This window comes from Myiozetetes cayanensis, unplaced genomic scaffold, assembly GCF_022539395.1.
Source record: "Myiozetetes cayanensis isolate MyiCay16 unplaced genomic scaffold, myiCay2020 scf3, whole genome shotgun sequence".
Taxonomy (NCBI): domain Eukaryota; kingdom Metazoa; phylum Chordata; class Aves; order Passeriformes; family Tyrannidae; genus Myiozetetes; species Myiozetetes cayanensis.
The window spans coordinates 13,860,281-14,105,916 of record NW_026087521.1 but is presented as its reverse complement, the minus strand read 5'-3'; the positions used below and the strand labels follow the sequence as shown (position 1 = coordinate 14,105,916).

Sequence of the window (245,636 nt, the reverse complement as noted above, 5' to 3'; positions counted from 1 at the left end):
TTTTGTAGAAATTAACACAGGAAGACTAGTTAGAAGAATCTGAACTGACTGTAACTCACACTCCATGCAAATTTGTTTCCTGCAGCACGTGTGTCTGCCTTAACAGAACTCCAAGAACTACAGCACCTCCTGTGATGAGATGCTGTAGGAGCATCTGTACAGATGAGAACTCTGTAGGACCATGCATATTGGCAGAAGTACGCAAGCTCGAGGACAAGAGGGTTCAAGAAAAAAAAAAATCTCCCTCTGTGTAACACAATGCATTTACCAGAATTTGAAAAGACAATTATTTGAGGAAGAGGCTTAAAAATGCAAATCCTAGCTCAGAATGGATCCCATACAGAGACTGATCTGTGTCAAATCAGATGCAACATGTTTCTAAACTGTGACACTGATCCCAGTCAGGATGCATCTCATTCCTCTGGAACACTAAACATTCAAGATAGAAGGCTCTTCCTTTATTTTTCAACTTTAGCTTTCCTGTTTGGTTGGTTGCGAGTTTTTTGTTTGTTTGTTTGTTTGTCTTTTTCTTTTTGATAGCTTGAAATCTGCATCAGTCTTCTGAATCCTTTTGTTTACCTTATTATTTGCTACTATTTTCTAATTAGTTCATGCTTATTTTGTACTTGGTACGAGATAAACAACTTAGAATAGATACACAGCCTGTTTCCAAGTCCCCTGCTTCACAGTATGTTCTCAAGACCTTACCTCTAATGCCTAAGTCATGTCTGGAGAAGAATCAAAGCCTAAGATTTTGTCCTTATTGGCCAAAAATAACAGTTCTTCTTCCTTCCTCACACATTGTCTCTTTTCTGTACCATGTCTTAAATTTAAAAGGAAAGGAGTAGTTTAGCACCTTCCCAGCCAATTTTGTTTCTTGTTTCTTCTTCCACAGTTACAGGAATATGGATCTAAACCTTAGGCTAAGTAAAATGTAGAGTATGCTCTCACTACCGAGGTGAGAAGTTATTACACCATCTCACCAAACACAATTGTCAGCAAAGCTACTGCCTCTGCTGGCTGTGTTTTCAAAGAGAAGAGCAAACCCAATCAGACTACACTGACAGTCTGATCTCAGGCAGCAGGATGAAGGGTTTAAGTTACAACCCTGTAAGCTGAGGGTCTTGCAGACATGCTTTTATCACACCAGTAATTGGTGTCCAATTTCCAGAGAAGTGAGTTTTGCAAGATGCTTCCCATTTTCATTTTCCCTAGTAACAGGGTTTGTTATCTCCTCACTTCCAACAGACCCACTATTGCTAGTATCTAACTCCCCCTGGCCACTGTACATAAGGGTAGGTTCCTCTTCACTAAACCCTGGGGCACCCAAATGTGTTTGTGAATCTGAACATCCCAGACATGGCTCATGCAGACTGAGACCAACTTGGTGGAGTCCAGCAGGGAATCCTTTACCATATGCAATACTGGACTGTGTAGTCTGCTCTCTGCTCCACCCATACTCCCAAAGCTGGAGATGGAATAGCAACATCCTTTTAGGGCAGACTTGCCCTTGCAGGTAGGCACTAATAGAAATTTCCTTTGGGCCACAATTATATTTCAGAGTGGACACAAAATTAGAGGGAATAGACCTTGCAATGCCTGTCCCTAAGATGCACATTACCTCATGAGCAAAACACAAGTATTACATTTTATCACAGAAGTGAAATATTCCACATTATTACTGAACTGTGAAGGCTCAGTTCTAGAATTACATTTTCAGATGTTCCACAATTAACACACGCAGCAACAGTCAGCACAGAGTACTGGAGGACTGGAATGACATAACTGAGAGCTGATTTTCCAACTTATCTGAAAAATTACTTGTACCAGGTTGCATCAGGACCCGGATTACAGCTGCCAGGAGAATAAGCACTGTCCAAAGGCAAGGCAAAATGAGGGTTTCTGTCCCAAAGAGTAAATTCAGAATTTCAAGGAACACTTAAGAATTGAGGCAGTCATGTAATACTTCTACAGTAACTTCACATTTGGAAAAAGAAATGTTATTTCAGTGCTGAGAGAAGAGCTGAGCTTTCGCCCTTTACAAAAAGCTAGGAAGGAAAGTTTCAATGAGGCTACGTAGCCAGGGACTACTGTGGCAGCTAACACAGGGAGTGCTAATGCAAGGGCACATTTTCAGAAAAGACTATGCACAACTTACGTTATTAAAGAAGATGTTACCAGATGTTTGTTGCAAAAATAGAAAATGGGGGAAAAAACCCTGCCTAGCTACAGGTGCTTTTATTTAAGGAAACACCAAGGCATGCAGTTAGGTCTATTAATATTCAGGTCAGTTCTCATGCACCCACCATGACCTCACTGCTTTCCTGACTCAGCAGAAAAAGGGGTTTATGAAAAAAAGATGGATAGAAAAAGATGGATTCTCCACCTCTCAACTTTTTGAAAGCTACAATCAGTTAAACCTGTTGTAATATATTTACAATACTCTCTCCTATGCTTCTCCACCAAAGTATGGAAAATGCACATTCCTACCTTTGTAAAGAGCGGGAAAAAAGGCTGCAAAACAACTAGAAAATTACTTTGACCTTATTTAAAAAGCTATAAATTCTTACTTCTGGAGACATACCCAGAATAAATCAACTGTCCAACACGAGTACAAAAGTAATTTTGATTCCATTAGTGGAGATTTAGCTTTTTTTCAGCTCTTTCCTACATAACAGGCATAGTAACCAAAATCTGACCCAACAGCCTGAAAGATCAGGACTTATAAGCATGAAAATTTGATTCATTCTCTCCATGTATATCAACCATAACTTAAAACATGACCAGTGAGAGAACTGTACTTAAAGTTGATCAACCCAAACTTCCACAGGCCCTGAAAGTAAATAAAAGTGATGTGAATCAATGCAAGTGCAAAATATTCTCAAGGATTTGCCATGCACTAGGATTTACAGATATGCTATTCAGACTTCTAATTTTACAAAAGAAACTGTGTTCTTTCCAAGAATAGAGTTCTACATAGCAGATATTACAAAACAATTTAAATCTGAGTAAAAAAAGATAATTTTTCTGTGAACAAATCTGGGACTCTAAAGATCTGAGCATGTGATAATGCAACTCAAATGTGTGTGACCATCCACAACAGACAAGTACACAAATGATGATGGTCATACATTACTCTGTGACAGGGAAGCGAGAAAAGTGATACAAGTAATGGAACACAACAGAAGGAATGACTGAAGCCAAAATCAAAAGTCTGGGTGTTTGAAGCAATCTCTAATTAAGGCAACATTCCCTGGGGCCTGATATGCAAGGTTTTCTGTGTAATGCTGTTGTCTCCTCAGTTGAATTCATGTCTGCTAAGCAGCCAGAAGGAAACTGCAAGGCTGAGGTGACCGATGTATTAGAGGGCAGTGTGTAGGTACCATGTGGTGAATGCCTGTTGCACATCTAAAAACACATAGTCCTCTTTTCAGCTTCTGAGGGAGCAATGCACACCACCCTGCACTCCTTCACACTTCAGTCACGATCTACACCAAAAAGCTGTGTAGAGCAGACTGCCTCCTTAAGGTACTATCAGTGCACTCACAACCACACATTTTTTGTTCCCAGATAAAGGATGAAGAGCGCAGTACGACATCTTTCCTTGTAAGCTGATAATTTTCTAACCAAATTTTTTTTGTACTACAGGATGAAATGTTTGATATTTAATGAATAGATAACAGTAAATAATAAGCAAGTAATATTTGCTTTTGTTCAATGTTTCAAAGTAAGAATCAGATGTGAGTTTTTTCATTCTGTTATTAAAATCAGCATTTGCTGTTATACCTCCAAGACTTCCAACCCCAGCCTTTGGATTTGACTGGAGATAACATTTTACTACAATTTTAAATATTTCAGAAAGGGGAGGGCAAAAAACTCAAAGATGCATTCAACTACATGTATGCAGGTATGAAAACCTGTAACTTATCCTGAAAGTTTCTATATTAATTAAAAAAAATCTGCAGTGTCACAGAATCTCTGAAAACACATTCTGTACTACTTCAGCAAAGATAAAATATTTTTTAAAACATATGCATTCTTATTTAATATGCTGTTATTATGCTTTATACTACTTGATAAGCTGTGTTTAAATTCTAAGCTAAACAAATCCTATTCCCAGAACAATCAAAATTACCCCTATGAAGAAGATTGTGCTTTCATGAAAAGTTAGGTATCACCAAGCTAGAAGTGTATTTTTTTCCTAGTAATATACCTGTTAACTATGATGAGATAGCATACTGGGAGAGATTTATAAAAATAAACCCAGAAACTCAGGAACTTAAACAATCCCTTTAATACAACAAACATATCCAACTTCCAAATATAAACTGGGACCAACTAACAAATAAGAAATTCAAAACAACTTTCTGAATACCAAAAAGGTCTTATGTAAAACAGTGCTCATTTATTTGAGGTATCGTATCCATGAAAACAAAACAAAACAAACCAAACTATCTACATTTAAAAAGATTTTTTACTTAGCAAGGCAAAAGAAGTTAGGTGGTACATACAGAGTAAACAGATGTAAACAGTGTAAAAGTACAGACTGCTAATACCAGCCAACCCAAAACTGAAATAACCCAAATATTGAAGAAAAATAAACCAGAGGCATGCAAAATATTGTTTGTCAAAATACACTCAAATCCACGTGGCTAAGTGAAAGTCAAAAGCTAGTGAGACAGATTTGAAAATGCAGTTTTCCTTTCTTTATTTTCCTTTGATTGTCATTCAATTTTCCACTGAAGTGGAACGACTGATGAAAAGCTTTTAACCTTCTTCAATGCACTGGTAACTGAATTTTTAAGACTCCTAACAGGTGTTGAAAAGGAGGTTTAGATAATTGTGTTTTTATGATATAGTGTGATATACAACCTCACTCAAATGCTACAAGCAAATGGTGCATGATCTGTTACCCTTATGGGAGGCAAAAGCTTCGAAAACAGTCAAGTTGCTTCAGGTGGATTTTTGAATTTCTCCTCAGGAGAGCAGTGAAAACTCCAGGGTAAATCCAGTAGGCCACCTAACACTTTATTTGCAACACAGAACATTTTGGCAACCAAGATATATTAGAGGAACCTCAATAGTGACCTGCAATGAATGTGCTTTTCAGAAAAATCAAGTTTTGTTTCAGATACGCATCAGGAACATAAACAGCACAAGGTTTTTCTCATTGAAGCAACTGTACCGATGCCATCCATCTTAGCTGCACTTACAGGTCTTTCTTATCTTCTGCTTTATTTAAACTTTGCTGAAAAGAGACAGATAAAAAATAATTTAAGTTTGGCCAAGATCAGAAACCACTGACTTCACATGCTGCATTTTGCCCCGTTGCAGCCACATCTGATTTGCTCACCACACACCTTTCAAAGTTCCAATCAATACCACCCCCCACAACACTTGTGCTTCTGATCCCAGCACAGTCAGGGCCGTGCAACCCTAGTTCTGCTTCCCATTCATGTTACATCTGAACTGCGCAGCAAACTCAGCAGAAAGCATTTTCTGCTGTCAACCAATTTGTCCCTGGGAGCTACATCCTCTGTGTGCTCAGTACCTTCTGTTCCTTCCATTCAGGGGTAAACACAGAAAATGGAGAGGATGTGTGTTCTAGACCACAGGCCTGCTAGAAATGCAGCAGGACTACTACGGCTCATTACACAGGGAAGCACAACAAAGACAGGCCATGCATGGTGGTCTTGATTTGAACACACAGATCAGTTGAGCAACCTCTGTAGTACAGGGTGAGGCTGGGAATCAGTAAGTGGTTTCACAGAGTACAGGAAAAAAGTTTATAACCACCTCAAATTTGCCTTTTTTTGTTTATTAATATAGGACCAAAGAGCTCTTCTTGAAAAGAAGGTCATCATAATTTTAACATCAATCATTTACTTTCTCCCAAAATCACTACTTGTAAAAACAATACCTTTCATTTTTATTGAATTCTGGTTGAGACAAATGTTAGGCATGGAGCATATGAACATCTGCCAGACAACTTAAAAGAACAGAGAGGGCTCCCAGTTCTACCAGAAATAATAATGGCCAGTCTTCGCGAGCGAAGATCCGGGGAAGGTCTTTACACCTTCCAGCCTGCGCATTGGATTTTTTAGGTGAGACACAGTGTGCGCGGAACTGAGCCCACCCTTTAATCCTAAGGTTCATCTGCCGGGGCCAAGCGAGCTTGGACGGTGGCAGCGAGGTCCTCAGGACGTAGATGGGTTGCCTATTTAAGGGTTAACGAGCTCCATCTGCCCGGGAGTGTCCCTGACTGGGAATCTGAACCGGGTCTCGGCAGTGACAGCGCCGGAAATAATTACTGTATATTTCATAGGTGTATTTTTTGGGTATTATAACCATGCACCTATGCAAACTCAATCAAACAGCTTCCTGAACTTTTGGGGTTTTTTATAATCCAGTATTGCAAAAACATGTTTAAAGAGCAAACAAAATACAATTACTTTTATAAATGATGTATATACTCCCCCCCAACTCCTACAATTTTCTTACAAGATTTCAATTTGATCATCACATGCAAAAATATCTGAATCTTATTTCCCAAATGACAATAAAACTGAATCTAACAATTTTGACCTGAGCTTTGCCACCCAAAGTGCAAAAAAAGAAAATGCTAGAAACTTTGCCGTTCTTGTAAAACTAAATTCTACTATTTTGATGACAGTTTAAGGAGTGCTGCCCATTGTAACCTTATGCTATACTAAAAATTTTGGTAAATTCTCTTGCACAATAAGTACCAAATAAGCAGAATTTTGCTGGAACAATTTCAAAACACAGTGCTTGTATAGCAATCCAGAGCCACCTACCTGAAGCCGTTCATATTCCTTCATCAGATGATCATATTCTCTTCTAATACTATCAGACTGCTTTTTAACTGCAGCCACTTCATTTTTTGCCTTCTGGAAAGCTGTAAAATATCAGAATTGGTGTTTTAGTTATTAGTTGTATTCCTGCAGATCTGCAGAGCCCTGGTTGTGTATTAAGGCTCTACTGCAGTAGACATTCCTTCCTCTAAAAAACCTTAAATTTAAAACATCACAGATGTACACAGGAAGAGATGTCCAGGACAGGGAAAGAGAATGACCTGTGTTCAGTAAGATCAGCACAAGGAACAGTAAGGGTCTATAAGAAAGGTAAGGGCGAGACCAATAAACTGTTGAAGGAGGTGACAAGTTAGTGATGACTACAGCGTTCTGTGACATTGCAAGAGGCAGTTCTAGAAAAACTCCACAAAAACTCCACAACTCCAAAACCCAAAACTGTCAGCCCTCCTAAAACAAAGAGGGAACTCAAACACTTGGCAAGATTTTCAGAAACCTGCTGAGACTATCCACAAAACATGGTGGAAGGGAGAGAATACATTATTATCAGAGCACAAACCCCTCCTTTGCATGCTGTTCTTTTACAATGCATGAGTTAAATGATTAGAAGCATCAGTTTATGGATGAGAAGGCAGAAATGGTGGTGGGAGGACAGACAACTGCGAACAGGTTTTTAATGTAAGAAAAAGTAATTATTACTCTACTCAATCTCAACACAATAATAAACTGAGAAATGTCTACACTGCAGTACCAAGCAGCCCAGGACCTTACAATGTCATTTAGACATTTCTGTATTCCTCTGCTACAGGTACCTCAGGTATCATTGTATTTCTCTGCTGTAGAGCACAGGCACACCCTAACACTTCATATATTCATGCTAAAACAAAGAAATGTTGTTAACAACCTAATAAGGCTGGCTCACACAGCCACTTAAAAAACCCCAAACAACCAAATCTGATGGTACAAATAAAAAAAAGAACATTTGCAAATTTCATTTTTCCAAAAATGTGGATCTATCCTCTGACTGTGAACTCTGAGACAGAGCCTTCTTTCCCAGAGACCTTCAAGACACTCAAAAATTGCAGCACCTCTAAGAGCCTATTCCCAAGAGGAGGAGCTAGATGTGTTTTTTGTTAAGCATCGAGCTACAAGCAGCCTGGTCTGAACCAGATTTCTCTTTGGGTGTTAGTTCCTGAAACATCAGAAACAAGACTTGATCACTCTTCTACATGCAAAAAGGAAAACTCTCTCCCCACTTCTGCTGTTTTTAATTGATTCGAATGTAGAGATGAAAAATTATTATTTCAGAAGCCTGCAAGTGGTTTTCCTTGGGAAAATAATAGGACTTTTACCTACCCTGAAATTCTGATTTACTAAAGTTAATAACACGTCTATTGATTCCAACATGATAAAAAACGCAGCCCATCTCTTTATATCCTTTCTTTAATTTCCATACTCTCACACAGTTATCCTTCATCCTTTAAGGCATTCTTGACATCATCAATACAAATTTTCTAAAGGTATTGGTATTTGGTATAACTATAATTTCAACACCTGTGACAAGTCAAACCCCAATGCAAAAAACTGTACATACATACCATTTCACTTCTTCAAGAATCTACTAATTAGAAAGATAAATTCTGCTTTTGTTTGAACATTCTTATACATAGTTATAGGAAAAATTAATGAGAACTTATTTCCGAAGAAGTAGGAACTCAATGTTATTGATCTAATACTATTTAGTTATAAGCAGCAACATAGTAATTTAGTTGCAACTAAAAACTACTTTATCTTTAAAACATGAACAAAATGTCTAAAAACATCTACAAATCAAGAAAGCAAACAAGTTACTGCATTGTTTTAATGTTTTGACCAAAACAGATGTATGAGAGGAATACCTCACCTAACCCTAAAAAAAGAAAAAGCAGGGAACAGACTGTCCTTTCCACCTGTGTTGGCTATGGACAAAAAACCAAAAACATCAACAAACCACTAAACCCAGACTCATTCCTGTTGGGGTCACAGAATTAAAAGGAGCATCACATCTGTGACAATGTGAATTCCTCAGTACACCAATTTCTTTGGATGCCTTCTTGTCAAGCAACAGAACCTGTTCATACCTCACTGCTCAACTCTCCTGCACTGCATAAGCACTGCAGTGCAGCTCAGTCGATGGCACATGTACACTGCTTGCCATATGGACTGTATCATATGAACATGGATCCAGTAGGAAACAGAAGATCCTTTGTGTGCACTACACAGTTATTATTTCTGGCTTCCATCTGGCCTGTTGCTTTCCTCACAGGAGACAGAACAGCTGCACTGGCAGCGAGCAAACCCCAACAGCTGACTGTTCCTACCAAGAAAAGGCATGAGCAGGCAGGAGGTGAGGATGCTGCTTCTACATTCATGCAACTAATGAGAGGAATAGTCAGTAAGTCCATAAACTCAAATCCAGCCTCAGTACTGTGAGAGGTAGGCTACCCTTTTTCATTTCTTCCCCTTCCCTTCAAATAAAAATCAACAAAATATTCTTAGGACAGTGTTTCAGTGGAAGACGTTTGTGGAAAACTTGGTATCCCTTTATATTTGTGTTACATGTGTGACTGGAGGTCCATAAACTAATATAGCATGTACAGTCTGGGAGAAGTAGAGAAGTTGTCCTCTCACCACATTCTCTGTATCCTAACCCAGGACAGATAGTTTACTTCAGATTGTTCTGAATTCGAAGCAGGATGAGATTACCACAGCCCAGCAGCTGTAGCATTTCTATGATCCTCTCATTCAATGAGCATGGAGAACCAAACACTAAAACAAAACCAAACAGCAACAAAACCAACAGATGATTCTTTGGGTGTTTTCTTGCACAAGTACTAGCCCTGGTATGACTAAATCACTTGACTTACAGTGCTTGCTACTAAGGAAACGATCTGGAACTTACATTAGCATTGCTCACAATACAAGCCTACAACCCAAATGATTTGGACTAGTTAAAAAGTAAGAAAGAGCACTCTTTTAAGAGTTTTCAAGCTGAGAAAGAGCTATTCACATTTAAGAATTTAGGCACTGACGGCACAAAAGATTTGCCAACAAATACGCTTGTAAGGCTGGGAACACAACTCCAGTCAAGTAATTCCATACCAATTTTGAATTCTCTTCATAAGATAAAGTGGTCAGATAGAGTTTAAAACAAAAAGGCAGGGCCAGAAAAATCAATCACAAATTTGCTTCAAATACCTTTTGTAACCTTAAATGAAATTCTTTTACAAAAGGGATATTAAGAGAATCTTCTGATGGCATAAACAGCCTTGTAGAACAAAACCACTCTTGTGTATGCAGTGCCACACCTTCCAATCAACTCTTACTGCGTGGGACATTGTGCAATGGCTCCCACCAAGCTTAGGATCCCACAGGTAAAAAGCAAGGTTAAGTAAGACTGACTTTGTTTGTAAAACCTCCTCTGCCATTGGCTAAATAACATGAGATGGTGGCCAATTCCTTTATTTTTTAAAAAAACTGGAGTGCATACAGTGGAGCTCAACATAGTTTTCACACAGGGCAACACAAAGGCCTGGCAATACAGAGGCCAAGCTGAACTCTTCCTTGCAGCCAGTTTTATGAAATGTATTCCTAATGTCTGTATTGTTTAATTATCTAACACCTTTCACTTTTAAGTGAGAGCTGTACATCAGTACATTCATCCCTTCTAGAACAGTTAACAATTAAAAGCTATTTCAAAACCAGCCCTCCACATAAATTATTGCTCTCTTCCTGTCTCCTACAACACTATGAAACCATGAAACGAGAAACACTCATGACACATTCTGTACACAAAACAAACCTCAAGGGATGCATGGAAGTTTCATCACAATTTCCTCCTGCCGCACTGTATGCCTATGACAATGATATATAAATAGGGAGTATTTTCAGAAAAAGTTGAACTAAACTTCAAAAGCATCTCAGTGACTTTGGTGAGCCAGCATGTATTTCACGGAGTGGAATCCTAATGGAACAAACAAAGAAATACTCTTTGGATTTTGTCTCAGTGTGGTGCTACTAACTCAGCTCAAAGATCCAATTAATGCCACAGATCAAATAACTGCACACAGAGATGCTGGGACTTCAATGCCTGTTGTGCTACATCAGCTGCAGGCAGAAACTTAAGGTGCATGCCATTTGCTATGAAATACTGTTAGAAAAGCCAGGAGTCAACAAGCTGGACAAGAGTCTGTCACCCATCTGTTCTGCCACACAACTTGATTGATATTATGTGTTCTGCATAAATTCATGTTGTGTAAACAAAGCTGAAGCCTTTACCATACATTAGGAAAGTGTCACTAAAAATGATGTGATAGAAGTTGAAATAGTAGAGCATTGCAGAGGTCTCCCTCCTGCCCCAAGGGTCCAATAATAACAAACTGACATTTCACACACAGGCATTTCCACAGTGTGGGATCTGTAAGCAAGAAAAGAAAGTTAATGCACCGCTAGCCCTGTTACTGCCCCCAGCCCAAGGGTGGCTGTAAGGACTGCTGCTTTATGACACGTCTCTCAGCTCTAACTTCATTTTCAATTCCATGTAATTTATTTTCTTGTGGCTTGGTGGAGAGCTTTCAAATCCTGAAAACAATATCCTAGCATCTCTTCCTTCCCCAGAAAATCCCTATAGATCCAAGCCCTGCAGTCATACTGAGAGCCTTTAATTACCTGAATCAACATTTTGTTAGAAATATGGCTAATGTGTAGCAAGAGAAAAATTCTCACATCTGTACTGCGTGCTCCTATGAGTATGTATATTTGCTTGGAGGTATCAATCAGATATTTTCCATCATATACAACTTTATCAATAAATTATCATGTCAAAGGTTTCTATACAGTCATGTTATTACATGTCTAGGTATGCTAAAAATGGATTTAGGCTCTCAAAGTGCTAGCCCCACTGCTGGGTGCTTATAAAGCCCTGACAACAATATGTGGGTCTGCAAAAGTGAGGAACTAGTCCTCTTCATTTCTGGAACAAAAAAAGGCATCAAGAGGAATAGGAAAGTCAAGTCTGAAAAACAAACAAATTTGGCTGAAATCTTTGTCATTTATTTCCAGCCTTTCCTCAGATTTTACAAATTTCACTACTCAGTCTTCATACTGTATTTTCAAAGCACAGAAGGTGCAAAAATGTCTTAACTTAGGATTTCACTTACAGTTAATTGAGAAGTTGACTGTGTTTCCTGTAAAAAGAGAACTGAAGAGACTCCTGAAAGTCTGCAATAATTTCTGTCTACACTATAATTTCAGTCATAATTTCAGAAAGAGGAGATACACAGTATTTTCTCTGCCAGTTGTAAATACTGACTCAAAACCTTAGAGAAAATTTGGATCTCCAGTGAAGTCACAGCATTGATCTGATACTAAACTGTGTTCTTAAATGTGAAGCAGCCTTACATTTAGGACTCCTCCTGGCTGCCACTCTATTGAGTTAATCAACATTTCAACATGTGGCCCAGTATAAAATAATGTATCACCATGCATCAGTAGCTTAACATATGTCCCAGACAGAAAAATGGATATTTGAAACTACCCTATGAAAAAAGATTATACTTGTTTTTTCTCCCAAACAGCAAAAAAAAACCCCAAATGCAAAACCCCAATCAAACAAGAAAAAAATCCAAATGTATTACTCGTACTGATACTATTGTTGAAAAATAAACAAACAAAAAAAGAGAACCTCCAAAATCAAATCCAGTGAAGTTTTCATTTTTATACTAGTTTTGCCTTGTTTCATTACTGGGTGACACCTTTTACACTCTTCATTCCCCCCCAATTTCATGGATTGAACTTTGTGGACACAAAGGAAAGGTTACTTTAGTCATGTGAGCTCAGTAGCATGAAACAAGTAGTTTAGAAGAGGTAAAACAAGCTTTTCAATCTCAACTTTCATTTTGTGTAATGCATTGCTCACACTTAGTGAGCATGAAACTCAACATTCACGTGCTCAGTTGCAGAATTCCAAAAGAAAACAGTAAATTCGATTCCACCTGTGTCTGTGGATGTGGTACTTAAAGCCTCTGGTTATCAGTTTGCTCAAAACAACATTCAAGAAAACTTACTTTTTAAGTAAGTTTTTAACTTTTTAAGGCAGACATACCTTAACACCACCTAGCTGCTGATAGTAATGCCTGTGGGGTTTCTGGCAATGAGGGGGATGGCATCAGGGGAAGGGTTGTAAATATTTTCCTATTCATTCCTAAGAAAGACTCTCTCCCCCACTTTTGCCCTAACAAAAGATTCAAGAATGCCTTAATTTATACATCTTTTAGATGGACAACAGCTCACAGGGAGAATGCAGCTGAAGCAGCATGAGGTAAATCTATTTATTCCTTAGCTTTCTCTAGCATTCCTGTCTGAAAAGCTTACATTATATTAGTGTTACATACCACCAGTTAGTTTAAATAAAACATATGCATTTAAATTTTCCATTGATCCTGTCACTTCAAAGGCAGTTTCCCCCCCCTTTCTTCAAGAAAACAGCAGGAGAGGGAAAACCCACCATCAAACCTGCCTGAGAATGTGAACTAATGAGATTCTCTATTTAAAGATTGTTGTTGCTTCAAGCCCAGCTGAAAACAGCTGTTGTACAGTTCTAGTTTGAATTCCCAGTGAAAAAAGACAATGAAAAAGGATGCATGAAATATTTGCTGTTATTCTTGCAGCTCTGTAGCACTGCCATGCAATATGAAAGCAAGGCTATGTTTTGATGACAACATGCAATCTGGTACCATGAAAATCTGTATTTTGTTACATTCTGAACACCTGATTAATGTTTACTAGATCACAGGCAGTGTTATCTTAAAAACACTGATCTCAGAGGAGCAGGTGTTCATAAGCATCACACACCTTGACAGACGCCGGTAAGACAGAACCAAACAGGTAAAATCTGCTTCTATCTCAGTTTGGGTTGCCTATAAAGCAGTTTTGACAACCTAAACATGGAAGCTGCTAACAAAAGTATTATGTTACAAATTCCAAGGTATGTTTCCTAGTAGACAAAAAAAAAAAAATTAAAAATCTAACACTTTAACACCTCTGCTGCAGAACAGATATACATTTAGAATACTAGTCAAGGGTTTCTCTGCTGACAGAAACCTATGTTACAGTAAACCACCTCAACCACATACTTCCCCATTTTATACAGGGAGAGTGGCTGCTATGTATGACATGAAAGACCAAACTCATGCCCATAAGCAACCTGCAATTGATTCCACATCCCGGTCACGTCACTGATGAAGACAAGCCAACATCACTTAAATATATCTGTTCAATTTGTTAATAATTACAATTTAATTAAGGTGTTCCATTTCTGGAACACTGTACACATTTCATAATGACACAGTTCCTAAAGTACAGGGATGGCAGTGATATTTTGCCAGTTCCTAGTCAAATGTAAAGAAATCCCATGCCAAGAGTTCTAAAAATGGATGAAGTTAGTTAATGTTATACCTAGAATACATTTTTGTCATTCATCTTATTCTTAATTGCAAAGAAGTCCTAACTAATGCTTACCAGTTGATGTCTTCTGTAGTTCTGCTTTCAAATGTTCAACTTCCCCCTTCAACTTTTCCTGAGTTGCTTCCTCTTTCTTTTTACCACTTCCTTGTCCACTCAAGGCCTAATAAAAACCACAGTTGCTACAATTAATTTTATTTTCATTAGCCTGACATTAATGCAAAACACCCAAAGAATGGCAACTTCAATCTTGCAAAGCAACAAGTTTTTTTATCAAATGTCAACATGATACAAGCAGATAATCATTCTCAAAAAAAATCCCCCTGAATTTAGAAAAAAAAAAAAGGAAGATAAAAAAGCTCAATGTTTAAGGTTGATAGTAATGGCATACTTGTAACAGAATGGTATTGTTTCATGTGTTTGCGTATTCCTGCATCAGGTGTACAACTTTCATTTATGTTATAAATGAATTTTTCAGAAGATACACGCTGGGACTTCCAGTGACAGAAAACTGTCATGGTTATGTGTAACTTGTTCTAATAGTTTATTGTGATTTCTCTCCTTGTAGGTTTGCAGCTACTTCTTCAATCTTCAAATACCTCAATATCCAGACCCAATTTCCAGTGAAATTCAAGAAAAAGAACTAGGAAAGGATTCAGGAAAAGCCCTGTAAACACTAGGCACAAGACCAATACCTTCCCTATACTATAAAACTGCTGGCACTACTATACTTATGCCTGTTATTAAGATGTAAGATTAGACCCCGTAATTAGACCCTTTGCTCACTTGCCTCTACTGCCCAACCACACATCATCTCCATTATGAAAATGGCAAAAAAGTGGTAAATGCTTAATGGAAAAAAGTGAAGCATCTGAGATAAACAGCTGTTATGTGAACTTGTGATGTCAGAGTTTAGCAGGCACAGGTGGGAGCAACAGGAAAAAATTACTTTGGGAAGAAGAAAAAAACCTGTTTATAAAGATGAAGAAAAAGAACCTTTTATAAAGACTGGTAAACAATCCACGGAAAAGAGCTGAAGAAGATTTTCCAGGAGCTATTTAATCAAAGAGTGGAGATTGCACAGGACTGCTGGTAAGTAAAACATAGCCAACTGCCTCCTTTACTTTGGGATCAACTCTTTCTATTAATATGCAAATAGCTATTTCTGTAAACTTTCATCTTAAGTCCTGTGCTCCATGGAATCTCTGAACAGGAGACAGTGCAGACTTCACACACCAGAGTAAACTTACAGTATTTATACTCGCAGCCAGTGCCTTCTGTGCAATTGCTCTCACCTCTCTCTGACGGCAGAATGAAGCACACTTGTAAATAATAAACACAAATGCAGGGGCCAAGCCACTGGATGAGAGAAATCTAAGTCATACTATGTCTATACTATGTCTATAAAGTTAAAATATTCCAATTCCAAACACTTCACGTGTCCGTCACAATGGAGATCCAGCCACAGCATGTTGCCTGGACCTGTGGCTACCGGTGTTTTTGCAAACCATGCAGTCAAACACACAAATAGAAACAGACAGGAATACAGTTCCCAGTTTCTGGCTATCGCTTACAAGTGGCTAAGAGAATGTGTTGCTAAGGGAATATGAACGCAGAACAAAAAAGAGGACTTTTGGCCAAGTCCCAACAAAACAGAGAAGAGAAAAAAAGTACCAATAGGCAGTAAAGAGACAAATTCCATGGCTGAGGGACGGAGTCTCTACCGTTTCCACAAAATACCAAATCACAAAATTTTGTAATCATTTCATACTCAGGGAACACCTAACGCTCTAATGATCCGTGTTTTACAACAGCTCTCAAACAACTGCATTTTTAAAATCCTGCCTTGTACTTTTTGTCCAGTGTCTGTTCTCTTTGTCTGAAGATTTATTACAAAAAAATTACAGTGCTGGTAACCATAGACACTGTGTTAGACAAACTCGAAAGAAACCTGTACACACCTGCAGTGAATTTTGTTTTGACAATGTGCCAGACTGAAGAATGCTCTAAAAGTCTTCATACCTCACATATCTGCACACTAGCTTATGGTTCAGTCTCTTCAAACAGAATTCAAACTAATCAAGGAAAGATTTCATGCATTTATCTTGATTATCTTTGATTACTTCCCTTCCTGAATACAATTGTGCATTGAACCACAACAGAAAAATGATAGCTCAATTTTCTCCATTCTTCTCATAAAAATAACATCTCTTTGATCCATTGGTGGTTCTTTTAAGTAAGAAATTTTTGCTCTCATTAATACTACGGCACTGTCCTACTAAGAAAGGAAAGTAGTAGGAAATTGGTTGACCCACCATAAAAAGACACAAGAACACAAAATACAGTAACTACAAAATATCAGTTTTACAAATAGAAAATAAATTTCAAGACTGAAGAAAATCCTATCAAGAAGAAACAGCCAGCATGAGAACAGCTGCATTGTAGGATTTTTTGTCCTGGACTGCTATAGCCTTGACCTATATTGGTCAATAACAATTGACTGTTAGTCAATTGTTCAGGATAAAAAGAGTAAAATTAGTGTCTCCTTCTACTTTGTTATGATTAATTTCAGAAAGATATTTTAAGAATCTCTTAGTACTTTGATGAAATTTGTGCTGGAAAGACAGAACATCATTTATTTGTGTTACTTCAGTTTCCTTTGTTAGTAAAATGCTTCTGAAATTTGTTTTCAGTATTCTGAATTAGATATTTTTTTTTTCCTTTTTCCACCAGAGGGAAAAAAATGAACAGATATTATTTAGTAACAAATCATCCTCAGAGTATCTTGTACTAACTAATAAATAATGGCCAGTCTTCACGAGTGAAGATCCGGGGAAGGTCTTTACACCTTCTAGCCTGCGCATTGGATTTTTTAGGTGAGACACAGTGTGCGCGGAACTGAGCCCACCCTTTAATCCTAAGGTTCATCTGCCGGGGCCAAGCAAGCTTGGACGGTGGCAGCGAGGTCCTTAGGACGTAGGTGGGTTGCCCTTTAAGGGCTAACGAGCTCCACCTGCCCGGGAGTGGCCCTGACCGGGAATCGAACCCGGGCCTCGGCGGTGACAGCGCGGCGCCTTTACCACTAGACCACCAGGGGGGTTGAGTAAGAAAACAACTAAAGAAGCTCAAAGATACCTCCTGCAGCCTTTCATTCTCGGTCATGTATTTTTTGGCTGCTTCAGTAGCATCATTTACTTGCGTTTCCAGAGCTGCATGAGATGCCATCTCTTTTGCCAACTGAGTAAGAAGGGTGACAGTACGTCTCAATACACTGCAAAGAAATACAGTGAACAGAACAGTAATTCTCAGCATAATTTTTTTTTTTTAAATAGCATAAACAGAACCAACAAAGACCAAACCAAAACAGCCAGAAAACCAAAGCAAGCCCTTTTCATTTGCTGCATTAGCTGTAAAAGTAAAGCCAGAAGAAAACTGTTCAAGGACCTTAAGGGAAACATCCAGGTTCATCCGTGACAAATAACAATCAAAGGAGAGACTGAAAATATTTTTATTCATCAACATTCTGATTTTTACTTGATGCAGAACCTCCCTCCTCCTAAATACCCACAGCCATTAAGGTGTTAGACCTGTTTGCTTAAAGGCTGAATTACTTTTAAACAGGACGGATCTCCAAATTCAAGACCCAAACATGTTATGGTAAGGAGTACAGTGAAAAAAAAAACAAACAACCAACCCCACAACTTTATAAAAGGCCTTACAAGAATAAAATTATTTATTCTTACAAGAATAAAATTAGCATTCAATTCAGTTCAAAGTACTTTGTCAATACAGTTAAATCAGGAGCACACATATAGCACCTCAAGTCTAAGCTTTGCAAATACCTCCCTAGATTTGATCTAGTGATGGCCTCTTTGCATCACTACTTTCATTATTCATCTTGGAGTCTTTCAAAGCAGTATGTTGCTGAATCAAGCCAAAGTAATACTGAATTAAATGAATGCCTGTAATATAACTATGCAGCTGCTCTTCAAAGAAATTTGAGGATCCATGTAATTGGCTTTTTCATAATTGAAAGAACATTAGTAGACTTTTTCAAGGTAAGCTTCCCCTCATCCCCCAGCTACTTCACTGAAAGCTCATTTTCTTACTTTTTTGGGGATTAGTAAGAAAGTTAAGGCCTCTACCTCAGTGTTTTTCCAAGGCTTAGCATGTTTTACTATTGCTTACTGATTTATAGAGGAGTCATTAAAACATCACAACTAAAACAGAATCACAGAATCATGCAGGTTGAAAGGAGCTGCTGGAGGTCATCCTGCCCAGAGTAGGGACAGGTTGAGCAGACTGGCTCAGATCCTTGTCCAGTTGAGTTCCTGCCATCTCCAATAATGGGTGATTCCACCATCATTCAGGGGCCTTGTTCCAGTGTTTAACTGCTCTTGATAGTAGAAGTACCACAAGTCAGAACATCTCAGTTCCTGACCTGTTACCTCTTGTCATTCCTGTGTGGATCCACTGAGATGAGCTCTCTCCTTCTTTTCTACAAGCTACTACCAGACAGACATAGCAACCAACAGGATCTTCCCTTCAAAGGCTCTTTTCTGCCTTCTCTCCTCAGAGGTCCCCATGGGTCATCACAGCAAGGGCACATGCCATCCTAGGATAACACAAACTTTTATGAGCCCAATCTGCTTATGTACTCCCCAGTTGCACCTGCTAGTGGGGGTGATGTTACATTACCAACTGACTATCCCAGAAGGCTCAAGGAATAGGGAGGCCAAACAGCAGAACTTATCAGTATATGAAAGAAAGCAACCTAAGGTTGATAATGAAATACTCAATGCCTCACTCTTTTCCAAATACTTAGTCATCTGGTGCCAGTGAGCAGTGGGCTCATGTTTTCTTGAGCTTGTCTTTGGTTTTCAGCCCTTCTCATCCCTCTCTGGTTCTGTGTGTGGTAACAGAGGGCCAGAGAAGCCTTAGTAGGTTCTCCACATCTTCCAAGACATCAAGTCAAACTAACAGATGGGTGTCTGTCCTACCCAGGGGACAGTCTCTGGAAACTATGACCTTTCTCTTTCCTGTGCAGTTTGCAGATGAGGGCTCAGCTGGATCCAATACCTCCAATGATAGGATGTAATTTTCCTCATCTGTACCCCATGTTCCGCAATTGCTGAACCACAGATGAAAAGATTTTCTTGTCCTGTCACACGTGACAACCTCCCAGCCTCCTCCATTTTGTGAATATCCATCTACTACTATTCTGGAATTTTCCTATTGGCTGACGTGCTGAAATGAACTAAAACTGACAAAAAGAATGAACTAGGGGCATCCAAGTACCCGTTCACACCTAGATGTGGTCTGAACTCGGCTGGGTGATGGTAGCAGCAGTGTAGGACAAGACAACCCAAGGAACATTTTCCCCACCTTCTCTGACAGACATTTTTCCTGTTTAATGGGTAAGCAAAATAGCTCTATTAAGAAAAGTCCTTTCATCTAGCCACTAATGTAGGAGTACTTATTTCTTCTAACTTTTGGTGAAAGGCCAATAGCCAAAAAAAACCACTTCAAGCAAACCTCTTCAACAGCAGAACTTTTATGCACAATAAAATCTTCTGGGGCCACTTGAGAAGTTTTCTTCCTTGAAAGCTGAGTGGGAGTAGGATCCTGGGGGACCAGTGTCCAGCTCTTGTGCAGGACACAATCCAGCTATTTCTCTTGGAGCAGAGATCAAAAACATATTTGTGCATATTTACTCAACCTTTCTGAGGGAAGTTGAAGAACACGATGCATTCATATCACTATTGTGCAAGGCTAGAACCACCTTTGTTTTTTCCAATGTTTTCCTGTTCAGGTTTCATATTAATTTTTCTTTGACACTTCTTTATCTTCAGTGCTCCTCAATGATCTTCTAAAATGGCCTTACATCACTTGTCAGAAGTCTCTGTGATTTTCTTATTCTGTGCTCCTCTTGCATATTTAGGCAATGTCAAGCAGCTCACTGAAGTTCCTCCTAAGAGGACCAACATTCTTTGCCCAGTCACCACAAAAATGTGCAAATAGGAAATCATTTGACCAGCACGTCTGTCTTGATTCATTCACATTATCTGTGTCCAATGAGCTCATGTGCTCCCTGCCCATTGTTAAGACCTGCAGGTTGTTGTGGCTACTGATCCACAGGTTGTCTTGGCTGCTACTGCTGGGCAGTATAGAACTGTCCCTTCCTTTACCCTGTTTTATTAGCTGCATTTAAACATCCTTTTTAGGATACCAGATTTAAGATCCTAGCACCATAAGAGGCAAGTTACCACAAAGTGCTTGATCTGAAATATATTTGAAACTTTCCTTGAAAGCTGAATTTTATCCTCAGTTCTTAACTTATCATCCAAGTTCTTAACTTTGAGCTCGAGATGAAGTGGTTGAAGTGAGGCTCAAGTTTTGCTTCTTAACACAGCAGGATGCAAAATTACCAGCTTGCAAGATATTAACGTTATTTTAACAGTACTGTAGTTTTTAATTTTCTTTTATTTCAGTTTTCCATGTTCAAAAAAAGGGTGTAATTTTAAGGAAGAAAATGAGTATTCCCTGAAGCAACTTCTGCAAAATACACGTTTTCTCCAGCATTCAAAATGTTTCTTTCTATGTGTTGCTCACATATCCTTCCGATCTTCAAATACTTGTAAGGTATTATTTTCCCTGACCTTACTTGCCTCGTATCCACCCTGGTCACACTTAATTCTTTAATCTCTTGAAATTGGCCTTCTAATCTTTACTTTGCAATAGAGTTCCTGTAATAAACATACTACGTAGATGTTGGAAAAATGTCATACTTACAGCCAAAGAAATAAGGAAAAACCTGAGAGATAGAGGTTTCTTTGTGATCGGAAGAGTTTCATCTGAATGTGATCAAAGGCACTAGTATTGACGTTTGCAGCCTTTTCGTTCACGTGAATGGATGAGTACTTCCTGACTTCTCTAACTGCATCTGCAAACAAACACAGTCCGTTCTTATTCACATCTGTGGGTGTGCATGTACGATAAACCACACTCAGTACTAGAAATATGTATCTGGACTTTCTGCTCAGCAAACAGAAATAGGGCAAATAGTAGCATTGCTTATGCTACCCATACATTTAAAACGTTGGTCTTGACAAATCACTGCAGCATATTTCCAGAAATATGAGAAGCTATTGCCCAAAACATGCTTGAACAGTTATTTCTAACACTTGCACCCAGACTCCAGGGATCAGGCCAAAGCAACACACTCAACAAATGTTACCAAAGACCCCACAGTGTTGAAATGTCACTGCTAACAACTGACTTAAAATTCCCCCCCTGGACAAACAATGAGAAACGAGGAAGAGAGGGGAAAAGAAAAAATATTTTATCAAGTATTTCATATAGAGTTTGTTAGATAAGCATGTGTTTTACTAATGACACAAGTGCCTACTTTATGCTTGAATCATGGAGGGAGAAAATGATTTCTGTAACATCTATCAAAATAGAAAGACTAGTAACTACTAACTGCAATAACATCATAAACAGAATGGAGGAGGTAAGCTATACCTCAGCTTTCAATCATCTTTCCTACATCTTTCAGCTTCTTTTCATTCATCATATACTCCTGATAGTTCTGCAAAACGGCTAATACACTGCAAACACTTTTCAAAGGACATTATAATTAATTACATCCACACAAGCCCAAAATCTAACCCAGTTAAGAGTTCATATGACAATATATAAACTTAAGGTCATCATACATTCCTACAACCAATACAGCACCTTAAATCTCCTGCGCATCAACAAATATACAAATTTCACTACATCATCAGTTCCTGCAGAGTATTTTGGCCATGTTATTAAACTGCTGTTACATTTGTCTAAGCAGACAAACTCAATTCCAAAGGAAAACACATGTGAATATCATCACTTGTGACTGCCTCTTTCATATGCCTAAGTTATTCAGAAGGAAAAAAAAATCCTAAAGTAGAAGTTCAAACAATGCATCAAATACTAGGAGTAAACAAATGCATGTCCCTGTGTTATAGGAAGAGTCTAGTCCTGCAATAACCTATCACTTTATGCCATGGGGCAAGTATCTCATCACTGCTTTACTTTAACACAACTTTATCTTTCTGCAAAATCAATGACTATCACCAATTCAAAAGCAAACTTTGGTCAAAGTTTGACAGCTCAAGAGAGTAAATGGAATCCATTAGTTTTCAATCTTAAGCCATTTACTGAAGATCTACTTATAAGAATAATACTTAAATAATGATTTTAAAATTTTATTTGTATTTCTAGTACTTTTTTAATATTAAGAATATAGTATTGCAGTCTGGTCTGACATTGTTATTTATGTAGTGCATGTGTATATTCCCTAAGCAGAAAATAAAACCATGCATTTTTTCTTCCTATTTCAAGCAGCTTGGAATTAAAAAGCATGTTCATTCTAAGGTGCTGGAAACATTTATATCCATGGAGAACTACTATTATCCCTGAAGCAGAGAAGAACTATTTTCATCACTGCAAGGTGCTTACCACACAAAGCAGTCGAGACAGACATTAAACAAAATCAATCAGGCATATGGTCACCATTCAAGCTCCAGTTTCAATAAAGCTTTACTCCTACGTCATAGACCTCAGGATCTACTCATAACAGAGGTAGCCAACAGCTGTTTTGTATCTGTGCTGAGCAAAAGTAGTCAAAGAGCCCAGTATATTCGAAATATTCTTCAACAGCAACAAAGGGAAAGAGTGCCATCTACTGCATCACGCACAGCTCAGCCAAATTCTTGTGTGGAACATGTTCATTTACCTGTATGAGAAAGTGAAACCAAGCAGCAGCCTAGACCCAGTCCCATTTTTCCTCCTCATTCACCACTATTATTACTATTGCATTTGGATTCCCAATGTGGATACAGTATAAGCCCTCTCCTCTTTCATTCCACTGTATAACTTTTCAATAAATTAGGTGATTTACATTAGGCTTGAATCCTTTCAGTTAATTTACTGATATGAACTCCATGTACCAAGTTTTTTCCCCATTTCTCAAGAAATGGAATATTTAACACTTACCAAGAAACAAGATGATCAGTAGAACTATTATTGTAAGGAACATCTTGTTCCAAAATACTGCCATTTTGCTCCATAGAGGAATCATAAAAATCTTCTGCCATCTGTAAAACAGCATTGTGTTATTCAAAAATAATTAAGCCGTAAAAGAAAAGCATAACAACCTCACAGAAGAGAGCCTTGTTATTGATAAGAGACTTGTATAAGGTCTCTAAACAGCTGCTTTAATTGCAATATAATTTAGGTGTACACTTAACTTTTCCAACAATCCAACTTGCTCATCTCTTTTTTATTTGTTGTCAATACAGGCAAAGATAGTCAGTTCAACTTGCAAACTTCTTGCATGACAGCAGGTGTGTTTTATTTCACCTTTTACTTTGGTTAGAATTACTTTGTGTTCAGTCCTGACTACAATAAACTTAGGGCTGAGATAAAGACTGTAAAATCCATTCTATAATTTTTATTTCTATCCACTTATACCCCTTGTTGCCAAATAAAATTAAAAGCTTCCATAAATTAGAATCATCTCTACCATCCTTCTTCAGAAGGCTTATCTTTTACACTGATGAATCTGCATAATTTTGAGGTACAAGGACTGTTATAACATTCTAAGTTGTAATGACAACAAAAAGACAAGTCTTATGCTTATAGTCTGTCAAGGGTTAAAATCCCTTTCCCTAGCATAAATTTGCTGGCTACAGAAGCAACTTCAGAGGCCCAGTGGTGGTGAAGACAATTATTATTATTTTTTAAAACAATCCTCTATTTGATATTACTGCATGGAGGGCTCTGAAAGAATTCACATTTCCAGCGCAAACAGAAGAACATCTGATGTGCTTAAATGAATTGCAACCAATGATAACAGAGCACCTACTTATCCTTTGCTGCAGGTTAGAATCAGTGCTACTACACAAATGAAATAATACCTAGTCACACCTTCAGGGATGTAACACAGACATACTACTCACTGTCTGACTACATGAGGTAAAATTTCCAACTTTTGTTAAGACTATTTACATTTCACAAAGACTGTTAAAATTTGGCCTCTAACAAAGTAGTTTCCAACCTAGCATAAATTTAACTTAAATTAGACTGTAGCATCATCTCCTAGGGTTCTTTCTGAATGTCCATCAGAAAGGATTAAAATGTTTTAACATTGTGCATGCAAAAAGCTCATTTAAATCTTTAACTATAATCTGAGTTCTTGATAGCAGACAGCTGCAGTCTGTATCAAACCAAAAGCTTACTTCAAGCTACAACTCAAACAAAGCCAACTTGCAAACTGTTCAAACATGCAACCCTCCAAGCTCCATACTGACCTTAGATCAACTACACTGCCAAGTTATAATCAGGCTAAAAATTAGATCTCATTACTGCAAAGTCTTCTTGTGTACTATTTTCCCCACTTATTTTTCCTCAGCAAGTACTGACATTCACATTTCCTAATGTTTCATTTCCTTTTGGTGACAAAAGGCACATAAATATAATCCTTCCAAACTATAATACTAGCCTCCACTATGGATGTACTACACTTAGTACAGATCTGTCTGCCTGTGTACTTGCATTTTTACACTGTCAATTTACTTACTCCTTGGGAATTTATAAGTTTGCCAGCAAATTTGAAAAAATTACCCAAAAAAAAAAAAAAAGTGTAGGCAGAAAGAGACCAATCTGTGTGAAGACTGAGAAGTGAATAAATCAAACTTCAAAGAACAGCAGTTTCCCTGTTCTGACAGAACCAGCTCTCAGGCCACCAACATTAGTACGGCAGAGCTGTGGCCCTCTGGTACTGTCATAGCAGCTCAGTCTAAGCTTTAACCCCACAAGATTCCTGCCAGTTTTATTAAGAAGACAATTGAAACATGTCACATAAGGGATAAAGCTATTTCACTCTTTCAGAAATCACTGTTCAGAAGAATAGCTCAATGCTCCAAAGAGATCACAAGAATTTATCCTTTTAATTTCATTTAAAGCCTTTCAGCCACATTGGATTCAAGCCCTGTTTGCGCCACAAGTGAAACATATTTCAGTTTTCCCAAAGTACTCTGCTTGTGTCATCAGCCTGCAGAAATTCTTGCAGCAAGTTTCCTCACACAAACCATTAATAATCTGATGATTATGACTGCCATAATCCCTCTCCCCTCTTACATACAGTTGCACTTTTGATTAGAAAACAAGAGAAAGTATGAGAACTCAATAATCTGTGTTGAAATGCTGAACTCCCCACAAGCCAACTTGTAAAAATGGAAAGTTAAATTAGATTTTTATAGTTCCAGTTTCTGGATTTGAGGAAACATGACTAATCACTGGTTATCAACTGTGGAGAAGGCAATCCTTTTCAAGACTCTTCTGCAGGTTTAAGTAGTTACATTCAGATTCTCCAGACAGTAGGTTTTATTCCTTAAGATATTACAGTAAAAGCTGCATTCTTCATTCTAAATACATCTAAAAATGCAGAAAGTAAACATGCAACAAATTTTTACAGAACAGTGAGACAGCAGTATTTTTATTTCTTTTGAAAAACCTTTAAGGTTTCATCCTTCTTATTTTTGGCAGGGTTGTGAGTTTTTTGTGGTTTCTAGCTTTTTTTTTTTTTTAAATCCTGATGTTGTAAAGAAATCATAAGTCTGCTTCTCTTGCCTCTTGTAGAGAAGCTAGCTTTATTTCCTGTAAAGAAATTAACATTACCAAATTTGAAGATCTATCTTAAGATAATGCTGTAATGCAGGCCTTTGCAGAGAGTAACAGTAATGAGTATATTTTGTTTTTTCTCTTACTATGTGCATTTATTTTACAAGAATTTACTATTTTCTTAAAGTTTGTGTTGTTCCAGAACTACTATAATTTTGCTAATCTACATATAAGCCTATACAGGCCTTTATTTCAGTAGTCCTGAACTTTTTGCACCAAACTCCAGTTTTTCTAAACTAGTCTCACAGATTTCTTGCAGCCCTTACACATGCTTTACGCAGCTTTAAGTTTCTGACATCTCTTATGCGTCCAGCACCCACAATGCCTAGTGTACAACCAAACATAAAGATGTTTGTCACGAATTTGGCAAACAACTGCCGAAAAAGCTGCATCCTCCTCTCATTTTTTTACTGCTAGATGCCTTCCTTCATGCTGGCTACTCGAGAGCCCTGGGAGAAGCCGTCCCACCTGCTGAAACACAGCAGAGGGGCTCATCTGGGCACTCCGACCGCTGTTCGGATGAATCAGCACTGCGTAGGTAACTTAAAGCTCCTTCAAGAGGCTTGCGATGCTCAAGAGACGAGCATTTGGGACTTGAGATGCTCAAGTCCCAAACAGCACACCTTTAGCTTTGTTCACAATTAATTTAAGACGCAGCAAAGCTCCGCGTTTATAAAAAGGGAAGCGTAAAATAAACCCAAAGTGGTGAGAAGCACCAGCTGGGCTGCCCAGCACACCGAAGACACTTCCTACCTCAGCGGGGAAATGAACGGCAGGCAAAGCACGAGAATGACTGCGATCTCGCCGTACAGGAAGACGGCCACCGCCGTCCACTGGAAAGTCATGGTCCCGGCGGCCTGCGGGGGAAGGGGCGGTTCAGGCGGGCGGCTCCGACTTCCCCTCCCAAACCACCCCCGGGGCAGGGACGTCCCGGCCGCCGCACCGGCCCGGCGGGCTGGGCAGGGCCGCCGGCAGAGCCCCCCGCCAGGCGGCCGCAGGCCCGGGAGTCCCTCACACCGGCCCCCGCTCGGCCGGGGAGCCCCGGGGCCGCCCCGTCTCCCCGCCCGCCCGGCCTTCGAACCTCCTCGGCGCCGGCGCCCGGCGGAGCTGATGGCGGCGCAGGAGCAGGAGCGGGGCCTCGCCGGCCGTGGCTGAGGAGGCGCGGGTCGGTCTCTCCCGCCGGCGCTGCGGGGGCGGGCGGGGAGCGGGCGGTGTGTGCGGGCGCGGAGCTGCCCCCGCCCTGCCCGCGGGCTGTGGGCAGGGACGGCGCTGAGTGACACGGCGGGGGCGGTGTGGAGCTGCCGCAGGCCCGGCCGGGCAAAGGGGCAAAGGTGCGGGCGGGCCCCGGGGAGGGAGGGTCGGTGCCCTCCGGTGCCGCCCCATCCGAGCGGGGCTGTCGCTGCTCCACCGCCGCGCTCGGCCCCGGCCCGGCACCGCCGGCGGGGCGGCTGAGCTGGGTCTGGCGGCAGCGCGGAGGTACCGAGGGGTCGCACCTCTGCTGGGAAATGCGTGGATCTACTCGTTGAAGAAAGGCTGATGCGAATATTTTTGGTTGGTTGGTTGGTTTTTGTTTTACCTTTTTTTTTTTTTCCCCTCACCATCTAGGGAATGGTTGTAAGCATTTTGCTGCGGAATCCTGCTGTGATCGTCCCACTCTTCCATTCCATCTGAGACTTCAACTCTGCTCTTCCAGTTTTCTCCTTAGTTTCTGACGTTTAGTTAAAATGCTGTGTGTCTGTCCATCCCCCCTCCATGCCTAACACTAGTGTATTAAGACACAGCAAATCTTTTTCTCGAGGAAAATAGGCCCAGTATTCATAAAGACACCACCAATAACAACAAACCACGTCTCAAACACCATCAGATAGGCCTGTTTGGACCTCATGAGTAATATTCCTTCAGAAAACCCTGTTCTGTCATACTCTCCTGTGCAATGTTTTTTATCAGCATACCAAGGCTCCCAAGATATTATTTCCATGCCTTGGTACTCATTTTCCCACTTCTTGACCATCTCTTTTACCACCCATCCAACTCAGCTTTGCCCCTGCATAAGGCCACCACCTGATCACCTTTTGATCCCCTGATTACTTTTTCCTGTTGATCCTAACAGATGCTGAGGTGCTGCCAGAGAAAAAGGTTACCCTGTCTACCTGGGCATCACCAGCTACCAGCACTCTTGACACAACTACCTGTTCTGGGAATTCTCTTCCAATTAATTTCCATCAGAATGAGACATTAAATGCAGTGAATAATAGTTATTTGTTACTCTAATCCAGTGGAACTGACATGGGGTAGGAAGTTCTTGCATAAGCAGTTTTGAGCAGAGCTGTTTGCAGCTGCTCACAATCTGAAATTGTTTACTGAAAATTTCCCAAGTCTGCAGCCTGGGGATGGAGCCAGTGTGTTAACATTTTCCTAGCAGCTGCTAAGCAATGTCTGGATGAAAGGTTACATCCCAAATAATTGTTTAGGCGTAACAAATATTGGAGAGTGATATAACCAGCCATTTCAATCCAATCTATGCAGTGGGAACAGCCTGGGATCTTAAGTAATATTTCTAACATGTTTTCATAAACATATTTGATCAGCAGAATAGAGAAGACATAACCTCTTGTCCTGGTTTTGGCTATTTGCCTACAGCCACTATACTTTACTGAAGCTGTTAAAGCATTAACACGGACTTTCCCTCCTTTAATTCCAGAGCAGTTTCGATTTCTGAGCGGCTTACTCAGCTCTTATGAGCACTGCAAGTTGCCCCTCCCAGTAGCCCAGCCTCACACTCACAGGACTACATTTGCTCATCCCCACTGCCAGAGACTCAGAGTCTGCTTTTTCACTTCAAGGGCTTCATAAGATCCCAGAAGAACTTACACTGCAGTGACTGCTGTGCCCTTCCACGGCAGCTGATGTGTGTTCCCCACCAAACTGGAGTGAGATCAGAGGAACAGAGAGAAGCCCCCTGCAAGCATCCATGAGACTTCCCTTCTCCTGTTGAATGCACTCTGCCACTCCTGGAAGGAATATTAACTGAAGCTGTAGAAGTCTGGGTTGTTAATCTAAGGCTGCCTATCTTATAGTGCACCACTGTGATGAATATGATACCATCCAATATATATAATGGCTGTCTGCTTTAGGGAAAAAACCTCACAAACCTGAAAACATTACAGTTACGAGGATGCAGACTCTTTGTCCAGCCAGAACTAACTCGTAATTTTATTCCCCCATATATATACAGAGCAGGGGGCTGAGCTATCAAGCCAGGCCAGATGTGTCTTATCGCCACACATACCACACACGCCCACGCGATTGCTTTCAGTCACAAAGGACAGTAAAGCCTCAAGCGGCTTTCCAGCTTGACCTTATGATTCTTTTCACAAGCACTAATCTTAGCTAGCTCAGGACCACGATATTTTTGCTTTAGTATTTTCTTCTTCTTTTATTATCCACGTGGCCGGTGTGGTCTGTCTAGGTGCTCCTACACAAGGAATACCTTCCTCTCCCGCCAGTAAGGTGACATAGTATTCAGAAGCAGAAATAGGAAATGCCTGCGTATTAGCAGCTACTTAGAGGACTGAAATCAGACTAAAACGACGGCAAAGTTTAAACTTGTTCTATTCTACTTTGGCTTCTATGTTAGGTGTTCTCATCATCACACGCTGCTTTTGCCCAACCATCAACCCAAGACGGAGAAGTGACCTAAGAAATGTAACAATAGGGAATAGAGAAAATGGGATTGTAGAGGCTGTGTGAGGGAGCTGGGGTTATTGCAGCAGGGTAAAAGTTGCAAGAAAGTACAGCTGTTATGAGCACATGGCCTTGTTCTTCAGGGTGGCTTAACATAAAGAGTGAGATCAGTTACAGGAGGCAAAGGTCCTAAATTAAGAAACAATGCTTTGTATCTTAGGTTACTTGCAGAACAACTTTTAAAAATTTGAATATTAGAAAACAGGAAGACTGAGCACCTGGTGATGTTATAAGTAACACATACCAGGAAGGAATACATCTAGTGGCTTTAAATTGGAAATTAGACTTTTACCATGTTCATATGGTTTATAATGAGAAATATGACCATATTCTAAAACAAGTCTGGGAATTAAATAACTAACTCCCATCTTTAGCAATTTCTGTATGTTTGAACAGTATTTTTGTTCAGAGCATGGCTTAAGACTTCAATTTTGCAGTTTATTCTATGGCAACACAGGGAAGTGTGTTCAGATACAAAATTCACAGGGGAAAGCAAACAATTCATTTCATGCTCAAAAAGGGATGATAAACATCCGCTGACTTTTATGGCCTTATAAAAGGCCAAATCAAGCACTCCTTAATTATAACCAATATTAACAGCAACCTAGGTCTTGCACTTCAGGCAGAAATCTCTGTGATTGATCTCACACAGGCACAACAACTGCTGTCTTCAAAATCATCAAGTATTCAGTTCCTAAATAGGTCAAGGTATTTCAAGTCCTCTAAAATTCAATTTTCCCACTACTAGAGGGAAAAAAAATTGTGCTGATTTGTGTTATTTTTTTTTCCTCTGCTCCTTGTGGCTCATGGGACAGGTTGCAGCATGTAACAGTTGGTACTCAACATCATAAAAAATCTTAAGAAAATGCTAACAAAGGGCTTAGTTAATACTTTCACAAATACTCTTCTTCTACAATTCAGCTGTATAGTTTTAATTTTGGGGCAGAAGGCTGGAGACATTTTCAGAACTAAGGAGAACTGAGCTGCACAATAATTGCATTTAGACTGGAAATTCAACACCACAAAATACAAAGTCATGCAGTTGGGAAGTAAGAACTTTTTCTGTAAAACTGGAAGCTCATAATTTACATGATGAATATTAGTTGAGGAAAAGTGAGGCATTAGGAGAGGTATTATCTGCAGAAGATATTGCTGTGAGTTTACCTGAAATGCTATACAAATTTGTGATTATCTAATGTCAAGAAAACATCAGAATCCAGAAGAGTGAAAAAATAGTTGTCTGAAGGAATGGAGACACTATCACAACTAAGAAAGTTGCAGAGATTGTCTCAATTAGCTTTAGGATAGCAAAGCATATCTGCAGTTTTCCATTTATTAACACATCAGGAAGGTGATTGTATCAGAAAAGTTACGTAACTTTGCTGTCTTAAATAGTGAACCAGACTTGATGACTCAGGTCATGCCTTTCAAACTTTTATTCATAGACTTTTATTCATATTCATAATGAAAAATGACCAGGTATTTTATGACATTGCATTAAAAAAATTGTGAGAATTTAAGATATTTAAACTATTAAAATATTTGTGAGTAGCATCAAAAGCAACCTTCCCTCCTCAAGATTGTTGCATAATTACAAAAAATAATTACAACTGTATACAAAACCAAGTAATTTATTTAGAAAATTTGGAACTATTCACAAGTATATTCATAGAACAATCACAGTCAAAAAACTAGGAAATTTTTGGTATGAATTTCTGTGTAAACATATAAAGAAAACAAATTATTTGATTACAAGTAATTCTACTGCACAGTTTTGTGGAATTTCCCTTGCAGAACAAATGCAGCTGGTGTGTAATGTTTATCATCCTGTTCTAATTTCCACTATTTCACCCCTATACAGTGATTCAAAGCCAAGTGGCTGTCATGCTTTGATAAGCAACATGCCAGTGGGCAGAAAGGACTGCAAGAGCCCTACTGAGAGAATCTGTCAGCTTTTCTTTGACCTAAAAACTTCTGGTGTGGTAGATGGTAGGGATCTGGTATACAATTATTATACAGTAGATAAACAAAACTGAATTTAAATTGAACTCTCAAGTCTTGTATTTTAGATTCAAGCTAAGTTTGTACTTAGTTTAAACTGTCTCTTCATTGTACTTTTTCCTTCCTTCCTTTCACCAGTGTTTATCTGTTCCATATTTCGTCTGCTATATGAAATATGGAATTTTTCTAAGTTGTAAGTAAGTTTAGAAAGTTTTTTTTAGTCTGCAAAAGGAACACCTAATTTAAAAGAGGATAGTATGCTGGGCTTCAAAGCTTCACAGTCCTAAAGTTTGAAAATCTACTCAAATTTAAATTCAACTTATGTCAGTTAAAGCAAAAACTTCTGTAATTGCTCCCTTTGTATTCTTTTGGTCTGAAATTACTGGCATTATTTGTCAGTAGTCCTGATTTTAGGAGGTTTCATCTAAGAAAGGCCCTAGTTTTGCAATAATATTGCTGTAAGCAATTGTCTGGTGAAAATGTAAATTACTGGAGCCTTAAAATAATCTCCGGAGCCCCTGGTGGTCTAATGGAAAGGCGCCGCGCTGTCACCGTGGAGACCCGGGTTCGATTCCCGGTCAGGGCCACTCCCGGGCAGGTGGGGCTCGTCAGCCCTTAAAGGCAACCCACCTACGTCCTAAGGACCTCACTGCCACCGTCCAAGCTTGCTTGGCCCCGGCAGATGAACCTTAGGATTAAAGGGTGGGCTCAGTTCCGCGCACACTGTGTCTCACCTAAAAAATCCAATGCGCAGGCTGGAAGGTGGAAAGACCTTCCCCGGATCTTCGCTCGCGAAGACTGGCCATTATTAAAATAATCTCCCCTCTCCCACATGTGCACTGTAAACCGAATTCCACATTTGTGGAATTTGGAATATTTTCTAGAGGGGAAAATGTACACATAAAAATACTAAAAAAATAAATTACCATCCTAATGATTTTATGCTGTGTTGAAAATACTTACACAATTGATAAATGCGACTAAGAAGAATTAAAACTTTAACAATGTATCAACGATTGCAAAATACAAGTTTACATAGAATTAAAATACTTCCATTTATCACACACCATAATGGTCATTCAGGTAATCTAGTACTGCTGAGGTACTTGATAAAACATTAAAAACTTTTTTTTCTTGTTTTGAAGTTATCCGTTCCATCATGTACATTAAGTGGTGGTGGAAACATGTAAAAGGAGTTCCGTGCTCAAGAGCAATGTCAACCCAGTCCTGGATGCACTTAAAAGGTGTCTCTTCATATCCTGCAAACATAGCTGGATTTGCCAAGAGTCCTCTAGCCACCATTACACCTTCAAATTGGAAATCAAACAGTAAGTTACATTGTACTTTAAATTTTATGTAGATTTTTGTATAGCATCCCTTAGGACAACAACCCAAAGCTTACAGACAAATAATTGGAGAACAACAGGGATTAGTACTACAGCTGTATGAGAGAAATCCACTTAAAAAGGCAGATCTCAGAGCATCTGCAACGCCTACCAACACAGTCTGCATTCCAGAAATTTTGAAACAAAACACAGGGCACAGAGCCCTTTCTGCCCTACTTTTGAGCCCGCACTTAAATAGTATTTTGTTTTTATTTGCTCCACATATACAAGCCTCCCCTTATAACATAAAATTACTATAGACATCAACATGCTAAACTTAGGGTTTTTTTGTGCAACTCAAGTCTATTCACTGACTAAGAATCCTTCTTCCAGTAAGAGCTCAATGGCTCAGTTCAGTAAATTTCAATACTCTTGATCTGCAGTAAATCTTTCTGAACAAGAGAACTTTAATCCCATATTGTCAGATAATTTCTATCATAATTTCTCTGTGATTAAGGGACTCTGTTTTCCTGCACTGTTCTTCTGCGTGATGCATTTCCTTCCTGCTTTATTTTTGGGGGAAAGCAGAACTGCGGTTTGGTTCAACTAATTTTTGTTGTTGCTAATAAACCGCAACAGTGTCAGCAGAAACCTTCCAGACAAACTTTTCCTTCCTCTATTGTTCCCTGTCCTGTTGCTCTCTAGTTGAAATAGGCAAAGTATGTGGATGGAGATCACCTCTTCAAAACATATACCAAATTTCCATATTGTCTTGAAACCACAGACAGTTGCAGGAATCTACTGTGACTTAAATAACTGCAGGACACAAATTTTAACACAGATATGAGAGTGCAATGCCTCACTGTGTCCTTGAAGCTAACCATCTCAACTGTTAAGTATCTGGCTTAAGAGTATTTCTTTTTCCATTGGATCATTACTGCAAGAAATCTGCTCCCATGTTCAGGAAGTAGAGATTTCCAAGTAGAAGTTTACAGTTCTTTAAAAGATGATCAATTCCATAAAGAGATGGAATGAGTGTCTGAAGGTTCCCCTGAACTCCACTACTGAGTGATGAGACAGCATAATTAAGCAAAGAGCTTTTGTAATTTGCCTCGGAAATCATTATTTGTGGCTTTGAACAACAGTGCTCTAGTGCTCAGATGATTACAAGTGATTCTGTTTATGAGTTTATAAGGCATCTAAAACATGCTCTTTCCTTTGTCCCCTCAAAGAGTGAAAATCACTCAAATGGTGTCCTACTTATAGCCAAATACTTTGAAATCTGATTTGTAAGTTTACTTAGAAAATAGAGTATGTTCAATCTTACCATCTGCTTCTGTCAACTGATGAACATTTTCAGCATCTTTTAAAGTCTTAATGTCTCCATTAGCCACAATAGGTATAGACATGCTTTGTTTAATTGTTTTAATTGCATCATAATGTACAGGCTGATGCCTTTCTTCTATACTTCTCCCATGTACTGTAATCCATGAAACTCCAGCTGCTTCAGCTTTTTGACACAGGTCAACTGTTCTTTTTAAGTCCTCGTGGATCCTAAAATTCCAAGGAAAGCAATAAGTAGTAAGTTAGCTGGACCATAGGAAACTTCCTCCATAAGAAGTTACCACAGATTTGCATAAATAAGAGTATAAAGACAATATTATGTTGAAAGACAGTATTTGGGGTTTTTTAAATACATGAGTTTAACATATGAAACTGCTATTTAATTTAGCATTTCCCAATAATATCACATCTCTGTAATATACATGGTAAATTTTATAGAGATTGAGCAAGAGTGCCCAAAAACTCTAAAATAGCACAATTTTGCACATTCTGCAAAAAAAAAAAAAATCCCACTTGTAATAGTTCCACTTTCACGAAGAACAGGAAACGGAGTTGAAACTTAACTGACAAATATGGAAAAGCCACACAGGATATGTGGTGAAATAGTGAATCATGAAATGGTCAGAGAGTCAGAGAATGGTTTGGGTTTGAAGTGACCTTAAAGACCATCTGGTTCCAACGTCCCTGCTACGGGCAGGGACACCTTCTACTAGACCATGTTGCTCAGAGCCCTGTCCAACCTTGCCATGAACACTCTGAGGGATGAGGCATCCACAGCTTCTCTGGGCAACCTGTTGCAGTACCTCACTTTCCTCACAGTAAAGAATTTCTTCCTAATATCTAATTTAGACCTGCCCTCTTCCAGTTTGATGCCGTTTCCCCTTGTCTTATCGCTACTTGTTCTTGCACAAAGTTCCTTTCCAGCTCTCTTGTACCCCCTTTAGGTAGTGGAAGGTGCTTCAAAGTCTCCCTAGAGCCTTCTCTTCTCTGGACTGCACACAAAGCAACGCAAAACAAGCCTACAGAAGTTTAGAAACTGATGAACTGTGGAGAATAGCTCACAAAGTAAATTCTTGTGATGATACAGACTATGCATTGCTTTTCTTTTATGGAACTCTTCATCTTTTAACTTGTACTTTTATGTTGTTTGGATTGCAAGAAAACTCCAGCCTACAGTATTTTATCTGGGTAAGGAGTCAAAGGCTGTGCTAGTTCTGCTATCTAAGTTTGGGACTACTTGCCCCAGATATTCACACATTACTATAAAGTGTAATACTACATTAAAAGAATATTATAACTTATTATTATTATATTATTACACTAAATTGTTTCTTTAAAAAATAAAAAGGATTCTTCCATGTACTATTTAAGTTAGACCTACCTTATTTTAATAGATACTGAAAATTTAGGGTTGTTGATCTGATTTCGTACATGTCTCACCATATCTTTAACGAGTTCTGGTTTGTTTATTAAGCAAGCACCATAACCTTCTGCCATGGCCCATCTTTAAAAGAAAAAGAACATTTGTATTCTACATTTGAAAAAATGCAGATCAATTTCAGTCAAATACATCAGTTTCTTTCCTTATGACCTTCAGCAACCCATGTGGTTGAATAAACAGAGATAGTAGTGGCAATTATTTGTTTGCAGTTTCATATCATTATGTAGATTCTGGTTCAGTCTGCATTGTGCTATTAGAACTTTGGAAAAGTTACTGATCTCTTGTAGTTCACTTTTCTGTCCACAAAATGGACTCACAAAGAAGATAAATTAAAATTTAATCAACAATGGTTTAGATCATACATAAAATAAATAGTTTGATGTTTCCCCTTCCATTGGGTCATGAATTTCTTCTAAATGACTTTGGATTGAAAAGGAAGATTTTTAATGTGCAAGTGAGGATATTATTTCTGTTCTCTCTCAACTGCAAAACATTATTTTGATTGGCAGGAAAAAACCTTTGCTTTCAGTTAAGAGCAGCAGGTTTTTTCTTAAACAATTTTTCTTATAAAGGCAGATGAAGTGCACAAACTTTTGTTATATTCAAACCAATATTCAGAAGAAACAAAGGACTCGTATGTACACATATATTTTTGGCCCAAAAGGAACTTATAGTTTGGCATAGTTAACAATAGTTAGCTTAGGAAAAAAAATACACTTAATTCCGAAGTCTCAGATCTCTCCAGAAAAGATTTTTCTCAGATGCTGTAATTTTAAGTCAAGACAACCCAATTAGAATAGAGAAATTAAATATTTGCACCATAATATTATCTTTTAATTTCCTATTTATTTTTCAGGTCTTCATTTAGAAAGACTGCCTAACAAACATGTAACACGTGATTCTTAATTGAACCAGTTAGCAAGGATCTTCATTTGTTCATTACTACTCTGTTTCACTGTTAAGACAAGATCTTTATCAAATCAAATGAGAAGTAGATCACTAATTCACTATACCTATAAATCTAATACAAGATGGAAGAACTTGTTCTCGGCACTTTCTGAATAACACAACCTCTATAATTTTATTTTAGAGACTATCGTTCACTTGCAGAAGTTTGAGACATTGGGGAATTGCCTCCTTGTTTTGGGAATTGCCACATCATTTCTCAAAACACTCTCCAAATTATTTGCAGCAAGCTCTTTTTGGTAATGCATATTTACCAGCTGTTGAGAAGGGACGGACACTTCACTTCTGAGCCAACACTCAGTATCTCAGAAATGAAGAAAGGCAAGTTAGTAAATGTATATGCTTTTCCCAGTCTCACCATGGTGACAGGCATCTCAGAACACTCAGAACAGTGTCTTGCCACACAGACATCTCTGACAGGTTAAAAAGCTGTTTCTCTCTTGAAGTCTATTTTTAGGTTAAGACAGAAATTACTACGAAAATGAGAACCAGCATTCTTTAGTCTCAAATTATTTCACTGTATTTACCCATCTTTTTCAAAACTTTACCTCTGAGGACAACCACAGTTTAGGTCTATTCCATCTGCGAAAGGACAGACGATACGCGCAGCATCACACAAAACCTGTGCTTCTTTAGCAGCGAACTGAACAATCAATGGATGGTCACCTACTCCAATGAAAAGATATTTAGAGATTTAAAAATTCCCAGAAAATAAAAGAACAAATTCTAAATTTCGAATGTTTTTTTGTATATTGAACAGCTGTCTGACCATGGTCTTGGGCAACCAGCTCTAGGTGACCCTGTGTGAGCTCGGGGACTGGACAACATGACCCACAGAGGTCCTTCCAGACTTGACTGTTTTGTGGTTCTGCAAGCCCCAGATCACAAATAAATAAAAGGCAGCTTACTGGGGGATACTAAATGAGTATATCTATTAAGAGAGGTGGAAATTCAGACAAATATATATGCCCTATACTGTTGCTGGCTCAACATACACTTTTTCTGACTGAAACCGCTCAGGTGCTTATCTTCCACAAAGATCACCTATGAAACTAAGTATTCTCTACATTTCAGCAGCCTTCATGTTTCCCCTCCTAGCCTGGCCCTTGTCTGCATGCTGCCCGTTTGCTGTGCTGACACGGCTGTCTGTCTTGCCAGGTGGGAAACTTGCTTACAGAACCAACCCTTCAGAAAGGAGCTAAACCACCCACACGCTTTGCCCTTCCTCATCTCATCCCATCTTTCTCCTCTTCTGTGCCAGCATGGCTGGTTTTTATCCACAGTGTGATATGCAGAGTTGGAATGAGTGCATTTGCACAGAGGCAGCTTCAGCAGCTTTGTTTTAAGTGAGAAACCAAAGTGTCAGTGCTCCTCAGCTTGGGTCTGCTGAACTACTTGTGATTTACTAAGCCCCTGCAGAGAGCCAGATGGTCATTTGGAACATGCTCTCCTCTTTTGCAGCTACTGCATTACATTAAAGGCATCTAAAAATATCTCAAGCAGTCTTAGCACTCACTTTCCATATAAACAATTGCTGCAGTTAAGAAGAAGAAGGATATCTGAGCACTGATGGAAAGAGATGATCCAATAAATGCACAAAGCAAGTGCACTTCTAGCACTGAAGAAGTGCTTCTGAAGATTTTTTTTGTTTTAGGGGAAAGTAAATAGTTCTTGAAGTAGTGGAGCTTAAGTCATAAAGGCCAGCAGAACCCTCTCAATCAAGCTGAGACACTTCTAGAAGTTACCTAAAAATCCAGCAAGCAAAAAAAATCCCATGCACATTTTCAGAACACTGTCCATTTAATACAGTGCTCTAGTTGAAGAGATTTACATTGTTATAGCTAATATTTTAGAACAATCCCACACTCCTAGATTTTTTTTGTTGAGCATTAAGTGATAAAAATACTGAATCTAGCCATACAAAATTTTTTAGCAGTAGCCACAAAGAACATGTATCTCTGAGAAATACATAACAAAGAAACATTAATGCAGAAGAAAATGGAAAACAGAAATTGCAAACTCTGCTAATTAGAAGACAAAATCCCCAAACAGCCAGCAAGTTAAACATAAAACCACAGAAAACGTATAAATGCTAATCATGTAAATACTATAATCTGGGCAAAGCATGAGGCAAAGTGTTTTAGAAGCCTATAAAATTAAGGCCAGCATGAAAGAAGTGAGTAGGGAAAAGATGTTGTTTACAACACTAAACCATTTAATTCTGTACCCTTGTTATCAGGCAACAAAGGTACAGCATGCAGCTGTAAAGGAGACCTTCCTTTCCCTTTCCCTGTCCCTGCAGCCCTCAGAATATACATTTCTGACCTGTGGAACTTTGATGCCACCAGACTTCGAATAGATCAGAAGTGTAACTAAATTCAAAGGGGACAAACTAGTGACGGTGGACCTTTGAGCCATATATACTGTCAGTTATGTTCTTACTCATTTATTTTTACAATGAATTATTCATGCTTTTTTGAAGTTGAATTCTACTAATAAGAGCGTCTACCTGCATTTCCTCATGTGACTTTTCTCTGTAACTGCTCTGTTCTATTTGAATAATGCACCATAGTAGTTAGTGCATTTCAAACAGTGAAATGTACTTCTCCTATTGCATATACTTATGAAACTACAAATTCTGTGGTCTGAATAGGTTAAATCATCACGCTTCATAGATCCTACATGCTGATCTTACTAGCCTATTAGCACATTAGCAGTGCTCTTCATTCTTCCTTGCAGCTTATACACTGTTCTACTTCTAATGTGACTGCAGCAGAACAGTCACTTCATGCCAGCAGATCCGTATCGTTCTTGCCACCTCTTCCCACGTATTTCATACCATTGTTGCTTTACAGCCACGACACCGTACAACTCCTTATACTCCTTATTTTCCTATGTGTTCTGGTTATGTTTCATTACCATGCCTGAAGCTTTGCTTCTCCACATTGACCCCAGCCATGCTTCAACTTCCCAGTATCTTTGTGCCTTCTTGCTCTCAACATCTCAAGTTGTCCAACATCAGCCCCTTCCACTTTCCACTCCAGCTAATATGAAACTCTGCTTCTTTTATAAATCCTTGATTCCACTGTATCAATGCCTGGTCTATTAATTTTTTCACCTTTAGCAACACTCTTGATTTTACTACAGACCAGAAAATTTTCCCCAGCAATTAGTTAAATGTTTGTAACTGAAACAAACCTGAAACAATTAATGGGAAAAGAACCTTGCTGCCATCCTGTACTTGGTCTGGCTGGGATGGAGTTCAGTTTTCAATTTTATTCAAATTTATTTAAAGTTTGTTTCTAGCAGCCTGTGTGGTGCTGTAGCTTGGATTTTGTGACAAAACCAGTGTTGATAATTCACAAACTGTTTTGGCGATTGCTGCAAAGTACTTGCACAGTGCCAAAGCTTTCTCTTTTTCTCACTCTGCCTTCTCCTGCCCACAGCAAATAGATTGGGATGGGCAAGAAGTCTGTAGTGGATACAGCTATGACAGCTGACCCAAACTGGTACAAGGAATATTCCAGTGATGTTATGCTGAGCATAACATCAAGCTCAGCAAGAAAACTGGAGTGGTTCAGGAAGAAGAAAGTGGGTTGGGATGTGGAATCTGTGTTCCAGGGTGACTGTTGCTTTGAAACTGGTCAGGCATCGGTCTGCCAGTAGGAAGTGACTGCCTTTGCATCACTTGTTTTTTCCCTCTTTCTTTCCTTCGCATATGAAGCTGCCTTTATCTTGACTCATGATTTTTTCTTGCGTTTGCTCTTCCTAATCTCCTCCTGTGCTTCTGGGAGGATGCAGGAGGAATGAGTGTGCAACTGTGTGAGTGCATGGCCACTGGCAAGCTATGTGCAGTCAACCCATCACAGATCTGCATCATTTTGGAGGCCTTGATTTCAGATGGAGTCAAGGTTTTCCACTACTTCATTTGACCTACTATCACTGGATTGTCCTTACTCTCACCTAGAATTTTTACAATCAATAAGAAACAGTATACCAAAACTGTTAACAGATGTCAAGTTGTGACAAACTTCATACACTTGGTTGATCTGGCTTATCATCACATAAAACATTCTGAGAAGGCAATGTTTTATTAAAAAAATACCTTTGTTTGTTGTGAATTCACTGTCTCTTGCTTTTGCAGATCTCACAAAATCTGCTGCCACTATCATTGGTGTGTAACACAAATCGCAACTGTATCTCCTAACCAGGGTTCTGAAAGCCAACCTGCAGAAACATGAAAATTAGGAGGTAAACTGTAAAGGCATCTTTCTGATGAGGTGTTTTAAAGTGCTGTTGACATGCAGTACCGTGGGGGTGTTTAGTTATAATCGTAGAATAAAACATGTCCCAGGTATACCTCTGTCTTAAATAACTAAAGGAGAAAAAGATAATCACACTTGTTTTTACAGTCAAGATAAACTTTCTCAGAGAAAATACACTGAAAACAACTGACATGACAGCTACTTACTTTGAATAGCGGACCATGGGGGCACATATTTTCACAACTTGGCCAGAACGAAACAAATCCATGGGATCGTTTCGTCGGCATTCTTTAGCTTCTGTGACGTTACCAATCATGTATAATTAACAGTCCTTTCGGCATCTGGAAAAACAAACAGCGTTTGACACGGAAGTCATTCAGTTGCTTCTCACAGGCCGTGCTGCAAAGCATCCCCGTTTGAACTGTGGCGGTAAAAAAAAAAAACCACAAAAAAAACAAAAAAAGGCGTTGGGGTGCAGCGCCCCGCAGGACGTCGCTCACTTGCGCCGCGCCAGGAGAAGGAGCTCCCTCAGGGCCGAGGCCCGGCCGTGTCCCGGCTCCGGCGCCGCTCCCGCCGGGATCGACACGTGCCGTCGCGCGCCTTCGCCATCATCGCCGCGCGCCGCGTGCCGGGAGTGACGCGCGCTCCGGCACCGCCAGCATGGAGGAGGCGGGGGCGGCCCCGGCCCCGGCCCTCGCCGAGCTGCGGGCGGACGGTGAGGCGCGGGAGTGGGGGCACAGCCGGGCACAGCCCCCGACGGCCGCACCGCCCGGGGCCCGCCCGCGGCGGCCCAGGGGACACGGAGGGTCCTCGGCGAGGGCGGTGTCGGGCCGGGCGGGCGGAGCTCGGGGAGGGGCGGGCAGGGCAGCCCCGCGGTCTGGAGTCACGGAAAGTTTGGGTGTCGGGCAGGGACCGCTGGCCGAGGGTCCGGGTGGAGCGGCTCTGCCTCCCAGAGGGAAGGAGTGCACTGGAAGGAGAGGCGAGGGTGCTCGGTGGAATTAGCAGTCGCTGTCTGGGAACCCTGGTCTTGCTTGATTCACAGTCATCGTTGCAGTATCATTTCTTAATGGTTTTGTAAACTCACACCGTTGTGAGTCCGGTATGATTTCATGAAGTTGTGGCGTGCCACGTGTCAGTAACTGGGAGGTGACTGGCGTGTGTTTGTTTACGGGTACAAGCTCAACAGCCTCACCCTCATTAGTGCTGTGAAGTTTGAAAAAGAAGATACTGACCCTTTTTAGTGTATTCCACTCAAGGTTGTCGGCAATAAAGGAATAGGAGTCTGTACCACTATTTACAAAAAAACCCCAACAAACCCAAACCCCAACCTCGTTTATCGACTCCAAACCCGTTTCTCTTGGTTGTGGTGCCTTCTCACATTTGTATTATGTGGTGAAGACAGCATACACTACAGGAATTGAAGGTCAGGTAACTGTACACTCTAGATCCGTAAACATTGTTTAACTGTTCTGATGTATGAATACAAAGTCTAAATCTTTTTTCAGAGTGTTATGCTGACTTCTTCAGAGAAGACTTTGATGTGAAAGCTTACACTTCCCAGTCTATCCATCAGGCTGTGATAGCTGAGCAACTGGCAAAACTTGCCCAAGGTATTAGTCAGTTGGATAAAGAGCTGCATTTACAAGTAAGTTTAAAGCATACCTGTTTTTTGGGGTGATTGATTTAAAGTAATCAAAAACTTAGTAATCTTATGATCTTGTAAGTTCTGAAATTGCCCAGTGTACTCTGCAAGTATTAACTATAAGTACAGCTTGCAGCTAAACCATTAGTGATTCTGAGAACTCAGTTAAGCCCACACTTCCTACCAAGAAGCCACATGCAGTTTCAGTTTCTGTAGTCTGTATACTGAGATACATATCTCTGCAGCCTCTCTGTGTGCTACTCTTCCTTATAAGATGGTTCCTTGAGTCTTTCCATATGATCATGTCAACTAATAGATGTTTTGGGATGACATTATGAGAAGATAGGGAGAACTTGCACCCTTTCATCCTGTGCTGGATAGTAACTTAAGCCCTAAGACGTACCTATACCTAGGCAAATATAAAACCTATGTTAACAGACCTCTACACCTTTAGAAAGGCTTTTGAGTTTGGATAGTAGAAGACATTTTTTATGTGGAAACTATGAATCCACAGTGGACCTTGCAGTGGGTTTGTGTGTAGTATCATAACCTACTTTCTGCCTAACCCTGCCCATATTGGCCAGTTCTTTGGGAACTAGTTTATAAATATTATAAATAGAAAAAAATAGTGAATATACACTATTGTTGTGTGATTAATAAGCTCACATTTACAATTGTATATGAAGGTATGTTGAAATGTGATTGCTCTGCTGGCTTTAATTAAGTTTCAGGTACGCTGCAGTTACTGATTCTATTCCTGTTCTAAGCTTGCTGCTTTTGTGACTTAAAACCCTTGTGCTTTGAAAACCCCTTCATCTTTAAGATGTACCTGCTTTTTTCTGTGTCTACCTAATGTAGGGATGGCGATACTTAAATACCTAATGTAGGAATGATGACGACATTTTAATCCTCATTTTAGGTGCACGATCCCATTTTTCTCTGTTCATTTCTATATTCCATTTTTTTTAAGGTTGTTGCAAGACATGAAGATCTGTTGGCCCAAGCAACTGGAATTGAATCCCTGGAAGGTAAATACTGTTATATTATCCTTACTATTCTTACGGTGGAGGAAGCATTTTTAAAATCTATGCAGGGAAAATCATTCACTGCCAACTTTGACCCCTCATGTTGAGGCTACAGATCTGACTTCTGAGGAGAAACATGTGGCAGCTTTTTTTTTGATGTCAGTAGATGGAGCTCCAGGGAGAAGATTTGGCTGATACTTATCTGTAGTAACTGCTTCATGGGAAAATGTATTTCAGTAGTCAGTTCTGAGGAACTTCAGCAATCAAGCCTTTTTTTACCTTTTAAAATATTTTCCTGAATAAGCCTAATTTTGTTGCAACATTGACAGATATCTGTTGTCTTAAGCACCACTTTATGTTGCAAATGCATGTGATGCATAGTTTGCATATCTTAACCAAAGAGGCTTTAACACATAATCTAAACTGTGTTGAGATATTTTTTCCTAGTAAGGGACTACTGAGTTAGATACATGCCTTTGTTTTATTCCAGTGTTTTGAGACCTTGATTTTAACATAAACTGCTGACTTTCAAAGACCTTACTTAGGAGCCATTGAATCTGCACAGAAAATGGTTGCAATATATTGGTTTTGTACCAGGAGCTCATTAAACCTGCCATTCTGCTCTTTGTCTCTTGCTGAGAACTTCATACAGTTTTGTTCTGTCTTGGGGGTTTTTTGTGCAGACAGATACGTACCTCTATAAAATGCTAAATTGCGTATCCTATCACCTCCAAGCATATCCCCTTTTCCCCTTCCATTTAAATCTTGCTAAGTAAGTTATCTTTGTTCCTTTTTCTGCTTTTGGGTTTTGGCATAACCAGAGTTTCTGGTTACTGACAGTTATAGTATATCCTTAGTCTTTGGAACTTTTAGGATACAGTATTTGTCAGCATTTGCTTATAATGGCCAGTCTTCGCGAGCGAAGATCTGGGGAAGGTCTTCACACCTTCCAGCCTATGCATTGGATTTTTTAGATTTGCTTATAGCTGTAAAATTAAAGAAGTGGCTATTTATTTTAGAAATGGTAGCTCCTGAGTAACTTTTCAAACAGTTGGAGAATCAAGCATAGAAGACTGAAATACGTGTTCATTCTCCAAATAAAAAGTAGATAGGAAACTGTAGTAAATCTTATGATTGATAAATACCTTCCAGTCACGATCTTCAGCGATTTGTGCTCAGCAAAATTGTATTTTCTGAAATTATGGTTGTTTCTGAAGGCATTCTTTCCTAAAGTTGCTCTGAGGAAAGAATGATGTACTTCAAAACAAGTACTCAGTTAGAAAACATTTCTATAAGGTAGGTGTGGTAAATAATGCATGTTTTACAATAATAATCCAAAATAAAAATAAAATCCAATTCACTTAAAATTTGTTGAATTTTTTCCATTTACTTGGGGTTATACTCTTAAAGGAAACACTGAGTCAAGCTTAATAAGAAAAAGAAAATGGGGATGTCAACAGATTTTTTTAATTATGAAGTTAGAAATGCATAGCTCTTGGTATGTTTATCAAGAAAGTTAGCAATTGAAGATCATGGAGCTAATTTACAGCATGCATAGTCACTTGGATGTATGAAAGTGAATCTCATTAAATGTTTCAAATTGATACAGCCAGCTTGTAGACTCCTTTCTTTTTCAGGCCTGCCCACTTTTTTAATGGTACTCTGATCTGAAATGCACATTCTTCTCTGTCTAGTGGCAGTTCAACAGGTATCTTGAGCTGCTTGTTATCTTAAGATAGGCTAAATGGTATCATCCTCTGTCTTCCACAGCAGATGGAGAAAGTAGATTGCCTTTTCACCCGTCCTTATTCTGCCCTCTGGGAAGAGGCCTGCTGTATGCTTGACAGCAGTATCACAGCCATAGGTGCAGCAATGTCGTGCCACTGGCCCGTCCTCCATTATTGCAATGTGGAGTAGAAAATGCAGCCTATTTTGCCAGCTTTTCACTGGATCTCGTATCTTCATCCTCTGATGTGTGAGAATTGCATGCTGGCCATTCCGTGTATGAATGCCAGAGAACCCATAAGTCTGTCGCTAAGCCAAGTTAATAATTCTGAAATAACGGAGAAGATGGAAATTTACGTATTTATTCAAAATAAGTGAGATATAGTCACAGTACAGGACAACCGGAATGTGACTGTTAGCAGTAGTTTGTCTTCCATCGTACTGTATAATGCTGCAGTTTTACCTAATTTACTGATGACATGCTTGTAAACAGAGCTTTACAAAAATGTAGTAAGTTTGAGTATGCTAACAATAGCTGGAACAAAAATAATTTCATAGGCCTGGGTTTGTGTTACTTAATTAAATTTTCAGCAGGCTGATTCTGTATTGCAAAAATGACTGCTATCCTTGACTACTTTGTTTGCAATTTAACAAGAAAAAACAAACATGCTTCTTGGCTTTCCTTGTGCTGCTCTGCCAAACTAATCTGGAACAAACATGATTAGGGTAGTTTGCTCTGTTTGTAATCTAAATTAGATGACCTTACAATGACATTGATACCTTACTTTTTGCTAAAGATGCTTATGCACAGGAAGAAAACCTTAAAGGAGAATTTTTAATTTTCTTTGTCCTCTTTGTCCATTAGTTTGTCTGAACCATATAGTCACTATGTCAAATAAATAGTGTTAAATAGGTCTTACCATTTTTGTATATAATTTTCAGGTGTTTGTACCAGGTTATATGTCTTTGAACCACAGTCCTGATCATCATTCAAAGTAACATCCCCCATCCCCTGAATATTATTTGAAACTTCACAAATGATGGGTTTCGGAATAATATTTCTTCCATGTATTTCTTTTTATGTTCCCTACCAATAAATTTTCCACAATATTCAATAAGTGACCTATTACCTGCTCAGTTTATTCCCTAATATGCTGCAGTAGTCTGTATGAGTGCTTTGTTGTAAAGGATTTTTAAGGTAAAGGTTTGTAAAGGTTTTTAAAAGTTGTTGTTTTGATTTTTTTTTAATGCTATGTAGTCTGCAGTAGTTACTATGATTTGAAGAAAAACTCCAATTGATGAGTGTTCCATGTAAAAAATCTTCTTTATTTTGCAGGTGTCCTCCAAATGATGCAAACTAGAATTGGTGCTCTGCAAAGTACTGTTGATAGGTATGATGTTGATGATGCCGTTCCTTCTGTGATTAGAAAGTATAAATTTTTATGTTCTATAATGCTGTTTATTAATGCTGTTATAAATAAATTTCTCTTCTTATTTTTAGAATCAGAGTCAAAATTGTTGACCCCTACAACAAAATAGTGTCTCGCACAGCTCAGCTAGCAAAGCTTCAAGTAAGTTGCATAAAAAATATATTTAAAAAGAAAACCTTTTTGAACCTGTGTTATTTCACAATTGTCAGACGTGGGTGGTGTTTTTCTACTCCAGTAGCCTGTAGTTTGTTGTCAGTATTTCTCAGTGAACATCAGTATTTGTGTGTCTCTTCATGAGCTACTGGGAAGTGCTTTGTATTGCAAAGTAGGTAACTGACCTTTGCACTAACCAAGTGAGAGGTGGAGGGAAGGGTTATCTGAATACAGATTAAATAAATTCTCATTACTGCTTGTGTGATTTTGGTATTTAATGTTACGGTGCCGTTGTGTAGAAGATGCTTTCTGCCCCTAAGTTAATGCATGCTGGGCTGCAGTTTAGTAAAGAGTTTGGGAATTAATTCTTGCAAAATAGCAAGGATGCAACGTAAGGAGTCATTTGTGGTTGTGGAGTTTTGCAAGCCCACATGCATAGTTTTTCCTTGTCTTTTAAATATAAGTGGAGTTTCCAGGGTAATGTAGATCACTGTTAGAGGATAGCAGTGGGAGAGAGCTTATCACAGTGATGGTGAGATAAGTGTCAAACAATTCCATTGATAATTTTATAATAGTTGAAACTATTCCATAGATCTTCAGCAGTCATGTGTCTGCATTCTATTATGTTTATGGTTTGAAAAGCAACACAGCTCCAACCCCACAAGTATTTTAATGAGTTATTGTTTGAACTGTTTGTCATTGCAAGTTTACCTTAGCTTTGCAGAACTAGAAACTTATCTTTTGGTAGCTGAATTTCGAGCTGTGGATGTACAGTCAAGTAGATTGCCATCTGTAAGTGACTGCTGTTTTAGAGTAGATTAAGCTGCAGACTCATGCAGTTTCTAGTCTGGGGGCTGGTGGAGCAGCTGCACTGCTCTCTTGGCTGAACTGCTCTTTTCTACAGCAATTTCAGTAGCAGTGAAGTTCAGCAGGAAGCTCTTAACACTGTTCAGCCAGTTTGGCTGGCCACTTATCCTGCTGCTTTCAGTTCCAGCTGTTACTGTTTTTGTCACTGGGTAATAGAAGTTCCATGATTTCCATGTGGTAGGTTAGGTGCAGATTTTTTGTTGTTCTCTCATGTATGTTGAATATGTGGGAAAGGTTGTGGGAATTCGGAGCTAAAGATGAAGGAAATTTCTGTCCTGCCCTTACACAAAGTCAAACTGCAGAAGGATGTCTGAGAAGAATGAGTCCGTCGGCTTAGGAAATGTTTCTTGGGTGCTCTTTGCATTCTCTTGGCTGTAGCAGGGTTACACGATTTTGGGAAAGCAGCATCCATCCAGGGTCAGCATTACTCAGGCTGTGCCAGGGAATTTTTAATAGTTGACTTTTCTTGCTCTAAGTCAGGAGCCTGCTAGTCTATCCTTCCTAGCATCCAAATCCACTTGGATGGGTACCTCAGTGTATAAAGAGGAATGATGATTCCAGCTTTTCTGCCAGTGAGAGTCCATCCTCAGCATGAGAGCTGCTGTCCCTTCCTTGTGTTGGCAGATACTGAGCGAGTACCTGATGTTGCACTACACTGCTGGGAGTGGTTGAGGGTCAGGATACCTGAGTTAGGAAATGAAGCTGGACTTAGGGAGAGCTGAGTCAATAGGAAATCTCAGCTCTCCTGCTTCCCCAAGATGCACTCCTGTGGTGTCCTTTACTTGTCTGACTCATTTGTTGAGGATGGGAGGGGGACAGCACAGCATACAGTTCTATTCCTGGCAGTGGCAGGGCTTAGGGCATGAAATTGCTCCCAGATGCAAGACTTGTGGTTTGGGACATTTTCAGACTTAGTAATTATATCAGCTGATGTACAATTGGTAGAATAAGTAGAAAAAGGTAGATAGCTAGTAAAAGAGGTTACTTCTGTCAAAATCTGTAGGGTTGGCAGGTATGTTTTGCTGAAATGTGTGGTGTTGCAGGGCCTCTTGTACTCGTGATGGTGTTATTTTAGTGCCTCTCCACTGATTGCTGTGGGACTACTCACAAACTGAAGGAATATTTGGCTTGCATAAAGCTAGATTTTGCCATCCTTAATTGTTTTTAATATAGTACAACATTCTCACTGCAAGTTCATTGTAAAACTTCAAATCTGGTCCTGAATTCTAAATCTCTGCTGTGTGATTCTGTATATTATATCTTGCTCTTCACTTAGAGCTTCATGGCATCCCAAGGGAGCAGCAGACTCAGCAGGCTTACTTCCTGCTTTAAATCATACTGTCCTCTTTTGACTCTTTCCATAGTCAATCACAAGCTAAATGGGAATAGTTAACAGTTGAAATGTGTAGACAGAGAGTTTGTCCTTCAGAGGGTTATTTTCTGTGCAGCTCTGTTTAACCAAGTGTTTCTACATGGTCTCCTGGTTTCAGATATCTTGGTGTTTAAAAATACGTACAATACCCAGATGTTTAAAACATTTTTAAAAGAATCATCATTCTATATTTTAAAATTATTCTCTCTTTAAAATATTTAGCAGTGGCAGCTTGCATCCTGATGCTACTGTAAATAAATAGTAAATGTAGTCTAAAGATAATGGACAGTCTCCTCTTTCTTCAGGCTTCATAAAAACCAAAATATATACATTCAATTACCTTGCACATATGAGTTATACATTGGCACATTTTCAAGTGTCCCTCTCTTTATAATTAAATCTTCTTTGAATCATTTCTTTAAATGAACTTGAGCTTAAAAGTAAGAGGCTTTTCAATGTCTTGAACTGTAGCAATAATGTCAGTTATTGTTGATGTGTTGTTTTAAACTTCAGGAGATAGCTAACATGTAACCTAAAAAAACCTGGGTTTTTATTTTTAATTTTACTTAAACCAGTGTAACCGGGGCCACTGGCCTTTTCCAAATTAATTCTTGCTTGAACAGTGGAATTCATTTCTTCTTGGTTGAAAGCATCTCCTTTAGAAAAGCATACTGCATCACCTCAGGAAGGGAATGTTTCCTGAATTAATTCAGACTTCTGTTATGGAGGTGGTCAGGTTAGAGGATCTGGCATCTGTGAACAACTCCACTATTAGATAAAATATTTTATTTCTGTTACACTGTCCTTATATATTGCATTCTTTTACAGTGACTGGGAGTTTTATTAAGTTGAACAGCTCACATAAATGAAAATACTTGGGTGAAACAGGTTCTTTGTCAGGGGAACATTGCAGTAGCAATTATTGTGAAGTTGAGTGCATCTTCAGTGGTTTTGGATTTTTCTCCTCCTTCTAATTCATAGGGTCAGAATTTTTTTTTTTCTCCTGTGTCTAAATGTAACTTTTCCCATCCCATACTCAGTTTGATAGTCCTCTTAAAAGATTGTTTCTAGGGACAGGAGATAATGAGCAACAATTCAATGAAAAAGATACAAACTTTTGGCATGTAAAGTAAAAGATGGTCAGAAAATAACTGAACTTAAATTCCTAGGGAAAAACATTAGTGAGAGGTACACAATTGGATTAGAAAGTAATTAAATTTGAAAGCAAAGTAGTAATACTGTGGCCTCTTATTTGGCAAAGCACAGTGCCCTATATAAAAAGCTATTTCTGATTCATCTTGCAGAAATTTAGTTCACAGATAGGAAAGTGATATGTGGATTCAGATTTTTCCAATTAAAGAAATGAATTAATAAAAATTAATACATTAATCTCTCAAAGCAGGATAAGCCCCACTTAGTTCTCACTAATGGTAATAGAAATCATGTGGTTAAGTTGTCTTAGAATGCTTAGGAAACTTGCACTTCAGACCGTGGTAGAGAGCCCAAAGCAGCAAGAGTGATTGGGCTTTTCACTGATTTGCCTCAGGGGGGCTTTTTCTGATTTTTCCTTTTTGGTCTGTCTAGGTGTTTAATAAAATTAAACTATAAATACTTGTGGTTTCATTGTTTTGTGCCGGCATAGGGAAGAGACTATTAAGCTGTAATGAATATTGGTTGAAATTATTCACTTGTGTATGTTTTCCCCTTACATAGGTTTTCAGTATTAGTTTTCAAGAAATTAACTTGAGTATGAAAAAGAGGTTCAAAGTCTTTCAGATACTAAATATTTTTTAAAGTAATTTTAAATCAATTTTTGATATCCATAAGTTTAAAACTTCAGGAACTTTGCCTTCAGTACCAGAGAAAGTAACTCTAGAACAACTGTGTCTTACTTGTTCCAAATTTCTCACCATTCTTGTTAATATGATTGCAGATATTGGACTGAACCTATGACTGTAAATCTGAATGACATTTCTGAATTCTAGTTTAGATATTACACACTCCAGAATGTTGCTGTTCCCATAGCATGTACCTCCTAACCCCACTGACCCAGTCCAGCCCTGGAGGAATTCCACGCTTCATGTAACTCTTAGAGTTTCTCTATTATTTAATGTGTAGGACAAAACCTGTTTCAAGATCTTCGTTGAGTGAACAATTGTGAAACTATTACGTTTGATTCAGATTTGCCTTTTTTCTGATTCGGTGCTAATGAAAACATACACAAATATGTTTCCTAAAAATTTACATCTTACATCCATCCTGCATTTTCAATCAAGAATGCCATGTATTTAATGAGAATATGAAAGAATGTGAACTAACAGCTGGCTGAATGAAGGTCACTGGCTTTATGGAAGTTTTGCTGAGAGTTAGCTTTTATGTAAATTCCTACCATAAGAGTCAATATCTGTAATAACAATTTAGCCATTAAGTTTTATTGTCCTTTGAAGTACGCGCTGCCAGTTTGCTTATTTCGGATCAATATTTGATTGGCAAGGCCAATTTCCTAATTTTACTAGATCTTAAAGAGGGGAGGAATATTGAGGACAGATGTACAATATAAAATAAAGCTCACTTCTAGTTAGAAATAGAACATGCCTCTGTCGTGGGGTTCTGAGTTGCCTGTGCTTTTTGCACAGCTAATGACAGTGTAATCTCAGTAGCCCCATAAATGTAATTACCAGCGTTAGAACGTATTGGTCTTCATAACACAGAACGGTGTTCAGAAATTCTGAAAAAAGGGATTTCAGTGTTCTAAAGTTCCTTGGTTTTATTCACATACATATTTCCTGTTTCCACGTTTGTGGCCCAGCATTATGTGATTCTAATATACTGGTAATAGCCCCTAACGCTATGGTTTCCCTGCAGGCTGCCTGCGACTTGCTGCGCAGGATAATACGCATCTTGTATCTCAGTAAGAGACTTCAAGGACAACTGCAAGGAGGAAGCAGAGAGATAACAAAAGCTGCCCAGAGTCTCAATGAACTTGGTGAGTCCTTCTTGGTTACTTTTAGAGGCATTTTTAGCTTGCACTCACATGACTCGCACCAGTGTTCGACTTAAAGAAATACTCAAAACTTGTTACTGTGGTTCTTGCTGTCTGCTTCCTGATTTAAAGTGAGAAATGGTACGGACAGAACTTACTGATACTTTCCGTTTTTTCGTATTGCTTCTCTAGATACATGAAAATTCTGTGATAATAACTTGTGTTCTTTCAGGCAACAATTTCTTTGTGAAGCAGGTTCTTTTTGGTTTATGTTTATATAAAATGCCTTTAGAGGCAGCAGGTATGTATTTGGATTGTGGAAGACATTGCACTATGATAAGGCATAGTTTAAATTACAGTTCACATCCTGAAGAAAGTTACTGTCCTTGTGACCTTTATGAAAGCCCTATGATACACAGGTACCTAAACTAAGTCAGATACTGGGAGCATCCTGCTGCAGTAGTGACTAATTTACCCTGTATTTTAGTGACTTCTAGGAAGAATGATGAGATAGTTCTCATGAATCATGTTACATTACTTTATTGTTTTCCGTACTTGAGCTAGTTTGGGAAGTTCCACACTGTGCTGCAGGATGCATTGAGGAGCATCCCATTAGTCTTGGATATCAGTTGTTGGTGGTGTATATGGTATCTTACCAATTGTTTCTCCTTTGATTTAATGGTATTCAAATTTCAGCTTCCAAAAATAGGTTGTGGGAGGGTTGAATTATCAAATGTTCAGATCATCCTGAGGTTTATTGTGCATATTTGTCAGTACTGCTCTTTTTATACTGTATAATGAAAAAATTATTAGACAATGACTTAGTCTTATAATTGGCAGATGCTGTGTTGCAAACAGAAAGTCTATATATTTATTTAGTATATCAGTTTGAATGAAGCACGTAAGCATCAATTCTAAGATAAAATATTTTTTCTGATTTTTAAAAAAATGTTTCTTTCCATTTGGTATCCCATTACTTATTCAGGATATATAAAGTAATTATGTCTTTTAACTAGCTGAATTACAAGTCTTCTGGGATTAATTTGAGTGCTAGATCCTATTAAAAAATTAGTATAATTTAATGGTAAAATCTGAGATGTGTATCTTGTGTAGCTTTTAGGATTTCTTTCTTTGAAAGAATATGCATTTTACTACTGTCCTTCCTTTTTTTTTTTTAATTTCACTCTTTCAAAAAAAAAACCACTTGCACTTTCTTTTGTTGAAGTGCCACAGTCTTTTGAATCTCTTGTTTTCAAATACTTGGTCTTTTCCTGTAGCTCAGCAAAGTCTGAGTAATTTTTGTTAAAGATGAAGGGGAATGTGTGTCTTTAAGGGAGGCCTTTTGAGTTTCATCCTCTGGTCCATGGGGTAGCCAATGCTTGTGGTCCTTAATTTAATCCTTAATTCTGCATGGTTTACGACCAGGTAAAGTCTTTTGTTAGTGGGAACGTGGGGAAGTGCTGGGCTGTGCTTATGGGCTTGGAAGGCACTGGGACATGTGGGAGATCTGTATTGGGGGCTGGTAAAGCTGTGGGGCAGGAGAGCAGTGAGGCTGTGGTGGCTTCGGGTGAGGTTGTGGAAATGCTGTGCTGTCGAAAGATGGGAAATGTGATGCAGTGCTCAGTGGTGTCAGGAGGGTGGGAAGCGTGAGAAACAGACAATGGGCACTGGTAATTCGGTGGTGAGATACGAAAACTTTGGGAGGGCTTTGGAAGTGCTACAACGTCTGGTGGTAGTAAATAGGTGGTGTGAGAGCCTGGTATTGGGTAGCAACCTCTGTGTCATGGAGGCTTGCTTTTGAGTTGGGGTTTGTGACCAAGATGAGTATTAACTTGTGTTTTTAGCCAGATATTTCAGAATATCTCTTTTGTCTCATTCAAACAAAAAATCTTCCTGTTGTTTATGACCTTTCTGTTGTATGTGTGGTGCAGTATAATTTCCACTTCATCAAAGCCAGCGCAATGTGATACCATTGTGAAAGGTTTGCACTTTCTGTGCTATAATATACCTTCCATTGCTTATAAGTTATTCTGGGTAGAATCTTGGGATAACTGGGAATTTATTTCTTTGTACAGTTGTACTCTGAGTGTGTCTTTGGGGGCCACAAATGTACACGTGCCTGTTTAGGTATATGTATTCAACATTTATTTCTACAGCAAATCTGTGTTAGTTCGCTTACAGCTTTTAGTTAGTTGTTTCTTGAAGTTTATTTTGCAGTGATAGGAAAAAGCTGTGGTAAAAATATAAAGTCTTTGAATTAGATAGAAATATGGATCAGTCAGAGAAACTATAACAATTCGCTCTTACTGAGAAGGTTTTTTAATTGGACCCTCTAAGTTGCTAGTAGTCTGCAGATCTTCGCTTCAGTGGAGGATGTTAGGAAGTTTCTCTGAAAGCATTTGATAATATTTTGACTGAGATCTCTACTTAAAGCTAAAGTAGATCTAAAATTCCTCTGTGTTGGAGTTTCACATTCTTCGAAATCAACTTCCCACTTTGTCACAGTAAGAAGGAAAATTTAATTTCCTATGTAATTTTAGAGATTAATTTGTGTGTATGTATATATATATAAAATTAAAATCTGGACTTCTGCAACTCTTCTACCTCCCAGCATACTTGGGTCCTCTAGCAAAGTAGAAAAAGAGTTGTGATTGCAGCTATTAGCTGCTTCTCTAGTGATGATTCTTCATATTATACAATACAATTTAGTGTATGGATAGGTAAAACAAGCAACCGTATTCAGATGTCACACAGTGCCTAATGCAGTGAATTATATGCCCTGACTACGCTCCTTGCTGATATTTAAATACAAATATTTCATAAAGTGGAAAAGAAACATTCCTAAGCAAGATTAAACAATAGAATGTGACAGGAAAATGGTATGCTATATACAGTTCCTTTCACAGAAGAAATTCTGCAGGCATTAAAATATGTGCTTTCTTCCATGTGGGTATGCAGAAATTACTGTCTTTAACAGCAGCCAGTAACTTATCAGATGAAGTTGAAAAAATTCTGAGTTGTGCAGCAAATGGCCAGCATAAGCATGGGCAGGTTGTTAATTCCATCTGGACAACCAAGGATGTCTATTTTAATTCCTTGAATACCTGTAAATGATGTCATCATTATTCATATGAATGCTTAGACTTGTTTTCATGATAATAAACTCTTCATCTCTGTATATGGTTGTATTATAATTTACGTCACAGCAAGTTAAGCTATTTGTTTGTGAGCATATATTTGTAGGCAGGGGCTTGCACCAGCCATAATTTTACTCTTTTGTACACTCAGACCTGATCTGTGACTAAGCTATGCAGCCATGAAATGAAGGAGAAGGGGTCTATTAAAACACGCTTTTGGGTGTCTTTGTATAGAAGTTGCTCCAGGGCAATATTTCATGTAATGTAAGAGAGGATGGACAAAGATAGGACTGTGACCTTACTTTAAAACTAAATAATTGTAGAGAAATGGCAAAATATTGTCAGTTACTGAAGTCTAGCTAAAATGGAGAAAACCCTGCCTACGTGCTGCATTCCTGTTGTGGTTTAACACCAACCAGCAAACAAGCCCCATGCAGCCTTTTGCTCTCACCCCTGGTGGGTTGGGGACAATCTGAAGGGTAAAGAAAGAAAACTTGTGGGTTGAGATAAAGACAGTTTAATGGGTAAAGCAAAAACCATGCATAATGTAGGTGGTGGTAGCTTGGTCTTCTGAAGTGCACCCCAGAACTAGTGACATCTGCACAAAGGTGACAGTGATCTTGAGCCTGAAAAATTGTCTTGTGGAGGCTTGAAATAAATTGGACTTAGCACCTTTCTGGGGTAAATGATACGAGTCATGCAGGGTTTAAACAAGAAAAAGCCTGAACATAGCTGGTATGTCTGTTAGAATAGGAATTAGAGACAATGGAAGGAGGAAAACAATCTCATCTGCCTGTGGTTTGCCTTGGTGGGACCTTGTCTTGTCCAGTATTCAGGTTTCTCTGTTTCAGTGGGCTTTTCTGGTGTTGCTACTACATCTAATACCCCGGAGTTTCCACTGAAAAGGAACACTGTTGTAAAGACTGTAAAGTTATCTATAGTACTGCAGCTCACCACCCAGTTTGTGTCATACAGTAATACAAAATAATGCTTAATAGAGGGAGACAACATGGTCTGTGTTTTCCCCATCATTGAAAATGACATTAATTAGAGCAAAATATTTCCAAATACTTTAAACCTAAAAAGTCTATTTTTTTCCCCTTTTTGTTCTCTGTTGCTGTTAAAACATGGACCTATTCCACAGGAAAGGAGAGCATGTTCCTTGTTATACATGCATGTTGTATATATATGTATATAAAGGCTTATAATATTTATAAACACAAATATAAACAATATGTGTATTCATCCTAATGTATCTCAGCTGCTTTTGAGAGTCGTCTCGTTGTTCTTAGTGGTTATTCTTAGGAATTCCTGGGGGGAGAGATTAGAATCCAGAATCTAATGGAGAGCTTGCTTTATTGAAAATAGAACTTAGTGCCACCAATTTTCTTCAGTCAATTCAAACTAACTTGACTTCCATAAGCAAAGAAACTCTAGAACAAATAAACTATTTGTCTAAGTCTGTAATATAAAAGTGTTATTAAATAGTAGGCTACATAGATTTATCAAGAATGAATTGTATTTAACCACCTGTATCTTCTTTGTTGGCAGCATAACAGGCCTTGGGACCAGAGAGATCAATGACTGTCTTGTAGTTTGATTTAAATAGGGCTCTTGACACCATTGATTTAAATAGGGCTCTTGACACCATGTCACACTGGCAGGATCAGCAATAGAATCCTGATGAAAATGTGCAGTGAATGCAGGAGTTTAGAGAAAGCTGTACCCTGAAAGTCTTTATCAGTTGTTCAACGTTGCCCAGCAATATGTCGAGTGGGGTGTTGTTGAAATGTGTTCTGCAGCTGGCTAGTGTTTTCATTAATGATTTGAGTGATGTAATATGGTATATATGCTTATTAAATTTACAAGCAGTGAGCAGAGAAGAATGGAAAGTGTGTTGGGAAACATGATTAGAATGATGAATATTCTCAGTGAGTTGGAGATACATCTTAGCTGAACTGATTTCATTTCTCTTCCAGGCAAGTGCTAAGTCCTGGCAATAGGTAGTTAACAGAAGAAATAGGAGAAATTACTGTATGGGTAACAGTTCTGCAGAGATGAAGGTCAGTGGGTAGAGGAACTGAAAGAGTGTATGGCTCTTGTTTGGAGAAGAAAGGTCTGAGAGGCAGAGTAGCTTTCTTCAGATAAATCAAAGCTTTTCAAATGGGAAGGGACTAAATGGCTCTCCATATCCACTGTGATTGAAACACTAAGTAAAGGGGCTGAAATGTACCACAGAAAATTTTTATCCTAAGTGTTAGGAAACGTTTCTGCCAGTAATGATAATTTCAGGGGAGCTGTGAAGTCACTGTTTGAAGCCATTTTAAAAACAGTTTAGACAAAGCATATACCAGGAATAAAATCCTAAAGTAATGGAATACCTTGGGTTGGAATTGCTCTGAAGTTCATCTAATTCAACCTCCCTGCAATGAGCAGGGACAATTAGAGAGGGGTGGTTTTGCCTTGAAGTAGGAGGACTGAGTAACCGGTTCTTTATTCCTCCTGGAGGTGCTACCCCCACCCCCCAACTCTGTTGACAGAAGATGTAGTATAGGGAAGTTGGAGGGTTTTTTTGGTGGTGTGTGTAGTTTTAGTTTGTATTTTTTGTTTGTTTGTTTTTTTAATTGGAATACTCCATGTAAAATGTACTTCACAAGTTGTTTTGTCAGGCACTGTGCCCAGATACCTCCTGGATTATTATCAGGACAGTGTGATTGGAAAATTCATGCTATCACTTTAGCTCAGCCTCTTCTTATCACTCCTTCAGATGAAATAGTAGATAAATATCTTCAAAGACCTTCAACTCGCCCCTCTGACACAATTACTTCTCTTCTGGTTGTGACTGACATTCACATAAACTTCACACAGTTCATCATGTTACTTGAATGTTGCAAAAACTGACCCTCAAAAGCCATTATGTCAGTATTGTCTAGGAGAATGCAGCCAGCAGGAAAAAGGAAGGTGAAGCTGACTATGTGAATGTAAAAGTCAGAAGGCAAACTGCCTGACTGTTTTTAAGAAAAATGTTAATACACTCCTGTGAGTTTTTTAATATTTGGGATCAGTGATGAATATTGGTTTGTGTTTATCAAAATGCTAAGCACTACTAGTCACTATTGCTGACAGGAAGCAACTGTTCTAATTTGTTGAAAACTTAACTAATTTTAGTAGTAAGTGTTCACACTGGTTTGTTTTATATCAGTTAGCCATATCTATTGCAAGGTGGAATTACCATTATTGTTTTCCCAGTGTACGTTATTAACTGAGTATTAAAATAATATAAATAATCTGACTAAAACACGGAGACTTATTCTAAAGTACTTGCAGATTGGCTGACTGTAATATTTGTTCCCCAGGTAAAATATTGTTGTGTAAAAGCCATTTCTTTTTAACTGCTGCAGTTTTTAAGTAACATTAAATCCTTCTTATGTACCTGTACAGAAGTATTACTAAACTTTCAGTGGTAAACTGTCTGAACACCTGCCATGGATATTATGGCAGCTCTCTTTCACTGTCACCTTCTTCCTGTATCCTGTTCCCTGACGAACCAAGTTTTTTTTTCTGTTGCAAGCAATAATTTACAGTGTATGATTGCCAAGTCAGATCTTATGTTGAGTGCTATTAAAGGTTGGCTGGACTTGGTTACTGTCATGTCAGTGTAGCCTTCCACTGCTAGTACACGGAGCAGACAGATTTGTTGATACTAATATTGCCATGCACATTTTCTCTTAAGAATTGACACACATCAATCTGGAGAGAAAAGTTGCTTTCGTGGTGCTTTTGCTTAGGGACTTCGATGCATTACAATTTACTGTCTTGTGCAAGACCTAGTGTCCTCTAAAATAAGACAGCATATGTCTGTGTAGCACAGTGCATTGTTCTGTAGGGGTAAGTGAACTGATTTGATTAATAGAAATTACATGGCTTTGCTCGCATGACTCTTTGCCTGGGGTAATTAGTCCTGCTGAGAATGACTGAATTATATTACTGGCTCAGAGCCATCTGCATTATTTTTGAGTGCCACTGCTTCAGGTGGTGCATCTGCATCCATAGTAAGTGCAAATATCCTGCTAAAACATTTTTCTTCTGTCCCCGGTGGTGTTAGCAGTAACACTGCCAGACCTTCGCTGAAATTGTTTGGACTAAAAACTGTCCGTGCCTTTCTGTACCTGAGTGTAATCTCCATGTTCTTCAATTTCATGTTGTCCCTCTCAGTTGAGTTGTTTTTTATTTTGCTTTGTTTTGTTTCTCTGGAGGCTCTGTTGCCATAAGATGGAGGATTTTGCAAGAAGTTGTTGTGCAAATTTTTATTCCTAGTATTCCAGGCCAAAAAAACCCTCTCTGGTGGGAAGGTCAATTTATGTCTTGTTGGCTTTTGAAATAAAGAAAAATCTTGATAGTATGTAACAAGGTAATGAATTTGAATTCATTTGACTTCTAAGATATGGAATTGACGTGCATGTAACAAAATTACTTTCAAAAATTTATACTATTTTTAATTTTTTAGTAAGATGCCAATGGTGTAAGACCTCTTTATCCTCTTAGAGCAAGGCAGACAGAACATACAGATTTCACCATCAGCTTGTGCTTTGCTGTGACTGGGAATCCTAGCTTGGAAACCTGATGTTAGACAAAGCATTTTAGGTATATATTTAGTATGTTTTACTTAATCTCTGATATGCATTCTTTTTCTAACCGTTTTTAATAGTAGACACTAAATAATTACAGGCATGAGAGAAAAGACTTAAGTTTGAATTGATACAAGAAAAAAAATATCCTGTTACAGTTTTGTTCTTCAGCATAACCTTTAAATTATCAGGGCTTGAATTTACATTTCAGGTTTTTTCAGGTTTTTAGAAGTTTGATTTTGTGTTAATGTAACTTCATTGTAGTTTCATTTCTGTGTCACAGTTTTCCAAAGTCATACCTATTTGGTCCTATTGAAATTTAATTTTCTTTATGCATACAGTTCTAGAAAATTAATCCAAGTATAATTGAACAGTGGGCTTTCTTGATGTCTAGTTTCATTTAAACAACCATAAACAAGTTTCAAGTTTGCCATATTGAGTGAATTGTGAAACTACTTTTTCATGTAAGCATTAAGCTGATTCCTGCTTTTGATGAGATTAATCTTTTAGCTGTAACTGCTCAAAAAATTTGGTTTTGCTGTATTATTAAGTATTTTGTAATTTCAAGCTCAAGTATATAGACCTTGTCAGAGGCCTGTTTATCAGATAGTTTAACATGGATTTAGTGCTCCATTTTCTGCCTTGGTTTTAACCTGTTCCTGAGAGGTGTGTTATTGATGGCCCATCAGCAAGGCTGTGTCAGCAAGTGAATTACGATGTGTGCAAGTTGCCTTTGCCGTAGCATGTGGAGTGTTTCTAACAGTTTTTATCCTTATTCCAGGCCCATTAAAGACTTTTTTCTGTCTTTTGCTTTTTCTTTCTCTCAGTTACAGATGTCCACACCTTTTGTTCCTTACATTTCTGCAAAGCTTTGTACTTTCAATCCCCTTGTCTTCCATTACCCTGAATCTGATTGCTGCTATTTCATTATTAATATCAGTTATGATTGCTATTGTCATAATCTAATATATAGAAGTTTTGGTTGTGGGCCAGTATTACATTAAGCTAGGTTTCAGCAGGTACAGCATAAAATCTGGGACCTGACAGCTCTGATTTATTTCCTTCTAACAGTTCAGAAAAGTCCAGTGGGAAAGAAATGGCAGTGGGCACTAAGGAAGGGGAGGGGGGATGTGATGGACTATCACAGTGTTTTCTTCTAGAGGAGGAATTATTATCAGGACAGCAGAGAAGTTACACCCATCATGCAGCTGATAAGTTATTATTCATTTAAACGTTCTTGTGTATGGTCAGGCACCTGAGGCATGAACAGTGTTTGCCTTGGTAGCACATTCAGTTCTGTGTTTGAGATTAAGCCAGTACTTCTTATGAAACTGCAGTATTTTCCATTTGCTTTGGTAATGTATCAGATGCTCTGAGGCTTTAGGGTAGAGGATTTATCTGGAGTTTGTAGTCCCACCTGTGTAATGCTGAAACCAAGGGAGTTGGGAATTTTGAAAGATGAACTGGTTGGAAATGAAGAATAGAAGGAGTTACATAAAGGAAGTTAAGGAAGGTCTTGGCAATTACACTACCCTCTCTTTTCTCATTAATGGGCTTACATGTAAAGGCCAGGTCTCGTAGGCTGGGTTTTTTTCCAGTTTGTTTATTTTGCAATTAGTGAATTTAAATGTGTAATTCTAAAATCTGAAAACTATACTTACATTCTGTTTCTTTAGTTACAAAATTCTCCTTCTACTCTCTTCTCAAAGTATTCCTGTAGAGCAGAAAAGAAATGATACCAAGCATGTTTCTGTTTTACTGTTGAGGAATATTTGTTCCCCAGCAGAAGGATGGTATTCCTGCAAGGTTTGGACCTTGTTTTTGCTTTACCCCTTGACTATTTCAAGTTTTGAACAGTAAGTATTTTTGTTAGCTAAGGTGTGTCATAAGAGTGGAGATGGGAAAGGATTTGAGGGAACCAGCAGCACACATAGGCTTGTAGTTATGAGTGCTTGTGTTCAGCCAAATACAGGATAAATACAAATTCAGAGGGTTTTTTTGTATTTCTAATTGGTATGAAAGTGTTATGGTTGTGTAACTAGTACGGATCTTAGGGCATCTTTGAGTTTTGAGACAGGGTATTGTTACTGGGTAGGCATACTTTTTAAATAGAACTACATAAATAAAAGTAGAAAGGAAAGCTATGGGTTTCAGTTTCCAGGTGACATACAAATATTATCAAGACCCAAAGATATCTGCAGGCTATGTCTGCCTTTGAATCTAGTAATTTTTTGTGCATTGACTTTAAAGTCTGTAATAATTAAAAAAAAAAAAGAAAGAAAATTGGACAGACCAAGGATGAGAAAAAATTTTAAAAGAAGTACTTCTGACTGAGAGAAGGGAAGAGAGACAGATGTTAGTGGTGAATCTCTGAAAGATTATCTTTATGCATCTTGTAAATTACCAATACTTTGTAGGAAGTATGAATAGGTGGCAAGATCTTGAAAATAATTTGCAGTGTCTCTTACATATTACCTAAACAAAGCAAAAGGTGACACTGAGGTGTCTTTGTATGTTCATGAAAAGAAAAGCAGAGTGGATTACATAAATCAAAAAATAGATAAATGCAGGGATATCAACAAAGCAGAGAGATGTCATCTCTCAACTGATTGCATATTCTTACTGTATTTCAACAGGTATAAAAGTTTAAGTAAATGATTAGCATCTAGGACTCCATACCTATTATAAACAAGTTGGTGACACTAACAACTAGTATGGAAAAAATTAGTTCTGTAGTTCCATTTACAGCTGGAATGATACATCTGAAACCATGTGGATCCAGTAGTGTGTTCTTCTCTGAGTGGAGATTCTACAAGGAAATGGCAATTTTATGTTTCAGGTAGGTCTGCACGTGCACCATCTGAAGCTCTGGTAGGAATTGGCATTTATTTCTCTGTTCCCCTCTTCCTGAGCATTTATATACTTGGAAATTCAATAGTAAATAAATTCAGGGTAGTCCTCCCAGAACCAAAGTAGTGATCTCTAAGGTGAGCAGATTTGGTGATTTGAGTTCGATTATGATCACTTCTTCGTGGGAAGGTGTGGAGAAATGTCACACATATTTTTTCTAGGTACGTGGGTTGAGAGTACCTGGGAGGATGTGCTTCTTTTTGTTTATCTATGGCCAGTGGTGCAATCAGTTGTTCAGTGGTCAAGGAAATAATACTGAGAAGCAGTTCATAATATTGATCTTTGTCTTTCTTTTGGGACTGAAGCATTTATTAGTGTATAACCTGGTGGTTGTACAGAAGAACATCGTTCATACAGAAATAACATCTCAGTATTGTATGTCTGAGAAATCAGAGGGGTTTTTTCTTTTTGAACAGTCAGATTTAGCAATAAGGTGAGCGAATAGAAATGGATGAAATGGACAGGTAACTTTTGATCACCAAGGAAAAGAAGTGAACATTTGCTAAGAATGCTTACTAGAAGATCAAATAATGATGGTAACAAATCACATTTGGAAAATTTTATTGAAGGTAATAGAAACAGAAGTTTCAGTAGAACTACTCGCAAGTTTATATAGATCTGAGAGCCAGATAACAAAACCCAAAAGATACTGCTTTCACAATGTGCTGAATTAAACCAGAAAAATAGAATCATTGCTGTCAAAGCATGGAAGAGTGGTGTTGAAAGCCTAGACTGTATGTCCTCTACAGCCAGGGGTAAAAGGTCAACAAAGGCATTATCAACAAGGAGAAACATTATTTTGGATTCTCCTATAATAAACTTGCTGGATTTGGAAGCCACTTGTTGCCAGAGTGGCAAGTCATGATGCATAGGGCAAACTGAGAGTAAACCCAGTGTTTAATGTTTCATTTTTGGAAGAGTTAATTTTCCAGTACAGAGGATCTTTTCAGTAGTTGGGGCAAATGTATGTAGACAAACTTGAAAGCTGAAAGCTTGCTGAGAAGACTGTATTAGATTGTGAAATACTGGCTTTTTGGCAGTCGAGAAAAAGGGTTGTCCTGGCTGAAGGCCTGTTCTGATGTAGTGACAAAGCAAAGACAATAACCACGGTTGGAAAACAATGTATAAACACAACTGAGTGCTATTGCAAGTATATAGATATGAAAAATTTAAAATACTGTAGAAAAATCCATTACTGACTGGAACCAGAAAGACACCTATCATGGAATAAACTTTTTAATGTACTTGTAAACTGTGTAATGTACTTGTACAAATTGTTCATAAAAATTTAGAATAGGAGGATTTTTCAGTAAATGCTCTTGCTTTCTCTTTGGAGGCAAGGTAATTTGTTCTTCCAAAGAGTAAGGATACCTTGTAATCCCCCAACAAGGAGGATGGTATACAAAAGTATTAATTCCCAGAGCCATTAGTTTTTAATACATTAGTGAATGGAGAAGGAGAAAGTCCAGCTTATGTTGTTCCAACATTCAGGAGGAGAAACACAGTATTTATGTTGAAATCAAGGTCAGGTAGATACAAAGCTGCTCTAGAAAAGCAGTAGACAAGTTGAATTTATTTGGAAGAGGAATTCAGGGCTATAAAGCTGAATTAATGATAGTTACCTTTTTATGGAAAATGTGGGTTGTCAAACAAATTTGTGTCTTTTGCTTAGTAAAGAAATTGTGTAGATGCATTATAGATTTATTTTGTGTGCATAATCTTCAATGTAGATGATGTAAACCTCCCTTAATTTATTGTTCCCTTAAGCAGGTATTTAAATAAGCCATCTTCTCCTCACCTCACTGTTGTTCTGCGTTCTTAGTAGATAATTTTGTTACTAGGGGAGCTGGAAGAGAGGAACAGGTGTAAGTAAGATACTAAACTTCTGGAAAGCTTCTGTAGAACTGGACTGTGTTTTTGCTGGGGTTGCTTTGCCAATGTTGTTTCTCTTCTTGCATTCATGCAGCTGTGTCAAGCAAATCTGTACTTCTGAAAATTGCATAAGGAATTGTACTCTACAGATAAAAACATGGTTTCGTGGTTACCTGTGAATAAATGCAATTATACATAGCACAGTAGGAGATTAAATGTGCTCTTTTTCTTGAAGATTAAGACGGTAGAGGTGCATTCATGGGGGGAAAATAAAGGGCTGCAGAAGAGCTCTTGAATTAGCAGAGAAAGAAATGACAGGAGCTAAGGGCTGGACAATGAGGCCTGGCAAATTCAGAAGCATAAAATAATTGAAAAATTAGATTATATACACAGATTTGTTGTAATTCCTCAAGTAAATACTTGTTCAAATCTTAAATATAATAACCAATTTTATTCTGTTAATTTTTAGTTAAAGGGTGAGCCAGTTCAGGCTAAAAAAATCTAACCTAATAGCTAAAATAAGAAGACTGAAAACCAATCTTTGTTCAGGTCCTGGATGGGAGCCAGTATCCCTGTAACTGTTGTTTCTGCCTTGCCTAAAAGATCAGTGAAGGTGTTACTGTATGTAATACAGAGTAATGAGAAGTGTAAAGTAAGATTTCATTCTTCACAGCAAACAGCTTTAAAAATAGACTGTTTTCACAGGAGTGGTTTTTCCTCTTTGTCTCCCGACTCGTGCACGTATTTTTCAAATATCGATCAAGAATTTTATGTACTCTTCTCAGTTACGATTTGAAACATAAAGTAGTCCAGCTGTCTTACATGTTTACCATTTGGGTCCAACCTTCAGTTATCCACAGGCATTAAATCTGATTACTGGCTTTATCTTAAAGGTAAACCCTCTTCAGCTGAAAACCAACAGGGTCTCATTTTTTTCCATTTCAACCATTCCAAGTTCAAAGAAAGATGTGAAAATCTAACCTCATTAAAAGAACTAACTTCCCATTGTCTTGAGAACATGTTTCTCAGACAGGTTACCTACAATTCCAAAGGTTGTCCACCCCAGTTTTAGGTGACCTGACTCACAAACTAAAGATGCAGTAGAAACATGAGATTTTTGACTGAAAAAAAAATTGGCGCATAACAAAGAAATCTGTGACTGAATCAAGTGTTTCCCACTTTTATTCTGCTTTAAACTGCTCTGGAATCTTCACTGTACAACTGAGGCAAGATTTGTTAGAAGCTTCTGAATACATTAATCTTTTTTTAAAGATGTCTTTAAGTTGTCTTCATGTGCACTTTTTCGTACTTCATCAATGTTCGATGCAACTGCAGATGAACTGTACAGATCCTTTTCATATTTATAGATGTATAATGTCATACGGTCAAAATTATCAATCTCAAATGTTTGTTCCTGTTTAAACATAGAAAATGAAGTGATTCACTCAATTTGAAAATTTTGTGTGATTTGATGTTTGCTTGGTAACTGTTCAGAAAATGAATTTTTAAATAAAGTAACATTTATTGTTTCTATTACATGCAAATATACTCCTAGAAAGTCTGTTGTCTCTGAAAAAAAGTCTCATGAACTGCTTTACTTACTGATGGCAGTAGCATCAAATATGCTAAATCTTATTTTATCTCCATATTATGCGCAGGTTTATAATATTTTGGCAAAACACAAAAAATTTAGTTTTCCCTTAGCATTCTTTTTTGGCTTTGGTATGGAAGCTGCTATTGTTGGTGAACCTTAGAACTGTCTTTAAAACCTTTCCTTTGCCCACAGACTCTTTTCATAGAATCATAGAATGGGGTTCGTTGGAAGCAACCATAAAGGTCATCTAGTTCCAGCACCCTGCCATGGGCAGGGACACCTTCCACTCGACCAGGTTGCTCAAAGCCCCATCCAGCCAGGCCATGACCACTGCTAGGGATGGGGCATCCACAGCTCTGGGCAACCTGGTTCAGTGCCTCATAGCCTTCACAGTAAAGAATTTCTTCCTAATATCTAATCTAAACCTTCCCTCTTTCAATTTGAAGCCATTTCCCTGTGCTCTGTTGCTCCATGCCCTTGTAAAAAGTCTTTCTCCAGCTTTCTGTTAGGTGCTCTAAGGTCTCTCTGGAACCTTCTGTTCTGCCGGCTGAACAACTCCAACTCTCTCAAGCCTGTCTTCATAGTAGAGGTGCTCCAGCCCTCTGATCATCTTCATGGCACTCTGGACTTGCTTCAACAGATCGAGATGTTTATTGTGTTGGCTCCTCAGAGCTGGAGGCAGTACTCCAGGGGGGATCATGGGAGAAGAATAGAGGGAGCATCACCTGCCTCTACCTGCTGGCCAGATTCCTTTGATGCTGGAGAGGCCAAGGATACAGTTGGCTTTCTGAGCTGGGAGCAAACATTGCCAGGTCATATCGAGCTTCTCATCAACAATTTTTCACATCTTTTGTTTTGTTTGTTCTCATTCATTGATAGGTCTCAGCTATTAGCTATGAGCCGTTAGCAGGAGTAATAGATCTTCCTCATTATTGTTAAGGTGTTTTACAAGAGCAGTACTCACATTCATCTGTTTTTTTTGTGCTGATGCATTGGGCTAACATTGCAAATAGTGTTCCTGTCCCATTTTCTTTTGCCTTATGCATGTTTTCAGCCTGTAGTAATTGCATGGTGGTACACAAAGTATCACTGATATTTGTAATTTACTAATCTGGGAACTGTCCTTTTTTAATTACTTCTCTGTTTATTTGTGACAGGGATTTATGAAAAATATCTGAATTAAGATTTGGAAGAAAACCATGGTACATAATAGCAATCGTTTACTGTGCTTTCCCCCCTACTAACTGATTTGAAATGGAGTTTATTTTGAAGAGAAATCTCACCACAGACTGTGAGAGATCCTGGTACAGTTAAAAGTAAAACCATGCTAATATTGCTTTGTTAATAACAGTCTGACATAGGCAGAGTGACAGATTTTACAGCAGTGTTGTTTCAGCAGTGACATTGATTTGTTTATCAGATACAGTATCAAGGTAAACTGTTACAATATGCGGTAGGAAGTTAGAGATCATATGAGGGTAAGAGAAACCGAAAGTACATTTCCAAAAACCCAGCTTGAAAAGGAAACAAGGGTGTGCTGTTTGCCAACAGCTTTGTGCTGTCAGCCTGCCTGCCTGCCTGCCTGGCTGCGCAGTGTCAGGAATCAGAATGGGGATATACAAATGCTTCTATTCGAAGGATATAATTAATTCAAACTATATAAAAAAATATGTTTTATAATTTCAGGTTCTGTACCTGTCACAGAACTTTTGCTGTGAATCTTCTGTTTTTTCATTTTCAGTGAATTCCTTTTCATTGTGTGAGAGTTTCTTTGTAAAATACGAAAACAGCTGGTACAGAAATCTGTAATATAAATATACAGGAAGATATTTCTTCCGTTCTGGCTCAATTTATAATAATCACTGAAGTGTAATTTTAACAAAGAACATGAAGATGTTTAATGATATTTCTCCTTCAGTGTATTACTCTACAAAAATAATTAAATTGAGATAAAGAAACAGTAATTGAAAACATACTGTGGTAGTGAAACACACTCAAAGCATCCAGACAAACTGAAATTATCTGACTAAAGGGAAAATTCAATAGCATTTTTTTAAATTTATCATTGGGAGCAGACACTGAATAACCTTTCAGGTCTCTTCTTGTAATGCATGCACTCTGTATATCCTTTGTACTCAGTAAAACGTATATTTGATCTGTAGGAAAAGAGGTAGTAGAATAATGCGTGCCCTTGTTTTGTCTGTTATCTGTGTACAACTTTTAAAATCAAAAGCCTTTTCTGGAGCTGCTGTTTGTCTCATTCTCCCCTCTCCTTATGCAACTTTGGCATAACCACGTAACACACTCAATGATTCAAAGATAAGTTTCTTCTTGTATTTTTGTCTGGTTATTATCTAAAAAATAGGGTTAGCATTCTTTGCACTGCAAGTGCATGTTGCCCTCCACTTCTTTGTGGTCCTGATGACCATAGCTGCCTTACAGTGGTTCCTTCTACCTTCTACCCTTTTCCTCTTCACCTGTTTCACATTCTTCTTATTTAACACTTATTGGCTATGAGTGATTTTGATTTTCCTACTAGTCAGTTATTATGTTTTTAGTTGGTTTTTTTTTCAACCTTCTCCCAGCAAAACAAAACCCAAACCTCGTGTTTAATTTTACTTCTTGAATTGCATGACTGTTCTATGAAGTTAAAAAGGAGAAAGTAATAATGGAGTCAGATTCTTCTTCCCTCTTGGTATAAGACAACGAAATTCAGTGATATTATGGCAGAATGTGTGAAGTGGGAGTGGAATTCAGCTGTTACAAAGCTGGAAGGTTTTAAGAAGCTGATTGTCCTTAGCTATATGTTGGAGGTATTTTATTTGATCAGTGGGTAATGGAAGAGTAATTTAATGTATTCTAGATTTTTTTAATACTGCATTGAAACTTTGCTAAAGAATGCTCTATTCTCTCCTTTCAAAAGAGTTTAATGGCAATTGGCAGCTGAAAGTTTCTTCAGAGGAAACAAACACATGCCTAAAATATTCAGTTATCAAAGAATTTTGATGACTAGCACATACACTGATGTTGAAAAAGAAGTATTATGTGGACTGCAATATAGTATATGTAATGGTTAACATAGTAGAAAATTTTTTCCTTGTGTCCAGATAAATCCTCTATCTTGTTGAGTCTGTTATTTCATTTAAAAAGAAAAAAAAACCCAAACCCAAAGGTGATTGTGGGAAAGATGTTTAAGTCTGTGCATGGTGGGACAAAGTGCCTGTCTGTCCAGTTCAATGACACGCTTACCAAAACTTCCTCTATTCGAATATAAAATAGGTGCTAAAGTTGAGCTCCACTTCTGGTGTCTGTGGATATACAGTAATTATGTATTACATACATGTGTGTATTTATGTAACAGTGAAGGGAGGTGCATTGATCTGATGTGTATCCAGATGCATACATTTTAAACCTAATATATTTAGAAAGCACTGAAGTGACTCCTATTCCGCTGGCACTAATAAGTAAACAGAACTTCTGACTGTGTAGCAGTGCCTTATAGTCCATAAAAATTGTTGGCTGCTGGAAACTAGATATTTGTGATGTATTTACATTTCTGTGCTACTGGTTTGTGATGTACTAGTGTGTGGAGGTGTGCTTCTTGAATATTCTAATAGATACTGGCACTGTTCTCTGCTCTTTTTTTTTGTATTTTCAGTGTGGGATAACCTCATTTTACAGTGTAAAATTGAATGGAAATGCATTTGCAGTTAAAAGACAACATAGTAAGATATCAGCTAATACTTTGGGGACAGAGAACATGTGGAAATTGGCAGTGCTTGCTTGTGTTTCTGAGATATATTTGCTGGAATTAGTATTTTTGGAGTCCTGTTCAGTTCTGCTTGCCTTAGGCTGAGTGGTGTGAAATGTAATTGAACTAATGACTCACTGTGGTGAGATAATTTTTAAGAATGTAGTGGGCTTCTGATTGTACAATACTGTGGCATGTATTTGCCCTTTTCTCTCCCGTGATGCTGCCTCTTTTTGCATTCTGTTTTAGTCTAGCTGTCAAGCACCCACGGCACACTTTCATATCCCTCTTGAAATCCTCTTCTGTGTCTGTAGGATATGCAGTGTGTCTTCACTGTTTACTCTTAAATTTGTGTTCTTTGGGTTAAATCTGCCGTGTGGTATAGATCACATATGATTCTTTTTTGTAATGGCTTCTGTGTGTATGTAGGATTGCACATATCCTTTCTTGTACTACTCCCTGCTGTATGCAGAATTTTCTTCTGCAGCCCTCAAAGTGTACTCCAACATGGTATAAATCCATTTTTCTAAAATTTAATGAAGATGAAAGATAATAAATGTAAAAATGAACTTGCTTATATTCTTACAGGCAATCAGTGATCGACATAGCCTTTGAAACTGGACTTAATCTCTTTGACGAATTCCTAGGCTGCTCTTTCTCTTCACTATGAAGTGCTTCTTCATTGCATCTGACTGTCTAATGAATGAGCTTTAGCACTAAACGTGGAGTTCTTGAGGATTTATTTAATTTTAAAAAGTAAAGTCATATTGTCAAGAAACCTTTCAAGTCTGAAAGCTTTTCTTCAATGCTTGTTTCAGATAAGGATGTAAAGTTATTTGTGTTTTGTGTTCATTATGATTTCTCTTTTCTTTCTTTTTAAAGAAATGAATAATATTTTTGATAAAAGAATGCTTTATTGGAAATAAAGTGATAAGTAGTCAGTGAAATCATGTTATGCCATTAACCCTCAACATCCCACTTTCTCCTCCTTCTAGTGTTCAAAATAGAGAGGATAGCTTGAAAGGGAAAAGAAGAAGAGCTACAAAATTGAAAAAAATAATAGTTTCTACTTAGGTATTTTGGGTACATTTCTTTTCAGAAGAACTTATTCCCGAAAGAATGTTTTTGAAGTGAAAAATGTGGAGCATATGGGGAAAAAAAAACCCTTATTGCATAAAACTTCTGCAACCTCTTAAATAAGGATTTCAATTCTTGTAGGAAACTAGGGATAGCTTAGATGAAAACAACACAGTAAGTGGGTACAGTTGAATGCAGGTGTCATTGGGCTAGTTTTCACAGAAAAGCCAGTGAAATTATATTTGAATATATGTTACAGAGTAATTTCAGCTAATCAGTTATTATCAATTAGATAACAAAATTTCTAGGTAGAATATGGATGATCATAAATGGCTAATTTTTGTAGAATATATAGCTGTAATATTATTTTTTGAGTCTTCTGTTCTGGTAAGCTAAATCCTGAGATGAAGTAAACTAAGTTACGTTACAAGCACTGGGATTTTTTTAGCCACAAAACCAGTTTTGTCAACACACATGTGATTAATAATTTAGGAATGTAACAGAAGGAACCTTTTGTTCCCTTAAAACAACACCTTTTTCGTATATGCAACTTCAGAAAAATGCTTCAGAAATCCTCTTTTTGTGTCAAACTAGCTCTCATATTCAAGGGTATGCTCTGCTTTTCTTTTTTTATATAATTTAATACTTATTGAGAATTAACCTTTAAAGTATATTGGTAGCTGGTGACACACTGATCAGTTTATGTAACAAGACAAGTGAAATCATGCTCATTGATTTTGCAGTTTTTTGTTTCCCTTTCCTCCCCTCCCCTGGTAACTCGTTCAATCAATGTAGCCACTGTTCATGGAAATTATGAAATTTTTAAGGATGGCATGGTGCAAACAGCTTGTCAGACTTGTTTGGGTGGATATCTTAATTCTTGCTTACAGTGTTAGGATGATGGTAAGCTCTTAAGGTTTCTTGATTCTTCAGTGCAGGTTTAGGAAGAAATAGAAAAAGAAAATATAGGAGAAAGGTATATACCATGGCCGCCCAGGAAAAACAGGAGTAGGGTAACTAGCAGTATTGGTGATTGTTAGTAACAAAGTAGCTTCATAGCTAGAACTGAACATCATTGAAGGAAAAGTGAAGTAAAAATATTTAAAAAGTTATCAAGAGTAACAAAAATTATCGTTAACTTTAGCTGTGGCACTTAACAGCCATATCATTCTATGTAGATGGATGAAAATGGATGAAAAATCTCAGTATGAAAGGTCCCCTTGTCACACTAGAGGTCTAGTTAAACCTCTTCACCTTTGCATAGGAATATTGATTGGTTGTCTTTTAGCATGAAGCCCAATAACTTTCTTGTCTGTGTTTTTTTCCCTCATTTAGCCTGTCCTTTGCCCTTAACCCCTCCTGTGTAATTGTTGAAATATAGAAACTCGGATCTGAGGTTGTATACACAAGACTTTCTACTTTTCTTAAAAATACAATTTTTGGATGAGCATGAATTTTTTCCCTCATATGAAAGGTAACTGATTCTGAACCATTAACTGAAGGACATCATGTAAATGGCTTTGTCTATATGTGCATGCTAGTCACGTGCTGGAGAAATTTGAAATAAGTAGTTGTCTAAATACGAGGTCAAAATGTGTTCAGGCTGTAACTGCATAGCATTCAAAATACCTCTGATCAATACTATTTACGAGTTAAATTTAAAAATACCGTATCATGCAAAATGTTGGATTTGTGCTCCAGAAAAGTTTTCCCAAGCGCAATTTTTCTTTAAAAATTCCTTTATACTTACGGAGAAACGGAGCCATACAAATATTTTTAAAAGTTTGCACTTCTTTAAGGCTATTTATTTTCTAAAAAAAGAGGACTTGAATATTTTTGACAAATATACACATGGTGTTACGCTAACAAACAGCCATGCAACATGTATCTTACATAATGAAGAAATTGAATATACAAGATCTAATCTGTTTAACATACATATTGAAAATATACAGTCTCGCCAATAGTTAAAAAAGTTTTTTTTCTTATTTGGCAGTATTTTTCTACAGTTTGTTCAAATATTCCGTTTGATGTGTTTTGGTGAATACTGAAATCTAGTCAGTGACAACCTGAGGTACTAAACATTTCTGCCTTACTTCGTTGTCTTCAAAGGTAATCTTTTTGTTCCTTTTAGGCTCTATCCATGAGTTGTGTATTACAGCGTTATTTGGCAGGGGATCTGCTTCCACTATTGAAACCACTCGCTTTTTCATCTTACTTTTCAGAACTTTCTGAAACTTTTGCCTCGTGAATGCGTAAAGTAGAGGGTGAAATATAGTTGTTCCGTATGCCATTACTAGAAAACATAATCTCAACTTTACCAAAAGGTCACTTGGGCCCAAACATAAGATGGTGGTGTTTAAAACAGAGATGGGTGTCCAGCAGAGAAGGAATGTTGAGATAATCAGGAGGGACATTCTGAAGACTCTCTTTTGCCGTTCCCGTCGCTCCCGGTGCCGTTTTACAGCTCGGCGCAGGGCAATTATGACAGACACGGAAGTCCTTACACCAAAGACAACGTTTTTCCCTCCACCACTCTGGGACACATCCGTAGTCTCATGCTGGGTGGTCAGAGAAATAGTTTTTTTCTTTCTGGCTTTCTTCTTTTGTCCTGTTGTAAATCTTGTACCAATCCGAATATTTAGGGCCTGGAGTATTTTGGTGTATGTAATTAGCATTACTACAACAGTGAAGAAAAATATTGGAATCTGAACGAGAATGTGGTAGTACATTCCTAGTTCGGTGTGGTACTCGTTTGTACTCACACACAGAAGCGTCTTATTTTCCCAAGTACTTGCACTTCGAAGACTGAAAAAGTTGACTTCAATGAAAGGAATCAGGAAGGAAAAAAGTGAAATTATCCATATTGATGTCATTAATATCACAGCCCTTCCCATGGTCAGAATTCGGTTGGCAGGTTTTACGGAGATGTCGTATCGGTCCAGGGTGATAGCAAAGACGTTGATTGCAGTTGAAACGCTTGCAAAAGAGACACAAGCCTCGTGGAAGCAGCAGATGAGAGCAGTGTTACTCTCCAGTGAAAGCAGAAGGATAACTATAGTTAGAGGAATACATCCCACACAAATTATTACATCAAGTACATGAAGGTTCATTGTAATTATGTTACTGACAGAATTGATTAAGTTGGATTTCATACAGTAAAGTACCAGCACGGTGAGGTTGCTGCCAAGTCCCAAAACAATTTCTAACATCAGAAATCCGGTGAGAGAAACTTGAAAGCTTAATGGATATGACAGTGGTTGGTACATGTTGGTATCGATGTCGTCAATGGCATCTCGAACTGTAATGTTAGATTCAGACTGCATGTTGACTTCCAGAATGGGGGAGAAACACATTCTTTTGTTGCAGTTGGTTTTTCTCCTGAAAGGTGAAATAAAATATGGAACTATTTGATTTCTTTTTAACACTTATTTTAGATAAATCCTGGGGAAGGAGGAGGGAGGAAAAGCAACTATTCTTACCAAACTCTTCACTTACAGTATGTTTAGAGCTTTAGTTGGCATAGACTCAAAAGCCTGAGGATCTAGAATAAGGTCTTTCTTTTTAAAAAGAAAGCAGGATTTGTTTAAAAAAAGAAAAAAAAAAACTGAAAAGCTTCCACTTAAGGAGGCAAGGCTTTGTTTATAGTGATGTGGTTTTTCACAAAAGGCCCATTTGTTGAATAAACTGTACTTGTGCATAGCCTTTGTATTGCTTCGAGGGTCATTTTAGAAGCAGGTTGTTAAGTATTAACAAATTAGTGCTCAAGATCATTTTAAAAAGCTCTTGTGGAAAAAGAAAGTGATAGGAACATGGAGCAGTGTTGCTTATGTGTCATAAAGAGAGCATTTAAATTATTTATGCCAATTTAGCCGCCTCTTTCTTATGAAGTTTACAGTAGTGTTGTGGGCTGAAATGGAAGTTCTGTAATTCAACAGATTTTTACAGAGCTTGAAATTTTCTGTTCACTTTTGTCTTTTTATCTTTTATCTACACGTATGATGCTTGCCACCACAACAGTTTTATCTAAGTATATAAAATTTCAAATGCAAAATTTATGTGGGTTTGGGGAAATGGAGTTTATTATAAAATACTACATTTCCTTTTTCTGATTTGAATATTCAATTTCTTCAAGAAATCAGCTCCTACATGGAGTGGCCGAGTATTTAATTTTATTCCAGAATAGATTTAAGAGAATAATTTTAGAAAATAATACTTAAGAAAATTGTTCCTTTTGGGTTTTGGTTTTGATTTTTGTTTTGTGTTTTTGTTTGTTTTGGTTTTTTGTTTTTGGTGAGTTTTTTTGTTTGTTTGGTTTTGGTTTTTTACAAACTGCAGTTAAATCCAATAGATTTACATACATAGCATGTTTTTCTTAGGAATTAGTGAGGTTCAAAAAAGTACCATTTATTACGTCTAGGAGATTTTTTTATTTTGTGGGTCACCTGCTTTGTTTTACACATGCTGGTGAGTTGTAAATGTAGCATCTGCATGTAATACCTGATGTTTGTATTGTTTATATTGTCAGGCAGCTCTTGAGTTTGTAATTGAGTAAATAAATAAAAGAGAGGTTATTCAATTTCTTGCTATGATACTTGTGGGCTTATTTTTTTTTTAGGTAGCTTTAAATTTAAGAGGGGACATACTTGGCATGAAAATAAATTTGAATGCGGACCTTTGTTCTATTCTAAATACATTAAAATGGATAGCACTAAGGTGAACAAAAATGAGCTCTTTTAAAATGAAAGTATGAATTAAGCACACTTGGGATACAGTATGCAAATGGATTTCATCTGCAGTTCTGAAAAGCCTCAATTGAACAATACTATTAATTGCAAATTGTATGATGAAAATTCTTGTTATTCTTCAACAGCTATCTCACATGTGCCTTTTAAATAGAAAAGAGATGTAAATTAGAATGTATTAATCTCAGGTGTGAAACGAAACAAAAAGTATTTCAAAAGCTTTGTTTCATTTCTAATTTAGGCAACCTCTATTCGGTTTATATTAACCCTCAGGAGTATGATTTCCTCTGTGTATGCTGTCCTGGCTGTGAATGGATTTCAAGAAACCATTCCAAATGCATTGCTGGATAAATGAAGTTCTTTTGTATTAGCAAAAGCCAGGAGGAAATCAAAAGCAGATCTGCTGAAACAAATGACAGGCTCACCCTAACATTATGCCAACTGAAATTTTGTGAAAACAGAGAAGTTCAGATGTGCTGAGTCTTAATGAATAGATTAAACATCATCTCCTTGTTGCATTGATTCTATTTCAGTTAAATAAAAGCAGAAATGTGAAGGCAGGGAGCTCATTTACCCAGTGCATCCATCGCCTGTCAGGGTAAGTCCCTGCTCCCTGCAAGTGCTGAGCGGAGGTGGGGGCATGGACTGCCGACCTACCTGTTCTCTGAGCCTCAAGGGCCTTTCAGATCGTGGCAGCAGCTTGTCATAAATTGATACATGGTGTCACTGAGAGATTTTTGACATGCACTGTAACCTGGAAATCAAGTGGTAGCTGGGCTCTTATTTCATTCCTTGCAGGTTTTTGTTTCGTTTTTTTTTTGTTCCTGCAGTTCAGCAGCAAAAAAATCTGATTAAACATGGGGACTTCTTAATTGTCTCAGATACTTCTACAGACCAGGGCATGTTGTGCGTGTCTGTTCTGAGTTTCAAGCCAGCAATAACAAATAAACCTTCTTTTAAGCGATGTTAATTTCTTTCCCCTGTTGCATTTTGTAGCAGCATGCTTTTATTTTCCAGGTTTAAAGAGAAATAATTTCTGATCTCTGTTTTCAGAGTGTATGTAGACATCCTTTAGTTTATGGTTGCGTATTTCTTTCTGTAATATTCCTGCTCATTACTTTTGAGTGATGGCTTAGTCAAAGAAGTTGCTATACATCATAAAATCCAGTTCATGTGCTTTGAGAGTAACCATGAGTTACCTAATTTGGTTTATTTTGATTTAAGGAGAATACATAGCATCATAAAACTGAGAGAAAAATATCCATTAGTCATTATGACCAAAGTTATTTAATGAGTAGTATAGAAAAAGCTCAGTTAAATCTTTATTCAGCTTGCTGGTGAAGTATGCATATTTTCCTTTTGAGATTTCATGTTTCATTGTCTCTTCATGCATCAGTAGTTTCCACAATTCTGGTTTTAAATTATAAATCCCTCTTTAAGAAATGCTCACCATTTTAAGAATCAATCATTGCACTCTTCTTTTAATGAAAATCTGAGCAGATGTGTTAGTCTTCCATGTGTATTGTTGAAGTGTCATGCACGTAAATGGTAATACAAGTGTGTTCCATGTTTTGTTTCTAATTCCTTTATGTCTTAAGAATACATTTTAGTGATGCATCCTGCTGCTTGTAGGTCATACAGCTACAAAGATACCCGGTCAACTGCATTCTTCATATTGTCAGTTGTAAAACTGAATTAGTTGCTGCATGCCCTTGTGAAGGGGAGGAAAAAAAAGGTTAAAAGTAGGGCTTATAATTTCAAAATAAAGTAATGCAAGAGTATATTTTCTAATATCACTTATTTAATGAATAAAAGATCTCTAAAATTGGACCTTACAGGTTACATAGAAAATCAGTAAGTGTGTTCTCTATTTGCTAGCAAAATCATATCCTTCCTTCAGCTTACATGAATTCAGTTGTTTTGGACAAGTTTCCTGTTCTCTGGATAGTGCAGGTTACAAAACCCCCTGACTAGAAGCAATAACTGTTGGATGTAGAGTGTCTGTGACTAAAGCTAGAAAATGTAGTTTTATAGCTCTGGTGAGCAGGTAGTTTGTACATACAACTCTCTTGTCTTCTAATAAGAAACTGAACACAGTTAATGAGCTGTATAGGAAATATGCTTTTGGTTAATTTGCACTCTGCTACAATTTCCTTTCTTGAAATAAATGTTTAGCAAATCCATGCTTTTAGTAAATGTCTTGAATATACAGGGTAATGAAAGAAATGAGTTTAAAAGAAAACAACAAATAAGGGAGATTCCTTAAGCAATCAGAGATTAGTCATATTAGCCAACCTTCGTAAAACAATAAGTATACACTAATTACAGACTATCTGATCCTTCGAAGAGTAACGGAATAAATCTGAAACATATTTAATTGCCAATATTTGAAAACACTGCTGAGGGAGGAAAAACATATTCCCAATTGCATTATGTGGTTGTTTTCCCAATGCTGTATGAGCTTAAACTGTACTGTCTTTATGTTGTATGAACAAAATAGCTTCTTAATATTCTATAAGACTTTCATACAGAATAACATTTTTCTACCATTGTATTTTTAATGGGGAGGGGGAAATAGCATTTGAATATTTCCTGGCCTCAAATATAACAATATATCAGTGCTTAATATAAGTAGAATCTGATCTCTTGCTTTTTTTCTCCTATTTTTTAATTTTGTTAAATTTTGCTTATTCTGCATACCATAATAAGGAACAGATCTTACCTCCACTAAAGATTTGGTAAATTCTCGATGCAGGTGAAGCAGTTCCAGGTTGGAGGGATTCATTTTGTTCACTTGTTAGCAGAGTAGAAGGGAAAGAGGGTAATAAGCATATCTTCAAAAAATGACCTTAATGAAAATTTGTGCCTGTACTGTGCCATTGTTCCAGCATACTGCTAATGTATACAACTGCTTCAGTTCTGCTTTACAGGCTGCTGCAGTCTCCCACTCTTCCTACCGTAGAATCAATAAGCATCTGAAAATACATAATGAAAGTAATTTAACATACTGAAGGCTTCTTGTCTCCAGAGACACCACTGAGATTCAAGCTTTCTAAAAAAGAAGAGCAGTGCTTCTGAGAGGAAAGCTTGCGATGGGCAGCTTTTGCAGAATGACAGCCTACCTTGTCGCTTCTCCTCACTGCAGAGAGATGCAGTGCATTCACTAATTTTGATTGGTCAGTGATGTTGGGCTTAAATTGTGCTTCATATATGGGATTGATGCCCTCCCTCCCCCCGATTTATATAAGGATTCTTTTATAAAAGGACTAAATTTACAAATGATTTATGAATTCTGGAATATATTAAGGGTATGCCTGTTTTATTTTTACCTTTTCACTCTTTACTTTGTGTACACTGGAAACCACATGACACTGAAAAAAAAAGGATTAAACGTTTATTACTTAAAAAGCTTCCAACAATCTATATTTGAATTTGCCTGCTTTCCATTTCTGAGGGTTTTTGGTGGCTCTGGGGTTTTTTTTAGTTTTTGTCCTAAGAACATCTCTGAAATAATACTGCTTCTTTAAGCCATGCTGACTTTCACCTTACATGTTTGTATGCAAGTGGTAGTCTAGCTCTTCTGTTCAATAAATTATTTTCAGCACAACTCGGTACCCGCATGTATATTAGAAAAATTAATGTTAGGATTCACAGTGATTATTCAGACCCTTAAAATGACTTGATAATTCAGTTAATTTGGGAATCAGAAAAGAATGGCTTTTAGGATCCATCACCATATACCGTGTATGTATGGTAGTGAATGTTGTTAATTTTGTTGAAATGTTAACTTCTAAAAAAAATCTTGTATGTTCCACATGAATTTTGCTAAAGACTTAACAGGTTTTTGTAAGGATATCTTACATGATGTTCTTGACCTTCACTTTGCAGGGGGTGTCTTCATTTTCACTTTTTGTTTCATAACTTATTTCTGAATCTGTTCTATCAGTATAAACAGTGCTCACAACCACATAATGAGAAATGTAGCACAATATCCGTTCTGACTAGTACTTGGCTAAATAAACCTTGGGAATAAATTCAGTATAAATCCCCAAATAATATTTTTAAAAATCTGTTTGCTGAAACAAGTAGTTTAAGAATATCTGAGTATAAAATGTTCTGTGGGTAGTTTTTAATTTCAAATGAATGTGGGGAGTGTGGGGCACTTTTTTCCTTTTTTTTTCCCTTTGATTTAAAAGATTTTTAATTTTTTTAAAAATTTGATAAAATATTAAATATTAAAGCGGGGTTCTTAAATAAGCATTTATTAAGATAGCAGTTTGGGTCAAATTTTGATAGGGTCCTCTGTTTTTAGTTGTTAATGCTATTATGAAATGCAGCTGTGTAAGTCAGATGTGTTTGTTTCTTATCTTTACTTTTTTTTTCAGACATCCGTCCAATATATTATTTATCTTTAGGTAACGGTATACTTCATTTATTTTTTAAGATGGCTGCATATCCATCTAACATGCTTCCTGTTCTGTACTCCTTTACATTCAGAAAATATGTAAAGGTTGCAGAAACTTTGAACAAAGATGAGTAGGTACCAGCTGGCTACGCTGAGTAGCAACTCATTCAGCCCTTTGAGCTGTCCCTGTATCGTCTACCTCCCAAGAGCTTGAAACCAGTGATACCAGCATAGCTCTAAAGGGTGATGGGATAAAGAGGATTCCTGAAATGAAAGCATAAATACTTACATACTAAAGAGATTTACTTGCTTCACTTTCAGCATGACTTAGGATAAGTAAGGAAGCCTGGCTAAATTTAAACAGATGAATCTCCATCTCCCTTTCTAATTCTTCAGTGTCTGCCTGAACAAAGATGGAGGTGTTGGGTGAACTGTACTGTTAGGAAGAAAAAGATGTACACACGGAGGAAGATTGTAACAGCATTTTGGGATACAGCATGGATATATGGGTTCAAACACAGGCAGAGGGGTCACGAAAGACTACCTGTATCACAGGAGGTGATATTGGCAGAAGTTTCATCTGCAGAAAGTGTTTGAGAGGAATGATAAGGAGCTGAGTTGTGAACATATATTAAGCTTGAGTTTTCTGGAGAGAAAATCAGGAAAAGAAGCAGTACCATATGGAGGCAATCAGGAGTAGGTGGATGGGTAGACATGCTTATAAGCCATTGCTGTGCAGATGCTAGTTAAGATGGTGTGAACAGATGACATCATCCTCAAAGGGTAGATAGGGAAGAGTGGGCAAAAAGAGCCATGTGCAGGAACCCAGCATAAACAGAAAAATGTGCTGTTCTTATACCTGTTTCTGTGTCAGAACAGAATGGAAGAGAAAGAATTTGACTGGTATTTTGGCTTTTAGGACTGTGAAAAGTGAGGTGAAAGGATAATGAAAAAGTAGAAATATCAGGGAACAGCAGGAGTCCTGAACCAGGAGACTGGTGGTGAAGGGTCTTAGGACTGAGAATGGCAACACAAGGGGAGAGGGAGACCCAGATAATGACAGAGAATAGAGCTGTGAAGGGTTGAGGCTGCTGGGTCTGATGTGGGGGGGAAAATAAATGCAGAGGCAGGAGCTTGAAGCGGAGTGGAGCATAAGGGAACAGAGGCATGTGGATGTAAATAGACACTGATACACAGGGGTAGAGATAATGGCAACTGCCATAGCATACACCCCTGTAGTATGCCATAGCATACACCCCTTTTAATTCAATTCATGAGTCATAACTGTCTGTTAGAATATGTTTTGCTGGGAGCAGGAAGTCCAAAATTTGAAAGTTGTAGTGTATTTCTTGGTCCTCTTCTGTCTTTTATCTGCTGACTTACTTTCTGCACAGAGGAAGTAATGTCCTAGCATTGGCTGTTACTGCATTCCAAAATGGTAGATCATCTGTAGATGTGGAGGTCTAAACTCTGCTGGTGAGTTGATAAGATCACCCTGAATGCAGCTTCTTGCATTGCAGTGCTTACTTTGTTAAAAAGACTCGTTAGGATCACAAGGTCCAGCAGAGCCAAATGAAGTACTCAATTCTAATGTTTATATCAGAGTCCTTGATTTTGGAGCTTTAGCATTCTCTTAGAGTGTTTTAGGGTTTAACTTTACATAAAACCTACTGGAAACTGTCTTAACATCCAGGTGTCGCAGGCGTTCATGAAGATCTTTATTGGCACAGTTGGGTGACTCTGTCTGCTCACTTCCCTTGCTCTCTGCATTGTTCTTTTTTCAGTTTCTATGATTCTGCTGCTGAATGCTTCAGCAGGATGTTCTTTCTTTGTACTGCATGTCTTGTTTCCTAACCTGAATCTTGCTGCTCATTTGGTGACTGTTTAGAATTTTACTGCTTCTGGGTCTAAAAGTCATGTATTCTCATATTTGCAAGAGACATGGGCTCCTAACTCATACAAATGTTTTAGTGCCACATAATGTCTTCAGAGCTTGAGTTACTTTTGAAAATGAATATTGTGTGATTTTGGACATCTTGCCCTGGGATTGTTGTTCAGCATTATTTACATGGTGTATCTGCACAGTTCCAGCTGGATAGATCCTTCTGTACCTTTCACTTACCTACTCTGGGCTTTGTGATACCCAATTCTAACATAGCTCTTCTGGATATTTTATGGTTTGTATCTGTTCTAGCAGCTTGTGATCCATATCTAAAATGTGTTTCTTACCTTGTTGCATCTTAGTTTCCTCAGTAGTCAGTTGCAAAGAACTTTGTTAAATGTTGTTGAAAATCATATCAAGGAAAAAAAAGCAGTGGATAATAGCTGTTTGGGTTTGGGAGTTGCACTGATGTGTCCTTGTTATCCTGAATCCGTAAATGTGTTCTGCTTTACCTGATACTGAAATTGTGGCTTGCTGGCCTGGATCATGTTGCAGCATGCTTTTATGTTGAAAAGGTGTAAATCTGATTCTTGTGCAGTACACAAATTCTAGTCATAAAGGTTTTTATTTTTATTTAAGAGTGATATGCTGAATAGATGACAAAAAAGTCTACTAGAATTTGTACATAAATACCATTCTGAGTCAGATGATAACACATCCTTTTCTTTCTTTTGGCACAAGTACTTTATTCTCATTTCTTTATTCTATCGAGAACTGTTCGAAGGCTTGTTATTCCTTTTTGGTAGTAAAGACTGACATCCACAAAATTAATTTTCCATTCAGAGTCCTATTCTTAATGCTTATTTTTCCTCTCTTATTGTTGATTGCCATACAGCTTGCTTTGTTTTGTTATTTTTTGTAATGACTTATTTAGGTTAGGGTTTGAGTTTTTTCGCCTTTCTTACCTCCGTATTTCCCTTGCCAGAAAACAGTCCTGCACATGGGACATTGTTGATTTCTCCATTTTAGAATTACATCCATAGAAAAATCTGGATTTTCCAGATTAATTGTAGGTTGTTTCACTGTGCTTCCTCTAGTATTTGCAAAGGTGAGGGTCTTTGGAAGCAACACAAAGACGAGTACTTTTACGCTGATATTAAAATATATTTATATAAATACTTATAAATATATTATACATAAACCATATATAAAAATTACTATAATTTGTATTTTTCCATATAATGTAGATATATTCATTTTTCAAGATGCAGAGTTCATGTTAGCGTCCTGAGTATGGAAAAGTTAGCTACTTATGCCACGAAATAAGAATGTCTTATAAGATTCATTTGGGTTTGTGTAATTGTTAGGCATAGGTTATTTGTTCAGTAGTATTCCATGTTAGTTCAGCTGTTGACCTTTTCAGCACTGCAAGGTTCTGTACTCATGAGGAAATGTGTAAGTTACGGAATGCCCTTTAGCTATTTAGACCGAAACTGTATCTTCTTTTAGTTTTGCACAACAAGGTGATACCAACGAAAAATTGCAATACCAGTGCTGGTTATCATTTATATGTCAAGAAGGTATCCTTTTCATATCATAACAGTAAATTTGGTTAAGTGATATAGCTAAATCATAGTCTTGGTGAATTATTGCACAATTATTTCAGTGAAAAGAAAAAAAAAAGTATTATCAGTTATCCTCAGGAAGACAGTATGGCTGGTAAATCTAATAGTAATTTAAATAACATCAGTCTAACTCCAGCCTTTCTCCATGGAGGTGATTTGTCCTCTAGTATAAACATTCATAGTTCACGGTGCTGCATCTTGTAGTAGATATTGGCAAATTTTAATTAACTCTAAAATTGAAGATATTTTTCCATTTTTCTTGAAAAAATCCTGTGAATTTAGTTTTTCCTTAAAAATTGTGTTTTAACTAATCTGAGAATTTGAGAGATTTCTGTTTTTGTAAAATGTTCTTAGCTCTAAGTTGGCAATTGCTACTGAGTTCTTGTGAGGGTTTCCATTATTATGGAAAGGCTTCTGGAACTTCTGGCATCATATAATTTGCATTGCTTTGAACATACAGAGAAAAAGCCACCTGCTTGCATTGTGTGAGCTTAAAGTGTGCCTGAAAGAATGTTGATTCCCAAAGTTGGAAAGTAGTTTAGCACGGTAGCTGGAATGTGCTGGAGCTGCAGTCCTTACCCTGGGTAGCTGTAGAATGAGGAAGTATTGCCTTGTGGTTTGAAGTCCCAGATGGTTGCTTACCTTGCTTTCATCAATGTATTTTGTATGTTGGAAGAAGTTTTTGTTATTATTCCCTGTTACTGGATGGCTGTCTCCGAATCCTATCTCCTGATGGCTCTGTGCTAGTCCATCGCAGATGAGCATCAATATAGACGTGTCAGTAAGCTTGCTGCCTGGCTTATTATGGTGCACTGCATTCATTGGTAGCTGAGCTTAAAATGCAGGGTTTAAACTTCAGGATCTGGTTCAGGATCCTCCATCAGATATCCTTGTTGCTGTGAATGTCATGCCTAGTCCAGTATGTGGGATGGGCAGCTGGAGCAGCACTAGATACCCTGTTAAAATCCCCTGATGCAGGAGTTTGGTTACAAACCTTCCTGCTGTAATAGCAGTTCCTTTATGTGGAATTGCTAATTTAAAACAAAATGAGAAAAGACAAGGGTTTTCTGTGGAGTTGTTCATCAGAGATCTTGGATGGACTTTGCTTCTAGTAATTTTTTAAAATTGGAAGGGAGTACCATTTTCTCTTAATTAAGACAAACTGTTCAGATGGCATGCCTAGTAGTGACAATTCTTCTAGCTGAAATTAAGAGACAAGTCTTATGATCTAAATTGCCCGTCAGTAAAGAGTGAACACAACATGAATAGGTATCACATAAATTGTGTCCCTTTAATTTTATTAAGATCACCCACAGTGTAAGGTTTACTACTAGAGTGACTTTACACATTGAAGTCTCGCTCAGCTCCTTGGCTGATTTGGTTTGAAGAGCTACAAAAAGCATGTGCAAAAGATCTAGTTGGCTTACTACCCTTGAAATCAAAGTTCAGTGACCACACATAGTAACTCTGCATGTTTCCACATAATTGCAGTGACAGGAGCATACTTTGCTTTCTTCAGACAACGAAATAAAACCTGTGGATGGTAGTTAGATTCCCTTTCTTCTTGTGAATGACAGATGTAAGTGGTTAAAACCACGTTAGCCTCTGCATCCTGTTCAAATGTAGGAAATTGTTCACATCAGTCTGATAGTGGTGAACTAAATTAGTGCAGTGTGTTGGATTCACATTTATTCGGCTAAAAAAAGGACTCAGTTGATGTGCATGTTGATCTAAATTGAGATTTATGTTTTATCATGTTGAGTTTATTTTCTTTCTTCCTCTGTTGTTTGGGTTCAGTCGTTTTCATAATCTGTATCTGTAATATAGTTTTTTTTTTAAATTGATTATTGAAAAATACATCTTACTTTCTTAAGTGGATAAATGTAAGAGAAATAGAATACCCTTCATATTTTGGGTTTCTAAAACCCCTTCATATTGGGGTTTTTAGAAACATATATATTGTAGCTCTAGAGTCTAACATAAATACTTAAACGGTGTTAAAATGCATGCATGCATGCGCATGCATATGAAGAGCTAATTTTGTCTGTGAAGCCTTTCAAATATCAAGGATTTTTGTGCCTAAACCATAGTTTCAGTTTTTTTCCATCTTCTAAAGTATTTTTAACTTCACTGCATAATTGTTGTCTTTGAAATCACTTACTGTTATACTGAAGCAAACCAAGCTTGTATGAAAAATGCTTTCATTTGCTGTTTTTCGGGAGAAGACTGAGAGCAGTAGTGTCAGTGGTATGTCTGAGAAAGGAAATACTGTTTTGTTTTGTATGTGGTTGATGCCTGGAAGTGGCTTTGCAGTCATTAGGCTTGAAACCTACATTTTATTTTACTAATAAAATCTTGAGAAATTGAAAGTGGTTGAAAGTGTAACATTTTTATTACACTGATGGATGATGAGCAAATACATGTTTATGGAGAAAAAACTTGTCAAATTCTTCATCAGCCTTCACTGATGATCTGTGTAATAAATTAAAGCTTACAGGTGGAATGAGTTGCAGTGATAGGAGCTATGAAGTGTAGTTGGAGTAAGAAAGAGGAAAAATGATTTGCATTATTTCTGGTACCTTTCAAGGTAGCTCCAGAAGCTTCACTATTACGAGGTAGGCTAGCAACTCTTCAAATTGATAGCTTTAGTTAGGAGCTCCTGGAGGAAATGTGGGATATGGAATATAGCAACTGAAACTACCGAGCAACAGGAAAACCACGTGACTTATTGCATACTGACTCTACCTGTTACCATGCTGTCTTTCTAAAATAGAAATTGCTGTTCTGATACAAGTAGAGGTCTTTTCTAGTTCTCGTTCTTTCCACAGTAGATATGGTGCCCAGTGAGAAATTACTCCGTCTGAGAGTCAGCTGGATATGGAGAACATTATTTCTCTTATTAATCAAGCAGATTAGTTTTAATGTGAGGAAAGAATGAAAGGAAAGGAGAGTCTGCCCTTTGAAAGTGGTTACTATTTTAAGCTTGCTGGTGGTTAGATTGGAAATGTTTTTCTTTAAAGTTGTTTAATGTTGTAATACCTTTTGTTCTGTCTTGCTCTTGAAGGAGAAAGAAAAACTCAGCCAGCCTTTGCTGTTCCCCCCCTCACAACCAGGGCAATTGGTTTTTTCCCTGCAATTTTTTCATATATTCTTCAGAAACTTATTTTGTTCCCACCATCAAAAAAATCTAGGCATCTACCTGTTCATTGGATTCTTGCTAATACCCTATTTAACACTCCCACTCCAAAATCTTTAAGCTGGCATTATCACAATAAGCAGTACAGGCCTAGGGTAGAATACTTCAATGGGGATTTTCTGGGGATTTTTGAGTGCATCTGTATATAAGGACTCTATGGCTCTTTGGACTGTCAGTTAAATGCATACCTTGATAAATGTTACAGGCTGTGATGATAGCAAGTGCTTCAGACAGTTCGTGAGAGTATAAAAGCCACTCTCAGTAATCTTGAAGCCTGTAGGCAAAGCAGCTATTGCAGTGTACTTTGAGGCAGGAAAGATTGATATTAGACACAGAAGTTTTGTTTGTATTCAGTACCCTTAATCTATAGCAAATTTATATGGACAGTTAGAGAAAGGATTAACATTTAAACTAAGGATTTTAGCTGCTTGTCCAGTGTCCATGACTGCAATGCCTGAGCATCCTGTATCTGCTTCATAGCTTCTCTTCACATTATTCTGTTTTGTAGAAAAACAGTTCAGTTATGTGCTGGAAGCCTAGGGCGGATCTGGAAAGCCTGTCTGTATTTCATGAATCTATCCAGTCTCTATAATACAAGACCAATTTCTTTTTGAAGAATGCACAGACTATAGAAATTTTCCACATTTATTCTCTTGGCAGGTCTTTAAGCACAGATTTTTTATGTCTAAGTAGACTTGACAAAGAAAGTTAAGCCGATGCATTGCTTTGGAGTAATAAGGAGAGAATTGGGGTTTGAGTGGAAAAATACTTCATCTGTCTATCTCTGAGGACATTAATTTATTTTTTTCTAAAGTAAAGTAATGTATTGGCAAAGCCAGAATATAAATTATTTCTTGCACTAACTTTACTTCTGTCTAAATTGCTTTAAGCCCTCAACTGCACTGGGCGGGGAGTAAAACAAACCTCCAGAACATGCAAATAATTAATGAGATTTTAAAAAATGTATTGATGAAACACTATAGAATTCTCTACTTCATCATCCAGCTTTTTGAAATTAAACTTTCCCCCCTATCTCTAAGGAAACAGGCCTTGCAGTATGCATGGAAGATTATTAAACACGGGAAAAAAATACAGAAGCACCTGGATTTTGACTTTGGGGAGTTGTTGCTTCCCCCATCAACGAGGAAGTTAAGTGTAAAGATACCTGATAAACAAAACCAATAAACATATAGGACCTAACAGTTAAACAAATCAATATTATGAATGGAACAAACTGGTTATAGTGCTTTTATGTGTGGTACTTTGGGTTGTGCCATACTGAAAAATCCTTTTCATTATTATATAGGTGCTTTGTATTTTGGTGCATTTCTGCTTCTCTTATCCTTTCCAATTCCACCTGTATCTTATGTGTTTGTGTGATGTGGCAGGAGGAAGAAGAAAAGACATCTATTTAGGATGAGCCAGGCATGGAGTTAGTGGCATGAATATTTGATGAAAACTAAAGGAGTCACACGCAAGGACAGGGAAGTTGTGAGAATTGCTATAAGGGTGACTGAGCTGCTCTTCAGGTTGCTTTATAAAGACTTCATGTAGATCATTTTTTTAATGATCCTTTTCTATAAATGGACAAAGAGTGTTGAGTGTTGAATTTTATGGTCGCTTTTGTACAAAACTGCTAAGAGCTTGACTTGTAAACCTTTTGGGGTTTTGAAAAAATTTGTCAGCAATATCAATATCAATATTTCTTCACTTTGGTATCAGAATGTAATTCCATTGGGTACAATTGCCATGTATGGCAATTTGCTGGATAGCATCCTGTGATCAGCTGGGCACAAAATTGCCTTGAGCAGATTTGCACATCCACAACACAAAGAAATGAGAATGGAAATGGGATTGATCCCAAAAATTCCATGGACCAGCAGCTGCAGAGAGAACTGTGGACTGTAGAGAGTCCACATAAAATTGCTAATCTGTAATTTTAAATCTTTGTTTAAATCTGTGATTACGATGCAAAGTTTATTTTTCTCTTTCTGTGCTTGCCTGAAAGCATCTATATTTTCAAAGTATGTTTTAAGATTGCCGAGAACTGCTAGTCATAGATGATGAAGAAGTGAATTCACCAAATCACTAATCTTTTTAATTTTTTAGATTCTTTTTAGAAATACATCCAGCTGATATAATTTAATATTCTGTTTTTGTGCAGAGTCTTGGCTAATGCATCTGTTGAATGAATAAATAAATGGGAAGAAATGCAGTTTTAATTCTGGCAAAACCTATTTTTATTTTTTGCTTGTGAAATTGGCAGTAATATTCTACTCTGGGATGGCATTATTGGTTACTGACACAGTGGAATAATAGTAGCAGTTAGAAATAAATTTGAATGTAGTTGAATTTTATAGCTCGAGCTTTTATTTATTATTTTTAAGCAATTTTAGCACCTGCGAAATAATGCAAGATTCTGGTTTCTCGTTTGACAAATATTATACATTCAGATTAATGTATAGCTTCTAATCTCCACTGATTACTATTATCTAGGAAGTGCTTGTTAAGATGTCAAAGCAGTGAACACTGAGCAGGTCACGGATTGGGCCAGCCTGTTCTTTGACTGAGGCTCAAGAAAGCAGTCAGGCAGCTATTGTTTTACCCTCTGAAGAGAAAAAATGTATTCCTTTGACTGCCTTTTGTCTTTTGAATTCGTACTGAGTTAGTAATTTATTTATTTGTTTTGATATTTGAATGATATTTGAACTTTTAATGAGGAAATTCTGTTATGCTACTTCTGAGAGAAGAAAATTGTATCCAAATAGTTTTAATTGCAGTACCCAACTCTTTGCTGTTCAGTTTAGCTGATAAATACAGGGCTGCTCAAAATGCCTGCTGTGTCCACCTCCCAAGGGCTTCTTTGCACTGTTCTGGATCCTCTACCAAACCTGGGATTTCGGGGTGCTGATTCAGCTGGCACAAAACAGTCTTGAGTTGCTCTTGAGGAAATCTGTGATTGCTCAACTCAATTCAAAGTGCTGTCACCACTGCCACTGACAGGCAGCGCTCACTGCCGGGCTGACTTGTTCAGCTGAACAGTGTGCACAGACTTGTTATCCTGTAACTCCTGTGATACCTATGCCATCGTTATGTTTGTGTGAATGTGTAAATGTATATTAAAAAGTATGTAATATTTAAAACATTGACTCAATTCTCTAGAAGTGGTATGAATTTGCACTCTGACAACAGAAACAGTGTAAGTGTTGCATTCTCCAAATGGAGACTCTCCAGTGCATAATACATTCTCCAAAGTGGAATCCTACTTGCAAAAAGGTACAAAGAACAAATGCTGAATTTAAGATCATTTACCCTTAGCCCAGAGGCTTTCCCAAATGAGCTTTTCTTCAAGGATGGGCCTGCTGCAATGGCAGTGGAAAAATAAGTTCAAGCCATAGTCTGAGTGGATTTTGACTCTGGTTTTATTTATTTTCACAATGGTGATAATTTTTTCTCCTCTATTCCAATTAGCAAAGTCTGTCTTTTGGCATTTCTTCTGTTTAAGTGTATCAGAAGTAGTATGATTATCTGTGTGGGGATTGGGAAGGAGAAAAGACAGACAAATCTATCTACAATACTAGAATCAATCTCTGCTGAAATTTAGATTTTTGTACAAATGAAGTAATGGCATTCCTGTATTTTTATGGTTTTAATCTGAAATAATATCATAGAATCATTAAGGTTGGAAAAGACCTCCAGGATCATCAAGTCCAACCTTTGACCAAAGACCACCATGTCAGGTGAGCTACAGCACTAAGTCTCATGTCTGGTTGTTTCTTGAACACTTCCAGGGATGGTGACTTTACCACTTCCCTGGGCAGCCTGTTCCAATGCCTGATCATCCTTTCATTAGAGTAATTCTTCATGATTTGGGATTTTCATTTGTGTAACCAAGCCAGTTCCTAAAGTTTAAAAAAATTACATAGTTGAAGGTGTAAGAAAGTTCTTTTCTTCACCTTTCCTATTTTGGTGGACTTCATAACTCTCCATTTTTGCTCGTGGGTAGAAATAAGTCAAAGGAAAAAAAACCTGGGGAAAAGTTAACTAGTCATCTGGGCATGGATGAAACATTGGACAAAATCCCAAGACAGTATTAGTGAGAATGATGCTTCTGTTACAACATTGTTCACAGGACTTGGTGTGGTAACATGTGTGGTTAAATGTAAACTTGTTGCTTGGACAAGTTACTTGGTGTTCAACGTCTTCCATTTATAAAAATGCTTAAAAAGGTAGCCAAAAATGCTGTGAGATCTAAAGATGGGAACTGTGGGCAAGTTCTGTCTTCTAAAAGTTATTAAAAAGTGCAGTCTCTGTTGTGTTTGAGCAATTTTATAAATTACAACCTTGCATGATGAATGAAAAGCAGTAGGAAAAATCATTTCACTTTCAAGCTTCATGCATCAAATGGTCTTTTAAATCTCATGAGAAAGTACTGTAGCAATTGTATCTGAATGTGGTGCTTTCCTTTCCTTGACTGTCTAAAAGGTGAGCATCATTGGCTGTGTAAATATACAGCTTTAAAGACCTGAGGAAAAAAAATTACTGTGAAAAACAAAATCTGGGTAGGCTCAAATGCTGCAACTTCAAGACAAGATTTTAAACAGAATGTACTAGAACTAGTTTTAAATAATTCTCCCTTAATAATAATATACAAATCTCCATGGTACCCCACCACCTTTCGTGGAGAAAATGGCAGTAAGGAAAAAAATTTCCACCGCTCAAAGGATCTTTTACAGTTACAATTGTTAGAAAAAAATTAACAGTCAATGAAACTCATATAAAATTTCTCTTTCATTATTTATTAAATATTAACTTGTTTGAAATGTAGACTGTCCATCATTACCTGCAGAGTGGCACTTTTCTCATACTTGAATAGAAGAAACATCTGAGTGTAAACCATTCTGTGTAGTTGCACATGGTTTTAAAATGATCTGAAAACATTGTATTTTCTCTGGCTCTTTTTAGGCTTTTTTTTGCTTGAACTTATGTTAAAGTAAGCATGACTGAAGAAGTGGTGTTGAAGTCATACTCTCCTTTCTGTTTATAATCTAGATATGATCTTTGATACATCAAAAAATATTAATTATTGCACTAGTACCCATAATTACTAGAATGAATTCACTGCTGTCTGCCTCAAGCTTAAAAACCTGCTTTTGTGGTTGCTCATGGTAATATAAGAGACAAAATTATAATTCTACCATTGTGAATATAATGAACACTGCTCCTGTCTGTATTACCAAGGCACACGCATCTCTCTGGTGAAATGTAAAGCATGATGTTGACTTTCTAGTAAAAAAGTAAGTATTACAGGTATTTCTCTTATTGGTGTGTGCAAAATGTGAATAAATCGGTTCTGTGTTGGAATTTTCTTTATTTAAAGTGTCTATCATACTGTTATGCCACACTTGCAGTTACAATAGTTATGCATTGAGTTATAAGTAAAGTGATCTGGTTCTCAGACTGAACATACCAGGCTGGATTTTGAATCAATTAGAGCATTTTTAAGTCTGGAGAAGTTTATTTTTAATCTCCAAGGGAATTCAATAGGCAAAGATATCTGACAGTTTCTACTTTATGTTTATTATAACAATATGTCGTCTTGGACAAATCCTTTTTTACCTTCATTTGTGGACAGATTAAATAAATTGGCAGCTTGCTTAGGTTCAGACAGCATCTAAGAAAAGCAAAAAGAAAAGGCAATTCTGCCTTGAAACTTTACTGAAGCCCTTTCACCCGTCTGTGAATTGCAGCGAATGGCACTTTTTTCTTCTTTTTGATCTGAAGCTTTATTTATAAAATAATGGTCTGCTGTTCAATAGCAGCACAGAAATCAGGGTTATGAGCCTGATTCAGAGAAAGGGTAGATGGAAAGAAGAAAGATGGAAAGAAACTGGTACACATACCTGTAGAAGGAAAATAGTTACGGTGCTCAGTTTCCCTGGATAAGTGATCCCACTTGAGAAGGCACGACTGCAGTGATCCCACTCCTAGGGAACTTCTCTGAATTCTTGCTTGGAAAATAACAAGTCCTTGAACTCCTGAAGTTTCTGTGCTCGAGCTTCTGTTTCTAGCCCCAGTTTCAGGTCTGAAAGTCTGAGCTGTGAAAGTTTTGGTTCACTGGTTTCACAAATTCTGAAGTGCTGCTTATTTAAAGCAGGTTGAGGTAGTTGCACCAATATATTATGTAATGTTATACTCAAAAAGATTCTCCCCACCAAGGTACTCAAAAGAGAATTTGGTTTACATCGCTGTGTTGTAACGTGTAACAGGTGACCTACTTTTGTACTTTCAACATGGGAACACAAAGAACAACACTATATGTATGTGCTTTGAGATCTTCCTACACATTTCTCTGTCCTTTCTTTCTTTAGCTTTTTCTTCCCCTTTTTTTTTGTATTCTATGCCCAGAAATGAGAGATTGAAATAAAACAACTTAAGAATTTTTTCCTTTGATCGGTGTACAAAATGTGCATAGATGTCTATATAATGTAATCCTAAATGTTCATTTTCATGTCTTGGAAAATAAAAAGGATTTTTTTTTTTTTAATCTGTGTCTTACAAATACCTCTGCAATTGTTTGGATTTTAGGTTTTTTTCTATGTCTCATAATTTAAAAAAAATACTTGGGTCTTTTTATTTAGTTTTTACAGTTTTTTTCTTGGCAAGGGAAGAACTTGACTTTTGCATGACTGACTGTGAAAAATGTATTATTAAAATTGATACATGCAAAATGCTGTTAAATGAATAGTTTAAATTACACTTTTGCCCTTGTACTGGCCTTTTCTACTTTGTAATAAAACATACTATTGTAACCAAGTCAGATAGCAGAAAATTTTCAGGCAGTAATGTTTTTCAGATTTCATGGCATCTGTTCAATTGGCGTTTACGAAGCACTTTTAGATCCTGAGATGAATGAGGCTGTATCAGTGTGTGTTTTGAGATGACACTCTTTGAAGGAGCAGCATGTCTAAATAAATGCATCTTGGACTTTTATAAATTCAGTTGTACACAAACCATCCTAAGTAAAATAGCCTATGAAAAGCAAAACATAAGCGTTAAATGCCTTGGATGCCTCTTATTGGGAAAGCAGGTTTGATAAAGGCACAATATGTTGCAGGCTTTATTTCACAGTTCTGCCAACACGAATCCAATCTGAGCTAGAGCACAGCTGCTATTCCTGCCAGTCCTCCTCTCTCTCCTGATGGAGCTTGATCAGCTCTCTTTGTTTTCTGTGTTCTCTTAAAACGAACGCTGTTTAATGATCATCACTAATGAATTAGTGATGTCCTGTTCAGGGACTGTTATTTATAGAGAGCTTTCTCCCCAGCATTAAAATATTATTCACTGACACAGTATAGGGTAAGGTAATGAGGAAAAATAGATGTGAAGTTGAAGATGGATTGTGATGGATAGAAATACATAGAGAAAGCTAGATGTTCTTACAACAATTGTGCTATTCTTTTTATCCCTGTAACACAGTTACTCCTCCTCCGCCCCCCACACAACAGATTTGTAATGAAAGAATAGAATCTTGTGCAGGCTGCAACTCCCAGAGGTAAAACCCACAGTACTAGACTTCCATCTGTATAGCCTATTTTGTTTCAGAGAGATTTCATTTAGTTTTCCTTGGTTAAATTAGTCTGAAATACTGTCTTTGCAAGTTCATTAAAATTATTCTATAATGGGCGTCTACTATAATTTTTGAAGTTTTATAGTCAGTTTCTTGGTGGTGGTTCTTGCTATTTACCTGATGTTCTCGTCATCCTTTCTGCCTTATCCCGATGTCTGTTGTGTTCTCTTGCCTTTGCGCTCAGCTTCATGGCCAGTAGTGTTACTCCTGACCTATTCTCCATAGACATCTCTTTCTCCCTCCTCTCCCACCCCCATAATAAAATATTGGAGTAAAAAAAGTCACCTGTTTCAGTTACGTGTAATTGAAGTGGGGAAGGGAATCCTCTTTGGTTGAATAATATATTTTTATAGAATTTAAGAAGATTATTTCACCAGAATACTTTAATGTTCACATTTACCAAACATAGCCCTTACTGATTAGTAAAGGCTTTTATCTGCTTGGAGAAACCTGGATTTTAACTAAAGCTATACATGTTAAAAAAAAAAAAAAAAAAAGCTTCCCAGGGAAGGGAATGGTGCTTGGTTTTGTTTTTACGCTTCAACCAGCATGTTAAAATGTACTGAATCAATACTTTGAATCAATACACAAGTATTGGATAGTTTCTTAGGAGCAGTTAGGAGCATAGGAGGCCTAATCCTGATGAGATCTGTGCACATGGATCGTTTAATATCCTGCACACCTACAGAGGCAAGTACAGCTGCAGTGCTGAGTGTGGGACTGGGCACAGGCTGGTGAGAACTTTACCTTCCTGACACGGATCGAGCACTGCATCATTGCTCCACACACCAGGAGCGCTCCAGGGTTAGGGACTTCTGCTCTTCTCCGGCTTGTAAGACAGTGAAGCACTATCCCTCTCCTTTGCCGAGTAATAAATCCCTCTCCCTCTAAAACATGAGCAAATAGCTGAATTAGGTAAGTGAATTACTAAGAATATACATGGGATCCACCTAAGCTACTTTTGTGAAGGGCAGTGATTGAGCAATTGAAGAAGGCTGATAACAAGTATTATATGAATAATCTGAATTTGTTTAATTTCCATTTAAAAGTTCCTTTGCTTTTCCCATGCAGAGTTTACCCTTAGTGAAGGTATTTGTTTCAATACCAGATAATCTGACACTTTTTTTTCCAATTTTGTTACTTTGTTCAATTCTGTTTTCTAAAGAATTCCCCCTTCTGGTTTGAAATTTTTCAGTGCTTTTGCCACAACTAATGTGTGGATTAACTTCTTTATATGTTGTAGGCATATGCTAATTAGTGCTAATTCGTTACTGAGTAAATGGAAATCAGAATAATTGCTAACTGCTGAGTAAGGTGGTGAAAACTTGTTGTCAGTACAAACCAGTACTTTACAAAGTTCTGTATTTTATTGCTTTAATGTGGAGCTTCATACACACAGTGGATTCAAGGTTGGCTTCAGTCTCTGTTTACCTGATACGAATTGTGGTGGTTTTCTCCTTGCATCTCTGCCATGGACAGGTACTTGTTCCTTGCATAGGTGCTGATGAATGTGTGTCCAGAGGAGTGAGAGCTTATGCTGAATGATGGCTGAAAGCCAGAGGGGTCATCTTCAGCAGAATGCATGAGTGGGTGTAGAGGAGGGAAGGAGATGACATGGCTGGGAAATGAGGAAGGCAGAGAGCCATGGCAGCTGGAATTCAAATTGTTAGCATAAACTGATGTGGAACTGAATCACAAGAGATTTGGGTCTGGTATCTCAGTATCTTCTCTTTCTTAAAATCTGTATTAAGGTCACATTATATACAAGTAAGTGTCTGAATCATTACTGTTCCCTGTTTCCCCTGGAGGTCTTTGAAGACTCAGCAAATTCCAGAGGAGTGAGAGAAAACTGACCCTATGACACGACTCAAAAAGAGTAAATGGAATGACTCTTAACCTGGGCCAGTTGAACATTTGCTTATGACAGAATAATTTTTGACTAATGATATGGGACATAACAAGTAAAAAGGACAATCTGAAATCTAATCAGATTTCCTGAAAATAATTTTTTCCAATTAATTTTTGCTTTATCTCTGTTGTGATAGCATTCTTGAACACTGCACATAGATAGGGGGTGATCTGCAAGCTATGGATTGAGATTACCATGGTATCTGTTATGATTTTAAATACGTTTTTCTAAATGTGGATGAGAAAATTCAAGTAATGAATTTTGCATGGACTCAGACAAGAATTGAGCAGAGCCATTTTGTGAGCAAAGCTTCTATCTTCCATTTTTCACCCTTTGTCTGTAATTAGAAATGGAGAGTTTAACAAAAGGTAATTAATTTGATTTTTTAAAGCAAGATTACAAGTCTGATAAAGCTTAACTGTGTTAACTGTTGAATTCTTTAGGCCTTTTAATACATTTTATTATAAAAATATCAAGTAAAAGATAAAAAGACAAACACTGAGCAACTGGAATGGTAAGAGTCAATGGCAGAGTAACTTTTCCTTGTAATGAATGGTTTCATCTTTGTTGTCCTCTTTTATAGAGTTTATTCCACCCCAAGCCTTCCAACCTTCTTCATATTTGAACTGGAAGTCTTTCATGAACATTATATGTTGAAAAAATTGTGGTATAATTTTCTCCCTGAACACCTCTAATTTTTATTGTGATTTCCTTGCCCTGTATTTTTGAAACGCTTATATAATTCTTCATTAGCTGTTTTTGCAGCACAAAATACCTTGTCTGTCAGAATCTGACTTGCAGTTCCATTCTTCATCCATCCACCAAGAACCTATTGTTACTTTTTGAATTTATAATTATGTCTTGATGTCATAAAACAGTGTAAGTATAGTACATCTAGTATAAGTACTAATGCTATTTTTAAAACTTATGGGACAGGAGAAGAACAAAAGAGAGTGGCAGTTTGTATAGTTGCTGGGTCAGGGTGTAAGGGATTCATGGAGAGGAGCCGTGCTGTGTGAGCAGAAGCAGTGAATTGGAGTGAAGCATCAGACAGTTCTCTGCAGTTTTCTTCCTTGATCAATATGCAGGTGCTTCTTGGTCATATTGATCTTTTTTGCTCATTTAATGTACTTTCATTTTATGAGACCTATATAATCATTAAATGGAGCAGTTTGAATTGGGTTTGAATTGTTTTCACTTGCTGTGATATTGTTATTAACATACCGGGTTCATTTACTGTATATCTGTACTTCAGCTGCCATTAAGATAAAAATAGCTCATCTCCAAAACCACATAACTGTCTGTAGACAAGTGTCCCACGTTAAATCATCTGCCCTACTTGAGAAAGTTGCAGTCTCAGTATCTCTATTTCAGAATGTCAAGTATTGTCCAGTAGTTTGTTTTTGTTATATGTATTCCCTTTTGTTGTGATTGTCGTTGTTGTTTGTTCACTCTGAAAACTGGGGAAATACTAATTCACAGCAGAGCAGTTTGATTGCAGTGTGAACTGTGCTGAAGATCAGTTTGCTTTTAATAGATTTTTTCTGAGCAGCAGCCCATGCACTGCTGTGTGACAGCATCATTCTTAATCCTCATCTTGCTGTCTGCCTGGCAGGGTGTGCTCGAGGGGCTACCTGGAAATCAAAATAGGTGCCTCTTACAGAGCCCCACTGGTGAATATGCCGGTGTTGTGCTCTGTCAGTGCTGATAGTAGCTTAGATCTGGTATACACTAGAAAAGTTTTGCTGTCATGGCTCTTCCCGATAGTCCTTTCAGCATACATGTAGTGGTGTAAATGAATTTTTGCCAAGTCAGCCTGTATTGGCTCTGGAACGAATGGGATACATTACATCAGCAAAAGCCCTTTTGTGTACTTTTGCTGGTATAAAAATGCTGTAGACCTTTCATTTCATCACCGTTATGGTGTAGTAAGAAAAGTTTGTCATCTAGAGGTGGATTTAATATATATTAAACCATAGAACATAGAACAACTGTGTTGCACTTAGTAGGCAAAGCTAGTAAAAAATACTGGGTGAGTCATAATGAATACTGTGAATCTTTTTTTCTGTCCCCCTTTTTTGTCCTCAAAACAATTTGATGGGGCTGGCTTAACAGATGGGCAGAAAACCTATCACTGTGTGTTGGAAAACTGTTTCCAGATGAAGAACAGTTTTCTTAAGTCATTTGTACTCCTTTTCTCTTTGTTCAACATTGACTGAATTAGTCAAAACATTTTAAGCATATTAAGCAATAACATATTAAGCAAGTCTATAAAATAATTAAATTGAAACTAGAAGCTAAGAGTCCTTAGAAATATTTACATTAATATTTGACTTTGTATAAATCTTATGATAACTACTTTTGAATCTTGTAGGAACCTTGTGCTGAAGATAAATTTGTAAAGATTGATGTGCTGTTTCATACTGAAATATTTAGGATTATGAGCTATGCTTTCACTTTGCTGCAAATGCTCAGATATGATGAAGCATATGATGTCTCTTCAAAGGGACATTTTGTAGAGTTATTGAGGTGTTTTGTTTTTCATGGACTATTTCAGTTCATTTGCTTGTACAGCAGTTGCACAGCACTGCTGTGCCTGAATTCAGGTGGAGGTTTTAATGGTTCTTATCTATTTTGGTCCTGGTCTCTGCTATTAAGAACTTTTATGAGTCTGCCCTCTGCATGTTCTTTGGGAAGACCCAGACTCTTAAAATTTATGTAAGGTTAATAGTCTGCATAATTTTGCAGAGTATGAGCAAGTACTTGGCAGGAAGTGCCAAAAAGCTGTGGCAGATTTATGTTGTGCTCCGTAGTCTCAAAACAGGTTCAAAGGACACCATTGATAACAGGTGACTAGTACTATACCATTAAATAACTCTTCTGTGGTGATGAGTCAGGTAGTTACCAATTTCTAAACACATTTGCAAAACAAAATCCTTCAAACAGAAGACGTTTTGAAGTTTTTTGGATCTGTGATTTGCTGGAATGCTGCTAAAATGTGTATGCAGATTTTGGGGTGTTTTTCTTCCTATCCTCACCGTGTGAAAGGGAGTAGGAGAATCCTGTAATTTATTATACCTCTAGTGTCCAGTAAGTCTCAAGTCCTTGCAGTATCTCTGCTGTTTTCCCTTACATGAGAGGAATCTCTGGTCTGCAGTTTCCTTCCCATTAAGATGCTCTCTGTCCTACCTCTGCCTGCAGGCTCTCTCTGCAGTTCTCATCCTTTGATTCCTCTCAAGCCCTCGCTGGAGGGGAGCCAGCAAAGTGATCACTTTTCAGGAGGAGGTAGTGAGAGAAGTGTAGCTGAAAAACAGCTCCTTAATCTTTCCTCATAAAGCATGTCACTTCCAAGTGGGGATACTATAGTGTCCTTTGTTATCAGGCTCAGACTTCTCACACTGTGCCCCTGTTTTTTCAAAAACACCTTTTGAAGATCTGTCTCAGCTGCTACGTGTTCTCTGGAAAGGGTAAGGCAGTACTGTGCCTCCACAACTACTGCTGGCTTGCAGCAATGAGATTGAAAAATCTCATGCTAATTATAAGGTACATGATTCCGGATTTTTAGATGCTGTTATCAAGATAAAGTTCAAGAATCTGAACTTCAAAGATCCCATTTAGTTCTCAGGACTTCTGAAAACCTGGGGAATGCAGAGCAGGGGTTCTGTAGAAGTTCAGAAATAGAGAAACAAAGTAAAATATACATTCCAACATTGTTTTACAAAACTTAGAACTGTGCCATGGTTTCTTGAAGACTGACTCATTTTTTAAGTCTTGACACAATTGTTACTGATGATTCTCTTCTCTGTCATTTTCTAGGGAAAGAAATGAGGGTTAGGTCTCTCTCTCCCTCTCTTCATCTTCTGCTTCCTCTTTCCTGATTATGCACCAAATTTACCAGTGTTACTTGGCAGAGGGTAAGGGAGGCTGAGACTCACAGCAATGTGAATGGTTAGTTGGAGAGCACAGGTAAAAATGAAGAACATGCACACATTCGTTAGACTCCCAAAATATGGGTCCTCAAAGACATACATGAAGCATGGGGAAATAGTCTTAAATGTTCTGCTTTATCAGACCAAGGATTTATTTTTCTTTTTCTGTTTTTATTTCTCTCAGAAATGTACTTCTAGTGGTTTATGCATTTTATTAACTTAACATGATTCCTTCTGTGAGGCCAGACAGACGTCCCTCCTCTTAGTTGCTGTGGGACCTTTGATATTCAATTTCAGTTTTTTTACCTCATTGGTAAAATGACAATTGTGTTCAGTGTATTTTACCCCCGCAACAGACTTCATACAAAACTCTTCTGTTGTTTCTTGTAGTGTATGAATTTTGAGTGACTATTTGTAAATACCCACCCCTCTACCCCTTTTTTATTTTCCTTTCTTCTTACAAACCACTACTTATTGTACATGAGAAGATGGAAAACTGGCATTCTCTAAATAAGCCAATGAAATTATTTTCCTATTTCCTGTTATCAAATACAAAATTTTATTATTGAAGCCTGATGCTCCTAAGGAGTGCTCTGTCTTACCTAGAATGACTTTGAAGACCTGTCTGATTTCCCCTTACTCCAGCAATTTGCCTTGATCCCTAATGCTGCTTGCTGAAGTCAGATCAAACATAATTAACTTTGTGGTTGAAAATGAATCTTCAGGAGAGTTAGATGAAACTTGTAATTGTTGCTTTCTGGGAAGGTTTGACATACTGAAGTCCAGTTTTCATCCAGTTCATGACAAATAGGCCTTACTTGCTTTTTCCTCCAAAATTATTTCATAACATAATACGACATAATTAAAATACATTTTTTCTTTAAATAGAAAGCAGTAGCTGCTTCCAAACAGTTACTGAAATGTCTTATAAAATGCATTTAATTTTGAATTCTCATTTATGACAGCATAAATACATGGATTTATAAAAAAACCAGTGCATTGCAGAGGCTACACTTTCCGTTCTTAGATCCTTTGTGTAAATGAAATGGAAATTCTGTTAAACCTGTAATACTTGTCCTCTTGTACTCCTAGAGCCTTATTCCCTCTTCAGTGCTTGCTCTTGGAGACTGAAGGAACTGAGTTCCGTGGGAGCTGTCCCAGCAGCCCCAGGTAGCTGTGCTGCTGTCACGGGAGGACCCAGAGTTGACAATCTGATGGGTGACTGTGCCTCTCGAAGGACACCACTAACACGAGCGTCTGCCAGGAATCTCTACTGCAGCCAGTCCTAATAAGCCCTTTTATTTACAGATATGTTCTGTGTAATGTCTCCTGAAATGCAGTCAGCTAATCCTGCCTTTTTAATTACTTGCAATGACTTTAATTGGATCAGAAAACAGAATGAGATATAGAGTAGTGATGCAGTAGAGTTTGCACTGTGGGAGGAGTCCTGCTGTGAGCATCCTGTGCCTCCACTGCCTCCACTTGTGGTGTTGCCACCTGCCTCCCTGCCCTGCCACAGTGCAGGGCTTGCTGTGATCCAAGTACTGAGAAAGCCATGTTCATTTAAGATCTTCATTAGCTGGAATTTTTCAGTATTTCAGGCTCTCAGGTCTTGCAAAAAGCTTTTTGTACTGAGAATGACTGACCAGTGTTGAACCGCAGTATGCTGCTGTGTCTTGCTGATGCTTTTGGAGTAGTTAGATCTTAAGGCTCTTCTGATGCTTTGTGTTTGCCACTTTCTCACCATTTCAGCAATCCAGTAAGTACACCAGTGTCTCCAAAACCAAATTGCTTCCTTTTCTAAAGGGCATTGCATAGGTTAGGTTAGCATAGCTGCTTCTCTTGAAGTCAAGCCAACCTTCGTAACTGGCTGGTTATTGGTGGCTCTGGCTGCTTTAGTGGAAGTTGGGTTTGGGGAACCAGTACCCTACAGCAACTATTATTGCTCTTTACTTTCTAGCTGTCTCCATCCACACAAGTGAGGTGTCTCACATATGTCTCTGTGTGATGTACTCCCCCCCTTTAGGACTTCTAACTTTTCCCTGAATGGCTGTTTCTGATTTTTCTTTTATTTTAACCCTTCTCTTTTTTTTTTTTTTTTTAATCCTTAGAAGTTCCAACACGCAAAAAGTAATTTTAGGCCATACCCCCAAAGTACCCAAGAGTTCATGGGTTTCTACAAATGTTTATGCTGCAAGGCTTTTCTTGTGTATTTTTTTTTAATGTCCCTTTTCACATACTTAGTTTGCAAATGAAATGGCAAAGAAGGTCATACAATCAATTAATCGAATCAAAAGTTTTATTTGATAGAATGCTCACAAACTTTTGTTGTTTTTCTCCATATCTCTTTCCTTGCATGGTGTTTAGAGTCACTAAGTCAGGCTCAGGCTCAGCACTGAGCTGGTACTGGTGTGCCTGCTGTCTCTCAGTAACTCTCTGTCGAGATTCTTGTGCCAGAGAAATAGTTATGTAGCATCTGGTAAATCCATGACTTGCTACTCCCGAGATTATCCAACGAAAAATACATGGCAAACACTCCTCCAATAGTGTGAGGGTGGAGAGGTCAATCAGCTGTTAGTGGTCACCACCTATAAATGAGTTTAAAATGGCTGAGGGAGAAATGCTGTGGAGGTGCATAGAATCATGAATGCTGTGGGAAGATCAAAGAGACATGATGAATACTCAGCCCCTTCCATTACAAGTCCTAAAAGTCCACCGTTGGGTGGCAGGTTCACAACACTCAGTGCTGCTCCCTACAGCAGTGGAGCTGTGTGAAACACAGTGAAACTGTGTTTTAGTTGCCATGGAAAGCTGATTGCTAAATACTTCCTTGGGTTCAAGGTGTTATTTTATGGTTAATGGAAAAGATACAGAAATTGAGGATTACCAGCATAACAGTACTGTTGGTCATAATATTGATAAACCATAAACTGCTGCTCCATGGAGCTTCTTCTTTCCAAGTTGTCGGTGCGTTGGGCTCAGCACCCTGTGTTGGAAAAGGAGCTGGGCTAACCTAAGGGCAAAATCAACCCATGGAAGCTCATAGCCAAGACCACAACTAGTCTAGCAGCTTGTCTCTTGGGTTCTGTCGATAGAGATTATTTCCTGCTTTCTGAGCAGAGACATCCCAGAGAGATATATTTGACAGTAATAAGCTTTACATATTAGAATTGCATGTGTTGTCTTGTTTCCAGCAAGACTCTTTGCTGCTGCTGCTTCTTGATTTCCAGTGTTTCAACGATAAATGGTTTCGAGTGTATCAATACCATTAATTTTGAAGACAATTGATAATCTGCATTTAGTTTTCTGCTGAAGTTATATTCACTTTTTTTGTTTTGTTTTGCATTTTCTTGGCAAAATTCACTTTCTGCATGTTGGAGAAATGTACATCTTAATTGTGGTGCAGTATAATAATTTCTTTATTTCAGGATTGTGCTCCTATAAGAAAGTTCAGTATATGCTATTGGGAAATTGTTTTTCCCTTGATTTTTTTTCCCCCTGAAGGAAAAGGTGTTTACTTTAAACAATAGTAATGTTACTTTTAGAGAAGATCCTGTTTCTTTCCTGATCTTGAAATGATTCATGACTATTAGCAGTAAATTCCACAAATTATGCTTTGTGAGGCTTGGGAAAAATCTGTTATCAGACTAAATATTATTTAGGATTATAGGAACTGTAATAAAAATTATGCTGGAATCAGATGAGTACACGAATCTGTATGTTTTCTCAGTTTTAAGTACTAAATTGCTAAACATCTTTTTTCCTTCAAGCAGCACATTTTTTTTGTCCATTTAACTTTTGTGTGTTAATTATTAGATACAATTGGCTGACAGATGTTGGTAATAATAATCGGCTCATAGATAATTATGAAATTCTACAAAGAAAATATCAGCATTATTTATTTAATAACAGTTATTCTCTAAATTAAATGTTTTCACCCATCTGTTAACAGTTTGTGCCTTTAACAACTGAAAGACTTGCTTGAACTTACTGGTTGCTTCCTTGGATATGCAAATCTTAAAAAAAAGTGATTTATATTTTTAGCATTTAGCTCATTATTTTGAACTCTGCTACCAAAGATACTGATTTTGAATTTTGATCTCTGTGGCATTAATGACAGTAGAACTCAAATGTTTCCTCAGTACCATATCTGAGAAGACTTAGCTTTTCATTTTTATCTGTTTCAAAATAATGGAAGAATAACTGTGGCGTCCGTTTCTGTTTACGTCAATACTAAATAATTTTGAGAGGACAAGTACAGTTTTGTGAAATCTTTAATCCATGGTAACTCTCAGCCTTTGTACTTATATGTGCTTCCTAATTTTAACAGTGTGTGTTTTCTGTGGAGAAAATCATAGTCAGTGTACATGCAAGATCCCAGACTAGTAGTGATGAATCAGAACTGTTCTTTTACGTTGTCCAAGATCTTTTACAGGTAGCAGACCCAGTATGTGCCACAGCTGGGCGAAGGCAGAGTGGTGTGTGCGTTTGGCAATTGCTCCCTTTTGTTCCATGTTTGAGGAGCAGCTGTGCAGGGATGCTCTTCCGGTTCCCTTTCACTGCTGTTCATAGCTGGGCACTTACTGGGGTGTGTGACCTCTCAGTTTTGAGGGCTGTGGTGAACACTGCAGAGCAGCTCCTGTGGAGTGGGTTGGGAGGGATGTGGCATTTCCTTCAGTTTCCCTGTGTCCTTGTTAGTGCAGGTACAGCTAAACATCATAATAACAGTAAACCTTTTTATCAAGTTGCAATGAATGTTGGGGGGGTGACAGGAAAGGTTTAAAGCTGCTTTCTGTTTTCAGTTTTGCTATCCAAATCATACAAGATAGAAGGCATTAAAGCATCGTCAGAGGCAAATGCCATCAGTCTGTGTCATGGTTAAATACTTTTATATTTTTATTGGAAGGTCAAAAGACAGGCACCTGCGAAAGCTAACTTTAAATGCAAGTATTTGAAATATGAACACTGTTACATTCAGTTGGGCTTTCAAACAACATTCTTTTCTTGCCCACCTTTTTAGTACTGTTGATAAGTTTTATTATTGCTATAGGAATTGGCAAGAATTCTAGCAGACTAGGCAGATTTCTACCATAGACTGATTTCTAAATTTCAGAGAGGCTTTACTGTAGGAGATAAGATGTATTTCAAGAGGTTTTAAAATTTTGCAGTTATGTTCAAGTTGTCTACGGAAGCACTTTGGGTAGCACAAGGTTTACTTTGTTCTCCCACAAAGTATCAGAGGTACATAAAACCTGTGTGATTTATGGCCTCTGCAACATCTGTTGACTATAAAGATGATAAAAACAAGTAAATCTGCAGCCAATTCAGGAAGTTATTGATGATATGCCAAGTTAGAGGTGGGAGGAATTAAATATGCATTTATTAAAGACAAAAATTACATGTATTCTAGAGTACCAAGGGAGTTAACATAGCTGATACTAAAGAAAATGCAGTTCTGCTTTTGCAGAAATGTTTTCCTGAAGGTGTAAGTATGAAAGGGGTGAATGGTGGGTGTTGAAAAGAGGCAGGAGAGACCCATAAGGAGAGAAGAATATGAAAGAGATATTTGCAGCTTATATATATAGTAAAGAAAAAAAGAAGTATTCCCCTTTATCCAGGGGCCTAGAAAGCAGGACTTTATTAGTTTGATTTTGCAGCACTGCAGCACCACTCATCTTAAAGCATCTCCTCACATTTACAACTATATGTTAGAAGTGACCCCTCTTCTCTCATGTGCAATCTGACATTTTTGGATGCACATATTAGTGCAAAAATAACAATAAAAACTCAAAAAATGGGGGATATATCTCACTAAAAAGAGAAAAATGAAGTGCAACAAGAAATTACTAGTTCAGTATAGTAATTGCAGACTTGTAGACCTTTAAATCTGTAACTGTCTCTGTGTACCTTTATCCAGATGTAAAGTATTCAAAAATTAGGTCATCAACCATTAGCATAATGAATTAAAACTCACAAATGAACAACATCTCCACTGCCTTCCTTCAAGGACTGATTCAGCGAAGAGTCAACCATCTTTGCCATCTCAGCAACTGGTGGGATGTTTGAAAGAAGTTATTTTTGACTAAGATTCTTGAGACACATCATCATTTTCCTTCATTTTCTTTTATCATGGCATGTGTCTGTTGCAACATGGGCTGGTACTGATGGAACCTGAATCATCACACCTTTACATAATGCTCTATATTGAGAAATTCTACTTAGCTGTTGAACAGTAACATATTAATAGTATTTAAAAGCTGCCAAAAAGACTAGTATTTTCAGGTCAACATGTAAATTTAGGTTATCTTTTACATCCTTCTGCTCATAACTCTTTTGCTTGCTTTCGTGGCTTTAGTTACGATGCTAACTTAGGCAAACAGGAGACAGCCAAAGTCATATTCCTGCATTTAAATGAGTCCTTGTGTTTGCTCAGGAAAGAGATGATTTCCTTCATCCACTCCGTTTGGAAGAGCATAATTCTTTTACATGGGTTTATGATGCAGTTGCAATATATTTTCAATGCAATTATCTCTCGTAGATGTGAGAGTACACTTTTTCCATCCTGCTTCATTTTGTATACTGATACTCCATTTCAAGGACTGCTTATTGTTCACCTGTTGAGATTTTAAGAAATATTTTCCTGACAATAAAAATCCTGGTTACTGTCTGCTTGAAATTTATTAAAAACAAGCTTTATTCACCCCTTTGTTTTCCAGGGTTGAATGCTCTCCTGAAATTTGAGCAGTAATGCCATTGGCATCAGTAATGAGCAAGCAGTGCAAAGCTGTGGGCTTAGGTGGGGGTGGGGAGGAGCCTGTCAAGGTGGAAAGCATATGATGGCACTGCGTTACTCTTACAGATTAATAAGACCAAACTGTATGAACTGATTTGTATTTGTATCGTTTGACTACATTCCTCTTCATTTTTCTGTATGTTATCATGGAACATACTGTCATTCTCTCAATTCTTTCAAACCTTAAGCTCATTTCTTCTGAAATGCCCCACTTGGGTTGCATCTCTCTCCTGTTCCATATTATCCCTTTCTGTCCCCCTTTCTGTTTCCATCGCTTTCACACATGCTGTACATTTGCTTTGTGTCTGTGATGCTATGAAGTCTGTGCAAAACCGAAATAGGACAACTAGATTTTTACTGGCAACATATTTTATTTTTACTTCACTCCAAAAAAAGCCCAAGAGGAGTATTGACTTGTGGAGGTATTATTGCTTTGTTGGCAGAATAAATTTGATTTTGGAAGTCCGTGTGTGTCTGAAGAGCAGTTCCTTATCTGTGCAGTGTCTAAATTAAACTTCAGTGAATTTATTATGGAGAAGTAGGGTTTTTTCCTGTTTTTAATGAAGAACAGTCTTAATTATCAGAATAAAATGTGGACTTTGTAAATGATACAGATATTGGGTTTGTTTTCATTGATGATAAATTTTATTTCATGTTACAGACTGTGGTACTTGTAATTATAGCCATTGGTGTAAGAAATTTTCGTTTGAATGTCTTCTGATTTTTAGGTCATAGCTCAGATAGAATATTTAGGGTGAAGTTGGTTTCACCTCCACCCAAATGCTCATGATGAATGGCATGAATGTCACAGTTCTTTGTCAGTATCTTATCACAGAGAATTTAGAAAAAAAATTGCAGTTTTAGTTACTAAAAATATTTTGGGAGCTCTTGAGAAAGTTTCTCAAATCGGCTTGTTTTGAGGAAAGGTTTAAGAAGATTAGGGTGATTTTTAAAGTTCTAGATACTAATGTTTCACAGTTTTAACAGTTTTAATTATAATAAAGTATAATGTCTGCATTCCTGCAGGTTAATACCCTCCATAGGTAAGGCGTATGGAACCACAAGTACAGTATTGTCCCCACGTCTAATCAGAATTTCCACAATGCTGTAGCTTCTGTCTCTTGCCTTTTGTTCTATCCGTGTGCATCTCTGAGGAAGGGCTGTCTGTCTTTTCCTGACCACCTACCTGTCAGGTAGCAGAAGATTCAGTTAGAACTCTTCTTAGTCATCTCTTTTCTAGGTTAACAAGCTCAGTTCTCTCAGCCTCTCCTCACATTCATGCTTCAGTCCCTTGCCTTGGTGGTTCCCTGGACTCACTCCAGTTTGTCTGTGTCTCTTTTACTGGGAGGAGTACAGTGGCCTTACAAGTGCCAGATAATAAGAATAATAACTTCCCACAACCTGCTGGCTACACCCGGTCCAGGACACAGGAGGCTGCCTCTGCCACCAGGATGTACTGCTGGTTTATGTTGAACTTTTAAACTTTCTGTCCACTGGGCCTATTTCTGTGAAGCTTCCATCCAGCGAGCATCCGACCTGCTCCTGTGAACAGGGTTAAGCCATCCCAGGTGATCAGGAATTAATTCACTTTTGTTGAGCTTCATGATGTTTTTGTCTGTCTTTTTCTCAAGGTTGCTGAGGGTCTTCAGAATGGCAGCCCTGCAGGGTACTGAGCTCTTCCCCCAAATTGCTGTCACCCATAAACTCCCAGGGGGTTAATTCTGTCCTGTCACTCAGGTTACTGACTATGGCATTAAGCAGTATCAGCCTCGGGGCTGATCAGCCACTGTCTGCATGTGGGGTTGCTGCCTGCTCCCCTTTGAGCCCGGCAGTCCAGGTAGCTGAGGAGACAGTGGGCAAAATTGAAAGTAGCAGGTTTAGTAGGTCGTGGTGAAGTAAGGTTGTGAGTCTGTATTCAAGGGTGAGGGGGAGGGATGGGGGAGATCTAATGGTGCGTGGGAGGGGAAACCTTAAAGGAGTTCAACAACTCTTGCTTTAGGCCTAAGTGAGTGTGGGAGTCGTGTGGTATAACTTGTGATTAGACCTAAGTAATGTTTGTCTTGGTGTGTTAAGCTATTTTTGAATCATGGCATTTTCACAGGAATGTCTACAAAATTTGGTTCTCATTGTTAAGTCAGTGATGATGATAAAAATAGCTATCAAACTCATTTCCATCAAATCCAGATCCTGCGTGGCATTTGATTTCCAGCCCAGAGAGCAGTAGGAATTAACTCTTCCATCAAGAGAACTTCAACGCAGCTTTAATATAATGTAGAAAGAGCTATTCAGTCTTCCTCACTGCTCTTCCATAATTGTTATCAAATTGCGGTGTGTTTTTTGGTATTTCTGAATGCAGTCTGGAGAGAAATAGCAAGTTTCCAACTAGATAGGATTGAACATAGATGATTATTAAAGTATTACTAAATATTTTAACACAAACCATATCGTACAAAAAGACCTGTAAGAGTCCTTTGGAGGAAACAAAGCTGATCCCAAATGCAGATGACAACCTGCCTGTACACTGAAAACTTTGCCCTTTAACATGCTAGAAAAAATTCAAGTTTTTTCATGCCTACGTGGTCTCTAAAATTAGAGTGTTGAATTCTCAGTTTTCTTCTGAAGTAAAGCTTTAATCAGGTAGAATAATTCCCCATCATGGGCAGTGTTCAAGGTCATGTTGAACAGGGCTTTTAGCCTTCCACTTTGATAAAGTGGAAGGTGTCCCTACCCATGGAGGGGGATTGGACTAGGTGATGTTCCAAGGCCCCTTCTGACCCAAACCATTCTGTAATAATGCAATGTAGATGACAGGTCTGTTTTATGGTACAAGGTAACTATGTTTAAATAAGCAGTTCAGGTTTTGCTTTCTTTGAATCATATGCTTTCCACCAGTTCAGTTTTTGACCTCATTTCTTTAAAAGTAAACCAGTCTTGGCATGTGATTGATATAAAAAGCTGGGAAGTGCTTTGCTTTGTTTTTATTTTTCATGTCCCCCTTCACTAGGGACATCTATCAGATTACTAAACCTGGTTGTCTTATACATTCTGTTTCCTTTCCTGGACTCGAACAGCAGCAGTGTGTTAACGTGCTGTCTGGGAAAGCAAACAGAAATACAGCACCATGGGCCCCACTCAGTTTCTGGCTCCATCAGGACAGTTTTGACTCACTTAATGTTGCCAAACAGCTAAAATCTGAAACCTTATGTATTATGCATACAAGTAGTTAATTTTTAACGTGGTAGAAATTGGTTAAGTAAAGACCAGATTTCATAGGGAGTTAATGGCATTTTAGTGGCACAGAGAGATTTTATTCTCAGTTGTTTCACTGAAGAAATGTTTGCAGAAATTTTGTCCTATAGGAAAAGGAAAGAAAGATACCAAGAGTTTTACAAGAAACTGGCATTTTAGTAAAATTAAACTTTCTTCCTCTTTAATAATGAATTCATAATACCTGCTGAAAAAGCCAAATTAATAATACAAGATTAAAAATTAATGATTTTGTAAAGAATACCTGAAATATATGACATTGTATATGGCACGTAGTGTAGAGCAATTACATTCTCATTTTGAACACTTTACAAGGCACTGTATACAGTTTTTATAGGAATGAACATCTTTTTCTGAAGAGCTCAAGTTGTATAAAATGGCTGTAAGATATTGTTTCATAGTAACTGTAGTGGAATCCCTTCCACATGATTTAAAGGCTTAATATAAGCCTTGCTTCAGCAAGTACTTTGGTGCCTGGTGCAGAGTGTCGGGCAGTCATTTCAGCCTAAGTGGAGAATCAGTCTGATTAAAACAGAACATGAGTAAAAGTTCTTTTTTGGAAGCATCAGCTTCCAGTTTAAAGACTTAGAAATGTGCCTGCTCTTGCCATTCCCCACCTGCCCTATGCATCAATTGCATGGCAAATTAAAGTGCCTCCGGGAAGCAGACTGTAGTTCTTTAAGTTATGTGTTTGCCTATTCCACTTACAGACTAGACATGTAATATAAAGCCCCAGGTTGCTTTCACCAAAGGGTGAACATACATTTTCGGCTGGGGAATTGGGATCTCACACTCTGTTCTCAGACTGACTTTGTGTTTTACATTACCTGCATTGATGAAAACAGACAAATTGGCATATTCAGCAGCATCCTGGGTTCAGATACAAGTGAAGGAAACAGGATCTTGTCCTTCCATTTCAGTAGCCTGAAATATTTCCATCTAATATTTCCATTAAGATCATGGAAGCTTCTATGCTGAGTTAGATTTGTGGCTCATTTGAGTTAGTAAATAATTTTGAGGTTCTTAAGAAGCAGATGGAAAAGAATTCAAATGGATTCTCAGCAATTCTAACAAATCAATCCACTTGTTTTTTTGGTGATTATATCTAGGTACTAGTGTAGGACCAAAGGCTAAACTTTTAATAACCCCTTTCAAAACTGTAATTAATTGCCATTACTGAATACTTGTCCCTCGTAGGAAAGATGTTATGTGTTTTTACAGTATCTGTCCAGTCCCTCCTAATTTTTTGTAACAGAAATAAATATCGCAAGTAGCAGTTTAGATTCAGTTTCATGAACATCTACCAATGCACATATGAGCTTTTTACAGTATTTCTTGATAATCATGTAGCCTCTCATCTTCTGCATACTTAAATCCCAGCAGAACTCGTGGGTATCATTTAGATCTATTGACTTTTTGAAGTTTAAATTAGCAATTTCTTAAAAAATTGTAATTTTTCTTCATTATGGAAAAATAACAGCATCTTCTTAGGGTACAGATATCACCAGCATTCTCTACAACTAAGACTGAAGAAACAAACTAAATAACCAGTGCAAGAGAAATAAGCCTCAAACCTTCCTCAAACAGGCAAGCAGAGATCTGTGATTTTGTCATTCTGTGATTTTATTTAGAATTTCAGGAATGGCTTATTTTCCTTTAGTACCCCGCCCCTTCCCAATCTCCCATAAAACACATCTTAATTTGTCCTTGGATTCTTGAATTTGGGGGAGAGATGTGTATGCAGATCTTGGGTGTTTGCTCCGAGGGAATCCACTTCAGATGTTCTGAATTTCCTTCTTTCCCCCCTCTTTATTATTGTCACTGAGGTTAGTTCTCAGAGCACAGAAGGATTTCTCTTTTGACTCAAGTAGCCTCCTGGGTGATGCAGCCTAATCACGTTGGTTTATTACTGCCTGTCCTGTTTTCCTCTTTGTTAGAGCACCTGATTCTTCTCAGTAGACTTCTGTTGCTTCTCTAATTTCTAGCAAAAGCTCAAATTCAACTCAGTCTATATAAAGAGCCTAATACAGTCATTGTGGAGCTCATATGGATGCTTCATAGTTATCTCTGTTCCAAAACATATTTTAATACTGAGAAAAAGCTTTATATCAGATTCTTTCCTATCTTGTTTCTATATTATCACAAAGAATATTTGAGGTTAAAAAAAGAGATCACATAATAGAAAGATTCTATGTCGGTGAGTCACTTAGATTAAAGAAAGCTAACTGTGTTGCTCAAAGTATTGTTTTTCTACCTAATGCACTATGTGCATATTGGATTTGTCTCTGTGAAACTCCTCTTACATAACTTTCTGGGAAATATTGGCTGGAAAAATGCATTTTCAAGGAGCATCTCAGACAGTAGATTAGAAAATCTGTTCAGGTTTTATAAATCAAGAAAATTTAGAATTGTAGTGACAAAAATGTTTGTTTTATTAAGAAATACAAAGTTCTAACCCTTTGTTAGGCTGTGGTAGATTATAAATGTCAGTTATTCCTAGGTCTTAGTGTATTCTTCCTTGATGTACTGTATTTTTGTTCAAGAAGAAGATTCAGCAGGCAGTCTGTATTTTAAGCCCTTAAAAAGTAATTTCCAACTGTGCTTTCCAAGCTTAATAGGGTGTGATAGAAGGGAAGCAATACCAACATCCTATGGGAGAGTTAAGGATTTGCCTTTATGTTCATGAACCTATAAAAAGAGGTAGAGTTATCAGAGGGATGAGAGAGGTAGAGGAATGATTTTAGGACTAAAGCTCCCTCCCTCCTCTGATTTCCTCCCTGGCTCTGCTGAGCAGAAGTGACTGGAGCAGTGGGCTGCATGTTATGCTGCTCCATGCGAAGGCAATGCCTTGGTGGCTGCTCCAGCCCTGGCATGTGGCGTTACAAAATATTTAGATTCTAATTTGTTTAAGGCACAAGTCTTCCCAAAGCTAACAAAATGTTATGTATGTGCTTTTAAAATCTGTTAAGGGAGAGATGTCACATATAAATACTATACTTACTAAATCTGTTAGGGTTAATATAGTTTTACTCTAGAGCTTGAAGGTTAAAGTATACGGAAAGCTGACAAGTTTCAAACTGGGCCCCAGTCCCCAGAGTCTGTGCCAACTGAGGAATGAGCCATCGTGTAGCTCAGTTCCTGACCAGAAGACACAAGTACCTTCCAGCCTGTGTCCTGCTCACCTCTGATCATGACCACAATGTTATTGACTGACTGTGCCTGGCAAGAAATAGAATAATGATCTCACAAGTGCCTGAAGCAAATCCTACATTTGCTAATCCCTGGTTTAAAAACTGGTAGTATCTTTGCTGTATTTCACTCGACAAGGTTTCTTTACTAACCAAAATCGGTTTCTTTACTAACTACTAACAGGTTGGAATGTGTGAGTTCCTCTGCAATATTTTAAATAACCTGGATCCTAAATGCACAGGCATTCTGGCAATGATCTGTCTGCCCTTGTGTCAACTGCCCTTCTGCTCGGTTTAATAATGCTGTCCATGACAGCAACATCACTCTCGAGAGTACACAAGTGTAGAGATTTCTAATATTATGCTGTCTGCTTGGACAATAAAAACTATCAGAAGGCACATACCCTGCCTGTGTTGCAGCTTCTGCTCTCACACAGGAATGGCAGGAAAGCACTTGCAGATGTTTGGGCCATAGACCTACTGTCCTTATGGATACTGCTTTTCTTTTGAAAAGTGTGTAATATGATTGTTAGAGCTTCCCTACTGGTCAGAATAGCAACTAAGAGCATCCATAGTCGGATGTCTAGCCACTGTTTTGAATTCCTGCTGAAATGCATTGTCCCAAGGCATTTTGTTAGGATTGCAGGAAATTTGGAACAAAGCTGCAGATTTTAGCAGTTTAGCAGGAGGTGGCTGGCAGTCTGAGGCACAGATGGAGGTTTCTGGAGAAGCCAAAGCAGCATGGTCTTTCTGTTCTTTTCTTAAAACCATCAGAAGGATTAGATTTTTAGCACTTGAAGTGACTTATTTTAGATTTTGAGATAAAACACAGCAGGGAGAAACAGTCCCTTTTTTAGTTCTCTTCCTCAGATTTTTCTGTGGATTTAGGATATCAGAACTGTATTATAATTTTATTTTGTTTAAGCAGCCTGGGATTGCAGAATATGATTTTATACCATAAGTGAACTCCACAACAGTTCTTGTATTTGTGGGATGTATAAATCTTTGGTAATATTTGCACCTTTTTTAACCTCATGTTGCCAGGAAACTTCTTGAGAGTTTACTGTGGCAGTAGACTTAATCTGTGGATAGTTCTCTGCTCTTTTTTTTTTTTTTTTGTGTGCAGCTGAAAGGAAGGTGTCAGAAAAGCAGTCTTCACATTCGAGACACTTGCTCGTTGGAACTAGTGGGAGTTTAATATTAGTTTTAATGGGTTCATATGCAAGGCCACCTGTAGAGATGCAGCTTAGTCACAGCAAAAATACAGGGAAGCGATGGATAAGTGTGGGTGCTGTAGCCCCTGGCTAAGCACACCTGCATACAGGGCTTCATTAATGGCCTGTGCAGTGTGCTGTGTGCTGTCCTGCTGCTCCACCATCCTTTGACTCCTCTAATCCATTTTTAAACAAATGCATGCAGACAAAAGCATTTGCAGGCCTTTTCTTAGTAGGCTCAAACCCGTTTAACATACTGTACTGTTAAGAGAGATAATTTCCTTTATGCCTTTCTAAGCTTTGCAATGGTTTTCATGTGCAGGTACAGGGATGTTCTCTACATAGCTGTGAAATGACTCACTTGGAATTCTGTGTTCAATTGTGAACATGTGATTACTAAAATTAATCTGAAAATTAGATTAGTTTATTGTGGGTAAACAAAAATAAAAGGCTACCAAAGTGAAAGGTTATTTGGCAAAGATTTGACAGTTTGGTGAATTTAGCTCAAATTTTTAAATCTATGGCTTAATAAACTTTCTGGGAAGACGTAAAAGGAAGATAACTTTATTAGGAAGTCATAGAGGGCTGGTTATAAATGGAAATAGTGGAACATCACCTTATGAAAGGAGTATCTGATACTGGGTGAAATGCCTTGGCCATTATTTTATTGGTTTTATTTGTTTCTTTCAAAAGAAGCAGTGGACAACCAGCTTGATTGAGCAAAGTGCTGAAAAATATGTAAATGAGAGTAGTCCTGCATTGTCTTGCAGATAAGCAGTAACGTGAGGGTCTGGGCTACCTTGACATGGGGAATTGAGTTATTTTAAATCCAGAAAGATCAAAAAGGAGAAAAAAAAAAGCCACTGAGAAAAGTTAAGTTTGAATAGATTTTATTGCTGCAGTCGCCAGTCCAACCCAGTAATCTGTAGCTGCTGATGGTGGTTTCCACGATGGTAATAAATTTTGTGGTGATTCTGTGATTAGAAAAGAAAAAAATATATATTCTTTTCTTCTCTTGCCATTCTTCTGTGTTTGATTCCAAATGTGTAGAAGTGCAATTTAAATATTTGAAGTATAGTTTAAATTTTTTAACATATAATGCATCTTTAATTTCAGATCTTAGAGCAAATTATGCTTATTCAAGTATCTGTTTAGAGAAGTTTAATGATCTAGTTAATGCTTTGCACCTCTTCAGCAATCTCTGGGTCTAGAGAATTGCACTGAAGTAAATTCAGTGTATTCAATATCCAGGTTTTCTTGAGTAATAACCCTTTGATTTTCAGTTTTTCTGGTATAAGACATTACTTTGATGTACTCCATTGTCAAGTGTTGTATATAAAAATGTCCCTTGGAACTGACTGTAACTTTGAAATGTTTTAACATGCTTAAAACCTTCCATTATCCTGTGTCATGCTTATCAGTGTTTTTGCTTTTATAGATTATCTTTCTCAAGGGATAGATCTGTCTGGAATAGAAGTAATTGAAAATGACCTGCTTTTTATTGCAAGAGCTCGGCTTGAGGTGGAAAACCAGGCTAAAAGGTTGCTTGAGCAAGGTGTGGAGACTCAGGTAAAATACACTTCCTTCTTTACTTCCTTTCAAAAGTGAGGTTGAGCTTGATTTCCTTTGCTTTGTGTAGCACTGTCTAGTGGAAATTAAACATGAAAAAAAAATTATGTGAGTAATTCTTATACATGACAATAGTCAAAGAAATTGACAAAACTGATCTTGGACAGCATTTACAGGAAAAAAATTTTGCAGGATCTGACCCTGAAATCTGGGAGAAAGTAGGTGCTGATATGAAGGTTTTAACTGTAAACACTGTCACAAAGGCTTGATGCATTAAACACCGTATACTGCACTGCCAAAATTGCCAAGCTTTATAGAGAAATATGAAAAATGCAGTTTCTTAAAACTGTAAGAAGATTTCTACATTTTAGCTGTGCAGAAGTATATTGAAAAGATTTGAAAGATTTTGCATTAAAACTTTTAAGAACATTTTAAACTTTGAGGTAAATATTCACTGTAGGGAATATAAAAATTAATATGCATAATTACATTCATCCATATTACATGTAATTATCTACATTTTAATAACCTGGCTACATTTATATACTACTATTATATTTATATACTACTATTTGTAGTATCATAATTGCTATTTTCTTGTCTTTTTAAAATGTAATGTTCTTTTGTCTATACTTCTTAGAATTCTTTAAAAATGAAGGTATTTTACATCCCCATTTCTAGTAAGAAGAAAAATGTGGTACAAGTTTCTATCAAATTTGGATTTTAAATCAGAGAACAAAGAGGCTTAGAATAAGACTGCTCTGTAAGTCAATGTAGCATTTGTTTATACTGTTGAAGGTTGACATGAAAATAGAATGTATACAGAATGGAAAACCTCTCCAATAAATTGACTTGGTTAGACAATTGAGGATTAAAATGATCAGTATGTTTCAAACTTTTTCTTAGACCTCTCATTTCAAGTAATTTTCTGCAGTGAAGTCATAGCTGTGGTAAATACCCTTAACTATTTACTGATAGTGAAGTGGTAGATAAAAACACCGTCATTTTTCACCTGATTACAATTCCAGTGTTGAAACTCCTGGCTATTTGAGAATGTTACCAAGCTGTGATTGGACTTGTTGCAAGCTATGAAACACGTAAGATGTTAAATAAAGATTGACCAAAGATATGGCCTTAGAAAAAGCAAGTGGACACTTATTTTAAATGTAGCAAAAGTCTTCATCAGTGTGTACTCCTTCTAGTTTTTCCTGTCAGATTTGACCTTCTCTAATACTTTTCTCTTCATATTAAATACTGAAGTGGAACTGACAAAGAAACCCTGGGGAAATCAATCCCACTCCACCTGAAAAATTGACAGATTTATTAGGTGTTCCAGGCTGTATCCAGGTAATCAAGAGATTATTAAAGTATATGCCTGTTGTGCTTTAGCCAGGGGCCTGTTTCCAACAAATGGAAGATTGTCTGGAAGAAAATTATTAGTGCTTAGTCATATCAGGAGTGGGGATGTTTTCATGAAGAGGTATTGGGTTATGCTTCACAGATTTGTTGTTGGATATGATTCATGAATTTAATGTTGGGAAAAATAGTGTGCTTTAGAAAATGCACATTCAGGCATTGCCCAAGAAATCTAGACTTTGAAATAGGACTAGTAGATCATGTGTCTTTGATTCCTAATATTGTAGCTGTGTGTTTTATTGACAAGCTGATTTACATTTAAACCTTCCATGCCCTGAGATTTCCTGTAAGAGGACATGGCATCTTTGTCTTTTTCCTGCCTTCAGTGCTACAGAATTCTGCAGAGGGACTGTCTTCCTGCTAGCGTCTGTTCTGGTAGCTAAGTCTGTACCTTTGGGAAAAGTGCATCTCTTTTTTTTTCCAAGTGGTTCTTCACTTTTTTGATATTCATATCTGCAATTGCAATTTTAGTTTTCACCTTTGTTTTGATCTGCTGTGTAAATAATACATGAGATCAGTTGCCTACATAAGAGCAATTTGTATTTCTGTTGTTCATCTAGCACTTTTCAGCAATGCCTTAAGTAGGGAGTTAGCCTTATGTCTCCATTTCAGAGTATGTCAGTGTTCACCTGGAAGAGACGTGGGAAGTAGAAATACATAAAAAACCTATAAATATCTCCTTTTAAGCAGAAGGCATTACAGTTTGGTGAATGTCTTCTCTAGAATTCAGGGTTTTTTTCAGAGATGCTGCTAGAAGTTACTCTGACAAAAAGAACAGAACTAAAAACTTTAAACTGCCCTTTTCAACATTTTTATTTATCTCCTTTGGTTAGGTTAGAAACTATTTTGTTATTTTGGTTATTAATTTAATGATGTATAAGCTAATGAACTGTATATAGATTTCCCCAAATAACCTTCACGAGTAGCACAGGAAAGCAGATACTTACACCTAAGTAATACATTGTCTTTTTCTCTACAGTGTAATACAAGGTTTTGTAGCATGTCCACCACTGTGATATTTGTGTATTTCTCAGAAGAAATGAAATCTCTTTCCCCCTTCCTTTGGAAGTGTGGCATAAGCCATTGACTGCTTCAGAAGTGAAGGCTTCAACTCATGTTCCCCATGATATCTTAGAGCTGCCATCTGGGTTTAAACCAAAAGTGTCTGTCAGTGTGTCTAGACTTAACAGGCTTTCATAGAGCTGCCAACCATACTTGTCTTCCTAACCCTTTCAGAAAGAGTAATCTCTCTTTGCTATTGTTGACAAAAGCATTACAAATAATAACAAGCGCGATCACAGAGGGGTACCAGTGGCTACGGGCAGGTTTTTTATTGTCATATATGCCTTGTTAGCTACTCCTAGTGTACATAGCACAGATTGATGATTTTTTTGGTGACTCACAGAACAGTTTCAAGGAAATAGATTCAAACCCCTGTCCTTATTGTTTAGTCCTGACCTCCTTGCTAACTTTCCTTCACGCTGTAAGCAGGTTAATGGCAGATAGCATAGAAAGCAGGAGAGACTCCTTTAGCAGAGATGCACTAAGAACTTTAAAAAAGTCACCCTTCTAGGAGAAGGGACAGCAATGTTTTCTGCTTGAAAAGGAAAAAAAAAAAAAAAGAGGTATCCATCTTGGAACCACCTGAAGCATCCCCAGCATTTCTTTTGCTCCCAGGATGAACCATAGGCTGCGGAATCTGGATTTGCTCTTGGCAGCACTTCACCCCTATTTTCAACAGCAACATTGTGTAAAGCAGATATGAATAATAAGAGATTATGGGGAACAAGAGAAATTTGTTAAGATCACCATAGCTCAGTTCCAGGTAGAACTGCTTTTCCAGACACAGTGTTGGGGCTACTGTGCTTACAAAGAAGAAACATTTCTCTGCAACTTAGCTCATGCTTCAAACTCTTGCTGCTATATATTGACATGCTTAATGTGGGCCTTACAGCCAGGGATGACCAGACTTGGTTCCATCTGGTAATGACAGCATTGGTAGCATTAAGAGCCAGGCCATGTGTGTGCAGAAAAGAGCTGGAAAAGAGGACTGTGTATCACTAAAGATTGATTAAAATATAAATATCCATTTAGGTCAAGCAAGATGTGGTGTGGAAATGAGAGTAGAACTCAGATTTCCGTGGGTTTGCACCTTCAACAGTTTGTCCTTCTGTGTGTTACAGAAACATTCTGTGTCTTTGATCATAAAGAGTAAAACTTTTCTTTGTCTCCTGAAGGGATTTGTAGATGTAAGACTACTTTTTTTTTGAGGTTTTGGATAAAAACTACGTGATGTTTGTTGTCCAATTTCCCTTATTTAAGGTGTGGGAAAATTTATTTGCCTGCCTAGCATGGATCTGGAGAGAATTAAATTCACTGATAATTCATTGAAATTGTTCTGATGATCATGTAGTGAAGTGTCCTGATCATGTTAGAGAAAGAAAAAAATAAACTTAATAATTGTCCTTTGTCCAAATGAAGGTTAAATAGTGTCTGCAGGTTTTTTTTAAATACATAGATTTATTTTTTCCAAAATGATGAGCTTTGCTCACAGAAAAAAGAAGAGGGGAAAAAAATCCAACAGAAATAAATCTAAACTCTAATTCTGAAAGATATTCAAATGCTGGATTTGTATGCACAGAATAAATAGGTAAACAATATGATCTGAACAAAAACTTTTCAGTTATTCAGTGTAACATCTTCATACTGTTGTAATTTTGAGCATATTTGGGAATATTTTGAGTTTTCATATTGTAACTCACCAAGTAGAATTTGTTTTGTGAATTGTTGTTTTGAATTCTTTTTCATATTGCACTGTTCCTGTAAGTTGTTGTCTGTGGTACAAGTACAGCTTTTTTTTTAACATCAAAAAATTATTAACTAGATGTATACGCATAATTGTTCTTGACTAATGCTCTTCAGTGCCTGAGAAAAGTGATGGGTGGATGAAGTGTCTGCATAATTAACCAGTTGTCTGGAGGTGATTATCCAGAAGTTACTCAATTTATCTCAGTTCAGGTCCCCTACGCTGGGTGTTTGTACAGTACATCTTACAGGGTTATGGAAAAATTGGTGAAATTAATCTGAGGTCTTTCATAGCCCAGCATTTAATCTCTTGTCAAGGATCTCTAATAGGTCTCTTCCTTATCCCCAAGGGATTGGAGGGTAAAGTATGCACATAATTGACCAGTTTTCCGGACACAATCATCAAGTTGCATATTTTATTTCATTTCAGGGCCCTCTGAGCTGAGTGCTTATGTAGCACAACTTGCAGTGTTATGGCAAGACTGGTGAAATTAATCTTAAATGTGTTCAATCTAATGCCAAGGATCTTAAGCAATACATGCTCTTTATTATCCTGTGGCAGCATTTTCCAGTTGTACAAATACACTTGGAGGTGTTTGAGGTATTTAGATATTAGGAATGGCTGGCACTGGGCTCCATTTTTCACTTTTTCAGTGAAACATGAAAAATATGATAATGTTGCACTTTTGAATTGCATGCTGTTATTACTGTCAGAGGTGTGGATGGCTCTTGGAGCGTGACTGTCTTGGCAGGGTCCTGTGATCTTGAGTTTCTCGGTTTCAATCTTGCCTACTTTAACAAGAGTATATGTTTCACTGAAACATCCTTTTTTCTAGATTAGTTTACAACATTTTAACACTTTGATTTAAATCAAAGTATGCCTGCTGATTTTGCTGGCTTAATGTCACATTCAGATGAATGCTTTATAGTAAAATGGACTGTGCAAGTGTATGAATATGCTGTCTAAAGTTATTGCCTCTATGGAGAAGAGCTTGACTGCAGAACAAAGTCTAATTTAGTCATAGGAGGATGTCACTTTGAGTGCCCCACGATTGTGTAGTGACCTCTTTAATGTTCATCTTTAGCTCATTTAGTTTAGAATCTGTTACATTAACTCCACTGATATACTAAGCTAGTCAAAAGCAAAATTTTAGCTTCCAGATGTTTTTGCCTGCCCTTTGCTGCTTTTACATTACAGCTTTCATATTTTGTCATACCTTTTAAATTATTTAAGCCCTTGTGTACTTCAGAATGTCAGTGGGATTGATTGCTGTTATGTAGATGTGCATAACTGCATATGTGTGCATAATTACAAAATAATCATTAGAATAGCAATAAAGTATAAAAAAATGAGAAAAGTACCCTTCTGATTTGGCACACAGCCATTCATCTTTTATATCCATATACTGTTAGTTAGCCTCATAAAAAGGCTGAAATAACTGGAGCTGAAATGCTACTTTTTTTAAAGTCATAGAGTAATCATTGATTTTTTTTCTTTTTTTTTCTTTTCTCTTTTTTTGTTCTGGCATTTGTTTCTACTTTGAAAGCTAGTAGTTGGAATTTAACTTCATCACTGTCAAAAATTTAACCAATATAGTACACTTTAGGCAGTAGTTGTTATGTGTCCTTATTATTCCACAATCTCGATTCCCTAGGGGGGATCCTGATGGAAACTAGACAGAGAGTTATTTCATAATAAAGTCATTGACTACAATATGATATAGAAATGGAAGGCATTTTTGATTATTCAGTTTGAAGTCAATTACTTGAGTGTAGAGTAAGAAGACTGACGTCTTATCTGTAAAAAAGGAAAATTGGAACCTGCTTGCTACTTTTGGCATAAGGTGAGGGTGGGAGCTACAGCTGACTTTAAATTGTCTAGTTTTGCTGAGTGAAGACAGAGTATGAGATCCACAGCTTTGTATTTAAATTCATTTTAGCCGCCCTTTTTACTGCTTTTTCTAATTCTAATGTGGACAGAGAAGACTTATTTCAACATGCCATAGCTGTCATATTGGCTTTCATTGTGAAAGATTACAGTGGCATTTGAGTCTGTTTAATTAAAATCCTACTAACTTATACTGTTTCTGTTCTTTCTTTTACAATAGCTCTGTATACATGCAGAGAACTTTCACATAACATGTTTAAATATCTTTACAAGTTTTACCCTATCTTAACCTTTAAGATTCTCTGTCATAGAAATATGCACATTGTATTATTCAATTTTGTTTTTCATCTTCAGTCTTATGGTTATGATTTTCATGATCTTGTTAACTTGCTAAATCAGATTCCTTCATCTGGCCATCTGGTGCATGGCACTACTGAAGGAGTTTTCAATAAATCTAAATTATTTTTTCCTTGAACTGTTCTGTTAAGATGTGATACAGCGTAGTATGGCTCATCTAACAACCAAAAAATACTTTCCAAGTATGTATTCGTTATATCCTACGTCTGAATGGTGAACTTCATGGGGATTAACCAGACCTTATGAAATTTTCCCTTGACTATTCTAGTCTAAAAATAATTCATTTTATCTTAAAGTATGATCTAATGGAGCTGAAGTGTTAACTGTGCCTCAGTAATTCAAAATCACCAAGCTAAACACTAAGAATGAATTTATACCTCTGAACTCTGGATTAAAATAAACCACAGATTTCTCTGTAACATAATCGGCTGATACTGATATAACCTAGAATATCCTTTCAGTTTCCATAGGAACAGATGATAGAATGTTTTGAATCTTGGAATAGCTAAAATGAATGTCTGACTTCAAGATAGTTCACTTTTATTTTTCAGTTTGCAACCTCTGCATGTAATAGCTAAAAACGTGCCTTTAAAAAGAAAGGTGAAATATTGGCATAACACATATTTAAGTGGTTTTAGAAATAATAAAAATAATACTGAAAATAAAAATAAGGTGTTCTTGTGCATAATTCTTCAGGTGTTACCTCTGTGTTTTATTATACACATACAAAAAGTATTTTCAGTTCCATAGAAGAGAAACCAATAATTATTCCTTTGTGTTAATAACTTATTAAAAATTAAAAAAAAAAAAATCTGTCGTGTTGATCATCTCTAAATTTCATCTCCAGCCATTGCTTCACCTCACTGTGTTACACTGTATAGGTGTATTTTCAAATTGGAATAATTTGTGCAGCACAGGAAACTTCATGTAGCCAGAAAGAAATCATCAGGAAAACTTAAACAGAATATACAGTGTGTTATTTAGGTGACTTTAACAAAAGATGATTGTTGAAGAATGGGCAGATGATTGTTGGAGGAAATATGCTAGCCATAGCAGTACTTGTTCTATTAGGTGTTTGACATGGCTTTAACAGGTCATGTTGCTAAATCAGAGAATGCTTTGAGTGTAAAAACATTAGCAAGAATTAAAAGATACCTCCTTCTTTGAGTTGAATGGATACTCCAATATTCAGGTAGAGGGAAAATATGGAGGTCTTGTTAACAAACCATTGGGAGTGTGAATGTCTGTAACCTGAGGCATCATGAATGCAGAGGGGGAAATGAGAGTGTGTGACTGACTGTTCAGCACTTGGGCACTTTTTATTTGCTATACCTCCAGCATTTAAGATAGCTGATCTTTAAACATTTAATATATAGAAATTAGGATGGTTAGGAAAGAAAAAAAAAAAGAAATAAAAAAGAAGCAAAACAGGGAAGAAGTAACAAGCTGACTGTGATTCTCTTTTCACTGAAACAGGTTTTCAATCTGAGAATGGATCTGCACTGTGCTAATATAGTTCAAATAGTAACCTTTTTCAAGTATATTCCAAGTTTATTTTCAACTACCATTAATATAGAAGACTCATGAGAGCTGCGGTTTTCGGAACATATGGGCGAGTTTAATAGCAACACTTCGAAAATATAAGGATTTTTAAATAAAAGTAATATCTAGGGCTTTCCTGCTCAGTATTAGAATATTATTACTGTGGTAAATGTGCAGGGGACCCTGTGTCACATGTTACTTTCTGAATATTGATACATTTTCATTAATGATTCTGGTTTGCAATTTTGCAGCTCCCTCTAGGAAATTCCTCACAAAGTGTTTAGTAGGTGGTTTAGGTAGGTATTAGAAAAACCCACTCCACAGGTGGGCAAATTTGGTGAAGTTCTGAATGACAAGAAGTAAACAGGCACGTTCTTACCACAGTATTTGAGTTTGCAAGTTTCTATGCCTTAATAATTAAGCAACACTGGCCCTTTTTAATAGGCCTTGTTTCATGAAGATGCTTTTTTTCCCCCATGTGAAAGTAACATTTTTTTCTCAAACAGATCTTGGAAGCCTCTATTTTCTCACCCAGTAATAGCTGCAACTGTAGTTGTTCAACTTCTGAAGTACTTTGCAGTTAAACTAGAAAAAGCATTGTGAAATGAATGTAAATTTTAGTTCTTTAATTTATGTTCAGCAGAAGGTTTCCTGGTGTGGGAGTGAGCACAGGGGGTTCGCTAATTGGGCATGGAAGAACCCCCTTGCCTTCCGTCAGCCGCCTTTCCCAGTTAGCAGCTCTTGCTGGGAGCCTGCCTTCCCAGCTCTGGGCTGTTCCCTGGCTGTGCAGCACCCTCACCTGCATTGGACTCCACCTCCACTTCTGATAAACTCCTGCAATATTCACGGTCATGTTTGGTTCTTATGAAGCTGAAGATTCTTATGTACCAGATACTGAAGTTGTGAAGTGTCTGTTAGTAAAACAAACAAAATGCACAGGTTTTCTTTTTTGTGAGGAGACAGTATGGGGAGATATTGTGTTACAATGTATTAGGGGTATGGTTTTACAATCAAATTTAATTACTTTGAGGTTAGAGAACATTTTTTTCCTGTCTTTTGAATTTCTAATATTTTTTCAAATCACATTAAAGCGAAGAACTGATAAGTCAAACAATTATTGTTTCCCAGATTCGGATTCTCATTGCCTGACTAGCTCTGGGGTGGTGGCAATGACAGCAGCTTCCCTCACAGTACCTAGGCATGTTGAGCCATCCTATCTTACTCATTCTTCAACTGGATACAGTTACACAGAGGTCTCAAAATGCCTTCAAAAGCTTCCAAATTAAGAAGTCCTCTCACACTGGCCATCTTGCTGTATTACCTCTATTGATTTCCAAGCTGTGACCCCAGCTGAACCCACCACCTGCCATCTGAGAGCCCTATATTTGTGTCTGAAATGCTTCTGCAGGCTCCCATGGCCCAGGCGAGCCCAGCAGAACCGGGAGCTGCCAACTCCTTTCCTGTTAGCGTCCCCTGGACCTCGCTGGAGGAGGGGTTGGCTCAGAGGTTTGGGTTACTTGGCCAGGGGAGTGATGTTTCTGGTTGGTCATCCGTTAGCATTCCTGGCTATTAATTGTATGCCTGCTGGACACATGTTCCACAGAGTAGTCTGCAAAGCAGACAGCCCCACTGAGATGTTGTCAACAGCAAATGGAGCATGAAACAGCCTTCCCTTTTCCCTTCCCTCAGTGGCAGGTTGCACACTGTGGTGTGAGGAATTCGTAATTAGTTGATGTGAGGCATTTTAAGCAAATATTGAAAATAGAAGAAAGCAGAAGACTGCATTTTGGGGAGAAACCTGCTTGGATAGACACATACATATTTAATCCGTCTTCAATAATTCATATAATAATAATATGATGCATATGGTAATACAAGTGTTTAGCAATGGTTTTGGCTGAAATTTTAATACCTAATTGGGAGTTGTTGCCTTTTATTTTATACCTTAAAATTCTTTGGGAAAAGGTAGAACTAGCTTAAGTAAATTACTTAATATTACTTCAAGTATGTGTATTACACATACTTAACTGAAAAGAATTGATTCATGAAAGTAATTAAGTTTTTCTTAGCTAAAAACGGTATCTGATTTTGTACAATATTTTTGTGCCATGACCTCTTTCAGTGCCTTTCCCAGAGATTCCATCGCCATCTAAACTGTCATTGTTTCCTTTTCTGTTTTTCTTCTGACAAGGTACTGCTTTATATTTGCTAGTCTGATTTTTTTTTTTTTTTTAAGATAACTGCAACAAATAGCATAAAATGCTGATTTATGTTATAAAACCAGCAAAAAATGGGGAGATGGTATTGGTGTTCCAATTTTCTAGTTTTTATAATAGCTTATACATTTGTGATATTTTATTAAAATGGTGAAGTTAAAGTTGTATCTTTCTAACTTCAGCCATTTTTATAATGCCGTAAAATTCCTCAAGTTTTCATTAAATGGACTTCAGAGAACTTTGATAGCATCTCTTTTACAAGCTCTTTAATCAAGTGTGGTATTCCTTTGTGTACAATAAGGTGAAGATTGTTTGAGCAATTACTTGAATAATCAGTAATTTACGTCCTGGGGCAGGTCCAGCATTTCTGCTGTGTAAACATGTTGGAATTGCAGAAAAAAGGAAAGCATAGTTGTCTTTGGAGATATCCCATGCCAGAAATCCAAATATGCAGATTTTTGCAGGTCCACTCAATTCATTTTCAGAGCCGTAGTTTTGCCCCACTTTGACTTTTCTGGAGTGAAACGCTTTTATAAGTCAGGAGGGAGCAATTAATTTCCCAGTGAATACTGTTGGGAAAACAGGACTACTTGGGAAATACCTGAGCACACATTTTTAGAAGCCCACATTTTAGGGAGGATCTCTTCAGGGTAATAGAGATAGCATAGTACTATAAATAGTCATGACAGTGTTTTATCTAATCTAGCCAGAATTAGTTCATACCAAAATATATCCCTTGTACTCTGTTTGCTGAACCATGCTGAGGGTGCACGGCTGTTGCTGCCTCAGTTAGTCTTATGGAACATAAGCATGGAAGTGAGTGCCTGTGCCACAAGTTAGATGGGGCAGTATGTTATGTTTTTGTTCTGTTCTCTTTCATCACCAAGCATATATGCAACCAGTTCTTGGGTGCTGATACATATTCCCTCTTCAGAACTCAGATGGTGCTCATGTTTGTGCAACTCTTCCCCTCCAGGAGTGGGGAAGAAGGGAAACTGGAGGGTGAACTCCATTCAGTCTTTCCCTTTCCCTCCTCCAGCACTGTATATGAGCAAAGCTGAAATGTATATGCATTTGGGGAGGAATGTGTGCTGTAGTGGGAGTTACCAGCAAGGAGGATGGGAGGGTGCCATATGTTCTCCTGCACTGCAGGTTTTACTCTTCCCTGGAGACTTGTTCTAAAAGCCTACTGGTTTCTTGTCCAAAAAATGTAGTTGTCGTGCTGTACTTGATCACCATTGTAGAAGATTAGGCTGTTACTGCTTAGTGTTGCAGTCCTTGTATTTTTGGGGATGTAAGCTCTGACTGAGAAAAGCCCAAGTCACCTTCTTTGTTATTAATGTTAGATGAAGGATTTTCCTGAATTCATATCTAGGCCAGTATTTATTTATTATTACTATTATGTTCTTTATGTACTGCATATTAAAAACCATGTATGTATCTCTCAATATTGGTATGACATTGTTACTCGGTTGCTTTTTGCTGAGGGTTTTTTTTTTCTGCCTAAGGAGATGTTAATACATGAGGCCTTTTTCATTGTGTCTGTCTTTCTACTTGACTCTTGTTTTATCCTCTTTAAAATGCTCACTAGGAATCTGAATTTCAAAATTCTCTGCAAATAAATATAAGCAACCTTTTCACAGACTGAAGATTTTATCAGTTGCTGTGTTGCTACAGCTTATTCTTCTATACATTTGGGAAATTCACTCCCCTTAATTTAGTATCAGCCCTTCCACCATACCTAAGAATTAAATTTAATCTACCTCATGATCAAGGATATTTTTCTTCTTAATAGCAAATAGCATTCCTCATGGAGACTCTGCCCATGTTTTCATGTATGGTGCAGTGGGAAAGCATCACTGTGTCGAGTTTGTGTTGCTTCAGTGCAGGCTACAAAAAACCCCATAGAATTAATAAATTCACGGAGTTCTAGAGTGAGCTAAGAAATCTTGTGCTGGCGTAGTCTGACCTGTATGGTGATGGACACAGGCTTAAATTCATTAGATGTTGAGTTGTAAGGTGTGAAGAATAAAAAATGTTGTGAGCTGCAAATTACATTCTAAAGCAGGGGATTTGATAACTAGTTAACTTTTACTGGACTAAACAGTATTGAATTAATTTGTTTTTATTTATTTTAAAATAAATTGTATAGCCATGTAAATAAAGTAGTCTTTCTGAGGTGGTTGTCACAGCAAAACTGGTGACAGAAATAAAGTGGATCATTGAAATAATGCCCTGGCATGTAAACATCTGAAAATTGATCCCATGCATATTATTTTAAAATGCACATTTATTAATAATGAGTCTGTATTTATACTTTATGTTCTCTACTCAGTTTAGAAATCTTACAATTTTATAGATTATCTTTGGGATTTTCTCTTCAGAAAAGGTAAGTTTTATCATAATTCTAAGACAAGTGATAAGAATTTTAAAAAAATGTTAGGTTGTTGGCTTCAACTAAAACATAGGTCTTAGTTTTTTTTTAATCCATAACTGAAGTCTTTTTCCCTACACTGAAAGTGCCTCATACTTTATGCCTTGATGGTTGTATGTGGAAGAGGAAACTTAATCCTACACCTTGATACATAACTGTCCTTACATATAATTTCTCTTGCACACTAAACCTTTCCTGTGAAGACCATTTCCATTGCATTTGTATACAATTTTTATGAACAAGTGATTCATTCCCTTTTTTTCTTGAAAATTATATTAGTAAATAAAGTGTGCCCCAGGTAAAAGTACTAAATGTTCTGAAACACTGCTAAGTTTTTCACACATAGTACTATTATGTATTCCAATTTCTCGTAAGGGATGTTTGCATCTTTATTGTCCGTACCACACTGTGGCCTTATTTATATTTCACAGTAGTTAAGTTCACAGTTTATGTATCATTGAAACAAGGGAAAATACCAGGGGGATAGCAGCTGAATTTTAATAATGGATGAGGAATTGAATTGTAGTACAGTAGTTTTCCTAAAGCTCTTTTAGTTAAGGATGTCTGTCAACAGTGCCTTTGAATATTTTAAATGTACTGAAGTTTGACAAAGCTGATAAAATTAGTCATAATTTTTTAGTGTCCACTTTTACCTCTAGGTTTGTGGGATTTTTGGAATGAGGGAGGAGCTGGGCTGAATTAAAGTTAAGGTTCTAATTATTTTCCTTGTCTTACGCGTTAGGCCCAGGTTGTTCCCTGATGTTGACTAACACATCTCTTCTGTAGACAAAAACTGTTGTGCAGGTTCATACAAGTGGAGGCTTTGACACAGAATTCATGAAAGCCTGTCAGAGAGTGTGACTGTACATATGTGCTAAGAATATTATTTTAAGTGAGAATTTATTGAATTTTATCTCTGAGGATCATTACTGTTTTTGTTTTCAAGTCACAGGGAATTTTCACACAAACTAGTGTGAGTGTGTATTACACACCATAAAGAACCCTTCCAACCCAAACTGTTCTATGATACAATTTACACAGCATCCAGTCATGCAGCAGCATCACATGTGAAACTCAGTCTGGAGCATTAGGCACAGTGTCACAGTCAGCCAGTGATGTTGAGAGGTAGCCTTTTTTGTATTCCCCAGAGCTGGGATAAAATTACAGACCAGCATTACAAGCACTGTATTAATGCTTTTAATTAAAGACAGAGGTCTTTTTTCTTTTAAAAATATGTGCCCCTAAACCAGAGACACTTCATGGTTATTATGAGTGGAATTCATATTCCGTGTGCCTTAATATGACATTTCAGTTTGTACAAGCTATGGTGTCTTTGCTTTGTGAATTCTAAGCCTGGCCACCTGTATAAATCGTGTGCCCTGATGGTCTGTTGTCATTGGCAATTTTAATAGTCCTGTCAACTCTTCTGCATTTTTTAGACCCATGAGAATGGTGAATAGCACCAGAGTTAGGACAGACAGTGAGAGACACAGGTGTTCAAGTGTTGTACCCTTTCAGTTTTGAAGTGAGTCATATAAATACTCTTTCAGTAGGGTTATCCCACCCTATTCTTTATGTCCAGGGCAGTTCAATCTATACTGTGTTTGCTTAGCTTAACTAAGAAAGAGTCACTTAAAATAGTCTCAGCCTTGCTTCAAATCAAAACATATTACATCTTCTATTCAAAGGTACGTTTCTCTGTCACAGAAATAAATTACTTCGGTTTGGCATGAATTGTTTCTGACAAAGCCATTTTGGCTATTATTTAGCACCATATTAAAATTTCCTTGTGCATATCAAAAGGTAATTTAACTGTGCAGTCAAATGTAAATAAGTTATTACTTTGTTGGAGCCCCTGGTGGTCTAGTGGTAAAGGCGCCGCGCTATCACCGCGGAGACCCGGGTTCGATTCCCGGTCAGGGCCACTCCCGGGCAGGTGGAGCTCGTTAGCCCTTAAAGGCAACCCACCTACGTCCTGAGGACCTCGCTGCCACCGTCCAAGCTCGCTTGGCCCCAGCAGATGAACCTTAGGATTAAAGGGTGGGCTCAGTTCCGCGCACACTGTGTCTCACCTAAAAAATCCAATGCGCAGGCTGGAAGGTGGAAAGACCTTCCCCAGATCTTCGCTCGCGAAGACTGGCCATTATTATATATTACTTTGTTGCAATAAGAGTTACAATATTACTATGCTGTCTCATAGTCCAGTTTTGAAGAACAGAAACGTATGAGATGCTAATTACAGAATACCTCCAGTGTTAATGACTTTGTTATATGAGAGCTTTAAACTCCTTAGTGTATTGTTTGGGTTTCAACTAAAGTTTTTGGGAATTTGCTCAAGTAGGTTGGCAATTAAGGTGCTTTCTGGATGTAATTAGTGGAGCATACTGTAATTAATGAACTTGCGATCACAAAATGTAGATGTGTTCTTAGTACAACTTGGATAATGAAAACATTTACAACCTATATCATTCATGGAAAACAATAGTACTCCTTAATATAATTTGCAATGAATCAGTGAACTCTTTTTCTCCTTCTTCAGCCCCCGCTGCTGGCAGTTATTTTAAGATGAGAATTAACACTTACGTATATACAGCTCCTGTAAATTAGATGGATTAAAGAAAGCACATTTTTGACAATGCTGAAGCTGAAGTACCTTTTGTAAGGTGGGCTACACATCAGCTGTAAATGTGTAGCAGATTTCTTCTATAATAAAGTGTTTATGAAAAGCCTGGGTCACTTGCCAGCTAGAAAGCACATTATTCTGCTTGTTCTAGCCTTTTACTTCTCTGTGTAGCTGTACATATCCATTTAAGAAGTGGGAACAGACATTTTTGTGGGCTACTGTAGTTGTTTCTCTGACACCCAAGTGAGATGATAAAATGAAACTCGCATCATCTACTCTGAAACTTTTAAAAAAATTCACATAATTAAAGGCAGTTTCTGACCAACTCTTGGATGTGGAGGTGTGGGCATTCTGAAAGTGTTTCACATTATTTCTCATTCTCTCCCCTCCCCAGATGCTGGAGAAAACACATCTACTTTGAAAAAAAACAAAAACAAACAACAAAAACCCACAAAGGGATGTAGAAGATACTAATGTAATGATGTAAATTTGGAATATGGCCAAATTCAGAATACTCTAAACTGTGCTCATTCTGTCTCAGTAATAGGATTTAGAAGAATTTAGGAAAAGAGCACAGGAAAGTTTAGGAATATAAAGCCACTGTCACAAGAATAATATTTGAAGTATTGAGGTTATTTAGTTTATCAGGCAAATAAGTTGGACAAATAATATATGTGTAAGCATGTAAAAACAGTGACTGCTACAGAGAAGAGAAAGTGGAATCTGTTAGATCCCTACAACATGTTTCTGAAAAAAGGCACAACAGTAAAAAAATTGATTTGTTAAGTATTAACATCAGTACTTACGAAGATGCTAATACAGAACGCCTTTGAAATAGTGACATTTAAATGTATATTTCAAGAATTTTAATGTGTGTCATTTATGGACAGAATTTCCATTTAAAATCTGAAAAATCTCTGAAGAAGTCTCTGTATCTCAGAAAAGGTGTAGGTATCTGCCTCTCTTAAGAAAGGTGAAACTTGGTTCCATTTAGTTTTCAACATTCATTCACTCTCAAGTGAATTAGTCAAGTAAACAGAAAATCATTGGTGTATTGTAGAAGCTTGACAATACATTTGTGTCATGAGGAGCTTTGGTTAATCATTTTACGGTTATATTTAAAAATAAAGTACACAGTCATAATACTAATTTGCTCTGCTTTCTCAGTAAGCCTAGAGAACTCAAAAAAATGCAAAAAGAGAGTAGCCAAAATTGCATTACCATTGTTTTTGTAATAAAAAAGGAAAAATTGTTAACCACTAGTAACTTCTTTGCTTAGGAGAATATTAGACTGCAGGTGCCTGCATTTAGGAAAGAGGACAAGCTAGGATGTGTTTTACCTCTTGAAAACAGCAAAGTGCTGAAAGATCCAAGTGGTATTATTGTGGTAAGGTGTTCGTGTGGAAGTGTTCTTATATATTTTGCAATTTACTTTTTTTGAAGGATATCTTCAACAGCATTTCAGTGCTTATTACCTGTTTCACAGGCACTGATGACCTTTACAACTATGTGAAGGCATATTTATATATGACAGTTGGCTAAGCTGGAGAAAAAGAATGGATTTTTATCAGGAGGTTATAAAGTTCTGCTTTACTAACTTCTTACACAATTTACTAAGTAAGATAACAATATTTTAACATTAAAACATTTAAAATTAAAACTCATCATGCGTTAATATGTCCATAATGCCAAGACTTGACTGGAATACATATTGTCAAGAGGTCAGTGAAACATTACTTTTGGTTGTAGTTTAAGTGTGCAGTGATTACAGTTTAACTAAGTAATGCAGTAATTTTGTTATACTGTTCAATTAGGTTCCCTTTCCTATTTAACTGTCGTTATGGACCCATATATATGGAAAAGTTCTTGAGTTCTCAAATTCGTATCTTCTACTCAAATTTTTTAATGAAAAATAAGCATTAAAAGACACTTTAAGTTATATATATAAAATTCATCCTTGGTTTCTCACTGCTGCAAGTTAACCTCATTGCAGTCTAGAACTTCCTCATGAAGGGAAGAAGAGGAACAGGCACTGATCTCTTCTCTGTGGTCACCAGTGTCAGGACCTGAGGAAATGGCCTGGAGCTGTGTCAGGGGAGGTTTAGGTTGAATATTAGAAAGAGATTCTTCACCCAGAGGATAATTGGGCACTGGAACAGGCTCCCTGGGGAAGTGGTCACAGCACCAAGCCTGACAGACTTCAAGAAGTGTTTGGATGAGACTCTCAGGCACATGATGTGACTCTTGGGGGTGGTCCTGTGCAGGGCTCATGGCTGGACTCAGTGATCCTTGAGTGATCCTTGTGAGTCTCTTCCAACTCTGCATATTCTGTGATTCTGTGACGCAGGTGGTGTCACAGTGTTTATCCAAATGACATTGTCACAGGAAACAGCTTTAATGAATCCAAAGGTTCCCCTTTTAGGAATCCATTCAAACTTGATCCTGCCTGTTTGAGTTTATTTTGGTACAAGTCCCTGAAAAGGTCATGCCCTTCTATTACAAAATCTTTTGCCTTTCTTTTTTTTGCTTGAAAAAGCAAGCTAAACAATACCTGAGTGTAATTAAGTCTTCTGTCATGCAGATGACCCAAACAAGTCATCTTTTACCACTCAAAGAAAATTATGTAAAGTCCCTGATCTAGAGGTTTTGTAAAAGTGCTATCATATTAGGTGTCAGAAAAGTTCCACAAAGTTCAGAAGTGTTGAGGAATTATGAGAAAATTTGTGTAGGGCTAACCTAGGGCTAATTTAGCTTGACCCCAGCCGTTGGAGCTGTGAAGTCAGAAATTTCTGCAAGAGTCAAAAATCTGTATGCTAAACACACAGTGTGATGATTGGTTTTGTTGGGATAGGCTATCTGATGTTGAATGAAGTGTAGGGAAATAGGTATTCCTTTGTCTGTAGCAATATAAGGGAATGGACCTGACTCTGAACAAATGTAAAAATTTTTTTTCCCATGAGGTCCAGGTGGTTTTTGTACCTTCTTGAGCCCTTTTAGATGCAATATTAAGACTTAAAACTTATAGTAGAAACAAGGCTGAACATTGAAAATTATGTTTTTGAGTTTTCTTAATGAAAACATCCTGTGTTTTAGGATATAAATCCATGTTTAAATTACACCTCCTTGGAGAGTCAGCTTAATGCCTGCTGATGAAATTTAACATTCTATTGATACTGGAGCCAATCAAGATCCTTTAGTTACAAGAATTGTTCACTGATCATCATTCCTGCTGGGTGAAATGTGATACCTTATATAGTGCAGTTTACCACACTAGGTCAGGATTAAGGTTACTCCTTCATTTCTCATTGCCATTTTGGAGTGGTTGCACAGGACTGTGCAACACTTAGGCCTGGGGAAGAAGCTGATGTATTTTAGGGCTTATTTTTACATTATCAAATCCTCCTTTGATCCCTTAGAAGGTTAAAGAATATTTTATTACCCTTGAGATTTTGTATGCAGACAGACACAAGCATTTTCCCTGATGTAATGATTCAACAAGCAAAGTTCAAATGATCAATAAAAACCCATAATTTCTGCGATGCTGCCTTATGTTCTTTGTCAGCAAACCAGGAGAGTGAACAAGGATTCATCACCTCTCTAGAGAAACAGGACAAGTCAATAAGGCAAGTGTAGGATTTTTTTTTTGACTGACATCAGATCATAGGAATCCTTGCCATAGCTTGTCTTAAGTTTGCCAAAAAAAGAGAAGAAATTATAGTCTGTCATTCTAGAATAGTACATTTTTTTAAGACGTTGCAGATTGTGCACTTTGTCTCTTAAAAATAAAACCTTTTTAAAAAAACTTTATAGTTCTGTGACTCCCATTTTAAATCACAGGGGTGAACAGAAATGCCAGCACTTCAGTACATTTTACTAACAGATACCTCTCCAGGGAAGAGGCTCATGAACCAGGATTTAATTCAGAAAACAAAATAAGTCTGAATTACTATAATCAGTGAATAATTTTTGTTCAGATTGATGATAAGTGAGCTGATACTTTAATCTTTGTATCAATGTCTGTAAGGATTCTAAGGATCAGATGAGTAAAGAATGAGCAAAATATCTAAAGCCTTCTTAAGTGATGACTGTCCATTAGGAACAAATAAACATGATATTGTTTCAAACAACAGAGCCATTGCTTCAGTGGTTGTCCTGGGTACATGATGGATGTCACAATTTTTTTCTTCAGGCTTAGGCAATAGATAGAAGGCCTGTAGGAGAGATACCCATTTATAAATCAAAATCTGGATCTAGAATCTATCAAAAGGGTCAGAAAGCATGCCTTGGATGTCTGGGAAGCTGTGGGTGATTCCAGATGATAGCATGATTACAGTGTATTACTGACTTCTGTAGGCTAGAGGTTAGAGGGGTGTAGCATTTATGTAACAAAGAAGCTTTTATCTGCTTATTAATCTTACAACCTGAGAAGTTAAACTGTATGTGGTTGTTTATTTGACTCAAAGCTACCTCTGTGTTTCTGCATAGAATGAGATGTTACAAGAGAGCTTGCTGTGGAGTGGGAAACATGTTTCCACAGTTCATTTATTTTGCATGTCTTGTATAGCTTGTAGAGCAGTCTTCCCTGTCTTGACCCTCTCACAGCTTGCTATCTGAATGTTTTGACTGTATTTTGGTGTTAAATGATTATTGATAGATGGTTTTCAGTACACCTCTTCTGCTTTAAATATATTCAGATACTTGTCTCCATTGGTCTGATACTAGACCAACTGGTGCTGGAGTCAGAGCTCCTAATCAGATATTTATTATTATTATTATTATTATTATTATTATTATTATTGTAATTGTTAGAAGTTTATGAATATACCATGTATTTCCTCCCCCAAAGAAATAACTGTACAAAAGCAGTATTCAGTAGCAAACCTTTTAATGGACAGTGCTTAACCATGCTGTGTTAATGGGCTGTTTTAAGTTGATTCAGCCACTGACGATTTTTGTGTAAAGCTTCCCCTCTAGAATTCTGCCAAAAAATAACAGTGTGAGACAACTTGAAAATACTCTGACTGCTGTATGCTTATAATTTGGCTAGGTCCAACTTTGGAGTATTTTGGAGATATACTCTTAGGCCATCTTTGAGATTGTTTCTTCCTGGCCAAAAAAAAGCCAGTGTGCTTTGGAGAAGAGTATTGTTTATGATGTGCTGCAGGCAGAGGATACGGAGTTTTACTGCTCTACCACAGACCTGCACATGGTATGAGGATGTAGAAAGCAAACCAGAGCTGCTTTTTTTCTGAAAAGCTGAAAGAGAAGATTTGTGAAATACATAGTTTCACATATATACACACATGAAGGCTGAAAAGATCCACTGAAACCATAGTACTCTTTCTCACATTCTGGACGTTCCCACTGCTGTAGACTTTCATGGAAAACATGTTTTTCACCTGGCTTTCACAAATATTTCATAGTGCACTCTCTCTAGAATCTAATACCTTTTGAAGAGAGGTTGGTAAGTAAAGAAAGACTTTATAATTAAAAAGTAATCTTGTATTTTCACTTACCTTTAATTTTCCCTGGAATAATTAGGAGTTGTTTTGTACCTGTTAGTTGAGTATTAGAAAAAAATGAAGTAGAGGAGGGTGTAGTAGAGAGTGTAGAGAGTAGTAGAGGCAAGGAAGGTGTCAAAATGGCTGAAGGTATAGTAGAATATAATCTGTGGTTATAGTGAATATCTATGGTAGGCTTTTCAGCGGAAAAACGACCAATTTTTATTTCCAAAGATTAAAGCACATAGCTTTTATTTAATTTTGTGGTCTTTATATTATTTGTCTTAATCCAGCCTTGTAACAAGCATCAATGTGTCATCAGAATAAGTACATAAATTACAGTTATATTTTCTTTGTTTTACCCTTCTTCTATCAAGCCAAAGAGAGTTGGGCATTCTTTTTACCTTTTCTCAATACATGGCTCATCTTCTTCAGTTTGGCTTTTAGGATGCTGCTGTTTGCCTCCTCCTTCCCAGCTGTTCACTAGAAGATTCAGGACTGAAGCCAATTCATTTGCTTTCCTACTTTATTACCAAAAATGGCAAAATTTTGCCAATGTTGTCATTTTCCCATTTCAATAATAGATAATAAAGTTGCACATGGGAGTTTTTGCATATCTTCAATTTTTCAAGTGTGGGTGGAATACTATTTCAGGCTCTTACTCTGAAATGCTAAAACATGAAAGACTGTATTATGTTGGTGGGGTTTTTTTCCATGATAACCAATATTTTTAGCTTATTTCTGATTCATCTGAATCTGAGATAAACTATCAAAGGCACAGATTCAGATGGTCATGTATATGCCCTGGGTTTCCTTGCTCTAAACTCCTTGGGAAGATGAAGTGTTCCAGACACTTGCTGTGTAGAGAAGAGGGGACAAACCTCCCCCAGCTTCTGCAAGTGTATGTTTTTTCTTTTTGCATTTCGCCAGAGGAGAATTTTTCTTGACATCAGCTGTAATTGAGTTTGATAGGGACTAGTGTGGAGGACAAATTCTGTTGAGTGTAAGGACATTTAAATGCTCTGTTGTACAGGATATTTTGTTTTAACTGCATTTTTAAATGCTGTATAGCTTTATTAAAAAAATGTTTGGACAAAAATTTTTTAAAAGACAAGTGGAGAACAAAAACCTGTTCAGAGCCCTATACTATATCCAGGGCCAGATATAGACATTGTGAGAATTACTAACATTATTAACATGAAAGAGGTACCAGGGTAATTAAAAAGGACTTTCAGGCGCTGGGTTGATTAGTTAATGGGACAGGAGCACAGGCCGTGTTCGCCTCTATTCCTGCAGTAGCAGGGATGAATGAGGAGAGAAGTAGGAAAACCCATCTTTTCAACAGGTGGATAAAGGATTGGTGCTGCCAGCAGAATTTTGTTATTTTTCAACCATGGGGCCAACCAACCCGGCCTGCTTGAGTCAAACGGGCTTCATCTGTCCAGCAAGGGCAAAAGGACTATAGCCCATAAGTTGTTGGGGTTGATCAGGAGGGCTTTATTCTAGGCTTGAGGGGGAAGGGGTTGAAACCAGGCTCTCCAGAGAAGAGCCTAAGGGTGGAAAGCCTGAGTTAGAAGTGATATCAGCAGCCCAGCTGAAGTGCATGTACACCAATGCATGCAGTATGGGTAAAACAGGAGGAGCTGGAAGCCATCGTGCAGCAGGAAAGCTGTGATGTAGTTGCCATCATGGAAACGTGGTGGGATGACTTGCATGACTGGATGTGCTGCCATGGATGGCTGCAAGCTCTTCAGAAGGGACAGGCAAGGTAGGAGAGGTGGAGGGGTGGCTTTATATGTTAGAGAGCAACAATAAGGTTGAGTGCCTGTGGATCAGAATCAGGGGGACGCCAACAAGGCTGACATCCTGGTGGGAGCCAGGTTATAGACCACCCAATCAGGATGATGAGGATGATTATTTTACAAGCAGCTGGCAGATGTCTCAAAATCTCCAACTCTTGTTCTTGTGGGTGACTTTAACCTGCCAGATGTCTGTTGGAAACTCAACACAGGAGAGAAGAGGCAGTCTAGGAGATTCCTAGAGTGTATAGAGGATAATTTCCTGCTCCAGCTGGTAAATGAGACTACCAGGGGTAGGGCCCTGCTAGGCCTGCTGTTCACAAACAGAGAGGGGCTGGTGGGGGATGTGGTGGTCAGAGGCTGCCTCGGCCACGGTGACCATGAAATAATAGAGTTTGCAATACTCAGGGACGCAGAGAGCCATCAGTAAAACTTCTACCCTGGACTTCCCCAGGGAAGATTTTGGCCTACTCAGAAGACTGGTTTGGAGAGTACCTTGGGAAGCAGTCCTTGAAAACAAAGGGGTCCAGAGGGATGGACGTACTTCAAGAAGGAAGTCCTGAATGCGCAGGAGCAGGCTGCCCCAGTGTGCCGAAAGGCGAGCCAGCAGGGAAGATGGCCAGCCTGGCGGAACAGGGAGATTTTGAAGAAGATTAGGGGGAAAAAGACAGCTTCCTGGCTCTGGAAAAAAGGGCTGGCTACTCATAAAGAGTTTAGGAATATAGTTAGGTCATGTAGAAAGAAAATTAGAGACACAAAGGCACAATTTGAACTCAATCTAGCCACTTCTGTTAGGGATAACAAGAAATGCTCTACAAATACATCAATAGCAAAAGGAGGGGAAAGGAAAACCTCCATTCTTTGTTGGACACAGGGGAGGACATAGTCCCCAAAGATGAGGAAGAGGCTGACCTTTGCCTCAGTTTTCAACAATAAGACAGGTTGTCCTCAGGACAAGTGGCCTCTGGAGCTGGTAGACAGAGACAGGAAGCTGAATAACCCCCCTGTAATCCAGGAGGAAATAGTGACCTGCTGAGCCACCTGGATCCTCACAAGTCTATGGGACCAGATGGGATCCACCCAAGGGTGATGAGAGAGCTGGTGGAAGAGCTCTCCAAGCTGCTCTCCATCATTTACCAACAGTCCTGGCTCTCTGGGGAGGTCCTAGACAATTGGAAGTTGGCAAACATCACGCCGATTTACGAAAAGGGCTGCAAGGAGGACCTGGGAAACTACAGGCCTGTCAGCCTGACCTCAGTGCCTGGCAAGGTTATGGAGCAGATCATCCTGAGTGCAATCACACAACAGCTACAGGATGGACCAGGGATCAGACCCAGCCAGCACGGGTTTAGGAGGGGCAGGTCCTGTCTGACCAACCTGATCTCCTTTTATGATCAGGTGACCCGCCTGGTGGATGAGGGGAAGGCTGTGGATGTGTCTGTCTGGACTTCAGCAAAGCCTTTGACACTGTCTCCCATAATATACTCCTGGAAAAGCTGGCAGCCCATGGCTTGGACAGGGGCATTCTGTGCTGGGTTAAGAACTGGCTGGAGGGCCGGGCCCAGAGAGTGCTGGTGAACGGGGCTGCATCCAGCTGGCGGCCGGTCACCAGTGGTGTCCCCCAGGGATCAGTGCTGGGCCCAGTCCTTGTACTGTTCCTCCTTTAGTTTAAGGTTATTTCCATTCTTATTAATGAAAGCATATGTGACTATCAAACAGTTTTGTTTAAGAAAGACTCTGAATTGTGAGTTACTATGGATTTTAAAGTGAAAGGGGAGAATGACAGTAAATGAGTATAATTGTAAGTATGTGCATATAATCTCTTATGTAAGATTGTATAATCTTCAAGAACTAAAGGACGTTTTTGTAGAGGAGCTGCAATTTGATTAAGAGAATGAAAGAAAAAAGATTAGCTAACCTATCCATTAATGTATCTATTAGATTGTTGTTCTTATAAGATAGAAAATGTTTGTCCTTTGTTCCTTGCCATCAGTAATGGATGCTTGCTGTAGCATAGGCTTACCCACTCTTCACTGGGGATGTACTCCTGAAAAGTGGCATGCTGGTGTTTCAGCAGATAGCAAAGCAATTTTCCCTGTTATAGGCAATGTGACAGAGTCCAGGTAGATGCATGTGAGGACTTCAGATACACAGGGACAATACCTGTGTTGTGGAGGACAGACATGCAATGGCAGGATTTTGAGGATTGTCAGCTGGAGGAGGTGCAGGTTTAGCAGCAGCTGACTTTTCTGACCAGATTATTACTCCAAAAGAAAGAACTCAGCTGCTTCCTATAGGAGGTTAATTGCCCAATTTTCATTTATTACTGCAGGCATTCTTGCATTCTTGTACATTTTCACTGCAAATTATCTTCCTCAGAATAATCAAGATAATTAAAGCAGTCAGTGATGAAAATCTGAAAACTGGGGGTTATTACAATGATTTGCAGCAATATGGGATATTAGGTAATTGGTGACAAAAGTCCAAAACTAAACATATTGATTAAACAACTAGTGAAGTGTTCCTGTATCACTTAACAGTCATGTTACTTGGGAGTGTCAGCAATTAAATGTTAGGCTAATAATGAGTTAGTACAGCACCTGTAATTTTGGAACACATCTTGAAGGGTAAAAAAATCTTTTAAATACTTCTCTTAGCATTTACAGTCATGTTACTGTGTTAGTATTTTATATTTCTGAAATAACAAATCTTTTGGCCTTTTAAGTGTATTGACTGAATTTTACTTTTCCTTCTAGCATCTCTGTTAAAATACATTAAATATTATTTAAAAATGGGAATATGTCACAGGAATATGCAATACAAGAAGACAGCTAGTGTACCACCTGGCAGTTCAATGATTTATCTGTTGTTCCTAGAACTTCTGAGCTACCATGTTTAATCCTTAAAAGTAAAATTTTAGAGACTATCTAGTTTGAATTCCAAAAAATGAATTGGATGCTAGAAGAGAATATGTAACTTATTCTCTTCTGGAAAAGGGAAATTCTTTCCTGATCATTTTCCTGGAGTGTTCAGTAGAGAATGTTCTTCCACAGAATATTCCACCTCAGTGTAATTCTTTGAGTTGCAGATTTTAAGCAGCTGATATCTGTGCTTAGGATGATGTGCTCTACTGGCAATTAACCTTTTGTCTGTCAGCCACATGTAGCCCCTCAGGAGTGCGGACCCAATCTGGTATCTGCTTCTGAGAATGCACTGCATGCCAGGCCATGTGGTGATGGCAGCTGCTTCCTGTGGCTCACGTCTTTCGTGGTGCTGCCCCAGTATATTCCTATGCAGAGGCCTTTTCTTTCCGTTGTGTGTGAACACAAAGCCACACTCACATATTCTTTGGTGTCCTAGAAGTGCCTGATAAGGTGCATGTGCTGAGTCTACCTTGTGATCAACACAGGTTTCTCAAGAGTGAGTCCTGTTGGACCAACTTGCTTTCCTTCTGTTTATGGGTGATTGGTTTACTGTATGGAGGTGTGAAAGGTGGGGTCTGATATTTTGCCTGTAATACTTTTACCTGTGGCATTTTCAAATTCAAACTTAGGAAGGATAAAAATCTGGATGAAACTGCTACAAGATCAATGCAGAACAGGTTGGAAAACCGTACACAGTGTTGATTCTGTTCCAAAATGGAAGAATGTATCAAATAAGCTTCTGCAGGGATTTGCCCCAGGGCTGGCACTATTCAGTGCTTGCCTTGATGGTCTGGATGATGGAATACAGAATATACTTACTAAATTTGCAGGCTGCACCTGTCTAAGAAGGATTAAGAAGTCTTGTAAGGACAGAGTTGGAATGATCTTGAGAAATTGATTTGAAAATGTAGGATGCTATTGAAAAGGAGTAAGTCTAAGTTACCATATGAAGAAAAGAAAAAGGAAAGAAAAGAATGGCTGTTTAGCAGAAGCAGCTGTGTGAATAGTAGACCTTCAGAAGAGGATTTTGAGGTCATAGTGGATTACAAGCTGAATGTCAGCCATGTCATGCAGATACAAAGGAGAAAAATATTATGCTGGGAGGTGCAAACAGAAGTATACATAGAGTAATCCCCATGCTCTACTCATGTATGTGCTGACCCTTGTGCTCTGCTTGATGCTGTAAGTTCTGGTAGTTAATTCAACTGTGTTAAGAGGGATGTGGATTATCCTGAGAGATAGTCAAGCAGGGAGCAATGAAAACAAGACTTGTGAATAACAATTTGGGTAAATTTCTGCTAGATGATTTATATTTTTATCTGTAGATACCATTGTTTTAGAGGAGAGTAAGCTTGAGCTACTTCCAAAGATCTTTCCAATCTGTGTGGTAAATTTAGTAGCTTACTGGTGACGTAGTGCCCTGGAACTGACACCAGCACCCTGATTGCAGTGGGTGCACACATAAAAGATAACTCAGCTGAATGTACCTCAGGACCAGCAAGTGTCACATCTCTGACACAGACACCACCACTAGTGTGTGTGCTGTGGTCTTCTCATAGAGTAGGGAATGTAGCCTATGGTCTTTCTCTATACCTGCACAAAGGCAAGGGGCCTCTCCAGCCAGAAAGGCTGGGCATCTCTGTGTTTGCTTTCTGATTTACAGTTGATAAGACACTCACATTTTTAATGGATTTGAAATTTCACTACTGGAAAAGATTTGCTGCTATAAACAAAGCAAATCACCTTGTTGACACTTCAGTACTATATTTCACACACTGATAAGTTATTTCACACACTGATAAGTTTGTAAATCTGTTGACACACTACTTGATGGGGTTGAAGGGCATTCAATAGCAGCAGTTTGCTCTCTCATGTATATAGACCAGCAGCATGCTTTGAAAGTGAAGGGAAAAAAAAAAAAAAGAGGTTATCATTGGCGTTTGTCAGAATGCCTGGAAATCTGAATGATTTTAGAGAAAAGGTACCTGTAGCCCTCTCATCTGCAAAGTGGCTGGATGTGATAAGCAAACCACAAAAGAAAACAATAATGTTTGTGTTAAAGAGAAGATGAAGAAACTTTTAAAATTAACTAATAACTAATAAAATAACTAATAAAATTGGCTGAAGAAAAAAATATGTCAGGTTTGGAATTAGGAAAACAAAAATGTTAAAATAATTGCTGGTTAGACTGGCAAAATGGGTGTTATGTTTGTTAGTAGAGCAGGGAGGTATTTTGGGTCTTGGAAAAAAGTGGTGTCTGAGAAAAGGATGCTCCAGTGATGAGTGCTGTAGAGATCCAAGCTTGAATACTGCATTGTCCCAAGTAAAAGTGTAGGCATTTAGAAATGTATGTAAATCTATGTGCTTAAACTATCAGTTAGTATTTACAAGGCGCCGCGCTATCACCGCCGAGACCCGGGTTCGATTCCCGGTCAGGGACACTCCCTGGGCAGATGGAGCTCGTTAGCCCTTAAAAAGGCAATCCATCTACGTCCTAAGGGCCTCGCTGCCACCGTCCAAGCTCGCTTGGCCCCGGCAGATGAACCTTAGGATTAAAGGGTGGGCTCAGTTCCGCGCACACTGTGTCTCACCTAAAAAATCCAATGCGCAGGCTGGAAGGTGTAAAGACCTTCCCCGGCTCTTCGCTCGCGAAGACTGGCCATTATTATAGTATTTACAAAACCTTTTAAATTAGAACATGAGCTTGAAATGCAGTGCATATGTTTGTAGTTTGCTGGGACTCTGTGCATGTCTAAGAAATGTTTTGCACACCATGTCAGGAATAATCAAAGAAACTCTGTTGGTCTTTTGAGGGGTAGTTTTTTTAAGATGCTGCAAATAATCTGAAAGGATCCAGTCAGGAATTTCTCTCAAAATATTTGTGCTGTGCTCTCCACACCCACTCACTTGCTTAATATAAGATTGCGTTGAAAAGGTTGTGTGCAGATGTAGAGATAATAGAGTCGTGTAAAGAAAGGGTAGACTAGAGCTCACATCTTAGGAACTTAAATGCATGTTATGGATAGATAATTCTGTGTAGGTAGTTAACACATGTAACCTAATAGGTTCCACTTTCTATATTGGAGATTGTTTCTTGAAAATGAGTTATACTGAGGTCACTGAAGGTGGACATGGTAATTCTGTAGGTTGAGTGAAGCTGCAGAACTTTAGCAGTAAGGCACAATGTAAATTTATACATAAAAATCTCAGTGCACTGCAGGACTTAACACTTACATTAACACAGCATCAGACTATATTAATAAACTGAAGGGACAGTAGGCAGTTTCCTTCAGTTGTCAGTTCCTCACATCTCTCCCTTCCATCACTTTTTTCCTCCACTGATGATAGTGTAATTATTTTTAAACTGTAATATTATGGTTTTGATAAAATTGTTTAGTGTGGGACATTATTAAAAATGCGTATGACATACTAGTGATCCACTTGAACACAGATAAAGCACATTATTTCATATTGAAGATTTCTATCTGTGAATTCCTCTGGACTTCTATTAAAAAAAAAAATTAGTCAACTTCAATCATCAGACATTTTGGCGATAGTCCATGATCTCTATTCGGGATGTCTGCTGACCAGAAAACGAAGACAACTTTTTTATATTTAGCTTGGTAATTAGAGGTACTAAATTATGAATGTATAACGTAAAAGCTAAAATATTAATTAATTTTCTCTAAGAGTATCTGACATCACATAAAACTTATCTAATGTCTAAAATAGACCTTGTGCACAGTTCTATGTATCTTTTAATATCTTTACTTTTTGTCAGTCCATGTGGCTTTATTTACTGGTACATAACTAGGAAAATACAATTTTTATCTGACATGCTCAGCTGTCATGTTTTGTTTTGTCCTTGTGTAAGCTATTACAAATGTGAGCCTGTTTTTTAATCGATCAGTTAATTCAAAGATAGTACTAAATTGCAATATTTAAGTCAATAAACATCTCGTTTGATCACGTATGTTGGCTGGGTTTTACGCAGAAGAAAACCAGCTTCCAAGACTGAAAAACCTTTATTCATGTTCCAGAAATTCCCTGTGCCAAGTTTCATATTTATTGCACATTGTTTCCAAGTGTACATAGCAAATATGGAGCTGCTGTTCTCTGGTATTCTGGATTTTCTGTTTTGAGCTGAGGGACTGGCATTTGCAGTAAAAGTTTACCTGAATTTGATCTGTCCCTCTACATTAGATAACTCTATAATCCACATTACCAGAATTCCTTACTGTTCCTGTTGCTGTTGTCCCTATAGCACCTTTGTGACAGAAGTGAAGTACCAACATCTGAGTTTTACAGGTGAAGAACAGAAGCCCAGAGAGAGAGAAAGAAATCATGTACCAGACTTAGAAAGCTGCCAGGGCTTACCACGAGCAGTAAGGATTGTGGCAGTGAGGACTGTGGTGTGAGGCTACAAGAGTGGGGTTTGCAGTACCATTTCAGTCTTCTCTGTGAGTTAAGGGAGCTGAGTTAAGCACTTGATGAATTGAGCACCAGAGAATGAGATTTGCAGCAGAGAATGTCAGTATATCAGAGCTGAACCTCAGCACACGTTTGCAGCTCTTCTGGGGGTGGTTTTGCTGGGATTCACCAGCTGCTGCCTTTCCTGAGCATAGGTAGCTGGGGCTTTCTTCTGGGCCTGGGTGACTGCTTGTTTGACTGCATAGGTGAGGAAAACAATGAAAGTGCTGGTGAAGAAGTGTTAAAGCACTTCTTCAGCAAGTGGGAACGAAGGCCAGGGTCACCCTAAGCCTGCCTTGTGTCTCATTTGCAGGGAGTGACCTGCCCTTGAGCATCAGGCTGAGCTGGGGTGCTCGCACATTGCTGTGGCTGCCAAAGGGCTGGGGACCAGGGCACCTCACTAGGTGCTCTTTAAATGCTTATCACTTACTTGTGCAGACAAGACAATTCATTTGTGCATAGAGGTTGGATCTATTTAATAAAGATGGTGCACACCCAAGGGATGTGATATTCATGTGGCAAAGGGAAGAATAACTGTAGTCCAATCTGGGCACTGTATTTGGGAAGGTCTGTGTTTGGCTCATTTTGTGAGTTTAGGCCTCAGTGACTGACTGAAAATGATATCTTATATGGCTGAGTCTAAACGCTCATAAATGGATTTCTTTTTCCTCCCTATAACTTAAAACCAGACTTAAACCATTGAAAAATCTGCTGTTTCACAGACTGTACATTAATTGTACTGCTATTACATCTTACCCAGGAATTCACATGGTTGAAACTGATGTTAAAAGTAAGCTTGTCCATACTGTGGTGATTTAAACCTGCAAAGAGGGAAGGGATAGCAAACAGCATCTTTGAGTATCACTTCCTTTCTGCTACTGCTCTGGCTGTGATGCAGAAGCAATTTAGTTAGGCATTCCCCTCATCCCTGCTTTCTTTTTATTTTTAATTTCCCCTTTTTTGCTACTCAAAGTTATTTTTTAAAATAGAAATAGAGAAGGCAGAAGCATTGATTGCTGCAAGAAAGTACTATGGAAACCTGTCACGACAACAGTTTCGAATGAGTCTTCAGCTGTTCAAAAAGTCCAAATTTGTCAGATTCTAGTGTCTCCTCTACAGGCAGAGTTGAAGATGAAGGAAGTGCATAGAGCAGTGTTGAGGAGAAAATACATGTTCTTGCCTTTCACTGGGGGGAAGTGCATTTCTGGGCTCAGCTTTGCTGTTGTATATCCTGCAATAGACTTCTTACCTGGAACCTAAAACTGCTCTGTTATGTAATGTGTTATAATGCTCTGGTAGCAATTTTGTGCTTTATGGTTGGTGAGACACGTTTGCTACAAAATCTAGCTTGTAAGTTTTCCAGACTGTTTTGTTGATTGGTTTTGGGTTTTTTAAAGTAAACATAGGCAGAGGAATTATTCAGAAAGTTCAAAAGAAGGTGGTGCATACAGCAGTAAATAAATAAATATAGAATACATTTCAATCCTTGATGATTGTCCATATTTTCCAGATGAAAAATGCGAAGCATGGTGTGAACGTATTAGATCCCAAATCAGTTGATATTTGTTCTCTGTGCCCTTGCTAAAGAAAACACCATCAAATACACTTCATTGTTGTTAGTATAGCATGCAGAAGGTAAAAAATGACACAAATATGGTACTGCTAGTGATGTTAGGATTGATAGATTCGCTTTGGTCTGTTTCAGCACTATGCTGATGCATAATAGTGTAGATATATCTATATATATTATGAATATTGTTTCTGAATTAAAATAAATGTTTGGAATGCCAATGATTAATTACTTAAATATGACACTTCCTGGGTATATTCCAAAAATGTAAATTCAAATACCCAAATGTTTCATCTTCCTGTGGTCACTGAAGTTCCTGGGCATATTTTGTAGTGTTTTGTTATCATGTTTGTTACTGCTAGAAATATTAGAAAGCAATATTTAATAAATAGAGAATACATAAGGAAGATTTATCTTTTTTAAAATTTTTAAAAATACTACTATTCTTAAGGGATTATTAAGATTAAAAAAAAAAGAAAAAAAGGCTTGTTGGTGGAGAAGTCATTCTGAACTAGTACATTAATCTTTTATACTGTGTAAATTTAGGAAAATAGAGGCTTTCTTTCAAAATTAACAGGGGTTTTATTTTCACACTTTTACTTCAACTTTTTACTGCTGAGTTATAAAGCCTTGACAATAATAGACATGGTGATAGTCTCTTTTGTCCTGTGAGATCCTGATCTTTCAGATTTTGATGAGTCTGTGCCATTTATTAAAAGATGTATACTGAATTAGAAACAGATTATGGGATTGTGCAGACTTTCTCTGCTTTCAGCTGTGATATAGAAAGCTTTGTATCACTTTGCCATTGTGCACTTGCCCTATATAGAGGTAATTTAGGAAGCCTAATGCAATTGATGTCCAACTGTGACATGGTGTTTTTGTAAAAGTAAAATTCTTCACTGCTCCTAGCCTGTCTAAATGGTTAATCAAAATGGATTGACAGATTATGTGTCTGGGTTTTTTTCTTTCTTTCTTTTTTTTTTCTGTGTAGGTGTCTGTGACTCATAAATGCAGAATTAGACCGAAAATCTGTGACTGGATAATGGAGTATTTGCAAGCACTTTATTGCACTTTTCAGTGCAGCACAACAAATAGCCTTCACTTTCCAGCGTTTATTTGTAAGGATTTATTATTGCGTGGCCCTACTAATCTCATAATTTCTGCTCCTGTTTTTATGATATTGCAAGAAAGTGGTTTATAAATAGTTTCTATAAATGGGTATTCCTGAAAATGTGTCTGATCTGAACAATATTTTTATATAACTGTCTTTTATGGTAAAGTAATAGGTGAAAATTGAGAAGTCATTAATGTTTTATATCCCTTCACTCTACTGTGAATCATCACTTAGCTGTTTGCCAAAATCTTTGTATTCTGTTTAGTGACAATTTTATATGAGGATCAGCTGGATAATTTTTAAATTCATTCCTGGTCTTTTTCTTTGAAGATTCATAACAATTAATTTGGCCAGTTTTCAACCAAACAGGAAAACATAATCTTCAATTGTAGAGGATGTTTTAAATACATATTAACTTAGGGTTAGATAATGCTTTTTGAAGAATTCAGATAGCGTCACTGGTCCAAATATTTTAGATACTAAATAAATTCTAAGGAATTAGGAGCTATGCAGTGTGTGTGTGTGAGGGGAAGGAATAAGTCAGAACACCTTAGAAAGCTACTAAAAATGACCTTGTGTTTTAGATCTCCCCATTGAGACTAGTTATTTTGAAATATGAAACACTTACTTTGGTTTCATACCAGTTCGTAAATGTCATTTGTGATCAGTAAAAATTATTCCTCATAGAATATCCATCATGAAAACACAGGAATGTTTAATAATATTGAGTTCAGTTTTCTTCGCACACAGAAATCATTTCAAATTAGAGACTTCTGCTTAGTCTGCTTCTGTGTTGTGGTTGTCCATCTGTTGAGGTGGTCTCTCTGGCCTGGTAACGTGTCAACCATTATGTTTTGGACAGCTCTGACCACACTGAGAAACTGAAACTGCACTAAGACTAGATAATACCTACAAGGGCAAGAATGTATCTGATTCTAATACTTTACGGTAATTAATGCAAATATGATAATTGATTCATCTATTTATTTGCAGAGAGACATGGGTCACTGCTATGAACTGCTCAGCTGTGAAAGGCTTTGTAAATAAAATATGCTGTAGGGGTAGAATGGAGGAGACTGGGAACAGTCTGTCAGTAGGGAAACTGGAAACTAAGTTTAAGAGTTGAAGGTAACTCCAAAGAGAAAGATGAATGAAAGGAGCTGTTATGAGAACAAGACTACAGAAGGGCTGGAGGATGGACTTGGAAATGGATAAGGAGGAGCTGTGAAATAAGGAAGTGGTGTTTGCTTTGCTACAGATGAAGAAAGGCAGGCTAAGATTAGATCTTCTTGAAAATAGTTGAGGTAAGATTGGAATGAGAACCATGAAGATTTTTCTTTATCAGACATACAAGTGTTTTAATTACATGGGTCTAGTGATTAGAGAATGGATTAAGTAAGACAGTCTTCTTCCAAAATCTTTGTCCATTCAAGTGTTTTATACTAAATTGATTAAAATATTTCTGATTTGGTTTAAATACTCAAAGGTAAAAAGCGTGTATGAAATTCTGCTAAATTCCAGGGATGCAGCTGAGCAGAGACTGATCTTGGCTTTGGCTGGGTCTCTGTATAATCCAGCCTACTCTTTTTAATTGGTACTTTTGTGTGTCTGTCTCTCTTCAAAACTAAAGCTACTCTGAGGTTTTCTCCAGATAAGATAGTATGTTATTGTTAAACGCCTCTCCCAGACTGTAATTGTATTTGTGGTTTGTACTGTTGACTGTTGATTGTTAACAGGTTCTGCAGTAATTCAATTAGGTGATCCAAGGAGAACATACAAAGCATTAATAAGCCACATCTGCATAGAGCAGAGTGAAAAATATGATCGACTAGCCATGATACTCATCTAAATAAGATAATATAATTCATTTTGCCTCTTTCTCAGGTTAAAAATCTGCTTTGTCTTAATCTTCTTGGAAAAAAACCAGTGTTTCATCGTGTTCCTGATCTGCTACTCTGTGCCACGTGAGATTCTGCATTATTGTACATTTGGAGGTGTTCTTTTGGCAAAATAGATTTAAACCTTTGGGTTAGCTTGAAATGGCATACAGAACTGAACAGAACGTTGCATTAGAAAGGAGAAATCTTGTGTCAAAATGGTGCAGTTCTTATCTGATGAATAATGTGGAAGAGGAGGTGCACTTAACTGCTTTTTATTCTCCTCTTTTACCTCTCTTCTGTCCTTCTGCAGGTAGCACCCCCAATGAATTCTCATTTATGTGAAGGTTTCAAAATGTACAGCTGACTGATAACTGAAGTGAGGGGTGGGGACTGCCTTTTTTCACCAGTAGAACTGAATCCCAGTGCATGTGCTAGCTACAGGCAAAGCTACGTGCAGTATTTCTGTTCCTTTAGATGACTTCAGATTTTTTTCCTTCGTAGTAGAGTTTTTGCATAATACAGCCTTGCCCATCTGTTGTCAAAGAGACTGACCATTTATTTTTTAAAAAATACTAGAATTATGAAATGTATTTATTTAAATGTAGAATCTGTAGCAAAAAGAGGCCAATCTTGTCATGCTTCTCCAGGTGGACAAATTTACAAGAGGTCCTGGAGGACTCATATTGCTGTCAGGGCATGAGTAACACTGCCAGCACTGAAGAAGTGTTTGGTGTGTATACATGTGCTTGCTCTCTTTCAAGCTGTCTTCGGTGAAGCTCAATGAAAATGACGACACAAGTCCATTGTTGTATTTTCTTGGAGTGAGAAGAACTAGGAAAGGAAAATGGAGCAGAAAGAATGTTTTCTAACTGTGATAGTTTGGACCTGGGCTTTCTGCCAAATGCCCAAACCTCCAGTAGCAGCCCCCCCTTTCCCCTTCCTTCTTCCCTTAGGGCAAAGAAAGGAAAAAAACCTATAAAAATTAAAGAACCCAAAGCCAAACTGCTTAAATAAAAATATATGTATTTACGTAAATTACAGTTATATACAGTTAAGATGCTGTATACACAGTAAAAGGGGATCCACCCCCTGAAGGGATAGGGAATGGGAAAAAAGGGACAAAAAGGGAACAGAAAGGGACACCAAATAGATATGCGCAGTCAAACCCGAGAACTAGTAAAATAACTAGTAAAACAAATTTCACCATGTCCCTTAGAAAAGCAGGATTGGCAGACACGGCCAGCACTCTGCTAGACCTCCACGTGGCAGGACAGTGGACGCTGCAGGCCTCAGCCTTAGATAAGCGAGACCAACGCAGGGACCCACTGCTCTTGAACCTCGCCGGAAGAGAAGAGAGCGAGGTCTCTAATCTCTAACTTATTTATACTCTGGTTTACGTAAAAATCGTATGGAATACTGGGTACTTGGCCACTTCCTTGGTTACAAACTGGTCACCAGGAAGGCCTAGATCAAAACCACCACACTAGCTCATTCCTGAGCAGCCATTCTGGTAAACCCTCCTTTGAGCAAGCAGATGGATTAGTTCATCTCCAGCAGTCCCTGGTAACCTCAGCTATGCTGTGGTGCTACAGTTCTTCACCAAATTGTCTACAGACTGTCCTGTAAGTGGATGATACAGTGAATTTGAACTTTGTGTTAAGAAGAAAAAAAATGTTTTGAAATATGATCCAACAGCAAATCCGACCTTGATGGAGGTCTGTCTGACTATGAAAATATTAACTGAAAAGAATTTAAAATAAAATAACTTCTTAAAGTTCATTCCTTTTAAATACTTGAGGGCACTTCAGGGCTGTTGACAATATATGCACAGATTTCAGAAATGAGATGTTGTCACTTGCATAGGTAATTATTATCCTGTTGAAAAGACTAGCAGGAGACCAAGAAAACTCAGATGGTTTTTGGTAAATATTTAAATCATTCAGAGCATACCATTTAAAGGATATTTTTTTTGAAATTGTGGTGGTTTTTTTTTTTTTGTAAAGCGAGAAAAAAAAAGTTATAACTCTTCAGTAGCTAAGTCCTAATGTTAATTGTTAAGACTGAGTTAAAAGTAAAACCTGACATTTCTGTTTTGTAATGTCTTTGTTCAACCAGCTAATGGAGTGAGCACATACATAATGATGTTGTGAGGTAGGAGAAAACATCTACTCACAAGTTTCTGTCCAAATATCAGAATTAGTAATGAGATTTTGTGTCCTTGTACTTGTGTTCTTCGATGATTGGACTTGAGTCAGCAGGTGCAAGTTGAGGTTGCACAAGGACAGGAGAGGTGCTGCAACCTTGTCTTCTTTCTGCTCTCTAACCTTCATCAGAAAGGGACAGCTGTGTTTTTAATAGAAAAGCTACATCTTCAGATGTGAACTGGTTCATTATCAATAAGGGCTTTAGAGATTGGTCAAGTTGGGTAAGAGGTGAGAGAAACTTTTTAAGAAGCCTGATTTGGCTCAAACACCCGCATTTTCTTGTTGCCTGTTAGTTTTTATACTTTTGTATCCTTTCTACTCTGAGTTTATACTCTTCCTACACTCAAATGCAACACTGTAGGATAAAATTTTAATTGTTATGGGCTAGTTGATCTAGCTGATCTGTCCTCAGAGGTGCCAGATACTTTCTGTGAATTTGCTGTCACATTGATAGCCTAAGGCTTGGTAAACTTCGGAACACTGCTTGATGTTTCATGAGATAATTCTTTACAACAGTTCCTGATGCCTTTCTGTTCCATTAGCTCTTAGCCATCTGTTGCTTTGATTACACTATTATAGTGAATAAGTGTTTTGGCAAGCTATTTAGCTGTGTTGAAAAATCTTGTTTCTTTGCTTTCTAGTATTTTATTCCTACTGTTTCTTTTTTTTTTTTTCCCCTCAACCTTTGTAGTGCAACTCTTCTTGCTATTTACTTCTTGCTATTCTAAGAAACAAAAAGGCTGACCTAGTTTGAGGACATGACGAGGTTTATAACTGTGCTTTATGGCTGTTTTCCTTTCGTGTGAAAGTCCTTCTACCAGAAGGTGTGTATTACAAGCATGGGCTCACAGAAGGTAGATATTATAACCTAACCATATTTAAATATTTAGCTTTGGGATTCTTGCCTCTTAAGGCTTAAAATGTGCTTTTCTAACCTAGCCGACATGTTACATCAGTATTACCTATTACATTTCTGTAGAAAATCATAATACCTTAAACTCTCAGTCCTCCCAAAACTGCAAAGGCCAAAACAGGAAGAACTGGCATATCATTAGAAGGAAGCCTGTACTCTCTGCCTTTACATTGTCAATTTGACCTTTTCGTTTATTGCTCAGATTTTAGAGATGAACAGAGTAAAAGACAGATGGGATGATAATGAACATAGAGATGTGCTTCCCTAAGTAGGCTCATTTTTAGGAGTAGTGATATACCAATTAATTTTTTTGAGGCATGGACTTTTGGAAATGAAATAAAATACTGTTTTTACACTGCAACTGAATTTCATTGCCATTTAATTTCTACTTTTAGGTTTTTATTACTTTTTCCTGCAATTAAAATAACCGAGTGATATCTCAAAGCAAGAATTCCAACAATTCTTAGTAAATTATTAGTTCTACTCAGTAGGTCATTTTGTCTTGACTGTGACTGAGGTGGCCAAGTTTTGTTCACTGCTTACCTACCTGCTTGAGCTCTTTAAATTGAACTGCAGCTTTTTGTGGAATAACTTCTTATTTTTTCACTTATTTTTTTCACTTATTTTTTCTGTCAGAAAGGACTAAGAACTATTTGTAACTGATAGCTTCAAGTGCTTACAAACCTTTCTCAATCCCTTGATCTTCCAGTTGTACTAGTCATTACTTATGGGAAAATTATTTGAAGGAGGCAGTGTGTTGTAATGGTAGCAAGATGGGCAGAAGGGGCAAATACTATAAAGCAAGATCTGACTGGGGATTTTCAGTCTCACAAAGGGATCTCTTTTGGACCTTATAAAGCTCTACTGTGTTGGAAATAGCAACTGCTATCTCATACAAACAAAATGAGCTGTGTGAAGTAAACTTAGAAAAGTAACTGAAATAGTTCCCAATATAGCAAATCTTCTATCAGATTAAATTAATTAATATTAAGTACCAGTCAGAGATACTCAGAATTATAATCTGGAAACTGTTTTTGCACTTACTCTGGTAAGACTGCAATAGCCTTTTGTATTCCCTGTCAGAGAATATACATTAATTTATCATTAGATTATTTCAATGTGTGTCTTGTTCTAGGATGATTGTATTTTAATGCAGATTATTTCTTGATGGCTAGGGAATGTTGTGGTATTTCTTACTTGCCATGTTGTCAGAGTGCTCTGTTGAAGTCATTCCTGGACTAATTAGTAATTAGGGCTCTTCCTTCAGCTAAGCAACATATATAATTCTTTTTGTGGTGTGTTACACTTTTATTACTTTCATGTGGGACATGGTAAACATTTGACTATATAAGAGGTAAGGATGCGGCAGGACACTGAAATCACAGCTGATTAATAGCATATATACATACATACATATGCATATATATGTGTGTGTGTGTGTATGTAGTGAAAATTTTCTTTTGAGTTCCTGCCACAGCCTTTCCTGAATAGGGTCATCAGTTCTCTGCAGAATGATATTCAGTCACTGTTCTGATCTTAATAAGCAAAATAGAAATGTTCTTGTGTACATTGCTAGCTATGGAACATAATTCCTAAGTGAGGGGCTAGTCTGAGTTTGACTTCTCTGTATGGCAGTCCTTCCAAACTGTAATGTGAAAGAGCATTTCCTTGGAGAGCTGTTCTGATTATTGGTGGTGCAGGTACTTGTGAATTTAACGACATGAAAGTTAACAATTAGTTACATTTGTAACACTCCTTCCTCATGAAAGTTGTGTTAATTGTCACAGATAGTATTTGCTGTAAATATTTTTTGTCAATGAACACATCTTCATTTGAGAGGGAAGTTGATAGTCCGCAGAGATGAAAACCCTCAGGCATGGGATTTTAGGGACAGCTTTACACTGGATAAAGAAATAATGATGTGAAGTTCTCTAAGACAGAACTGGGTGGAAAAGAAAGATCCACATGGTGGATTCCACCCTGAGAAGGTGGAAGTGTGAGTTTGGAAGCTGTGCTTGTAGCACTGGAGCCAGTTAGTTTTGCCTGTCATCCAAGTTTCTTGCTTTTGGTTTGACCTTATGCTAGGAATCTTCCTGTCCCCAAATTAACTCAGTGTCATTACCACACTCCCTTGTGAGGACCAGGCTTGCTCATCCAAGCTGCATTTCTAATGATGAAGAAGAATCTTGCTCTTTTTTTAGCCATATTTTCCTGAGTTTGTTCTGATAACACTAGTGGCAATTGTAAAATAAAAGATTACAATCGTAGATGTTATACAATATCTGCAATATTGGCAGATGACAGAAAAAAAATTACTTGGTTCCCTCCTAGGAGGTATTTTCAAATTAGAATTGTGATATGTGTTTATTTAAATCTCTAATGACGTTTCTATTTAGTCTTCACAGGGTTATTATCTTTGTGGGAAAGGAAGTGACCAAAAGGGGTTCTGCTGTGCAGAATGATTGTAACTGTCATGCTGGCCTGGACAGCATCTTCTGGGTTATTGAGTCTGGTCGCCTGCTTTTGAAAACAGACACGTGATATAATTGTGAAAAAAAGACATTCACACTAATGACTGCATGACACTTACTTTTCTGCTTGTTTGTGATTGTCTAAAGAACCAAATGGGATGAGATGGGATAAAATGAATCAAAAATGATGTTAATAAAATTAACAGTTCTCATTGATTGGGAAAATGAGCAAATGCATCTGGTATGAACATCTCTTTAGAGTTGCTGCTGAATGAGTATCTTTGTGTTTTGCTAAAACATAAATTGAAATACCCAGGCCTTTTTTCAAGTGGTGGCTGATACCACCCTTGTGACCAAGATACTTAATGGATTCCCTGATGGATGCTGAGAAACCTTGATGTTTTAAAATATTTGTGAGAGTTTTTCGTGGTAGAACTAGCTTTTAAGCGAGTTGATTTTTTTTTTTTATTTCCTTCATATGTTGAACTGATGATTCACTGAGTCTTCCTAAGCTCTTAAAGTTGTGGAATTTAGTTTCAATGTATCTGTAACATATTATGTTATGACATGCCAGATGGAGAAGTGCTTTGAATGGAGAAGGGTATTATTGGTGGACTTAATGCCATCTCTCCTTAACTCCCTGATTCATTATGATTTTTGCAATCTGAAGATCACTGTGGTTAATCTTGGAGTAGGGAGTGTTTTGGGCTTACAGTTTGTGGGGTCATGGTTTTATTTCACTTGTGTATGGTTGTGTGTATGCACTTTAAATTATGCTGTATTGCTAACATGTTACTAAATGCTGTTCTGTTTTTCTTTGCCCCCTGCTCTCATGATTGCCAGAGCTTAAAGTTTATGCCATATGTACAAATTTTTTTATGATGCTAATTTGTTGTGTAAAAGGGTTTTTGTTGGAAGACACAACCTTGTGAGAAGCAGAAAGAAGTCTTGCTGTTGCTCTAGCTGTTCACACATTTTTGCATAGTAGAACCAACCTACTTTGTGTTTGGTAAAAACTACTGCTTAGGAGTCTTTATTTATAAAATAAGACACTTAAAAGAAAAAGTTATATAGGATTTTACGGGCAGAAATTCTAAGGAGCACACTTTAAAATTGCTAAGTGTAGTTGCCTGCAGTGGCAGACAACTTGGTTATAAAATACTGCTGATGAATTCATTAAATTCCATCTCAAAAATAGTTACATTATTTCCCCCATTGTTCCTGTTGGATGGCTGTTCTGAATATTATTCTCTGATGTGATTCCATTTTTCATTGTAAATCACTGTTGTAGTTAGTTCTTTTTAACTTTGAATGCGTGCTTTCCATTTGATAAAAATTGTGTCAATCTTTTGAATCTCAGATCTATTTAACTTTAAGCTTTGTCAAATAGAAGGAAAATATTAGGGACAAATTCTTATCAATAAAGTCTGTTGGTAGCGGCAAATTCTGTAATACCGGTTCACAACTTTTTGTACATTGTGTATTAATGATAAACAGTTTAATTTTAAGGTGTGTATGCAAACATGAAAGTACAATCATTTGTTTCCTTCCTACACTTCAACATTCTCTTTTCACATAATGTTTTTCCCCAAGAGATGCTTCATTTTTTTTTTAACATATTGTCTAAACCTAGAAACTAACTGTGCATAAAAATTTCAATTCTCTGAGGATTAGTCTCAAACCAATGATGGACTGTAACATAGCCTGTCCGGGGCACATAAAACCAAAACTGTTTTTTGGGCGTGAGAAAATTAGTATAAATGGAACAACAACATCAAAACCAAAAAAAGACACTTTGCTGTACCTTGTCAAGAATTTGATGTATCTCTAGTTCTGTTATACAAGAATCCCTCTGTCTGTGGCCACGTCCACAATTTAAAGCAAATAAGAAATAGGTCTCCTGCATAATCTTTGTTCCATTCTGATCTTTGTACTAGATTTGGAAGACACTTTGAGTGAATATCAGGTTTCCTATAATGATGTGTTTTGGTTTGACAGCTTTTGGCTAAAGCCAGCTCTTTTGAAATGTAGTTCAGGTTCTGTCAGAGCATGGTTTCATGTCTTTCTTGACCAGTAGCTGCAGAGTTAGTTTGCTAAACTGTGATGTGGGAGCTCTGAGATTTGTCTTTTGCTAGCAATTATTTATGCCCATACTGCCTATTTGACAGGAAAATAAGTATCTGGCCATTGATTATTCAAGGCTGGATAGTGCCCAGCTGACCCTTTGATGCTGTTCTGCTTTTTTTTTGGTTATTTTATATATGAACATTAGAGCCTGGTTGAAATCTGGTTGAGTGTTTCCCTTACTGTAGTAGTAAGGTATTGATTTTGTATTACCAACTCTCTACCTGGTTTCATAATTTTGTAAGTATTCTGTAAAAATTAAAATGGTTTAGAAAAGGCTGATAAATGAGGTGTGTCTTTTCTGTCTTTGCTTTTCTTCCTTTCAGTTTCATTCTCTTTCTTCCTTCCAGAGTCTTTTCATTCTATTCCCCGTCCTCTCCCCATTTATATTTTCTTTCTCTGTTCATTCTGTCCCCAAATTCCCTCCTTGCATTATACTACTCTTCATTTTCTGACATCCCATTAATCTTCCAGTCTTTATGGCTTACTTTCCCACCTCCACAAGCACACCCACAGGATGCTTAGAAATTTTACAGCATACCCAGTTGTCAAAAAACTAAACCTACAAGTCCCAGACCCGTAATACTATGCTGGGAATGCTCATTAACTCCCACACTGTTTGGAAAAAGAAACCAGTACAGTTAGTATAAGGTCTGCAAACCATAATACATGCCTGATTTTCCACTAAACCTGGAAACTCCTCATTGGAGCTGGGGAAGATGATGGGATCTGGCTTTTTTGCTTCAACTGTGGTTCTGATTTTTTCCAGAAACCCTAGAAAGAGTGACATGAATGTGTAGTTCTAGTGGTGTGACCTCTGAAACATGAGGTTTGAGGAGAACACATTGTTCACCAACAGATCAGGAAACCTGTTGCAGTAGGTGGATATACCAGCAAGTGTATCCTCAGTGCAGAAGCTTCATTGTGGCTTTTCTGCCCTGATTTCAGTGAAAGTTGGAAGGCAGATGATCACACCCTCTTTCTTTGACTCAGAAGTGTGTGTCTGGGGAAGATGGAGCAGAGTTGTGTTGATTCTGCAGCAGACCCTTTCAATGTTAGTGGCTCTACTGCAGCAGCCACAAGCAGGAAGAAAGCAGTGGTGTGAGGTCTCACTGTTAAAGCTGAAATGGGGCTTGTAGTGAGAAGTGCCTCTGATTTCAGATGCTTCTGTCCAGTCTGGGTGCCAGGGTTTCTGTCAGATCATGTTCTTTACTGCTGGCAGAAGTCACTAAAAAAAAAAGACAAAAGACTGCATCTCTAATGTGTATATGATCAACTGATCGCCCCCTCCAGTAATTGCCTGTGAATGCTAATTAAAAAAGCAGTATTCAGTGTATGGATGACAGTGCTTAGTTTTCAAAGGCAGTAATTTGAGGCTTTTCTCTTGCTAAATAACACCCATGCCAATGTTTAGTGTTGCTCAGTGGAATTATCATCAGATTCAATCTTAATCAAAGGTCTCTTAAACACTGGACCTGAACAGTTTTTGGTCAGTTTTCACTCTCCTGTTTTGATATTGTGTTGTGTTTTGTTTCTTCGACTTTGGAAATAATCACTGTGTTGCTTTGTATTCTTAATTCTGCTGTGAGGAAGATGACGCTGTTATCAGTGTTAGAAATAGAAATGTAAAGATACAAGCTTAAATTCTGCCATAATCAGTAGTAGGGGCTTGACCTGCTTGCTTCTGCTTACCCTTCATTAATGCTTTTTTTTTTTAAGCATTTAATTAACTATTCGGCACTTAACTGACAGTACTGTAACAAACACTGCATGTTAAAACAGTATTACTTAGCTACACCGTAGCTGCATACAGCTGTGCTGTAACTAACCCCAGAATTACTGGATCAATCACCGATACCCCCCCCCCAGGTTAGGTATTGCCAGCTGTGCCACCAGTTCCTTTTTTTCCCTTTGTCATATTCAGAGGATAGCACCAAAAGAAGCCAAGCAAAGCATTGCTAAGCAATCAAAGGACATCAGTCCTCTGCGTTACCCTCTGTTTTCTGTTATGCACTGAGGATGCCAGTTACTTAAGTGAGATGAATTGGCAGAACTGAACTTAAAAGTTGAACTTGCCCACTAAAACGATGCCTCATCATGGATAAAAGCCCCCAATACTACAGTTAAAGATAACAGTTATTTTTTAATATGTTCTTTTTCCAGAATCCTACTCAAGTGGGAACTGCTCTTCAGGTTTTCCATAACCTTGGGACTTTGAAGGATACCATTGATAATGTGGTGGATGGATACTGCACAGTTCTGGAGGAGAACATAAAAAATGCTTTGGATATCAAAGTATTGACCCAACCATCTCAAACTGTTACAAGAGGTAACAAAAGATACTTGTTTTACAGAGAATATCTGATTTTTTTTTGACAGGAGTACAGTATGTTGTCAAGTGGAAGAAACTGTCACATCCAAGCCTATTATAGGAATGTTTCCCTGCTTGCTTTAACCAGGAGAGGGTGGGAGTAGGCATATCTCAGAAATCATCTAATTTGGCTTTGTAAGCCAAAATTGGGTCTATCTGTTATTGGGCTCAAAGTTTTACCTTTATTCCTCCCTGCCTCTCTCTACTAACTTGCCCAGAAAATTGTCCTCAATAGTTTACAACTTTGCAACATTTTCTTAGCAGTTTCTCATGGAAAGGTGAATCAAAATTCTACTTTCTTTGTATTGGTGGGAGGATCACAGATAGAAATTATTTGCAAGGAGTGGAAGAAGCCTGCAACTACATCATGTTGCTTTTGTCAGATGGAAATTGTTTCCAAGCAGAATATTCAATATGAAGGAATGTTGCACTATTTAACCTTTAGTTCCCAGTTACCCCAGATACTTCAGAATACTGAGGAATTGGGTGGGGAGGCAAATTTGAACTTTGGCAATATGAACATCTACATTTTTTTATTTTTTTTTTTTTAATTTTGCAACAAGCTGGAGGTCCAAAAATGTAATAAAGAAATTCATCCCCTCTGAAGAGAAGTGATGATTTAGAGGCTTCATGCCATGCAATTAGAATATCTTTTCTTTTAGAGTTGGTCTATGTATACAAGTACTGAGCTGGTAATTATTTGTATTTTTCACAGCTACTCTCTCTACCATTTCACTTTGGTACTGCATCCTGCACAACTGCTCACTGGCATTACCTTGGTGTTTCTGTGGAGGTCTGAACTGTAGACTGTGTAGCAGTGACAAAACACTGAAATATCCCCACTGAACTTCAGAGTTTAGTTGACTTCTCAGTTGAGAAAACTGAGGCCATTCACAAAGCTCTGTTCTGAAGGTATTTTAGGCCTAATAAGTCTTTATCAAAGTGCTTAGAGATCTATATTTTTAATATTTTAATTTTCACACGTAGAAGCTGAAGTGTGCTGCTGTGTGTTTTTAAAAACCATTTAGGTGGCCCTGGTAGAGCTGCTATGCCAACACCTGGGAACACAGCAGCTTTTCGAGCAGCCCTCTGGACAAACATGGAGAAACTCATGGATCAGATCTGTGCTGCGTGTGGACAGGTTAGTTAATTAACTCCGTAGTTAATTAGTAGTTAAAACAATTCCTGTTTGTCTGGTTATGCAATTTTGGATATAAGACTTCAGGTGTCACTTTTCCTCTCAATGAATTCTTTTTTACAGGTGCAGCATTTGCAGAAAGTATTGACAAAGAAAAGAGATCCCGTGTCACATGTCTGCTTCATAGAGGAAATAGTTAAGGTGAAGTTTCAATTTTGTTTAATATGCTTTAGTAATTCTGTTATGGAAAATGTGGTGAGAGAATGGTTTTGTTTACAATTTTACAGTTCCATATTTTTTTTTAAATTAAATTGATGGGAAAGTGGTGAAAGATATATTTGTGGTCTGTAGGTTAAACCTGTAGGATGCAAACATGTTCTTTTTGAAATAATTTCTTTTGTTTTGTTTTAAAGGGAGCTGATAAGGCACGACTGTCAGTTTTTATTATGGATCATTAATGTCATTCCATAATACCAATGTGATTTCAGTAATTAATTAAGTCTGTTAGTTTGCATAGGAGAATGTGTCTTCATCCATCACTTTCAGCCATCTGTTTCTCACTTCCTGACAATTTCTTCCTTGAAAAATAATCATGGCTGTTCTTTTGAATACCTATTATTTTCCATTCAATTGCATTGCTTTATATTCATATTTGGGATAATTTGATTAATGGTCTCCTTCAGTGTTAGGAACAGGATTACTGAAACTATCTCATCTACCTTAGTAAAAGATGTGTTTCTGCTGACATCTCTTTTCCAAGAGTATAATTGTGTTTTTAATTCACATTGACTTACTTTCTGAAGTATCTTGGAGAAGCTCTTCATATGCAAACGTGGTCTTCTCAACAGCAGAAGCAAATAATGAAGGTTAAATACAGCATTTAATTTTATCTGTCCGTTAAGCCTATCTCCAGAAGATTTTGCACAGAGAATCACTTTTCTATGAGGCACTTCAAGCTTCTCTTTCTGTGTTAAAAAAACCAACCAACCAAAAAACCCCAACAACAAAAATAAAACCTAACCAAAAAAACCCACAAAACTCCTCCAGAAGTTTATAAACTTTTAGCATATTTTCTTCATTAAAAACTTCAATCTGGCAAAAAATATTTGTTGCTGCCTGGGTGGATCTTCCCTTCAGTGGATCAGCAGGTTTAAAGAGAAACATAGAAACCTGGAGACAGATCAGAAACTTAAAAGGCTCAGGAAAAGTTTGTATGGAAAGGGAACTTAGATAAATGATCTGTTGGTGTTGATCAGTGCCTCCCACTGCGTGCCTGTACTTCTCACTTTCACTCTTCCATTTTGTAGAACTGCACTTGAAAAGGAATTTTTCAGTTGTTGAGGTTGATAATAGAGGGAAGCCAAAGGAAATATGTTATCAACCTGGAATATAAATGAACAGGGAAAATGCATCTCAATAGAAGCAGAATAAGGGGAAACTCAGTAGAAGATAAAAGGCTTTTGGGTTGTCATATTCTAACCATGTTCCATGATCTCTCTGATTACCCTTCCTTCCCTTTAACTTCATATTGCGGGATTGCATCTAAGTGACAAATTGCACTTCCCAACAAAAGTCCATCTACTTATTTCTCCACAGTTATCACTCTTCCAGTTACTTTGCTCTTCAGTGGGTGTTTTGGTGTAGTGTAACACCAAGCTGGACATTGCCGTTCTCAGTGAGGCCACTGAGGACGAGCAGTACCTCCTAATCTGATGTTCTGCTAGCAGAACTCTCTCAGCATGACACAGTATACTGCTGGTGGCACTGATGCTTTACTTACTTTTTGCCTGAGGTGGTTCAGAGTATAGCACAGTGTTTTTCTTGGACATTCTCACAGTTATACCATTTGTTCTAATGTTCTCTTGAAAAATGTATGGCACCAGCGTGCAGATGGGTGAGGTCACACCCAGCAGTAGAGTTGTTGTTTGGACAAAACCATACAAATTTGAACAAGTCCTATATGCTGCTTAAATTCAAGAATATATGTGCAGATGGCTTTTTTGGGAGGGTATGAATTGGTTTGTACATTGAAAATAGATTTGAATAAAAAATTGATATTTTGCCATTTACTAATGAAGACTCCACCCATTAAACCAAACTGAAATGTGCTTTTGTCAACAAATGTTCTGGAGAGGGAGAAAAGTTGGATTTTCTTTATTGTATTCAATTTCATTAATAAACTGAGCAAATGAACAAAACAAAGTAAAGGTACTAACATTGTACCCGTTTGCTAGGGTAGCATGCCCACTCCAGCAGATAGGAAAACGAATCATCCACTCTACAGTCTGTGCACTAATTACTGTTACTGATGTCAACATTATTATTATAGTCATCTTCTACAGCAGCTGCAGTACCACTTTGCCTGTCCATCTGCTTCCTTGTTTTGATTACTGCAGTGCAAGTATCATCCTAGCAAGCATAAGAGAGGAGGAGACCCAGCCTTTTTAAAGCACAAGTCCTTTAATAGCAAGGAAGCTACTTGCCTTTTTTTTTTTTTTGTAGTCATCATTATCCTTTTCTATTGGAGATTTTTTGTGTCTTTCTCTTCACAGATAACACAGCCTGCAGTTTTTCTAATTTTGTATTATGATCTCACATATGTGCTTTCTGGCCTTCTAATTACCTGTTACCATAATAATATTTAGTAGTGTTGTATCATGTTGTATCCAAAAATGTATTTTAAAAACAGTAACTAATTAATTAAAGAATTCACAAAAACTCTCCGTTAAAAAAAAAAGAGAGAGGAACAAAACAAAACGTGACAGATGGAGAAACTGAGGTACAGAACTTGGAAAATTTATAAGAGGGAAATGACAACACCTGCATTTTTTCTACCCTATGGTTTTGCTTACAGAATTCCGTTCCAATTTTTTTCAGTAATAGATGTGTCCAAGAGTTAAGTGACATACTCAGGCTTACGTGAGTATCACGGAAGAATCTGGAGGTTAAATTTATATTGCACTTTTTTCCGCTCTTTTTCTTTGCAGACCTAGATTTTTGTATTTTTCCTTTACACAATAAGAAATTAATGCAATTTTGAAAAGCAATCATCCACTTGATAGTACCTTCTAGAAACTGCTGCATTTCATACTAGTAATGAACTGTAGATTCATTATTAATTTGTACATATTAAAATTACATTTTTTTAAAGTCTGTGAACTATTTAAAGGAGAAATACATTTTGTTTAAGACTGAATGGACATTTTTGTGGGTTTTATGGAAGAAAAAGAGGTCTTTAATGGCTAGATTTTAGTTGAGCAAGGCTAAAATAATTCAGACTTTGTGGAGTTCCAGTTTCTAGTTCGGGGGAAAATGAGCAGAGCTTTCATTGTATACATTTTTTAAAAGATAGGATTATCACTTTCATTATGCTAAGGGTAAAAATTAAAATTCCAATTAAAATTTAAATAATGTAAATTTGATATTTTTGTCCACCTAATGATTGGGTATTTATGTCACTTCATTTAATTGCATAATTCACCTTCAGAGAGCTAATAGGCTACTCCAGTTTATTCTGCTTTACTGCTTCTCTCTCTTTCAATGTGTAGTGACTAATCCTTCCTCAGCTGTTGTAATACCTAAACTACAATTGACTTCAGTGTAAGTCGAAGCAGAACATATCTTTCTGTGACAGCCACCTTCCTAATTAGAGATAAGAGTCCCTCTAAGCCCCTTGTAAAAGAGTTGAAAATGAACTCTGATCCTCATCTATTTTGGGTCCTTCACTCCTACATAGGCATCAGGGAGCAGTTCTGCAAAGTGAGAAGCAGCCTGAAAAGCAGCGAGTCATTGAGTAGGGGGGATTTGGGGTGGTCCACAGAAAGGGTGGGCTGGAGTGTCTCTGCTGGGCAGAAAGGGACTGACTCCCTGTGAGAGGGCAGATCTGCCCTTGATTGTCTTTGGATGTCCCATTTGTTAGCAGCGGAGGCACATCACAAACCCTGTCATTTATGTAAGCCTCTGGGTGAAAAAGTGAGCTGAGAGTTGTAGGGAGTGTTATTATGTACTTTGTGGAGGGCTCTTATCATTGCTTCTGCTGATGAACGTTTGGTGAGTAAGCAGGCTATTTTCCTGAGTTGTCAACACTGGCAATATGAGGTGTTAACGATACAGAAGGAAATGTCCTCAGCATTACATAAGATAAAGACAATAAATAGAAAATATAGATGTATATTGACAGAGTGCACTTACATTTCACCTTCTTATTTCTCCTCCCCGTCCAAACTTGTTAAAAAATGTTGCTGCTTTGAAATTGTTCACATCTATCGTCACGTATTCACATTCAGTTGACCCAATTAAAAAATAATCCCAAGTGGAAAAAATTGAAAAATAATCTAATTATTGCCTTATGTGACTTCAGAAAATAATATGGTTTTCACCTATTATTACAAGTATGTTATTTATTTTTCAATGTTTTTTGTAGGAGCAGAATTGGATTACTTGCTCATCATTTCTACTGTGATTTCTGTTTGTTATTTAAGCAATAATGTGGTACTTTGTGGAGATCTAAACACAAGTGGATGAGCAGGTTTTTGATCCACAAAATATCAAAGATACTCTTTATTTCAGACCTAGAAATTGCCCTACTGAATTCACTTGCAGGATTTTTGAGCACTCTCTTAAAAAACCAAGAAGGTCATACCAGTTAAAAGTCCTGATTCTCATTTTGAGTGGATCCGTGTGCCCAGACAGACACAAAAAGTAATTTGATTCTAATTCACATGGGAGGGTCAGAGCCTGTGCAATGGTTTTCTAATGGCACTGCGCTTTCTCTAGAACTTTAATTCTGTTTCTCTGACAGAAATATGCAACAGTGAAGAAAAGGGATGCTGTGGAGGTTGTGTGGGTTAGTAGGTAATAATGACCTTCGTTCTTTTTCACTTCTGGTTTGGTGGCGCTTGTGCAAATTACAGATTGGTCATGACTGCAAATCATTAAGTTGGTTGGTTTTCAGTCAGCCTGCCGTTGGAAAAGAAATACATTTACCAGAAGTGCCGCCTTTTATCATCGTTCTTGTCAATCTTACCTGAACAGCTACGGGCTGAGTGGACGTGGTAATGAACCACCCTTTCATCCTTGGAGCGGCAATGGAGTAGTCAAGGTGAAAGCACAGTTTGAATTGAAGCTGTACATACTAAATCACTTCTCTGGATAGAAGAAAGCTGTCAGATCCCTTGGGTAGCTACTGGCTTTTGAACACTAAGTTCATTTACTTCCAGTTGATGCGTATCTTGCAGGAATATGGAAGGATTAATTAATGGTTTAAGTAGTTTTGAAGATATAGGGCACTGTTTAATACCTAAGTATTTTTGTTCCTTACAAATTAGGTTTTCTGAGGAATCACGTAAGAATTCTAGTAGGGGAAATGCACAGTCTTAACTTTATTTTCTAGTTAAGAAGATTATATTTAAAAAAACCAAAACAAAACAGGTTTTGGTGGTTTTTTCATCTGCATGAAGAGACCTTTTTAAAATGTTGCACTACTGCTGGAAGTCTAGAAACTATTACACCTTGGGTATAAGCTGATCAACCCAGTGTAATGAAATTCTATGCCCTGCAGTAAAACAAAAAAATCAAGGTCATTTTTAAAATCACAGTGTCACTTATTGACATCTGTTCACCTGTAATATATAATGTAAACAACATTAGAAATTTAAATTCACTCTTATTTTAAGAAATTTAATCTTTACTAAGAATATAGAAAAGATTTATTGAAAACACACTTGGAATTTGCCTGTTTCTTTACTGATTAATTGCACTACTGAGGATGATGGCTTTTTCTTCACCGTCTAACAGTTGGCAATTGTGTTGCTATAGAAATAGTGCAAATAGATTTCCTTATTTCTGTCCCAAAAGATCTTGCTGTACAAGATTGTTCAATCGTTTGTATTGTTGCTTTATTGGCAGAAAAAATATTGAGACTGTCCTTTAAATGTCTTCTGTTTTTAGAGCAGCATTCACAAGTCCCGTGTTTCTTTACGGCAGAGCCTTTGATTACAGATGGAAAACACTGTATGTATTAGTATGCAAAGCCTGATTTCAGGAGCCTGCAGCAACTAGCTGCATGGTAATATTCACTATATTGTTTTACATTTCAAAGAGGCTTCACAATAAAGATGTTTTTCACATTCAGCTCAAAGTATCAAAATTTCTACAGGGGAAAATAAGTTGGAAGTGGTTGTCATGAAGTGGGAGCCAGTTTAGAATCAGTGGGTCAGATTTATTATTTGAATGTTAAAATAGCTATTTTAGACACACACAAATATGATAATTCACAGATGGGAAATTATACTCATTAAGTTCTAAATTTACAGTGTGGAGGAAATAGAGACATTTGTAAAAATAAATATATGTCCTTTCAGCATCTTCTTGCATTCTTGTCTTTTACTGAATAAGGGCGGTGCTTTCATTCTCATTCCTTGAATTTAGATTTAATGTCAGATACTAAATAGTTATATTAAGAACAGAGCTGAAAAGATTTCATTTCAGTAATAGCAAAGTTAATTTGTAGATGTATATGGGTTTTTTTCTAAATGAGGTAAGCTGTTCTGTTTTTATGTTTGAGGAGACTTGGAATCAGTTTTCTAGGCTGCAGCATTAATATTATTGTGTAGTAACAGTGAATACAGATCTTCTAATGTCTTTGCTCTGATGGTACTGGTACTCAGCCCACTATTGTTCAGTGGTTTTATTGACTTACTAGTAGCTGTTAGTAAAAACGGGTTACACTTTTTGAACTGGGAAATCAAATTACTTTCATGTGAGTAAGAAGAAGTTTAGCACATGAATTCTGTCAGTCTGTAGTTTTTCCATAATCTTGCAAGCAGGCAACATTGAATCTAAATTTCAAATCTATACAGCTGAGTGATAATGTCACTTCACACTATTAACAAGTCTGCTTATGTGCTGTAATACAATGCACTAAAGATATGAAGACTACTGAAAAAAGTTATTGGCAAGTATAATTTTTTCCCAGAGAGTGGTGATCAAAGTAAAGCAGGAGTTCAGTGGTGAACATAAGGGGGTCAATATGGGGTCCAGTCCTGTTTAAGACCTTTACTAATCATTTGGATGATGGGGCAGAGTTTACCCTCAGCAGGTTTGCTGATGACACAAAATTCAGAGTAGTGGCTGATGCTCTGGAGGGTCATGATGCCATCAAGAGGGACCTCAAGAAACTGGAGAAATGGGCTGACAGGAGCCCTATGGAGTTCAGTAAGGAGAAGTGCTAAGTCCTGCAGCTGGGAAATGACCACCCCTGGGCACTAGTACATGCTGGGGGCCACTCAGCTAGAAAGCAGCTTGGCAGACAAGAGCCTGGGAGCCACTAGTTGAACACAGCTAGCAATGTCCCCTGGTGGCAAAGAAGGTGAATAATATCCTGGGATGCACAAGACAAAGTATTGCCCATAGCTTGAGGAAGCAATCCTTCCCTTTATTCACCATTGGTGAGACCCCAGCTGGAGTACAGTGTCCAGCTTTGGACTCATTGGTACAAGAGAGACATGAAGCATCTCTCCTGTGAGAAAAGGCTGAGCGAGCTGGGCCTGTTCAGCCTGGAGAAGGGAAGCTCAGGGGGATCTCATCAGTGTATACAGGTATCTGAAGAGAGGGTGCAGAGAGGGTGGAGCTGGACCCTTCCCATGCCCAGTGACAGGACAAGAGACAGTGGGCACAAACTGAAACACAGGAGGTTACCTCCAAACATCAAGAAACACCTTCTCACTGTGAGGGTGACTGAGCCCTGGCACAGGTTGCCCAGGCATGTTGCGGAGTCTCCCACCTTGGAGGTGTACAGAAACATGCTGGACACAGTCCAGGGCAGTCAGGTCTAAGTGGCCTTGCTTAAAGTAAGCGTGTCTAACCAGATGACCTCCAGAGGTCCCTTCCAACCTCAGACATTCTGTGATGTGTTGACTTGCAGCTTAAAATCTCTGTTTAAAAGGCCAGTCTGCTGCTTTGAATTAGGCAAGTATTAAATATAGACTTTTTCTGTCTTAGACTAGCAAAAATGTTAAACTATTGAATAAGTAAATATTAAATTTTTCACTTCTTATGCCTGTATTATTAGGGGAAGACTCAATTTTATTATTTTTCAATGGAAGGATTTACTTAAGAAAACCTTACCTTAAGATACAATTTGCTATTCACCTAGAACAAGTCTACATTCAATTTTGCCTTCTTGGGCTGGGACAGAACAGGATGAGCTGGCACTGTCCAAATGTCTCCTGACACTGGCATTATGCAGCATTGTTACACAATCTTAATTGTTTTATCTAAAACCCCTTCTGTTGTGGGAAAGTTGCACAGTATTACTATTTTCACAGAGTATTGACAATAGTAACTTTATAGTAATAGTTGAAATGAAATAGTTATATAGGGTGAAAACATTTTTAACTGATTGTTGGTCATGGCCCTGATTCAGCAAAGCACTAAAGTACATTCTTAATTTTACATAAATAGGGTATACCATGGAAGTCAAACAACCTACCTCTGTCTGTTATTCTAATAAGAATAAACTTTATCCAGTTCACATACACAGTAAAGTGAGCCCCACTGTTGAGAAAATGCATTGCCATTTGTGCTCTAGCCTGCTGTGCTATTTTGTCTGATTTATGGGTATAATTTTCATGAGCGAGTAATTCCTGTGTGAATAGTGTGTGTGACTGAGTACCAAATTTTTAAACAGCATGAAAAAGGGCAAAATTACAGTGGATAGGCCAGAGTGGAGTTTGATTGTTGTGTTTTTCTATTTCGCTCTACACAGATGCAAGTGGGTTCCCTAGCAATAACAATTTCACAAGTAGCTGAGTGCTTATAGTCCGTAGCTTTTTCAAAAGCATCTTTCTTTTCCCCTGGTTGTGGACAGATGTCCAGCAGGTCAGAATGACAGTGTTGTCCTAGTTTTTGTTACTGGGCAGTTGTTCAGTTCATTTCTGAAAACAATTAACGAGGGGAAGACAGACCTAAGCTGTCTTGCACTGCCTAAGGAATTGCATAGGGGCGACGAAATCATATGAGTGTCTGCTCAGCTGATCAGCTTTAGGGAATAAAATGGTCACTGGGCACAGGAACAGCAGTGACACTATTTTTAATTCCCAGTTTGGGTTGGTAGATTATTAGTTTATGTAGGTGTACTTTAGGTATTAGAAGCATTTTCACAACTGATATTTATATTAGAAAGGAGCCAGTTATGGGGCTGATCTTAACCTCCCAACCATTTTGTAGTGGTGAAAAATATGATTTATGTTCAGATTTTCTCTGCTGTGAGATAAAAATGAAGCTGTGAACAGATAGTACCATTAATTCAAAAATGCTGAGTTAAATGGATCTGCTTTTGGGGGAAAGTTCTGGTTTGCCATTATAGTCTTACAGTTGCTTGCAATTAATGTTCATAGATTTAATTTGGTTGTATTTCTTTCATGATGAGGAAAATATGTATATGCCAACCTGAATCTCGCCCATCATGAGTTTTAGATACCATCAATTACAGTTAAGGTTCTTTTGTTGAAGAAAGAACATATTGCCTCAAAAGAGGAAATAGCATTTTATTTTATGCTGAAGTGCAATAATTTCCTTCTGAGAGACTTTCAGTTATGTATGGATGTTTTATGTAGGCTTTCTGTATATGCAGTGTGCACCTGAAACAGCTTTGCAGCAGATAACAGTACCTCTTAACTTCCAAAGGTTTATGTGTTCTCTGTGTTATTAAACACATACACGGATGGGGGGCAGGGGGGGAATATGACAGAACGGTGACCTTTTTCCAGCGTTGTTGGTTATGGCATAGGAAGCTGTTGGAAAATGATTGCTACAGAGCTGAAAAGATAATCGGATGCAGTTCATTACTCATCTTGTCAGCTGCTCCTGCTACAAGGGATTGTATCACAAGATGTTAATCTGCTTGTGACTAGATTTCAAAGCAAGCATTTTTATTTTGGAGGGGGTGTATGTAATTTAACATCTTTCAATTTTATTTCATTTTCAGAAGCAAGAGAAATGGAAAATTCCTGATTTAAAGTCTCAGAATATTAATTGATAGAAATATTAGTACATCCTTGTGGGTTCTGTTACAAAAATATGAAGATATGCTGCAAAAAGCTATTTAATTGTAGAATTTGTTCTTTTAAGCTAATTATGAGGTAGAGTATTCCTTGAATAGTGGAAGTTAGTCTGCTAGCACACTTCAGTGTGTTCTGCAAGACAAGTATAGACAGAAGACAGATTTGGACCGGTAAGAGTCCTATCTACACACTGAATCACTAATGTGGATGTACCCAATGCTCCCATACATCCTCTACCAGTGAGGATATTTAGTGCAAGTGTAGAGGAGAACCATATTCATTAGTTAACGCTCTACAGATGGGAAGATGACAAGAATGCAGTTTTAGCTAGGTGGCATTTTCTAAAAGTGAAAGGCCCAAAAGAGCAGTTGTTTTCTGATACTATGGGTTGTTACTCACAAAACTATGTGAAGCAGAGGGGAAGGCTTATAAACTTTCCATGACACTAAGATGAGCCAGTAGATTGGCTCTGTACATTTTAGGCAAGTGGTACTACCCATTTCTCTTCCAGCTTCATCCTGCTTATCTTGTTAAGTCCTTGAAGAAGTTGTCCAGTACGAGGGGCGTTCTTTTAATTTTCTGCTGAACTGGAGAAAAACACTCCCTTTGCTGCCCTTTTGGTGTCATTTACTAGTATTGATTGTTGTCAAATGGAATTGCGTGTTACATTTTAAATAGTTAAATCATAGTTTTCATTGTGATCTACAGGCGTTGATGTAATGTCTGTTAGAATACATTATTTAAAAAATAAGCAGTGAGACACTTAAAAGTACTTTATAAAGTAATATATTGAATTAATGTGTAAGCAAAAGAAATTTCAGATTTAAACGAAATAAATTGTTTCTGGCTGCTCATGGTTACATATGGCACTTCTTACTCCCGCAGGAGTATCTCATGCTAATGCCTTGCTGTATTCCAATTTTGGTAGCTACAGTCCACCCACTTAAATACCCCCTGGTGTATGCGTAGGTAACAGTATTCTCTGGTTTCTGCCACAAACTCTTGCATGGTCTTCTCTGTGCTATTAATCAGCAGCTATATTTCACCTCCAGAGAGACTGCATCTCAGCACTGGCCAAAGTGAAATATTGTATCCCAGGTTATAGAAGCAGCCAGTAATGACTCTGTAGATAGTAGTTTTAGTTGATTCAAAACTGGGACATTAATTATTTTTGCCCCTGAACATTTTTGACTGAGTAGTCAATCAGCATGAAATGTTACTTGAATTTTCCATGTAGCTTTTCCTGTCTCTCTCTCCTCATACATTATATAGTTGTCTGGCTGAGACATGAGGGCCTTCTTCACTGTAGAATTCTGATACAGTTAATGAACACCATTTGCCCTGGTCAGAAGATACAAGCTAATGGGCAGAGGCTTAAATGGTATGGCTGTGGCTACCTATGCAAATGTGTGCATGACAATATAACTGTGTATGTCTGACTTCATATTAGAGAGAGAGAGAGGGAGATATATATATGAAAGTTACATATTTTCACTAAAACTTTAAATGTCATCACCTGTATGTTACTGTTATTTGTTACCATGTTGAATCTGACAGGTCAGACAGGAATGTCAATGTGGAGGGGTACATCCATGATTTTTTTTCTGGGCCCCTTAATCATTGTGCTCTCTGCTGAGACTGTCACAGAGATGTAGATGGTGAATACAGTAACGAAAAAAAGTTGTTTGAAAATGCGCTGTAAGTATTTTTCCACCTCCATTAGATTATTTAGAATTTGAATTGAGTTACCACGCTGAATAGGCAAACATTTTTCCAGGTTGGGATAGAGAATATGAAAACTAATTAATCTATAACTAATGCACAAGGCCACTTGTTTTTTAGTGATATTCACATTCTAAATCACGGCTAGGCTTCGCGAACAAAGATTTGAGAAGGGCTCTACCCACGCTTGCTACAAGCACGCTGATGGCTAAAAAGGCCAATGCGAGATAGACAAGTCTGGTTGCAGAAGGCACAGCAGAAAGACTCCCCAGGTGATATCAGACAAGACGTGATTCTTTCTGCGTTGTCTTTTCTCCTCGAACATTCTAAATATGAAACTGTGAAATGAAGAAGTAATTTCACATTTATGCTATAGCAATAAATTTACCAAAAAAGGGGTTTTATATGGTGAACCTTCTGAATAATTTTTTGATATAATAATTTTACTCTACCCTTTTATGAAAGTCAAGTACAATTTTACAGGAAATACAAACATAGCTATAAAATAAGTTACTTCAGTTTCTGAATCCATCATTACCCTCAAGCAGTCAAAAATAAGATTCCATAATCCCAATTTATTTTAGCATTCAGTGTTCATTATCATACATTATATGAGTCCAAAGCTTAAAGATAGTCTCTCTCAATTCTTAACCCATGACCCATAAACTTTATCTTTCTTTTCTCTTTCTTTAGAGATAAGAGGTAGGATTGGATGAGTTCCTCACCTAATCACAAGAGTTTGTGATGATAATCCTACTTTCTGTTATTATTAATTTTAGGTGTATCAGTATTCTTTTTTTTTTATTTCCAGGTTTTATATTAATTCTTTAAGATGATAATTTTTTTTTTACTGCCACTTGAGCATGAACTTGCAGTCTTTCAATGACTAGATCTTCAAGAGGAATGCAGTGGTACCTGCTTATGGATGAAATTCTAAACACCTTCATTGCTTTGCATGTTATTGCCAATGCAAGTGAAAGAATACATTTTTTGACTTTTGTCATGTTAAGCGGTAATTCAATTTACTAAGCAAGTTTGCAGACAACACCAAACTGGGAGGAGCTGCTGACTCTCTTGAAGGCAGGGAGGCCCTGCAGAGAGACCTGACAAGTTCGAGGGCTGGGCAATCACCAACCCTATGAAGTTCAACAAGGGGAAGTGCCAGATTCTGCAACAGGGATCGGGCAACACTGCGTGTCTGTGCAGAGTGGGGAATGAGAGAGTGGAAAGCAGTGCCACAGAGAGGGACCTGGGGGTCCTGGTTGATGGCAAGGTGAATATGAACCAGCAGTGCACCGGTAGCCAGGAAGGCCAACCGTGTCCTGAGGGGCATCAGGCAAAGCATCACCAGCCACTCAAGGAAGGGAATTGTTCTGCTCTGCTCGGCACTGGTGTGGCCTCACCTTGAATATTGTGCAGTTTTGGGCATTGCAATGTAAGAAAGATATTAAACTCTTAGAGAGCATCCAAAGGAGGGCAACGGAGATGGTGAAGGGCCTTGAGGGGAAGCCGTGTGAGGAGCAGCTGAGGGCACTTGGTCTGTTCAGCCTGGAGAAGAGGAGACTGAGGGGAGACCTCATTGCATTTACAACTTCCTTGTGAGGGGAAGAAGAAGGACAGACACTGATCTGTTGTCTGTGGTGACCAGTGACAGGACCGAGGAAATGACCTTGAAGTTGTGTCAGGGGAGGTTTAGGTTGAATATTAGAAAAAGGTTCTTCACCCAGAGTGTGGTTGGGTACTGGAACAGGTTCCTCAGGGAAGTGGTCACAGCACCAAGCCTGACAGAGTCCAAGAAGCATTCTGTGAGTTTAGAGTAGCTGGACTTTTATATTTAATAGATTATCTTCTCCTTTTTGTGGTGCTGGGCAGTGCAGAAGTTGCACTGACATGATCTTCCTCTTTTTTTTTTTCCTGATAATCATTACTAGAGTGATTTTGTCAAACTGGTTAATGTATGCAGTAGGGTCAGTCGATGACGTGTACCTTGCAGTGAAGAAAACTGTTCTGTTTAGAGTGAGTTTCCCCTTCCCAAGAAAACACTGGACAGTCTTCCAAGTAGTGGGCAGGCAAGGATGCCCATCCTCATCTCTTGTAGTTTTTTTTCTACTTCATACATGCAAATAGGCAGGGAAAAAAAAAAAAACCCACAGAGAGAAAGCAAAATCACACTTCAGTGCATGACCATAAGTGCCAGATGTTGGGAGCAGTAAGGAAACAGCCTTGCTTCCCTGTCCTTTTGGCAACAGTGTGCTCCCTTGTTTCCTCTTGTGACAGCAAGCCCTGCTGGCACCAGGCAGTGAAGAGTCAACTGTGAGGTTTGCTGTATTTTCATGTGGTTTATGTTTTTAGAAACAAGAACTCTGTATGCAGCAGAGCAGCATGCAGTGGTGTTGGTCCCTGGTCGGAGTTTGCCAGCACGTTGTAATGGCAGGAAATAATTGCTGTGATGTAGCTGGCACGAGGACCCCCACAGAATGTGAAGCTCACTGCAGTGCAAAGAGATTTTCTAACACGGCTCCTAAGGTGTGCTGCTTCGGCCTGCACTCATACCTCTGGAGAGCTGGGAGTGTTTCTGTCAGCCTTGCAGGAAAATATTCCAATGGAGACAAGACAGAAGCTTTTGGTTTTGTTTCCTCCAGTATTTTTTCTAGCTCTAAACCTGAGAGAAACTTCTCAGATTTCATTTACTTTGGTTTTATTCTCAATGATGAAGAGCAACTTTGACTGGAAGCATTTGCGTTGTTTAAGATTTTTTGAAAAGAGTATGTTTTGAAACTTGTATTTCTTTTGTCCCTTTTTCTCAGGATGGCCAGTCTGATATTTTGTACAAATTTTGGACTGCAGTAACTCAGACACTTTCCTCTCAGTTTCAGTCAGCAACAGACTGTAAGTATTCACTATAAATGATGTGTAATGTATTCTGTAGTTATTTTGAATCTCTCTTTTCAGTAAGTCCTTTGCTCATTATCACCTCTACCAGAACTATAGCAGTGGTTCCCTCAGTACAAGGTCTGTGAATTAAAAACTTCCTGGTTTTGTAACCAGACAGGACGATCCTCCTAAACTGTGGTTGAATTTTCAGAAGGAAGTATTTGCTGTTTCATGAAGTAGCCATTATCTAATAACAAAGAAGTATTTTTATGTGGAGGTAAAAATGTTTGGAATGGTACATTATACTTCCTAAAGCAAAGGGGTTTGCAAAATTCAAAAATAGTAATTTGATTTTAAAGATCAATTCTTACAGTCTTATCTTGTTATACACTGATTGGATGTAAAAACCTGATTTAAGACATTTTTTTGATACCTCTATAAGTAAGAGTTTCTTCAAGACTTCATGTCTGAATAAGATAAATGGCTGGTGTTCTGGTTATACACAGTATTCTGTACATATGTACAGATAGCAGATACAAACAAGGAATATTAAATAAAAATAATGTAAGCATAAGACAGTTCTGTTACCAGTACATACTAATGCAGCATGCAGTTGGATCTTAAGTGAGTTCAGTGCTTTCATAAACGTATCTTTCACGTTTGCACACAGTGTATTCAGTTAGTCCTTTGCATATACAGATAAAGTGCACAGAATGTGCATTTGTCGTTGTGGTCTCAGCTATTGCATTGGCCCTCCAAAATTTGGTCCTTCCAGGCTTTATAGCAGCAGCATAATTTTGAGGAACTAGCTGGTGGATTCATGTTCACTGGTTGCTAAGTAACTAGATGATCCCAAAAGAAAATGTATTCATCTTCTGTTAAAACATATTAATTTTACTGTTTTCCTTATGCATTGCTTTAACAGCAGAATGTACATACCTAGAAAATCCTGTGTTCAAACCAAACGTGCTGCCTGTTTTAGCACCCAGTTTTAAGACAGTAAAATTGTGACATCAGTTAATGGGATCAACCAACATTACAGAACTGAAGGAACTCTTACATTTTGTCAGCTGTACTTTGTCTGACATCTATCCAAAACTATTTTATTACTGGCTGTTTTTAAACATGTTTTTTATATAAATGTTGAAAGGTGGTTTTGAATGGGAATGATGTTTTTACTTTTTTTTTTTTACTTTTTTTACCTTTTTTTTTTTTTTTTTTTACTACAGCTGAGTTTTGGGGAAAATATTTAGAGTGAGTAGACTTTTTATTTAAATGAGGCATCTGTATGAGAATGTTCATTTTTAACATGCAAATTCCTGCTAATTGAATCAACTGACACCAGTCATAGCCTCTGGATCGTATAGATCAGAGGAAACCTAGATAATATCAGAAAAAATAGTGTAAAAATAGGAACTCATGGCAGTTTACAGTGTTTGCTAATAGATTGTGATCTGCTTTTGTGAGGTTGGGACAGTCTTTATAAACTTAGCTTCATGACCTAAGGTAACTCCGTGCTTGATAATAATGTGAATCCTCCAGTATTCAAAACTAGAATATATTTGAGTTGAAAGCACAGGCTGGGTGAAATGGGGCAGATGTCTGGAACCTGAAAAACCTATAAATGAATGGAACAGTGTTAATCTCCTAATGTAATGGGAAATCCAAAGAGTATGAATGATGTTAGGTCAAGATTAACAGTTGCTAAAACAGTTGTACATTTGTTTCATTTCCTGTTACTTGTGGCAAGCCTTTCAAGCTGAAAATAATGCTGATTTTTCTTCTGGCTTTGTCATTCTTTGACAAGTTCAGGAATTGCATTTTAAGTACCTTGTTTTAAGAACTGTGTGCAAAAGCATATGCTTCCCTCATCACATTTCTGAAGTCTTTGGTTCATAGCACTTATCTTTTTCTGCTTTAAATGGATATCTTCAATGTAGCACAGCCCCACACTTTTCTTCCATTACACTATAGTTAAAAAATCTCTATATTTAGAGTTCTAATCACACTTAGGCCTTAAATGAATGTTGATAATAATTAACTTTTATACCAAACTTTTCACAACCATGATTAGCATCTTTATTGCACAGAGTAAGTTTTTCATGTCTAGTCTTCCAGTTGTGGATTTTTTGCTGTTGCTTTAGATACATACGTTTGTTAAGTGCATTTAGTGTAATAGCTCTTGCTGCTTTGAAATTAGTTATAAATGTTACATTATTAATATTAAACTTAGGACAACATCGTGTAACATTCCCTGATATAAATGCAAGGATTGAGGTTGTTTATAGGAGTAAAAAAATTTAGTTTAAATTTCACACTGTGTATTGGTTACTGCTTTATTTTACAGCCTCTATGTTTTTGAAACAAGCATTTGAAGGAGAATACCCTAAATTGCTGAGGCTTTATAATGACTTGTGGAAGCGCCTCCAACAATATAGTCAAAATATTCAGAGGAATTTTAGCACGACTGGAACTACGGATCTTTTTGCTGAGCTACAACAAATGGAAGAAGATGCACAGGACATATTCATGCAAAAAAAAGAAGATTACGAGTATGTATTATCAGCTGTAAGGCTATAAAACATAAATCTTTGCACCCCATAAAAAACCAGAATATTTTTATAAACTTACTGTGATTCAAATTGTCAGAGCGGGAACATTTTTAAAAGGCTTTTTCCCCTCTTACATTATTGCTTTAACACTATTTTAGAGCTGTAGGATTTTCATTAGGCTATGTAATTAACAATGCTGGGTTGTTTTGTCTTCCACAAAGTCTCTGATTTTTGAACAGCCTCTATCTTTTTTTCTCTTTGGGTGAAAAAAATAGCAGAATGCTGAAAATTCGGTTTTGTATGCATTGCGATTACAGCAGTAGCTTTCTGCTAATGACACTGCAATCATTTGAGTGTGACAAATGCTCACTTGTTATGATTCACAGTTTCTAGTTTATCCATCATAGAATAAACGTGATCTAAGTGGTAGATAACAGAAAGTTCAAACTGAAACAGGTTCATCAATTCTACTAGGACATTCTAGGCTTATATAAGAAAAAAATGAATATTTTAGTTGAGAATTTTGTTTGCTTAAATACATTCTTGAGCAGTCAGTGGGAGACTTATAAGAATGTTTTTCAAGTGCATATGTTTAAAGGAAAAACAGTTTCAGTATTGCAAGGTTTGTATGGTCTGGAAAGATTTAATGCCATTGTGTATTTTAATTTAAAATGTAGTAATTTTTTCTTGTACCCAAAGTCCAGAAAAGGCCTTGAAAGATTCACTGCAACAGTATGAAGCTGCTTATTTGTCAAAATCCTTATCTCGACTCTTTGACCCCATCAATCTTGTCTTCCCTCCTGGAGGTCGGAATCCTCCCTCTTCTGACGAGCTTGACAGCATCATTAAAACTATAGCCAGGTATGCACGTACAAGGCATTGCAAAATGTCATACTCAACAAGTATCAGTAGTTTTTCTTAAGTTATCTTTTAGAAACGAGACTTCCTTAGCAGTAAAAGGTTGATTACTCTTTAATTATTTAATTATTAATTAACAGGTTAGTGTAAAAATTAAATAAGGCTAGGCTAGGCTAGGCTAGAATAGCATCACATAGCACAGAATAGTTCAGTTGGAAAGGACCTACAATGATCATCCAGTCCACCTGCCCGAAGGACTTCAGGGCTGACCAAAGGCTAAAACGTGTTGGTAAGGGCGTTGTACAAATGCCTCTTAAACACTGACAGTCATGGAGCATTGACCTCCTCTCTAGGAAGCCTGTTCAGTGCTTGACCTCCCTCTTGTTAAGAAAGTGCTTCCTAATATCAAGTCTGAACCTCTCTGGTGCAGGTTTGAACCATTCCCACACATCCTCATATTGGATCCCATGGAGAAGTGCTCAGCACCTCCCTCTCCACTTCCCCTGCTTAGGAAGGTGTAGAGAGCAATGATGTCACCGCTCTTTATTATTATTTATAAAAAATACTACATTTGATTGTTTGTTTTCTGTATTTTGTTTTTCTGGAATAAATGAAATTTTAATTTAAGTTTTAATGTGTCAGTTTATAAAAGATCAGGAAAAGAAACTTCACAGGTATTGTAAATGTCTGATATCTTAATTGTTCTGACTGTGTCAAAGAGAAGATAATAGTTGCTTGATTGCAAGTGATAATACCTCGTGTAAGTATTTTGTTAAGAGTAAAACAGCAAGATAATAGGTAGAGATAACTAGGTAGAATTTGTAGAATGAGATACATAAATTACCAATGGTGCATTTTCCCTCAAAAGGTTTTGGTAAGGACTGCTATGTTTAATAATTCTGAAAGTGGTAGGCAGTGTTCACAGTATGTATGTTTGTCTATAAAATACTGACACTGTACTTGTGGCTGGGAGTTGCAGATGCTCGGAATGCAGCTGTTGTGGTGATTGATGTTATTTTGCTCCTTGCAAAGATGAAAGGAGAACAACATGAAAGTTATGAAATTCCAGCTGAGTTTTCCAGAGTGACCTTTAGCTAATGATATTTGGGGCCCTGCAGATTTTGTTCTTGGAGAAGGTTGTTCTAGGTTAGGGTGCCTAGTGATTCTCCAGCTCTTGAGAGAGGTTAGTCTCATTACCAACACGGCAGTTCTTGTGCTGGTCTGAATCCAGCCCCAGACAATGGAGATCTGCGGAGGTTCACGAACAACAAATGATGGAAGTGATTTTGAAGTCTTTTCCTTCTTCGTTTGTTCTCTCTCATTCCTTTGGGGCCTCTGTTACTCAACAGGATTGCCTAAAACACAGCTTATTAGTTGTGTCAAGCTAAGACGTCCCCTGGGTATTTCTGCACAGCTCATGTAATTCTGGAGTTGAATGACTGTGTATTCACCTGTAATGTTTGAAGGCTGCTGCCAAAGCTTGAATGTAGTTAATTGCTGTCAATATTGTTGAATGGCTTACTAATAGTGATTTCATACTGAAGTGTCATTCCTAAACTTTGCTCATTTTTACTAGAATAGGAAGACTGAACATGAAATTCCCAAATGACTTGTTAAATTGTAAACTGAATTACTGTGCGTAGAAAGACTTGGTTGTGTGTGTTACTCTCTCTGAATTGACGTGCCACGTAACTACGTATTCATAGTTAATTCTTTATCGATTAAATACACCACTGTTCCGTTGTTAATTAAGATTTGTAATCTTTGCTTCCAGTGAGCTAAATGTGGCTGCAGTTGATCCAGACCTGAGTTTAGCTGTGGCAAAAAATGTGGCAAAGACCATTCAGCTTTACGGTGTAAAGTCTGAGCAGCTTGTAAGTAATTCTGAATTTCTAAAAACTAGTGGGGTTTTTTTATGTACAATGTTTTGGCTTTTGTGGATTTACAACATAACAATAAAGCAATTTAGATAGACAAAACCCTCCAGTTGGCTTTCCATTGTAGTTGAAAACATTTTCAGTTAAATTCTGCCTTCAGATAAACACAGTCTATTGTTAGCAGTAAAATTTGTCGGTGTAACTCCAATTTGAAATTTGCCATGTTTATTTTAAAAAATCAACATCGTAGCTGTCATTAAGTAAAATACACAATTAAATCCAGTTTTTTATTAATCAACATTTGCTATTACATCAGTTATATGATACATCATCTTTATGTTATTAAAATCTGGATTATTCAAATATAATTTTTCACTATTTGCAAGAATTTTTGGGTATTTTTTTCCATATATTTATTATTTCCCATATATTTAACTGACCTTTGATTTGTTCACATTTGTCAGATGTTTCCAGTCACTTGCCATACACTGGTATCTAGTGTTAAAATGAATAAGGGAAAGATCCTCAAAGCCTTATCCTTTGGTTAAGAGTCCCCAAAAAGCCAGTGGAAGGTACAGTGAATGTTCTCATCACTTAAAAAAAAAAAAATTAAGATCAACAATTTTCTCTGAAAGTCTGTTGCTGAAATTTTAATGCTTGTTTTATGAAGAGATGAGAATTAATTTTTGCAATATGCAGACCCACAAGAAATGACTAACTACTTGTATTTGTAAACAAGATTTTCATTTAATAAACAACATTAATTCTGACAGCAGATTCAGACTCCAGCAACATGGTTTACTATATGGTTTATTTAAAGAGAGATGCTTGCTAACAATTTTCTGTACCAATTGGCTATGAAACATTGCAGCAATTAAGTTATTATAATTTCTGTTTACCTTTTACACACCTGCTCTCTCTGAATAGCTTTTAAAAAGTTGATATTCAGTAACACATCCTTGTTTACCTTGTCTGTTGGATGAATTGTCTTGGAAGTTTGCAAACTAGTTTATAGAAAAGGTACATAGGTGAAGCAGTCATGAAGGCCATAAAGAACATTTAAATTTCAGAATAAAAATATGCATTTATATTATTTTGTTAGCTATTTAAAGCATAATGCTTAAGTTGGCTCTGCTTTTAAAGACACCGAATCATGGCTTCATATTTCTAGAGTGAAATTTGCTTATGACAGAAATGAGGATTTTTAGTAGGTTGCAAGAGACGTCATAAGTTAAAAAAAGTACATTTGTGTCTGTATACCGTGGAGGAGGGTAGTGTCAAATAGTGGCATTCGACTGGGAAAAAAAAAGACATATCAGTTGTAACTGTGGAAGCACGAGGGTCTGTTGTGCTCATCATCTCTGTTAGAGCTTGAATCTGGCCAGTGGCTTGTTTGGAAGTGTACACTGTTTTGTGATCACACAGCTGGCAAATTTTTAAGAAACCCTGGGAAAAAAGATACATAGAAATAAGCTGATAACTGTATGATTTGTGGCTTTATATTAGCTGACCTTAAAGTAAGGGAATGTAGGAGTAAAGAGGGAGTCTGAGTCCTTGAAATTCTTGAATTTGACAACTGAAAATGCAAACCTGAAGCTTTGAAAAGCTGAGTGATGGAACTAGTTAAACTAGCGGGATGAACATGAATGTCCTTCAAGCACAAACCTACAAACTGGAAAACGATATCAAAAATGTATTACACGGCAACTTTTCATTTTTAAACTTTTTTCTTTCCTTGCTGATGCGCATTACAAATTTAAAAATCAGGAGTGCTCAACACAGTTGCCAAGGCATAGGTGGAAGTGCCATCTCTGAAGTGCTGGAATATCATTCCCAGCCTCCAGCTGCCTCTCCAGCAGGGCACGGCTCTCCCACTTGTCCTGCACCGTGCTTGCCAGCCCTGTGGATGTAATCTAGAACATCTTAGCCTTTTTCTTTGGTACCTATTTTTGGGCAGACAGATTGAGCTTGCAATGTGCACCATGTGTAGAACAGGAGCTATGTCAGACAGCACTGTTTCATTATGTTTTAGTGGTGTAGCCAAGAATGAAATCTTAATTCAATCTTTCAATCCAACCTCCAATGATAGCTTTCTAAAGCTGAGAAGGGTGACCATGTAACATATCCGCTCAGATGCTTCGTGTCTGATAGCTGTAGTAGAGCAGGGCTAAAGATGGAAATTTAATTTCCTGGAGGAATTTGAAATTGAGTTCTCTTCCAAATTAAAAGTAAACAAAAGCATCTCAGAATTCTCAGTGAAGGAAGATGTGGGTGGGGCTTTATAATTAGAAAATTTTTTTTAATGTTGTAATATTGCAGGTAGGTTTGAATGGTGAAAAACTGAAATGTACAGTCCTAAAAATATTGAGAGATTCTGACGTAAGGTTTTTTATTTATTCAATTTCTCAAAAGAAGGAATTGCAATTCCCTTAGATTTCATCACTGTTTCTCCAGATATCTTTAGGTAGGATAAAACCCAAGAAAAACATTACTTAAGATTCAAAGATTATACCTTTGAGGAAAAGCAGCATCCAGCAGTCTGTACACATAGTGCTAAGACAAAAACAAGTAAGAAAAAATGGCCTCTTCTTGTAAATCCAAAACATTTGTGTTACTTACGACTTTGTATACTGCTGGCTTTTGGTTTTCAGCTTTCTTCACACCAAGAACTCGCTCTTGCTGTGCCTGAGACCTGTTATTGTATTAACCAGTTCAAAACCTTTTAGAGCAGATATAAGTAACCCTCTGGGAGCAGTAGGGTAGATACATTGTGCTTTTGGGCGAATCTTTACTGAGCCCTTGCTGATGCTTGATGTGGTTGGTGGATGCCATGCAGCATTCAGAATTATTGTCCTAATTTTGCTCAGTGTAGTTGCAGATGTTCTTACTATACAGAGTTTGAAAGGATAATTATACATTGCACTAAATTCAGAAAAATATTTGTTAATTTAAGAGTAATAGCTTTTCATCTTTACCACCTATCCTGTGATTTGTTAGGTGATGCTGAGGAAGGGTGCTTGTTATATTTTCTCTATTCTGTTATAATTTTGTCTCTTCTTACTCACATTTTCCTGAAATGAGGTAGCCCAAACATCTTCATGATGATTACAGAGATTTCTGTTTAGTCACCATTTCTGCATCCTTCTCATTTCAGATTGGAAAAGAGATTAACAAATCTGATCATCATGTTTTGGATTTTTCCTCTTCTTGTAATCCATTGCTTAAGCTTTAACGTAATGGCTGCTTACTGAGACAGATTTTGTTCACTGGCCACTTTTTCTTGCAAGTGAGGTAGCCCAGATGAAAAAGAACACCAACTTTTCTCCTTTATTTAGGAGTTTTCCAGAGGGACCATCCATTCCCATCTGCAAATACCTTAAGTTACCTGTCTTGATTGACACATGCAGGTATTGTGCTCTTGTTTAACTGACCACGTAAGGAAAATTAGCTCCTTCATCAGTTGGTTGCAGAAAGTACAGTGGAGAGAAGAGATCTGTGAGAAATCAGTAAATTACATTTCCTGAAAACAAATAAAAAGCTGAGTAATTTGGGAGTTTTATGAGAATCCATGCTCCTGAACAAAGGATAGGAGCTCAAAAACCTGTTTTCTAGAGACGTTTTTACCCGTTTGTATAACTGATAGTTGAGAAGTGCAAAAGAGAGCTTATATCTTACCAACATCTTCATTAGATGCCTTTGACATTGGCAGCAGTAATTTTGTGGCAGGATTCTCTAGGGCTATCTCTAGGTCTCTATAAACTTTTTTGGTTATGCATCCCTATCAGTATAAACTTCTTGATCATGCACCCTCATTATGTGTATATTTATTTATTTATAACTTTTATAGATGTACTGTTGAAGTTCTGATATTTTCATGCAGCATCCCACTGGATTTTCTTTCTTGACCTCTGTGGTACGTGTGCCCCACTTTGAAGACCACTGCTCTAGTGTAATCCTCTGCAGTAATCCTTCATAATAAGTGAACAGGTTTTGTCTGTTCATTTTTGGAAAAGATGCCTGGTTGATTGCAGAAATCTTTTGAATTCATGTTTGATTTTGTTCATGCACTACTTTAAATCAAATTTTCTCATTTATTTATATAAAAATGAGAGAGTTGCCTGTTGATTGGAATTAAAACAAAACTGTGTTTCCCTAGTTGATTACCTGTAATTTTGTCATTTACTGAGCTGAATTTTAAATGTACTTGGTTTCTGCTGTAATTAAAAATCTCTTTGTTGCAACTTTGCAATTGCTATGTTTTGGTTTGGTGCTGATAGAGCTATTTCTTTTACTGATACTTGAACTGGATGTCTCATTGAGAGAAGTCATGAAACACCAAAGGCTAAAACCTCTGAAAGTTTACAAGATACGTAATTTTGCCAACAAGCAGAAAAATAAATTGCAAGATCCATTGTCTTTCTAGAGACTGAAGATTGGAAGAGCCTTATTGATCCTCTAGTCTATTCACTTCCCAGCACAGGACTATTTCAAACAATGTTTATTGTTGGGGGTTTTGTTGCATTCTTTCTGGTTTTAGAGTGATGATTTTAGCTATCTCAATGTAAGTACTGTATGTTCTCTTACTTTTGTGGTGTTTCTGTTCTACTTGTCATGTGGGTGGGTTGAAATACACTAACACACCCACCAAGTGCACATAGATGAAATGCATTGTGCTGAGAACATGAAAATGCAGTTGTTTAGAGAAGGTGTGAGTCTCCTACTTTTGAACCTGGAGACCTCTACTAGTTTCTTCCCTAGAGCTGCAGTCAGACTATCTTTATTAATTGTGATCAGAGTCCCATAACAATCCTTCCTGTCTTGTCTTATGAAGGCTGTGTTTTGCTACCTCCTCCCACCACAGGGCATCACTAGAGACATCATCAGAGACAACATGACCTGTTAGATTTTAGCCAATGAATAAGCAAAGAGCGATTTGCAGAAGCAGGATTGTAAAAATGAGATTGCCTACTTGCTTTTCAGAACAGGGAAGGGTGATTGTGCTGGCAAATTCAGGGGGATCAAACTATCTTTAAAACCATTTTTATGTGTGGATATGTAATGATATGCTTACATGATTTAGGCAGACACAAACTCACTCTACTGTGTTCCCAGATGGTAGAGCACATTTTAGCTGCACTCCAGTCTGGGGTGATCAGCTCAGCCGTGGCACCTTGCAGCAGCACTCTCATTCAGCCTGGAGCACAAGCAGGGAAAGTTCATGTCTGCATGAAGTACAGACAGAACAAGAATCTGCATGGCTATATTATACTAGGCAGATTTATCCTAAGGTTAGGGTAGATAAAGCTAAAATCAGTGAGAACTGTGATTGCCTATAATTGGAGAGTGTCCTAAATATGGAATATTGTATTTTATGGAGTAATATGTTTGTCTAAAAAAAGGGATCTTTCCAACAGACAAGAGGCTGCAGGCAGATGATATGGAGATCTTTTCCACAGTCAGACTTGAAAGCAGTCATAAAGAGGAAACCCTCAAAAGGTAGAGATGGAGAGTGGGTGTAATGAGGGAGGAAGGAAATAGAGAATTTGAATAATTTTTTTATTCTCTTAACTAAATGTAGTTGAACTGATGCCATACATCTCACAAAAGCTGATGAATGAGGTGGAGGTCCGAAATACAGGCTGTGGGCAGTGCTCTGGGAGAGCTACTAACCTGTCCTTTTCCCATAGCTCATGATGGAGGCTTGGCTTCTCATCAGGATTTTAACCTGTGCCATGGTTGTGGCATTTTCTGATTATCAGGTTTGCCTAGCATAAGCCACTCAGAAATTTTTAAGCACTGTGCAGAGAGCGCAGTTCTTCCTGGCATTTTGAAGAATTCTTCCTTGGCCTTCTTAAGAAAACAGAAAATGAAGCTCGGTATATTTTACATATTTTGAAGTTAAAATACTAAAGACCCAGTAATAGAAGAGAGGTTAAAGATTAAAAAGAATACGTAACTGTCTCAAAAATTAGAGTCCCTGCACCAAGGTTCAAATGGTTGTCACATATCCTCACAGGACAGGACAACAATCCTCATATTGACAGCCTCTACTGCTGGACATGCCAAAAGGCAAAATGAGAGAGAACTTGTTATTTTGATCCCCAAAACAATGGATCACTGTACACTTAGGACATAAAAAAATTTGTGTGGATTTTCTTGGGTGAGTGAGTTTTAAGTTTCTGGATTGTTTTGAGGGAAAAGTTAGCATTGGCTGATATCTGTGATACAGAGTAGGCAGCTTCTTTCTGTCTTCTTCCACTGTCCTGGATATCAGTGTATATTGAGATTTATTTACATCTACTTAAGTAAATATTTATGTATTGTGTTGCATGGTTCTAGAATGTGCACCAGCAGCAGAGCACTAGAACAGTAGTGTCAGCAGTAAGAAGTGGGTACCCTGCCAAGCACAAAAACTTTGGGAAGCTTTGATTTAGCCTGATCCTCTTTTTGAAAGCAGTGGTGAAACTGGGTTTCAGATTTAAAACAACTCTGAATATTTACCTGAATTAATGTTTAAACATAAAGTGACTCTAACATCAAAATTCTATTATTAGAACTAATACACATTATTTCTAAACTTCTGAAGGTTTACTGAGATCTGCTTTTCGATTAACTGGTACTAAATGCTGTAACTGGGACCATGTTATTGTGAAGTATTATTATTTGTCATAATGATGAGTAGTATGTACTTGATGACAGATGTTTGTTAACGCATTAGTATTTAAGAAAGTAAATACCAAAAAGAGCATAAGAAATACAAAAATGTAACTGTTCATTGCTGTGTCAGCCCCTTCTTCAGGGTGAAACACTATATACATATATATCCCAATCATTCACTGCTTGTCCCTAAATGATCTGGCTTTGTTTTTCAAAGAGGGTATGGCTGTGGAAAGAAAAACATATAACTGTCCTCAGAACAGTAAATGTAAGTAAGTAAATGAGCTTGGTCTCATCTGTTTGAAGGCAAATTAGTATCACTGAGGCTTGTTCTGATTAGTGTTGGCCTCGCTTCAAGGATCAGCAAAACGTGTTTGTTTTTGCTGCAGAAAGTCTGTGCATTGAATCGCTCCACATGGTCACCCTGGTGTTTATGTTAATGTCTGGTTCTCACTTCAGAGTACAAGGTCAGTAAAGGTTTATGACTGACACTCAGGACGTAATTTGCCATCCCAGCTGTGAATATCTCTCTGAGATGGGAGATAACAACATTGTCTGTACCAGAGAGCAAGAGGTGTCTGGGAACACCCCAGTGGCCAGAGGGGCACAGCTGGGCAGGGCTCCCTTCCCCAGAGCACTGTGGCTGCCAGAGCCCTTTTGGCAGCACTCAGCAATATTGCCCCTCCTGAGCCTTGGCTGGAGGTGGGGGATAGAGTAGTTGTTGGCCCAGGACAAGAACCCGCTAGTGACTGTCCTAGCAGCTTAGCGGTACAGACGGTCACGTGCCAGATCCGGGGACCTTTCCTGGCACCATCTGATTTACTGCTATGGGTGTAGCCAACATGTGAATGAGACTGAACAAGAGCGACATGCAAAATCTGTTCAAGAGGAAGCTTCAAATGCTGACAGATTGGGGTAATTTTTTTTCTTGCATCTGGAATTCTTACTTTCTTCCTTCTGCTGTGAATAAATCTCTAAGGCAGAAGTTAGGAGATGCTGATTTCTTCTGTAGTAACACTGCTTTTGGTCTTAATATTTTCTCACATTTACAGAGCTACAAAATACATGCTTTCCTAAACATGTTTTTCTATCTGTATGTATTGCCAGCTGTACTTGACTTATTTTCAATTAGCATTTGGTGTTTCTACCAGAGTTTAGTCCTTGAAAAGAGTACGTTGTGGCTAACTGGAAACTTCAAATACTGCTGGATGGTTGCAAGAGAACTTTTGGATATTAACTCTTTTCAGAGTTCAACACTTTCTTCAAGTAGCCAGGTATTTCTTTGAGCCAACTCTGATGACACCTTTTTGGATGCCAGTGCAACCAACCCCTTCTGTAATTTAATATTCTATTTTTAGTGAATGTAACGGATGGAGAACATCTATCTATCTGTCATGTTCAGATATTTATAGAGCACTGATCTTTGTAATGCTGATCAGCACCAAATGTATTACATAAGATTAGCATCAAAATATATACAATGGAAAGTCAGCTCTGCTGCAGTTGTTCTTAAATTATTTTTAGTATTGCCCGCAAAACTTGTGTAGCTCAGTGCATTGCCCTGCTGTTGTGCCCTGTCTCTACTCTGTAGGAATCATTTCAAAAGATTAATTTATCTTCTCTCAGACCTTTGCAATCACAGGTCTCCTTCCTGAGGCTTCAAATAAGATTGTCAGTCAGTAATACACATTACAAAGATTTTAATAAATGCTACTTTCCACCAGGACTGAAACTGAGACAAACAATTTATCTCTCATCATCCTTCATGTGATTTGCAGGTGCAAGATTCCAAATTCTGCTTAATTTATATCCTCAGCTAATGTTGTGTTTTTTAATGCTACTTTGGTGGCTTGATTTTTTGCAGTTACTCATGGTGATTTTTTCAATTTTCCATTTTTAGTGGATACTCAGAATTAATAACTCCATATGAAATATATGTGGTCCACTAGCTAACCATTTAGGGTAGGAGTAGATTATTTGGAGATTTTTTGAGTTTAAAGAGGCAGACTGAGATAACAGCATATTCTTCTCACACCACTCTGGAAGATTTATTTTTGTCTTTCAAATTTTCTGAAAAAAAGCTGATCCTTTGAGTGTTTTTAAAAACTAGTTTGTAATTACTGAGGTTTAAAATAGATCTCGACTTTCTGCACATCTATCCCATCATCATAACTATTTGTAGCAGATGAGTTTTGATTTTTTTTCATGATTTCTTTCTTGGGGGTTTATGATGCATCTGATATATGATAGTCTATAGAAAAAAGTCTGCTGTTTGTTCTTTGATGATGTAGTTTTGGAAGTGTAAAGCTACCATGCCATGGTTTCACAGATCTTTCAGCATCTCTCTTCCTGAGATTGCAATTAAATGTGCTCTGATCTTGGTTTATATTATTACTGTTTTTAAAAATAATCTCTCCTTTATTAATGCTTCTCTTCAGTGGTTTGTAGACATTTGTTGCAGTGAAGAGAATGAGGAAAGAGGCTATAATGCCAGGTGGAATAGGAAAACAACAATTAGTTCAGCTTAAAACGTTGAGCTTTGAAAGAGACAGTCTTTACAAGGAATTTTTGTAATGTCATTTGTAGAAGAGAAAGTGTCTGTCATGCCTGATCAGGGCAACGAAGATTTAAAAAATCTGTTTTCAGGGAGTTATGTAGACAATAAGCAGTATGAAGGCATATTTTTGTCCAGAATCTAAAAGGCTAAGTGTATTTTAACTTATCCAGGGACTATATTGGAACGTCTTGGCTTAATCAGTGAAATTATTAAGAAAAGTAGAAATACAAAGGAGGATGGGATTTAAAAGTTCAAAATATTTCATTGAGAAGACACTTGGATGAGAAGGATCAGTTCTTAGTTTTCTGTGAGTATTCATGGAGATAGGAATTTTTTTCTGAACCTTTTGGTCTATCCTTAGTGTCTGACTAGGAAAAGGTGGAGAGGGGCTGGACCAAACAAGTTCTCCATTGATTTTACCCCAGTCTGCCCAGTGACAAGAAAAATATCCATAATGTGTTGCCAAAAAGAAAAATGTTGATCTAGGAGGGCTATAATTCTAGTTTCTTTTTAGGGAAATGATAAAAATGAATACCTCATTTATGAAAGAAAGCATTCTTTGAGTTGGATTAGTCTTATGTATTTCAAGGAGAAATGTACCTTACACCACCCAAACCCATTGCTTTGCCCATTTAATTTATACAAGTTCCTCAAATGAAATACGCTGGAGTAGCAAGAAAAGTGGATGTGAGCTGCATCTCTGTTAGGATGTTTATGTGGTTTGGGGTATCTGTGATGGGTTTTTTTCCCCACCCATCCTCTTATTTGACATAGCTAAATTTAACAAGATGAATAATACAATGAATTAGGGGAGAACAGGGTGGAGAGGGAGAGAGAAAAGACTTCCTGGAACCCAATTCTTTCAGTGAAGGAATAAAGATGCACTGGAATTCTGGCACTAGATTTAAAGTCCAGCAAATTTATGAGGCCTGTGATGGTTTTGAATTGAAAAGCATGATGAATCCTCATTGTAATGTCATACAGTGAATTTGTGATTGCCTTTTTTATTATGTGATCTTATAAGAATTAATCCGTGTCTCTTATTAGGTGGTGTTACATTGAATTGCGAGCTTTCTTTTGTGGGTGAATCATTATTCAGGACATATTCCAACAGTGAGATTTGTCTGACACTTCCAGGGAAATGTATCTAGTCCTCCTGTCTCAGTGTCAAATATTGTGAACTTTGGAGGGAAGTATGAAATCTAATAAGCTCACAAATCATCACGGACAGTAGTGAGATGACACCTCAGGAAAGGTTTATGTAAATAAAAGGTCAGTTACAATGGTATAAGTAATGTGAAAGATTATATTTTCTCCACTTCTTTTTTGAGATACATGAATTGTATTATACCAGTACCTTGAAGACATGGTATTACTGTCAATGAAAAACTTGTATCCATGCTACTTAAATGAGAGAACCCAAAAATATGAATTCGGTGTTTGGCACATTAAAGGAATTCATTAATAGCTATTTAAATAGAATATGTGGGAGGCTATTATATAATAAAATAATTTCAGAATAATTACTATTTCACTGTACAGTAATAAAAGCTAAACATGGCAGTAGGTCTAATTTAAAAATAATCAAAAGTCAGGTAAGGTTTGTAATTTATTTTTTTTTTTTGATGGAAAGATGAGAAGAGCTTTGTTGAAACAGTCATTAGGAAGCTACTTATACTGGTCAGAGAATACTTGCAAATATCTATCTGATAAATCACTTCAAAAAGCATTTAAACTTTTAAAAATGGAATTAAAAATCTAGAGGAGAGAGTTACATGAAATAACTTCATGAAACATTCTCTTCTTTCTCATGTTGTCTTTTGCTGGTTAGATCGTGACTCACATAACAAATGTGTGATTTTTTTTTTTTTTTTTAAGATATACTGGCTAAACTCCAGAAAAAATCATCCAAGCCTAAACGGCTGGTTTTGGGAGTACTATGTACTTCATTTTATCTTGCTGAGAAAGTGGTTAGAAGATTTTTTTATATCTAGTATGTTATTTTGTTTACAGGTGGAAAAAGAGTGTGATTGCACAATCCTTACAGTATTTTGTTATAGTAAACTCTAAGTTATTTCATACAAAACTAAATTCTATGATTCAGAAAAGGATTTGGTTAAATGTATGTTGATATGGTAAAGGATCTGGAATTTTGCAATTTTGGAACAACTGTAATGAGAGTTGGACCACATAAAGCTCAGTTATAAACTTCTACAGGGTGGAAATATTCTAATCTCAATTAACTTGATACCAGAAAAGGCATATGGCAATTAAATAAGTTGATTGTATTTTTTATGTGTAGGTGAATATCACCCTAACATGTTGGACCCCCCTCATGTGTCTTGGGGATGGATGTTTGCTCTTCACCCCTGGAGGTGCATTCTCAGTAGTTGGTTGAAACCAGCAGCTAATGGGATTACATATAAAATGTGATTAATCATTCAGTCATTAATTTGGCAAGCATGAAAAATTCAATAAGCTGTTACAGTCAGAGGTATTAGGATCAACACACATTGTCCTTGAAATCCTTCTCAGACTTGGGCTAGCTAGATAATACAAGGAAGATAATTTTCAGAAGTTGAGAAATTATTCCAAGTGTTTTAGGTTCAGGATTCTCTGAGATTCCTTAAAGGAACTGGTTTTATGGTGCCTTCTGATAGCAGTTGTTTTAAAGCATCTCGTTATTTAAGCACCATGAACCATTACCCACTTCTGATTACTTGTACAGTATTTTTCTTCTCAGATGATTCAAAGACTTGGAGATAAATCCTGTCTTCTCTGTTACAGAAAGACCATTTGCTGTTTTTCTTCCATTTATTTGGCTTTTGAAAATACTGATGAAGAAAAACCAAAACAAAACAGAAATGTCCCTTAGGGAATGGTTCAATGATTGCTTCTTGTTCTAACATGAATAGTATATGAGCATGATGTTCAGTCTGTTCTCCTGGTCAAGGACTTAACAGTCCTTTCAAATTTTTCTTCCCAAAATATGATTGTGTTTTCTATAAGATTTTGAATTTCTTCACTATAGAGCTCATTTTCTATATTTGTAGAATATTAAATTTTCATTTTTCTGAGGAAGCCAAAAAAAAAAAAAGAGAGATTCTGGAAGCTACAAGAATGTCCTGAAGGTGCAATATCAATGTTATTATGTACATTTTAAATTATTGCCTGAACTCATCGCTTATTCCTTTCTTTATGTCTTGAAATATTTCTTCTTTGCAAGATTAGAAGCCATTTCAAGAGCATAAATTCTTACTTATGATTTATTCTTAAATTTTAGTTAATTTATTTTTTTAAAGCAGAACATACATTTTAAATCATCCTCATCAGTCAAGGACCTTATTTGCTCTGACACATTCATTCAAATTCTACACTTGGAACCTCTAAATTATGTCTCTTCTTTTTGCAAATTATCCATTAAGTAGCTAATATATTAAGTGGCATAGCTAATGGAGTTCAGCTTCTTCTATGTTTTTCTGCTAAATGGTGCTTTTTTTACAAAAAGTAGTGAAACTTCTGTGTTTCTTAGGTGGAAAGAGATTGTAAAAGCCTCCTTCTGCCCTATGGAAAACACTAAACTTAATAGTAAATCATCCCAATTATTTGGTAGAAATCCCAGGGCCAAGCCCTATTGACGCAGAAACTCTGTAAATGGATTCTGTGCTTTATAATAAGTTGTTATGATCAGGCAGGAGGCCAAGAACCAGATGGATTGATTGTCTTCTGCCAGAGGTATGGCAATATCAGCTGCCTCTATTAGGAATGCATTTGTTGTTGTCAGTGTCAGCTTGACAATCATAGTTCAGTTTGTGCTATCAAAACATGTTAACCTTGTGATCCTGGAGTTAGATCGAATGCTCTGTGGAAAAGTGTTGTTTTAGTCTCATTTTAGGGTCTTCTCCATACTCCTAAATTATGGTGCTGTTTCCCACACTAAAGAGAATGCATTTGCTAAGGCTGTTTTAGAGAAATAAAATAAATTAAGCTTTCCAAAACTTTTTGTAAGGATGCACACAAGATCTTAGTTACTTAGTGTGAAACTGAGCCTTTTCATTAAGTGTGTAGTCTGTGAAGGGAGTAGTAGCAAACCAGCTCACAATCAGTGTCTCCTCTGAGCTTCCACCTGTTGAAAGAGGGGAGTGTTAGTCACTTTGAAGCATTAAATGAATTACAGGAAAATATGTATCAATACTCTGAGCTTTTCTACAAGAAAAAGACAAACTTGGTTAGCATTTTTTATAACCCTAGGGAGAACTGGTGATTTGATTAATGGCCTAATCTAAATTCTACATTCATTGCTTCATGGTGAAAACAAGATTTTAATCCAAAAGCAATCTTACCGTAGCACATCTCAACATGTGAGATCAAATCCATGCTGTCAAATTTCATGTCTGTTCTTAAGTATTAAACATAGAAAAGCGTAAAATCCAGAACACTTGATCTCATTATTTCCAAGATATATTTCCAAAGTAGGTCTATGCAATGGGGTGCAAATACATTTATAGGGTGAGAATGCATCTGACATGATTTCAGGCACTGTAGCTACCTGTGTGTATCTGTGGTACTGCTTTAGATTCCCTTTATAGCTGGTGAAGGAAAATAGGTGCATACAGGGTGCATTTACTCTCTCCCTAAAGCAGGGTTTTTAAAACGATGAATTACTCAATAGAAGTTCTTATTTCTTTGCTTAGTGGTTTACTGCATGTGGTCAGGTGAATCATTCCTGAAATTTTCTGCATTGGGCAACTTACTGACCCAAGATGAGGCACCTGCAGTCTCTGCGGGTGAAGCAGTGTAACCACGTAGATGCATTGAAAGATACAAACTAAAAGAAACTGTTTTTCAGAAGGATTTCTGAATTCAGTGAGAGCGCAGTGCCAGTCATGGCTTACAGTTTCTCCACCATGTCAGGCTGAAGCAAATAAGATGGCCTTAAGTCAGCTTGTTCTGCTTCATGACACATTCTTTGTGTATTGGCTTCTGCAGGTGTCCTTTTTTGTTTAATGAACTGCCTGATCTCAGTCTACTGCTCAGGCCTCACGTAATGTTGAATTAGATTTAAAACAACCCAAAAACTCTTCTGTGCAGCTTCCTCCAGCTAGTCAGCTGCTGGATTGAACCTGCAAATTACAACCTCCTACTTTAGAGAACACCCTCATATACATGTCAAAAAGACAGTATCTCCCAGTGTTTCTTTCTCATTTTAGTTTAACAGCTGCCCTTTGAGTTTTCTTTAAATGCTGCGTGGGACAGAAGCTCATGTTCACATTTTTTAGGGCACCACAAGACACAGCCTTTGTCCTAGTGCCTGGATGCATGATACAAAAGTCCTGGCTAATATATGCTGGTGGGACACTTCCCTGCCTCACCCCTCTCTTCCTCATGAGCGTCTCATGTTTGGCAGTGTGATTGTAGCTCCTGTTGGCAAAGGAAGCCCACACTGATGTATCACCCACTGTAGAATTGCTGCTTTCTGGGGAATGGGTGTCAGTGCTCTGCTACTGCCCATGAAATTACTGTAAATAGTGGACAGGCTGGAGGTAAAAGCAGAAACAATTTAACCAACTAAAATGAAGAGCGTAAAAAATCAATTGCTATACTTAAGGCAGAGTAAAACAGTTACAGTCATTGTTACTGTTGATTCCAGTCTGGCTTCAGCATAGCTTCTTTTCCCGTTTTCAGCTAGCAGACTTAAGCCAGTCTAACTCCCAGGGTGACTGACAGCTCCCTGGAGATGAGTTCTGGCCTTCAGCTGCGCTTTGTCTTTTACTCGTTTCCCAAAATAGATTCTGATCTGGGATGAAGTCACTCCTTCTGTCTTCCCTATTTCTGTTGAGCATAAATTCACCCTCCTGGCCTTCTGCATTTCAGGATGTAACCAACTGATTAAAAAGGCATCAGATTTTGTCATCGAAAAGAAGGCCTGTGGACTCTGTCTTTCAGCTGAGTGGATGTTGCCAGGCTTCACACTTGTTTGACTGAACCTATTTACACAGTGCAATCCCCAGTGGGCAGATAACAGAGGAAGAGTTAAATTACCACAAGGTTTAAGTGCATAACCTGTGTCTAGCACAGAATTTTAAAAGTACTTTCTATATAAAAGAGAGTGATGAATGTGAATCATTGATAAAACCTGGTATGATGGAAAGTAAGCTGAGGGATGGTTTGTGACTATGGTAAATTGGCCATAAGTGTGGTTTGTGGGAACCAGGGAGACACAGTGATGACATTTTTCCTAACTGGATGCATGATTGTACAGTGGGTATCAGATGTGTCAAGAATTCAGTCTGAGACATTAGAATACTGGAGTAATGATAAACTATCTGAAATAGAGATTCATACCAGTGACAAAGAGCATGTACGTGAACCATACTGGACAGAGTGCAGACCTTCTTGCTTTGAGGCAAGGTCTTCGTGGTGACAGCAAGAGAGACTTCTCCTGTAAATGGTAGGGTACACCTACCCCATGTAGGTGCCAGCTGTTCCTGTGGTGGCAGGACACAGCTACCCATTTAAGTGCCAGGTGTTCCCATGCCACACCTTCAGGAGAAGCGGTCCTAAGGAGCCCTGGGCTGCCCAGTTCCCACTCTACAAGGGTAGAGTTTTTCAGTCCTCTTGGCTTTATACCAGTACTTTTAAGGGTTCAGCACATCTTAACTGACAAAGTTCAAGTTGATTGGTTTAAGGAAATTTAATATGGTAAACAGTTTTAGAAGGATCGATTGGTTTTAAGGCATTTTTAGATTTTGCCTGTGAAGCTGCTGTGCCCTGTTGCTGACTTGAAGAGTTTCTTGTTACTGCAGAAGGATTACGTTTGTACTTGTTAATGGTTTTACTTACCAGTTAAGCTTCTTCACCAGCAGAAGAGACATAGCCTAATGTCTAAGAAAAGAAATTTCTTTACCATAAAGTCTGAGGAACTGAAATTTAAGTGTAACTGGGATGTAAAATTTTGACAGTTTAGTAGCATCTTTTATGTTTAATAGTTATAAAGTGCAAAAAGCTCAAGTAGCCTGTACAGTACTTGAAGGTGTGGGAAAAAAAGGTTATTTATGTCTGAGAGGGTGGTCAGCTGGGTGGACAGGTCTTTCTTTGCACGGCTGTTTTGTTATTAATCTGTGAAGCTGTGAGTGTGAGAAGCAGAATTCTCAAAACAAGTCAGGTCTGTCAAACAGAAATATATGGGAGGAAAGAGGGGTGTTCATAGCTCACATGGCTGTGCTCATCAGGAGGGAAGGAAGATGCTGAGACAACGATGTATTTGTCAGCTTGTTTAAAGATACACTTCGATGTCAAATAATTGAAGATACATTGGAAAAGATCTTTCCCTTTGCAAAGGCCTCAGAAACCTATTTATCCTGAAATAATCTATGAATTTGAAGAGAGGGAACAAACTGATATTGTCACCATAGCATTGTGAATAAATTCAAGTTCCTCTGTGCTTGCAAGAACTTGTCTAAATCTCCATTATTAGCAGTGCTGGGAAATACTAGGTAACTGTGCCTGTATGGTGTCTGTGTTTATGCTGTGTAGAAGATATGGGAAGTACAGGAATAGTCTTTCACTAGTAAAGATTCACTGTTTCCCATAACTTAAAAATTTTCCTATTATGTCTGTTTATTTTGTTCTTGAACAATTATTATTTTATATTCAGTTTCAGTTTAGGAGCTTTCTGTAGGACCTACAACTGTGTTTAAACACACACTCCATAAAAGTCTCTTGACTGCTTGTTCAGTAAGTTGGACATATTCTTACTGAGGGATTTTTGGAACTAGGCATCTCACAGGTTTCCTGGAGAATAATTCTGTGTCCTGAAATATATATAAATAGTCAGATAATTATATCTCACTAAAGCCTTCTATTAATAGCTATTCTTGCTTTAAATGTTTAGATGTACTTCTAGAATTCATATAACCTTTTGTCAATTCTTTGTATTTCTGCAGCTTTCAGTGCACAAGAAAATTTCCATTTGTTTCCCAGTTACGATTTATCATGTTTTAAGTTATAAATATATGCTGTGGTATCCTTATGGGAATGTTCCATAGTTAATGGCTATTTATGTATCATCCTGGAACTTTGATTTCTGTGGTAATGATAAAAAATGCGTGCTTTGAGCGGTTTAAATATGAAGAAATAATTTCTTTATTTTTACTGAAAGATTCATGGATAGAACTGTTTAATGATAGATCTGGCAGTTTTGGTGCTTGCAGTTCTATTTTTCTGTTGACTTACAAGCCTCTAATGTGTACAAAGTTCTAAGCCATCTATTTGAAAAAACAGAGCTTTTAAGGAGAGGTTTGAAAGGTTTTCAGAAGGACACACTGAGGATATAAAGAAAAGTGTACACTATTATACAGAGAAGCTGCTACTAGTTTATCATGTGTCCTCAGGTAGGTGATTTCACCTGACTCTTAGGTCACAAAGTTGAAGTTATGCTGAGACTAGGTATCACCAGGAGGTCTGGGTCTCAGTGCTGTGGTTTGGGAGCTCAGACAGTCTCTCATGGCTCCTGTTGCTGTTGTTCAGTTTCTTTTATGTGGAGGTGGAAATCCTATGAATCTACTCAAGAGTAAAATGGAAGAACATTGGGTACTGAAGACCTATGGCTTTCTGCTGTGGTCTAAGTTCAGTCTGGGGTGATGCACTGTTTAAAGAGTTGTTAGTAACAATTTCTGTGATCACTGCAGCTGTCTACTCAAGGAGATGCCAGCCAGGTGATTGGGCCACTCACAGAGGGACAGAGGAGGAACGTGGCTGTAGTTAATTCGCTGTACAAACTGCACCAGTCTGTTCTGAAGGTAGGCTTCTTTTGGCATTCCTCTTCCTGCTGTTGTGTTACCGTCTTTGCTGTATCATGTGCATATTCTTCTAATAGCTGGTGAAAGCTCTGACAGAAACTGCCCATTTCTGGGTTAAGAGCTGCACTTTGCTATGCATTTGTACAAATCTTTGAGACTTGGCTGGCCCTGGTAGTCACTGCTGTGTGTGACAAATTGTCAATATTAGAAGAGTGAAAGATGTGTTTATAGAGAATAATCGTGTCTCACAGCCATTACTTTGTGAGTATAAACAATTGAACTCTTTATGTTTTTTCTTGTCTCTGTACTGGTCAGCCTGATAGCCCTTGTCTGCATCTGTCAGCCCAAGGTTGTATTTTTCAGAAGACCCTCATTGCTTTCCCATAGTTGTGGCTGAACTGAAGAGTTGAAGAAAAGGGTGAAATCAAGAAAACCAACACCTCACAGCTATCTCTGTACATTATTACTGTGACCAAAGTCTAGCCTGGAAATTTTTCAGGACTAAGCACAGTTATGAATAATTCCAGTTTACTGGCTTAGTGATGCCACTGCGTACACAGTCTTTGTAAACTAAAATAAACAGATATATTGATAGTTGCAGTTAATTGTGTTTGAATTCTAGCCTGATTAGAAAAAAGATCATGAGTACTCCTGACTCTGGATATGTTTAAAGAATGTTAAAAAATGCTAAAAAGCCCATAAAATTTGCTTGGATTTTGCAAACAGATGGTAGATCAACTTTTAAGTCTGCTTTCTCTGATGTATTTAGTAATGAACCTCATGTGTCTTAGTGTTGGAGGGAGATCTGATATGATTCAGTCTTTGAGTTCAGTACTTATCTGGCTTAAAAATACTATTGTATAGCGTGTTCATAACTGTAAGAAAATTGGTAGAATATTTCTTCAGATCATTCCTTGACTTTCAATTCTGATATTTTTGTAGCTGTACATAAACAGTTATTTACAATTAGTAGTATAATAGTCATAATACTGAGAAATAACAACCATTCTTTCAATTATGTGCCACAGAGATGCTTGTATAGTCCTCCATGAATTCTATACTTAGCAGGGGGAGAATACACCAGTTATTTTTATTCTGATTCTGTTAGCCCTTCAGCTAAATTTCAGCTTAACTCCATTGAATCACTTCCTTGCCAAGGCAGAAGCAGAGTTGATAGGAGATTTGAGAGCGAAGGAGTGATACTGGTGCGTTGAAAATTCTGTCTGTATAAAACATATTTGAGAGTTATCTCTACCTATGTAAACCACTCATTACTAGGGATAACTTGTATGTTTTGCAATGAAGTTGAATATAATGGATTCTAAGAATTTGTTGAATGCTATTAATAATTACTTTACAATTTTTAGGTCATTACCAATCAGAGCTCATTTCCAGCAGCTGCTGAGCAAACAGTCACAACTGCCTTAAAGGTAATTGAATGTCCATATGCTGCAGGGATAGGGGTGAGCTTTGCTTTGTTTTTACATTTAAAACGGGCACTTACTTCCCACATATTATTTTGTGTCAGTATATTTAGTAACAGGTGTACAAATATTCTGACATTTCTAATTTGTTGTATCTGCAGCTACATATATGTTGCATATGCCAAATCACTGCTTGAGCACTGTTTGTGTTCAGAATATTCTCGTAACGGTCAGAACACAGATGTCATCTTGACTGTGAAAAGAAATGTTTCTCTCTGCAGCATTCACACAGCAATTGCTGGATCCTTCATCACCTCCTTCCTCCCCCTGACAGATACATCAAATTATGATTTTTATGCTACCTGGTGCCTTCCTGGAGGGGGGTGCGGGTGGCGGTGCAGCCTCTGTGGATGACAGCTCTCCACACCCATCCTGCTGGCCACTGACCTGGGAGAGGTTGTGTGCAGGGGAATGAAGGGCAGCTTGTGTCTGGGGAATTAACAGCTGAATCAAGTGTGTCCACCAAAATCTGTATGCCAAATCAGGAGAATGCCAAGTTGTTGTGCACCTTTTTGAAGGAAGGCTTTACACAGAAGTAGCAAACAGCTTCATTTCTGCACTTCACTGGTAAAATCAATTAAAGAGAAATGTTATCTTAGGCTTCGGTCCTTCTATTTAGCATTTTCTAATGCAGAATAATAAAAAGAACTGATAAAATTAACTGTTTCTCAGTGTATTTTTGAGGTGTCAAAATGCAAATGCTCCTAGTTTTGGTTTCCTTACTTGTGCCTTTTTCTTTTTCTATTTTAGGCAGTCCATGATCTAATGGGTAGTGCTGTTCAGCCGTTACTGAACTCAGTAGGAGATTCAGTGGAAGCTATTATCATCACTATGCACCAGGAAGATTTTTCTGGGTAACTAGAAATATCTCTTAAATTTACCATTGCTCTAGTAAGATATCCTGCATATGCTTAATAGATTGTTATTGCCACAATGTCCTTGAAGCAAGAGTGCTTGTTTGTTGAGAGGAAGGTGATGCTTTATGGTCAGTGAACAGAGAAAGCAGAATTACACCTACCCATTGAAACAAATTAATCAGGTAGTGCCTGTCTTCTTCCCCCCTCCCCCTTTTTCTTTCATATCTGTTGAGTAAAATTCATTTTAAATAGAAAAAGAAAGGCAAGCAGAGGCCATTTTTATGCTTAAAAAGTGCCTTTTGCTTTCAAAATGTATTGTTGGTGGACAGTCTTGAGAATTGTCAGTACTCCTGCTTCTCAAAGCAAATAGCCTCTGATGAAATAGTTAATTTTGATTTTTTTTAATTTAAATCTCAAATTTAGTCTGTTATGCTATTTTCCCATAGCATTTTCATTAAACTTTCCAGTATTCTTTATGTGTAAAGAATCTTGAGTCTTATCTATATTCAGACTTCCTTCTTGAATTTTGTTTTGGTTGTCATTTGTGTTCTGGCATTGCTTATATTGTCATTAGTTGTCCTGTTTTCTGTCTTGAAAATTCACTGAAAATAGTATATTTTCAAAGGTGTTTCGAATTTTCCTTTTGACTTTTTTTTTTTTTAAACAATATTTTATTCTCACCATCTTTCTTTTGGCACCAGTAGCAAAATGCTCTCTAGGTGGATAAACTGTTTCCAGCCAAAGGCTGTGTTTTGTTAGATAGCCTGTACGTTCAGCTTCCTGAGTTTGGAAGAGCTCTTTTGCCTGACTGTGAGTCAAAGAAACAGAAAAGGGATTGATTTGTGTCCAGGGGTTTCTGTGCTGCTTCTGTGATACTGACTTTATAATCCTGTGTTTGGGGGAATCTAGGAAACTAATTCTACACAGATAACAGGTTTGGGATAGGCTAAACTGGTAACCCTGTGACACGTGTTTGTATTTTATGATCCATTATTAGAGTTTCAAATCAACAACTGGGACGTTTAAATTTAGGGGCTGGATTTGGGGTTTAGGCTCTAAACTGATGGAAGCTCTGCAAGTTGAGTAGGAGTTGGGGGGATTTCCTTTATCTCATTAGGATGAGAATGGCTGATAAAGAGATATTTTTTAACTATGGTGTCAGAGAGAGCTATATGCTCCTTATGCTAAGTAGAAATGAGACTCTAATTCATGCCATCACTGCATGGGATGGGAATAAAATTAAAAAGAATCCAGTAAGTTTTGGCTGTGTTTTAAAGATGAATTTAGCTGCTCCTATTTCTTTTTTTTTTCTTTTTTTTTTTTTTTTTTTTCCAGATCATTATCCGGCTCAGGAAAACCAGATGTCCCCTGTTCTCTCTACATGAAAGAGCTACAGGGTTTTATAGCCAGAGTCATGAGCGACTACTTCAGACATTTTGAGTGTTTTGACTTTGTCTTTGATAACACTGAAGCCATGGCTCAAAGAGCAATTGAACTTTTCATTCGCCATGCCAGTCTAATAAGGCCCCTCGGTGAAGGTGGAAAGATGAGGGTTGCAGCGGATTTTGCACAGGTACTCTCAGTACTGATTTCTGCTTTTTAGTGTTACTTCACTGATTTCACAGAAAAGTGTCAATACTTTTGCCCCCATCAGAGTATAAACAGGCAGTTGTAGAGATTGGTGCATTCCAGGTATAAACATGCTCTCTGATAGTATACTGGATCCTGATAAATGCATCCACCAAGTAATTGAAGATCTCCCATCACCGTAAGGCACATTCAGGGAGATCTGACAGCTTCCTGTCAAGTGACTGTTGTGTTTAAATTCAGCTGCATCTTGACATTCTGTCCCACTTGGCTGACCTCTTCGGCACGTCCATCATTTGCCACCATTCATTTCCTTCATCCTTTCTCTCTCTTGGAATGGAATGGTGTGTCACTTTCTTAATCGCTCCATATATCACAGTGCCCACAGTGGTTAATGGCTAACCCAGCTGCTTTGCAGTGAAGGAGACAAGCTAAAGAAATACCTGGGGAAGAACAGAAGGGCAGTTTTCTTGTGGAATTCTCTTCATGATCCGATGGACTTACCTGCCTCTCAGCTTTACCTAACTCCTACACTGGACTAAAACGCAAAAGAAATTGCCAGATTCGTATCCACTCCCTGTCTGTGTTATCTGCTGTATTAAACTTTAATTAGTAACGCTGCGTGGTTAACTTGCCAGAGAATCAGGCATCCACTAGATTAAGCCGAGGGTGCCGGTTATTATTATCCAAATGGAAAAGGGAATTAGCATCAGCTGTCTGCATACTGAGTGCTGCTTTTGGCTGGTAGGTAAGTGAGGTAGGAGAGGAAGGCAGGGAGGGAAAAATTGCTGCCACCTCCACTCTTGCTTGTGGCTTCTTTGTGTCATTTGCCTGTGAGTTACACGCTCCGGAGTAAAATCTTTTTATTCATTACTCAAACGTAGCAAATCAGGCTTTAACCAGAGAAATTAAGGGGAAGTTCTCAATTGCTTTCAGTGAGAAGGTTCCATTCTCTTCTCTGTTTTGAAGACAATGGCATAAAATTGGAAGAAAAAACAAGGACGCTTGACTTTTCGTGTGGAAGGAATAGAGATAATTTTTGTAATTTATGCTACTTATACTAATTTAACTAAAGTAAGTCATATAAATTTGGGAAATATCTTCCCCTGGTTCTACAGTAAGAGCATCTGATCTAAGCAGCTGTTATAATCTAAAAATATTGCTTGTTTATCATTTTTTAAACATTGATTTTTCTCGTTCTGAGATAGGCTACCTTTTAAGTGAAAAGCAAAGGTATGTTTTCATCTGAATGTAGACAAATTTGCGTGGTCTTCTCCACTGTGCTGAGTATAACTCCTGGATGGACAACTGTGTAAAGATGTGATTTCTTTTGTACCATGGAATCAAAAAAAAAAAAAAAGGGTTTGAATTCATTCTTGTCTCCTGCCTTCAACTGTTGCTTCATCTGGAGGCTGCTTTGTGTTTTTCTTATCTTCACATGGCACCATATTCTTGGCCTGTTTAAAAATGGGCTTAAGACAAGAAATATGTCTGTGTCCAACCAGCCCCATACAGCCAGCTCAGTGCTCGCTCTGCACCCTTGAACCTCTCTGCACAGAGCTCCTCAGGGTGTGCCAGGCTGCACAGGGGCTGTCGTGTTCAGAATGGCCTGGGCACTGTATCCTGTTGCTTGGCATAACAGAAAAAGGACTGAAACATTTTGCATGTGGAAGCTGCCTTATATCCATGTTTGCTGTGGTGCGTGTGCTCCTCCCAGAAGAATGGTGGGTTCTGGGCACGGGCCCATGACACCAGCTCCTGGCAGCCCCCCAGGAAGGTTGTTGCTCTGACCCAGACAGGAGTTGTGGGCACATTTGCCTGAATGCAGCTGTAATGCTGATCAGGACTAGGGGAGGTTGCTGCTGCTCTGGGCTGAGGAGAGCAGAGAGCAGGTATTTAGCTGGGCTGCTGGCTTGATGGGCAGTATAAATTTTCCCAAATGGCCGTAAAGGGTGTGTGCAGGGCTCTTGTCATTTCCAGAGGAACCCAGAGGGAAGGACCTGCCTGGAAAGGCACTGTGTGAAGGCCGTGGTTTGTTTATAAACTGTTTTAACTTTTATTCTGTCTTGTAGAGTTATTTTGAATTTTCTCTGCTCAAAAAGGGTTACATGTTCCTGCTCAGAACTAACTTTTGAGATCTAAAACCCTTTTGGTACTTGGGGTTGCTTGGAAACAAAAGACCTGGGCAGAAATCTGTCCAGAATTTTTGATTAGTTTGAGGTTCTCTTACTAACATACATGAAGTAAGTCACATAATCTTGGATTGCATCAGATTGTGGGTATCTCGTGTGCTTTTGCATGTTTCTTTCAGGGCTCTCAGAGTTACAGCTGCCTTATACTCAGCAGAACAGCTTTAGCTAAGAGTCAGATTTGAAAATTTTTGCACTGGAAATGTGTTTTACTGATAAATTGCCTCAAAAGAACAGGTGTCTACACAGAAGGGAGAAAACAGATTTCAAGTTCTCTTCATTCAGAACTGGGCTTGGTGAGGTGCATAACAGCCAGTTTTCTTCAGGGAGCCTCAGCTACTTAGGACTTACTGCTGTAGCTCTGTTGAATTCTGTCTTACCCTGTTTCCAGTGGCAGTATTGCATTTGGCTGTCCTGTGCATTACAGAGTTTTGAGCAGTGAGACTAGGTGTGTGCTAGTGTGGCAGCTGTAAACACAGCTATGATAGGCTTGAACTATGCCTGAATATCATGAATATGATTTCATGTAAATGAGTGCTTGAAATGTGTGCAGCACTGCAAGGTTTTTATCGTGTACAGTGCTACAGTTCCTTGGGAGCCTTGTTTGAAATATTTCCAGTCGACAGGCTGAGTTCACCTCTTTACATGCTCTCAGTTTTTATGCAGGCTGTTGCACAAGATTACTTTTTGGTTCACCCCTCTGTGTTCCTGAATCAGTTTGCTTTATTTGGTTTTGTATTGTTAAGGTGACTAGAATTCAGTATTCACATATTTAATGCCAAATTTCACTTTTTAATTCACTACTAGTCAGACTGAAACAAATATTCTCCTGGAGGCAAGCAAGCCAGCAAGCCCTGATGGTTTTCAACATTTCTGTTTCTGGGAAGTACCAGTTCTTTCCCAGAGGACCTTCTAACTTGCTTGGTATTCAGAGTTGTTGCAGCACTTAGGCATACTCTGGGCTTGTGGCTTGTAGTTCAGGCCTTCCTAAAACCCAGTGGAAGTGCTGGACAATGCAGCAAAGAATGAAGTATAAGCACAGTCAGTTGAGGAATTTATTTAGAAGAAGTGAGGAATCTACAGTAATATTTGGCATGGAAATTAGTCATCTGTTATACAGAGTTTGTAAGCTGATACAGGAAAATAGCTGTTTATTACTAGCAAATACAAATCACAACTGCATTGAAATAAAATAGTCTAGTAATTGCAAAGACAAATTAATCATTATGCTTCATGGCATGAAGGCATGACATGATTTCCCATCTATTTTGGAGCGACATATAAGGCAGGAGCCACTGTCTGCGCCAAGAACCCCGTCTCATGTCATGACTGATTATTTTCAGCCTTGTATAGTGAACTATTTTTATTGGTCCTTTTTGAGGTAATACTTTTCTGCTTATGCTTTCCAGTGTTTCTTATCTAGGTGTGATTTACAGTTGGTTTTTTTTGGCATTGTTCAAGTACTGTGTTCAACCAGTTTTGGTGGGATATAGTTAGCACTGCCACCAATTCTTCAAGCCTTTCTCAAAAAATTACTGCAAAATGTTTGATGTTTATTGAATTTTCCTCGAAAAATGTTTTTGTGGTAGAATTTGACAATGCTAAATTCTAGTGTAGAAGAAATGTTTCTATCTGCTGGTTAGCCTATGGTCAGAATGTGGTTTCCTGATTCAATATGTGGCATTAAAAAGTATCAAGAATATTAGACATTTGGGTTTTAAAAAATGTAAACAGAGTCGCTCATTTGATCAAACATGATGATAAAAGTATAAAAGTGCTTTTTCTCATTTTTCATAAATTTTCCTTTTTAGTTTCTTATAGAGAAGTGAAAGCAGCAGGATGCTGTAATCACAGTTGTAGTCATAAGGACAGAAACTACTAAACCTAAAATGCATTTAATGTTTAATGCTAATTATCTTCCTGGAAAGAGGGAATTACTTTCTGTTGTTTGTTGTTTTAGAGGTGTTACAGCTGAAGGATTTACTTAAGCATCAACCGTTTTGGAATTGCTGCACTGGGGAGAAATCAAATTCCACTTCCCTTCAAGGCCAGCTTCTTTCATATAATAGTTCAGGGCTCTTCTGCTCCCTTGCTTGTTAAAGCATTCTGTTCTGTTGAATGGCTAGAAAAAAGCATTTTGAGTTAACATTTAAAAACTTGGAATTCATCTTGGCCAGGAGGAAATGCAATTGCTAAAAATTTAATGTTAAGATTTTCCAGCTGAAAAAACAGCTGTTTAGTAATGAGAGATCTTGAAAATACAATAGGCTCTAAACAATAACTTCACTATGAGGTTTTTCAAAGCACTCTTCAATATATATGCATTATCTGTATCTAGACTGTGTATTAACTTCACCCTTGAGTTGCTGAACATAATCCAATTAGAGAAGCCAGGCATGTGATGTATTTTTTACAATATGGCCATCCAGTGAATAGTTCAACAGATAATTGACCACCTAGCCATGGGCTATGGCAGGGTCATGTGAAAAGAGAAGATAATATAGCCTTTTTGGGCTTAGAGAGCAAGAGCCATTGAGAGGAAGCATATGCTAGGCAGGAGTCTGCCACTGTGTTCTGCAAAGCATAGCAAAGTAACGTGAATAAAAGAAATGGGTTTTGAACAAAGTTAGAAGAAATGAGTCTGTAGGCCTTCTTCTGTTCTATCTGCTGCTTCCTTTTGGCAAGTGTGTACATCTCCTACTGCTTCCCTTGGATCCTGTGTTAATGATTATCTCACATCAAGCCTCTGCGGTTGCAAATTACTGCTTGGACACCCAATTTATCACTGAATTTAACCTGGATATCTGAATTTTCAAATTTGCAGTTTTGGAAGGGAAATTTGGAAAAGAAACAAAAAAATACTGCTTTACCCTTTTATATGTAAATTCCACAGGTCATGGCTGTGTGAAAGGCCTTACACACATAATGCAAGTAGTGGCTTACCGACAGCCAAAACCATCACCCAACCTGTAAAAGCTCACCAACATGCTTTGCAAACTAGAGCTGTGTATCATAGCAAGAGCTGCTGCAGTACAAACATGTTGCATGAATCAACAGTTGATGCCATTTCAGGTGATGACAGGTAGCAAAACCCAGAAGTGAAGTACGCTCAATCCGCCGCCCGATTCCAGCACCTTAAAAACAGCAGCTGTTCCAGCCGAGTGGTTCCTCCCCAGCACTTGCTGCCATCGCTGGCATGATGCTCAGCAGAGACACAAAACCCCGCTCCTCGGCCTGCAGAAATGAATGTAACAGCAGAAGGATGCTGTAGCATCTCACTGCATCGCTTGCTCAGACAAATACTTAAAATGAAAGAGAAGAAAACAATCTCAGTTATTATGTGTATTATACTTTTTATTGGAGGAATTGGGTTATAACACGTAGCAGACTAGTATTGTAAATTAAAGAATGAGTTTCTGTGGTTTCTGTACATTTTTACCACGTTAGTTTTTGCTCATTCCCACTCTTCATGAGTCAATTTGAGATAGTATAGTATGTGGCAAAGCTTAAAAACAATATTTTTCTTTGGCAGCTAGTACTTCACGAATCAACCATCTGCTGCCATTAAATCTATCTAGTTCTAGCAGTGCTAATAATTTCCTACAGTTAATAAAGGTTGAAGATGAAGTAATAGAATTTTCCAAGGTAAATTTTCTTCTTTAGTACTTAAGACTAAAAATGTTGATTTATAAAAAAAAGCAAAATATATTCAAGAGAACTCATTTAAATTTGTTTTAATAAGGAATTGGTTAAACTATAGAAAGTTTCACTTAGACCTCATTGCTTCATATTATGTTTCAGAAGTGAAACAATCGTTTAAAACTTATTAAGCAAAATTATATTTTTGCTGTGCTGCTGTTTCTTCCCCTCATGAGTACAGTTTGATCCATGCGTCTCTGTTTCCACAAGTCAGACTGGCAGTTTGTTGCCTGTTATCAGAGTCTTTAAAGAACCTAAAGGAATTGTGTTCTCCCTGGTCCCTCACAGCTACAAGCCCACAGCTCCCACCGGAGCTGGGACACCAGCTCCTGCAGGATATCAGTTACTTCCAGCTGCCCCCAGGCCAATACTGACGCCTGAAAAGAAGCTCTGGAGAAATCACAGTCTCACTCCCATTTGGTTTTCAGGGTCTGTAGGGTTCTTGTATCATGATGCAGCAAAGCATACTTAATTATCTCCTCCTTTTGGCTCCCTGATTATCTCCTCCCGATTCTGTGTGGCAGACCGGCCTCGTGGCTCCCATTTATGCTCAGAAATGTCCTGGGGGACCTAGGGGAGCAACATGCTTAACTTGTAAGCTTCATGGCAGTCTGGAGTTGGAGCACCTCCCTGCAGCAATCCCCAGGAAGAACCTGCCTTTCCTGTGTTTATGCCTTCTGCTTCGCTCCCTTGGATTCAGTGCACGGCACAGGACCTGTTGGCTTCTCAGGCACAGGAATGTTGACTTCTCCCCTGCCTAACTTGGGCACAGTCTGGTGGACAGCGTGCCTGCTCAGGAGCTGCAGAACTGGGTTGTATGTGCTCTGCAGCCCAAGGAATGGGTACCTTGCACCTGGAGGCTCTGAGGGGATGGGTCAGGGTTCCCAGATGGCTTTAGAAGAGAGGCCTGTTCATAGCCTAAAGATCTAGGGACCAGGAGGGCAGCAGGCAGGAGGAAGCTGGACTGTTACCCAGGGCTGGAACCTTACTCCTGCTTCCTGGATTTTTATTCACTTTCTGCTCCTTTGAGTTCCTGCAGATTTCAAGTGTCCTGGAAGTGCTTGATGAGGGTCATGTACTCCGAGGGCTCTGGGCTCAGGCAGTGGCTGTGCACAGCCCCTGGGATAGCTCTCTGGGACATTCCCCATTGCCTTCCAAAGGCACCAACCTCTCCAAGTCTGCAGAGGAAGCTGAGGTGCCTGGGTTTCCCAGCTTTGTCTGACTGAATTTTGTGTAGGTGGATACTCCTACAACATGAACCACCTGACCTTTTTTAGGTGTCCACCTTGTGAACAGGTACATCACCCCACATGAGTGGCTATTCCTCTCCACTGAGTATGAAAAGAACCTGTAGATATTGAGAAGTAGGTGAGATGACTCCCATCCTGCCACCTGCTTTTCGATATGGGTGCCTGAAATATATGGCCTTGATTTGCATTAATTGCTAATTTAATTTTTTCTGGGTTTAGATGAACTATGGCATCACAGTTCACTACAGTGTGTCTCCTTGTTTATGCTGGAACCCCAAGATGCTCTTGGTGAAGGCCGGTGGCCCAGCAAGCAGCTCTGAGGAAATTCGGCAGCTGGAAAGAATAATATAGTAGTATTAAAGACTTCACTGTAAATAGTGTCATAGCACAAACACTTTGAAACTCGTTCAGGAATATTACTTAAATGGGAAACTCATTGTACAGTGGTTTTGATCTTGTTACTTATTTTAGCTGTCATCCTTTGAAACTTAGTTTAATTGTGCATTATGTGTAAATCAAAGACTGAATAGTCTTTCAAGTTGGGGTTTTTAAAAAACGTACGTGGAGCATAAAGCTTGATCCCTCACTTGCCTGACACTTAAGGAATGCAAAAAATAAAGACTTAATCCATACCTGACTAAAATTACCTGTCGGTTTTTTTGAGTGGGGTTGTTTTTATTGGTGTGCACATTAACTGAAATTTTGCTGTGTAATCGTTATGTTCAGTCTGGGATCCAGAAGGGAAGTTGTTCTTTCTCACTTCTGTGTCTTCACTGTTAATGAAGAGCCTGTGACAGAATTTAGATGTAAAACCCAAGCAGAGCCTGGCTCTTGTTCAAAAGAGCAGGAGAACTCCAGTGCTTAAAAAACAGGAAGTGTTTTAACCTTATTTGTTTTTAAAGATGGCTGCTGTAACTCAGAAACCAAACAATATGAAAATAAGTATGAAAATAATGCTGTTATTCTTTCCATACGACCCTGTGGCAATAGGTCCCAGCTGCCTTCTATTTAATCTGTGTAGGCTTTGTGCCCCAAAATTTGGGGCCTTCTTCAATTTCCTTCAAGAAGGAATCATTTTAACCTTGTCCATCACCAAAGGAAAGGGTGCCCAGCTGAAATGGGTCTGCAGTTCCACTGCTTTAGCACTGGTTTGTGGAGACCTGCCTAGATTTGCTTTCTTCCCACAGCTGTGGTCAGATATTTGGGGTATTGACATAAGTACTTCATCAGGAAACTCATCACCAACAAAATATACCTGCTGCAAGAAACAAAGCTTCAGTCTCAGAAAGCTCCTGAGACCCTTTCTGTTCTCATCCACAGACTGACACTGTCATTTTTCATTAAATGCTTCCTGTGTTGCCAAGAATAAGGCAAAAGTCTTGGTTTTCACAACGTAGTATTGAAAGGAAAAGAGCTCCTTGTCTTAATTCAGCCACCAGGAAGAAGTCACTGACTTGGTCTGCAAGTTTGGATTATTGGTTAAAGGCAAGGCTACTTCAGCAACAAGTTTTATGTTTTGGGAGAATCTAATTAAAATTGAAATGTTTGTTTTTGCAGATGGAGTTAGCAGTAGCGCCGCTGTGTCGGCGAGTCTCTGACCTGGGAAAGTCTTACAGACAGCTGAGGTCGTTCAGGTGAGTTGCAGTCGCAGTATGACTAAACTGCATTTCTGAACTGATTTATTACCTCGTGTTAGTTCTGACTGAACTGAGAGCTTTTTTGGCAACACCCACCTGCAAATTAGAAATAGATTAAAGTTCTTTTTTAAATTTTATGCAGAGTATAACTATGATTTAACAATCTTTGTCATGTAAATGTTGGCCAAATTGTACTTTTTTGTGTTGCTTTCAGTACATCTTCTGTATGACAGTGAGTTCTATAGTTACCTTAAATGTTTTCCCTGAAATATAAAATTTATAGTCCTGTGTTGATTAATTACAGTAGGCAACTGCTGTAAATTTTTGCAAACTGGACCTGTGTTGGAAACCTAAGATGCAAAGTAGTGGCAAAAAATTAGATTATTCAATTCTAATGCAATATTGCCACGACATAGAGGCATTTTTCTAGTGCATAAAATAAGCTTTTTCTTCCTTTCACAAGTACATTGTTACATTTTTCCAGACCACTGCTGTTCCAGACCAGTGAGCATATTGCCAGTAGCCCAGCTCTGGGAGAGGTTATTCCATTCAGCATTATTCTTCAGTTCTTATTTACAAGAGCACCACCAGAGTTAAAATCACCCTTCCAGGTAATAGGATCAACCTGTCTTTCCTTTTCAGATGCCCTAAGGAGAAATGAGCATTGTAGTTTACCCTAGCTGCTTTAGTTAAAAATTATTCAAGTCCATATTTTATATGATTTGTGGGCATTTGTTTTTATTGTAGCAAATGCGTTATGGTCATTGACTTAATATTTTGATTATTAACAATAGGAATATGTTAACCTGATATTAAATATACTCTCAATTCTTTACTGTTCTGTCAGCTCATAGAAGAAATTGCAGATCTTTTCCCAGACTGCAGATTGCCCAGTTCCTACTCGTGTAAGATGCAGGAAATCTAGATAAAAACCCCTGTCAGAAATGGGCCATCAACTGATGTAGGAGATCACCTCTGAGCTCCCAGATAACATACTGGGCTATTTCTGTTAATTGTCTCTGATTCCTTAACTCATTCTGCATCACTGCAGTATTAAGAGAACCTCATGTGGCCTTCGTTTATGTCATCTTTGATTCTGAAATGGGTGTATCTGTTTCCTTTTTCACATTTGGGTGTAATTGGTGTTTGTGTTTCTCTGTATCAGAGGGCTGAGTGGTCCATTGCCCGTTACTCCCAGTGGCTCGATGATCATCCATCTGAAAAAGACAGGCTCGCTCTCATACGGTAAGAGTCATGCTTCTTTCTCCTCTGCATTTATGACAATGGAGGAGTAACTTATCTGCACACTAAGACTGGTCTTGAAAAGTAAAAAAATGTGCCTCAGGAGATGTATCATAAATACCATTACCCTCTTTCTACTCGTGGGATGAGTTGCAAAATGGCAGAATATGTAAACTGAACTTTCCCCTCCACCCTCCCATACCCAAGCCCTCCAGTGCTTTCATAAAGAGCACATACTCCTCTTGCAAAAGAAGGAAGCCAGGCACAATGAAGGTTTAAATTAATACTGAGTTTTAGCAAAACTGCCTCCCTCTCTAACTGTTGGAAAGTCAAGACTGCAGCTGTCCTCTCTTCTGTATAAGGAAGGAGAAGCTTTGAAAGCTTAACCAGTGTCAATGTAGGTAGAAATCTAAAAATGGGAGACCCTTGTTACACCCCTGTAATGTTACTCTTCAGGAAATCAGCCCATGATTCACAGGGAAGTGACAATTACATCAGATTTTTAAAATCTTGCTTTATAGCTAAATACTATTTTGCATCTTAAAATGTTAGGAAAAGTTAGAAGAGTCTTGTTTTTAAAAACAAGCAGATTTTTGAAGTATGTTAAGAGAGAACAGATGAGTTGTATGTATGTGAGCAGAGCCAGCCTGGGGATCCTCAAGATTCAAGGCTCAGGTGATCATTTGGCTCCTAATGCCCTAAATTTTCCAGCCACCTTCTCAGTGACCTCAGCGTCACCCACTCCAGCGGGATGGGAAAGGCTGTCACACATCGCTGCACCAGGCTCCATCTGGCCTGGGAGCCTGCTCTGTCCTTGAACTTCTGTGCGTGGATGTTGCCAGCTTTTGCTGAAGTGAGAGAAGCTGACTTTTAAGTTCCAGCCAGCAATGGTTGTGCCTGAGAAAGTCAACCGTTATCTGTCCACACTTCTGAGGCAGCCAAGAGGAGTCTGCTATAAATATTTACAGTTCCTGAAGATGATAGCACCATACAGTCCCATGCAGAGATTGGGCCAGTTAAGGAAATACTGGTTGATCACCAGTAGATGTTTGTAGATTTATTTCTGAAATAATAGAATATAAATGGTGTCTCTTCATACGTGTATTTTTTTGAAAACCATACATGTTGTTAGTCTAGTTTGTCTACAAAAGTAGGTTTTCTTGAGTCTCCAGCCATGACACCTTGAATTACAGGGGCATAGGTAATAGGTACAGGGCTGATAGAGCTGTATATGTAATTAGTTATAAATATTTTGATTGTAATTTCTATCCTTATAGTACTGACAAAACTGGAAATGTTGAATTTCAGATATATTGCAGAAAGCCAAAAATGCAAATCATTTGAGAACTGATGAGGTTTTGTTCTCTTCAGTTCTTTTTCACAAATTTGAAAATGCCATCCTTAAATTGCCACAGATTTTTGTCTTTGCTTGCAATTAAATTTCATCCAGACTGATTCAGTTAATGGGCTTGCTGGTGGTCATGTTCAGACACTGATAAATTTCTGTGACCACGGAGGTATTAAGGGAAAAACCTTGGGACAATGGTTTTAGGCAGAGGCAGTGACATCCTTCAGACCAAGCAATGAATACTGGAATACTTAAGTTTTTCCTTTCAATCCTTTCATTGAATCTTGTATTCATTTTGCTCGAGATACCACTATTAAAATATTTTAACTTTGTAATCTCAATAATGTGCTGCTACAAGGTTATCACTTGGCCAGGTTATATCACCCGAGCATTTTGCAGTGAGGCTGTGGTTCCTTTGCTTCGCACTGTGGAGTGCTCAGACACTGCTGGGACATCTGTTGTCCCAGGGCATGGAGAGGGCAGCTCTGAAGACCTACCCTTCACAAAGGCCTCCAGTGGCTCTTCCCTCCTCTTGCTATGCCAGAGCTAGGCTGTTTGTCACTGCCTGTGCTGGACTGCTGCTCCATCCATCTGCAGCTCAGCTCTTGCTGCCTCCACTCCTGCAGCTCAGTTGAGCCACATGAATTAACTGCACTGGGTTTGTCCAGCAGACTCATCCCTAGGGTGTTTTAGTTGGCAGCTCCTGTAGCACTGCAGTCTGGGAGCAAGGATCTGGGGCTGGCCAGCACTGGGATGCAATGAAGGAAGGGGATGGTTCTCCTTTGCAGACACCAGTCACCTCTGTAGGCACTGCTGTGTGCACTCTTCTTTTCACTGTCTCCTCTCGTGCCTATAAGGCATTTCTAAACAGGCTGGTTATCCATATGTAAGACAGGAGAGCAAACATCAGTCACGGGTATGACCATGTCTCACTCATATTTTCTTTAATATTCTGTTGGGAGACTTCTGAGCCTGCTCTTTGTGTGTCTCATATGAACCTGAGTTGAACTACAAAAGTCTTGATCTTTTATCAGTCACTCTCTTCAAGCTTTTTCTGCCTGTAGTAGTTCAGCTGTGCTAATTGAACTTCAGATGTTTGGAGCCTTCGGATTCCTGCACTGCACTACATCAAGATATTATCTCATGTTTGCTGCAACCTTGCAAATGGTAATTTTCTGCAACTTCCCTTTGTAACAACTGTGCAATTACTCTAGGGACCTACTGCTTAGATATTAATTTACTTGTGTTACCAGGATCCTTACAGCTTCATATTAAAGCTAATTGGAGTGCTTCTTCCTCTCTGTGGGTCTTAAATGCTTCACTTGCAGCATGGTGTGAATGGTATGAATTAGTACCATTCTGAGCATTTCTGTGCCTTTCTTTCTGCTTGTATCCAGCACAAAGGGTGGGATTTACCTGGCCAGAGGTATATTTCCTAGCCTCCCTTTATGGTCAACAGAGAGAAACAGGTGCTGCTGGGGCTGATTCATCTCATCCTGAAGCGGGTACCTAAAATAGGTCAGTTGCATTGTGTCTGAAAGCTCCATTTTCTCTGTTCAGTGACGGGAGTGAGGGCTGGGACACAGGAGCTCTCTCTGGCAGCCAGTTGCCCTGCAGACACTTAAAGTTAGGTGAGATGACCCTGCTGCAGGCATCCTACCTGAGCAGTGATTGTGTTGAAAGAAGCACTTCTTGAGGTGGCCAGGGCATTTTCTTCTTTTCAAATTAAGCTTGAAAATTCAATCTTTCTTCCATAAAAGAAACCCTATTAGATGTGGCAGGATTTGAGCCAGCCTAAAGGATAGTTTATCCATTCAAGAGCCACTTTCTTACCTTTACCATTATGGTGTGGGTTAAGTCCCCTTACTGAAGCTCACCCTTGCTGGAGCAGAGTGGAAAGGCAGTCCCAGTGAAGGGTTCATTTTCATAACGAGCTGATGTCCTGATCCGGAGAGTGACTCTGACCACTAACCAGCCAGGGGCAGAACAAGTGCCAGCTCGTGGGCCACCACGAAAGCCCCATCTGTGCACTCGGTCCAGTCCCAGTGGGCGCAGCAGCCCGACAGCTTCGCCAGGAGCAGCAGAGCCGCGCTGGGTCGGTGCTCTGCTCACACCGAGCGAGAGCGGCCAGGCGGGGTGGCCGAGCCTGCCGGCGCCTCCGAGCGCCCCGGGCCAGCGCCAGCCCATTCATTAAAAACCCTCGGCGGCTCTGAGGCTTGTCTGTCGGTCCTCTGATCTCTTTATTGTGCACTCTGGAGTAACCCGGAGATGCTCCCTGCCGGTCTGGTCTGTTGTCCTGCGGGTGATGCTGTTGGAGATTTTACTTGTTGTCCATTTTTACAGTAATTTTTATAGCACTGGATTAAATAGACCTGGTGTCAGGCAGATGTGCTCTTACACAGCGTTTTGCCCATTTTCTGCTCTGCCCTGAAGTTTGCAGAGCAAACGGACTTTGAACAAAGTATTAAAGAAAAGTCTGGCCCTGGTGTTCAGCTGCTCTGCTGATGGTTTGGGACAGGAATGCACAGGGTTACTACCCCTCTGCTGGGCAGGAAGATGATCCCTGCCTCCTCCAAAGCCCCCAGTGTAAATCAGGCTCTGTTTGACTGAGGCAGAGCCCAGGAGGGCAGCGTTAGTATTCATGATGCCATATAAAACTAATTAATTAGAGTAATTCTAAATGATATGCATTAAGATCCCTTAAGAGCCACAACCCAAATCGTCCTTTTTTTCCCCCTTTTAACTGTAGATATAAATCTTCATGGGTTGAAATAACATTTTAAAGAAGAACTATCTGGGTCTTATATAATCAGCTTGTCCTGATTTCCAAGAAAGCTCATGGTTTTGCTCATGCAAGTGAAGTAATTTAATAAGTGCTTTAAAATCCTTTTCCTTATGTGGGAGGGCATCTTAAACTTAGGGTTTTTTTTTTTTTCCTTACTTCTTATGGCATTTTTAATGAAGCATTAATATATGCAGAACATCCCACCAACCCTCTTTCTATGGCTCTCTTTTACAAACAATATTTGTAATGTATACCATAGCTTGTCTTTTAAAATAGAAACAGATTGCTGAACAGGTTTTATGTCCTCTATTAGACTGGAAGATGCTGAATTTAGGGCATTATTTAGTCTAATCCCTTCAAGAGTATGTTTTGTATATTACATAAACAGGGTTTCTTCCATCTTAAACATCGATAATAGAACTATAAATTACATCTTTTTATATGACAACAGCTGTGATCTTTTCTGTGCTGGAGACCTGATGATACTGCTTTCACCCATGGTGCTGTTTATTTTTCCACAACTACTCAGGCACTGGTGTTTTTACTGTGTCCTCTGCAGGAGTGAGCCTACCTTTTTAAAGACAAGATTTTAATGCTAAACTGATGCATCTGAATTGAATTCTGTACTGCCAGCATGTTTACAACAGCTTCTTTGAGCTAGGAGTGGTTAAGTTTACAAAAATTTCATCGTAAATTCTGCATTTCAAGTGTTAAAGCCTTTAAACTCATTTATGTCCCCAAATGAGGTACAGTCAGGTAGGTATTTCAACACCTCCAGTGATGTGTACTGTTCCAAGTCGCCCAGCTCAGCCAGCCCATCTTGCTTTGTCATAAACAACTTCCTGCACTGTCGATGCTCCTCTGTGTTGCAGTCCCAAAATCCCTCCCTTAAGACTTGGTAACTGTCTTCAGAGAAACAAAACTCCCATCCCAAATGAACTTCTGGAATCATGTATACTCTATTGACCACTGCTGTCTTCAGTTACCCCTCCCAGCCCACTCCTCCCTCTCACTCTGAAGCAACCTCACCATTCTTCTGTGGACTCCAAACATCCTTTCTCCCTGGATTCGTGATTTGTGCCATTTTATTACCTGGACCTTTTGTTACCAGGATGTTGTTCCTAACAGGGTGGACAGACTTCCTGGCCTTCCACCTTGGTGCCACTAACACAGGCAGCCGATGCAAAAGAGTTTCCTGAGCTCGATCGTGGTTCCCTTGTCACCAGGAAGGGTGTGGAGCTTCAGGTGACTGCACTGCCTCTTCACTCCCAACCTTCAGCAGCTGCAGCAGATTTTCATCCTCCCACTCAGTGTGAGGCCCCTCAGCTGCTTTCCTACACCTGCCCATATGGGAGCAGGGAGCACTCTAGGCCAGTTCACCTCACTGAAAACACTGTTCTTTCAGTGCTTCAGGTAAAGTTACTGATAGTGAATGGCTTTTTAACATTCAGCTTCAGAGTGTTTAAATACTTTTATTGGACGTGCAAGTGTGGGACACAGGAAAATAGTGAATGCAGTTAGAGTATTCAGAAAGCTTTTATTTTCATTGTTTGGTGCAAATATGTACAAGGTCTGTTTTAGAAAAATGCTTGAGAACTCACCTTATTGTATTGATGGAGCTGTAATTACTGGTTGTTTTTTTGAGTGGGTAAGAGAATTAGTTAAAATGCTCCTGGGTAGGTCATATTGTTGAAGTTTGACTCTGTCAGCTCCCTTCTGCTGCACTTGCTCTTTTACTGTCGCTTTGCTTGCATTGTTTCAAAGAGACAAAGACAACTTCTGTCAGCTCTTGGAGAAGGATCTGGGCAGTTCTGAGGTCACCAAACAATTCCTTTGAGCTGATTTTTAAGTTGTAAGAGGACAGTGGCTGCCACTGTTGAACTTGGTTTTGCCAGTTAAATCAGATTCTTTTGAGGCAGGAGAGAAGGAAAAAAAAACTTAAAAGCTGCTGGAGGGTGTGACAGTGGGACTCTAATACTGGGGTTTGGCACTTAGAGTAGCCTAAATCTCATTGCATCTTGTTTGATCTGATGGGAATAACAGTCTGGCTAAGGATTATCAAGGGCTGACATTGAGTGGTTTTGGGTGCTGCTTTTAGGGTAAAGCTTCTCCCTTTCATCTCTCTGGTTATCTCTGTAATCTTTTTCAAGGGCTTTTTCAAAGCAAGGAGATAAGTCAGAGAGGGATAGCAGTGTTACCATCTGGATAATGATGCCAACCCACAACTTCACCAAGAGGTGTCAGAGCTTTCTAAGTTAAGCAGGTCAATATGTTTATTCTATTTTCAGCTTTTGATGACTTCAAAAAACTATTTGGGCACAACAAACTTTGAAGAGTGTATAGAAAGGAAAAGACAGGGACCCTGGTGAGTGAAAGGGGAAAGATTTAGCAAGATGAATGCCAGTTACAGTAAGAAAACTGTCACAGGAGTTTCTCAACTCTTTTTTTAATGCAAGGGACCATTCTTTGTAGCAACTAACTAACATCTAACATGTTTACTGATAACTGGTGACCAGAGTACTTGATTGCTGACCTGAGTGGAAATGTGAAGCACCTCTGACTCTTTCTGAAGCATCTCCCCTCATCGTGATGGCATCCTTGAGCCTTCTTTGCCTCCATCTCCCACCTGCTGCTCAGTTTGCTCATCACTTGATTGCCACTAGAGGCCAGTTCATGTAAAAAGCACACTCTCCTGATGTTCCATTCCCCCAGTCTACTTCTTCTCTTTAAATCTCGAGATTTAAAATGTACCTGTGGATGTGCATAATTTCTCTGCCGTTTGTTGTGCTGATGGCCTTTGCTGAGAGTGAGGTGAGCTGCACCCAAAGCACTTTGTGGATGCAGCAAGCAGTTTTTTAGTTGTTGCTTCTTTCCCTGTAGACCCTGTGCTGCTCCCCAGGGACCATTGGGAAGGAGCAGGCTGAAGGTTTGCAGGGAGCTGGCCAGGTGCAAAAAGCTTTATTTTGGCTAGATAAAATAAATATTCTTTCCCTGCCTTTCTGGGTGCAACAAGGGATTGCTTCTCTCTTGCTGTTTGTTCATTTGCAAAAAATTCAGTGACTCCTCACAATGAGTTGTTACCTGGGGTGGACCCCGCAGCAGTAGCTCACTAGTAAGTTATCAAAACTGTAGAGCAGCTCTCAAGTGCACTAAGGACAACAATAGGTACTGTTTCGGTGCTCAGTCACTTTATTCTTCTGAAGCTCTCAACTCTCCAGAAATCCAGTCCATCCTCCTTTTGCATCCCTTCAGTTTCAGACAGTATGCCCTGGGCTTTAGCCAAGAGGGACTCTGAAGCCCAGCTGCTGCCTGGGTGTGTCAGGAGCTGTGGTGGGTGGTGGGCAGCTCCTTGTGCCTGTGCTTGTTTCATTTCCATCCCGTGCTTGGAAGAAAAGCTGCCTCGGGTTCTTTGGTTGCACAGTTGCTTCACTCTCTCCCTGTCAAACTCCATTAGCAGGGAATGCACGAGGGGACACCCAGCTCCTCCTGTTGTGCTCTGACAGTGAGGCTGATGGATCAGTGCCTGGATTTGATGGGGATGGGAAGTGCTGGCAGGAGTGGGTGCAGCCCCAGGACCAGCTCGTGGGGCTGGGCTGTCATTGCTGTCACTGCTTCTCGGAACGCAAAGCTCAGACTCCTCTCTCCAGCAAACTGAGCACAGGCTCTTGGCCTCAGGAGCATCTTCCACTTACTAATAACTGAACTTTGCTGGAAATTCCCAGCAGTGCTCTGACACGGATGGGTTTGACTCATTGAGGAAGGGTCAAGCCCTTGCTGATTTAGCAATAGCTTTACTCACAGGCAACCAAATGTATTGCGACCCTGCATCCTCCTTCCATCTCCTCTGCTTTGCCAGGTTTGGTGGGCTCATCTGACCCTACCCAGAGCTGCAGCACCACACAGGGATCTTGCCCGCTCCTCTCGTAACATCTTACTCCACTAAGAGCCTCTGTATGTGTGAAACATGGGCTGAATCTCACTCTTTAGTGCTTCTGCTTTCCTTAAGCCTTGCCTAATTAAATGCCTACTTACTGCTTATTGCCTCCAGCTGCCAGCAGGCACGTATGGGTGAGCAGTGCTGCCTTCAGTCCATGAACCCTTTGGGTGGGAATGCAGTGTTTCACCAAAGGCTCATCTTTTGGGAGTAGCAGCAAACATAAGTTCCTGCTCTGCCTCAACACCCTACAATCCTCCAGCAGTTTGTGTGTATTTATAGGCACGACACTGCAGTTGCTCTGTGTTACCATCTCCCTTAACCCCTGTGTCCCCCGCTCCCTTCACCAGATGTGCATGACCACCACCTGCCTTCCCACAGTGGGACTGGGAATGGTCCTGCTGTGTTACCAAAAGCCAGGCCCGCTCCCTGGCAGAGCAGCTGTGCTGGTGTGTCCTGCACATCCATGAAGGAATGCAGGTGACAAAACCCAGGAATGTCCCCACTCAGTGACCCAGAGTGACGTTTGCCCTGTGGGACAGTGCCTGGGAAGGGCTGTGATGACGCTCTGTATTAGCACTGCAGCTGTCACCAACCAGAACAGGAACAGCCGAGTACCAGGAGCTGTCTTAAGTCTCAACTTGAAGTGGGGTCTGTGGTTTGTGCATGTGTTTTCCTAATGCTAGAGTTTTGCTGTAAATAGCACAAATATAAAAAAAGTTTTATAAGAAAACTCCAAGATATTTTATCTGTTACATGAAGAAACAGAAGCAGAAAAGGAGAGGAAAATTCAATTAGAAGTCATATTTATGTGTGACAAGACTAACTTGGCCTACTTAATGAGACAGTAAGTTGGAATGTGAACAGATCAGCAAAGTCTTTGTTTTACAGATATGCTGTCATTCAACAATACTGTGTACTAGAACATTAGCTAAAAGGTGGCCCTGTGTTGTAAAGCAAGTTAAATTATGTACAGACGTCATCAGTTGCCCCTTTTAGCTTTGCAGTGTTTTATTTGTGCAGCTCCCAGCAGAGGACTCTGTGGGTGACACCCTGTGACAAGGTCTGAGAAAGCCACATCCAAGCTGCACCTCGCACGCAGGCTGGCTGTGGTTAGCGCAGCGCTTCCCCGCGGGCCGCGGCGGGTCAAGAGGCTGTGCCGGGGAATCACCCGAGGGCACTGCAGTTGTTCACCAGTGCCCCAGTTTTCATGCTCCAAGTTGCACTCTCGGCGTCTGCAGCAGCTGGGGACTGTTCTCTCCCTTTCTAAAGGTTGCCACTGTGCCCGAGTCTGTGCGTCAGAGCTGTCATTTCAAGCCATCTGCAACGTGCTGCTGCTTATTTATATGTTAACTTGTTTGCTCTTCAAAACATGCAAGAAAGGAGAGAAAGATCATGAAACAATTATGTAGAGCTTTGCAAGGCCTTTCTTGCTCACTTCCTTCCACAGAGACAAGTAAGGACCATCTGATGAAAATTCTGCAGGAGGGAAGAAGGCAATTAATTTCAGTTGCAGATCCTGAATTTACAATACTTAATTGCTTTAGCTACTCTTTTTTTTTTCAGTGGTGCACTGGAAGCTTACGTTCAATCAGTCAGAACGAGAGAGGGGAAGGAGTTTGCACCAGTCTACCCCATAATGGTTCAGCTGCTGCAGAAAGCCATGTCAACCCTTCAGTGAGCACACCTGGATAACACTCTCGACATACGGAATGGACACGTTCACAGTCAGGCGTCTTTGGTGCCACAAATGTTTTTACGGTTCTTGTACATTATTCCCAAATACAGAAGCTTTACAGTGAAACGTGTTTACCTACTTCGTCTCTGAAACTTGTCTTCTTGCTTTACTTTCCCATTACAGGAACTTATACAGAAATATTATAAGGAAATCGTACAACTTCTTTGTGCTGTAAGTCTGCATCTAATTGAAACATTCTTAAGCATTCCTTTTGAATTTAGAAAAGTGTAAAATTAGAACTCAAATATTACAGTATAATTGCTGAATATCTCAAATAAGGAAGCAGCTCTTTTCCTACAAGTAGAGTTTTAAAACAGTTGGATACATTTTGGCCTTATTCAGAAAACTGAACTTCTGAAATGCTAGAATCATCAGTTTCCATCTAAAAATCACTAATTTTAACAGAAGGAAAAATATTTATAACTAACCTAAATGATTCCCTACTGCACTGCTACTTGCTTAGAAATGATTTATATTTATTTCCACTCTCTTTTTGCTTAAACTGTAATAAAGAACATTGACTATCCAATCCCGAAATCGGTATTTGAAATTCTTCAGCATCTTCCTAATGGCAAAGCATAAAAATACACTTTGGATGGGTTCACGTAAAGACTTCCACGCAGAACATGCTCATTGCTGCAGGGATGACTTAGTGATTAGTCTTCATTTTATAAAATACGCAACACCAAATTTTAATGAATTTATTTGAAATAATATACAAGAATATAGTGTGCAAAAATCTTAGGGGCAACATCATGTAGACGTGTCATAAACTGAAATTTACAGTTGTGATTCTTAAAAAAAAAAAAAAGAAACCAACGCACAGCTGTTTAGTACAGGAAAAGCCATGATTGTAAAAGTTCACAGCAGAAGCAAATTGTAACCCTAATGCAGCTGCTCTAATTTTAGACAGTTGGAGGAGAAAAAAAAAGTAAAGTGCAAGTGTTGCACGTATAGTTAAGTGCAAAGTTTGCCCCCACCATAAAGATGTCTTATGGCAAAATAAAATATTGTAGAATACGTGGCAAAGACAAAACACAGAGTTATAAGTATGATGGTGATGGTATCAACAGCACCATTTTTCTTGAGATAACGCTATTTTTTCATTTCATCCTGTCCCAGGCCATTGTTCTCACCATGAAATGACAGCTCTCAGTAGTGCCAGCTGATGCAAAAATATCTCCCTTGTGGATACAGGTTTTGTAAGTGGCATCCCAAGCAGCGGCTCCTTTGCTACATCACACCACGCTCTCCATTCCCACGTGTCCTGGTAACTTGCTGGCAGCGGGGCAGGCTGGGAAGCTGGAGGCTGATAATACACTTTGCCATTTCAGAAAACCCCAGGCCCCAAAATTGCAATTAATAATACGGTTGTGCAATACATATTAATTAGCAATAAGAATCAATGTATATAAACAGCTGTTACATATTTTAAAATTCCCCTTTTTGTACATTTTCTTTTAAAAATAAACATTTATACACATCTCCTTCGCCTCTTTCTAAAGTACTTTAGCACCACAGGATATCCATTTTCAAGCCTATATTACCTGATACATATATGAAGTTTGGAAGAAAAATAAGGCAATTTGGTTTAAAATGCTGATAGTTTTAGCTTACTTAATGTTCTATTGTAAAAAGCAAATCTGCACTCAGATCATTTCCGACTTGATGGTGCCAGTATTTTACGGTCACACAGAGTTACAACAAATAGTAAGACCTTGATCTTGCATCTTCTTGCCATTGAGCAACAGCCATTTTGCAAATACAGAGTTAACAGAAAAATTCTGGCTTAATGCTGTTGTGAGCCCTGAGAAAAGAGAAGAGAAAACGAGGTTAGCAGTTACCAAGCAAAGGGGAAGCAGATCTTACCTTAAAAGTAGAAAACAACTTGGTGTGAAAGCCACAAGTACTTTTCATTGGTCAGTTATTTAGAAGGAAACAAAAAGGCCAAAACCAGAGATCAAGACTTCTCTGTCACAGCCTGGAGTCAACCAGTCATTACTTAGTAAGGTAACCAAGCTGCAAACAGTTCAGTTCACCAAACTAATACAATTTAAAAAGGCATTTCCTGATGTAAAAATGAGGTTCCACAGATCCTGTTCCTTTGGCCTGAAGCCCCTAAGGACAAGGAAAATCCTACTACAAGGCAGTGTAAGAAAGCCATCTCATCACTCCTCTCAGCTACACAGAAATGCCTCTGAGTTGCCTGAAGCTCACAGGTGAGTGAGTCTGTGATCTCACCATCCAAAGCCCAAGACTACAGTAGTGTAAAAGCAGAAAAAGTAAGGAGTAGTATTTTAACTAAACCCACATGGAAATCTAACAAAAGATGACACTGTTGATAAAAACAGAATGCAGTGAACAGAAAACCAGCTTTTTCCTAGCAGCTGGGATTTGGTGGAACCTTGTGCAACAAGGGACTGGAAACTCAGCACAATGTACAGCAGAAAGAAGCAACTTAAGTGTAGGAACAGTTCTTATTCAGTCTTAAGGCAACACTTGCATATGCTCTAGAGAAAGCAGCCTCATTTACACATGAAAGGAAAGGGGGTAACTTGAGGATGAAATCTTACACCACATGGATGGTTTCATCAACCATGCAGATGAAGTCCACACCACACTTCAAGCTCCTGCCCAGGCATAAAATGGCTGATGAAAGGACTTGGCATTCTGTGCACCTCAGTGATCTCTCCTTCCAACCTACTCCTCTGGTTGAACAAGCTGAATCTCCTTTTTTTTGATGTTCGCTTTACATGATGGTTCAGCTTGAAAGTCATTCTCTTTCTTAATACATCCACCACCTACTAATCCACACCTACAATCTTAGATTGATGGCTTTCTACAAAGTGGAAAACAATTTATTTCCCTACAGAAGTAGTGTTATCTACTGTATTTATTTTACAATTAAACACAGTCATAAATCAAAGGGATTCACCAGGAAAAAATTATTTTGCTCCCTCGATATCTTCATATATGCTGGTATAAATAAGGTGTAAAAAAATAGAAAAAGCTAAAGAAAAAGCTTTTACTGAGCAAAAAAAATTTAGGTACAACCTTATAAGCTCAGTTACTTTGAACAAAAGGTCATGTGCCCTTCCTCCACAGCACATTCACTTCTCAGTCCAGCAGAATTCACAAAACTCTCATAAAATACTCAGAGACAAACCCTCTCCTGAAGAAGGTTTGGGCTACCAAGAATGCAGCTTATACTGCACAAACGCCACTGCAGCTACCTGTACAAACACATGTAAGTGCGTAGTGAAAAAGGCTGCTTCACAAACATACAGAATTTGTTCGTTTTCTTTTCCAACAGTCAGGATTTAAACGTTTCTGCTCTTCTGCCAGGGCCTTGGCTTCTAGTGTGTACATCCGTCTTTCCTCATTTTTCATCTTCTTCCACCTGTCCCCAAGTATCACACTTATGGCTCTGCAAGATAAATGTTTACAGTGTGGTCAGGATGGTGCTAAGAAATACTCTTGATTTTCTTTCTTTTTAATCTGAGAACTTTTTAAAAAAGAAGTTAAATGGGGGAATAACATACAAGGAAAAAATCAAGTGTAGCTTAGCATTTTTAACAATCATGTTTCTGATTGTATTCTCATCGTTCTTTTAACAGTTAAACAGCTGAGACTTCTGTGTTAGCTGAGCATGGGTCAGTGCACATTCTAACATTTCAAAGGGTGTACATTTGAATACACAGCAACTGGCATAAACCAGCAAAATAGGGATGTTAAAAAAACTGCCACCAAATGGTAACTCACATTTGTTTTGCTCTACTTTCATACTAAAAGATAATATGACAGATTTGCTGAAAATATGTTCTCTAATAATTAGGGCAATGAACTGAATATGACCTCAGCCAAACAAATATTTGATTAACTGCAAGCCCCCATGTCTATTTAATCAATATGTGTAGCTTCCTCCACCTTTAATCCATGCTGGGCAGAACACAGAAGTAAGTTCCCATTCCCGTGCAAAGGGAACCATTTGTTCTAACACATCTATCACCATTTCCAGAAACTAAATTAATTCCTTTCCTACTCTCTCTAAACTCTAGGTCTTTCGAGAACATTTCCCCATATTATCATGCCATATTGCTTAACTGCACTCCCAAATGTTGGATCAATATCCCATTAAAGCTTTAACTCCATCCTTCAGCTGAACAAAAATCTCTATAAACAACAGCTCTTTTACCAATGACAATTACAAGCTAATGAGTAGTTTGAACACTTTGGCTTCAGATTACAGTGATGAGAGTTCTATGATGGGCTTTAAGAAAAAGGTGGACAAAACAAAGTCCTTTGCTTTCTCCCATTAACAAGTTCCTTGCTGGCAGCAAAGCTATTCATAGACTTTCTAACTGGCTGTAGAGTGTCCTCAGTGATTTCCATAACACAGCACGTACAGCAGTTCTGAAGGTTTTTCTGCACCACACCAAGAAAATGGATTTTGAGTCCTGCAAGACCTTTTGGTACCATTCACACTTCCCCAGAGCACTCAGGGAGCACAGCCCAGCCTGCACTGGGGCTGCCTGTGCTGTCACATGCTTTGGTGACAACTCAGAGCAAACTCCTCAAGCTGCCACCAGATTCCATCAACATCAAACCCACTTGCACAGCCTGTCTCTTTGGCAATGGACTTTCTGGTTTTATATCCTAACTGAGAACCAGTATCTTTGGTCTGTCATCAGAAGCAAACACACCCCAGTTTAATTAGCAGATTTTTCATGTTTTGACAGTGTCCAGAGGCAAATCAACAGAAACCTGTCTGCTCTGGGTCACCAGTTTGTATTGGGTCACTCACACCCCAGGAAAGAACATGGTGACCCAGAGAGAGGAGGTTTGCTGAAAAAGCAAATCAAAATGCACTATAAAATCTTTGCATTTCAAATCAAAAATATTGTTTTCCTCATCTTTAGAAGGTTCACCACTCAAATTATTCAAGGATTTCTGAATGCACAACTAAGTCCAACGACGGTTACAGTGAGAATATCTAGAAAATAAACAAGTGCAGCGCTAACACCAGTTTCTCAAACATGGTCTTACAGCCCACAGTAGTTTTAAGTATCATGTGACTCTTGACTCGTGCTTTGAGTGTTTACAGCTCTCTCGCTCACATGGCTTGAGAGCTGCTTTGTCTCAAAACAGACCCTTAAACTCTGAATACCTCAAGTTCTGTCCTTTCTTACACAGGTAAGAAAAGGAAAGTAACTGTAACAAACATAACTCCAGGGTATAGAAGTTACTACTACATTGTAACATCTGCTCAGTAATCTGAAAGTGACACAAACTTACATTTTAAAAAAAATGAGAGTTGTCCCTGAGCAGCTAAATAAATGCCTCAGTAACACTTTAGCAACAGTAGCTGAATTTCTGCACCATCAGTTATCACTAACTCTATTTGTGCTGTACTGTGTTTTATGGATGCCACGAAACTGCACCTAAATGTGCTTGCTTCCAAAGGGGCAGTGAGCAGTGAATGCTCTCTTACTTGTAACAAGTAAGTTACAAGCTTACTTGTAACTTTGTCATCACCTTCCTTCAAGGTAAACCTCCTCACTGAACTATTCAGCTCATTTTCACATCCATGAAGCTGCAGCTCCAGTTCACTGCATCCCTTTGAAATCAGCGTTCTCAATTAAATGTATAACCATCATAAACCTTCCTGCCTGATACTCTGTTCCATTTCTCATTGACAGTTGCAATGAATGTGAAGGCAGCAGATCTGCTTCACTGAACTTACTATAAACACTACAGAACATCATCACTGGGACACACAAGACTGGCTGGGATTTAAGGATGAGCTATTTTATAAGGCAGGATTTTATTTCTCAATAGCAGTTACAGCCTCCTTATGAGAACTTTATAAAACAGCCAAAACCCTTTCAAAGCACTGTCAACTTGAATTTTTTTACCAGATTTAGTACTAGAATTTTTATGTCACAATGCAAAGTTTTCATAACGTTACATACACTGAAAAATCTACGATCAGCGCGTGTTCACGTGCTTTAGTTTATATTTACATATGCATAATTAGCACAAAATATTATTTAAAACATATGTACTAGAGATCTTCATAAAAAAACATTTAGAAGTGAACATGCATATAGATTAAGAACAAAAGGACAAACTAACAAAGACCCGTCTCCCAAACAAACAGTCATACAACTCTTCCTGCAAGTTTCAGCAGATTGTTGAATGCCTTTAGGACAAGCAAAATTTGGCAACGTAACTTCTGGATTAAGATCTTTCAGATATCCTAACAATCAGTACTCCGTTATTCAACAGGATTATAGACTGCAAATAAATGCTTCTAACTTCATGAATAATTTCCAATATTATGTCAAGACGTATTAGAAGAACCAGAAATTCCCTTTTTTCCATTACAGAACAGAAGCAGAGCACCTCCTTGCTCATCAGTGCAAACAAAGACTGTTCTGTACTTGTGACTCTGCTGGTGCACATATATACATGTATCTGTTGTTTTACCCAAATGTTTTATCAGAAATTAAGTTTGCCAAAAGTGGCTTGTATCAAGTTCACTGCATACTGCTAAATATTTACAGTCCACCCCTAAATTACCCTTCATGTTAGCATCTTCCAAGACTTGTTTTTAAAACAATACACACACATTTTATTTTAAATGCCAAATTTAGGCCACAGAAGGACAGATATATTCTGCTAGCTACCTGTAATACTAAAACTACAGTTTATATCATTACCTGTTGTCTTTCCCTGGATACATCTGAGTATATTCAACTCTGTACTTTTTGGCAAAAAGCATGAAGGCATTCATTGGTCTTTTGCACTTGTTTGGAGAAGTGGCACTCACAGTACTTGCAGTCCCTGAGCTGTGGCTTTTGCCAGCTTTGCTGTACAAAGGATTGGAGGAAAGAGGTGACGATGCAGTAGAGGCACAGTTTTTACTGCTGCATTCTGATCTCTCAGCATCTTGATTGTTTGATCCTGCACAGGACAGGGACGCGCGGCGCTGGCGGGCCATGCTGCTGAGCACATACACTGCGGAGGAGTCCATCGGTGTGAAATCGTAACTACAAGAAAAAGACACCGTAAAGCCATCGAGTAATTTTCACATAAAATCCCCAAAGTATCTGTTCACTCTTCAACTGTACTACATTCCTAGTATCCTGGTCTCTTTTGTGTGACATAGTGATTTGTGCTTCATGCAGATGTCAGTGTGAAAAACAAAAAAACACAACAAGAGTCTGGCAGATAAATTAGTATTTTCTTCAATGTGATGGCAGACTGCAACTTCACACGTTCTGCTGTGTACTTTCAACTCTCCAGCTGTGTATCAATTAACTGCACACTGTCTTCAAATTCCATCCGCTTTTGAAATACACTTCTTTCTTTCTGCTTCTGTCCTTACCATAAAGCAAGCCTGGTCAGTGAACGACAGGTACTGAAAGGGACAACTGATGTGGGAAGAATAAGCGTTGAGTTCACTTGCATATACATATTAAGGACAGATATGAAAGCACTAAATTAAAATAAATGACATGCATTACTGTGCAAGTAACTTCTCTCGGCAGTTAAATACCTACTGTGTGACACACAAACCTTCCACTGAGATAAAACCACTGTTCAGAGCCCCGTGAGGTAGCACCACTTGGTGCAGCGCTGACAAACGCCTGCCCTCTAGTGACAAAACCGCGACATTCCTCGGCATTTCAAGGAATTTGGAACAGCTTTGATGAGTTGTTTCCGTAAAATTTAGACCTCCAAATACTCTTGCAATTTTTAGTTGACCGACAACCACAATTAACCTCTAACCAATAGAGAATAAGTTTAATGCCACAGACTATCTGTCACCATTTCCAGGTGTGCAGATGCAGCCTAGGAAGCACAGGCTATGCTGTCTTTAGCACACTATATGGGGAAAACACACTTGGAAAGCTGATATTCAATCATAAATCTAAATCACTAAGTTACCACCACAAAATAAACATAAAACAGACATATGCTAAGGTTCCACTCGCACACGGCTCAGTGTGGCTAATAATGGCACAATTTAAGGCAAAAATAAGGACTTAGAAGAGCTTTTTTTCTGAACACAAAGTGTAACTACCAGCAAGGAAATAACTGCATGTGGCAGTCCAGCCCCAATTTGCAAAGGCAGCTCCTTTTGTGGGACAGAACCACAAGGAAGAGTGGAGCCTGAAGGGCTGCTTCTAAAACATCCCTCAGAAAAGTACAAAGCAGCGAAGTAGGGATAATGCCGACAACCTTGCAGGCTATCACGAGATAAGGAGAAACGACCTCCCTGTTCTACAACAGCCCAGCACTCTTCCTATTCCTTATCTCCTTCCCTATACCTAATCTCCTTCCCATAACACAGCAGGATTTTGTTTTTTAATTCTTCTGTCCTGTTAACCACAGCTGCTGCTGCACACTTCCTTCTCAGTCACTTACTCCCTTCTGCCCAGAAAGACAGACAAGAAATTTGAAGTCTTCAGGCAAAATTCAGCTGGGCTGTAGGAAGCCAAAAGTCCAATTTCTTCACTGAGATGTAGCTGGAGTGATTCTAACTGCTCTCTATGTATGCAGTTCAGAACAGGAGACAGTGAGAAGAAAAAAAACCCAGACAGCAAAGGAGTGAAGCCAAGGAATCTGAACTCGCTCTCCATGCCAGACTGAAATCACACAAGAACTCCCAGGGCTTGAACTGCAAACAGCATTTTAAATTCCTTTTTTTCTATTGTAAAAAAAAAACAACCAAAAGCAACTGGACTAAAAACAGATGCTAAAAAGGCGCTATACATCATAGGAGAAGATGGATCCTACTAAACCTAGAAATCTCAAAATAGTATGGAAAAAATCTTTACTATTTCCTTAGAATCTTAGAATAATTTATGTTTGACAAGACCTCTGAACTGGTTGAACTTCTAGCTCAGGAAAACCTCAAAGTTAATCAAACTTTGAAGTTAGGTAGGTTTGATGTAATATAAAAGAATCCCAAGGAAAAAGAATACACAAAAATAAGATGTAGTTATGAAAGTATTGTATTCTAAAGCCATAGCACAAGCATTTAGCACTAAGAAACTGCTCAGATAATTAAGATACGTAGCTACATATGAAGCACAAGGTAACAGCTGGCAGACATGCTACTATGGGAAAACTCTACTAGGCTTTTCAAACATAATTCACTTTACCTGAAGAATTTATAGAGATAATATACATATTTTTACTGCTTTATCTAATCTGTCTTAAACTATTATAAAAAGAGGTTGAAAAGTTATTTCATTCCAAGGTACTACTTTGCAGTAGTAGTAATTAATAATTACACAGCTTTTCTAGAACTGAGTATTCATTTTTCCCTATAATTTATCTCATACTACCAAAACTATGCTCTCTTTTCTCTACATAATGCTTCAAATTCTTCTAGACTTAAGGTGCCTACTCATTAAATACAAGAACCACTGAGGCCACTTTATCCAAAAATTACCTTTTAAATGTATCAAAAACACCTGAATCATCAAAGTTAATGGCATCAGGGTGTCCAGGAGGTAGACACAGATCTCCAAGATGCATTTCACAGCATGGAATGCCATGCTGTACCACAGTCAAGCTTGGATAAAAAGATGACCAACCTGAAGTGGTAAAGAGTTAAATTAGACAAACGGCCAGACAATCTCTCCAGTTCTTCATTGGAGCAATCCTATATCTCTAAATTACATAATTTTATAAAAATGTTCTGATGTAGTTTCTTTCACCCAAAAGAAAAATCAGAAACACTTAATTAGGGAATTCTTACCATAAACAGTTCATTTTTATCTCAAATAAAATCTCATTCTAGCAAAAAAGTAATCAAAACCCAGAAAGTTCCATGTCTAGCAAGTGAGAAAAGCCTCTTATTTGCAGCTTTCCTTTCTCCCCCCCACCCCAGTTTTTCTGCCTTCCTGAGCTCCACTTATATATTTGATCAAATCTTCCCTTAAGATACAGGCAGTCTTCCTGTAGCTTTATGACTTTTCAGTTTTGTTTGTTCAAATTCTGGATTTCTTTACGAAGACAGTAAATTGTTTCTACACCACAACTTTTATCAATTTCTTGAACAATATGGGATGCCAACAAAATCTGTAGCCACTCTCTGAGAATATTTTAATAGACAACCAACTGTACTTGTAGTATTTCATACCTTTATTTTTAACATAAAATGGATGGTCGAGTCTGCATTCCACGGTAAGCAAGCCATCCTCCACTGTGCCAGGATCAAAAGTCAGCTTCAGCACTGACTCACCACAGGAAATGCTTTCTTCGTGAGAAATCAACTTTAGACCATTGGAACCGTAGTCCTGTAAACACACATACAGGTCAAAAAGTTTCCCCCAAGAAAAGCCTATACCTGTGTATACTACAGGTGTATATTCATCATCATACACTGTACACAACATGTTAACTGGTATTTCTATCTTGCTGATAAAGAGGGTGTAACATTCAAAACATACCTAAATGAATTAAATTCAAGTACTTTACAGTAAGATACTTGAATAGTTCTAGACATCTTAAATGTCAACCTGTCTTCCCGAGATAGTAATTAAAGGTACATGGATAATATAAGAATCTCTAAGTATTTGCTACAGGTATTGAAATAAATGTATTAGAACTAATGGCTACCTTGTAAGGACTCACTGGGAGATCTTCCTCTTTTCCACAGCTTTCAGATCTTGCAAACTCTTCAACATCCTGCCATTCTTTATTGCGTCCTTTATGAAAGCACAAACGGGAGCCTAACAGATTTTTGCAAAATAGTGTTAGGGGAAAAAAGTCTGTCATACCAGAAAAAAAAAAAATAAAGAGAAAAGACAAAACAAATACTTCTTTGATGATACATGCTATTTTACCTTTTAGAAAACAATGCCAAACAGTTGAGGGCCAGGAATGGCACCATCCTAAATCATCATCATCGGAAAGTGATGACATGCAGAAAATACCAGATTCTGATTCACTGTTCGCCTATTGAAAGAAAAGCAAAATGGTGTTCATATTTTACTGCAGAAAATTTTAGGGCTTGTCTTGTATGTCTTAAGACACAGTCACTAATTTGCATCTGTGGCATCATTTTGCCTCAAATACCAATAGGAATGTAACACAAAGATTCAAGGAATGCAGTAAATACGAACGGAGCGTTTTCATCTCCTTTTCTGAGATGCACCCTGAAAGTTTTGGGTTTCATTCTCTAAGGTTCATTTTTACACACCTGTGCTTAGGTGTAAGCATTTTACAAGCTATCATTCTTTGGTCATCCACAGACTCACTCAAAGCACATGTTACTCTATGGTCCAATTACTGGAAAGCTGCAGGTTCAAGCTGGTTCCAGATAAATCACTAGAAAAAATTCAGTGACGTTTAACAGACAAGTTTCAGATACAAATTAATCCTCAGGAAAAGGAGACACAGGACTGACAGTTTTTGTGCGCCTAAAAGGAGAGGGATCTGCATTTTCTTTTGAGGTTGCAAATGAGTTAATACAGTTTTTTAAAGCTTGCTATAGAGGAAACTACAGTAATAGCAGAGCATTCTTAGAATGTGATCTCTTCAAAACAAAAAGTGAAATCTGTGAAGCAATACTCCAAGCCTACCCTGTGTGGTAAAAAGAAACAGAAAATCCAGCTTAAATAGAAACGGTATTGGTACTAAACAGATTATTTTTTTAAACCAGTTTCCCTTTTCAAAGAACTTAACTCATTACTCATACATTTTCATTTTAAAATGTTTCAGAACAACTCACCCTTTCGTGTCTGACTGGTGTTTCATCCACATCATTCTTGGAGAAGTTAGGATCATTGTTTGAAGATCCTGGTGGAGGACGTGCATAGGAATGTAAACTTTTGCTTGTAGCTATTATGTGAACAGGAGATGATCTGCAATAAAAACAAGCATTTTAAAATATCCCAGATTAAGACAACTTGAGACTTTGCTGCTGTTACTCCAAAACGCTTTTATTGCAAATATTTCTGTTTGAGTGAGCTGAACACCAAGTAAACCTCCCACACACCAGTATTCAAATGGGATGATTAAAGGGTGCAAGCTCAGGCAAAGAGAGTATTTAGCATAACTCCTGCATAGCTTCTATACAGCACCCAAATGACAGTACTACTCCTGCAACAGCATCTCACTGTCACAATGCTGAAGTTTTTACAAATATCTTGAAGTGAATACCCCATTGTTAAAGAGTACACAAAGACATCTGCTCTGCCCTAATAATTAAATCTCAACTGCATTACTATTAACAGCATTGCATTTAATTTGCTAAATATAAACCTAAGACTAAGATGTAAAATGAGAAGTGAAGCCCAGAAATTTTCAAGATTCCACACTGCTGCTCACAGCCTTATGGAATTTACAGATCACAGACCTGGAACAGTTATCACTAAAATACACTTTGTATTAGATTTCCAATTAGCTGTGTTAAAAAAAAAAATCCAAAGTGAGTGCACTACAAAGCATTAAGAATTTAACACAACAAATTCTTTTTCATTTTTCATGTGCTGCTGCTTCACATGAAGTAAACATCCATAATTTCTGGGCCTGTGTGACAAGGCAATGCCATTATATCATCCAACCTCATTCATGGCTGGAAACTTCAGCAGCTTTTGCACCAGGCTCTGAGATGAGTCCTGTGCATACTTTCACAGAACAATAAAGATACTAAACAGATCAAAGAATAGGGTTCCAGTTCAAATTCAGACAGTGTAAAGAGTGAAGGAAATGTTTCTGGAGACACAGTATTACAAATCCCTGTGGTTCAAAACTGAAAAGAATGTCAGTACCTGTTATAAAAAGCGCACTGCATCAAAGGACTCTGAGGACTTGTGGCTATATTTGCTAATTCTGTCAACCAGTTCACCCCATTCTCACAAGAATAAGCATTTTCTGGATTGCTGTTTGAGGTATGTTGGCTCCATGAAGGCCTTGAACATTCCTGATGTGAAACATCAGCACCAAGCTGAAAAAGTGCAGGTGGGGTAGAATCTGTCTGCACAGCCTGTAGTTCAGGAAGATCATCTACAAACAAAAGCACAGATTACCATAATTATACACAATTCTAGCTGACTCCAAATATCACAACTACCAACATTTTACAAATCCTATTCGTAATGCTGGCAAAATGGCCACAGAGATAGTAACGCCTCTAGTCTAGCGTACAGTCACACAAGAAATTTAAGAAAAAAATAAGTAACTATATAAAAATGTAGTTCTGGTACCAGTTTACATAGAACTGTACTGCACAACTATGCAAAAGGTAGCCTAGTTACACTCTTAACTAAAATATAAAAACACTCAACAAAAGGCAACTAAATTAATCTGTCCTAGTGGGTGTAATACTAAAAATTATCAATATCAGAGGCTATTCAAGATAAAAGTTTTCCATGTTCCACCAGGGAACTGGAATTAAGTAAGTCAGAAATCGTGAAAGCTGAGTATATAGCCTGGTAGGGGTGAATTCCTGTCAGGAACCTACACCTTTCACATCCCATACAGAATAGCAGAAGAGAGCCCAGCACGTTAACAGAAGCCTGTGTTATGTAACCAAGTTTCATTATTCTCAATCACTCCGTGAGTTCAATTAAATGTGGTAACATTTCACTGATTATATCAATACTTTATAATGTACATAATATTTTTCTCCAGTACATAAGACCCGAAGTTAAACGTTCCTCCAGCCCAGAATCTTTATTTGCAGCAGATCTAAAGCAGCATAATTTCTCTTTAGGAGGAGCTCTTGAGCTTTGTGTTTGTTATTCTTGTGCCAAAAAAAATTGTTTCTCTGGGGATTAGTAGCAGAAATTTGTGGCTCTGAGTTCAGGAAAACATTTGAGTCAACAGGCCACTGTGTCAGAACTGAAAATGGGTTAAAGGGAGAAGTAAGACCTTCAGATGTCACAATTCACTGTCATATTCCCTGTCCTACTTAAGTTAAAAATCAGCAATCTAATTTAATCAGCTTCCAGTAATTTCAGTATAGGAAATCTGCAATGAACTTCAGAATTCAGCTTCTCTTGAAAAAGTCATGTTATTTACCAAGTTCCATGTGCTCATCACAAGATGCATATCCAGGAGAAGAGGGCAGGTTTTCATTACACTTCAGCAACTCCAGTGACTCATTCATCCCCGAAGTTCTCTTGTCCACTACCAGAAGGAGTTTCTGAACTGCATTAGGCATTTGATTTGTCTTCACTTCCCACACCATGTTAGGATGCTCCAAAGCATCTGACTTTAAAGAGACAGAGGTTAAAAACTTGTATGCATGGGAACTGCTTTAAGTTGCATTTGATACAGTACTTCATTACCAGAACTCCACAGTCTGTTGAGTATCAAAGCATAATTTAGGGAAGTCTACAGATGATCTTGTACAATCCCTGCAGAAAGCAGAGCTACCTCTGTAGTTGGGAGGCTGCTTGGGGCCCCAACCACGTGAGTTTCTAGTATCTAGAAGGATGGAGATTCCCTGACACTTCCCGGGAACCTGTTCCAGTGACCACTCTTGCTGTAAAGAAGCCATTCCTTATACAACTTCCCTTGCCACAGCCTATGCCCAGTGCCTCTCCAAGATCTGGGCTTATCTCCTCAACCACCATTCAAGCCAATGTGAACAACATTCACTGGAACCCTAAGCCTCTCATCCTATCCCAGAAGGCCATCAGATGGGTCAGACAAAATTTGACTTTGCCTAATCTATCCCAGCTATTCCCAGACAATTTCTTGCCTTGTAAGACATGGCTGTCAGGAGGATTTGTCCCATAATATTCCTCAAGGCTAAGGTTAGGCTGGCCAGCCTGTAGTTTCCCCACATCCTCTTCCTCCTTGAAGCCAGATGTGACATTTTCTTTCTTCCAGATATTGGGAGCCCTCCTGCCACCAAATCCACTGCCTTTCAGAGACCATCCTCACAAGGTGTCCCTGCCCACAGCAGAGTGCTTAAAACTTGATGATCTTTAGGGTCCCTTCAAGCCCAAAACAATCTGTGACTCCATGAATGACACTGTCCAGCTCCCTTGGAGGCATCCCATCCACTCCACGCCTCACAGAACTGGCCTGCCCCTCACTTGCTCCTCTTCTATCACAGACAAAGAAGTGTCTCGCTCTGTCAGACCCATGTGGCTGCACCCAGAGACTTGAGGAAGCTGCAAACAGGCCTTGCACATAAAGATCAAAGCAAAAATGTTGTCCTCAACCTTGTGACATCAGGTGTCCTGTGCCATTTAGCACCAGCCCCACATTCTCCCTCGTCACTGTTTCACCCCTGGCATCTCCACAGAAGCCTTTTCCAGTGCCCTTCACATCCCTTGCCTCCAGGTGCAGTCTCGAACACAGTGGACTGCAAACATCCCGAACTGCATTGCAAAGGGAAAGAAAGAGAAGTCTCTACCAGTAGATTTCACCACAGTTTCATTTCCCTAAATCTCAGTACAGTAACATTTATACCAAAAGCATTATTTTAAATTATCTTCAGCAGAGCACTGCGTGCTTATTCTACACAACCACTGCCTCTAAAAGCTGGCAAACAAGGTTATCCAATCTTTAGTAATTTCATTATCCACTGGGTTTTTTCAGACGATGATGAATTAAAGCTACTATAACATGATTACCTTGTACTTTAATGAAGTGTCATTGAAAAAGTAATCACAAGACCCTCACGAAGGAGCAGGAAACACAGCTCAGAAAGGAAGAAAATCTGAGAAATCGACCTCCACGTTCACGTCCACTAAGTAAGGTACATTAAAGAAATACAAACAACAGCTAAAAACAGTAAAGCAGGTTCACCTACAGCAGGTTGCCTGGGATTGTGTCCAGGAGGGTTTTGACTGGAAAATTTGTAACCTTCTCATCTCCTAATCTTTCAAATACATGCAAAACTTACAGAAACTTGCATGCCACACATAAAAGGATGTTTGATTCTACTCAAATGGCTCTACTACAAAGCTAGGTCAATTTATTCTGATTTTAAGGAGGTGGATCAGAAAGTTTATTTGATTTGTATGTTTTCATTTTTATGGCCTGTCAATGACATTAATATCACCTCCAAGAAACATATTTAATGCAAATTATTCCTCTATCACCCATGTGGGACAGTAAAAGAACAGAACACTTCAAGAGCAGAAAGCTCAGCCATTTCTCCAGGAAGCTCAGACCTCAGTAGAACAGGTCAGGACCTTGAAGATTATCTCCAACTAATCAACTCTGAAAAGCCACTCCTTGTTTTTCTGGCTTGTGTACGTCTTTCCTTTCCCCCTTTCTGCCTTGTTTTTTGCTCTGTTTTTTCCTCTCTTCCTTTCCCATTTTCCTGCCAAAATGAACAAGCTAATTTTTGTAATGCTACCTTCTCCTTCCTTTCTGCCAGGTGCCAATATCTGAAAGTACCGGCCCTGCTATCCCAACACACCGAAGGTCAGCAATAAGGCACAGACACAACATGCTAGTCTGACAAGAAAGGTACTTGCTTGAGAAGTGACGTGTTCCTCCAAGTCACAAGAATTTCTCTAAACCAAAGCCACCCACCTACAAAAGCCAAGAAATCCTCTAACAAATGAATTGCAAAGAAATCGTTACAGACTTAGAAAGAAAAACAAAGAAAGTGCCCAACTTTACTTTTTACTGTTTTTATTCTACTTGATTAAAGCCTTTTTTGGACATCATGTGTTTCCCTTGTCCTTTGCCTTTCAATGGTTTAGAACATGAAGCGGAATGGTCATTAATTAGCCTGTGAGGAATTTTTAAAATTCAACTTCACGTTCAAAACTTGTTGTGTCAGATGTTTTTTGGAAGCATGCTTCACAGGACTGTAATTACGACTGTTGTCTTTACAGGCTAAGCAAAATTATTTACTGTTTCGTGCTTTAAAATACCTTAATTTGTCACGCTAAAACAAACGGAAGTATTAACAAAGACATTATTAATTGAACCATGTCTAATTCTGAGGGACAAAATAAATAAATGTGTGACGAGTAAATAAAGGCTGTGGCGGAGAAGGCGTTCAGCAGGAACTGGGCAGTTTCCACCCAAACCACACCACGCAGGAATGCCTGGGTGGAAGCGCTTCCCGTGGTTTTTTTCCTCCTGGTATTTGCCCTCCTTCCCCCAACCCACCCCCGAAGTCTCGGGCAAGATCTACGCCTGAGCAACGCGCTGGATGGAGTTTAATTTGAAGAACAGCTTCTCCAAGCAAAACACAGCATACTGGAAGGACTGGATCTACCCCAGGGCCTTTTCCCGGCGCAGCCGCTTTGATCAGGGATCCCCGCTCCCGCTCCCGGCCGCGCCAGGGAGCGCAGCTCGGCACACGGTGATTCACCGTGTTTTCCGAGCCCGCCCGGCCCGTTCGCGTGACGCAGGGCGGGCCGCGCTCCCCCCGCGGCGCAGACACCCCCCGGGGCCCTGAGGGCGCCGTTCACAGCCCGATCACAGCCCGATCACAGCCCGATGCTGCCCGGGGCGCTCTGGAGGAGCCGGGGAGCCCTCAGAGCCCCCCTCACCCCCCGAGCCCCCACAGCCCTCACCCCCCCCGCCCGTCACGTGACCTTGTTTACACCCTGGGCCGCACGGCGCATGCGCGCTCGGCCCCATTCATTCGAACTGCGTAACAGGGGCCGGGGGGGCCCCCCCGCCGCGGCCACCGCTCCCCCCCGGGCCCCCACACCCCGCACACGGACCCCTGCCCCACAGCCGCTGCCCCACTGCCGCGCCGGCCGCGGCGCCCTCGCTCTGACACACCGCGGCGGGCAGCCGCTCCCCTGGGGAAAACGAGTGGGGGACACCCGCCCCGCTCCACTTCTTTGCGGGTCTGGAGGGCCGGCAGGGGGGCCGGCGCACCGCGCGGGTTTCATCCCAGCGGCGCAGGACGGTGGCGGCTCCGCCAGGCCGGTCAGGGAAGGCGCTCAGTAAACAATGTCCACGGGTCCCGTCGCCGCCAAAAGCCTCGCTCCAGCGGCTTCCTCGGCTCGGCCCGCGGCCGCCGCCGCGCCCTTCCCACCCTGCGGAACCCGCCCGCCCCCCGCGGGGGCCTCGCAGCCCCCAAAAGCGGCAGCTGCAAACTTTGTAGCACTTACCGAACCCGTCGCCATTACCGAGCTCTCCTCGGCTGCCCCCCCGCCCCGGCCCCGCCGCGGGTCCCGCCCACGCCCGGCGCTGCTCGGCCGCTGAGTGGCCAGAGACGACCGTTGCTCAAGCTACAGCCGCTTCCTATTGGTCTCCTGGCCTGCCTGTCAGGAACCCACCCGGAGGGCGGGCATGTTTTGACTCTCCCGCGAAGCGGATTGCACCGCGCTGCACATCAATCACCCGCGCACAGCGCTCCGATTGGCCGGTGGCCCCGCTGGCGCGCCGAGGGGCACTCTGGGAGCTGTAGTGCCCGCCGCCGCCCTATCCTGCCCGCGGGGTGGCGGTGAGACCACAGCCCCCAGGGTGCCCCGCGCGGCGGCCGGCGGTGGTAAACAAGCGGCTTAGGGACACGTGTACCGGCCCGGGCCGAGACCCCCGCCCTGCAGAGGGGCCTGTGGGGTCCCCGCGGCCCCCGGGCACCCACGCGTGTCCGGCTGCACCAGACGGGCCGCGCAGCGCCCCGGCACGGCCCCGCGCGGGGGGAAGAGGGAGTGAAGTTACCAAAGGTCAGGCAGTGAGTCAGCACAGTCGGCCCTGCCCCGGCCTCGGCCCTCGCGTCCCTTCCATTGAAAAAAAAACAGCCCAAAATAAGAGTTGGGAGGCGGGGGGGAAGAAAAATAAATTCAATTAATGCAGATTTATAAGTCCAGTAGTGTCTCCCAGACATTCCCATACATTTAATGCCAAAATACCAACGTGGTTTGGTTAAACATTACTTTTGACAGAGAAATGAAACTACAGATACTACGAGATTTGCTCTGCTTATCCAGTGACTGGGATATCTTAGAGAAAGGTTCCTCCCGAGGCCACGTCCTCATCACAAAATACAGTAATTACTAAGCATGACGTGATACAAGGCAAATGGACAATTCAGAAACAGTCAATATTTTAGAAACTGATGGAGAGTTTCAGCATTTTGCAGCTGTTGCGATCTTTTTCCAAGAAAAGCATTTCTTTCTTATCCAGTTCTAAGCATCATTCCAATAATGAGAATGTGTCCTAAATCCTGTCTCAGAGATTTTGCTGTCATTTGGTATCTGCAACAGCTCTGCCTTTCAGGTTTGCTAACACAGCTGTGCGAGAAAACAAGACAAAAAAAAAAGTTAACACAATTTAAACAAGAACTGGTTCCGCGTTCGTCGTCCCATGACACACGCGATTGGTGGCCACTAGAGGGAATGCTGGATTGTTGTTCCCACAGGCCTACAAGGGTAACGCAATTGAAAAGAAAAAAAAAAATAAAATTAAATCACGTACACCGAAATTGTACTTAGCATCGAAACACACCCGGTATGCAGATGTCATTGGCACATCAGTTTAAGATTTGCCTTTTCCAAGAAGTTTGTCTGTTAGTGAAGCCATTGCCATCTGCAGGCATTGTTTGGAGAGAGACGTTACTTTGAAAAACACAGAGTATCTTCTGCACTCTGAACTGGAAACTATTACTTTTTATATGCAAGTGTAGCTTTAAAAAAAAGGGTAGAAGACCTAATGTAAGGAAATTTAATTCAAAATCTTCTGTGCTTAATGACCAAACAAACCGACCCTTTACAGATCATTTTCCCAGTTTGAAAAGATGAGTTAAACAAGTGCCTCGAGGAAAAATCTTAATACTGAGATTCAAATATTAAGCGACTAGACAGCTTATTATAATATCAACTGTCATCCCACAATATCATCACATCCCACAAGCTCACATTTTTCCTGTATTTACAGTTCAGGTTTTTCCTAAACAACGGATACATCTCTATACAAGAAAGGTTTTGTGGCATCCTCTCTCTCAAATACATTTTTTTAATAAATAGAAAACTGGTAAACCAGGAATCATCTTTTTTACACCACTCCACAATAAAATAATTTTAAAGCTGTGCTTCTTCCCCTTCCCCTTTCTCTTTTGATCTCCCTTATGTATCTAAACAGCCTTTAGGCTTTTTGGAGAGACATCTGAGCTTCTGGGGCTTTTAATGAATTTCACTGCTGACCCTGCATCACCAGATGGATGCTTGGCAGAAGACCTGTGCATGCAGATGTCTCCCTTCTCTGCTTGTGGCACAGCCACTTGCAAGGTAAAACTCACAATTTACTCTTCTGAAAGCTCCCCCTGCTACAGTGTGGAAGACGGAAAGGGCAGAGGCTGAATCAATCAGCTACAGAAGATACAAGAGCCTGTCTCAAGTCCCCTCAGATTCTTCAGAACAAGTCTGTTGGCCTAAAGGTTCATATCTTGTTCTGGAGCCCATTTCCACCCTGTTACGTACTTTTTGAACCCAAAACACCCCAAACAAAATAGCTGCAGAGATATTTGCTGTGAAGGCTCACAGTTCTCTACAAACACTTAACACAAGTGTTAGATGTGAAGCCCAGTCCTCTGAGATTCACTGGCCCAGATTCCAGACATAGGTCTAGACAAGTAAATACCACTGCTGAATTAGAGCCTTGGTATCACACTGGAATCTACAGCATACCCAGGAAGCACAAAAATATGAATCCTACCTAGGACCAAGATTACAGCCTTGTAAAGATGAGTGTCTGAATTGAGATTCTGAAAAGAGATATGTAACACCTTTCTTATTTTCAAATCTACCTTTTCTTCTCTGCCTATAGTAAATTAACATTTACTCAGTGGGATGTAAGAGAAAATGAGTCAAAGGACAGGTAATCCATGAAGTACATGACAGCAGAAAACTATCAAAGGTTAGTTACTAACCCCCTTGGTTCAAGGCAAGTATGTATCATCTAAATTTCAGAATTAAGATTATGTCAATGCCATACTCCTTGAGCTGTATGCCTAGTCTCTAATTAAATCATTACTCCCCCTCCACACACCCTACCTTGCCTTAGTCCATGCCCAAAATGAATGGGTGCTCAGAGAATGAATCAATACTGTGTAACACACACTGTTGGTAGCTTTGCTGATTCAGTTGCTTCTGCTGTTGTAAGACGTAGAAAATAAGGTGGGGAATTGGGAAGTGTTAGTTGTGAGTTCCTGTCACATTATGGGTGGCTACCAAGAAGCACAAAACAATCATCAGAGTCTACACTATTGGAAAATACTGATTAATTTTCATCTTAGCTATTTACTTCTTAAAATTGTCAGCCACCAAGTTAAGAAATCACAAGGTAGATTTTTAAAATTAGTAATATTTCAAAGTCATATTAATAAAATGTTATATATTGGGTTTGTGCCTATCTCCACTTTTAATCCCTCTTGACCAAAGCCAATCCTGCCCATATGACACAGCTGTCACTGCTGACTCTCTGAAATACAGCATATCATTATTTTAATTCTACTACAGGTGCTTTCTCATCCACATGTAGACAAACACCTCAGTAATTAACTAATACTCCCCCAGACATCAGAGGAACCCTGCTCAGCACAG

General features: G+C 38.4%; 4 protein-coding genes across 9 annotated transcripts; 1 reads left to right on the top strand and 3 right to left on the bottom strand.

Moving 5' to 3' along the window:
• Positions 1 to 4,271: 4,271 nt before the first annotated feature.
• DUS4L (dihydrouridine synthase 4 like) lies at positions 4,272 to 41,863 on the bottom strand. Of its 3 annotated transcripts, XM_050325226.1 has the most exons (13): positions 41,347 to 41,591; positions 40,981 to 41,102; positions 37,424 to 37,541; positions 35,850 to 35,972; positions 34,452 to 34,678; positions 27,631 to 27,647; positions 26,808 to 26,911; positions 23,367 to 23,467; positions 21,123 to 21,273; positions 17,466 to 17,601; positions 14,388 to 14,493; positions 6,816 to 6,916; positions 4,272 to 5,248 (listed from the first exon to the last, which is right to left on the bottom strand). In XM_050325226.1, the coding sequence occupies exons 1-13, from the start codon at positions 41,454 to 41,456 to the stop codon at positions 5,210 to 5,212; spliced, it is 1,455 nt and encodes a 484-aa protein (XP_050181183.1). In that variant the 5' UTR covers positions 41,457 to 41,591; the 3' UTR covers positions 4,272 to 5,209. The 3 variants fall into 3 exon arrangements, with proteins under 3 accessions (XP_050181183.1, XP_050181182.1, XP_050181181.1); XM_050325225.1 differs by lacking the exons at positions 4,272 to 5,248; positions 6,816 to 6,916; positions 14,388 to 14,493; ... (3 more) ...; positions 26,808 to 26,911; positions 27,631 to 27,647 and adding exons at positions 30,790 to 33,106; positions 41,641 to 41,863 and having other exon boundaries at positions 41,347 to 41,481; XM_050325224.1 differs by lacking the exons at positions 4,272 to 5,248; positions 6,816 to 6,916; positions 14,388 to 14,493; ... (3 more) ...; positions 26,808 to 26,911; positions 27,631 to 27,647 and adding an exon at positions 30,790 to 33,106 and having other exon boundaries at positions 41,347 to 41,616.
• On the top strand, positions 41,733 to 224,719 carry COG5 (component of oligomeric golgi complex 5). The gene is made up of 22 exons (XM_050325218.1): positions 41,733 to 41,855; positions 42,646 to 42,785; positions 43,753 to 43,810; positions 46,869 to 46,923; positions 47,034 to 47,103; positions 52,220 to 52,340; positions 116,528 to 116,658; positions 161,076 to 161,241; positions 162,312 to 162,424; positions 162,545 to 162,622; positions 177,015 to 177,096; positions 179,429 to 179,633; positions 180,333 to 180,494; positions 182,266 to 182,365; positions 200,273 to 200,383; positions 201,751 to 201,813; positions 202,618 to 202,721; positions 204,060 to 204,297; positions 213,007 to 213,083; positions 213,571 to 213,697; positions 214,252 to 214,331; positions 223,962 to 224,719. Exons 1-22 carry the CDS (start codon positions 41,801 to 41,803, stop codon positions 224,074 to 224,076), a joined length of 2,451 nt encoding a protein of 816 aa, XP_050181175.1. The 5' UTR covers positions 41,733 to 41,800; the 3' UTR covers positions 224,077 to 224,719.
• GPR22 (G protein-coupled receptor 22) lies at positions 73,078 to 79,254 on the bottom strand. 3 transcript variants are annotated; one of them, XM_050325223.1, is made up of 3 exons: positions 79,174 to 79,254; positions 78,774 to 79,026; positions 73,078 to 74,687 (listed from the first exon to the last, which is right to left on the bottom strand). In XM_050325223.1, exon 3 carries the CDS (start codon positions 74,660 to 74,662, stop codon positions 73,361 to 73,363), a length of 1,302 nt encoding a protein of 433 aa, XP_050181180.1. In that variant the 5' UTR covers positions 74,663 to 74,687; positions 78,774 to 79,026; positions 79,174 to 79,254; the 3' UTR covers positions 73,078 to 73,360. The 3 variants fall into 3 exon arrangements, with proteins under 3 accessions (XP_050181180.1, XP_050181178.1, XP_050181179.1); XM_050325221.1 differs by lacking the exon at positions 79,174 to 79,254 and adding an exon at positions 76,709 to 77,762 and having other exon boundaries at positions 78,774 to 79,162; XM_050325222.1 differs by lacking the exon at positions 79,174 to 79,254 and adding an exon at positions 77,502 to 77,762 and having other exon boundaries at positions 78,774 to 79,162.
• A 101-nt stretch (positions 224,720 to 224,820) lies between the features above and the next one.
• Positions 224,821 to 242,248, bottom strand: HBP1 (HMG-box transcription factor 1). Of its 2 annotated transcripts, none has more exons than XM_050325219.1 (11): positions 242,205 to 242,248; positions 238,180 to 238,372; positions 236,928 to 237,162; positions 235,886 to 236,018; positions 234,999 to 235,110; positions 234,772 to 234,884; positions 234,293 to 234,449; positions 233,600 to 233,744; positions 230,856 to 231,185; positions 227,419 to 227,560; positions 224,821 to 225,940 (listed from the first exon to the last, which is right to left on the bottom strand). In XM_050325219.1, the coding sequence occupies exons 1-11, from the start codon at positions 242,217 to 242,219 to the stop codon at positions 225,923 to 225,925; spliced, it is 1,593 nt and encodes a 530-aa protein (XP_050181176.1). In that variant the 5' UTR covers positions 242,220 to 242,248; the 3' UTR covers positions 224,821 to 225,922. The 2 variants fall into 2 exon arrangements, with proteins under 2 accessions (XP_050181176.1, XP_050181177.1); XM_050325220.1 differs by having other exon boundaries at positions 238,180 to 238,368; positions 242,205 to 242,228.
• Between the last annotated feature and the right edge of the window lie 3,388 nt (positions 242,249 to 245,636).

What these genes read in the sequence shown, in the direction of transcription:
- GPR22 (XM_050325223.1), bottom strand. Translation starts at nt 74,662, where the DNA reads ATGTGTTTCTCCCCCATTCTGGAAGTCAACATGCAGTCTGAATCTAAC.
- HBP1 (XM_050325219.1), bottom strand. An exon ending in TTGGCATTGTTTTCTAAAAG is followed by an intron (nt 234,885 to 234,998) that starts GTAAAATAGCAT and finishes AAAATCTGTTAG; the next exon opens with GCTCCCGTTTGTGCTTTCAT. An exon ending in ATTTTATGTTAAAAATAAAG is followed by an intron (nt 233,745 to 234,292) that starts GTATGAAATACT and finishes TTACCACTTCAG; the next exon opens with GTTGGTCATCTTTTTATCCA.
- COG5 (XM_050325218.1), top strand. Translation starts at nt 41,801, where the DNA reads ATGGAGGAGGCGGGGGCGGCCCCGGCCCCGGCCCTCGCCGAGCTGCGG. An exon ending in CTCAGCTAGCAAAGCTTCAA is followed by an intron (nt 47,104 to 52,219) that starts GTAAGTTGCATA and finishes GTTTCCCTGCAG; the next exon opens with GCTGCCTGCGACTTGCTGCG. An exon ending in TGCACCAGTCTGTTCTGAAG is followed by an intron (nt 200,384 to 201,750) that starts GTAGGCTTCTTT and finishes TACAATTTTTAG; the next exon opens with GTCATTACCAATCAGAGCTC.
- DUS4L (XM_050325226.1), bottom strand. Translation starts at nt 41,456, where the DNA reads ATGATTGGTAACGTCACAGAAGCTAAAGAATGCCGACGAAACGATCCC. An exon ending in CCCATGGTCCGCTATTCAAA is followed by an intron (nt 41,103 to 41,346) that starts GTAAGTAGCTGT and finishes ATGTTTCTGCAG; the next exon opens with GTTGGCTTTCAGAACCCTGG. An exon ending in CCGTTCATTTCCCCGCTGAG is followed by an intron (nt 23,468 to 26,807) that starts GTAGGAAGTGTC and finishes GCTGTTTTACAG; the next exon opens with ATGGCAGAAGATTTTTATGA.